Here is a 288,358-nt window from a genome sequence, read left to right on the forward strand (position 1 = left end):
CTTTCTACTCTGCCTTTATGGTAAGTGTTTCAAAAGGAGGATACACAAAATAAGATTTTCTTATCCATTTCTACACATTTAAAATTTAGAACTCCAGACCCACTATTTCAGCAACAAATATTCAGAATGAGTAAATGAAGACAATGATTAAAAGAACTAATGATTCTCAAAATTTGTTTTTTGTCAAATATGCTTTATGTATCATTTGGTGTTGCTCAACAAAATGAATTTGTTTTTAATTCATTCTGTATATGCAGAACATTAATTTCTAAAATTTACTCAGAAAATAGTATGTATAAACATAGGTGTCCAACTAAAGCATTTTTAAAAGATGTGAGAAAATTTATTACATTATTTTTAAAACATGAAATCGTTTGTTACCTTTTAATATCCATAGCTTTACATAAAAGTAGAGTGATATATGCCTGGCTATTTATAAATTATATTTTAATATAAATTTAAGTATAAACCATGCTGTAAAACATTCTATACTGAACATTCTCTTCTTGATGGTTATGCAATTTCATTTCAGTATCCAGTCTTTTTTTTTTTTTTTATCAATATATCCACATACTACAGAAGAAAGAAGGTTGGTGAAATGAACATCTTTGTATTGTTCTGCAGGGAGAATGTCAGCAGCCCAGCACAAGAGCAGTCAATCTGGAACTTTCATGTTTAAAAATAAGGGTGTGGCTCTAATCGTACCTGTGTCTGGTGGGAAGATTGGCACAGTAACAGGAGTCTCCCCACTGTTTTCACTCCTCAGAGGAAACAATACATTCCTTCTGCAGCTTCCTGGCTTAATGGGGAAGTGTCTGTATTCCTATCACCAAGTAGGAGCCTTTCAGTAGATGAAAGGCTTCTTTTAAACCTTGAAGCTCTTGGAGGCAATCTAGGACGATGAGACCTCAGAGAAAATGTTGAAATCTTGGAAAATTTATTTTGGCTGTATGAAATTGTTTAACACATGTTACCTTGTGATTTTGTGAGCTTTTAAAGCTTAAAGTGTACAGATTTGTATTTTTAATTCTGACTTTGAGTTTCCAACTTTTACCCTGATTGCATCTCTTTGGGTCAATAAGGCTTCATCTTCTCTGTAACCAGTGTGCTTTGCCTACATTGTTTTGTCTCCTTCCAAGATTCATCTATTAAACCTTTTCCAGTTTCTATGCATCTTTAAAGGGCACTTAAGATGCTTTTAAGCATAATTTCTAAAATATTCAATAGACCTAATGGCAAACAATACGTAAAATTTAATATATAAACGACCGAAGCAACGTGATTGGAAATGAAGCAAAAGTTCATTTCTTTCTATGGTATAATTATATTAGGCAAGTTAAACAATAGAAGAAAGCCATAAAAAGAAAAGTGTCTGGGGGCTGTTACCCTTATCTACAATATTCCTACTGCGCATGTCAGGAAGGACCCAGCACACATTTTCAGAGGTCAACCAGTAATTCCGAGGTTGAACTTTTTGTACATCAGGAAAAAAAAAAGGCTGATCAATGAGTGTTTATTTTTTTTCTTTCCTTAAGAAAGAAATTTAGAGCAATAAAGGGGAAAATTTCATTTTAAAATATGACATACTTATCTATTGAGTGTGACCCTTGTCAGACATGATTTGGCCATTACATTTTTAAGTTCTTCATTTTACAATGTCAACCACCTCTTGCTTGCAAAGTGTGCAAACCTGCCTAATGGGAAACAGACTTCTCCACGCACTTATCCTTGCAGCTCGGGTTGGATGAATTCAAGTGGAAACGTTGGTTACATTTTTAGTCTTAGCTTTTTAAAGAAAGATAATTACAGAATAATTATGGACTAACTACAGAAAATAGTAAATGTTTGCCCAAGTAAAAGGAGTGACTGTGAATTTACTACCTTGCAGCTTTCTTTAGAACTGAATGTTATTTACACAGAGGAATGGGAAATAATTCGAGTGGGGCAATCTATGAAAGACCTTAGAAAACGAGAAGCATCCAAAAAAAAAAAAAAAAACCGACAGAAAACGTTTTCTAAGGTTCTAGTTGCCCGGAGAAGAAACTGAAGATAGAGCAAGAGAAGAGGCGAGCATAAAACAAAAGACTTCTTTCTCCAGCCCCACTTTCCTTGTTTCTTTTGTCATAGGTTGTAGCAAACTCTGGCAAACCTTGTTTAGGGGAAATATACTTTTGATTAATTTTATTCTTTCAGAGATTGAGGGGAGTAGTAGCTAAAAGTGTGTCTCGAGTTACAGAACAGGAGAAGTTCAAACTTTACAAAAAAAAAAAAAAAATGCAGAAAACCGAAGTTATTCGACCCGCAGAGGTGGCTAACAAAAAAGTAAAAGGCGTTCTCAAGACATAGCTCAATTTCCCTGTCTGGGTTGAGGTTGGTGATTGGTAGCTGAGGGAAGGCTCTGCCTTCTTAGAATACGTTGAGCAGCTCTGCCATATACAGGAGTGTAAGTCGGGAGAGTTATTCTCGGGTTTATCCAGCTCAGTGAAGCTGCAGTAGCTAAAAGCCAAGTGCTCCCGACAGCACGCCGCTGGCCTAAAGCGCCTGGTCCCCGCTTTCCCGGTAACCGATCTGGGAGGGAATCCTGGACTCGTAACCCGACTCCGCTCGGCGCTGATTGGTTCCTGCTCAGGACCCCGCCTCCAAGGTAGAGGCGGCCACTTCGTAAGGACCCGCCCCCCGGCCCTGGGAATCGCCGCCTGGCAGGCGGGCTGCGTCTGCCACTCAGTCGGAGTGGCGGAGGCTCTGGGTTCGGAGCCCCGCCCCTCCCCCTAATTGATATTATTGGAGTGTGGAGCAAGCGGCCGGTCTGCAGTCGGAGACTTGCAGGCAGCAAACACGGTGCGAACGAACCGGAGGGGGGGAGGGAGAGAGAAATCAAACAGCTAAACGTGGAGCAGCCGGCCTGGGACCGAGAAGGGGATCGATGCGAGGAGTGCAATAATAACAACAATAATATCCCACTTCGGAGCAAACAGCATCTAAAGAGCGGCGACCCAACTGCAACCTAAAGAAAAAAAAAAAAAAAAAAAAAAAAAAAAAAGAACCAAACCTGCTCATGCACCATGGTTGTTCAAACTCGGTACCCTTCGTGGATTATTTTGTGTTACATCTGGCTGCTTGGCTTTGCACACACGGGGGAGGCACAGGCTGCGAAGGAAGGTAAGGCCAGAGGAAAGCAAAGTTTGTTCTGACTTATTTATTTCGCTGTCTACCTGCACTAGCCGACGGGTCCGCGGCGCTGGCCGCCGCGCCTCCGGCGCCGGGCGACCCTCCCTCGACCCCCCGCCCCCTCCCCGCCCTCAGTTCCGAGCGACCAGCGCGGCGACGAGCCCGGACTAGTCCGGGGCCCCGAGCTCCAAGGGGTGGCCGGGGACGGACGCGCGCTCTGCAGCCGGGGCAGCCCGGGGGGCCGTGGTGGCGAGGCTGCCAGGCGAGCGAGCTCCTTTGCATCCGGCGCCTCGGGTCTTCGGCTGCAACCGCCGCGTCTGGTCCCTTGCGATCGGCCTGCCGTGGACGCCACGGTGAGAGTTGGTTCGAAACCTGGGGAGTGGAGCTCCGCGTCGTACCCCCGAGCCTCCGCGGAGGGGCCGAGACTTCCGTGGCTGCGAGCGCTCCGGCTCCTGCCGCCTCGCTCACTGCGGCGGCTGCGGCGGGCGAGGGCCTGCGGTGGGCGCTCGGCTGCCGCTCGAAACAATGCGGCCGCGAGGGGAGGCAGCGCGCGCGGGGCCGGGGCTCGACCCGCCGCCCGGAGGGCTGGCAGCAGCCGGCAGTCTGCACCGAGAGGCCACCGAGTGAGAAGTCTCCAATCTCTTGGCCCAGGTCCGGTACTCTGGGAGTCCGAGGAGCCAGTCCTGGCCTGTGGGGACGAGTTGTGGTACGCGAGGGGAGGCTTTTTTTTTTTTTTTTTTTTTTTTTTTGGCCACAGGATACGCCTGTGTGTGGGTATTTTTTCCCTGCGTCTCCTTTGAACCACTGGCAAAAGGTAAAATACCTTTCCGTGCCTGTAGTTGGAGCTGGGGAAAAATAAAATCCTGTCAAAGGAAGTGTCTCGCTGCTAAGCAGTGTCACAATGCCGGTACCTCATCTGACAAGCTTGCGTTTCTAAGGTGGATTTCTTGGATACTTTAGAAGCCTCTTCCAGGGTGTGGAGGGAGAGAGATCAGTTAGATTTAGGTCATGGCAGTGCTAAGGGAGGGGGCATATTGGTCCTCGATTCTTTTATCCCTAAAACTTAGGATTTCACGCAGTTTTTCTTTATTCTCTTCGTCTACCCTTCTTCGGTCACTCAACATCCCCAACCCGGTGCAGTATCGTACTTTGGAACAGCCTGACCTTCTGACCCCACTTTGCACATCTGCAGTCTGTGTTGACGCTGAATCCATTCAGAGGAAAACGTGCCTCTGAGCTGATGGTTATGTATGCAGGTGGACCAGCGTCTGCTACACACACACACACACACACACACACACACACACACACACATTTCAGGCCTCTTGACTTTGGCGACCAGAAACAGACACCCTGCCACCTTGTCCCGATTCCTCCGGAATAGCGGGATCTGAGGAAAAGTTTGCCCCGCACAGCGAAGCGGCGCGCGCGAGCTCTGGCAGACTCCAGCAGGAGTTTGAGCTATAAATAACAGCATCACTAGGGGGAGAGGTGCCTGCAGCCAGCAGGCCTCTCTTGCTCTCCTCCTCCGGTGCTACGTGGAGAGGGTTTTGATTCTCGGAGCCCGAGTTCTTTAGATGCAGACGAGATGTTTAAGAGGCAGGTGGTGGGGGACGCGCCCGACTTCTCGGTGGCGACGCTCCGGGCGCTCGGGCGCGCAATCAGGCGGTGGCGTTCCCTGCGCGCTGCTACCCGGAGGTGGCCCGCGGCATCCCAGCCACCGAGGAGCTTGGCGGCGAGCAGGTGCGCGGCCTCTAGGGCAGCTGGGGTGGCTACCGACCTCCCGGGTCCCCTTTCCCGGTTCCCTAGTGGCCCGGGAGCGCAGAAGCTAATTGCGGCGGCCGCTTCCCAGCCCGACAGTACAACCGCCGCCCCGCGCCCTCCGAGGAGGCGCTTCCCGAAAGCCCGTCTGTTCCTCGCGACTCCAGCCCAGGCTGGGCGCCACCCGCTCCCTAGAGTCCCGGGTCTGGAAGTGTAATGGACGCTAGGTTGGCAGACGCAGCCGTCTGGCTGCCCCGCCCCGCCCCGCCCCGCCCCGATGCTCCCGCAGCTCGGGCCACTGGGCTCGCGGCACAGCCGGGGCCCTGGACCCCTGATAGCCGCCAGCTGCCCCGCGCCTTCTCCCGGGCGCGCGGTGAGGCAGACGCGGTGCCGGGCTCCAGAAGGAAGACATTCAGCATTCCAGAGCCTCCCGAAAGTATCACCAGCTCGGTGGCCACCTTCCTCTTGATTTGCGGGGGGGTGGGGGGGGTTCTCTGCTAACTTGCTGGCCAGCAGGTAGCTGAGGGGTAAAGGCATAGCAGGAAAGGATAATTGCAGGGTTTATTTCACTCTTAAAACTAACCCCAAAAGGTCACGTAGGTTTTAAAATCCACTGGGTGTTGTCAATGTAAAAGCAACCCATCCCCCACAATAAATTCCGAAAGAGAGTTCTGTGACATGAATTTGTTTCCTTAGGCTTCCTCCCTTCTCCAGGTAAAACAATCATTTCACAATTACTTTTCTTGTAAATACACTAATCCAACGATTTACTGGTGTTCCATGTTAGAACAGAAACTGAAATTTTATGAGGAACTTGTATTTTTAATTGAAAGGGAGTCAATCCCCTCTCCCTGACAGTCTTAAATGTACTACAGGAAAACCAACCTCTGTCTTTGTATCTATTTCTTTCCATTTACTGGGGATAAGGTTGACTCCTGGTGAAGAAACTGAGCGCACACTCTACTCTTTGGTCTCTGAACATGTCGTTTTCTTTACCTTTCAAAGCATACACCATTTAAAATTGGAGTCTGAACTGTTTCAATATTAAGAAGTTTATCTGAGTACATATTTTTTTTTCAAGTCAAAATCTAAACAATTTCCTGGAGATGATATTAAGCATATGTAAAGAATATTCATGATGATTTCTGAATCAGTAGATTATTTGTGAAAATGCTGAGAGTCAGGTATATTGTTTAAAACACCAAGGCTTTGTAACTCTAAAATCAATTCGGTCAGTAAGTATTTTATAAGAATAATTATCTTAGAGCAACATCATAACCAACTGAAAGGATAATTATTATAACGGATAACATTCTAATGAATTATTCCATTAATACAAATAATAATTTAATCACAATTTTCATAAATATTAATTATGTTTTTGGTAGTTTAAAGATGGAGTACAATTGCTTGTAGAAGTCAGCTTGGAACTTAAGTCATGTAGAGAACAGTGAGTGAGTATGTTGGAATGTATTCATTTTATAATCACATATATATGTATATATACATATATGTAAATGCTGACTAGGTCAAAAGCACAACTTTTAGGTAAGAGAGACATGCTTCTCATGGTAACATTGTTTACCATGGATTTAACATTTCTATATCCATATTGATAAAAAACCAAAGAACTGTGAGTGTTTTCCCCTTTAAACATTAAACTCCAGTTGTCAAGAGATGACAGAAATTATTGCTGGTAGAATATTGAAACACAGAGCCTGGATGAATAGTAGCGTGGGGGGGGGGGTTATATCTTAGTAGATTCCTGTCTTGAAATGTAGAGAACTCACTGACTTCCAAAGCTATTGTGTGTTGTTACTGCACAACCACCTGATTTTAGCTTTCTAAATTGATTTTCATGTTTGCATTTCACTGAAATTTTATATTTATATTTTAATTAAAGGGTACCAAGTGCATGTATATTTTAAAGTATTCCCCCCTCCAGAAAGTTTAGCATGCTTATATTAGATGGCTGCTCAGTACTCATTTCATTTATATAAATGTCTCAAGTCATCAAGTAGCAATTTTATTTAAAAAATACATTTATCTTAGAGTGTTTAGAATGTGTTTAATTTTTTTGTAACATTGGAAATAAAACTTGTCTTTTTCAGTACTGTTACTGGACTCGAAAGCACAACAGACAGAATTGGAATGGATTTCCTCTCCACCCAGTGGGGTAGGTACATACCTCATACAGTATGATTGTATCTGTTCAGACCAAGACAGGAAAGCTCCCCCATAGAGGAACTATTCACCTCCCGACATTTAAAATGCTAAAAACTTAATATTACTGTTTAATGTTTCGTTATTACTCATAAGATACTGGATTCTCAAAGTACAGAAAGGAAGTCTACTTTGAACTTGGAGAAATGGGAAAATGAAATAAACCAAGCCTTTGAGTTCTTTCTGTGAGGGTATCAGTCATGCCTGTGAGTTCAGGTTATAAATGCTTACTAATTACAGGGAACATTCTTTTCAATAACTCACTTAAGCCTCTGTAGTTACCTCGTGCTTCTGTGTAATAATCACCAGGTAGAATATGTGTAATTCTTTAGAACAGTATGAAACCTGTTTTCCTCTCCTAAAAATAGGTTTAACATTGTCCAATATAGACTCCAGAGGGTAACAAAAACTCTAAGAGTATATTGAGACGTAAGATTTGCCATAAAATATTAGCTGCTTAACATTTGTGTTGTACTATCTGCTGTTATTAATCAAATATGATGGCAGGAGTGTATCCATATTACAGCAAAATTCAGCTGGAGTGAACGGGAATAACATTAAACAAGCCTGCCTAAATCTAAGTAGAACCTTAATTTTTAAACCATTTTAATATATTCAGATGGATACATTACTTAAATTTAGTTCAACATCATATTTATGAATTATTTCTGATAGTGAGCTAGAACAAATTCTTCAATTCTTCTAAAGCCAGTGGACTATGAGAAAGAACCTCCCTTGTTACTTAAGTTTATCATTAACGCATGAGAAAATCTGGGGGCAAAGGGGGCATGAAATATTAATAAACACTTTCAACTGATTTTCACAATAAGAGCAAATGTACATGAACAAAATAATAGAGTCGGTATAATATTAGCTGGAAAGTTACTGGGAGAAGTAACTTCCCATTTAATAGTAAAATGAGAAATTTTAAGCGTTCAGAGTTTCTGTTACATTAAAATCTGAGAAATTTTCTCTGGAATCATATTGTAATTATCTATATTGGACATAGGAAATTATAGTAAAGTGACAGATAATTTAAGAGTATAATCTAAAGGTCTAATGAACTTGAGGTTCTTCCTTGCATGTGAAATTTTTTGACTAGAGAATAGATATTGTAGAAAGACATACATGGTTCAAAATAAATAAATACCTTTCTTGCCAATGACAGATGCAGCCCATTTTCTACAATCCATCAATTAAAGTAAATAGATACAGAAGATGGCTTTATCTCTGAGAAAGTAAACTGATAAATGATTGCAGTAATTCATCCATGTAATCCACAACATGATAAATTATGACTGTCAGTGTTAACTTGGACTCAAATGAGCAGTTTAGCAGTCAAGAAGAATATATATATTATTACATTTGTATATATATATAAGAATCAATAACGTGTAAGAAATATGATCCAAAGCATTTTCTTTGTATGACAGATTTGTTCATACATTCTTACATGAAGAAATATTATTGCTGAGAAAATATTTTTATGATTTTATAAAATATATATTGTGTAATACTTATAAAATCCACTGTGAATTGAGGCATCTATCCCAACAGTGTGTCTTTTGTGGGAGGCTTTCACTCTCAAAAACTGTATGATGAACCATGACATAAATATCAAATAGTGAGACTTTGCTTTGCTTTCATGGATTTCTTGAAATCAACAGCATTGATTTCACCTATTCACCACCAGTGAGTGAATACTGGAGATTGGTCCTTTGAATGATCAGTCTTGAAATCTCTAAGCTGAAGCATGGTCAGGAGAGCACATTAAACTCTGGTGCTTTGGCTTTGTGGTACACATCATTACCTGGGCTCTTTGCCTTCCATAACTTCGGTCAGGTTAGGAGAGAAAAATCTTTCTCCCAGTGGAGGAATTTGAGACATTTTCTTAGTTACATGCAAATAGAATACAAGCAGATAATTCAAGCAATAAATGTGCACAGTTCTGTGCAGTGAAGAACTGTGTGCAAGAAACATAGCATGGAAATCAGTTCTTCGCTGTTTGAGGACCTTTGGCAATGTGAGGCTGTTAAAATAAAAATTTAGTAAATACTTCATAACTCTCTCTTCCTTGAGACATTTCTGATTTTCAGTACTCTTCAATTCATCAATTTTTTTGTTAATTTTATAGAAATGATTTTAGAAATTCACAGCAAGTTGATGAAGTCAGTTTGAATTCATTAATACTTTGGTCAGGTTTAACGAGTGAAAGTCATTACAAAATGTGTATTTTTATATCTTTTTCATCTATAGTCTTTGAGTTAATGATTTAGATATCAGATGCCAGGGGACTTCCGACTTAAAACACACAACACTTTGTATCTAGTATTTCTAATTGGGGAAAGGAGAATGAGTGTATAAGAGTTTCATTGGTAAGATATCATACTGTGAGTGGGGAAATTTTGCAGTACTAGCAAGAGAGGATGAGAACAGCCCCTGATATGACTAGCTATTACTGAAGCCTTTAAAACACTTAGACATGCGTTTGCTATAAGCAATGCGTAGTACACACGATTCGGGCATCTTTGAATCTGTTGCTGAAATATCTGTCCCCTGTTTTTGTGAATGACTATAAATCAGTTCGCTTGTAGGATATATTGCATCACAAGATAAATGGGCATTTTAAATCCATTCATGCATAGCTTGCTAATTTGTCGGGCATCTTTGGCTGTCCACTGAAAACAATTTGTTTTAAGAGTGAATTTTACTTTCAGAACTACTTGCTAATTATATATGGTTTTATGTACAAGCGTAAAATGATGCTGAAAAAAATAAGTACGTCTGTAAAAGATTTTAAATGTTTCTTACTCACATCTCATCTTAAAAAAATTGCAAAATATTTCACACTATGAACCACAACACGTTGTTCAGTGTTGTTACATTGGAGTGTTTTTGGAACCTTGTTCTAACTCTTTGCAGGCGTCTTTGAATTTAAGGATGGTGCTGACCCTTGGAATGTCAATTGGATTATCAGTAGTTCTTTGCCTCTGTGTGCTCTGAGGGTAATTTTCATAATCATTAGCCTTAGCATGTTGTAGACTCACCAGAGACTACAGACTTCTAAACATCTAAAAATATATCAGTGCTCTTAGAGAAGATATAAAACAACGTGAAATGTTCTTTGTATGTTGAAACTATCAAACACCAGTGATGCGCCCAAGGATACTGTAGAGTAGGAACTCTACCATCCCTGACTTCCAGGGATCCATACTTTTGAATCTGTGTTTATTCAATTCATCTTATTTGGAAAATACAATGCATTTATTTTTGCTGAAAGAATGATGAACCCTCTTCCCTCTTTTTTTTTTTTTTAATTTACAGTGGGAAGAAATTAGTGGCTTGGATGAGAACTACACTCCGATAAGAACATACCAGGTGTGCCAAGTCATGGAGCCCAACCAGAACAACTGGCTGCGGACTAACTGGATTTCTAAAGGCAACGCACAAAGGATTTTTGTAGAATTGAAATTCACCCTGAGGGATTGTAATAGTCTTCCCGGAGTACTGGGAACTTGCAAGGAAACCTTTAATTTGTACTATTATGAAACAGACTACGACACCGGCAGGAATATACGAGAAAACCTTTATGTTAAAATAGACACCATTGCTGCAGATGAAAGTTTTACACAAGGCGATCTTGGTGAAAGAAAGATGAAGCTGAACACTGAGGTGAGAGAGATTGGACCTCTGTCCAAAAAGGGATTCTATCTTGCCTTTCAGGATGTAGGGGCTTGCATAGCATTGGTTTCTGTCAAAGTATACTACAAGAAGTGCTGGTCCATTATTGAGAACTTAGCTGTCTTTCCAGATACAGTGACTGGTTCAGAATTTTCCTCCTTAGTTGAGGTTCGTGGGACATGTGTCAGCAGCGCCGAGGAAGAGGCAGAAAATTCACCCAGGATGCATTGCAGTGCAGAAGGAGAGTGGTTAGTACCCATTGGAAAATGTATCTGCAAAGCAGGCTATCAGCAGAAAGGGGACACTTGTGAACGTAAGTAATATTTGCTATTAAGATTCTTTGAATTTTTAGTTATTGGATATTTTGTATAATAATGACTATCCAAATAAGTAAATCTCTTATGCCACTCACCCAGTTGATTTTATCTGAAAGTCACTGTTAAACACGGTGACTACCTGTAGTTGTATCTTCCCTGACGGTATGCAGTGGATACTGGTGTTGATAGCCATTGTTAGCAAAATTTTATTTGTACCATTCAACACATTTGCTAACACGGGCAGAAACAGTTTCATACTGGCCTGTGAGGTCTACACGAGGCAATCAGCCAAGTGGGCTTTTGACAGGAAAGACTGAGGGAATATCAGTAGGGATTCTGTGAGATATGATTCTCCTGTTTCTTACCCCTGACCCTCTGAGCCTTTGATTAGCACAAAAATAGCAGGAACAAGAGCTCAAAAAGATGAGCTCTATTCCCAAAGTATTAACAAATATAGCACATATATTTAGAATTGTCATTTATAAATAAGGGGATTTTAAATGTGACAGCACCATTTCACCTCTATAACTACTTACATTTACCAATGATTTCGTGTTTTTCCTGGAATGAAGAATACAAATGGGTGTTCTTCTGACATGCCATCCTATAGTAGATCATATGGTTGTAGAAGGGGTCTGAATTAAAGTTTGAACTATCACAATACAGCAATTGAGTTGTTTATATTTGTTTTTTTTGAACAAAAATAGCATATATTTTCAGTTTCCCTTTTCTATTAATTAGCATTATTAGGCCAGTATTTTTATTTAAAATAAAATTATGTGTACCATCATTTCCATTCTAGATCCTAAGACACACACACACACAAACACACACAATTTATAGTATGTCATTATTAACTTACAAATCGTAATGTACTCTGCAAAATGACTTTTATGAATTCCTTGTACTGCTAGGGTGGCAACATCATTTAACTATTTGTAATGAGTGGTTAGTTTAAAGGTGATTATAGCTAATAATTGTTCTAACTAAATACATTTTCCATTAGCTACTCTGGGTACTCAGCCTTGTGTCTTTTCTCTATTAGCTTGCTCAATGTCGTAGGTGACCTTGTCCTGTTTTATTCAGTGGAAAGGGGAAACCTAGGAAAAGCAAATAGATCACTTGCTGTTATGTTAATAATCCTGTGGTAGTCCAATATTCAAACCTGAAATTTTTCTAAACCTTGAGTCTATATTTTAAAGCAACATTATTATTGTGGTTTCCATCACAAAGGAAGGACAATCCTAACAAAATTATTTTTCATTGTTAAACTTAAATGCTACCCACAAATTAACATGCTGCCCCTGGTAGATGTAAAGTACATTTATTCCTCCCTCAATAACACTGATGAGACTTAAAAAAAATACTAACTTAAAAATACTAAAATGCCAGAAACCCAGAGTTGTGATACACACCTTTAGTCCCAGGTCTTTAAAGGTTGAGGCAGGTATATGCCCAAATTCAAGAACAGCTACATGGTGAAACCCTATCCTAAAACAAACAGAGGAAACCAAACAAAATTTATGCTTCTGAAAATTTGTTTAAGCACATCTGACTCTTTGGCTATTTTTTAAATGGCCATTCTAAATTGAGACCTACTATAATTAGAAATTTCACACCGAGTTTCTAAGAAATAAAAGAAAACATATACAAACAAAATTATCAGTATTCTTTATAACCTGAAAGAATATTTTAGGTGTGTTGGGTTCAATTTAACATTGTGTCAAAACTATATGGACTTTAAGTATGGTGTATCCAAGCACTCCGGGACAAACTGGAGGCTGCCTTGGGGTGCATCAGGACACAAGGCTGTACAAGGGACCTGTTGTTGTGCTTGGTTGTTTGTTTTTGTTTAAAAAAAAAAATCCTTTAAATATTTACTTTTGACAGAAACATAAAATCTGAGCTTTGTTTGAAATGCTGAAACCATGCAGTGGATTAGGACAGATACAAAGCCCTTTCTCTCCAGCACTAAGTTATTCTCTACGGGGTAGATAACACTGTAAAGTGAATTGAGAACAAGCACGTGGAGCTTCTGTCGCCTTAGGTCTGTTGGCAAACACAGCGTTCTCCTATGTCTCCACAATCCAGAGCCCCCTTTCATTTCTCATGAGAGTCCTCAATTAGAAAATCGTAAGAATTCCATCACTGAGAAGCGCAAACATGATCACCTTACCACCATTGTTTGGTAGGATGCAGGCTCCCTGTATAAGCACCATCATTTTTGTCATGAACTAATCAGAAGAAAGCTGAAGTTTATCTAGTAAATGGTAACACCAGTTACTGAAAAAGTAATGTGGGGTCCAGCTGTAACAATTATTTAAAGATTTTTGACAGCAACAATACATTTTTTCCCTGTAAAGTACAAGGTCATGATAATATTTTAATTAATGTGAAAGAAAAATTTAGATTCTGCACAACTATAAATGAACAGATCAGAAATAAATATATAAAACTTCACAATTAAATTTATCTGATAAAAGACTCGGAAATAATATTAAAGGTTCTGTTCTTGTTGAAGATTTAAATTTTTAATGAAAATCACAATGCATTGTATTTTATTTAACATAAAATGTTTTAGTTGTACACATATTCAGAGAAAACGTAATATAAATATCTTTAACCATAGTTTAAAGATACATTTGCCATGAAGACAAGGCCTCAACTTGTTCCAACTGAGCAAACTACTTTGTAAACATGATGCAATTACAAGTAATTATTTTGGTTTTAAGGCGTTAGTGCTACATCTGATGACCAAAATGACTGTCACCTGTGCCTAAAACTAAAGTAGGAATTCTTCATATTCATCTATATCAAACTCCATCTGATGCAATAGATGGAATTAGGTATTGCTACTAGGCATTCAGCTTTTATAAGCATAGAGAACTGAGATGCCTCTCTATGCCCTTATGTTTTTCTTATTATAAACCAGTGATATTAACTGTGACAAAAATGTTCTTGGGTTTTCCATGTTGGTGACACACGAGGAAGGAAGTATGCTCATTTGTGGAAACACTCTGCTTTTTGGCAAGGTGCCCGTGAATGGCTGTGAGGGTTCTTGCCTCTGGATTCGCTCCAGGCCTGCCTTTATAATATTCCTTCTGTTCCCTCTCAATGATCCTGTTAAGAGTTGAAAAACAAATCCAGTCCCTTACTGAGGAACAGTGATGTCTTGAGAGGGGATGCTGGTATGTCCCTAGCCAAATGTGACTGATTAGCCACTTAAAGCCTAGTTTATCTGGGGGCTGTCTAACTCGTCTTTCCAGTGTTTACTACAGGATAATGTGAAAGCTCAGTAACTGTGAAAACTGATCGCAATTTTTATAGCTTGATATCTGTTTATTTTGTGAGCTTCAAAATAGTAAATCTGTTCCCAAGGACAAGGTTTTTTTTTTTTTTAAATCTTTGAATACATGAAGGATTTATATTCAATAATTAGATATTATGATTTTTAAAAGCAGATACTTACAATTACTATAAAACATATAATTCTAATTTGTAAGATTTTTTTTCTTGTCAAATTTTCAAGAAGAAAACCTTAAATTTAAACTTGAATGAAAACTAACTAGTAGGTTTTTCTAAGTAAGGAGTATAGCAATTGTAAAAATTACATTTTAGTTATATTTTACAATATGGGAAGGTTAGTAAAATTGTTTTGTGAAGTATATTTACACTTACATTTTTTGCATGATCTTTACTCTGCACATGTGTAGCTGAGATGCCTCCTAGAAAGCATACTTTACTGTATATAATTCGCAGTAGATGGTAACAACAATGGTCCTTCACTTTGTCATTTAATCACTGAAATGTCACCAAGAAGCTGAATCTCAGAGAGTGTAAAGTGGGTGCAGTTAGATGAGCGTATTGGATCTTTATGTTAGGTCTTTCTTCCATTAAGCTGCATCCTTCCAAGAAGTATGCCTGGACATCAGTGTGCACTTTAGTTGCTGTAGAGAGAAACTGTTTTTGTTTAAGGAGAATGTCTAATAATTATCTGGCTCAGGTGTCCTGTCTTTCTTTGCTTTCAAAATGTTCTTTCTGACTCAAAACAGAATTTATACCATAAAAATTGTTTAAAAAATTATAATATTATAGAGATATGATTTTTTGGTTTCCATTGTTAGCTTACATTCTTTGCCAAAAAATAGGAATTTCTTTGTGATTATTTTGAAAAACAAATTCAAAAAATATAAACATTTCTTCTATAAATACTTTTTTTAGTAGCATCTTACTATTTTCTCTTAATAGAATTATTATTTGAGTGGCAGACATGATTTGTAAACTAGAACATGCATTTTTGCAGAACCTAAAAGTTTTTTGCATTAAAAATATGAACAATATTAAAAATTGCTTCTTGTTTAGACCCTGGAAACCATACCCATGCTTTACTCTCACAGACATGATTTCTGTTATCAATTTCCATGATAGTCAGTGGATTGCTAGATGAATGTTAAAAGAAATGTAATCTGAATTACAAGTTAAAATGCTGTGATACAGAAATTATAGAATCCTCATGTGTTGGGATCCACACCTTACCAGGTGCTTAAAGTAGGACAGTCTAAACTTTAATTTTCTTAAGTTTAAATTGGGGCTAATAAAAATAGTACTTTCCTCATAGGGGTCTTGTAGGAATTGAATGGAATAATAAATGTTAAATCCTAGAAATAGTATCTGGGACATAAAAATAATCAATGAATGTGTGATGTTATCATTATTAATAATACCATATTATATATCCTAGGTGCAGAAATATTATGGCAATGAATGAGTGAACAGATATTGTTCAGGCTGCAGCCAGCACATTATCCTTTAACCTAGCATTCTAACTTTGATAACACACCAAAGGGTATTTTAATAAGATACCATTTAATCATCCATTTTCATTTTAAGCAATGTATGTGTTTGAAATATCAGAAATGACTCAAATGTTCAAAGCTAAGGCTTAACACCACTGAACGTTGTTCTTGAAATATCCATGTTTCTATATATAAATTTTGAATTCTCTTTTTAAGAATTTTGAACAAAAACTCGAGGAAAAATGTATATAACATATTTAGGGAGAAATAGAATTAAAATTATAAGTATGATTCTAACATAGTGTAGTGATCTGAGGTGATATCCTGTTCTCTCTGCATTTAAAGTATCTAGAACATTAACTTTATTATAATTACTATAATCAATTACACCATTATTAATCACAATTATTAATTATAGCTAATCATATAATTCACACAAGATTAAGTAGAAGTGTGTCTTCAGAATATATAGTCCTAAAATGACATTAGCTTCTGCATAACAATACAATATTCAAAAAAGTTTGATTTGGGTTTTTTGGTTTTTTTTTTTTTTTTTTGTAAAACAGCTTATAAATTTTATTTGCTTAACTTTTAGTTACTAATAGTGAGTGATTCCCAGGTATTATTTTAGTAATTAGAGATGGGATTAAATCATTCAGCCCAATAGGCACTAATACCTAATGTGAAGAACAAAACCATTGTAATTGAAGTAATCACCATTGGCTTCAATACCAATGTTTTATCTCAGACATATGCATCATGTGCCCGTACATTTTATTATTTGTTTGCATTTATTACACAGACAGGAACATGCACACAGAGGAATATGTTCCTGTCTTTGCCACAGTGTATGTGGGATCAGAGGACAAGTCTCAGGAGTCAGACTTCTCCACCTCTCTTTCTCCCATATAGGTTAGGGAACTGAACTTAAGCTATCAGTCTTGATATCAAGTATCCTTGCTTGCTGGCCAGTCATGCTAGCTCCTGCACAGTGTTTTAATGTAAAGAAACGGGATCCTGATGAGGCTGGGCTAGGTACTCACCATCACCGAGAGTGGAAGGCTGCTCTTTAATCAGGTTGCTCTGTCTTCAGCATCCCCAGAGTACCTGGGTAATTATGGAGGACCTCCTCATTTCTGACAGTTTCAAAATCATGTTAATTGAATTCCAGAGTTTCTGGAAAGGTGATATAAAACTCAACATTTTTCCTTATTGCTACTGTTTCAAAGTATATGTTTCTGTTTTCCTAAGCACCCTATACATTCCAATTCCTTTCATCCCCCTTTTATCCCAGTTCAAGTGGCCTCATGAATGTGGTGTGTGATGCTCTGACACATTGTATCCTTTATTATTTAGAAGCCTCATGCTTTTCGTTGCCTAAGAAATCTCTAGTTTGAAGGCTGCCACTTAAACCCTTTCATCTTCACCATGGCCATTCGGCTTGTTTGTCTGTCTGTAATTTCAGATTCATGACTGTTGGGGTATTGCTGTCCTTTTCCTAATCCTGGCCCCTTGCAGCCTTAAAAACTGGTTCTCCCCCCTCCCAAATCCCATGATTTAATATTTGACCTTAAAAACAAACCTATTTCTCATCACTACCTCTGTGACCTTACTGCTAGCTTCTGAAGTCTTGCTCCTCTCTGAAAAGGCATTTGTGGCTTCTTCTGTGGCCTACTTTATGATTTCTGAAGGGCATTTATGCCCCACTAATTACAGTACCCCACTTTTGCCATGGATTGCCCCTTTTCTCCTGGCTAGGACATGCTTAGGAAACACAGGGAATATGCCCCGTACCCAGGAAGTTATTCTTAGAGAACAACAGTTTATTTCTTCCTTTCCACTTTCACATTCCCTGTCCATTTTTTTTGTGTCTTTCTTTTTACTTTTCTGGTTTCTTTCTTCTGATGAAATAGAGGCCTGACCTTCTCTTCTGTCCTGTCTGCCTCTTGAGAAGGAAGGGACTCTCAGAGCCTCAAGGACACTTTCTAAACTAAGGTCTGAACTGTGTTTGTAGGTACTAAGCACTGAGAAATGTTCTAAAGGTATATCACTTTGCTTGTAATTTATATTTTTAAAATATTCATTTTAATAGAAAGCAAACAAAAGAAATTTGAAAATATAGAATGAGTTCTCTGACCTGTCAAATGAAGCTATCTTTAGTCTATATTATATCAAAATATTTTTCATTTTGGATTTTGTACCTCTATAACCTTACACTTTTTACATTTTTAAATTCTCACCATTAAGAAACCTTTACTTATTTAATACATTTTAAGTGAAAAATACACAGATAAAGAGTAAAAATCCACAAATCTTTAGCTACTTTTGTCAAACCAGTTGGTATCTGTGCTTTTCAGAGCTACTTGATAAAGATATTTTATGCACGGGCAAATATTATAATACTTAAAATTTGACTCATGCCACAATTCAAACACCTGTAGGTGTTATTTCGGAGTATACAGTTTTTTACTATATTTGGCCATCTCTGAATGTATTCCTTTTTTTTTATTGAAGAACTTGTACATTGAAGTGTTATTTTTTCAATAAATGTAATAGCAAGTTATAAGATATAATGAAAGGAAGTCAGGAATATGAGGTTGATATCTCTGCTTCAAGTTTTGATGATTTGTGTATCAATCATATAATTTTCAAACATTTTTGATTAACCTACTTTTAATAAACTTGTGGTGCATTTTTATATGTCTAGTAGAAGTTTAAATTGGCTTGAATTTCTGGCATGCAGTCCTGATATTAATCAGTGATTTGTTTAAGATGACTTCCCCCATACAACTCATAGCCTTTTTTTTCTAAGATAATTAAAACCTATACAATAATTCCTTGCTGATGATGTGTGTGTGATAACTAATCTATGAGAATAATAAGTTTTGAGAAATTTCATATTGCTATACAATGTATAGTGTTCTCTCTAGTTATAATGCATTAATAAAAGAGGAACATTCAGAAAAAAATTATTTAAAATCGCACATCAACTTCATGGTGTCTTACACATTTAGGGCTGGATGTTTGTCCTAGGATATTTCTGGAAGCTAATACAGTAAAGGCAGATGCTTTTACACATACAAAATTTAAAATATAAGACTTAATTTTATTTAAATCTCTGTCTCTGTCTCTGTCTCTGTCTCTGTCTCTCTCTCTCTCTCTCTCTCTCTCTCTCTCTCCGTGTGTGTGTGTGTGTGTATGTGTGTGGGGGCCTTTGTGTGAGTGTGTGTGTACATGCATGCAGTTGCTGGCAGGGTCTAGAATTTTTAGATTAGTAGAAGTTGGAGTTATAAGTAGTTGGGAACTGAACTCAGGTCCTCTTGGAGAACAGTTGGTGCTCTTCTGAGATGTTTCTTCAATTCCACGCATACAGATTTTTTTAAATCTAGTAATAAAATAATTCGACCTTGAGTTTAGTTCAAATTAATGTTCTATAGACATTTTGTGTTTTTTCTACAATGCAAACTATTAAAACTTATTACATGTGCATAGATATGTTCTAGACCAAATCTAAAATATTAGCATCTTCTAGGAACCAAAATTTTGCTGTGCGTTTAAATGATTTACTGTTAATATTATGTATCAGTGCTGATATCTTCAAAACTATAGCACCTATGAAAGGACCCAAAGTCTGCTGTATTTCTTCTTAATGCATCATCTAATTAGAACTTATTTTTTGCCCTCACTTCTCTGGGTGTGACCCTCACTCCTGTAGTAAAGTCATAAACAATAGATTACTAGAGTTTATTGTTTGTTTTGCTTTTACAGAAAATATAAATCCAGAGAAGGGAATCTGTGATGATTTTTACTCTAATAACATACAAGAATTGATTAGCTACAATATTTAACTGTAAACTTCCATTTATTATTGAAGTTGGATAACAAAAATCTGTTACTATAACTTACTCTACCTTGTAAGATCATTCTTTGTAACAAAAGCATAGGAGAGTATTTGATTTACTAATGGCTATGTATAATGTCTTTGAAAGAATATATTTTTCTTAGTTATGGGACAACATAAATGTTTGTTCTGAAAAAAATAGATGAAATATTAAGGAAGCTCAGTAAATTTCCAGTACTTTAAGTGTTCTGTGTTTATTTAAATAGTAGTTTACTGTTATTAACTGAACCACTTCCCATGTAGACAATTATACCTAATGATGTTAATGACATTAATTTAAACTAATAGCCGGGTTAAACAAATAAACTGAATGGATTCTTTAAATATTTCTTTGCATCTCCCACTTTTAACAAGATGGAGTAAGTAACGTTTCATAGCCTGTCTAAATCCAGATGCTATTTTGCTAAGATCGTCTGTCTTCTGGAAAAGAAATATGCAGGAGGATATATATACCCTTTACTCACCCAAATAAAACACATTGTAACATAAGGGTTTTTTGGATATTTTTTCCTCTAATACATAGTATTTTACAAGCCAATCTGACTGATCAATTCTTGGAGTACAAATGTGTCCTGAAGATCATGGACTATAAATAAGAAAGAGACCCTAATAAAGGGGACAAGTAACTTCCTCATTCATAAAGTTGTCATTTTCTTGGAGAGTATTTCAAAGGTAAAGTCACAGCTTACTATTGAGGGTTTTTCTTCATGTTTAAACTTATCTCAGAATTTTGCAGTCCATAAATGTAGAATTCCTTAAATACACACACATGTGCATATACACACACCATAAATAAATACACAACCATATGTACGTGTGTGTATGTGTGTTTGTACACTTATACCATAGCATAAGAAAATAAAAACATAACTCAACATAATGGAACAACAAACAGAAATAAGATTTTTCTTCTTGGCTCATTTTTAGATGTCTCTATTTTTATGCACTAATTCCTTAATTTATAAGTGCCACATGGTTTTATTTTTTCCTCTATAGATATCACAAAATAAATGGAATCAAAACAAATTGCAAAATAAATCTAAACAAAACAAAACAAACAAAAAGTTCCTGCAAGATATGTTTAAAGTATTGCATGTTTTAAAGACAAAACAAAATAAAACTTTTTCAGTAAAATGAGCTGCCAAGCTGCAAGTTTATAAAATTCTTGTTTTCTTCATCTCCTAGCAGATATTTATGGTTTCTTAGAAACCATAAATGTAATAAATTGGAGCTGCTTAGATATTGGATAAATGGAAAATGAATTTTATGCTTATGCATTCTACAAGTTTCCTTGCAGTTTTGATTAGAAGGCCAACATTAGCAATTAGCACATCTTGATTATGTTGACTGCTGGATGCAAAAGCTCTTTGAAGTAAAATCAGTGGGTATCGCTTATAAAGTCAGACACCTAGGCTTTGGACAGAGGTAGATGCTCTGATATTTAGCCCAAGGTTTTCCTCTATATGCACTTACTCTGCAAAGTCTGCAGACTTGACCTGTCAGCACTTTCAGGGCAGAAAGGCAATTTGACATTTGAGAAAAAAATCTCTATCTCAAAATTCTCAGAATCTATTTCTCAAAATGACCAAGTAGACAGGTGGCATTCCAGGTGGTGAGCAAAAAGTAACTTCTATGTTTATACAACCCGGCCCTACCCTAATGGTCTTGCTCAGTTATAGTTAATCAAATACATTAGTATGGCTAACATTTATTTTGGGTAAAGTTAAGTATGGGAACTCTGCATTTTTCTGGCTGTTTTTGATTTTGCATGTAGCGTGTTCCCTGGAGAGGATGAACCAATCCCTGTTCACTATGCAGAGCTTCATCTGCTTCATCATCACTTTCAGCATCCCTCGCTTGTCATGAAGAAAAAGTAAACGCTTCTTGATGTCTCTCCTCCCTCTGATTTCTCGTTCTTTTGTCCATGCATACTCGTTTACAATGTTCTAGACTTTATCAGTTGCTTTTCATTTCCTTAAACCCGCCTTACCCTTACAAGTCCTTGGATTGCAGCTGTACATCACCATATCTGGTCCCTCTTAAGTATTAAATGAGTAATAAGTATTAAATGAGGAATAGTGATAATATAATTTCCTTTCTCATTATGCCCTCATTTATTAGAATATAAGTAGAAAGAGAATTTTAATATCATATGTTTTTTTTTTTTAATGAAGGGAAGAATTTTAGGTTTTGCTTTCCTTCTATCCCAATGATTTTGCTTATTATGATCCAGTTCTGGACACACTGGTATTTAAATAAAGAGCTGGGCTCTGCTCATGAGGTATATACAGTTTTGATCTACTGGCGATATGTTTTTCAGGTTGTTTTCTTTTTTTATGTTTTTCTCAAAAGTGCTAGAGCCTGAACTCAGAGGTTTGTATGTGCTTGAAACATGCACCTCTGCAGAGACAGGGATAATCACCGCTCTTTATTCTGAGATGGAGGCTTTTCCTGCCAGTGAGGCTAACTTCAAAACACAAGTGACTCTGCTCCCTGAATGCGGGGATTACAGGCTCGTACTGTCAGGCAAGGCACTGTGCCTTTGTGCTGAGAAAAGTGGCTCACTTCATGGTGTCTCTTATAAAATCATGCACTCTTTAAATCACTGACGTTACTCTTTTATTTACAAAACCTTATGATATTCAACTTCGGGAAAATAGGTTAACAAAAGAAAAGGGAAATTACCCACTCATTCAGCACGGCGTAAACTTTCTATCTCTCGTTTTCTAACCTGTTTTACAGTGGTAACACACCCATGGAGCTGCGCTTTGCACCGTAGCTTTTTGTCCCTGGTGTAACAGTAGGGGCGTTTGGCTGTTCCATGTAAGCTCAGAATCGACCTCCCAGGAGGAGAAGTACATCCATGCACACATGAGTGCCAGATAAACAGCGCTCTGAGCCTTATGTCTTCCAAAGCTGAAACATCAAACCACCATGTGTTTAAATCCGAGAAAGCTAAGTTGATGCTAACAGTAAAGAAGAATTTAGTGATGTATTATTGAGAGGGTTTTTTCTTCTGCGATGATGATGATGATGGTGGTGATGGTGATTATTCAAAAAGGGTAAGGTTGAAACACTGACATGATTTCTTTTGATCTTTCATTTTAAGGTGCTCCTGACATCATACACCCTTCCACAGACAGCAAGCAGTGTTATTTCTTTAATAGAGCATAAATATTCAAGAGCTTGTAAAAATAGCTCGTCTAAATTCCTATAAGCTGAGACCTGATCACTTGTTGACAAATGAAATAGTTTAAACCAGCGCTCACATTAAGTGTGATTTTTCTCCACTGTAGCCTTTCACATGTTTCTTCTGTTCCTGGCTTTTATTCTCGCCTCCCGTCTCCTCCTCTTCTTCTTTTGCTTCTCATTCATTTCCTAATGTATAAGGAAAATATCAGTCCGGCTTTTGGACATGGGGAATCTGCACAGGACAAAATGTATAAATCTGCTGGGCACTTTTATTTATCATTCATTAATGTCAGTCAGTAGCTGACTGTCACTTGCCAGGCAGCATGGAGTCTGATAGATTGCTGTCATTGACTGATGGACAGATTCATGAGAACATCTGTGGGTAGTGTGCAGGTCACCTTAAAAGAGTCAAGCACCCGGGTTCAAATTTGGAGATTAGGATCTAATCATCTCACTGAGTTTTCTTTAAATCTTATCAGTCAAAGTGATATTAAATGATCAACATCACACTTGATTCACAAGATTAATGTTTGATCTTTAGCACAACTTAAAAAATAGAGAAGTGACCCTCAAGTTGTCTAAAGGAAATAAGTCGCTGGTCATTTCAAGGGAGAACTTTAATTCCTTCACTATGGGTTCAAGAAAGGATACTCAGGAGAAAATTTTACAGTTGTTTTTACATAAAGCCTTTACAGTTTTTTAGGAAATACTAATTAATTGAAACATAAAAATTGAAAGTTTTTAATATACTGTGTGGCTTTGAATGGAATTACACTTGCGCATTGTTCTTTTGAAAGGACGGCCTCTTTCAAATGAAAACACTTATAATTTAGTTTGTACCTATACTTGATATAGACTAAACTGCCTTTAAAAGATTTAATTGGGAATTTTCAATAATAATTTGCTAATTTTCTGAACATATATGAAACATACAGCATTTATGCTTAGAATCTTTTAATCTAGGCTTTATATCTTTTTTTACCTAACAGAAACTTGTTTTTAGGTTTTGTTGGTTTTTTTTCAACCTAAAAATGGTTGACATGGCTTAGAATTAGTAACATTATTCTTATCATTTTTAGAAAAATCTAATTTTATTACCCTATTCTATTTTATACTGAGGATAAGTAAATTTATATATGACTGTACTTAGTAACTACCAAAACCAACATTCTGGATCATTGGCATTATAACCACATGTATGATTTAAAATAGTAATGTCTTCAAATTGTGAGACATGGAAATCTATGAACTAAAAGTTCTTTATCATCTTAACAGCTAAATTTTTGAATATTGAGTTTGTAGTTATATAATTTTCTTCATATTATTCAACTTCTAGTAACAAATCTCAGCGTACTAAATTTGCTTATGGCCAGATCACAGTGGTCTACCATGCAATCTTCACTAGGAATTAAATATTTTTATGTTTTGTTTGGTCTTTTGTTTGTTTGTTTTTCTCAATCTGGGATGCCCTATTTAGTGAGAAAGCAAAAAAAAAAAAAAATCTAGAAATTGCGTAGAATTTTTTCAAGTACAAAATAGAGATGTTGAGGACTAGTATAAAATGACTGAAGAATTTTCTCTACATACCTAGTGCTTCTTTATAAAAGTTTTCATCTAAGTTACTCACCTAGTGACACTGAACTTGAATAGTCATTTAGAAATATGCGATGAGATCATACAAGGGTTACTTTCTGCAGAGAAGTGGCATTGGTTTTTATTACATTACATGACATTGGGAAACTAAGATACAGAGTTCAGCATTTTTTTTGGCTGGCCTGAACTTTGCCTGTCTGATTGCATCCTTTCTAAAGATAACAAAGAGGTGATTAAGAGCAAAAAAAAAAAAAGACATCTGTGCCCAGATTGAGTTAGCCAAGAACGACAAGATATTGTGTTTAAAAGGTAGGGAAGACAGTTGATGGAAGTGTCTGGACTGGTTCGCACCAGGGAAGCTGAAGGCCACTGGGAAGCTCAGAAAGGGTCGTTTGCTTTGGAGATATAGACAGAGGCAAACTATGACACTTGGAGTGTAGGTCAGGAAGAAAAATCATCTACCATCTTTCCTGGCAGCATTCTGTCAGATTCTTGCTCTGTTTAGTGGATGAACCAAGACTCTACTTTTGATACCAACCAATTGTCGCCCAAGTGTAAATGAAGCTAATGTTTACTGACTTTATGCATAGCAAATGAAGGCCTGTGTGTCATTTGAAAAATAATGTTATATGACACTTCAATAAATGAGTGGTATGCAGAAGGAACAAAAAGGGTAAAGATGGAGACAAAGATTGATGATTGATTGGTTGCTTTGATCCAGTAATGAAGATGTACCTTTCCGCTACTCTATGCCTTTCACTGACTTTTTGGACACAATTTTAATTGTTCTGTTTTTATGGTCTTATCGTGACATTTCACACAGAGCCTGATCTTGCTGTGGGATAAGGCTTCACTTGGTTTTCTGCTGTCTCTCCAGCTAATACCTAGTCACGGAGACAGGATAGACAGGATTCAGTTTCTGCTAATAGAAGCTCAGCACTTTGAAGATGATTCTGGTCTGCTAGGTCCCATTGAAAACAAAGCAAAGCAGCATTTGTATTATTAAAATGTTGGCTGCTCCCTTCAGAGGCGATAGAAAGGCATCATTTTGTTGATTGGGTTTTAGTCACTCAATAAGTTCTTTATCTTCTCATTGAAATTGCCAATTACTCGCATGTAGTCTTGTTTTTCATTGAACCAAGACTCTGTCATATTTTCCTCTTTGAAGATGATGTTTTAATAATACATTTTGTGCTCTCCTACTGAAGGAATTCCCATTAGTATCTTAAAAAGTTCTCATAAAATGACTGTTAAGACGTAGCATCACCCTGAAATAACTGTTATATGAACAATGAAAAATGGTAGCTCTGGGTTTTAGGTAACATCACCACCAGCAGAAATGAAAAGACAGCTTTATAAAAATTAAAAAAAAAGTATTTCCCAGAATGAGTAGAATTTGAGGTTTGCAGAGGAGATCAATTAAACCATCATCCAGGGTCTCTGACTCAGGAAGGTGATTTTCTGCTATAGTGAACTCTGTGAGAATCACCAGGATAGATCTGTGTCTAATTGACATCAACCATGCCTGAACTGAAAATAAACAGTTGTAAAATTTTGGAATCTGTGGATGGATTCTGGTTCACCTCATCAGTCTTGTTTATTTGTACGTATTAAAGGAGTGGACATGTTTTTTTTCTACCGACTTAAAAGGCAGCACCAAAGCACTCAGATGTTCTTCTCTCTGCTCTCTCTCAACAAGTAACTGAAGTCAGATGTGATCTTGCCCTGTGCTGCTGGCTGCGCCCCTAGCGCCCCTCAGCCTCCTCACACAAGGGCACTAACCAGGAGGGTGCTAACTTCTTAGTTCTTTACGTTTCCTCCCTCAGTATTTGTCTCAGTTAAAGCATCCTTCACAGTAAATGTAATTTCACCGAGTTCTGACATTTCTCTCATCAGTTTCTTATGCTGTAGAGAATTAACCAACTGTGTTTTTATATCTCTACATAGACCTACATTTGTGTAGGAGTCTAAAAATTGTACAGCCCTTTTAAAAAACATTTGACCAGTAGTTCTCTTTTTCAGCATGTGTTTTACTTTGGAGGTTATGACACAAGCACTCTTTCTTCCCTTTCCTTCCTCCTGACCCTCCCACACAGCGCTTTCCTCTCTTTCAGACTCAATCTCTTTTTCCATTGGTTGTCACATATGTGTTTGTACATGTATATTCATATACATATTCAGAAGCACAGCCTGATGTATTTGTCAATGTTTGCACATAAACAGTACATTCAAATAAGTCTTGCCGTTAGTGTCAGCCATGGTGGTTGTGTGGTGACTATCACTGATGCTCAGACCCTTGATTGACAATGTTCTGTGTAATGTCTCTGATGTCAGTACAACAGAGCACACATGATTAGCACCTCCTTCTTCGGTGTGTTTGGGTGACATAAGTAATACTGTCTAACGTACTTCATAAAAACTGTGCAAAAGCCATTTGTGAGTGTGTGAGTGTGCATGTGCATTCCTGTGTGTGCTCACCATGTATGTATGTATATATAACGTGAGTGTGTGTGCGTGTGTGCACGTGTGTGTGCTCACCATGTATGAATATAGTGTACTACACTATATATTCGTACATACATTATTTCACATGGGTTTTCTCTTTCTCCTCAGAAATATTATAGAGAGTCATAAAAAAAGGAAAAAGAAAGAAAGAACCAAGAACAATCAAACACAATGCAGCAGCAGCGTTAGCAGCACTGGTCGAGCCCTTGCTGCTTGCGGAGACCATAGTTGATAGATTTAGCCTGTGTGGAAATCACAAAAGTGAAAGACCGCCTCCCTTTCACCACATGGCATCCTCTTAGATGATGGGCACTGTAGGCTAAAAAGTGTCGTTGTAAGTACAAGCGAGGCAGTAACTGCTGTGTAAGAAGCTGCTGAAAAATAATGGATTAAAGAAGAAAATACCAAATTAAAAAGAAAAAGTGCCATTTGATACTGTGTTAAGTCAGCTGCAGCTCCTCCCCTCAGCTTGCTCTGCCTCTAGTCCCTACCTGCACTGCTGGCTTTTATGATTATTGATTGATTGATTGATATTCTTTTTATGAAGTGAAAAATCAATGCATAAAGGCTTGTGATAGATTTCCCAAATTGTTCTTTTAAACTAGTGTTACCATATCATGGGATGACTTGGTTTGTTCTTAGAAAACGAAGTCCAAGTCTAGGTATAAGTCAAGGCTTCCTATAACAGTCACTGCGCTACAGTATCAATGATCCCTGAAGCCCTGGGCTTACAGAGCACCTGTTAGGCCTTCAGGCTTGGGTCACGCTGCCTTAGTGTGGCAGCTATGATTTGCAGAAGAAGAGTCAATAGGAGATTATTAAAGATGCCTTTCAGGTCCTGTAACTTCCTTATGAGTTGTGGCCTCTTACATCAGGCCCAAAATGTATATTACAGATCCTTAAATTTGGTCAGATGAAAAACAAAGCATTTTATTCATAGTTAGTTGCAATTATTATCTATTAAGAAATAACATTTTATTCTATCTGGTATTAATTTTGGGATTCTAAATAGTAAGATTATTAACATTTACATATTAAATGAATTTATTAAATATTTGCAGCGTTTTTATTTATCACTAAAATAATTTGTGATAAAATTACTAAAGTAAATTAAATGTTAATTTGCCTATTAAGGTTATATTTTTAAGTTCTTACCTAGGAAATTTATGTTATCAAAATAGACATTAGGATACACCTCATGGTTGAGATTTTGCATAATAATATTCTAGGTCAATATTTCATATTTAAAATACAGAGAAGAATGTGAGATAGAAGCGAGCAGTGAAGTCCCTCACTCGGAGCCTCAGAAGTGGCTGTCTCTCCTTTGGTGACAGTGGCGAGGGACTATGAACAGCAGTTCCCGTAGAACTGCAATCCTAGGGCCCCCCTTTCCTGCTCAGAGATCCAGGCAGAAGTACACATGCTGACGGACAAGGGACCATTCCTTTAGGGCAGAGTTGATTCCTCTTCTGAATCTCACTGTGCTATGGGGTCAAGGATTTCTGGAGAAGTTTAGCCAGTGTAGGCTTCCGGGAAAAGCAGTGGCTTCCTCCTTCCAACCTGCAGATCTCCAAGGTGATGTGGAAACGCTGCATTTCTTTGTCCGTATAGGTCTGGCTTTCTTTGGCAGTAGTAAAGGAATCCTGTAGTGAAGGAATTCTAAATTGCCTGCTATAGAGAGATTGGGGACGATGCTATATGTGTGTATGTTACAATATACCACATACATATTTAAATTTGGTTCAAGTCTTTTCATATTTCAAGAAATCAACTCTATCGCTGTCTGCTATGCTCCGGAGTTTGAGCATAGAATGAATGAAAATCAACTGTACTTCAGGCATAGATATTTTCTGCTCTGTCTGCTCTATCTCGGGAAGCAGCAAGATTTTAATTTTTAAGTAGCTAGAAGATAAGTTGGCAAGTAGTCTGTTTAAAAGAAAGCCAATAATTGTATTCTATGCTCCTAATTTCAGGCTAATTGACTAAATACCTCTCTTGCATTCCTTCCTCGCATCCTTTCTCCTTTCTTTCTGCCATTAAAGCTCATACTCAGAGGCAGGTAGCACATATGTGTATCGGCGCGTTCATAAATATGCAGGGTGTATCTGAGAATTGTTGGTGCTGATCTGTCTCTTTTCCTGTGTGACCGAGGAAATTATCCTTTGCATTCTGCCCATCCAAGCCACCTTCCTTAAGCTCTCCCCCTCCTCCCTCCCGAAAGCCAGTGCTAGTGTGACGAGCACGGTGTGGTTCGTTCTCAGTAAAATCAGATTACATTTTATCTTACTGCTGTCACGGAGCCTTTTCCAGGTTTTTCTGTAGCTGGCTTCTCTTGTTTTTACATGGTGATGTCATAGAAACTTTTCCAGAACCGTCTCTATTCACACTTTTAGAGTTATAATGACCTTTCTTTCTCTCAAGGTAGAAGCACATGCTTCGAAATCTGTTTGAACCCCCAGGGAGATAAGGCCTGGTGGAAAATTCTGGAGAGATGGCTCTCATTAGATATACTCATAACACGTTTGCAAGGATGATTTTGCGGGATTGAAATGGTGACAATTTAAATTATTATCAGAAGTTAATGGGTTTTACTGAGGAAAAATGCTGAAAGTGACAAGAATATAAAATGTGAGGGGGTTAAGGACTCCTCCCTGCAGCACAGAGAGTGAAAGATCAAAGAAAACAATGATGCAGGCATTAACAAGCATCAGACTAAAAAGGCTGTTGAGGAAAGATGCTTGGAATCCGAACCAGTGGAGTTCAGCTTAAGAAGCGTATCTTCAGAGCCCTTGGTCTGTTGAACACTATCAATGTGCGGATAAACTTGCATATGCATCTCTAAGTTAAATGTTGATACTTTAGACATATATTTTAACTTTGCCTGAAAAATTAAATTTCCCATGAATTTTCACTTACAGTATCAAATGTAAAACATGGTAAGAATAATATTTGGTGTGCCCCACTGTCCTCAAACTTTCTAGTTCTCAAAGTTTTGCCTCAGTGTAATCAAACATGCCCTTCGTCCATGAGCACACGTAACTGAAGTGAAGGATGGGAAATTCCAAACTTAATGACAACTTGTTCCTAAATACAATTCCTCTCCACACACAAAATTGTGTTTTAAGCACCAACAATTTCATACTCTTGTATCCAGAGCACATTCATTTTACAGCTGCCTCAAATTTTCTTATGTCTTCCAACATCCAGTTGGGGATCGTATAGTTGGCCTTCACATTTTAAAACCTGTGTTTGATTTTTTTTGTCACTGTGCTTATATAAAACAAAAACAAAATAAAACCTTTCTACTATTTTTGTGTTAAGTTCATATCATGTGCCCCAATCTCATTCTATCTCTCCATCCCTCCCCCATAACTACCCTCTACTCTTGGATCTTGTTTCCTCTCTCCAAAAGGAAACAAAAAATTTTATACACACACGCGCGCAACCCCCCCCCCCCGACACACACACACAGCCACCATGGAACTTTCATCTGCGTCCAGTTTTATTTTCAATTGTCTGGCTCAAGGTGTCTGGCTTCTGCTACCCTATCAATACTGCATCTTCGATGTCCTGTTCCTGCCTTGAGTCATGGAGATCCGGAAGCTTTGCTTCTGCTATTTCTTTTTTTTTTTTTTTTTAAAGTTACCATTTAAGATATTCTACGTTCTATATTTGTTCAGCTATGTTTCCTCAGTCTTTCAATATTAGGTTCAGGTGACAGGTTTTGGAAGAGACGACCCACACTCGCCCACCCACCACCCACCCTCTTTTCCTGCCTCCATGTCTTCCCATGTCTCCTCCGTGCGATCCGCCCCGTTGAGCTCTTGACCTCTTCTTAGGTGAAGTCAAGGGATGTTTGCTCATATGTACCTGTCTTTAGAGCTGAAACTTTGGAAGTAGATAACCATCAGCGGATTGGTCCAGGAAGAAAGCTGGTCCTCACTCTGACTGGCAATGGATTTCTAGTAGCTCTTCATGTGGGAGTGAGGCCTTGAGAAATTCCCCATGTCCACATTGACATGACAGCTGCAGTCATGATTCAGGTCTTTTTAGGAAACCATGCTGATATTGCTAAGGGGTAGCATCTCTTTCTCATCTGGAGTCTACTCTCTGGCTATTCCTGTGAATCTCCCTGAGCCTTAAGTATAGGAGTGATGTTACGGATGGTCCAGCCGAGACTGCATCCACACACTCTGACTCGAGTGCTGAGCAGTTGAAGATTGCGTGGCTGAAATCGTCTCTGCTGCAAAGAAAGCGCCACTGGTGAGAGGTTAAGAGCTAAAACATGCAAGTTTCAAAAAAACTTAGTTTCCATTTGGAGAAGAGTGAGCGTCAGTATTAACTTTATTGTCTTCTTTGTTTTAATTTTATAATTTGACCCAAATAGGACTAGACTTCAACCTTCTGTTTGTTGTCTCCCCTGGAGAGATCTTGAATACAATTTGATTTTTTTTTTTTATGAAAGCCTTGTAATGAGAAGGCCTTTGATTTCTAGAGAAGTTTTAGAGATGGCTTTCAGATTTATATTATCTTAGGGAAGTAACATTTTCCCCATTAAAGTAGAAGTGGAGGAACTAGTCTAGAATTTCCTGCCTAATTAGCCATCTGAATGAGCAAATGACTTCAGTCCCTGACAGCTTTCACTTTTTACATTGACAGTATCCTTTTCTAGATATTGAATGCAGACTGCTTGACCTAACACACACGTGACAGTGAATGTGGACTACATGACCTGACACACATGTGACAGTGAATGTGGACTGTATGACCTGACACACATGTGACAGTGAATGTGGACTGCATGACCTGACACACATGTGACAGTGAATGTGGACTACATGACCTGACACACATGTGACAGTGAATGTGGACTTCATGACCTAACATACATGTGACAGTGAATGTGGACTGCATGATCTGACACACATGTGACAGTGAATGTGGACTGTATGACTTGACACACATGTGACAGTGATTGTGGACTGCATGATCTAACATACATGTGACAGTGAATGTGGACTGCATGACCTGACACACATATGACAGTGAATGTGGACTGCATGACCTGACACACATGTGACAGTGAATGTGGACTGTATGATCTGACACACATGTGACAGTGAATGTGGACTGTATGACCTGACATACATGTGACAGTGAATGTAGACTGATCTAGCACACATGTGACAGTGAATGTGGACTGTATGATTTGACACACATGTGACAGTGAATGTGGACTGTATGACCTAACATACATGTGACAGTGAATGTGGACTGTATGATCTGACACACATGTGACAGTGAATGTGGACTGTATGACCTAACATACATGTGACAGTGAATGTGGACTGTATGATCTAGCACACATGTGACAGTGAATGTGGACTGCATGACCTGACACACATGTGACAGTAGCATATGCGAAGTGGTCAATACATGTGAATGAAAATGGATTTGTGTTTGTGAAGCGTTTAAGGATTCTTGACCTCATCTTGTGCTATTGATAAAGGCGAGGTATGGTTATTATTACCCTTAAAGTAGCCTTGTGGGTTTGTATTTTAACCAATTTGTCTAGAAATGAGCTGTGAGTCTTAGTGATTTTCCGCCCCTACAACACTTCTCCAATCTTCTCTAGTCAGTTTCTCTGGTGTTGCTGTAATTTAGTTCCGGCCTCTGTTCTAGCTCAGACATATCTGCGACCACTTAGCTCCTGGTCAGCATGTGCCTTGTTTCTCACCAGTGTTTTCTACTGCCATTTTGTTTTGCATTTATTAATTTACTTATGTGTATAACTGCATGGCCTGTGTCTGTCAGGGTGCATGTGCCACTGTCTGACGTCAGTTTTCGTCATCCACAAAGATGCAACTTATGGTACCCAAGCCTACTGGCAAGTGCCCTTACACACTGAGTTATGTTGTCAGTGCCAGATTTTCTACAAGATGCTAAATGCTTATGCTTATGAATATTAAATGCTTATATTTTAAAAGTTTAATAGTCACTTACTATTTATATATAAAAGTGCACCATTTCCTTATGGGATTCCCAAGATATTTCTTAGTATCTAACTGAATGTTCTTTTTCACTCCCGTTTACCTTTTCCTGCTGTCTACTGACCCGGAGAATCCCCCGTGCTTTCCTTCTCCCCTTTACTGTCACAAGCTGGAGTTTTCTCTTGGAAGGTATCATTTCTCCTGAGACTTTTCTCACCTCACAGTGTTCTTTTCTGGTCCCTTTCCAACAAGGCCACAGTTGTGCCAGTCAGATAGGATTGTGGTTAGCTTCACTAGACTATGGCCCCTTGGCATACTTCTGGCCTTGAATATTGGAAATGGAAAAATTAAACACTTAAATGACATTATTTAGCTAAGGCAGAAAAATGGGGTTACCTTTTCTTATCCCAAATGTAGTGCCTATGTGAAATCTTGACGATATTAATTCAGATAGTAATTATTAAAAGCCTGTTGACTTGGACAAGGATATGTCAGTGAAGGAGACAAGAATGAGTATCTGCCGATGATTGTGAATCTCAAGGGGGTATTCTAGATGTTTAGATCCATGTATTGAGCTATATTTATTTTCACAAGGATATATATAATTATTTTCACAAGAAAAATACTAAAGCAATTCAAGAAGCAATTTACAAAACTTGGTATTTTTCAGCAACGATGGGAACCTCCAGAGCCTGTTAATGGGATTCGTTTGTAGCTAGTGCATCATATGGACGATCATATATTTTTTTTGTTTCATTTGTACACAAAGCATAAAAGCATATGCCATGTGCATCTTTATCTATGTGGACAGCCACCTACTTATGAATTTAAATGAAAAGAAAGGTCATGAAAAATAAATGTGATACCAACCACCAATCCTTTTCTTCCTTTTCAGTCCTGTTAGCATAGAAATTAATGGACTTTTGATAACATTGAACAAATATGTGATAGTTTTGGTATTGGATTGTTATTGGTCTTGATACATGCAGTGGTTTTTATTTCCAGAAATATTTTAGTGTAAGTTTAAATTGCAGTTCCGAGAAGTTTAGTAACTATGCTATTGCTATAGAGGAAGTGAGCTCTGAAGGCTTAGAAGTAAGAAACATTTAATATTCATGGTACATTTCAGCTGCTTGACTGCATAGAGAAAAGTATATTATTTAATCACATTAGTGCATAGGATACGTGCTTGTATATTATTCACACAAATGTATGAAACATTTCTGTAATAGTGACCGCTCAGCTGGAGTTGCCAGTAACATGTATTTTTGATATCACTCACCGTATTGTATGCAGTCAATATAATTTATAGAGCAAATGAGTTCTAGATGTTTTAAGAGCTTTTACGTAATCATCCTCAAAGACACTTTTCTTAAAGAAGAAATTGGGGTATTATTTCCTATGACTTCTGAGTAGAAAACATTAGTAAATCACAGCATAGGTGTGCATGGGAATAAGTGCAGTGTTCAGATCCTCACTGCATCCTTGAGATTGACATATTTGGTGTAGTCCACATGTATTCAATTCTATGACAGAAGTAAGTTTGCCTGTCAGATACCGCACGTCACAATCTTTGTCATTCTTTTTTTTTTTTTTTTTTCAAAAATACAGAGTTTAACTTCTGTTTCACTCTGAGAAACTAAGATTGGTTTTCAGATTAGACTGCAGAACATATTTAGGGAAAATATCACCTTTGAATTCTACATGAGAATCAAATCTGTTGCAGCCTTTTAGAGAACATAGCTGTGGCCTCTGCTCCTTTGTCAGCCTCTGCTGTTTTGGCCAATCAGCTGTTTCTCTCCAGATAGCCATGACATAAATATTATTTCAGGATCTGAGCACTCGCCGTTTCTGCAGCCTAAGAATCTCGTGATGAGTGGAAATGATGGGGAAGTCTGGCCACAGCTTGTGTTTGCCCATCACCACAGCTGTTGCCCAACATGAAACTTCCATCAGGAAAACTTGGGCTCCTATTGATAAGCTTTACAAATTTATCTCCTTATTCATTACATGAAAAGGAAGCCCAACCAGAAAATATGTAGTGTATGTGGTCTGTACACCTTGCTAGAATTTGTATTTTCATGAGAGGATGCATATATAAGTAAAAAACCATGACATGTGCTAGAAAAATTTGAACTGATGGTGAATTTTAATTACATTTGGAAGTAAATTTCAATCTGAAAAAAATTAAGGCTTTAGAACATATTAAAGTGTTTCAATAGACAAGTGTGAGGGCCTGCAAAGACATTTTAGCTGTAGTGCCTATTAAGAGTGAAATGAGTGGTAGACCAGAAAGGTGGGTTTCTGTGAGAAAAAAAAAAAATGTACTGCTAATACAAAGAAAAACAATGTTTTATTCAGCTATCATCTGAAAGGCTTCTTAGAGCAGAGGGAAACTAATATAAAGACCCACAGACAGACAGACAGACAAAGAGAGAGAGAGAGAGAGAGAGAGAGAGAGAGAGAGAGAGAGAGAGAGAGAGAGAGAGAACACAGCTTTGTTTCCATCAAATCACTTACCAAAACAGAAGGATGTAAGAACCAGGGAACCAGGGGAAAAAAAAAAACCCTCTGATTCAACCCAGCAAGGCTTGTATGAACTCACAGACACGGAACAGCAAGGCTTGTATGAACTCAGAGAGGGAAACAGCAGTTACAGGGCCCACACAGGCCGTGCCAGGTCTATTTGCATGTATAGTATAGCTTTTGGTTTAGTGCTTTTAGGGACTCCTCAGTGTGTGGATAAGTGGTTCTCTGCTTGGAGCGCCTTCTCTTGAGCTTTTATGTTTCTCTTGGCTTTCCTTGTCCAACTTCTATATGCAAGGTTTTGTTTTACCAAAACCTAAGTACAAAAAAAAAAAAAAAAAAAGAAAAAAGAAGAAAAAAATAGATCAAGGTCTAATGGGTTTGTGTTGGGAGACTGGTAGAGAATTAATCAGAATGGCTTTTGGTCTGAGCTGCAACCTTTAAGAAGAGCTGAAGGCATGATTAGCAGTTCCAGCGAAATCTGGTACAACCAACTGTGAGGCAAAGGCACCGAAGGCAAGACTGGCTGAAAATAGAAGTCAGGATATACTTGACACACGTTTTGGAGAAAGAACTAGTGCTTACGAAAATGATGGGATAGTAAGGGGTTCACAGGATCCTGGAATTTGGAGTATTTCGCTGCCTTTTAGGCTTATTCTTTCTAACCTTGCTATTTCAGCCAAACTGCTTTAACAAATGATGTTTCTAATTTAGACTGTTTTCCCAGTGTGATGTTTAGATTTTATCTTTTTTTTTAAAGCTCATGTGTTCACATTTTTTACAGCTCTTTCTTTGACTGTCAGCGTTGTCACTGATATCTCGCTACCTAGAAATCTCTGAATATTTCATTTTAATATATTAAGGCACGTTGTAGGAGCTGAAACCTAAGCCCCCCCCCCCCGTCGAAATTAAACACTTACTGTAACCTGTCCTAGTCCTGACCTTGCCTTACCTAATTCCATGACTTCAGTTCTTTGTCTTAATTTGAAGCGGCAGGTTAGGATAAACTCTAGTCTGAGAGATGCTCAAGATTATTATTAACATGAAGTCAAATAACACAAATATATCAGGAACAGTCCTGACCAAAATAAGTAAATGCTAGTTTAAGAACCAGGCTGTTTGTAAGCTGATATTTGAGTTCCATAAAGAAAAGAAGCTGTGGAGGGTAAAACTCCCCCATCCACTGATGGTCCATCCAAACCAAGAAATCTTCATGATGCCTTTCTAGTTTAGGATTCAGACTTCTCAATCAATAAAGAGAGATGAAGGGACTAAATTCAAATATCCATCTTCTTACAGGATCTCAGTGTTGATGATTAGACTTCTTTGCTTCTGACTTAGAAATATAGATGATGACCCTGTTGACGGTTGGCGATCCCGCTTAGATGTGACTTTAGTTTTCCGGGGTGTGTTTGAAAATAAGATAAGTAGAGAAAAACGAATGGGGAGATATGATTGAAATGCAGTCCCTGCGTACTTTTCCACACACATACTAAGTGGGAGGAGAGACTCACCCCATCACCTGTGTCCTGCTGAAGACAAGAGAAGGTTTACAGGAAGCAAGGCTTGAGGGATAAAGCACAGAGCTGGGAGCAGAGAGTTCATATTTGTCCTGAAAAGAAAGTTGAGCCAGTGAAGCTTAATTATTTGTATGATCCATGAAATAAAGACTTTGACTTTTTTTTTTTTTTTTTTTTTGTGGTGTGTGAAGTATGAGACTAAGGCTTGAGAAGGGCCAGTTTTAAGAGTTATCTTCCAAGTTTGCCAAGCATTTCTTGGATAGACTATAAAGCGTTAAACACATGCTTTTAGATTGTCACTAAATGTATTAGTTTTTAATGCCTTTAAATATTCTTGGTGCTCTCGGAGGAGAAAAGGTTAGAGAATCCTATTTAAGTGGGAAGAAGTCAAGCTTTCAAACTGAAATCAGAAGAGAGGATTTCAATTTCTAACTGGGAAGTAAAACAATCTGATTTCTCGTGTTAGCTTAAGTATGTTGTGGTTGTTAACAGCTGGGCAGGCTAGCAGCTTATCTTGGCAAATCACTAAACAGAGGCACATGGCTTTGAGGATGATAAGTATAAAAATAACACCCAAAACCCCAAACCAATACCAGCTAAACCAACCAACCAATCAAACACCCAACGGGCACATTTTAAAAAGATTCTCTTCTCTTCTCAGATATTAGGTCAATGGTTTAATTTTCAATAACCATCGGAATACAGAAAGTTCCCCGAGCACCTTAATTGAGACAAATGTTGGCTAATTTAATGTGCAGCAGCTAACTTTTTGGTTTTTGTTAATTGTCTAGTTCATTATCCCAGTACATGTGTTAACAGTAACTATACTGACAGAAGTGGTTTTGTTCTGTGGAAAAACACTTTCAGAACATATTTTAAATTGATAACAACGTTCTGAAATCATTATTCTCAGAAAAAAAGTAGCAGCGCAAAATATCACAGAAAGTGATGACAGGAAATAGCACAGCGATCATGATATAAATTATCAGAGAAAGGAGTGATTCGAAATGTCACGAAAAGTATTGATACAAATCACATTCTTTTATAGCCTTTGCTTAGGCTCATGGTAGCTGCCCACCCTTTCTTCTCAAATTTAGGGATTCCTGGAATGCGTAATAATCTACAGTAAATAATTTCGTATATTTTCTTTCAAGTTCAGGATTTTTTTAAACGACTTTATTTTATAAAACAAAGATAAATGTACAGATTTTAAACATTTTTTGCTTAAAATTATACATTTTTGTCAGTACTGTTTTTTTCAGATATTAAAATAATTTTTACATAAAACTATGTGAATATATTTTTTAGTCAGTACTTGATTTTTTCAAAGGCTTGACAGTATGCACTGAAAACATAATAGTTACAATGAGCGTAAAGTACATGCAAAACAAAACGCAACATGGAAATAGTCAAAGTCTTCTTGTTTTGTAAATATTTTTTTTTGTTTTGTTTTCTTTATTTCTTGGACTTCATACAGTCTGTGAGTTGTTTCTGGGGGAGTGCAAGCCTCTGGGGTTAGCATCCCAATATCAGTGACTGCATATTATGTCTGTTCTTTTGTGACTGGGTTATCTCACTCAGGATGATATTCTCTAGATGCAGCCATTTTCTTAAGAATTTGCTTAAGTCATTGTTTCTGGTGGCTGAGTAGTATTCCATTGTGTAAATGTACCACAATTTTTGTATCCATTCATCTTCTGAAGGACATTTGGGTTCTTTCCAGCTTCTGGCTATTATAAATAGAGCTGCTATGAACATTGTGGTGCATATATCTTTGTTGTGTATTAAAGTGTCTCTGGGGTATATGCCCAGAAGTGGAATAGCTGGGTCTTCAGGTAGTACTATATCCAATTTTCTGAGGTATCGCCAGACTAATTTCCAGAGTGGTTGTATTAGTTTGCAACCCCACCAACAGTGGAGAAGTGTTTCTCTTTCTCAGCATCCTCACCAGCATCTGCTGTCATCTGAGTTTTGGATCTTGGCCAATCTGACTGGTGTGAGGTGGAATCTCAGGGTTGTTTTGATTTGCATTTCCCTGATGGCTAAGGATGTGGAGCACTTCCTCAGGTGTTTCTCGGCCATTCGGTGTTCCTCGGCTGAGAACGTTTTGTTTAGCTCTGTACCCCATTTTTTAATAGGGTTATTTGATTCTCTGGTGTCTAGCTTTTTGAGTTCCTTGTACACCTTGGATATTAGGCCTCTATCTGATGTGGAGTTGGTAAAGATCTTTTCCCATTCTGTTGGTTGCCATTTTGTTTTCTTGACAATGTCCTTAGTCTTACAGAAACTTTGCAATCTCATTAAGTCCCATTTGTCAAGTTCAGGATTTCTAACATTGCAGTTTTGTATGTTTGACCTGGGCTACCAAGGACAGGGGCGTGTAGAAGAAAGAACCTGAATGAATGTCAGAGTAGCCGTTATGGTCCTTCGGGATTAATAGAAACCCGCAGTAAAATCGTACAAACCCTTGCCACGTATTGTTTCCAAACAGGATGTCATTGTGCTTCCAGACACGTTCTAAACAACAACAGCAACAACAACAAAAACGTTTAGGAAGCATTGCCTGACAGCAGCTAAAATAAATGCAAGAGACTTGGGGACATGCAGTCACCTTCTTCGGAACCTTTAATAGTTACAGGGGAAATTTAAAGACCACCTGCCATGTTGAATTTTGTAACTGTGAGTGATGCAGAAAGGCTTGCCAGTACATTCATGAGTAACTGGGAAGAAAAGAGGGGCTTTATATGGTAACATGGACCTTCAGATGAAGTTTAAAGACAAGGCGCTCCTTTACTGGGTGAAAGTTATCTGCTATATAGAAAGGCCCACTGAATGAAACATTTGTCCTCCAATTCCTTTTAATCTGCTCTGGGGCTCCGACTGTTACCTCACTTGGAATAATGTGCCAATTTTGTAGGGAGGAAGAGAATTGTATCTGTGTTTTGTTCCCTTGGCTTCTCGATGCACGTTTCCTTGAATTTCACAGTGCCTGCATATTCTTAGCAGCTCCCATTTCAGACTATCACTTTCTTGGAGTAAAGTGTAAGAACTGATATTCACGTCTACTTGGTGCAGAATATTCAAGAAATGCAATCCCAGTGAGAATACCACTTACTAATGGATATTTCTTTCCCCGGGCATCTTAAAGAATCTAGTTATGGAGTTTCAACCCTTTGGTGCCTTTCATTCTTTACCAAAAGACTTCATAAAGTGTCTGCTGTCCTGCAGGGTGGCTTATAGGACAGTGTTCTGTTTGCGTTGTTGGTAGTTGTTTTTAACAACTCAATTTTTCTTAGTCTACTTACAAGGATGTTCTTCCTCCATCAAAATATTGACTTTGTCTTCCAACACTTTGGAAGTATTGCACGGGTATCACGGGGTATTTAATTGGATTGGATTTGTTTGACCTTCATTCTTAACTTCCCTAAATTAAAGTTAAGAAGCAATTAAGCGGAATTGATATTTTTAAATGTTGCTGGAAACTGGAAGAAAAATTAATAACTTTGGCAAGGAATTCAGAGTCTCAGCACTAAAGGACAGCTTCAGTCGGTATGAGGATATATTCACACTAGCAAAACTGCACAGCTGTAAGCTGAGTTGCATGTTGCTGTGGAGTGTGCCCATTATAATTCCCAATCCAGGACTAGACCACCTGGCTACTAAAAGTTCACAGAAGCTCCCAAATTCAGAGTGTGTGTACAGAAAATGGAGGTAGGTTACTGAGAGCCTTACTAAAGCAACTTGGAGAACTGCTCTGAAGCCCTGTCCTCTGGCTCTTACCTCATTGTAGAGCATAGAGTGGCACTGGAGAGAACCTATTAATAGCTACCATTCCTTTGCCCTTGAAAGTTCAAATAAAATATATAATCATCTCCCATGTACACCCTTTGATTTCTCTCCAAACATTTGTCTTTTCAGAATAATCATAGTTAAAATATTACTTAAGATAATTACTTTAAAATGTATTCTTGTGAACTTCAGTGGGGTTTTTTTTTTTTTTAATAAGAATGTTTCGTCTACCTATTTCATCCAAAAGCCTAGTTCCATGCATGTAATGGGGGAATTGTGACCAGTAAGAAAAGCTAATCACAACATCCGAGTTAAGTTTGTAAACTGAGGATAGTGTTCATATTCCTTGATGGGAAAGTGAGGATGATATTTTGGTCTAACTTAGAGCTGATAATGTAAAGATTGTAAGGCTACTTGGGAGATGGAACTGAATTTAAAAAATAGGTTCTAGAGGAAACCACAACTTGTGTGTTTCATGTGTCTTTTAAACTTCTGGAATGGACTCACATTTAGAGTGCAGCGACATACACTCTGCTTACATGTTCTGTGTTTATATTCAGAATACAGTACCGGGCAATTTCAATCTAGCGGTACCTCGAAATATCATGTTCCTCTGCTTATATTATTTGTATATTTTATGGCGCTGATGATTTAATGTGGGATCTTTCCCTGGCTAGGCAAGCCGTCTTCTCCTCAGCTACATGCATCCGTATTTTCTTGTGTTATTTAGAGTGATTAAATATTTGAGTTTGGTTTTATGCTCAGTCTATATGTGTATACTTTGTCTGCGTTGCTCTACGGAATTACCTGTCAGTAAGCAAATGTGCTATGTCATGTTTTAGAAAATTTCCTCTTAGAAAGTAGACACTGGATTGTATAATAAACAAAGAAATGTAGGACTCTGGGCCCAGTCCAGAAACAGGAGGCAGAATCCAGTATTCTAGATCCAGAAGTACGAGATTTTACCAGAATAATAAATGGGTATAGAAATAAATGCCTGGTTTCTAAACTGAATTTTATCCCAAAGTTGTGCAGTTCCTTCATGTCTGAGTCCGGGCTCTCACAGTGCACAATCATATGTTGCCTGACACTGTAAGATCTAGTTTACTGTTAAGTCAAGTAATTTTTATTCGAATTCACAGTTATGTGATGTGCGCTTGAAAAGCTTACATGCTGAAGACAGAGAAGAACTTAGAATTGTAGTGCTCTTTCTCGGGCACTGAGTGCCCTCCACTGTTAGACTAGCCACTGTAGCTTCTGCTCTTAGACTAGCCACTGTAGCTTCTGTTCTTTGCCATCTTCTGCCCGCATGAAGTTTTGCAATGTTTTTCTCCTTTCTCTATTTTCTTTTCTTCTGCTAACAATTATTAAAAGGCACGAATCACATACTACTTCTATTAGAATAAAACACAATCTGGACTCCTCTTGTCCCCTATTCTTCTGGCTTCTTGCTTTGCCTAAACTTTTATTCACCTCCTTGGTCATTGCTCCATGGCCTTTGGTAGGCTGGTCTTTACACTGTGTTTGGTTTGTTTGCCTGTTGTTTTTAATTCTTTTCTTGACTATCATTTACTTATTTTCTGGTTTAGCTTCCACCAGAGCAAAGCCCACTATGGTGTTCCTGCAGCAATCACCCTTTGTAACACATAAAGCAGTGTTAGAACTGTGTGTTTGACAGCTGAGTGTGTGCAGAAAGAGGACTCTTCCCAGTAGTGACTCTGGCTGTCTTACTACTGGAGAAGCTTTATAATAATGTAAACGATTAGCAAATTACCAAAATAATTAGGAAAATACTCGCATGGTAGTTGCACTTCATGAAGGGACATCTTGAGGATTTTAAAAGAATAATGGAAAGAAATCATTTAAGTCAGTATTGAAAATGGAGTAGAGAATGCATCGTCTGTTATTGAAGAAATGTTGAGTTCTAAGGCTTTTTTCCTTCTTATTTCTTTCAGAATTTGAAACAGAAGATAGAGTTATAATGTAAGGTGGTAGCATAAATGGCCATGGGCTGAAAAATGGCTCCATTGTAACAGTGCTTGCCTAACAGATATAAGAACGTGAATTCAGCCATAAGAAAGCACACAGACGAAAGGCAGATGTGTTAGCCTATACTTGTAATTCCAGGGCTTGGGAGGCAGAGGCAGCTGGACTGTGGGCCTTGGGGCTCAGAGAGCGGGCGTGGCCTGATTATCAGTTGACAAGCTTTGAGTTTCCTGTCTCCCTCTCTCAACCACAAGATGGGGGAAAGCACCAATGTATGAAGCCAGTTGGTGGCTCAGTTTCTAGGAGCTCCTTGAGTCTGGTTAATTTACACTGTTGTTCTTCCTATGGGGTTGCTTTCCCCTTCAGCTCCTTCAGTCCTTTCCCTACTCTGCCAAAGAGGTCCCCGACCTCGGTCTCAGTCAGCTGCTGGATGCCAGGGCTGGGGTGGGCTGTAGCACTGTCTCAGAGGTGGAGGAGACGGAAGATGGGCTGAAGAAATTTGGGAGCAGGGACCTAGCAGAGGCACCATTTTGGATGTAAATAAATAAAATAATCACTTTTAAAAATCAATTAAAATAAGAAAAACACTGGGGGTTTCTCTGTCATCGAGCAGCATTTCCAGCAGGATTTATTTTTAAGCAGATAATCTGGGTACCGAGAAGATAAGCTTACCTTTCCTAAGAATATTCTGCTGTTTTCGTTGATTTAATATTTTTGAAAATTCAGTCCTGGCCCTTGGTTGCTTGGTCCGTGAGCACTGGGTTTCACGTCCATGCAGGTAGCTTCCTGGCTGACATGAAACTGATGCCCGGAGACGGTGAAGATGGATCGCTAAACAGTGGTATATTGGGAAACAATGTATGAAAGATACTCTTGCTGCACTAAGTTTTTATTTCCCTAGTATAAGGAAGAATATCTTTCATGCCCCATTGCCAAAACCAGTGCAGTTATAGACGTTTCAAGGCACTTTTGGAATTACCCTGCAAAGAAACTATGTCAGCGGAAGAGTTCCCGGGCTCTCTTCCTTCATGGTAATTAGACTGCAAAGGATAATTACTCTCAAGTATTGTCAGGAATGTAGGATTGTTAAGGATGGTGGCTGGCTTGTCTTAGGTAAAATACAAGCGCATCTTTGAAATTGAGGAGATGAGGCAAACTTAAGATAAGCAAGGTAAGGAGGTTGTCGATGATTTTAGATCAGGGGTCTCAACTTTCCTAATCACGTGAACTTTAATACGGTTTCTCATGGTGTGCTGACCCCCAGCCATAAAATTATTTCATTGCTGCTTCGTTACTGTAATTTTGCTGCTGTTATGAATCGTAATGTAAATTGGTCAGGACCCATACATTGAAAACCAGTAGAGTCTACTTCAAGCGTGCAGTGAAGAGGTACAGAAATATGCCTGCATATCTGATGCAGGCGGGATCAGAGCAGAGCGTTAAGGTGCTCCTGAGTCTCCTGAAATGCAAAACTGCTGCCATTGTACCTTGAGGCTGTGTTACCTGGTTCCTTCTGGTGACTGTGTCCTTATTCTCTGGTATGTGGCCCTCTCTCAAAATTTTATCTTTATTTTACTATTTATAGCAAGATAATGCCTTCCTCCTATTTTTGTCTGTTCTCCACCACACCATTTATAATAAATTGTTTCGATGAAGACATCTGTGAGCATGCTGGCAAAGACAGACAATGATGCCTAAAACCCTAGAATAGTTATCTTCTTATTTGCCTTTTGTATCCTGGAAAGAAAATAATGCAAGCTTTTCTTTTCATTAGTATTTAGAGAAAAAAAAACATATTTTCCAACACTGTATGGAAAATAGAATGATCCAAATTTTCCATCTATCATCAATTTTAAAAAGCAAGCTTTTATTCTTCTCTCATACATTAAACAAAGGGACCAGTTTCCACTCCCTCCTCTCTTGCCAGTCCCTCCCCCAACTCCCTTCTCACCCAAGTGAACCTTTTCCTGTTTCTATTAAAAGACAAAGCAAAACAGTCAAACTCAAGGGGGAGAGACAGAGACACAGAGACAGGCAGACAGAGAGGGAGGAAGGAGGGAGAGAGGGAGGAAGGGAGGGAGGGGGGAGAGTGCAAGTCCACAAGCCTCCTCGGGATATTGGATATCAACCAAAGCACAATAAGACTGGGCACAAATCCACACATGACAAGAAGCCAACACAGTAGGAAGAAAAGGGTCCCAAGGACAGTCTAACAAATCAGAGACACCCTAACTCCCACTTTTAGAGGTGCCACAAGAACACCAAACTACACCACCATAACATATACAGACGAGCTAGGTCAGGCACATGCAGGGTCTGGTTTTGGCGATTCAGTGACTCTCTACGAGCCCTGCTTAGTTGATTTTGTAGGTCATGTATTCCTGATGTCCCTAAACCCCTTTCATCCTACAATTCTTCTCCCCCCCATTCTGGGGGGTCCCCCTGTCTCTGTTGTGGGTTTCTGCATGTGTTGTTCCTCTGTTGCTATTACCCATCATTCTTAAGAGCAACTAAGAAACTGAGCTGATTGAAGTACAAGTTGTGTTCTCACAAAAAGTCATTGATTGTTTTCTTTCTACTGGTTTTCTATATGATACTGGAGTATTTCAAGAGTTTTAAATCTCTAAAATTGTTCACACTTTGTTATGCTAATTGTTTTTAGCAATGTGTGGCAAGTTATATTAATTTAAACGTGTGTTTAGCTTCTTTTATCCACTGTGGAATAATTGATAGAATTGTTCCACTGACAATATCACAGTGTATTAGGCCAAGTAATTTTGGTCATGACAAATAAAATCTCATGAAAACAGAAGAGATAGTGAGTGAAATTTCATAAACTTTAAAAAATGAATTTGCTGTTATTAAAAGAATTCAATTAGTATATATTAAAACTACTAAAAAGGCTTAAGTTGTACTTTAATTTGGTACATGATTTATATACCTAATTAAGCAGAATGCTTACAAGAATAGAAATATATGTATATGTTATACATTATTATATAGTGTGTACTTTTATTTCATACATCAAAAAATATCTTTGGAGAATAGGATGAATCCTAAGCCAGGAACACAAACTGTACATTATCATTAAAACATCATATTAAGTCACATAATGCCATGTGAGAGTTGTATGTGTTCAGCCGCCTGCAAACAAGACCATGGTAATGCAAGGCTGTGGCAAGAATGAGAACCTATTCCAACCTGTTTCGGGAGTAATGCTAAGTAGCAGAAGGATGGCTAAATGTAGGTCAGTAAGGCAAGGCATCCCGTTCTTCCAGCATGGGTTGAAGAAGTCAAGTGTTCTGCTTCATAAAACAACCCTAAAACTGTGTTTTCTCATTTGACCCATTTGATTTTTTTGGTTCTTTTCCCCTCCCTTTTTATCTGTCTTTATCTCATCTTTGTCTCTGTCTCTGTCTTATCTCTGTTTCGGTCTCATCTCTGTCTCTTTATCTGTCTGCCTCTTTATCTCTGTCGGTTTGCCTCTGTGTCTCTCTGTCTATCTCTCTCTGTCTCTCTCTCTTCCTGTCTCTGTTTTTGAGACATGGCCTTACTCTTTCTCTCTTTAGTTTTCTCCTGAGTGCTGAGGTTGAACAATGTGTGCCACTGAGCCTGGCTGGCCGACTCTTTAAATAGATTTCATGCATCAAACCTTTTGATATAAAGAAAGAGTTGATAATGATTACTCATAAAGGTCTCTGTTAACTTTAGTTTTTGCCTTTTGGTATCAAAGTAAAATGTAATTTTTAGTATAATAATAAAATTAAGTATAATATATACTACATATAATATATGTCAAGAACTATCTATTCTTCTGTATACTTATATATTATTTTTATCTATAACAGCTGTTTTAGTAGAAAATATTATATGTGGCCTCTTCAGCTGTTTTGGCTGTCTTTTTAATACATGTATTAGCTGAGTAAGATGTGTGTGATAATTCATAAGAGACCAGTCTTGAGAAATTTGCAGAGGTCTTGGGCTTATACCAGTATTTATGTGGGTTCTATGTTTAATAGATGTTAATAAATTTGCATTGTAGAGATAAGGATGCAGTCAGTATATAAACATATGTAAATATTAAACTTTCTTCGTGGAAAGAGGAATGTTCAACTAACCAAACATATGACAATTTACTTATTAGAGCTTAAAGCACAGGGCCATGCAGTGAACTGCATGGAAACATTCATGGGCGAACAGAAAACTTTGAAAGTTGGGAAACACTCCATGACGGCTGAGTGACTTAGTAACTTAGACGGGCATCTTATAAGGCCAGTGTTTCATGCTGATAACAAAAACAATATGTCTTATTTGTACGACATTATTTTCTGAACTAGAGCTTTGTGAAATATTTTAAACACTCAACACTGTTTATATAAAAAGAGGAATTTAAGTCTGGAAATCAAAGAACTTAGCAACCTTTATTGACATCATGTCTAGACATAGTCCTTTAACGTCCATAGCTTGAAAGGATTCACCCTCTACCCTATTTCTTAAGAACTTTATTTAAAATCTCCTAATTTAAACTGCAAAATAATCCTGTCAGAAACGGTAGAGGGAATGTCTGTATTCTCATAAGTTTGTGATGTTTTCCCTCCTCTTAACATCTGGTTTTCCCTTTGTCTTAGCCACTGGTGATATGTTCACTACAGTGAGATCAAAGCAGCCATGGGAAGTGGCTACTATTAAACCCTCATTTCCCCGTAATGTACACTCAGTCACAAAGTGCCTATTTCAGAATTGCATCACACTCAATTCTTTTTTTTCCCCCTAAAATTACGAGGTACCTTATCATTTACCCCTTGGCCTGTATAGATGCTGTTTGTTTAGGTATAGTTATTCATTTCTGGTTTTGATTTTTGGATGAACATTGACTCAAAAGCATAATTCAGCTTGCGTTGAACAAAATCTATTTGAAAATGTTTACTAGACCCATACCACCATTCCACAGCCTCTGCCTGAGAGAAATTTGTACTTATATTCTATCATGGACGTTTTATCTTCACCTCTTCAGGACTTGACTGACTTAACTGCTTTTAACTGTCTTCTCTCTTCTGGTTAGTACCGGTGGTCATTTCCATATTTGGGGTCCTCTTTAGATTGTTTTCATAGTAAAGTATTAAGCTCTTTATCCATAACACTGTTTTATAGCGCCATTAGCACTGAGATTAAATGAGTTCTTCTATCCATTTTTCCTTTTAATTATAATCATGATTGATACGTTTCTCATTCAGATGCATACAGTGTACACTATTGTCCTTTCCCAGGAGACAACCTGTCAGTTCTTCAGGTTCTTTCCACCTCTGTGTCCGCGTTGAGCACAGTGCCTTGCAGAGCTAGCCGTTCCCTTTGGTGAGGTTGGAGTATTTTATAGCTCTATGCCATCCTGGTTCAAGTGTAAGCCTGCAAAAGACGAATTAGCCTATAGACATGTAAATAGGTTTAGCCCACACACGTTTTGTCATATGTGTATTATAGGCCAAAGATCAAATTAATTGCTTTACTCCAGATACATAATGGTAAAAATACAAATATATAAATGGGCAAATTGATGTGTGTGTGTGTGTGTGTGTGTGTGTGTGTGTGTGTGTGTGTGCCTATAGTCAGTGGTAACAAAAGATGGAATGTCCCATTGTATTTAAATTAGCCTTTGTTCACTCTACAATAATTGTTTTAAAGAGAGTCAGTAAGAAATAAATCAAAAGGGTTTCCATAACAAAGGGCTTCAGTGATATTTTGTAGATTCTAATAAAAGCCTTAATTATACAAATTTATTTTAATAGTGGCCTGTCTTGTTCCAAGTTTCCATACAAAAAATGAAATTTTTATGTACTTACTGTGTGTCAATGCTAGGTAATCTAAAAATGAGATGATTTTCCCCTCACATTTGGATGTGTTATATTTGTGGGAACATCGTCTTTTTAAGAAACCCAGAGCCCAGGAAAGGCATTACTCTTTTACTATTTGGTTTTTAAATAGAACCCTGAGCCAGTAACATTTTTTTCTCACTTATGGTTTACAACTGAATTGTTCCCCTTTCTTGATTCCGCTCTCCCTTATTTAAAGATGCTCCAATTACATCCATAAAATGTTTTCCTTGTCATTCTCACACTTATTTATACTGTTGTATTAAACGTGTTTATGGAGTCATGTTAGCTAGTAATCACGTCAAACACATGCCCAGCTGCTGCTGTGCTGGTGTTGGTCAGGACAGTGTATCAGGGACTTCCATTAGAAGCAGAACCAGTGGCTGACTCCCTGCCAGAGGAATGTAGTTGATGTCTTCCTGACCACCAATCTGAATGTCACCTGCCAGTCCCATTGAGCGGACTTTTATGAACCATTTGGTTAAAAGGAGTCGGTGTAATAGACTTTGAAGGTTCTTGGTATTTATACTGGTGGGAAGAGCACTGATTCATTACTTACTGAGTGTAGGTTGTCCAGTGTGTGCTCCAAGGATGCAGGGGTACATAGGGCATAGTCCCACTATGAGCACTCACAGGGGAGGCGATGACACACACCTGAAGAACTCGTTTAGGCACAGTGAATCCCGGGATGTCGGTTAAGTTATACAGTGAGGTCTCAGAAAGCCTGAGGACAAAAGAAAGCCTGAGGAAAAACCATGACATGTTGCGTTTAAACCTATTTTAAACATGGTTGTTATTACTTTAACAAAGAATGCAGCAGTCAGGAGTACTTCTTTATGTATCCAACATATGTACTTTTAAAAAGCAAATGGGAACGATCACCTTCATGTACCTGTACTTTGCGCTTGCGAATAACGGTGGGTACAGAGAACATGGGAACTGAAAACAAAGGGGTCAGGTGTTTGCTAGGTGTGAAGATAAAACCATATATTGATTACCGAGTTTGCTATTACAGTGTCACAACTGTGAGATGCAGGCAGAGAACACTGACTGTCTCTCGTTTTATTGATCTCACAAATCTCCGTTGGTATGAGTTTGTGCCTATCTCCTTCCTTCTGTCCTTCCTTCTGTCCTTCCCTCCTTCCATTTCTCTTTTCAAAGTTTGTAGCTGCCTTTTTTTTTTTTGAAGAAAGAAATATCGAGCCAAGAAATATCACTTTTTGTAAAGATTTATTCTGCTTTTATTTCCTGGAACTAAGGATGAGGGAACCTCGCCACGATCCTGATGCATCTTTCTAAAATGTCCTGCTTCAGGGTAAATGTATTTCTTTATGATCTCCAGAAAATTTTCCCCTGACAAAACAGAAATGATTATTTATCTCTCCACATGTTCAAACGGCCTTAAACTGCTTCAGGGTGGTTCGCTTCACAAGGCTTAGCATTGGTCCACGTTTTATAACCAAGCAAATTAGGCAAACATAGACTCTAAAAATTAGCTGCAAAGATTGCTTTCAAGTGTGTTCTGTTGTGTTCATCGTTGAAATGATTCTAGCAAACTGATTATGAAAATCCCACACTGGACTTCTTTCCGTTCAAGGGTGTTCATTGAGAAATTGAGAAGAGGTCACTTTTCTCTTAACTGTGTATTCTGCCAGTGCTTTCTGTAAACATGTATAATCTAAATGCATCATGAAAAAACAAGCTGTTAATTCTGGCAATTTTTCTATGGAGCTAAAATATTTTTTTCTTAAAGCAAATTACAGATGTTTGTGTTTGTGTGCATTTCTTGTAGAGTTGAAATATGTATAAACTTGAGGTAATCAGCCCCTATAGATTATTGTGTGACTCTCAGAACCACCAAAAACCTCCTTGAAAACAAAGCCAGTAGCTGCCAGAAATAGCACTCCAGTTCAAATGTAAGTGACCAATAGTAGTCTTTACATGTGCTTTCAGCTCGACTATGTGCACGGCATAATATTCTCACTTCACACCGATGAAATGCTAGGTCTCTGGCAGCAAAGGAGACTTTGTTGTCTCTGTTCACAACTGAAGTCAGAGATAATTAGGCAGCTATAGAACACAGGTATCAAGGAACAGAATATATAATTTATAGAAGCCACTTCTAAAATTACTAAGATTTCTGTGCCCATAATATTATTTAATTGTCCACACCTTATAGAGCAGGTGGTCTGTGTGGTGACTGGTTAGTTTTAGAGGATATCATAGCTACTCTTCAGAGACAGCCTTCATCTCCATTGCCCGGCATAGTAGTGGATACACCATTGGCCCATGGGAATTATTCAGTTAGGGAACAAATCAGTTGGCTGTATTTGGCTAACCACTTTGATTTCTTTCCTTAATATGTGCACACCCATTAGCAGACATACATGACACTCATCAAATACAGACACTTGGATGGGATCAAACACTTTTGCAGAAACCGCCATTACAAAGTCACAATTGTTACCCATTCATTTTGTGTTTGTTCCACAGTGCCATGCCAAGTACTGTGGCTTATCTTTCATGTCACCATCTCTGCTAAGCCACAGCAATCTTGTGTGAGCTTCCTTTTTATACTGTAGACTAGAGAAATGGGCTCTACAAACAAAAGAAAGTATTTAAGCTCATATATAGTAAATGCAACAGAAACCATACTTGTATTGTGGGGACAAGGCACCTTGAATGCTCACCCTAGAGCCTAATATGTGTCTGGCATGTGCTCAACCCTGTGACAAACACCTAGGCCAAACTGACAACCACACTTCCTTTTAGCCATGAAAATAACAGCTAATGTAAAAATTATAATGTTAGCCCTTTAGACTGGTTTTTATTATTTATTCTCTCTCTCTCTCTCTCTCTCTCTCTCTCTCTCTCTCTCTCTCTCTCTCTCTCTCTGCCTGTGTGTGTGTGTGTGTGTGTTGTATGTGTGTGTGTGTTGTGGCACATGTGTAGGTATCAGGGGTCAACTTGGGCTCTGAGAGCTCAAACTCATCATTTAAAACTCAGCAGCATGTGCCTTTACCTGCTGAGGCCGTTTGCCGGTCCTAAAATACAAATATAATCCTTTGAGAAATATTTCTATAAAACTTAGTACATAATGTGCACTGCTCTTTAAAAAGAGGAATTTTCATTCAGAAAAGTTAGATATTTTTGTGTATAGTCTATGTTGCCTGACCTTTCTTGGTATATTGTAATAAAAGGAATGAATAATATAAGAGAATTTGTAAGTTATATGGTAGATATTGTAATGAATGTAAGAAGAATATTTGAAAGTAAGTTTGGTTGGCTGTGTCATGAATGCTATAGTACAGTAAATTGTGCCCATGAATAGAATTTTTCTGGCTGTATGCAACCTCTTTGTTCCAGCCTATTGTTCACCTACACGTAGAAAAAAGTCATTTAGTGAATAACGGTAAAGTTGTATCTTAAATAAGACATACTACCTATTTACTACAGATTAATACATTTGAGTGTGCTAAACTAGCTGCCCCAATTTAAGGGCTTAGCCCACAAGAAAACCATTATAATAATACAGTTTACTATAGACTCTGAGTACATACAGGTAATATTCCTAAATTTTGGATTACTTTTTAGTGTAGTTACCAAACCTTGCTAGTAACTAATTTTAAACACATAAATGCGTGTATGTGCACATACACAAATACACACACAGACACACAGAGTGTGAGAGGGACAGAGGGATAGAGGGAGGGAGGGTGGGAGGGAGCGGGAAGGGAGAGATGGAATTGCTGTTTTAGTCTGAGACATATGGATAGAATTGAGTGGGACTCAAAGGTTAGGCTATGTTACTTTCAATATTTCTTCTTCATGGAGCAGAGTTTTGTTGTTGTTGTTGTTGTTGTTGTGATTTTAATGAGGTCTTTCTGCATTTTTATGTACAAGAATTCTAAATAGTGGCTCCAGAGAGCTAGATGTGATAGACTAGAAGACATGATAGGCAGCCAGGGACTGTAAGGGAAATTAATGTGCACATCCCAGACAGCCTTTCTCTTCCACGTTCTCGCTGGAAGACTGAGCAGATGCCCTGCATTTGCATCCAAACTTCTGTGATGTGCAGGGAGGAGGAAATAGAAATATTTATGGCTCGAAAGAACCCATTTCAATTCATCAGGTTTTTTGGTCACTTCGCAGTTAGACAAACTAGTGATGTGCTATCCTTAAACCCTTCCAAAGAGGTATGTGACATCATAAAAGTGAATTAAATAGGTCAACAAAGCCCACAAGTATTTTGTTCTTAATATTTTGGAGTTAAACACAAAGCAACAAAGGAAATTGAAAGCCACTGGTAAATGGCTTCCCCTCAAGTGAATTCTGTCATGGTCAAGTAAGATTTGAACACAGGTGTTTAAAATCGAATTCTCTTTCTCTGCATCGCATTACTTCTCTGTCATGGTCCAGCATTTAGAAAGGAAAATAAAGAAGACAAAAGCAACTAGAACATTTCAACCATACTTTTTAATTCTATCTTTCTACCATTTTGATAATGACACTCTAATCACACCGGTATTCTGGTAAAAGAATGCTTAACCATTGCAACTGAGCAAAGGTATCACATCCAAATTGATAATTCCGTTGAAAATACTTTACCTGCAGATCTGTTTCATTTCACACTATATATTTTAAAAGGAAAGCTCCCAAGGCTTTATTGTTTTCAATTCCACCTTCTAACATACATACATTAAATACTCAATTAAATAGCCAAAATAAATAACAGACATTCATGCACTTACTAAAATCCCTGCAATGAATAATTCTTTTCAGTCTTAAAACTCTGAAATTGTTTCCAGACACTTAAGTACCTGCTCTCCTCGTTCATGGTCTCTTTTCGACATCCTTGCAAGTAGTTATAGGGGAAATGTGGATGGTGCTTCCCAGACCGTAATGTACTCATTACATCATGTTGGTCTGATCTTCCCTGCCCGCTGTTCATGCTCAATGTAAAAAACCATAGCCTATCACTGACAGGAGGTCTGGATTCCAGGCTGACTTTTGTAATTATTCCCACTGCGGGCCTGTCAATAGGATTAAAATACAGATTCTGGATCCGTCTCTTCCAGATGAGGTCAGCACACTGAGCGAGGGGAGAAGTGTTTCTGCAAGCTCTGCTTCCCCTCAGCCTTATGGAAGCAAAGATATTAACGTGACACAAATATTTGAAAGCTCCTATGGAAACAAACTCCCTGTCGTGAATTAAGCACAAATATCCATCTGCAATAAATAAAATGATGGTATTCATTAGAGGGCCGGCCATGTATGTACAGAGATTCCGAAATAATATTAAAGGCCAGAAAGTTTCAATTACAGAACAATCCTTTAGTTCATAATTAATAAACGCTTTGCAGCTGTGTTACTGTGGCCGGAAACATCTGCAAACCGTCATATTTAGCACACAGACACACACACAATTCCTTTAGAAAAAGTTCAGTTGTGCTTAAAATCACAGGTCTAGAAATGGAGTCGGACCTGAGGAAGAAGTATTCCATTTTATTCAATTACAACACAGAGAGCTGGAGTGTGGATCATGCAGGAACAGCGAACAACCTTTGCCTCACAAAGTAACAAGAGACTGTGCATGATGTGGTCAGTTACTCACTCAGAACCAGCTGTATCTGATGGAGCCAAGGTCTCTCCTGCAGTCAGACATTGCGGTTGGTGACTGAGCCCAGCAGAAGCTCCAACCTCACCTACTCAGTGTGTTTGAGATGAGTTTGGCTTATTATGAGACACCATAGCAAAACAAATGAGCAAAACCTAATATTATGAGATCATGACTAGGAATCTGGACTGTTGATAATTTCTTTTACATCACCAGTTTCTCCCCACATTAAGTCCTAAGCTACGCAGCTGTAAACTGCATGCTGAATGAACACATGGGGAAAGGGAATATGAAGTTTTAGTGATTTGCTAGTGATTTCTTAATATGAATTATTTATAAAGGTTTGCATATAGAGCATATTTGTTGAAAAAGAATTCATATGAGCAGTTAAATCTTTGTACTTTTCCTAAGTTTGCCTGCTGAAACATTTAGATATGAAGTAATATTAGTATTGGACTTTATAATCAAAGCTATAATGCAAAACAGTTCATAGACCATGTAGAGTAACTGTTGCAGGTCAGAACTGAAGTCTTCCAGATAGTCATAACCACAGCACATTGCTCTTAGGCCATTGGCCTCACCACTGCCATGAAGCACCTCCCACTACCAGCACCCGCTTCTGCTTGTTGCTCTTCCCAGTGGCCATAAATCAACATCTGTGATTAGACACTTGCCTGCTTTGGATATTTCACATAAACGGATTCACATATGTAATAGTCAGTAGCTTTGTTTTTGCATGACTCATGTTATTTGTACTTTCCTCTGTGTCAGTATTTAGTTTTTTTTTTTTTTTTTTTTTTTTTTAAATAAACATATAAAGTCCCATTACATTTCATGGTAACAGCGCGTTCCCTGGTGGAGGAGCTGTCACACACTCACGGTCACAGTCGAGTCATTCTCTCTAGTTTTCATTTCCTCTGTTTTGTTGCCACTTTCCTCCTGGTGCCTTTGAAACATTCAGTTTTACTTTTCCGTTTATCCCGTGGAAATGTTATCCCCCAATCACATCTACCTCAGGCCCCCGTCAGCTCCACCAGGTCCCCCCCTCATGTAATTTTCCCACCCCCATGCCTTTTCCAGCTCTTTTAAAATAGCCTTTTCAACGGTAGCCTTGTTCTTCAATGTAGATGTGTTTCATATGGTTTAATAGTCTTCTATAGTGACTAATCCTTTTATACATTCTTCTGTGTACCCATGAGCCTTCCTATATCTTCTGTAAGGAAATATTTATTTTTTGTGATTTCCTTCTGTGTGTTTAAATTTCATAATATGTATTTATATCTGGTCTCAACTGGACTGTAGGTGTATTTTAATTTTGTAAGAATTTTTTTTAAGTCTCATGGTTTGGGTAGCTTCTTTTAAATCATAATCTGATAATTGGAAGTAAGAGTATTTTTTTTCTTGTGCATCTTACATGAAGATCTATAATTTTAAAAGCAACATAGGACCTTCAGAATTCTGGTCATGAATATATGAGTTACTTTAGAACACAAAAATGTACAATATGAGCAAATTGTGACATACGTGAAACTGCCACAAATAAAATCCATTATGATTTTCAGTTTTCCTTGTGGTATATACATGTATTTGCATTATATGTGTAGAAACCTGAAGTCAATGGCTCACCATCCAGGATGGCTCTCCACTTCTTTAGTTTGAGATAGTGTTTCCTCCTAAACACAGAGCTTCAGAGTTTGGCTGGGCTGTCAGGCCAGCAAACTTCCTATGATCCTACTTACTTCACCTGCTAGCCCTGGCATCACAAATGAACGCCACTATGCCAGGCTTCTCAAGCCTACATGCTTGGTCAACAAACCCTCAAACCCGTCATTTCGTGTAGTGAATATCCAGTAATAATTTTAAAAACAGAAATATCTAGGTCCCAATCCGGATTTAAGAACTGGTACTTAGTAAAGGCATTTGTCTTTTCAAAACTCTCCAATGTACAGTCAGCATGAATATCCAAACTAGATACGGATTTCTAGTCAAAAGGTCAAGGATAATGCCAAGTATGGCTGATGTAGCTGGATGTACCCAGTCCCAGGCAGGAAGGCTTTCCTAACTATAGAGGATCCCAAACTTAGATGGATTGTATTAAGTGGATCTTTATGTATTTGTTTGTTCATTTATTTATTTCAATGTATTTTAAATGAAATAGAATTGCATTACTTTCTTTCTTCTTCCCAGGTACCCTGCCTCAGGTTAACCCATCAATCCCTCAAATTTATAACTTTCTGTACTCATATTTTTATTACTTACTTACTTACTTACACACACACACACACACACACACACACACACAAACACACAAACACACACACACACACACACACACACACCAGGGAGATAAAGAGAAAGAGAGAGAGATGTGGGAGGGAGGAGGGAGAGAGAGAGAGAGAGAAACAGAGACAGAGACAGAGAGACAGACAGAGAGAGAGAGAGAGACAGAGAGAGAGAGAGAGAGAAGGGGGCAGGGGTGGGGAGATAACCTGCTGAATCTAGTTCTGTTGGTGCTATGTTCAAGGCTGATAACTAAGCTTGGATAATCAATAAGGATGCTCAACTCTGGGGCAGGTAGATTTTCTTTCTCCGATCATCTTCTGGAATTTCTTTGCAGTGGAACGGCATGGAATTTCCTCCTTCCACTTTACCCTGATCTCCAGTCTTGTTTATGAACTACATAATTAGATAGGAAATTCCCCAGATTTACCTCTATGGGTTATAAACTAAAAGAACCTAACCCTGTCTTGATATTTAAACACTGGTGTAAAAGGGAGAAGAGCCATTTTAGCTTATTGCTTAGCCTGGAGCAGGGTGAAGGATGCTGAGTGTTATTGTGTGGACTTAAGGAATGTTCATTTAGAGCATGCATTCCTTCACACAGAGCTCCGATTGTTCTGCTGACTACGTTAGACAGAAATCAACTTGGAGGCCAGGTCCTCATTGCTCTAACACCTGGAATCCAGGGAAGGCAACGGTGGTAATGTGATTAGTAGGAACTGCCGAAGAAGAACCAAATACAGAGCTTTAGAATCAACTCTCTTAACTACTTTTTGCAGTTGGAAGTTAGGTCCATTAATACTTTCCTTGTGTGATTATTTTATAACTGGTAAACCTGACTGCCTTTTTGTGCTTGCTTAAGGAATTTGAGTTGTAAATATTATTTGAATAAGTTTACTATATCGAAGGGTATGTTGTCATTAAGAATAATTGAATGTTAACGTCTAGTTATTTCATGGCAGCAAACAAAAAGAAATGTTCTTGTATGCTATCATAAAATTTTGTAGATATAACAGAGAAAATTCTTGTAGTCTAGTATATGGAACTTTCATGGTTTCTTTCTTCATGTGGTTTTCTGTTTAAGGAACAGACAAAATAAACAAAACTCAAGAAAGAAAAAAATGAGTTAGGACAGCAAAGTTATTTTTTCATTAACTTCTCAAGGTTGGAAAGGTCAGTCAAAAGAATCAAATTCAGGGCTTTGCCATAACACAGAAAACTATTGTTAAAACTTATAGGTGAGATTTTTTTATATAGTCAATTAAATATTTGGAGCAATTTTTACACATAACCCCATTCTCTATGAGTGCAACAGTACGCTACATTTAAACCTATGTTCAGTTACAAAATGTGAAGTCTTCAACAGGAAGGACATTAGGTTGGTTTGTTTCTTATTGGAACTATTTTTCCATAGGACTGAACACCACTAAAGGTTGCTTTGAATTTATGTTTCATGGAGAAAATTTAGATATAAAACAAAAGAAGACAAATTTAAGTGGTTATTTCACGGTTCCTATAAAGTTTTTCTTATACAATCCATACTTCTGTGTACAGATGATGTACCTTTGTGCATTTGCATGTGTTTACCAATGAAGCTTCTCCTAGTGCGTTTTAGAAAACCACCTGCACTTTCAGAAGGAAAAGTTGCCAGCGTTCTTGTGCAGCCATTTTGTAGTAGTTGGGAGACTGAATTCTGTTTCATGTTCATTCTAGATTAGGCCACTTTATAAGTTTTTCTCATTGAGTATCTGACTCTAGCTATTTTAACATAGATGTCTTATCTCAGTTTCTAATTTTAAGAACATCTGCTACTTCCTTCCCAAGGATTTTACCACCCACTTGCTCACTGTTATCTCCAGATATAAAGGTTCTGTTTTTACGTGGTGCTCTTGTTTTTATGTTAATAGCCTTCTTCTAAAGAATTGGTACTTACTCTTAATAACTCTAAATTGATAGTTTCCTTGGAGGTTAAAAAAAACTTACTTGTTACAACTTATAATTTTCAATGTTACACCCGGTACAACCAAATATTACTTCAAAGGAAAAAAATTACAAACATTTTTTCTCGTATTACCCTTATTTAATTATAGCCATGAAAGCATTTCATGATTGTGCAGCAGCAGAATTCATAGTGAAATTGAGATGGTCTATTTAATATCTTTCATTAAAATGTATTAGGATATTTTGTTACATAGACTTCTAAACCAAAATAATAGTAGTAACATAGTAGCAGTGCATAAACAAGATAATAAATATCTATTGAAAATTACAAAATTACTTAGAGTAACTAAAATTCTTGAGAGCTCCTGTAGTGAACAGCATACGGTTTTATGTGTGCAGACCTGTCTTCTAAATCCAGTTTTAACTTAGGCAAGTGGAATTATTTGAAGAATTCAGGTTACTTTTGCTTCAAATCTGTTTTCCCATCTGCTAAAAGGGAAATACAATTTAATGCAATTTGAAAGATGAGCTGCAAGGCTTTTAAATTTCTCAGCATTACATATCGTGGATGCACTCCCCAACATCCTGAGTGTTCATTACGAAATCTGCCTTCTAATGTGGAGTCTGATGGGGTTAGCAGAATGGGAGAAAAATTCGTAGGGATTCCACTAGTTAGCCTTAGCTTGTTACCTAAATATCAAGTCACAGTGCCACTGTGGGTCGAGTCATGCTTTTGCAAGCCACTATAGTCTGTTAAACATAAATGATATCAGTGACATGAAGAGATAGCCTCTGACATTTTTAAGCCTTGCTGTTTCAAGAAACAAAGCCTCCTCTGTGTTCTCCCATGGTATCTTTTACCCTTGTGTGCAGATGGGACACAAGACAAGATACAGTGGATATTAATAAAGTAACAGTGTTGTGTGAGGGAGAGGCTGAGAAGTTTAAACTAGACCCTCTTACTAGGGAACACCTTTAATAGGACAAGATCGAATCTGTGTGTCATTAATTTTGCTGTGACTTCATTTTGGAGCTGCCTGTTTTCTCTGTATATCTTGTGTCTTAATCGCTACTGAGCATACCTAAGGCTGCATTGTGTATCTTCGTCTGATATGATTGTTCCCATTTTCCATGTGTGGACTGCAGAACACAGTTGGGAGGACCAGCTTCTGGGGGCAGTAGTGAATCTTCCATTAAAAAGAGACTGCCATGCCCTGGACTATCTATCTGTCCTAATGCATCTATAAATTGTTACACTGTGTACAAAATATTGAACATGTAAACAAAAGCAACCAAGGACTCAAACTCATTGGCATCCAAGTAGGATAGTTCTCACTTTCCACTATCCAGGGAGTTAAATTTGAATTTTCTTTTTCTGAATGGCACACAGGAGAATAAACTAAACCTTCAGTTAAGAGATTAAGATTTTAGAGCTGGGCATGGTGGCACATGCCTTTTGTCCTAGCACTCGGAAGTCAGGGGTGCACCAATGTCTGTGAATTCAGGACCACCCTGGTCTACATTGTGAGTTCAAGGATACTCAGGACTACACACAGAGAGACCCCGTTTTTAAAGTACCACAATAAAAGATTAAAATTTTTAAGTTAGGTTTGCATATGGTATTTATTAACTCTTCTTTAAGATATAGCTCGGTTTGTTTTTCAGTAAAACTTAAAATTTTATTTTAATAAATATGAAGAATTTTTAATATGTAAAGAATGACGTTTAATATATTTAGTGGTATCTGAGTGCGTTACATAACCCCCTTGGGAAGTCACCTAAACATATAAACATCTAGGGCTCACTGCTGGCTGCCCAGAGCAACTGCTGGCTTCCTGACCATTAACCTTGCCTCCTCCCAGAACAGGAACATCATCCACCCCAGGTCACATCGGTCTTTCTCATTAATGATCCGTCATCTCCTACACTTTGCATTTAAGTATTTCTTTTAACAAAAGTGGTTCTATCGGGGGGAGAAGCCTGCTGTATGACTCACTGTCAAGTGTGCTACTCGAAGCTTGGAGACCCTGGAAATGTGCAGCAAAGCATTTCAGCCGTATCCAGATGAAAGCTTGTGTATCATTACTGAGGATGCGCAGTTCCAACGTCGATGTAAAGATGCTCTGTTTTTACTGGAGTCCGTCACCCGACTCTTCAGTTCTATTCAGCCTTGTACTGAGCCCAGCCGCAAGGGCAAGCTGTTTCTATTGTGTGCTTGTATTATTCTGGTTTAGAACGGATCATGGTTTACCCCTGTGGGAATCTATTAAAGCATACCTTAGGGTCATGGCAAGTTGATTTTTTTGCAAAAGAAATACAACCCCTCATTTCCCCCCATGAATATCCCCAGACGTAGCAGTACCGGTCCAGGTCTCCTTACTCAGCATCCCCTCTTTCCTCTCTAGCCTGTGGCCGCAGGTTCTACAAATCGTCCTCTCAGGATCTTCAGTGTTCTCGGTGCCCCACCCACAGTTTCTCTGACCGCGAAGGTTCATCGCGATGTGACTGCGAAGACGGTTACTACAGAGCCCCTTCTGACCCGCCGTACGTTGCATGCACGAGTAAGTTCACGCCAAAGAAAGAACGGCTCATCTCCTTTTCCCTTCTTGTAGCATTCCAGGGGGCATCACCCCGGCAGGCTTTAAGTTTGAAACGTTTCGGTTTTTAATATTTGTAAATTTTTCCGTGAGCAGATTCATTTGAGTAGTTATGTTAGTATAACTTTATTTCTCCACCTTTAAGAGGCATTCACTAATGTTTTTACACATGGTATTTCTTAGAGATCATTGCAAATTATTGGTCATCCAGTAAGTCGAATGTGACTAAATGTTTTCTGAATTAAAATCTTGGTGATAAACAAAACCCAGCCTTACATTTGGGCAATTTTAACTTAATGATCATTTGAGACACCCAAATAGAAAGCAAACTCACTCATTGCTATGTGTAACTCTTGAGCATATTAGGAAGGAACCCAGTGGGTTCAACGTAGAATGACTCAAAGGAAAACTATTTAAACAATCACATAGCTTTTTTTCTTGGGTGTGCTAACTTTCTTAAGTTCTTAGAAGAAATATTACGGATGGCTGTGGCAAATGAGAAAGACAGTTGCTATTCTGTTCTTGTTCAACGTAAATGGAAAATAAATAAAGCCTCTTCACAAGCGAAGTCATGGGGGACTTTTATAACTTCTCCAGTAACTCCCATTCAGCGCTTATGTGGAAGAAATCTCGTTAGCCATATTCTGTTTCCATATTCTACAGAGATGCTAGTGTTCACTATGTCTGAATACACCTTTCTTCTTTTGCCTACTTGTTTGTTTATTTTTGGCTTCCCAAGGGCCTCCCTCTGCACCCCAGAACCTTATTTTCAACATCAATCAAACGACCGTAAGTTTGGAATGGAGTCCTCCGGCTGACAACGGGGGACGAAACGATGTCACCTACAGGATACTGTGCAAGCGGTGCAGTTGGGAGCAGGGTGAATGTGTGCCGTGCGGAAGTAACATTGGATACATGCCCCAGCAGACAGGATTAGAGGACAGCTATGTCACTGTCGTGGACCTGCTTGCCCACGCAAATTACACTTTCGAAGTGGAAGCTGTCAATGGAGTTTCAGACTTAAGCAGATCCCAGAGGCTCTTCGCGGCTGTTAGCGTCACCACTGGCCAAGCAGGTATGTGCCATGTGTTTTTACTGACTTCATAATGTTGGGCGGTCTTAGTTAGTGGTTCTACGCGAGTGTTCCATTAACACCCCTACACAGATTTCAATGTTGCCAGCATTTTGATGATTTCACTTTTGCTTACTTCCCTTGTTGCTTATTAAATGACATGTATAGCAATTAATATCCCCATAGTCATAGCAGGGAAAATAAAGGTGCATTCGAAGCCAGTCTTAAAGGGCTGCACTTCGGACCATTTTGTTGACAGCTCTAAAAGAGGCATGAGCAACTTCATTAGGGTTTTTATTGCTGTGAAGAGACCATGGCCATGGTAACTCCTAAAAATGAAAACAGTTAGGAATGTCTTAAGGGTGCAGAGCTTCAGTCCATATTGTCATATTGGGAAACATGGCAGATTGCAGGCAGTCATGGTGGCCGAGAAGGCGCCGAGAGTTCTACATCTAGAACTTCAGGACATGAACTTATTTTGAGCATCTGAGACCTCAGAGCCCACCCCTTAGTGATACCACACTGACCATCAAGGCCACAACTCCTAGAAGGCCTGTTGGGGCCATTTTTATTAAAACCACCACAAAGATTTTTGAAATATCTGAATGTTGCTTTTGCAAATTTTACATTAGTGTATTTTAATCAGTAGATGTGGGATCCTGTGAGTGTCCATATTTTGTACCACATACTTGACCATTGTAATGAGTATTTCAAAAGAAATGATACTTATGAGTTTGTAGCTTAGCCTAATATTAGCTTTCTTTTTTTTTTCACTGATAATTAAAATGCCTTCCTTAGTCAGCTTTTGTTACAGTTAATATGTTCTGAAAAATGTGTGTCAGGAAGTCAGTTGGAGAAGCCAGACATTCTAAAACCACCAGAAAAAAAATCTTATTACTGGAAGGAGTTTCAGAAATTGGAGCTTTTCTCAACTGACGCTGTTGAAAGATGCTATGCAGTCGATATTTAGTAGATGTTGTTAAGGACTCGGTTATCAACAGTACTAAAAGTGGACACCCTGTACCAGATGACGGAGTTTGGCGAACATTGCAGGAGGGTTATAAGAAGTCCTTTGTGGTCTTTGGCTGAATCTGAAACCAATCAGAATTCTAAGAGCCTGCTCTAACCTTCCTTTCCTTGCTCATTTTCACACCCTGCTGCCTGTTTTAATGGCAACCGTATAGTGACAGCTGCCTATGGGTCTGTGGTGTGGAATGTGTGTACATACACTGTACTCTTTAAAAATACAGTCCATGGACTGTTGTAGTGTTCTGGAAAGCATTGGGGAGGAATTCAGATAAAGACTGAAACTTCATGAAGAAGTAATGGATTGTTTCTCGAATCGGGCTCACTAAGAAGCAGTCAGTATGTGGCGTGGGAAGCTTGATTAGGGGTGGGTTAGGGATTAGACAGCCTGGGAAGAGGAGAACCAACAAAAGTGGCAGCTGGGAAACGGAGCCGCGATGGAGTCATGTTGGAATCTCCTCCTGACTCCAGGGAACGGTCCCCATTTAATGAACTTCCATCTTATCCTCTATTGAAATGAATTTTACACTTCAGCGTCTCCCAGATATTGACTGTAAGTTTCACTAGGAAGGAATATCATTTTTCAGACAAAAAAAAAAAATAGTCTGATGGAACAGGAAAGTGAGTTCTGCTTCTTGGCGGCTGTCTCAGCATCTGGTAAAATAATTTCTTTTGTCCTTCACCAAGGGGACTGTGACCGCCACATCACAACATCTATTACAGAAAATTAAATCATGTTAAAAAATAAGGGAGCAAAGTTCAGGCTGTGCTTAGAGGAAGACAGTGATCTGGGCTGGGTCAGTAAAGACTTGCCTGAAAGGCTAGTGGGAGCCTTGTGTAGAGAGATCAGACCTGAGGTTGGAAGAGGTGCTGGGTTTGAGAGCAAGCGAGTTGTTGTTGATGGAGTGTTAATTTTTGTGTATTTCTCATCACACATTTACATATTGACTGTAGTTGATTTCCCCCCTTTATGGACATTAGATTCTTTCTCCACATAATATATTCTATATACAGTTTCTCTCCCCTCTCTGAGCATCAGTTTCTGACTCTTATTCATTACTATGGCTTAGGCTTCTAAGGGATGATAATAAAAACACAAATAAAGCATAAGGTAAAACAAAAACTAATGCATTGGCAGTAGACAGACAAACAAGGAGAAGTCTAAGACCCCCCAGAAGAAGGCACAAGGATCAGAGAGCCCCCATTGTGAACACTCAGGGACACAAGCATCAGAGCTCTATGTTCGTGTTCACAAACATGAGTTGTGTAGATAGTGCATTCATCTACGGCCCTGGCTGTAAGACTGTGGAGATTATTCTATAGTATTGGCAATTGCCTATGTTATTTGGGGCTCCCTATGGGACCCCTTTGGCTAACAGGTACATTAGATATGACCTAATCCCAGGACTGGGTGTTTCATTTAGTAAGAAGGGATAGCCTGTTTGGGCTTTGTCTCTTTATTTTTCATTATTTGGTCGCTCCAGATAGTCACAAATACCTCTCTACATTAGTTCTGAAAAAAACACATCAAAACAGTATAATGCAGATATTTTCTGAGGACAGAAGGGCGTATCTGGGCATCAGTCCATGTCTGGCAGTCCTAATAATGTCCATTATTGTCTTAGTGTCTTTTCTCTCACTTATTATAATGTTGATTGTATATGGGTTGTAATGGGTTTCATACAACTCAGAGCATATCATTAGAAGTTTGAATGATTTTGTGAATATGTACAGGTGAAACACTGTGAATTTAAAGTTGTGACTCTACAGGATCATCTGTAAATTGTTTGACCCATATTCTTGCAATCTCTTATACTGACTACCTTGGAATTTTCAAAACGGTATATATGATAATATTGTTTATTAATCTCTTAGTTGTAGAATCCATTGTGTGAGGCTTAAGGTTAAGTAAATTATGAACTATTCACAAGAAGGGGATCTAATAATATCCCCTGGACATCAATGGCAAAATCTCTGTCAGAGGTAATTACAATAAACATTATTATCTCTGGTTGCCATCTCTCTCCATTTCAAGAAAAAAAAGAGAATTACATATTTTAGCTTAAATAATTTCATGTTTTTTTTAATTCCTAGATCTAATTTCTCAGTCTAAGATTTATTTCACTGATCCCTTTAGTTTGATTTGTGAGTTTTTTTTTAATGTAATGTTTCAAATTAAGTACATTGGCAGCATCATGTGCTATAACATAATACATCAGCAAAGCTATGCTAAGAAGATGCCAGTACAAGTCTTTCCTTTAACTTTCAGAAATAGCTTTATTCACATGAATTAATGTGATTCAACTATGAATATCTTTCTCAAAAAATCAACCCAAACCATCTCTTTCCTGTGATTTAAAATGGACACAAATCAACGTGTATGTCTAATACATAAAATGAACTTGCTCTGTTTAAGGTTGAGCATTTTTATATTTCTTGGAAAATAAACCTTGGTTTATATTTAATGAAAATATGCTATTACAAAAATGCATCCTTTGGTTCTAGAACCTTTGCCAGTTATAAAGTAACACTGAATCAGCAATTTTCATAAAATCTAACCAGTTCACCAGAAGGTACAAAAAATTTACAATTACAAAAAAAAACCAATAAAACATCATTTAGAAAGTGTGTTGATTTTATTAAAGCACACATGAGTAAGCGAACCTACATCATCTACAGCAGAAGAGCTGGGCTTTCTGCTCTGTTCCAGTGCTCATGCTGAATCTTTGGCATGAGTGTGTCCACATCAGGTGACAGGTTATACATGTAGAAAGAGGAAATGACGTTTTCCAGTAATCGGGTTCCTTGGCATTCATGACCTTTTAAGAAGTGGCCCTAGAAAATGCTCTTTCACCTGTCTCCCCCTCTTTCCAGTTACATGGAGTCAGGTTGCAAGAATGCATAGACGGAAAACCATGATCTCTAAGCCCAAAAGTAAAACCTTGGCAAAGGTGAACCTTGGCAAAGGCTGTGTTCTGGGAATTTTTCAGTCCTTTCAGCTGTCAGAGAATAACTTTTAATAAGCCTATGGTATGTTCAATCAGACCGTGCTGATTAGTATAACTGTCCACCTGTGGAATAATTGGATTCACCTTATTTTGAAACATCTATGAACATAAGACTAAAGAAGGTATCTTGTCCCTCTGTGTACCGGGCAAAATGTGAGAGTTGTAGATACTTACATATTTTGTGATTTTCCTCCTCTAATATTTTTGAATTTGTTCAGTAAGACCGATAGTGAGAGGCAAAGTGACCCATAGTCATGCAGTGTTCTCCGTACCCCAGACGAGCTGATTAATTACTAATGAGATGTGCAGGCTGTGCCTTGATGCTGCCGTACCACTCTGTTCAAATTAGGTAGGAATTTTTGCTTCATTTTCTAACCTTAAAACCTTTGTCATATTCTTGGCAATTTTAATCTAATCATTTGCACACGATTAAGAAGTAAATGCTGTATATAATACCTTTGTGCAATATTTTTATAACTGTTTTGAGAATTAAATTAGTAACTTACTAACGTGGAACCCCTTCTTTTAAATAAATCTTGAATTATTATTCTAGAACATTCTATAATGACAGTATTATGTAAAACAATTCCTATACTATGTATTGCCCTTAATAGAAGCCTTTTCAATTTTCTTGAGTCAAGGCATTATTCAACTGAAATAAAACCCTAAAACAATATATAAAATATCACTTCACTTTTAAATGTAAAAGTTTTAAAAAATTCAGTTAAGTGATAAATATAAAGTTGCCTGCACTAAAATGTGTCTACTTCTCCCCTCTTTTAAGAAGAAAAGATACTGAAGCTTAGGTTCACTTAAGGACCTAAAAGAAAAAGAATTGCAGGATATAATCTTTGGTAGATATCTGTTGAATTTGTTATATGTTTCTGAAGTTTCCAAACAATTAAAAGTAATTAAAATAACAAAATTATTACTATTATAGTAATTGAAATGCACCCAAGGTTTCTAATAGGAATTAATTCAGAAGGTACCTTTTGTTAATCTTTATTTGGTCCAAACCAGTTATCTCGGTGATTACTTTCTAATGTACAGACAGCTTTGGTGTGCGAGTCATTAATCTGTTCTAGTGGAGACAATTGCCAAACCATTTCTGTTACTAAGGTAAGAGCCTTCTGGAGACAGACTGGATTTCAGACAATGAAAGGCCAGAGTAGAGAACCCCATAACCTGCTTGTGTGTGAACAGATACACATATGGGAACAGCTCACAAGTGCAATGATAAGCACCTTGACCTGTATATTAGTGCAACACACTTCTTCCCAGCTCCGGTTTCTGTACACTTTCCACATCACCCATGCGTGCCCATTGACTTCCTGAACCTACGTGGTGGCATTAGCTTGACAACAATAGAAGATGGCCTTTACATTGACCAGCATTTGGTTGTTCCATTTCCCATAGATCTACTGAAAGAAAGAGTAAATGTTGATTATTTTATTTCTTGCTTTGTTGGTGATGAATTGAAGCAAATTTGATTCAGACAAGCAATCTGGTGGAATGAGGCAGGGCTATCCAGCAAACATCTGTATTTATCTACCAATGCAGCAAATTAGACATACCTAGAAAAGACATTGATTCACGAGAATCATTAACAGTTCTAACCAACTGATCCAAGTAATAGGGTAACAGAGAGAACACTATCAAGATCTTGCTTCTCAGATCCGTCGCTGAGAACTGCAATGAGCTGATCTTTACTTGTTTAAATCTCTTTTATGACTTTGTTCTTTGAGAAGCAATAGGCAGAATCAATTAAGAGGTGAAAGATGCATGAAAAATTATCCAACTTTCCTGCACTTCATTTGCAAAGAGGTCAGTCACAAAGGAAGAGATAATTGCTCCATCCTAACAAAATTAATCTGGGACACTCAGAGCAGATGATGTACGGTCTGTGACAAAATAAATGACAGAGATACACACACAAGCCTGTAGATTCTTGTCCTGTTGCAGAGTAGGACCACAGAAGGGGTGTGTCAAGACAGTCACCATAGGTTTGCAACAAGCAGCTCTTAATCACACACTGCATATCTCATAATTAGCATCTCAAGTTTTGATACTATCTAGTGACTAAGTCCAATGCATAGAAAGATGCAGAACATTGGCCATACCAGGCAGCAAGACAATTATATATGCTAGAAAGCAAACACTGGTTTAGTCATTACCACTAGTGGGTTAGTCAAACATTTTAATCACTTTCAATCACAACTCTTAACTCTGGACATGACAGCTATAGTATATGGATTTTATTGCACAGATGTGGACATAAGGGGAAACTGCTGTATACATGTGACAAAAAATGCTTTTAGAACTGCCAGGGATACAATCTGGTAGAACGCCATTGTCACAGGATGCAAATGTAAATGGAGTGGCATCTGATGTAGACAGCAAGGCAGGCACTGCAAGGCCAGAAAGGGATACCCTTATTTTATTTTATTTTTTTTTAGCCAGGTACTGGCTGATTCAAATGTCTTAGGAGGTCATCTGAGTGAGGACAGACAGGAATCCTTTAGAGTTGAACATTTGGAGCTATGACAAGTAGTCATGCTGGGAAATTTGAGGTAGAAAGTACCATAATCCTATTTCCATGGTCAGAAACAAATACACTGTGGTATATGCAGCAGGCATGCCTGGGGTTGGCTGGACTGAATGGTAATAGATTGCTTTTTATGCTGATTTCATACAACATTTATCAAACCGCTAAAGACCGAGACAGAAAATGAGTCGGAGTTCGGTTTGGGAAGAAATGACTGCTGTTGTTCTTTTCTAATGCATTATCATGACCTTGTTTTCTCCTTGCTTTGACATTTCATTCTGTTTTCTTACATGCCTGACATCACTAAAAACCCACATTTAGCCTCACGTAAATTTTGTTGTTGAGAACCATCCAATAGCACAAATAGAGGTCAACAAAGGAGAGCTGTTAATTCTCTGAAGGGAAACTGTACACATATAAGCATCTCTCCTGTAATATGTCGCCATTATTAATGTCGGATGCTATACATTCAGTAAACGTCACACAAAGAGCCTTGTATCTACATATATTACCATGGGCATTAAAAAAACTTGTAGTTACATAATGCTGTTTTGTTGTACATTTTATTTTCCCTGTTTCTTTGTTTCCTTTCTTTTCCCATGTATCATAAACAGTGCACCATAGTACATGGTCACATGTTGTGAACGTGGAAGGATTTTGCTGGATGCGTACTTGTGTACATAGGATTGGTTAAATATCTGTGGGGTAGTGACTACCTGACACTATCCCTCAGCTTGCTCTTTAGGAAAACATGAAAGCACACCAATAAATACAAACACACACACACACACACACACACACACACACACACACACACCAAAGCACATACACACTAAACTAGAAATTGCCTAGAAATTTTGAAATTATTCTTGCTATTTTCAACATCTGTTACCACTGAACAAACTGCATTTTCTCATTTAGTCATCTTTTTAATTTAATTTTAAGTTTTAAAATTTTTATAAACACAATGCCAGGAAGACATCTAGGAACCCTTGGGTTTTAATGTTATGTTTTACAGTAAACCTGATGCACTAAATGCTGCCAGGGCAGAACAGATACTAACTGGCTCTCTTTAAACTGATGTCCAATACTTGGAAGTTTTCGTATTTTATTCGACCTAAGGTAGAAATGAGTGGGTGGATTGCAATCACTGTATTCTGGTGGCTCTTCTTTCTGTTTTCTGAGCAAACCTCAGCTAACCTGCCAAAGCAAGAAGAGTTGACGTTATTTCTTATTTGGTATTAAGTTACGAACTAGGAACCTCAGTGGATTGTCTTCTTAAAAAAGTACATTGGGTGTACGCTGGGTCCATTTTGACTTTAATCTGTAAACGTTATTAATGAGGGTGATTCTGTGGGTGTGTTTATGTTTCTTCCTTCAGTGCTACAGAACTCATAAGCACTCTTGCCTAAGTTTCTGTGTGGAAATCTCCTTTTGTCTGCTTGTTTGCCTCTGAGATTTTTCTACTCCTGAAACTAGAACCCTATGCAATCTACTTTTCTATAAAAGAACTTAGAACAGATCCTCATTAGAATTAAATTAAATATTTCTATTTAACCTTTCAAATTCCTTACAGACCAGTGAAAAATCTATTTTGATGTTTTTAGAAATTTGGAATAGTTTTGAAACTTGGAATAGTTTTAGAAACTTGGGATAGTTTTGCATTTTGCAAAGATGGAGTTTTTAGTGTCTTTGAAATCAGAGTTTTCCCAGGTGTGATTTAAATGATAGAATTTTAGAAAGCCCCACTATTATATATTTATAAAAGGGAATTAATAGTAATTGGGGATTTTTGTTGTGCGTTTTGTTTTGCCATTTCCAGGATAAATATGCATTTTTACTAAGAACAGCTATGCAGGCTATCAAATAGGTAGACAACCTGTACAGCAAGTTTCTTTCTGAAGACAAGAAAACGTAAGAGAAGTCAGTAAAAGTAAAGTGTGTTTGTCACTTGGAGCAAGCGAATGAGAATCACATAAAGCGTTTTCTCAGCAATTATCATTTAATTGGACATTTTGTTTGCTCTTAGGTGTATAATAAATAAATCTAGGAGACCTGAACATGGAAATTAGATTTAGTGTTCCTCTGGGTAGCTGAGATTACCCTGCCACTGTTATAAAACCCTGAGTTTTTTGTTTTTGTTTTTTATTGTTTTTTAGAGTGTAAATAAATGTATTGTCAGTAAAGAATTAATAGCACATCCAGGAAGACTTTATTTAATAATAATGGTGCAAATAGTTTTTATGGCATTCGATTTATCTAATTTATATCTGTTTGATTGCCACAGCATGCCTTTCATCTGTAAGAATTGCACCCTAGGGAGTAGTCAACATATCAATTCATCTCTTGTCTTTCTTTATGGCTGCAAGTCCTATTATAGTATGAGCTCAGAGTGACACTCTTTTTTGAAAACTGCCAGCCAACTGGTTCCAGTCTAGCTGACCTTTTGTTTGTAACCATGATCCTAATGGTTTTCCTATTGGCTTCTGTTTCTCACAGATTGCATTACAATCTACCCTTTTGTCTTATGGTATCTTGATGGGGACAGAGCAGCAAGAGTGAATTGCACACCTGCAATTACTGAGCTTTAGAAAGAGGAAGGACCTGCTTCACGTTAACCTGTAGGCTTTTTTTAAATGCCTTTTGATTTATCTGTCATTTGATCCATCGGCAATGAATAATTTTCATGGAAGGTGCACTTTAATTACATTCCCATTTGACTTGCATTATCAACCCCTATCTAGGTAATTAATCTCACCAAGTATCCAATTTCGGCCTTTATTGCTGGCAGGCAGACCTTCTGAATTATGTGTGCTTGAATGGATCTTGGGTCTTTTCACCAAGCCGCCCCTGAAAAAGATCTGAGAGTCTCCAAATCCCAAAACTATGTCTTGGATATTTTTTTTCTAATAGATACTGTGAACAAATTATATTTAGCGTCACTCACATACTTCCACATCTTATAGTTTTGTATTATACTTGTGAGATAAAACTAGGCCATGGGTAACTTGGGGTACCCATACTGTTTGTCATTTGTCAAGAGAAGACGTGTGCTAAGTTTGTAAACTTACCGAGCACTTGTGTGCATCTGCTCATGGAAGTAAGATAATAACATCTATAAACTTCAGAGGGTTCTTTTACTTTCGGAATTTGGTTATTTTTTTTCTCCTGAATTAATGTTAGCAATTGGGTTGAAGATAAATCAAAATCAGAAGAACTTAAAAGTGACTTTATATTTTATATTGTCAAACTCCATTTTCTATAATTTTCCTCTTTCTCAGTTTACGTTCTCCACCTACAGCCTAATTCTGGACTTTTAATTGCTAAATTTCCCCACTGACAAGTGCCAAAGATTTTTTTTTTCCATTTTAGTTTACATGTGCAGTTATTCAAAAATACTCTAAATATTTAATCCCCCCCCAAATATTTGGACACTGATGTTTTCTAGATGTGAGAATTATGAAGTATTTTACTTCTCTATTGAGTACACTACAACAATGTGGAGAACTTCATGGGAACAAATCAGAGGACAGAAAAACATGTTGGCTCTTTGAAAGTGCTCTAAATCCAGGACAGGATCTTAAGAGCGTATTTGGCTGCTGTGTGGAAGTGAAGGTCGTGTGATCAGGGAACTGCAGAGGTTGATGTGTCCCTCAGGAAAATATCTGGGAAGACAAAGATTATGTCAATGCGGGTAAGAACAGTACTTTCTTATCACATACAGAGTCATCTGCAGAGTGTAGGCTTTGTATATTTGAAATCTTTAATCAGGTGTGAACTTATTGAAAAACAGAAAATTAATCAGCTGTCTTGAGTGTGTTGGTTGGATTCCTATTACATATAGGATGCAGTTTACATATAGGGGCACAAGTAGAACTTGTTGGAGTCGAATGACTTCATGTGTCTATCTGCAGCTCTAACCTCTTAAAGACAACCTTTTATGTATCTCCTCAAGTCCACAGATTATGATTATATTTATAAGATCAAAGACAACACCATTAAAATATGATTTTATTTTAATCTTTTAACATGTGTGTAGCTTTTATTTAAACATTTAATTACAATAATTGAATACATTATAATATATAATTATGTATTATTAAAACACTTGACATCTCTTTTTAATCCAAGCATTGTTTTTTTATATTTGCAAACAATTTTTCTCCTTTTCGTTTTAGCTTAATTGCATATTTGCAAGCCCAAATGTTTCTGGAGAAATAGTCACACTCACACATGTGTTATATATTTTCATAAATGTATCATTACCCTACGCTTATCTTAATAATCATATAAATGCACAGTTTTATATTATTTTAAACGTGTGTTGTTACATTGATGTGTTTTGGAATATCTGAATCATGAAAGTGTATATCTTTAAATAGTTTTATTTTTATTTCCTAGAACCCTATTTGAATTAGAATATGGACATTTCATTGATAGCTAGAGATAAAGGAATTGAAGTGAAGTAGCAGAAACTTTAAATAATGAGTCCACAGGCTCTTGACTAGCATTTATGAATGCTATAAGAGGCAGGAGATTTCCTTCTGAGTTCTTTTCTTTCTTGATATATGTCCTTAGACATGCTTCTTTGCAATGCATCTTCAGCCTAAAACATATATTCCTTTAGTTACTGAGGCAATAAATACCTTGATCTGAGAATACATTTCTACAGAAGAAAAGATCTCAGTTTCTATGTGATATGACATGCCTGGCAAGATAGACCAAAGAGACAAAGAATTTAGAATTGTAGGTTTGCACTTCAGGGTAATCACTTGCTTTTTGCACTTTAGCAAATTTTCCGATTTATAACATTAGTTAATCACCATGTTGTGTAAGCAGCTGTGCATCCGTGGCAACAATGAGCCCAGATCTCTTTTTTTGGAAAATTGTTGTATAAATACACCTGGAGCAAAGCAGAATCTTATTAAAATCAGTAAAATAGTGTGGATAATTTTATTTATGGTTCAAGTTGCCTTTACTATTCTAATACATAACACTTTGGATCACGTGGACTGTAAAAGAATTATAAATTATTGACTATTCTTGGAGCAAGTAATGTTACCATTTTCTTGGTGTCTAAACAAGCCTTTCACAGTCCATTCTTCCAAGAGATAATAGAGGTTTATTAGATACAGTGCATTTCAAAAATGCTATTATCTCTTAAGGAAGTGGTGTCTCTAATGATATTTTTAAGATTCTAAGTATACATGAATTTTATTTTAGCGTACTTGTTGGTTAAATTGTGTGGTAGATGTAGAGATTTTATAATACTGTATGAGGATGCACATCATATATATACAGATTTTAATATTTATGCAATTTATTATAAAGAGGATTAATCTCTTTCTGTATAACTTTATAAAATATATCATGTCATTGTGTACATAGTTTGCCAGCCAAATACAGGAAATATTCTATTTTTCTATTCAACTTGTATTATATATTAAAAGATAGATAAATAACATTAATTGATAATGATATAGGAATGACAGTGAAAAACTTCTGACAATCAGTAATTTTAACTTGTTTATGTTTGTAAAGAACTATCCTTTCTCTCTCTCTCTCTTTCAAACAGTATGATAGTTCAAACTGAGTTGTTTTGATTACTATTGAATATTCAGACAGTTAACAACTTTGTGGAGTTTTGTATATTCGTAAACTTTTATATTTGAATTTAAAACCACTCATCGATAGAGTCTGAGAACTATAATTTGGTGAGTGCTAGGCTGGAGAGAGAATTGGATTTTGATGACATGATTCATATTCTCATAAGCAGAGTATTCACTTTCCTAGTTGTAACTGAATTTAAAAGTTACCTAAACACTCTTCTTTCATTTAATTTGTTTCTGCTTGCATTAACTGTTGACCAAAATCAGCCTTTTGTTTGCACGTTTACCCATATGCAACATTGTTACACTTTCAGAGAATTAAGTGAGAATTCTGAAACCAAAGTGTTAAACACTAACTATGAAAGATGAAACCTTATATGATGGAATTCCATGTGCTCTTTGGATTTGCAGGGCATAACAAAGCCATCGGATTCAGACCTTCCTCTACATCGAAAATTGCTTTCTCTGGCTTTACATTTATCCCCAAGGCCTTTCTTCTCCACACATTTCTTAGGCGACTCATTCTCTGCTTTTTTGGTTATTTTCTCAATTCTCCTCATTCAGTCAAAATTTCCCTTTCTTCTGCCGCACCTGCCCTCTCCCTCCTTTCTTTGCTTGCTGTATATTTTCATAGATAGCAACAAAGTGCAGAGGAAAAGATTTACTTATATATTTATAGCACAGCCAATATTTGAATACCATGAGGGTCCTGGGGATGGTGAACTCAGAGCCAACTTTACTATTTTTTCTTTAATTATTATTTAAAATTATTATTATTATTATTATTATTATTATTTATTATTATTATTATTATGACTATTTTTGTAAGAAGAGAGGGGGACAGCCATGCCACTGCACATGTATCCAAATAAGGGAGCATCTTCTGTGGAGTCTTTTCTTTCCTTGTGCAGCATGTGAGTTCCTGAGATTGAACTGACTACCAGACTTTCTGAGCCATTTTGCTGGCCAGAATTTATTGATTTGTGACAGCTGCCTTGTCCTGTGATATTTACTTTTCCCTCTGAGTTGCTTCCAGCCCAGAGCTGCATTTTTGAGACCAGTGCCAAGAATAACAGTGAGCCTGTCAGTGATAGACTATAGTAGTTGATATGAAAAACCGCAATATTCTTTTTCTACCGGTTCCCTTTGAGATAAATCTCTCACCCACCAAACATAATTATATAAACCTGAAAACTTTTTTAAAAAATAGCTGTTTGAGACTGTTTGAAACAGATTTTCTTTCTTCCCACTTATAAAAAATTCAGCTCAACGGAATGGCCAAACTGCTTTTATAATTGGAAAAGCCACAATTTTTGTGGCTAGAATTGGTCAAGAATGTATGGAAAAATAGGTCTAGTTTCTAATCTGTATTCCGAAAAATAGAAATATTCTCTTGGTACTGCCCAGTTTAGTCAGTGTGTAAATACACTCGCTTGCTGAAAAACCTATGATTCTGACCTTTGGAAAATGCTGTGTAATCCTTAGTACCTTGCTTTTGACCGCTGTAATTTTTGGTATCACTGAGCAACCTTATCTGTGAACATCAGCCTCTAGTGTCCTGCTTTTCTCACAAGAGAAAAGTGAGTCTTTAAATTGTACATTTGATAGCTGTAGCATCACACCCTCATGATTTAAGGACACTGACGATCTTGACAATAATGATTGTGTTCCATACAAATACAGTAAATGATAACATGGGTTTCTTTAAGTTATGACTTATACTCCACACGTATGTTTTTTTTTTTCCTCCGTAGACTCCAAACCTGCAATACTATAAATGGCAAGCCGAAGAACAAATGAGCAGATTTATGTCTCTTTGTTCTATATTTTTATGCTGTTTTTATTGCTCTGAACATCCTTCAGGTATATGTTAACAATGTGGAATGGGGAGAAGAAAATCACACAAATGCTGCTGTGTACTGGAGCATTCTGGGAAATGGTTATTGGGGTGAAACGTCCCATTCTATTCTTATGAGTTGACTGAGTTTTTTTTTTAAGCTGTACATTTAATTCCTGTACAGCTATGATGTGTCTCATATTAAAGGATAGCTTAACATTTTATCGGCCCCCGCGGTCTCACTCCCCGGACGCTGCTCTAGAGCAGAGCTGAGCACACAACTGTGGTCCCCCACACCACTATGAACTCAGGTGCAGTTCACTCCACTGCCCCTGTTGCTTCTGTCCGGGGTGGATATGAACGTCCCACTGTGTTTTGTTTCTCCATTGCCTGGCACAAACATGACTCCAAAGCCCGGAAGCTTTTCAAACAGGTTTATATATTATATTCTCAATCCACAAACCCTCTACACAGTAAGATTACATCCAATACACAAAGATACAAACTGCCCTTGTATATGAGATAAAAAGACCTACAGAATCCCTTAAAAGTATTCTTACCCACCTATTGCCAGTTAAGTCCATCTTTACCTTGATCCTCTTTCTCCAGCTCCACCATGAATGCTCCCCCAAATCTCTATTTTGCCTCTTGCCTCTACTTCAGCTCCTTGACTTTTCCCCGTCGATCCCTCTCCTATCATGTATCCCCATAACATAAATCTACAAGTTCCCCTTGTGGCATTCCCCATGATGACAGCTAATGTTCAGGCTGCTGTAACATATGGCTCATGAGTAAAAACACCGTATATTCCTATATTCTGTGTATTTGTAAAATTTACTGATGCTAAATTCCACACAAAAAAATGTAAGGAATACTCCTCTGTCCATCCTTAACAGTCAAGTGTAAAGTTGTACGTGATTTGTGTGACAATTGTGCATTATTTTCTCTATTGTATTTTAAAGGTTGTAGGGGGTGAAAAACTTGTTAGTTTTATTCAAAGCTTGAGCTGGTTTTCTTTTTTTTTTATAGGTGGCTTTATTTTTATCAGTATATTTTGTGTGTCTGTGTATGTGGGTATACAAGAAAACATGTGCACATGCATTTGAAGACAAGAGGCCAGCCCTAAGTTGCCAATTCTTGAAAAATATTCACTTTGTTTTGGGGACATAGTCGCTTTGAACTGAAGCTCACCTAGTAGGTTAGCGTGACTGGTCAGTAAACCCTCCGGAGCAACCCATTCTTTTCCTTCTTAGTCCTGGGATGAGAGACCACACCACTACACTTTTCCATGTTAGGTGTGTTTCAACAGTTCACTCAGGGACTCATGCTTGTAAGGTAGACATTTTACCCCATGGCCTACCATTCTAAGAATTTTAAAACGAAACCTTTTAGAACTGAAATTCGTCCAGTTTGTGTTGAATAGAAAGAATAGTATTTATGTTATAGTAACAAACATACATTGTATATCATTCACATACAGCAAGCCATCTTTGTAGACTATCAATAAGAAATATGGAATTTTTTTCTATGATTTGAAGGTAAATAATCTCAATTTCATTAAAGAATAGAAGTACGGTTTCTTTTTAAATTTCACAATTTGTCAAGGGAAATATATTAATCCATAGTTTTTTAAGTCTTGATAAGACATATTGTCTTATAATTCTATTAAAAATATAGAAAATATGATAATTTTCTAGTCTCCACTTTAGAAGGACCTCTGAATATTTATAAAAAAACTGCAACTCTAGGGGATATGTATACTACCCATTATTATCGTACCTGGTTCACTTCATGGTCAGTACTCTTTCCCTGTGAGCCTTTCTTTCTCTTACTGTTCCATTATTAATCTTCTAGTCTCTCTTGCAAATCACACACACACACACACACACACACACACACACACAAATATATAGATAGATATAATTGTTTTTTCTCCTTAAAATGACACAAAAAATGGAGTTCTTTATGTTCTTCCTGATGCCCAGAACTTTAATAAGTCCTTTAGAATTATAATGTAAATACCAAAGAAACTATTAAATTTTAAATAGAATTTATGTCTCAGGATTGATCAGAGAAAAAAGGATTATATTACAACTGTAGACAGATAATACATCACATGTGTGGATGATTGTGTCACACATTAGCTGAAAACCTCATGCTATTCTAATAGTAAAACCAGAAGAAAGGTATTTTCTTTCTTTCTTTCTTTCTTTCTTTCTTTCTTTCTTTTTTAAGTCTTTCTTGAGTATCCCCATATGTTCTTGAAGGCAGAGAAATTAAGCCTAGAAGTTCCATAAAAATGTTTCCAGAGAGATCAGTCCTTCGTGGCGTTAGCACTTTAATGATTCATTATCAGAATTTTTCTTGTAGGAAGTATATTGCTTAAAATGGAGGTAGAAGGTAAGCACTTGCTGAGGATGAGAGGGCCTATGAAGCAAGAAATGACAGTAAACAGGAGAGCCATGAGCCTCTGACCCAGTTCAACATTTCAGGTGATTTATCCTTTCCTGTTCTTATATTTTATGGTTGTCCTAAGTCTGCAAACAATTGTGATAAATATGATGCTAGTCATTGTGGAAAGCATTTGAATAAGGGCACACATCACAATTTATACTAGTTTCATGTAGTATTAAGTCTAAAGGTGAAACATGCAAATATATTCATTGTTATCAAGGAAGGAAATGAATTTGCATCCGACTTTTAACCTTGATATTTGTGATTTGATTTAGAACATCCTTGTTCTAATGCATAGAAAAGCCACAGGCTTTCTGTACAGAATAACAGAAATGACATCTTGATGTGATGCTTTGGATGATATATATTAACTTTACCTGCTATTAATTGTACAGAGTTATTAATTTCTCTGTTAATGAGAACTAAATTATGAAAATAGAAATACAAACTATGATTTGATTGGTATTTTATTTTAATTTAATTATCTTAAAACTTTTTTCTAGTACAGCGATGATCATACCAGTATTTTTTTAATTTGTGTTTTAAAAATATTTTAAATAATATTAAATTCAATTATGCTAATATTCAAGTGTGTTGCAAAGTATTTTTGTACTTTTGCCTCCGTAAATTTAGCTATATGGCCAGTAAAAACACAAAGCTAATAGGAATGTTTACATAAACTGGTTTATTTTTTGCCATGAACAAACATGTCATACTATAACCTAGAATAAAGCTTTAAGTGATAATTGTGCCTCTGTATAGAAACTGAAAGTAATTAAAAATGTAAGCCACAGAGCAAGGAAAGAAATGGCATTTTCTGGTCTTTAGCTTCACACCGGATTAAAGACTTCAAACATAAAAAGCCCTAGTTTTGCAGGTTTGCTGTTCATGGAGTGTTCTCTTTCCAGTGGCTGCTAAAAGAAGTGCACTTGGGAGAGTGAACAGGTAAAGATCATGGGCTGGTCGTGTGGCTCATGATATGCATAAGACTCTAACACCATGACAGAGATGTTTCCATTATCATGGACATTTTATTCTAGTAATATTATTCACCCAATATCTCTTCAAACATATTGGTTATTTGGGCCTATTTAGTTTAATTCTACTCAGCTCCCATGAGACCAAGGCCTTCTCCCTGGTCAGTTGATATTAAACTGAAGTGAGTGAGGCAGCTCCGCTTCCTTATGTTTAAACGAGTAATACTTGAACAAGTGCACATAGTTAAGTGCCTTCAAATTCAGGTTCCTAACAGAGGAGCTGAAAAGCAATTGTGTAATATGTATTCCTTGGTTGATAAATTATGTGCAGAAATGAAACACACTGTTGTCTGTTTCCCTTCAGGCAAAGCTGTATAATCAAAGCTTCTTCAGTCAGTCCTGGCTTCGGGATGCAGAAAATGACAGGCCGGTTTATGATAGTCACCAAATAATAAAACAGCACCTTTGAAGAAATAGTTATTGATTAACAGGGTGTACTGGGTGGAGTTGTTTTCTGTGCAGGTAAAGCTTGCTCTGTGGAAGGACTTGGATGAGAAGGCAATGTTGCTTCTTTGTACATTTCATTTGAAGTTCTCATCACTTCAATAACTCTCCACTGTCATTTTCAAAACAAAGAAAAATTTATGAGTGCATACGAAATATGCTTATAATCTCTTATGTAAGAAGGTATCTTTTCTTGCGTAGATCTTCTTTTAAAAGCTCATGATTGCATTTAATATGTGAAACTTCAGCACTTGACTTCTGTACCTTATTCTAATTATATGAAGTATATTTTAGAAAGCTATGCTGTTAAAACTTGCAGGATTCTGAGAGGTTTTTAGGATGAAGACAACTAAAGAGAATTCTTAGAATTTCTCAGAAGAATATCTATTAGTGGAGATCATTGAATGTACAGTTCTTTTATGGAGTGTATTTGTAAATGTGCAAAACAGAAACTAGAGGACATCTGTCAGGCCACACCATCTCATTGCTTTTCCAACAATGTAGTGGTGATACTCATTCTGTCTGGTTGAAATGCACATCTTTGAAAAGTTATGCCCAAGGTGTTCCCGGTTCATAGCCTTGCACAGCCCTCATTTAACATTGTAGCATCTTTAGTGCTACTGAAAAGTTTCAGATATATGTCCTTTTTTATTTAACAAAGAATTGACTTGCTTAATGTAAATTATTTATTCATTTTACCCATAATCATGTCGCTTCATTGCAATGTAACATTTGCATCCATTCTGTTCCCATTCAGTATACTTAAAAGCATAACCGAGGGTCTGCTCATACTTTCGGGTGAGTTTATGTTGTGAAGATTAGTCCTTAGCATTGTGGCTTAGTATCTTCAGATCCAAGCTTTCGTCACACTTTAGAAATCTCTCTTCAGCTGGTCTGCGCTCGGGAAAAGACTGCACACTTACAATATACCCAGAGTCGCTTTCCAGTCGCGTCCCATATTTATCATGTGAAGGATGCTATACATATAAAATATTTTACATATTATTAAATTATTTGAGAAAATCCAGAATATTTGAAAGATTATATAAATGCATTTATACTGTTTAGTAGATAGAATGAATGCATGATTTAAGAGATAGCTTTTTGTTTTACAGTTGTACAACAAATGGCCAGTCTTAAAAAGTTATCTGAATGGCCAATTTATCTATATTAATATTTGGCATAGCTCTCTATTATCAGTTGTGGAGCATAATTTTTAGAGAGTGTTTAGAGCTTGTGACGCAGCATGGCTAGCCTGCATAAAATGAATGTACATATTTCCATATTTTCAGTGATGTTTTTTATTTTCTGGTTTAGATAATAATACCAAAGCCTTCCAGCCACGTTTAAAGTAGAAAACATGAATGGCTGGCAATAAGGAATGCTCATTACTGCTATTTAAAAGAAATAAGATAAATGAGTCCTGACTTTGTGACTCATACTCAGCAATTATTTATGTCAGTTGTATGTTTCATAGGATCTTACAACAGATCTGCAGAAGAATAATAGTACTCCCTTAATTTAACATAGTTCAAAGTTTCATGTTGTAAAACATGTGTTTTTGTTGTATTCCCTTCCACTGTGTGGGTAAATAGCTCATGTTCCTTCTGCTGTGATAAAACACCTTTCTAATAAAAAAGGGAGAGAGAGAGAGAGAGAGAGAGAGAGAGAGAGAGAGAGAGAGAGAGAGAGAGAGAGAGAGAGAGAGAGAGAGAGAGAGAGAGAGAGAGAAATTTTCTTTAATTCAGAGCAACTTGGGATGGAAAGGGATTTCTCAAGTACCACTCTCAGGTCACACATCACACTGATTCAGGACTTCAAGGCTGAGACCTGAGGACAGGAACTGAGGCTGGACCGAGGCAGAGGTTGAAGGATTGTAGAGACTCCATTGGAAGTATGTTAGGTCTGCAATGCAATAGTTGCCTCCTGATTGGTAAAGCTGTCTGCAAGGCAAACATAAAATCTAGTTAATGGTATAACATAGTGTTAGCTCAAATCCTAAAACTAAGGGACAGAGGAAGAGATTAAAAGCATTAAAAACACCTAAATAAATAAATGAATAAATAAGATCAAGGGAGAATGCTCAGGCTGGTGGATAACACTGGAAAACTAGCCAGAGCAGTGGTGACCAGTGAAACAGGAAGGCAATTTAGAATTTGATACCCCAAAGAAAAGCATTGGTATTGCAAAGAAAATATATGTCCAGTGGAAGGAGTGAGAGTGGAATTCTGAAGGTCATCAGAAGGTCTCATGTCTCATTTGTCTGTACAGATAGAGCGAGTAAATGCAGCTGATACCTCTGTGTCAGGTTCATCACTGAGAACCTGCACAGTTAACAGACACAGCATGTTATCTATTACTGACAAATAGGTCCTAATGCTACATGCTATATGAAGCAATTGACAGTTATCTAATTTAAAACCCTTTAAATTGTTTTGACTAACTTGGAAAGAAAGAGGAAGACATAATAGTGATCTTCTAAAATGATCTGCAGCCTCCTGTCTTAGAAACTGGGGCGCAGTGACAGTTTGTCTCGTCTGTCCTGCTCATTGATTTAATAGTTCTTTGGTGCTTTGGATGAGCTGAACTCTCTTCTAAGCAGTGATGATGAAGTATTCAAGAAAGACAGGATTTTGTGTAGTGAACGAAATTGTGATGTAGTATTGTGATTCCTGGGTCCCCTATCTTTTCTGTATTACTGAGAATCACACATACAATTTCTCATGAACCTCAGGTACCAAGATCAAGTCATGGAACGAGAGAGTCCATTCATAAACTTGAGAATACAATACAACCTCACAAGCCACTCCAAAAAAAAATGTTTGTAAAAGAAGTGAAAGGAAGACATTGTGTTTCGCATCTCTCTGTAGTCTAGGTTGCACAGAGTCGGTATGGGTTTTTCTGAACTCTTTTGTGGCAGGCAGTAGGTAATGCAGTCTTAAAATGTTGAAGAAGTAAATTATTCCTTAGTTTAAATATTGCTTTCTAGTCTGTCCATTTGATGTTTTCAGTAAATTCCTGGATTTATTATATGTGGCAGATTTTATACTCAAATTTTATTCTAAGTAAATTCTAGGTGTATGTTTGGTTTTATATCTAAGGTGTATAAAAATTGTATCAATGTATTTCCTATCAAGAGAAAATTCATTTTAAGTAGTAATTGATGACAGGAGAAATGGTTTTGTGGTTAAGAGCTCTGCTTACTTCTCCAGAAGAATAGGGTTGATTTATTAGCATCATATGGCTGTACACACATATCCCACCAAGACTGTGAAGCTCTCCTCTGGTCCCATTGGCATTGTAAAAGTTTAAGATCACACTGAATTACCTACAATGCTATATGCAGGTGCGGATTTGGGTTTACTCATTTGAATGATGATTATTATTATCTCATAATGTAGAGGAAATCTCTGAGGGAAACAAACATGGATTCTGAGGCACTCTGACTTCTACCCTCTTCATGTCTAATACTAAGTTTCTTTTAAGTGTCTTGTGAGATTTCTCTTGGATGAAACTAAGCTTTTGAAGACACTCTTCTATAGGACTACTATATGGTGACGATCTAAGGTATTTTATAAACCTAGAAATATTATTCCTGTACCATTTGTAGATCTTACTGTAGCGGAGATATGTTATTGAATAATTGACTAAGCAAATATAGGCGTTATAACTATATCTCTCTTGAGATAGCAAAGAAAACATTATTTAATTTTCTGTATTTGATAATAGCTGCTTTTCTTGGCAAATATTTTACACACATTATTTTCATTGATATTTTCTTGATTCAAGCCTGTGGGGGGGTGAGAGAGAGAGAGAGAGAGAGAGAGAGAGAGAGAGAGAGAGAGAGAGAGAGAGAGAGAGAGAGGAAGAGAGAGAGAGAGAGAGAAACAGAGAGAGAGAGAGAGAGATTGGATTTAACAATGTTTATATAAAATATAAACTATTAAGTAAGCCAGTTAAAAAAACTGTATTTAACAAATATTAACGAAGTCAATACTGAATAAATACTTACATAAAGTCTTTGTTAGAATCTTCCAAAAATTCTCTTCTCTTTCCTCTGCATCTGTTTTTCCATGGGTACTCTTAAGCAGTGTGGGAAGGCAGGACTAAGTGTGGAGAGTAAAAAGAGAGAAGTCTGCTCGGGAACTCTTTGGCTCCCCAGTTCTTTGGGTAGTTTTGTAATTAAACAAAATTTGGCATAATTGATCCTAGTAATAGTATTTCCATGTCCTTCCCCTTGTCGGTTTTGCTTATGTCAGTATAGAGCTGAGGCCATCTAACATAGTTTGGAATGCCTTGCCTGTTTGTGTGGGAGTCGGGAAGTAAGGCTGCTTGATTCCTTGTGTGTATCTTCAGATGACTATTGACTTCTTTTCTGACTGGTGCCGTCTGCCAGAATGACCTACATGGTGTCTTGCTCTGATATAGTTGTACGTGATGGGTTTCTTTGCTTTTGATTTTTGCTTTTGTTTGATTGGGTTTTTTGTTATTGTTGTTATTTTTCTTGTTTTACAAGGCTGGTGAGTGAACCCCGGGTGATGTGCATGTGCTTTGACTAGAGCGAGAGTAACATCTATGGGCATTATAAAAAATCTGGTCAGCAGTCTTCTTTGGAGATACAATGTTCCATTTTAGTGGACTCCAATTCTCTTTGTCTCTCCATCAGTTCACTTTTCCGCAGGACTCTGATGCGATCTGAACCTATGTGCATTTCACATCCCATGAATTGTACTTCATTAAATGTTACACGCCCCCCCCCCCCCCGGTCTGTTCTGGTGACATTTAATGTCATGGTTCTTCTCCACATGAGAAAGTCTAGTAGCCACTAATTTAGGGACTAGTCCTTGGCACTACTTAGACTAATTCTATTTTGAACTAGAAGACTGTTTTGTTCCTTGAGATTTCCTTGGTCTGTCTGAAAAGATGGGACCCTAATTACAAAGATTTTGATTAAGATGATAAGAACTTGTTAAAACGTGGTGTGACTGTTGGCACATTCATCCTAGGTAAAGGAAGTTACATTACAACGAACAATGAAAGTACTCTTAACTATTCCACGCATCACATTAATTCTGTATTTTCCATTTCTAAGCAAACACATCGATGTTTATTAGGAATAGTTTTGCTAGGATGAAATCTCCCAAGACTGTTTCTTATGTTCCAGTCATTTTTTCCCTTGTTCATGATCCAAGATAATGTCATTGACCTAAAGCTGACCATCTAAGGATACTTGGAGGTAGTTTTGTTTCATGAGGAAACTCATGAGAAGAATGTGAGTGGAAGGAGTCCTGGAGTTAAGGTTTTAATATTTCAGTTGTAGGGAGCTCTCTTTGAAAACATAGCTCTTTATACGGATTTGGTGTGAAAATGTTTAGTGGAGCAGATGGAGATCCAGCTGGTAGAATATATGTTTGTCAGGGTATCTGGCATTTAGCTACATCCAAAAATGCTATCAAACTGAAAGACGCTAAAGAGCAGCGCTGTGTGGAAGCCAGTGTGATCAGCCAGGGGTAGAGTTCTTTCGTGTCTGATTCCTAACCTTGTAGGGATACATTTGAACAGGCATGGAACCTTCGACTTTAAAAATAAAATCTGAGAAAATGTAGATAACATTGTCAAACAGCTGCCTTTCCCAACTCTTTGATTTTTTTTTAGGCAAGGAAAAGCCTGCCACCCTGAGTTGAAATACAGTGTTTAATGAATAGTCTGCATCTCTAAGTGTGCAAGAAACATGTGCACGTCACAGGACTTTGCACTCTGTATATTGAAAATCATCATTTTTTGCTTCTTTGGCTTAACGCTAAGATGTGGTAGATGATAATCAATAAAATAATAAGAAAAGCAATGTGAGTAGTCTAAACATGTTTACAAATATTCTACCCAACAGGAAGCTCATATTTAACTCCTACCAAAGTAAACGGAAGATCTGACTAATTGGAAAATAATGTGCTTACTACTGAGTCTTAAAACACACATGTGCATGCATGCATGCATGTGTGTGTGTGTTTGTAATGTATTAGATATATGACATTGAAATTGTTTAAATTTAGAGCATTTGTACAAAGGAAATAATCACCATTAATGAAAAAAGTTTTCTTATATTATTGTTTTGTTTTCCATTTTTATATTAATAATACAATGATTCATACGCTTAAATTATACTCAATACAGGGGGCCAATTTGCCAATTTGTCTTTCTGTTGTTGGTTCTTAATTTTTACTGAGTATGGGGGTTCACACCCAGGTCCGTATTTAAGGCAGGCAGATGCTCCATCATTGTCTCTGTCCTATGGTCTTACTGACTGCTGCTGTCTGTCCTGCACATTCCTCGGGCCGTAGTATGCGCCACACTGAATCGTGAAACTATAGCAGTGATCAAAGCTATCTGCCGAGTGCTTTTAGGAGACTTGTCTCAGGAGTCTATTTAAATTACTGAATCCATCAGAATGTTTCATACTTACATTATCTAATGACCTCATGAAGACAGGTTCTACATATTTAAGGAGTAATAAAATAAAAAAACTAAGGTGTCTCTGATACAGTCACTGACATTAGCAAGAACTCTGAGCCCAGGCCTAAAATCTCACCTTATCAAAGTCTTGAGCAATGAGACACATGCTTATTAATGAGAATACCTAAGTGAGTTAGGACTAGGTAGTCATCAAAAGTATATATATATATATCTGATTCCACAAATATTTATCAAGAAAGCATCCCTCTAGAAATAATGAATGTTAGGAGTCCCTAGGAAGACTCATATTTTAAAGAGTAAGGGAAAATAAAATCCTCATTTTTACAATAGAATTACAGGGACATTTTTATTGGAATATCTTCTCTTATATTTAACAAGAATATTAATTCATATTTCCACTTCTCAAATATCATCTTTAACTATACTTAGTTTATAATACTTTCTTACAGTACAAATTTTATGTACCATAATTTAAACATATGTAATATGAATTACATGCAATCTAAATTATATGTTTGTGTAAATTTATCTATGAGCATATACTGTTGAATACATGAATCTATGAGGTACGCAGACTCGTGCACTTAGTTTATAGCATGCCAAGCCTGTTATTAGAGTCTCTCTGTGTGTTATTGTTTTTAATCCTCATTAATTAAGGCTAATTTGACTACATATGGGGATGAGAAAATAAAGACATAAGGAACTTGAAAACCCAAATTTGTACAGAAGCAACAGTATAATATGCAAGTATGATCCTTTGAATTATTTTTTATTTTGTATTAAATGTATTTTTACTCTTATGTATATACAGTATCCTTTATTAGTTGTTATTATGTAGAAATTCTAAAGGATATGTCCATATGTTTACCTGAGAAAGTGACTAATAAGTTTAGCAGATTTGTGAAGAGCTTATGGAGTGTACTGGAGCACAGGTAGAGCTGTGAGGATGACGCTGCCCTAAGGGGACTGCTTCTGGCATCAACTGGATTTCTCTGTGTTCTTTCTCAGGAAGCTCTCTTGCCCAGTGGAGCCAAATATGTAAATTCTAGAAAACAAAGTTTTTTTTTTTTTTCATTCAAATAGCAGATTTTCCAGTTTTGATGTATGCTGGAACTTTACTACAAGCATCATCCTTATTGTGTCAAACAACTGATCTAAAAATAAAAAGTATTTTCATGAGCGAGATCTGCTATAGGCAGACACTGAAGGCTGAAGTCTTGCAGAATCACAGTCTGAGTGCTAAAGCAGGCAGAGAAGCAGGCACAGAGATTGGTTTTGTTTGTTGTTAGAGAATCAACGCCTTTCCATATTGACTCTGTGACCGTGGTTGATAATTAATGTTTTACTCTTCCCCATTATTTAATTTATTAGCAGATTTTATTCAAATTTTTGTGTTAGTTACTTGTTACAAATCCTACAGAGTTACATTCTAGAAGTTCTGATTTCTCTAGGATATTGGGCAAGAACCGATTATGTCAAGTTGACATGTATGACTAGTTTTCTAATGATTCAATATGCATATCACATCTTTAGTGGCAGTGTGATAGATGGAATTACTGACCCAAATATAAATTTGTATTCCTTTATGACAGACTATGTTTTGAAGAGCTTTGACATTTTTTTTCCTTTTTTCTAATTGGAGATTTTATGTATCTATATTTCAAATGTTATCCCCTTTTCTGGTTCCCACCTTTCCCAGCCCCACCTCCCTGCTTCTGTGAGGATGCTCCTCCTCCCACCCACGCACACCCATCTCACCACCCTGGCATTTCCCTACACTGGGGAAAGGAGCCTTCTCAGGGCCAAGGGCTTCTCCTCCTACTGATGCCAGACAATGCCATCCTCTGCTACCTATGCGGCTGGAGACATGGGTTCCTCCATGTGTACTCTGTGATTAGTGGGAGCTCTTGGAGGTATTACTGATTAATATTGTTGTTCTTCCTATGGGGTTGCAAACCCCTTCAGCTCCTCCATTGGGGTCTCCTTGCTCAGTCCAGTGGTTGCCTGCAAGCAAGACAAAATGTCTGTGTTGTGTAGCAGTTATTGCCTGAGAACAAAATGTATACAGATTGTTTTTTAAATCATGAAAAGTTTTAAGGATGGTTTTTTTTTTAATTAATCTAAATCATTTTTTAAAACATCCAATTGGATGAGCCCCCGAAACCTCATATTTTACACCTTAACTCTGGCTCACGACTTAGCTAATTAGGTTAGATAACCTTGTCTCTAAAACACTAAATAATAGCAAACCTATTCAAGCTTTAAGTAAATTCTTCCAAATTCTATTTTTAATGAATTCTCATAAAATTTAGCTTATTATAAAATCTGATAAATTTGTTTAGTAGAAAATCTAGTTTTTCTTCTTTGATTGTGCATCTAACTTGTGTCTAGTAGTGTTTTAGTGAAAAAGAATAATTAATATTGTCCTTCTATATGTTATGTTTTGCTAGTTTCATCACTTATGGAATTGTTAAATATGAAAATGAATTGCTTGTTCCCCAAGAAACTACAAATGCAGCACAAATTGTTTCATGCTGGTAACTACCTTCTTTTTATTTTTAGTACAGAATAGAGTTTATTCAGGTAATGGGGGGAGTTAAGAGGGTAGTAGAGGCAGAGAGAGAGAAAAGAGGAGTAGAGAAGTAGAGGCCGGCCATGAGCACGTGGAGAAAGACGGGGAAGGGAATGGGGAGAGGAGGGGCAGAGGGGAAGAGCAAGAGCATAAGAGTCCAAGAGAGCAAAAAAGCAAGAGGGACTATCTCCTCTTAAATTGGCAGTCACGTTTGTTTCTGAACACGTTGCCTGTGCATCATAGTATATTACTATGAAAGAATTATTTTGGCAATTCAGTGCTGAGTTCATGACTAAAGTTTTGGGGAACTTGAAGCCATCACTCTGCATGGTCCACACGGACAGGGAACTCATGGTGGACTCCGTCACTCTTGCTTCCCAAGCACCGGGACTACACACAGGCACCACTACACACGCCATGTTTTAACACTTCATTTGAATGTTAATTGTATATAAATGTTTTTCCATGCTTTTACTGATCTGGATAATATTTCCACGTGGCAATACTTCCTGTGGCTAAAAGACAGCCTTTATTAAAGCATGTTTAGGTAAAATGGAGCCACCATAAAGATATTTCTATTTTTTTGCAAGATTAGCTAATCGGTGAAATGGGCCCATGATTTCTCTTTTAAGTGAAATTTTCACCAAGACAGACTTCATTCTAGGGATTTTTCCATTAAGGCAATTTTTATCTACAGTGATCTTTCTTATTGCAACATGTCACCTCATTTAAATATGTACAATTAACCATATCTGATGTCTGTGTTGCTGTGGATCAACCCCAGGGCTTCAAATATGCTATATAAGCTCTCTATACTAATCGCATATATCTCTGTTGCTCATTATATATGTTCAATAAAGTTGTTGGATGTGTTAAAATTCATTTTTAGAGTCCGACAGAATGAAATACATATAAGAAATTTTTTGTTTGGTTTATATGCATCACTTTCCTGTATATGTGTAATACTCCATTGTTGATTGCTATTTTAATGTATGTATACATTCATATATGCTTATGTTCCCATGTGTGTAGGTAGGCAAGTATGCATCCACATATGTATGTTGAGGTCACGTGTTGTCCCTCACATGCCGTCTCTCATTGCTGAGTATAGTCTCTCACTAGCCTGATACTTACTGAGCACTCAAGGACCACTCAGCAACAAGCCCAAGGACCCATATGACTGTGTCACCAGCACCACGTTTCACATCCTTTACTTTCCTTCTGGGGATCAGCTTAAGTTCCTCCGGCTTGTAGAGCAAGCACTTCACAGAATAAGCTATTTACTCAGCCAGTCACACCACTACACTGCCGCCTTGTCAATCTCTACACTCCGGTGAGATTCTGAAATCTACTGTCAACCTCCTTATGATACGGATGTAGGCAGATATAGATGACCTTGATACGGACAGAACCCGAGCACTTTCTTTCCTTCTATGACCATCCACTTGTAGAATTTCTTACTTAGATTACTGTAGATCTCCATTCTAGAGGTTAGTATCTTACTTCCAGTTCCGAAAAAAACTTATGAAGAACCGGGGTGCCTCAGCTGTGGAAGGCACCTGCTGGGATTCCCACCTCACTAGTGGTAAGCATCAGTGTCTGCCACGTGTTGCCCCATGTCCTACCCATCTAGGCTGAGTACCTGCCCACTCAAGCATTCTAACACCAGTCTCTCTGTTAATCTCATACACACGACACACGGGCAACGCTTCTGGACCTTGGCTCTCGGTCTTTCCACTGTGGTGCAGCCATCCTCCGCCAAGTGTCTGCTTGGTATGTCATGTCATTGAAGCAATTGTCCAGTTCCTGCCTTCTCCAAAGCTCTCTCCTGACAACCTTCCTCAGTGCACACTCTGTAAGTTAGCGTCGGAAGAGCTAGTCAGCTCTCCCACCCCCCTTCCTTATGGACAGCAGTAGCAGCAGCACCGTATCAGCATCATTACAAAGGTGTTTCCTTTTCTGAATTCACTTTCTTAACACTGCAAGGCCCCTGTGAGCACATGAAGGTCAGAGTAAGTATTGAACTGAACTTTAGGCAGTGTCATTACTAAGAACAATAATTACTAAATGTATACAAGATATCCCTGCAATTCCGATCTCGTCTAAGTGACAGCAGCGTGGGCCTCTGAAAGACTAGAAAAACTGACTGTACTTACGACAGAAGCCCACATCTGTGGCCATATTTTTCCCATTCTGGAATTTTGCATAATTGGGAAACTAAGAAAACACGTTTGAAACACAGACGAGGTAATGAGTGGCCAACCTTTTCCTGTTTCCATGAAAATTACACGAAGCTCTCGGAACCAACTCTAGTGGGGTGAACAACAAAGACATCCAAACTCCAGAAGTCTCCGGGGCCTCACATTGCCAGGGTTTCTCAAAAGCGGTCAGGTTGGAAACTGTAATCAGGAGGTATAAAGCTAAAGATATGTTTTCTGTTACATGCTCTCACTTTTCCTTAACATACTGACTCATCTGTTCTCCTCTCATCTGCTGGTGAGACACAAAAGAAGCCGCAGTCCTTAGATGAAGTTCGGAGGGAACCAAACTTAGCTGCCGTAAGTTAGCGTACTTCTGAGCCCAACGCTTGTCTCCAAGGACTCTCTGTACACACCTTTCACTTTCTCACCAAGCAGATGGCAGAATCATGGCAAGCTATGCAAGCATGCAGGCCAATTTATTCTGCCACACACTGGAAGCTGTGCTAGATTCTGTGGGCAAAATAAAAACAAGAGAAGGAAACTAAGACTTTTAAGAGCCATATTACCAACCCAGCCCTATGTTGCTGTTTTCATACACAATTTTTTTTTCTCAAGAAATATTTGCATTAGCAAGGGCCATATGTTAACACACAGGAAGGGTACAGAGAGTCTTATGCATCCGATTTTTTAAAAAGGGCATAGCCATCATTATTTTCCCAATTTCATGCTGTATCTCTGCATCTTCATGAGAGGGGAGATTCCCCACATGTAAATAGTATAGGAATGGCGAAGGTGTGGAAATTAAAAGTACAGCAGCGGTTTGCAGGAGGATTGAGACGTGCAGCGTCTATGTATCTTTCTAAGATCAGCTGCTTTCCCTTTTTATAGCCTGCGTTTCACCAGGGGATTCCTTAGGCAGCTGGGATGGCAGCAGGAGCCAGGCTCACACCACGCAGGTGGTGGGCAAGGTCAAAGATGTCTGCCCAACAGCAGCTGAAGAGATGGAAGAGGAGGGCAGGTGGGTGAGTTGAACTGGAAAGGGAATACACTTAGCTGTGCTTGAATTCTGCTAAAACGGATCTACTCAAGGAGTTCATACTTAATCGCGTGATTATGTATAATCCTGTGACCAAGTTTAAATGCAGCTTAAGATTAAATCAATGGCAAAGCCTCATTAAGTGAAAGTTTGTAGCTGAATTAATCAGTTGGCTAATAGTGAAAGGAAAGGCTGAGATATGTGTCAGATAATTAATTCATGCATATAAAAGGACTAAGGTCTACAATAGTAAACCCTATAAAAGGTGGTCCCCAAATGAGTGCCTTTACGTTATAGACACATTTGTCCCCTTATTTATTCTTGATACATAGTCTATGAGCATGCTTCCATTTACCTTAGGAATCCCCAAAACGGTAAATTGAGTAGGTCCTCTTAAATTAATTTCTAACCAAAAATAAACCAAAATCGAAACCACTTTAAAGCAGTTGCCACCATTACTCTAGAACACAAAGGATTAGGGGTGGTGAATACAGAGAAAGAAAATCCACAAAGTAAGTTTCAACATTATGCTGTTCTGTGCCTAAGTGTTCTATGGTCACAAATAATCACAATCTCTGTTCTCATTTTTAAGTGAATTTGATGATTGTTTGTGTAGTTATATCTCTTGCTCATCTAGAGGCTGTGTATACAGAGAAGGCATTGGAAACTATTTAAGTAAATATATTCAATTTACAGAGTTGTCAATCAGATAATCAGGAAAATATATATTTCCCCAAGAAAAGAATCATGAATAGTAGGAATTAATGCCTTGGCTTATCTAGTTTCACAAACTAGTATATAATTACATCATTTGTATTTTATATGCAAATTATTTATTTGCTATTTATTAATAATGTGTATTATGTAAAAGTATTGGCACAAATAATTTGCATATGGTATGAAAACATTTAGAGTAATGATAGATTTACAGTATAGTTATTTGCACTGAAATTGTCATATAGGTACTCCATAATGTATACAATTATATCTAACTAAATACAAGTGGTATTATAGTATTTAATCATGACAGAGTCTCCTGTTTCCTTAAATGTTAATTTATAGTTTTGCTAGGTATCATTGTCTGGGCTTGCATTTGTGCTCTTTTATAATGGGTATAACTCCAGTCCCAAATTATGTGGCCTTTATGGTCTTCATTGAAAAATGACATGTGAGTATTATGGGACTGTTGATTTCGGTGGCATAGTTTTTCTGTCTTACTGTTTTCAATATCCTGTTGCTGTTTATGGTTCTTAATGATTTGACAGTGATTGGGCTTGAGGAGCATGTTCTCTGATTTTGTTTATGGGTTTTCTGTTTGACTCCTCAGATACTTTAATCATCTTTTCCCTTAGATTAGATCTAAGAGATCTATCTTCTATGATTTTATTGAAAACATTTTCTGTTTCTATGGCCTGTATCTTATCTCCTTCTTTTATGCCTATTGTTTGAATGTTTGGTCATTTATAGTGTCTCAGAGTTCCTACATATTCTTTTAGTTGGTTTGTGCTTGTGGGGGTAATAGTTTATTTAACAGAGAAATCCACTTCCTCTCTCTTGGCTTCAAGATCTAATAAGCTATCTTCCATTTGATCCAACTATTCGTGAGACTTTTCTCCATTTTCTTTTTAATTCTTACAATAAGTTTTATTTCATTTTAACTTTTCTTCCAAGAGTCTCATTATTAAATTCCCTTTTCAAATATTAAATTGTGTTTCTTTTTATTCAATTAGTTAATTGTGTGTGTGTGTGCACACGCACATGTGTCTGTTTTTGATTGGGTCTGATTTTTATTCTGATATTTATTTATTCTTTCTGAGTTGCTGCATCATGTTTATTATTGTTATTATCCTCATTTTGAAATCTTTTTCTTATATGTCTTTTAAGTTTCCTTGAGAAATATTACTATGGGAATATTGTTTTTATAACAAAATGTATTATTTTCTAATTTGTGCTTATGTTTTTAAGCATCTGGAGTTGGGCTGTTTGCATTGTCTCTTGGGTTAAGAGTCTCATATTTATTTTATTAAGTTCATGTTTGGATCTTCTACCTGAACTTGTCATGATTGAGACAAGGTGAAAAAGGTTGGGGCTGAGTCTAGGGACAAATTCTTTATAGATGTTTAAAGAGGGCATTAGCAATAGTCTAGGCTAAGAGGGCTGTAATACATGAATACAACTTCCATAGAATTGGATAATTCTTACAGCCATTCCTTTGTAGTGGGTCGTCAGAACTCTCCATAGGAAACAGGGGCCGTTAGAGTTGGTGATGAAAGTTGTCAGTGACTTCAGTGAACCACAGTGATCCCTACTGTGGTGGAGATGTTGGAGGCCAGGTCACTGGGATACGAGGAATTGGTAGCATGAAGATAAGGTCCATACAAGGGAGAGAGCCACAGCACGTGGTCCTCAGATTCGGCGTCTTGCCTGTTTTGGTAGAGCTGGCTTGCCTTGTCTTCCTCACGCTACTGTTGACATGTCTGGAAATCTGCTGAGCCTTCCTATGTTAGCAGAGTAAAACAGTTGCTTTGTTTTAAGTCATGTTTCCTCCTTGTACCTCTTATGACTTTCAAAATCTGGACATTATTCATTTCATTTTAAGCAACTCCATTTCTACAACGGCACCAAGAAGATTTTTTTTTTAACCATTTCAGGTATGTTTTGGACCACAGGAGAAGTTCTCTAAAGATGATCTGAAACTGAGAGGGCTATGAACTTGAATAAGGAAAGACTCACTGTGTTGATTTGGAAATCAAGGGTGGACACATAGGAGCCACATCAATTTCTACATAGGAGGAAAACTAGAGTTCCACTTTCCTTTTTAAATTTATGAATCATTTCATTTGTTTACACTTCAAATGTTATCCCCCGTGCCAGTTACATGTTCAAACAAAGAGATAGACTGTCCTTTGTGATAGCAACCAGAGAAACCAGATGAACTGGAGCAGGCTGTTGTTTGAAGGGGAAATAGGAAATTTTGTGTACCATTCTGGACTGCTAAAGATTTAGTATTTTCCCTTTAAATGTGTTTTTAGTTTGCAGGAACGAGGCCCCCGAGACAGGGACAGATCACAAAATGAGCCAAATACAGTCATGATATGCTTTTATTCTAATGCTAGGCATATATCTTTGAGATATTTGATGACCAGTTTCAAAGATATTGAGCTAGTTTTATTCTAGATTAAGTGTCTACGCAATAAATGGCATGTGTAAAAAAAATGAAATAGAAGATGCCGGGAATAAATGTATGAAGAAGATTACAAAGTTATAATGGGGAGGGAAGGAGCACACTGCAAGGTATGAACAAAATACGGAAGTTAACAATGTAAAAGGAAACCGGCCACATCACTCTGGATTTCACTCAGTGCGGTCGAGGTACTTGCCAATGTATTCAAGGGCATTTGGGGCTTCCTATTGTCTCACCTTTTTCCTCGGAGAACTGAGACCTCCTTCCTGGCCTGAACCTCTGAATAAGGTCTTTGAGTCCTTCCTCATAGACGTTGTCTCTTTAAGGACTCCTTCCCCTTGATGATTGGTGCTCTCAATTTGTTTGTCTCCTTGAAATCAGAAATCCGATGGAAAGTGTCTTCAACCTAGCATAGCAATGTAAAAGCATGTCTTATTTGGTAATTGTTTGCAAGATGAATGTCATGTCAGATTATGCAAAAGAAGGATGTTTTACTATGTGGAAGTTCTCTGATGGTAGAATATCTGCTTTCAAAAGATGAAGATGAAATTAATTTGGTAATGAATATAGAAAATTCAGACATGGAAGATGGTATTGTCAGGTGCCAGGGATGCAGACATTTGCCTCAGAGCCTATGGATTTGATTGAACGCATTATTTTTCTCAGGACTCTGTGGTATTATTTTCTTACGGGATTAAAATGGTTCTTGAAAATATAACTTGCAGTGTTTTTATGATAGTCATGGGGTAGCATTTTTAACCTGCTTTCCATATTCCACTACTGCAGGTAACTGCTTCAGTTTTAAAATGCAAATTTGCATTAGCCAGGTTTTTGTTCAAGATACTTAAAGGAGCCAGGTGCCCAGTTAGAGACTTGGTGCATGGTGTTTACTGGCTTTACCGTGAAAGTGGCTTTCTGCACAGTGTAGAGAACCAGGTGTGGAAGATCCTCCTAAAAGGCTTTTTGGTTTTTTGTTGTTGTTGTTTTAAGTTGAGAGAATAAAGTTAAACATTGTTTTTTTTTTTAAACCCAATTTATTCCAAGGATTTTTTTTTTTTTTTTTTTTTTTTTTTTGCTTCTCACTTATTTTCATAAACTGTCACGGGGAAGCTGAAAACTTCGTTTCAGTTGAGAGTTATCACAACTATCACTGCTGAGACCATAAACTGAATTGATGTGAACTTTACTTGGGATACAGCACGTGCAGTTTAGTCTCAAACTTATCATCTTCATGTAAATGAAATTCAATTAAATAATTCATGTTTATTGAAGAATATTAAAAGTCATAACCCATTTTAGGTTCTGTCTTTTTAAATGCATTTCAGAGACGGCTGACATAGCAACGGAGCAATTGAGAATTTTTAAAATGTGGCTCCGTTATAAAATAGGTAAACTGTAAAATTCCACTCCTTAAAAAGTAATTATCCAAAAAAAAAATGTAGTTGTTCATGCTTCTATAACCACTTTCTGCATTTTTCTTTTAAAACTGTAAAACCAGAGAAAGGTTCTGTCTCCTCTTAGAGGTTTCTGCCTTCCGTTGGATACAGCGGGCTGCTATCTGACACTGCTATTTTGATACGGTTAACTCATTCCCCTGACAAGCATTTCTGCCACCCCACAGCCTCTGCTAAATGAGACACTTCAGGATCAGATTATCGTTATTCTTGGCATGATGGCATCCGAACAAAAAGGAACCAATTCCAAGTCGCTGGGGGAAAGTCTTGCCATCGAGGACCCAAATAAAGTTCATTCGCTATTGTCACTGTTGTTAGGTGAAGACAAGACCTAGCTAGTGAGAAATCTTATCTCATGCAGTCTCAACACATACATGACAAGTACCTTCCCCCAAATGAAAAGGACAGACCATGTCCAATGTGTCACCAGGTGACACAGAACCCAACTGGCCTACAATGATGGCTATTTCATCTCTCGTTCACGTCCACACCCATTGTCTGCACACTGCCTAACCTCGAAGCCGTGGCATTTATTTATGAACCAGTGTGTGCTGACTATGGATAGAGGGCTCACAGCGGTGTGCTTTAATATACGAAGGTTAGATTCATGTTTTATCTTTTAGTGAATAGGTGAGATCTCAGGAACCTCTTTTGAGAACAAAAACAGTGGTGGGATTAAGTATATTGTCGTTTTTATGACCCATCTTCCTAAAAGAGGACGAAATCTTCTGTAGAAATATTTGGGAATTTAGTTCCGAAATATCTAAATATTTTTGTAAATGTTTATGCAATGTGTTATTATGCTCAAAACTAAACGTTTATGTGTAGCAGAGTTCTAACTGTCTAAGATGTGTTAAAATGCTACCTTTTGCTTACCCTCAGTGGAATGGACAGCATATCATTAATGAAAACTTTGTAGCAATGCTCACCTTGAGGGGGAGGTTGCTATTTCTGATAGCACTTATTTTCACATTGCTTGGCTATTTCCTTAACAGAAAGCCTGACATTTTTTTTAATGTAATGTTGTCATAATGTAACTTTTAAAGTCATAAAATAATGTTCTCTAAAAAATTAATGAAGAAATAGTTAAATGTGAGTATGCCTATCCATTACGCTGTTTTTTGTTTAAAATTATTATTATTATATATCTTCATATATTTTTTAATATTTTTTTAATTTTTGTTATAGTTCAGGAACAATTCTATTTCGCTCACTGGACGCATAAAAACTTAGAGTTTCTATAGTCAGCAACATAATTCAACTCAACTTTTCTCCTAATGGAAAGATGGCAGATGGGTTAACGAGCATTACTGTGTGCTTAAAGGACATGCGTTTGCATATTTTTAATACATTGATTTGAACTGCTCATGAGAATAGCTACAAATATTTTTAATGGGAGCTAACCCACACTGCGTGTTCGAACTTTCTTAGTGACTTAAATTAGATGTGGACTTTTCAGTAGGATCTCTGGCACATAAACAAAAGGAAGCCTTCAAATTAGATCCTCATGAGAATTTATTATGAAAGAACAAAAGCATAAGCTTGTTATGGAATTCTACATCTAAGACCTATTTATTTTATTTTATAATTATATGATTTTTATACTTGGTATGAGTTTTTTTAAATCAAATTTGGGATTATAAAAGCATGTTTTTTTTGGTCATATTTGCCCTAAATTTCCCAGAATTACCTCTTTCCCTGACCTTTCAATTCTTTGTTTCCTATAATTGTTTGTTTACTGATTCTTGAAGACTAGTTTGTCCTGCCCAAATACTCTTATAAATGTAGATATACCATTAGCAGGGAAAATGACCTATTCTCTCCCAGAAGCTAACAATTTCCACTCACTCCATGGCCTAGTGATGTAACTTTATGTCCAGTTCCTCTCTTTGCTAAAATTTGGTTTGAATTCAGTTTGAACTAGTGTTGTACATGCTCTCAGAACCTGACTTTATAAATGCCACTGCTTTGTAGTAAGGAAAGATGTTTCCTTATGCTGTAATCATCATCAACCTCCTCTGGCTCTTGAACTCTCTTCACCTCCTCTTCCATAATATGAAATGAGCCTTGAACCTTGGAAAGGGTGATGGAGTATCGTTGTTCCCTTTAGATGTAAGCATGTTATAGTCTCTTATTCACTGCCAGTTGTAAGGCTGTGTTTCTCCAGCTACTACAAATAGAGTCATCTCAGCTAAAAGTTGAAAGACAAGTTTTTTTTTTTTTTTTTTATGGAGATAATAATAAATCTTTAGGAGACAGTTTAATATTATGTCCACTTGGCAGTAATATGATTACGTTCTCCCCTATGACCAAATATTGTTAACATATGTACAAACATTCTGTTTATATAACACACTGTTTTCATTTTTTTTACTTACTGCTGGAATTGTTTACAAATATGTCACTTAATGGTATTGACGAAAGCAAGCCAATTCTATTCTTAAGGTTAATGGAATAAACTAATTATCTGAGATTTCCATTTACTGGGAAATGTGATATATAGAACTTTCACAATGTCTTCATATTTCAGGTAACTCCAAAGTAGCATTAAAATTTAGTAGAATATAAGAGAGAAAATTATTTTCGGGAAAACTTAATTTTTCAGTTAGGTGTGGAGGTGGTTGAATGTGTATGTGTGCTCCAGACATTTTTTTCTTTGTTTGGCATTATTAGATCAAATTCCTCGTGTATCTCTTGAAGTTTATCGTAAGCAAACAAAAAACGGAGGCCAAATGATGGTTTAAAATGTGATTGCCAGTGACCTTCATGAGCATCTTGGAAATCTCTGTGATTTTGTGCCCCAGGGTTGTGTTTTTGTCATCACAAGCCTCCAGCTTCACTTAACTACTGTCTTTTCCCAATTCTATCGCCTCTCATTCTCTTCTTGTCTTGCACTTCTCTTTTCTCCAATCCAATCTTTTCAAGTTTTTCTTCTATGAACTCCATTTTGCACTGAGTGTGCACACACAGACATAATTGTGGCAGATAGACTTTTCTCCTGGAACTGATATTCTATTGAGGTCAGACAGTTATCTGACCATTTAAATACATTAATAAATTACACTGTGTTTTCGAGAATTATGAGAGAGAATGGGGGTTGAACCAGAGCAGTGAACCACAGAGATTCAGTGATAATTGTAAGCACTGGAAGCCAACCATGGATGCACGAATGCTGTATGTTGCTTTGTGAGTTCTTTTGAATAGAAAGTGTGCCCATTGCAAGCAGGCCACAGGGAATGTCACACGCAGTGGAGCTTCCTGTCCACAGTGGAACTTGTGTTTTCCCACCTAGGATGCTGGAAAGCCTTGTGGTGGTTTTGGAGAGCTGTGTAATCTGTTTCTAGAGCCAGGACACTGTGACAACTGAAATCATATTCCTTGGCCCAAACTCTTACTTTCGTAACATGGCTAGATGTTCCTTTCATTCAAGGGTAAGATATATAAAAATTCTGCCTTATCCACCCCACCAGCCTACCATAGCATCTAGGACAAAAGGTAACACATTGGTTTAAAAAAATTATTGATTTACCTTGGGAATGTGAAAGTTCTCAGCACGGGCATGTATTGAAGCAAATCTTCACATGATAGGTTACTTTCCAATAAATGCAAATATTCCAGTAAAACTGTTTGTGTCTGCCATCTAGAACTGCAGATACATTCTTAAATTTTCAAATCCTCAGATTCCTTCTGTTGTCTTTCAAAACATGAAAATCAAGCAAGTATGCAAAGTTCAGGATTTAGGCACCACCAGCCCTCTGTCCTAACAGGCCTGCTCAAGTCAATGAAAATGCTTCCTCGTTCACTGGGTCCTGTGATTTTTATCAGAACGTTTCCATTGTCTCCTTCATTAGAATGCTGTGAAGGCTGTCTTAAACAACAGACGCACACCATCTTTCTCCTAGTCTCCTCTCAGACATTTATGTCTTGCAGCATGTGAGAAGCATATTAAGTGGGCTTCAGGTAATAGAAGTAAGGTTTTCACAGATAGTGCTTGACAATTCAATCAAAGAAAATCAAGGGGAACGATTTATGGAAAAGGGTGGCTTCCCATTGGCATTCCTGAGGACCCTTACGGATAAAGAGCAACCCCTTCCTTGCTCGTTACAGTATAGAAATTCAACAGCAGTGGAACTCACCTATTTACAGTTGAAGCTAAAGCATTTTAAAGGCCACAGAAATTTTTAATTTAATTTAATAATTTTAATTATTAATACTTAATTTTTATCTTAAAATTTAGTATAAAGAATATCTATTTTTAATAATGGATGTGGTCACATAGGTGTTCTTTACTTTTGCTTTAAAACAATAATATATTATTCCTCGTTTAATATACCGGAAAGCAGTAGATTTCCATCTGTTGTTCCTGACCCTTTGGGCTCCCATATCAAATATCCAGTATATTAGATATTTACATTATTATGTGTAACTGTAGCAAAATTTTATTTATGGAGCACAACATGAAAGGGCTGCAGCATTAGAAAGGCTGAGAGTCCCTGCCATAAAGTGACTTGTAGGCAAGATCTAAAATTGTAGACATCACTAACAATTTCTGTCCCTCTATTCAGCCTTCTTACTGCCATGGCTCTGCTCACGTGGCACGTCTTTACCTTATTCGTGGCATCCTCTCTGAATTTGATTAGTACATAACCTTGGGGACCTTTATTAGAGTAGACTGAGTGAGATGAGTTGGCAGTAGCAAGAACAATGATAGAGTGCTGTGCTGTCACCTATGGTGACAGGAGAGTCTGCTTCTTTCTTTTCAGGATCATAATGGAAATACATCGTTTTTTCCTTCCTATCCTTTCTCAAACGCTCCCCTGGAACCTAACTTGCTCTCTCAAGTTATTTTGATATATATATATATATATATATATATATATATATATATATATGTATAATATTTTCCAGATATATGTTTTTTTCTGGATATATATTTTAAGTACATAAAGAACTACAAAACCGAACAGTCTGCATTTGGAAGACTGAGAGGGGAGGCAGGACAGACTCCATGAGATATATTTAAAAGCACAGGGTCGGCAAAACACCCCGTTTCTGATCAGCACCACTGTACAGTGTGTTTCAGCTGGAGCAGCACTAACTGTGAGCTAATCAGATTGTGTTTCAGGCAGGACAGTTGTGTCTGGGGAGTCGTAAGTCTGAGAATAAAGATGGGCACATCTGAGGTTTGTGGCCCTGTGATCTCTGATCCACTCCGTGTGGATTCCATGCTCTATGTGAAATGTGTAGCCACACTGGGCCCGAAGTGACTTTGAGGTCACACACTCTGCTAGCACCTGACTGCATAGCCGTAATGATGTTAACCAGTAGGATGTGGCTAAAGTTAGGGAACATCTCCCTTTCTTTCTATTTTATATGTGCTCTCCCTCCATGTCTTCCATGCCTACAGATCCCCCAATGTAGTAACTCTCCTCCAGTAACTACTTTCTCTACACTCCCCCCCACCTTTCCCAACTGTCCAAGGATAGAAAAGCAAGGATAACTTCATTTTATAATCTTCCCTAGCACCCATCATCAGAATCAGATCTTCTTGTCTCAAATTCAGGATTGCCCTATATTAGATCCACTTGTATTCAATTATACAAGAAAATCTAATAAATAAAACTGTCTAATGCAGAGAGTTAGATGTCCATGGTCACCATCAGCATACACGGGTGAGGGTCATAGACTATTAGAGGGGATATGGATTGTGGTTCAGTAAGGAAGGCTGAAGCCTAGAATGTGCTGTGTCATAGAGAAGTGACCAGTGGGGAACCAGAGGTCAAAAAAGAAAGAAATGGTGAACACTAGAGCACCACCCCCGTGTTAGCTAATGTTGGCATGTATCCTAAAGCGAAGAGCATAAGCCCTGGAGCTTGTCAATGGCAGCGACTTCAGACAGAAAGCATACGACCTCGGTATGAATGTCAGCTGCTACGTTAACATTAAGCCTGATTCCAAGGTTGTGAATAAAAGACTCAAAGAACAGAATTATCCAACTGGCAAGCTCTGTGCTCTGCTAAAGAGACTGCAAGCTGAGGAATAAGCAAACCCTCTATGTGGAGGTAGAGCTAAAGAATTACTGATTCGAAAGTGGGTGTCACAGCACTCAGGCGACAGAGACAAGGGGGCCACTGGAGTTCTTGGCCAGTGTGGTATACAAAGCAAGTTTCCTGAGACAGCCAGTGTCATACAGAAAAACCTTATCTCATGAAAACAGCAACAACAACAACAACAACAACAATAATAATAATAATAATAGTAATAATAAAATTAATAATTATAGAGTGATACATTTTTACAGATTTATTTAATGAGTATTATAAAGTTATTAACAGCAGACACTGATTTCTAAAATTTTGCTCTTTGAATATTACATACAGATATGCATTTGTAGAATAGATTTTCACGTTAGAAAATACATTTTAGAGTCTAAAAATTTCTGGCCCGCTCTCCAGTTTATGGGATTCACATCAGTAACTTGTGAATATGTTCGTTTCATACAATCAGAGAAACTGAGAGAATAATTTAACCAATTTAAGAATTTTCTCGTATTTTCTAGCTAAAGTACTTCACATGAATTTGCCATGTTTGCATAATATACTACTAAACTATGAAGTTCAGTCTGCTTCGATTTTAAATCTGTACACGTCTGTTTCAGACTTCCTGGTTGATGGCTGTAATGTGCTGGGAAAACCTTATTCATAAATAAGGGAGGAAATCCTGACTCCGATGTTCTTCATTTCTTAAATGGCTTAAGTTTTATTTAAATTTTAACTTATCAAGATGTGTATAACGTGGAAGTGTTTCTGACTCTGTTCCCACTAATCTTTCTGAGCTCTTTGATGCTATTTACTGTAAAATGCCTCCTTCCCACAGTCTTTTGAAATGCTAATTTTTTCCCAAGGCTATATAAAGATGAAGCCAATTTCCAGACTTTCTGATCTTATTCAATTCTTCATTATTTGTCTTGTTTGCCAAATGACATTGTTTTACTTATCAAAGATTTAAATGTTTATATTTTATAATTTGTGTCACCTAATTACAGTTATCTCAGTTTTATAAACTTTCAGGAACCGTTCATTTTTTTACATCTGAGTTTTAATTTTTTTTTGTATTGGAGGTTTATTTTTTTTACCCCGAGGACATTGTTTAGTTATCATCTTATTGAAGTTATGAATTAATTTGGCTACAATTGATATCAATCCAACACCAAATTTCCCATCAAAGCACATAGAGCATCACTATGTTTAATTAGATATATTTTTGGAGTCCCATAAGTATCATATTCTTTATATAAGAGGTAAATGATTAAAGACAAATAAAGGCTGATGTATCTAATATAAAAACTAAAATTTACCATAGATAAAAATCATAAATATTTGCTTTATTTTAAATATTTTAAGAAACCACACTATAAATAATCATCCACATAGTCTTCCTCAATGAGTTTTTTCACTAGGAGTGTCTACACCACAGCAAGTGTTTCTTGCTACACCTAGAGATGTAGCCTTTCAAACTCTACAAGGAAAAGAAATCTTCCTAGTTTCAACCCAGGAATCACAATGAGATAAAACAAGAAAACAATGCCCAAAATAGAAAAAAATCTATGGAACTCATACCATGATTCTATCTTCCTTTTATTCTTTTCTTTTACTTCCTTAATCATTTTAATTTTAATTAAAGTTTGATTACATCATCGCCCCCTCCCTATGTTCTCTCCAACACCACTCCTCCCATTTCTTCCTTCCCTTTATTCTCTCAAACCCATGGACTTTTTCTTTGATTATTGTTGTCAGATACATATAGCTATAGATGTAACTAAAGATGTAAATACTTAAATATATAATTAAACCAACTGAGTACATTCAGTAATGTGTGTGTGTGTGTGTGTGTGTGTGTGTGTGTGTGTGTGTGTGTGTGTGTGTGAGAGAGAGATTTCAGGGCTCAGGGTAAAGAATAAATCTTCAACACAAAACAAGTTAAAGTCCAGATGTAAAAACTGAACCTGAACCGCTCATGAGAGTTTATAAAACTGAGAAAGCTATAATTAGTTGGCAGAAATAGGAGACTAATTTCAGGGGAAGTCGAGTGCTCCTTCTCTCGGCAGCCCTTTCTTGTCTGTGGTTCTGAGTCCAGGGGTGAAGCACCATGCAGTTTCCCCTTGCAATATTAGTATTACTGGTGCTATTGTTTGGGCAGCCATATTGTTGTGGGATCTTGGGTGGAAATCCCCTGTTTTTTCTGGGAGAGAGACTTATTCCCACTGTTCTTTTACATCTTGGAACTCAGTGTCTGCGTGCATTTATCTTGTTTGCTCAATAAGAAAACTGAACTACACTCTACTGGATAAAGGGTCGGCAGACTCTCGTTTTTCTGTGACATTAGTTTAAAAGTTGGGAAGAATGCAGCCATGAGCTATAATCATGGGAAGTACTATAATCACTGAGATTCGATTCCAGGCAAACCTGTGATATTTTGTAAACCAAGAGGCTGAGGTCCACATAATATACTAAGGCATAGACCCTGCACATGTAAGACTGTTCTCCAGCCCGCTTCTCTGTGACATAAACTAAATGCTTTATCTTTCTGGACGTTTTGACACTCTTCCATAAAATGTCTCTGGACTATAACTTTCTTTCAAAGCTTATCATTTTTATCCCTGTTCATTAATACCCTGAATTTTCTTCATCTGCGGTAGTGTGCTTAACTCAAAATTGTCCGTAGGCTGGAAGCAGCGTAGATGCAAGAAAGTCACAGAAGAAATCCCTGGCTAACACAGTACCAGATACCACAGGTTCTCTGAATCTAAAGCTAACCTTGGTTCAGCTGAGGAGTCAGTTGACGCATTCATCCTCACACAATCTGGACTGGAGACAAGTCCTTTCTAAACCCATGTGGAATTCCATGCAGCATATAAATATGGCAGCGGAGATGCCTTGAATGTTTCTGACAGAGATGTATCCTGAAGTAGAAACTTTAGTAGCTTACAAAGCAATTAGCTGGAGCTTTTGTAGTGTGGCTTCGTGCAGGCTTGGAGATGCAGTATATATGAGCTTCAATTACTAAGTTCCTGTTTTTAGTAAATAGCTTCCTTGTAGGTTGCTAAGTGCTATGACTGGCAGGCTGTATATGAGAAAGCTTTTATTTTAATAACCAGTGGCAACTTGCACTTATATATAAAAGAGAAAAACCTTTCGTTTCTCGAAATACTTCTGTGGTTCAAAACCATTGAGGAGAATGGCAAACACCTCTGGGAGAGTAGACCTAAACCAGTTATTAACCAAGGACCAAATGAGACATCAAAGAACAGGAGTTTCTAATACCAGAGTCAGGGAGCAAAATGGATCCTTGAAATGAGCCTTAGGGTCTCTTTGTCTCAGTTCCAGAGGAAGGAACCAGAATGGATTCATGAATAAGGCTTAAGGTTTGTATGCCTAGCATTGAACAAGGAGACATTGCATTTCAAAATGTTTTATTTAAGACCACGACACAATAACCTGGAAATGAGCTAGCTCATTTATCTCAATGAAAAATCAAATGTTCCTAGCCCATGAAGAAGCTGTTGTCGCTGTCAGCTGTGAGAGCCATGTGTTTCAGGAGCTTAGAAATTATTTTAAACCCATCTCTCAGTGTCAAAATGGCGAAAGCCCCCTTCCTAAAGATGGCTCAGATTAATCAATTCGGAGACTATTTTTAGGACATTATTAGTGTGTAACATAGGGAAGTTGGAAAATGAATATCAATCCATCAACAGCTTATATTGGAATAAATTTTGAATTTTAGAACAGGTAGATTTTGTGTACTAAATTTATAAAACATACTATGAGATATAAAAATATGGCCACTAATATTGTGAAGCAATATTATTGGACATATCCAGTTCTTACTGTTTCCTCTCAGTTTTATTTTTTATAGCAGAAGAAGATAAAATCTTCCTTTTTAATGAGACTTTCTAGTACACTACAGTTTTAAACTTCTCAGGTATTGCACTTGGGGTCTGTGTTTCTCACCCACATGACACTACACACACACACACATGCACATATGTTTATATCTGCTTTAATGTGTATGTTTATGACTTCATTGGTTGATTTTTCTGAATTAATTGAGAAAGAGTGACTAGAGAGAGCTGAAGTAGCTCTGGAGGAAATCGTGTGATGATGTACGAGAATTGTCTAATTCAGCAAATTTATTCTGATGAAAGTGAAAGCCAAATAGCATAAAAGGATAAAAATGTTATACATTTAGAGGAAACATATTCAGCTAACTAGTGTAAAAAGGAAAATAAAAATAAATTTTATAGAAAAAGTTGTAAAAATCAAAGTATCTTTTTGACACTTGATTAAATCAACAATTTTCAGGGAAGCCTTGTCTATGACCAAAGTTTTGATACAGATGGCTATAAAATAAAGTATTAACATAAGCCACTTAGTAGAAGAAAATATCAAATATGTGTGAAACATATATGGAATAGCATTACTTATATATCCTAAAGAATTAATAAAAAAAATCTTAAAACAAAATTATGAAGAAATATTATCCAATGTAGAAAATTGAACCAAGAAAAGGGCTAATAATTTAGTAAGTAAATGTGGAGGAGAAAATGGCCCACATTGCAAGTCCGTTTTATGAGTGTGGAAAGATGGCTCCGTGTCATGCTTGTCATCTCAGCACTGGGATTTCTAGAGCTTGCTGAACTCCCAGGTTAGCCAAGTCAGCAAGTGCCAGGTTCATTGAGAACCTCTCTCCATCCTCAATTCTGTCTTCCCTCTTCCTTCCTTCCTTCCTTTGTCCTCCCTCCTCCATCCTCCTTCCTCCCTTCTCCTTCCTCCTTCCTCCCTCCTCCCTCTTCCCTCCTCCCTCCTTCTTCCTCCCTTCTCCCTTCACCTTCCTCCCTCCTCCCTTCTCCTTCCTCCCTCATTCTTCCTTCCTCCTTCCCTCCTCCCTCCGCCTTCCTCCTTCCTCCTGCCTCCCTCTTCCCTCCTCCCTCCTCCTTCCTCCCTTCTCCCTCCTCCTTCCTCCCTCCTCCCTCTTCCCTTCTCCCTCCTCCCTTCTCCTTCCTTCCTCCTCCCTTCTGCTTCCTCCCTCCTTCTTTCTCCTTCCTTCCTCCTCCCTCCTCCTCTTCCCACCTCCTCCTCCCTTACCCTGACATCTTGTGTCCTAGCACCTTTCCCCTTCCCCTTCCTTTTCTTCTTGATTTTAAAATGTAACCAATGATGTAGGATTTACAAAGTTGTTGTGGAGTCCACAGAATAAAAGTGAGATCATAACCTTTAAAGAAACACGTTTTAAAATAAATGACCAGCAGACAATCTTATCAAGTTTGAGAAAGAGTTCTCATGTTCCATATGACTTCTATACACTGTGTCAAGACAAAGCCATGTATGGATTATTATTTCATTTAATCCATATTCTGTGATTTTTGGCAGTTCCTCACATGAATTATAATTTTAATATTATTAAAATGATAATGTATAGGTACAAATTAATAATTAAAGTGATAAATAATAACACAATTATAGTTTACTGCACTGAAATATATCTTATATATTTATAAATATATGTGATATATTTGAAATTAAACTCTGCTAATACAAATTAAATGTGATATTTTTGTTAAAATCTCTGTACTTTGGAAATAAATATCCAATTAGTGTTTCACAAAAAAATAGAAATTGTTAGTTAGATATGGAGATATATTCCTCTAACACTTGATAGTATTACATGAGTCCAAGACCAGCCTGATATGCATAGTAAAATCTAGTTAAATATTTTAAATATATGTTTATATATAATATATAGGCATATAAACTTTTAGAATATATGTATAGTGGAAAGATATTCTCCAGTTTTAGAATGTTAAAATTTACGTTTAAATTAATATTTATTACTTTAAAGCATGTATTTTTACTTAACAAGAATAAGGAGATTCAAATTTAGCTACTTTAGCTTTCTCGGATACATCACCCCATATATACATGCGACTCTGAGTCCATCGTTAAAACCTAGGCTATATATTTTCATCTCTGCTTTCAAAATCTTAGAGTGTTAAGACTCTCCTCAGCTGACATCCTTGAAGCTGACACCGTCCTGTGACTGACTAGATAGCAGCAAGAAATTCAATTACGGCAAGTCAGCTCCGTCATTGCACCTGTCGGCTTGCACGGAAAATGATTTGTAAATTGGGCTTTATCTTTCCCATCCCATAAATCTGCTGTCCATAATTGACACTTGTCAACATAGATGAATAGTGGGAGAAAGAAAACAGAAAGTAAATGAGTGGCCCACCTGGGAAAACGATGTCTTCCTGGCCGTGGGAGTCATTTACAAACAGCAGTACCCAGGATCCAGAGTGTGCATGCACAAGCAGGTGGCCAGCATTTTCCTCGTCAGAAATACAGTCCAGGGCTGAATCTTAATGAAGGCAAAAGGCAGGAATGGCAATTAACACTCAGCATTCTTTTTCCAGAGGATATAAATATTACTTCCAAGAAAACAAGGGCTCCCTTACTGTGCTGAAGCCGAACGCTGCTGCACATTTCTAAGTATCGGGTTGGTGTCTGGCCTGTCAGGATGCATTCATGAAGCAAGCATTTTGCCTCTCTAGGGAGTTGATATTGTCGCCTGTTACACAACTCAGCATCAGTTCAAAGTTGTTTGATACCAATGTTGACAGATTGGTTTTAAAAAGACATAAAAACGATGATATTTTCTTTCAAATCTCAAAGAAGCAGAGTTGTATAAAGACAATCTTGGGGACAAGCACGTACCACACACACATGACAGAAAAGCCTTCAGGTCGCATTTGCCTACAGGACTGACTTAGCTTGACATCTTCTTTTCCTGTTAATGTTTATCTTAGATTTTTGAAGCGCTCAATTTTAAATCAGCAAAATTATTTCAGAAATGCATTAATAATCTTATAATTTAAAAAAAATCATTTTAAAATTATCACCTGAAGTATGATGTTTAAAATAAAAATATAAATGCATAAACTAGGTGAGAACAGATTGAGCACTTTGCAAACTAAATTAGCAGCTGAATTATGGTTTCCAATCATTAGCTGCACCACATGATTTCACATTCTCTTCCCCAGATACCCAGCTTATCAGCAACTCAGCTCTGTAAATGTGCCCTTTTAATTTCCAAACATTTAATTTTTTATGAAAAGAGTTTTAAAATACCGTGAGCATTTTGTTTTCCAAATCATTGTCATTTTTGTAATTTATAGCTATCCAACTTGGATAGCAGACCATTTTCTTTACCCCTTTTGCTTCCAACAATCAGCATGAATATAAAACCTGTATCTCCTCCAAAATGAGAGCAGAGCATTAGAGATGGAGCCCTGGAGGGAGGGTTCTTTATCTTGCACACCCTCATCGTAACTCTTCCTCCCCTTCACGGTGGCTCAGTGAAAGCTTGGTTGAGCTAGCTTATGCTCGCAAAAGTGAAGCACGGTTTCATTTATGATATGCTATAGGATGTTGCCTAAGAGGTAAGCCACTTTGCCATGCAGTGGTTATGTAATAGCTGATGTACAGATACTGTAATGACACCTGAGACATTCTTGTCGGATATAAAACTATGTATTAACAGCATAACGGAGAGGTTAGCCGTCAAGGTTAGCTTGTCTCGGAACTCCGATCTTCCTCACTTCACATCCTATATGTGTGAGCCATGCATTTTATTTATATATATATATATATATATATATATATATATATATATATATATATATATACATATATATATATACACACACATATATATATACACACATACATATGTGTGTGTTTGTGTGTATGTATATGTATATATCATGTGATATATATTTATATATAATACATAAGTCTGTAATATGTATAAAATACATAATACATCTTATATTATGTTATATATAATATAGTAATACAACATAATAGTTGAGTTAAAGCACTTTAAAGCATCTAAGTAACAAAAAGAAAATGGGCTGTGCTTTAGAAAAATTGTTGTAGAAATTATAATATGATTTTTGAGTCATGTTTTGTATCACTTAGCACGAAAAGTATTTGAAAAGAAAATTCGCTATAATTGGAAAATATCAGACTATATTAAATATTCAACATTTATAGTACAATCGTTATGTAGTAAACAGTTTTCTTACGTGAAAATGTGTGTTTGTGAGTGAAGTGTAAGTTTCGACAGCTTCCACAAAACTACCTTCTAAAAACAGTGAGTTGGTTCAGCACTTGGGTACCCTTGCAACCAGTTCTCACATTCTAAGGTCTAATTCTAAGTAACTCATATTGTGGAAGGAGAAAAATGATTCGTTGAGTTATCCTCTGACGTCCACACATATGTCATTGCACAGGTGTGCCGTGTGAGTGACCCATGTGGATCACACAGAAGTAAACATAAAAATTGTAATACTATTTTCTGTTAACAGGGTAGAAGTTGACATCATTATAAAGTTTTAGCTATCATTTGATAGAAATAATGAGAATGGATTGAATTTCTATCATGTATTGTAAAGTCAGATTTACACTTTAATTTCTTACTTTCAGGTGATTGACAAACATTGCTAAATTTTCAAAAATTCTTGTTGTAATTTTTATCATTTCTATATTGCATATTAAGACATGCAGTTCCTAGCAGTTTAGTAGTTGGATTAAGATGCCATAATTAATAAGTGATAGCCCAATAACTGAAGATTTTGTTCATGACTCCAAGTCCCATGAGGGCAGAAAGCAGCTTCAGCCACACTAGACCGACTTGAAAATGTAGTAGTTTTTCCAGTCCAGTATTTTATGCAATTATTCAATGCGATGTTCATTACATATGCTGCTCCTGTGTCTGGGACTACATGTTTATGTGCGTGTTGGTGACTTGGTGCTCTGTGATGTCTTTATGTGGGGAATGAAGCATCACACAGTTCTGCAAACTGGCTAGTTTGATGCAGAGTAACAGCAATTGCTAGTAGTTTCCAAAAATATTTGATACATTGATACAAACTTATTTATGGCATGTTATGATATTTTGATAAACCTATACATTGTATGGCTGTATCTACTCCATATATTATTCAAAATGGTCATTTTTGAGAGTTTCATAATCCTTTTATCATTTTGAGTTATATGGTATCAATATGTCAGTGATTACTTCTTAAAATCATTAGCCTGGCATGTGTCTTTTTAGTGTTAGAATTTAATATATCACTCAACTTTTGTTAAATATTTTTAGATGTATAATTATGTGCCTAATGTTAACTGTCTTACTACTGGATATATATAGATATATGTATGTTATATATTATGCATATTATATAAGTACATGTATATTCATATTATATTTGCATATGTAAATGTACATAATCCATTAGTCATATAATACACATATGCATACATATATAATTTAAACATATATGAATCACATAATACATACATATATGAATTACATACATGTGTATATAAGGGTTTTAATCTCAGAAGAATTTACTTTAAAATATAGTATAAAGAACTGGCTATTCAAAATAAGTTCTTAAGTACCAACCACAGAAAATATGACTTTCATTTTTCATTGATATGAGCAGTTTCTAAATAAAGGATGGTACACAGTTGCTTTGTTTGACATCTGTGACACATTAAAGAGGAATGAGAGATGTTTTCATAAGTATTACAGAATTTTTCAGAGAGGGGTACCACTGGAAAATATTTATTACTAGACAAAATGGAATATGTACTCATTTGAAAAAGAAATTGAACATATTGGTCACGAGGCTGAACATATTAGGTGAACATCTGCAGAGTGAAATTTGCAACAGTTATTAGGATGTGTCAGGACTGTAGTCAAAATATGTCATTGTGAATCTGTGCTTTCATTTCTCTACTAATAAGGAAATAAAAATCAGATCTCTAATGTGAATTGCCTAAATACTCACATTGTTTTCTGCTAAGCCCCGAGTCTTAAAATACTAGGACATTGTTTGTCATGAGGAGCCCAGCAGGCTGTTAGCAGCAAGCGAGATCTTAGAAGTGAGCATGTAATGAACACATACAGATTCACATCTCAGGAAACCAGCAGATATTACCAAAGCTTGGTCACAGTTTGTGAACAGTCTGCCAGTTAAGGGAAAGGATCTCTAAAAAGAATGGTTAACCTAAAATTAACACTGAAATGAGAAAATGCAGAAGGGTTTCTTCTTATCTATAGGAAAGTCTAGTGTGATTTGAAACTATCCATCTTTCCCGAAGTCCTTCTTTGTGTATCACCCACGGTTCGTGGTCTTTTCCTCCCTGAGTCTTAGGCAACTATGTTGGTTCTATAGGGCCATAATTGGACATGAAGATACGGGAGGAGGTCATCAAGTAAAGTGCATCATCTTCCTCTTTCCTAGAGTGACCATGAGAGCTCTCTTCCTGCTGTACAGTCTTTGCTCAGTTACACCTCTCCTGAATTTTTCCAGTCACACAGTTAGCTTTATGCTAAAACTTTCGCCAGCCTGGTGAATGAATAAATGAGCAATAAACAGATTCCAAAGTCTACTGGAAACATTGGCTTTTCTGTCGTACGTCCAAAGCACTCCATTGCCTTGTCATTTCCCACGCAGGGAATGTGTGTGTGTGTGTGTGTGTGTGTGTGTGTGTGTGTGACAGCTGCTAGTTGCAGCCGAATGACAACCGCAAGAGAAAGGTAATAAAAATTCTATTTGTGTCCTTGTGCTGTTCATTAAGTATATCAACAGTCAGCAGAAAACACTTTTATGAGAAAACCCAAATTTAAAGTATAATTTATTTTTGTTTTATTTGAGTCAAACAAATTCTATGTCATAGAAAGTCCAGTTGAGAGAGAGAGAGAGAGAGAGAGAGAGAGAGAGAGAGAGAGAGAGAGAGAGAGAGAGAGAGAGAACACAAGGTAATAGGTTTGTTCCATGTCACAGGCCATGTTTCTTTGTCACAGTTCTTCAGTGTCACGTGTTGACACAGGGGCATCACAGACAAGAGGGGCAAAGACACAGGAAGTAGGCCAATGGGCCAGCTACTGATTATCTAGGGGTGTTATCTTCTCTGTATTTGTCTCATTGATTTATCCCACATTTCTTTTGTGGGCGAGAGTATATTTCAGGCTCGTACAGCCCATATGATGTATACACGAGTGTATGCCAGTGCATGCACAGGCCAGAGGAGAATGTTTGGTGAGCTGTTCTTTTGTTCTCTGCCTTGTGCCTCTGACAGAGGGTCTTTTGCTGAATCCAGAACTAGGCTGGTCACCAGTAAGTCTCAGTGACCTCCTATCTCTGACCCTGACAGTCCTGGGTTTACAGGCATGTGTGAACATAGATGGGTTTTTTTTATCAAGCTTCTGGGATTTGAACTCGCGTCCTCAAGCTAGTGTTCTTACCAGTCATCCCAGTTTCATTATTCGAAATTAAGATGTTGGCACTTCTTTACTGGCTGAAACTAGTTTGAATTAAACATTCTTTATGCAATAGAAATAATAGGGCAGAACAAGCCACAGGCAGAAGCTCATCTGCGTATGGCGGGAGACACCAGACTATTGGGAGGATGTAATGAGAAGGGCATAGTAAGGAGAAGGTTGAGAGAAGGAGCCAGAAAGGAGAATCCACTGAGGAGGAGGAGTATGAGAGGAGGAAGAGGAGGGGGAAGAAGCATGGAGGAGCCAATGAGGAGGAGCATGAGAGGAGGAAGGGGCGGGGGAAGAAGCGAGGAGGAGCCAATGAGGAGGCGCACGAGAGGAGGAAGTGGGCAGGTGAAGAAGCGAGGAGGAGCCAATGAGGAGGCGCATGAGAGGAGGAAGGGGCGGGGGGAGAAACGAGGAGGAGCCAATGAGGAGGGAGCACTGAGAAGTAGCCTATGGGATCCTAACTTCTGTTTTGGTGGGTCCCTATGCACCTGTAAAAATTAGTTTTTATTCATTGTCTCTTCCTGTGTTATTGTTTGTTTGGAATAACTACTGCCCGTATCAAGACACATTCGTTTTCAACATCTTTTTGTTGTACACATATGATAGTTTAACAGTTTTCTAGAATGAGTAGTTGGTCAGCCAGTTAAGCAATCAGCTACTTAAGTGCTTCTTCCTTTAGGGAAGAGACTTCCAAGATATAAAACAATTAGTGACAAATAATGTGTAGGACAAAACTTAGTCAAATTGATAGCTTTTCCTACCTATATGTATCTGTGGCAAGCTGTATTTTCCAAGCACACAAAACAGTGACTCCTGGGTATAAACAGCCACTTGAGAAAAAAAAAATCTATTACTCTCATCTGAAATTAAAATATTGTGTAGACAATTAATGGCATGTCACCATGGTGGCAGCATATTGGGAGGAAATCGAATGCAGTTTTTAGCTCTGGTTTGCGTGGTGGAAGCGTGTGCCTTGTGACAAAATAGCTGTAAAAAAACAAGCCACAGAACTTAGCACATGTTTGCGAGACTATGGGAAACTTTTTCTTCCGTGCTCAGTTTTCATTCGCCTTAAATCTCAACTGATATTGAGAATAAACTATTGAGCAGTAAGGAGTAAGGTTGCTTATATTTCTATAAACAAATGGACCAGTTGAGATGGCGACCTTTCAACTCATCTTTCTAATTGACATTCAAGCGGCGAGGCTGGATCTCTTCTGAGACCCATGCTTTTCCTTTGACTTTTTCTTCTTTCCCAGTTTCTAATGACTGACTGATCAACATAGACTAGGATGTGAATTTTAAGTCGGATGGATCCTGAGACGATTTAGAAATAATAAAAACTGATGAGCAGTGGTGAATGATATTGAAATGTTATGTTTTATTATCAGAGTATAATACAATCTTCTATTCCTTATAAAACCTGCTTTTAAGTAAAAAAATAACATCCTCAAGTAAAAACATGACTCTGGCCTGTAAGAGGTCATTATCAGTGTGCTTTTTACATGTGTGTAAGGTTCATTTGTGACGCTCAAGAAGAAGGAGGTAGGAAGTGAGGATGCTTCCATCCTTAGAAGGGAAAACAAAATATTCACAGGAAGTAGAGGATAGAAGGGACTTGGAAGGAAGAGAGGAGGGAAGGGGGAAAGGAAGAATCAGGTATAAGAAGACACAAGGATGATGTACAGAGGGTCAGGAATATGAACAGAGGTGTGTAGCAATGGGGGATGGGGAACTGGGGTTAGCCACCAGCAAGCCAAGGATGACATGAAAGCAAGAGGTTCTCAGGACCTAAAGGGGATGACATTCGCTGAAATGCCCAACAAAGGGGAGAGAAAACCTATAGAGACCATTTCCAGAAGTTAGGCAAGGCGCCAGGATGGGAGATGAAGACATCCTGTCATCTCCAGATTTTTAACCCAGAATCGCTCCTGTCTAAAGAAAATATGGAGACATAGTGTGGAACAGAAACTGAAGGAAAGGCCATCCAGAGACTGTCTCACCTAGGGATCCATCCTATATACAAACACCAAACCCAGACAGTATTGAGGATGCCAAGAAGAGCATGCTGACAGGAGCCTGATATAGCTGTCTCCTGAGTGGCTCTGCCAGAGCCTGACAAATACAGAGGTGGATGCTCACAGGAATCATTGGACTGAGCACAGGGTTCCCAATGGAGGAGTTAGAAAAAGAACTGAAGGAGCTGAAGGGGTTGGCAACTCAGGAAAAACAGTATCAACCAACCAGAACCCCCAGAGCTCCCAGGGAGTAAACCACCAACCAAAGAGTACACATGGCTCCAGCAGCATATGTAGCAGAGGATGATCTTGTAGGGAATCAATGGAAGCAGAGGCCCTTGGTCCTGTGAAGGCTGGATGCCCCAGTGTAGAGGAATGCCAGAGCAGGGGGCAGGAGTAGGTAGGGGTAGCACCCTCATAGAAGCAGGGGGAGGGGGACAGGATAGGGAGTTTCTGGAGGAGACACCGGTAAAGGGTATAAAATTTAAAATATAAATAAATAAAATATTTAATTTTTAAAAAATACAGGAAGACAGGGCTCAGCACCATTGGTGGTTTACAAAAACGAGGGGAGAGGAGCCTGGGTGAGAGCCAAGGCTTTATATACTTACCGATAAAATCCATTCTGTAAACATTCTGTCTTTAAAGCAAGGTAAACTTTAATAGTTGACTCTATAAATAAGGTAGTGGATTGCTTTAGACTCACAGAAAGTTAGAAATAGGACCAGGTTTGCTGACAGATGATGCAAAAGAAAAAAAAAAGAAGTGGTTTGGCAAATGCCTCAAGATTTCCTCAGCATGAAAACTAAAATCACTGGATCTTCATTTTCTATCCCACATACTGTATGGTCGTTTATAAAGGGACATGTCTTCATAGTCTTCTCCCTACTAGAGTAATCACTATCCTGGTGCATTCATCTGTGCATGTGACAGACACACCTATGTGAGAACTGGAATTTAGAGCACCTGATTTTAGAAGAGAATTATTCTGTATTCTGTCCCAGACATCAGTTATCTTAATACAGGGAAAAAATGAACATTTCTTGCTACATGCCAGAAATGCTTTTCAATATTTAATAGTAATTCATACAAGTATTTCTACTATAATCTATTTGTAAAGTTTGGCTATTGCTATTTGGATCTCAGAACCCCAAGCGCAGCGCAGTTCATTTAATTGCCCAAAGTCACAGCAAAGCAGTGAACCCCACTGCAAAGGCAGCGGGTTGCCTCTTAACCTCACTCTTCTGCACTGGATACGAGGATTCAAGGTAAACCAGAAGAATTGGGGAAATAAAACATAAACTCATGTGTGGTTCCTAGCCAAACAAAAATTATATATTACCTGCAGTAGAGGGAATGGTGTTTTAACTGCTTATTAGTTAAGGCTGCTGACCAGAAAATCATGAACACAATTTTTAATTTGGGTTGGTCCTACCTACACATTAGCTTGTATATAAACATCTCTAGATATTATGCATATGATACCACACCTCTGATAACTAATTTGGATGCATATTCCCTTACTGAAACTTGAAGTTACAATTTATAAGGCTAAAAGCAAAATATTTTGTTGTCTGTCTCTATACTGTCTTCAAAAGATTTGCTGGTACCTGGCTTACACTGTATGCACTGTGTTTTGCATTCTAACTATGTGTGTACATTCCTTTTTTGACTTTTTTTTCAGTCAAGATTTCCTCAATGGGTGTATACTCTGTAGCTCAGTTGATGGAGTGTTTTTCTAGTGTGCATGTGGCTCTGAATTCAAGGTTCAGTACTACATGACCTTGACAAGGTGTTGCATATGTGTGACTTCAGAATTGGGAAGCAGATTCTGGAGATGTGGAGTTCATGGTCATCCTCAGCTACATAGTAGTTTAAGACCAACCTATGATACCTGGGACCCTGTCCCAGAAATGCAACTAATTTTTTAGAAGGCAGGCAGTCAGACTTCATTATACATCATCTCAGTAGTCCATAGAATTCTTTATACTATTCCATACTATTAAACTATAATCACTCGTGGGAAAATTGTGTGCTGAAGTTCTGAGTGAACAGAGCCCACATCCAAAAATCAATAGGAATGTTAATGGAGATTTGCTTTGGGGCATTTTGTGCAACAGTGAAGGGCACTTAACCAATGCTGTAGTTCTTTGAAAAGACGCTGCTACTCCAAATGTCAGTATAGGACAGATACGTAGCTTTGCTCAGAAGGAAGCATTCAAGGATGCTGTAAACAAGATAAATAAATAAAGGCTTCTTTCACCATAAAATCTTGCTAAGAGAAAAATATTAGTTAGGCAACCACAAAAGAGGGACTTACGGTCTGATGGGAGTATCTCTTACACAAGCCTTCTCGCCAGGTATGGAAACCACCCTTGAGTTTTCTGTGCCTCAGAAGGCACATGCTCTAGAATGCTTTGAGTACCAATGACTTTAGTCTGTGTTTTCTTTTATGCCAGTAATTCTAAGTGAATCTTGGCACTTGACTTATCCCATCTCTTGAGAAAACCACCACTTGCCACCAGTAAAGAGGAGGCATCTCTAAAACATCTTATAAAATATTTCATTCTTCTTAGAAAATGTGTATTAGCTAACTGGTGCCCAGGAGGTTTAAATTGGTCTAAATCTACTTACAGGAAGTGATAGAAAATTCCCAGGCTCATTAGTGAGGACATGGGTCCAGTAAACATGTCACCCTCCTGTATGAACCACGGGAGCTGATAAAAGATACTGCAGGCCTACACATGGTAAATGACTTACCTCCTGAAGTGCTGACAAAAGAAACATCAAGAGTCAAACACAAAACACACTCACTAAAATGATGCCCTTCAGATTAAAAACTCTACACATTTGAGCTTACTTTGACTATTCCAGAAAATTGTTAAGAGTGGTTGCTTTAACAAAAACATCTTTGAGGCACAGAAAATGTGAGGGAGAGAGTTTCACTTTTACTCCTGTGCTTTTAATGTGGTGTAGTGAATATGTGCCTTTGCCATTTTAAAAAGGATGATGTTATTTTATCTCTACTTGGTCTGATCTCTTCGGGTATGAGCAGGTTGCACAAGCGCTATTTTTCTTTTTCTATAGCAGATGGCCAGTGTTTCCACACGCCCTTCTTAGCTTTCTACTCACTGGGGCAGAACCTGTGTTATAAGTGAGTTAAAAGGAAAAAAGGATATTTTGGCTCATTTTTGGGGGGTTCTATTCCCCCAACATGATCATCTCTGTTGATTCTCCTGTGGAGAGCTACAGAATTATGGTGACTGGTGGGTGCATGTGGCTGAGGCTTCTGACAGCAGTACAGACAGGAAGCAGAGAGAGAGAGAGAGAGAGAGAGAGAGAGAGAGAGACAGACAGACAGACAGACAGACAGACAGACAGACAGACAGAGCAGGGCTAGGTACCTCTTCAAAAGTATGTCCCCAGTGACCTACTTCTTCCATAGATGCCCCAGTATATAAAGTTTCCAGCACGTGCAGGAGCAGAGTCACACATGGGGACTCTAATTATGCTTCTTACTCTCAGGAGACAAAGTACCTGGAATTATTAGTGAGGTAGGGACAAATATGAGAAAGAAATGGGACTGGAAAGCACAGGCTTACCTGGAGACTGGCTCTTTCTCATCGGCTTCGTGGTGTCTATATAACTCCACTTCTTCACAATAAAACAGTAATAACAATATCTGTCTCCCTCCTAGTGTTATAAGATGGAAAAAATAATTCAAAGTGAAAACCCTAATTCTATGAGTGTAATATGTGAGCAAAGAATTTTCTAAGTTCCTAAGGATCAAAATAATTTCTAAACTAGTAAATGCCAAACAAATGTTGGTTGAGAGCAACTGGACTGATAAAAACAAATGGCTCCTAAATACTGATTAAAAACTAGATAAATCCTCTCATGGTGCTGCCTAACCTCCCCACATTGTTCTGTGAGGCTGTTTCCTCCTTCCTCTGGGAATAAGGCGACTTGAGGAGGAAGCCTCACTAAAGAAGCTGCCGGATTGATACTTTCTATATTCAGAAATTTAAAACCAAAAGATTTTTTTAAGATTAAAAATGACCAGGAATTACAACTTAACTTTTTATTGGTTGATGCTTTGATAGTCCATCTTTAGAAATCAACGGAATCACAGCTTTGGAGATTCCGCCAGCAGGGATCTCCACAACTCACCACACTGGCCCTGACCCACTTTTTTGTGAGGTTTTGCTGTGGAGGTCAGACATTTGGACTAATTCCACATCTTAACAGTGGTGAGCAATTACCTAGTGATTCTAGAAAAGAAAAGTTGATTCTCATCATTTCTGTAATTGTTGTTTTAAAGACGTGGGGTTCTGATCAAACAGCCCAGCAGACATTGACCAGGTCTGAGAATTCGCTGATGTAGCTTCTGCGTGCACTTGAGGAGTTGTCTAGCCAGGACGCAGTCCTCCTCGGCTCTGTCACCTAAACATACTCACTTTTCTATGGAGCATCACGGTGTAATAATAGCTCCTATGAAAAAGTTCAGTTCATTCTGACTTTTTCAACTACTTGCTATAGGATGATCCTGGTTGATTCTAGCCTGAGAGCATTCCTCCTTCTACCTAGATGATTTACAGACTCTATTACACAGTGTGTTCTTGGTCGCTGCCAACCCAACTGCCTTTAGTCTCTTTTATATTTCAGTTACTATTTATGCTATTAACCCTTCATAGGCAGTTAGAGCTCAGTGCTTAGGAAAATTGTGGGATGACATCGTATACATACCCCTACTTGTCCCAGAAGTCGTGTTGCCGTACACACGATACAACACTGGAACAATTATACTTAGGGACTAGTTCTCCGCAGGTAAAATAAATGATATGTATTTTTGTTTATTTTAAAATTCGAAAACAAATACTGTTAGGGACCAGGAAGAAGGCTAGATATAATGTAACGAGATACTAAGGCACCAATGACATATGTATCTTTCACTTCAAAAAGACGTATAATGTAGAATGTCAAAAGTGTTTAGTGACACTAACTAGTAGACTATTGTACGGGTCCCTTTAGTAAACTAGAGGCCGTTGAGTTGACAGCAATCAAGAACACACTGTGTAAAGAAAAGTGTGTCATTTCTGAATATCACAGTGCAAACAGTTCTAAAAAAATCTTCACTAACATCCAGTTGTCTAGTGGAATCTTACAAATGACAAAAGAATTAACAAGTACAGATGTGTTCAGGTCCGTCATCTCGTACTTGCTGATTGATCCTTCCTCATTGCCCTGCTAGAATTATTGACGAACGTCTACTCTGTTCCTTGAAATAGAGTTAGGAAATACGTGTAAATAAAACAATGGGCTCCATAAGTAAAGTACTTTTAAAAGTCCAAACCAAAAACAAGATTCAAGAGGTTCACTAAAGTTCCACCACACACATACAAAGTTTCTTCCTATTGTGAACTGGAATTTGTTCCTATCGAATGTTGTGTTGGGGGCTTAAGTTCAGATCTATCCACATGATATTTCAAGGTAGTGTCTAACAGGTCACATCATGATGTATACAATCACTACCCTCGTCTATAGAAATTTAAGAGGGAAGAGCCCAAGCTTTCTTTATAATTACTGTGATTAAGAAATTGCCCTAAACTGAATATCTAAGGCCATTTATTTTCTAACCAAAATTTTGTGAGTCACAATGCTGAAAGAATATCATTCAGCTCTGTTCTGTTCTCTCAGTTTCATCAGGCTATAAGCTAATCTGGGTTAGCCTGCTGCCTGCCTGTCTCCCTGCCTTCCTGTCTCCCTGTCTGCCTGCCTGCCTGCCTGCCTGCCTGCCTGTCTCCCTGCCTGTCTGTCTCCCTGCCTGCCTGCCTGCCTGCCTGTCTCCCTGCCTGCCTGCCTGTCTCCCTGCCTGCCTGCCTGCCTGTCTCCCTGCCTGCCTGCCTGCCTGCCTGCCTGTCTCCCTGCCTGCCTGCCTTCCTGCCTGCTGCCTGCTGTCTCCCTGCCTGCCTGTCTCCCTGCCTGCCTGTCTCCCTGCCTGCCTGTCTCCCTGCCTGCCTGCCTGTCTCCCTGCCTGCTTGTCTCCCTGCCTGCCTGCCTGCCTGTCTCCCTGCCTGCCTGCCTTCCTGCCTGCTGCCTGCTGTCTCCCTGCCTGCCTGTCTCCCTGCCTGCCTGTCTCCCTACCTGCCTGCCTGTCTCCCTGCCTGCCTGCCTGTCTCCCTGCCTGTCTCCCTGCCTGCCTGCCTGTCTCCCTGCCTGCCTGTCTCCCTGCCTGCCTGCCTGCCTGCCTGTCTCCCTGCCTGCCTGCCTTCCTGCCTGCTGCCTGCTGTCTCCCTGCCTGCCTGTCTCCCTGCCTGCCTGTCTCCCTGCCTGTCTCCCTGCCTGCCTGCCTTTCTCCCTGCCTGCCTGCCTCCCTTCTTTTCCCTTCTTTTCCCTTCCTTCTCCCCTTTTTTATTTTCTGTTCTTAGATTTTGTAATATAGAAAGCTTTTGGGAAAAACACATTCATTCTCATTCAATTCTTTGGGGCTTCATAAAGGACTGGAGTATGCATCTATCTGCTGTTTCAAATAGTTTTTCTCTCTACTTCATGGAGGAAATTTTCTCTATGTATGCATGTGCATGCATGAACACACACACTCACACATACAAATAGGCATGTGTAACATTTTAGCAAAACAAAAATGTAGGCCTTGTTCGGTAATCGAAATATAACTTTGAAATTGAATCAGAATTAAGATAAAAGATTATATATGGCTGTGTAAAAGCTCAAACTGTATGAAATAGCTCTCAGTTTAGCTTTTGTGTCAGTAATTTGTCCTGTTTAGAAATTAAAATTCAAAGCTTGATCTTACTAGATCAAAACAAAAACCATAACTTTTCTGCCTCTTATTTCCCTTTGAATTTCTCGTTCCATAAAAATTACCAACCTTGTTATAATGCTATTGAGATTTACTATTTTCATCTGTGGAAATCATGCAGTAACTTCCTAAAATAATATTTTAATTATCATTTGGATTCCAAAGAGAAATAATATTCTACTACATGGCTTGGTGTTACCTGGTGCATTTTATATCTTTCACGTGGTTCAAAGGAATTTTCAAAACCCAGAAAAAAATTTATCCATTTCTCTAGTTAAAATTGTTCTATTTGATTATTTCTATACATATAGATGGGAAATGTATCTGTCCATTCAATAGAAAGAAATTCTACTAAAGGTTGTTAGGTGGCTCGCCATGTTAATATATTTTAACAAATATTTCCAAGTTCATATTATTGCTTACTGCTCATTAGTTTCATATCACTTCCAATTGAATTCTGTATTGATTTCATTTTAATAACTATGGACATTCTAAATTCGTGTCATACCATGCAATTGGATGTTAAATGTTATGTAATTCAGTATTAGGTTTCATTTTCAGAAGTGAACTATGGGTTATAATTAACTGAACATTTGGCCTGAGTGGCTTATTGGTGAAACTGTTATACTGTGTTTCAGAAAGTAGATCAGACATGACAAGGTAACCACAGAGTGCGTTGGGCTTTAGCATCAGCCCACCTACGGCACGCTCTTACATCGATTACCGTGTAAACGGGCCCCCTTGGAATCTGACCAGTTTGGACTTCTCTGTGTTTGTCGATGGTGTACTCTGGAGGCGCCTATCTTCTATGCCTAACCTTTTAAATCTCGGGGAAAATTTCATCAATTTTTCTGATCCAAAACCTGGTATTCTGAACCAAAACAGAGGGCCTTTCTGTCACATGGCTCACCATTCTCAAGCGCGGTTGCTCACATGCCTTTCTGTGCCGTCTGCAAGCATGTATCCGGATATACTGTCAGCAGGGGTTCTAAAGTCAAATAAGTGTACCAAAAAGATCAGCGCATCTTTTTTGGGCATGGCTTCCGGTGCAGTAGAGAAGTCTGTTGTGGCACTGAGTACCATTAGATCAATAGGATGAATTTCAAAATATTACACAGTTCAAGTGGTTTTTTTGGCACCCTCTTCCCCCGTATCCTCAATTACCATAATTATATCTGTAAAAGTTCCTTTACGGTTTCAACCAGTGAGCATAATTTTATTGTAACTTTCAAAACTCAAGGCTTTTTTTTTTTTTTTTACACTAGCGCTCACTGTACGTAGCAGAAACTAAGTAAGGTGTATAAGTAGCCGGCGTTCTCTGTATGGCACTGGGAACCCAAGCCTTCCTGCGCCTCTCAGTTTTGAGATGGAAACCGAGCAGAGCTTGAGCAATCCCTGAAGCCTACAGTGTGTGATGTATGCTATCGGTATGTGAAGGTAGCCCAAAGTCTTAAATGTGTTAAATCAGGTCACCTGTCAGCCGTCATCAGAGAGCAGCAGTCCCGTTGGGCGCGTCACTGCGCAGCGTTTGCTGTGTTTCCACCTGGGCTGCGTCCTCGGCTTCGGGGCCAATGAGATGTTCAGAAACTGTCCAATACAACGTTGCGTTATCCTTGGTTGGTGTTTATGCTTCCCGAGGCTAAGGAGACCACACATCTCACTCCGAGCTGGTCTAAGCAGGCTTTTCGTCATTTTAGAGATAGGTGGACACAGCTGCTGCAAAGGCATAAAAGTTGCTGAAAATGGGTTTCTCATTGCAAATTGGCTTAACTGCAAATGTACCAGACATGCATTTACCTGTAAATAAAGTATACAATGAACTTCACCTGAGCTCTCTTCAAGCCAAAGCCATTCCACTTAATCTGCCTCGTTAATGTATTAGTAATATGGGCAGAAATGGCAGTCATGAATCTTCTCCGCCCTTCCTTCAAAACTGCAAAAACATGGAAGATGTGCAAAATGTGTTTTCCAGACATTGATGTAAGAAAGTATTGCGAAGTAGAAGAAACAAAAAGCCACAGGGATAAACATCAGAAATTTGCTCAAACGGCTTTGGTCCCGTATAATTGCTTTTCTGTCAGCGGGATTATTAACAATTTCGGACATCTGAAAATTAAATTAACAGCCTGAAAATATTTTACAGAATGAGATAGAGCATGAAACATAATGACCCCACTGAAACTCAGCCAAGTCGGTGCAGCTACTCACTTAGGCTGAGTAGACAACTAGTAAATCATCACCAAGCAAATTGGACAGAGCAAATTAGCCTTCTGAATGCCAAAGCCTTAGCTACCAGAAAGAGGATATGCCACTAATTAGGACGAAGGAACGCAACGCATTCTATTATCAGCAAAGAAAGCGAAAGCAAGAATTCAGCTTTGAAGCGCACCCACAGAAGCTCAGGAGGCTGGGTTACAGGGGTGCATTAGTGTATGTCAGAGTGTAAAGCCGATGGTGTACAAGCCCAGCTTGGCCTGGGAAAAGCTGCACAGTTTTCTAGCACGCTCACCCAATGAAGTGTAAAACTGATCATCAAAGTTAGTTGCTATTTGTTACAAATCCGTATACAGAGACAGAAGTGTATGTGCAGATACACAGACACAGGAGAAATATAAAACCATTTTAAAGCACTGATCCTGTTGAGTGAAGATTCTCCTTGAACTTGTTCCCTCCAGTCTTCCAATTTTTAGTTCACTTAAAAAGTGTATTTTTGTTTTGTGTAAAATAAATATTTGGACTCAGTTTATCACTGGAGATTAATCTGAAATCATATTTTCTAGCCATAATTAGCATTCATTTGCTTAATTGTCATTCTCAGCCCCATCATTTTCGATTTTCGGCAACTTGAACAATGCTATCTTCTGCTGTTTGCACTTTAATTTAAATTTCTATTAAGGTTTATGAACAGTTAATAAGGTCCCGTTTGAATATTCATTAGCTTTTGAATTGTGCGATCTGAAAAGGTGCTTTCTTTTACCTTAATGAAACTGGCACAGCATGGGACTGATCAGTTGTGACATTTGGTTTGAGGCACCGGGTGAATTTTCTCATTGTTTATTGACACATCTTGTCCAAACAGCTCCCTCGCAAGTGAGTGGGGTGATGAAGGAGAGAGTATTGCAGCGCAGTGTGGAGCTTTCCTGGCAGGAGCCCGAGCATCCCAATGGAGTCATCACGGAATATGAAATCAAGTATTATGAGAAAGTAAGTGTGAGAGGGCTGTGGTGGGAACAGTGCTGGGCCTGACGCCATCTAACTGCTTTGCCTACCGGTGCTGGTCATTCTGGTTCTATCCGGAGCAACGTCCGGATCCATAGTTCATGTTAATAATCCTCTCCACCGCCTCTGGTTTATGATTGAGGCCTTTATTGTATGTGTAGTGGATTTCTTCGGGTATTTTTATTTACTTGTTCTATAAAGAATGCTTTCATGACACAGAAACTAATCAATCCAACACGTGTCGAAAAGTGTTCCTTTTGATCTATTTGTGAGCTTAATGACACTTTAATTTAGGGCTTCCATAGGCACATTATTTCAAGTACTGCTGTAATAGTAGATGATGTTGCACATGTATCTAATGTCCTCCAGCACGAGGACTGTGATGTTATCCCATTTCTTTAGATTCTCTGGCATGCATAAGAATTATTGTGTCACATGCCTTTCCTATAGAAAGTCTAAGCCTTGTGTGCTGCTCCTTCCTCTACTCTTCATAGAATGACCAAGGATTAATATGAAAGGGCCTGAGTATCCACCCATGTCTTATTTAGAAAGGATAAAACCATCCACCTTACTTACAAACAGGTGTGTGACTTCTACCACACAGAAGCACATCACTCAAAATTTAAAATGCAGAGCCTACCACGACTCAATAGTATGACTTTACTGTAATAAATGTCACTATATTCATTTAACAGTTAGGTAAATGCTCCGAGATATCGAACTACTTCACTATTTAGACATGATTATAAAATAAATCCGAACATTGTAGCAAATTTGGGGAATGATAAACTTCATTGAAATGTGTACAATTCAAGGCAGTGACATCACACAGCGGGTGAGGAAAAGCAATGACAGCTTAGGACATGGGAAGTGTCCATGATTACATTAAAATCCTGGGCCTTACTATGTTCATTCTGGCTTTGTTTCTTCTTTACCGCAGCTGCATTTTTACGCCTCCGCTTTGTAACAAAAAGTACATTTCTTGTGCCATCAAATGTGCTTAAAGGGGATCATTGTTTTGAACGCTGCTTTTGTTATATCTGTTACGCCATAATCCCTAATAGATATGGTCTTTCCAGAAATTGGCAGATTGTAAAGTCAATAAAGCTCATTTTACAGTACAATGCGGCAGACTTTCTCACTGGGAATCTGCAATTTTTCCAAATCTTTACTCTCATATAAGTGCATTCAAATGGCTGGGGTTTATTTGCATGAAAGAAACAGAATATATTTAGGGCCAGTAATGTGTAAAATAGACAGTTATTGGAACGCAGAATTGGAGTAGCAAAGCTATGCTGTGTGAAGCCACAGGACCTGCGCAATGTTGCTCAGTGACTGTGAATCTCTCTACCTCTGCTCAGATATACTTCAACTGTCTATAATTACACACACACACACACACACACACACACACACACACACACATCCATGATCCTCTTTATAAATGGTTATTCGAATGGCTATCATGAATCATCTAAATAAAGTTAATCTGAGTTTTATTTCCATATCAATGTAAAGGTAAATAAAACAAGGTGACTTTAAAAACATGTAACTTTTTCAAGGTATCTTCATAAGTAGCTTAAGAAATTCACACCAAATGAAAGTTCAACAGTTACTCTTGTAAAATATTGTTTTCAAAAGTTTTTATGCGCTTGAATTTTCACATGTAATTAATTCTTGAGCTTATCTCATAAATTTATAAAAAATGTCATAATGTATATAAAATATATAATATATACATATATATGGCATTTTTAAATGAACTTTGCAAGCCTTGGTATTTACCTTTGGTTGTGAGTAAATAAAGTTAAATTTAAGATAATATCAAACCACAACCTTTGTATACAACAAAGGCATGTTTTCATTGCATTTTATTTTATCTCAGAAAGTCTTACTGTATTCCAGAAGGTTCAGTATAGCTCCGGTTAAACAAAAGCAACGCAGAACATGAAATCAATTGCAAGAATCAATTGCCAAATAAATTTATCCTGTAAATATCATTGCAGGATCAAAGAGAAAGGACATACTCAACACTGAAAACCAAGTCCACCTCAGCCTCCATTAACAATCTGAAACCGGGAACAGTGTATGTGTTTCAGATCCGGGCGTTCACTGCGGCTGGTTATGGAAATTACAGCCCTAGGCTTGATGTCGCAACACTGGAGGAAGCTTCAGGTAAAATGTTTGAAGGTAATTACCATATTTGGTTCAGATTCTTCACTTTATAAATGTTTCTCGGATTTTTTGGGGGGGATGTTCCTTTTCCTTTGTGTATTGAGGGTGATGATTTGACATACAAATAATTTTTTATTTAAAAATGAATATACCTGAACGTAATGGTTTCCCTTATAAAGGCAACTCATCGGGATAATTAATAAGTATCTCTTTATTCAACAATGTTCAAACTTTATAGCAGTCTTTTAAATATATACTGTATTTATTTATTTAAAATAAAGTAGGAAACATGTGTAAGTTCCATCCAGTTTGTGTGTTGACATAGGCCTTGTTGTAACTCAAATGATGTGTTTCAAGTACACATAAAGACCCTAAAAGAGTGACTTGATAGCACACTACTCATGATTTTGGGTTAATCAAGGCTCTGTGCTTCTGGCAATGGTCTCCAACACCAAAGCTTTAGAAAGATATCAAAAACTCATGTCTGTTTTATATGTACTCTTTTTAATTTAATTGTGTTGTGAATTATTTTAGTTATACTAGAGAATATGGAGTATATATGAAATATAAATGAATATCTTGGAACCCAGCAGTCATCTTGATAGTAGAACATAATCAATGAGTTTTAAGCCCCTTTATCAATTGTTCATGTTTTACAATGGCTATGTTACATGTCACATATTCCCGGTTACAGCTTAAGATGTGGGTTTCTTCTCAGGCTGTACTTAGAGATCAGTGAGCACAGCCCCTGGTCATTTTTCAGTTGGCATAAAAGCGTGGCGTATTTCCACATGTGGGAGCTCTTGATTGCTCCTGGCACTACTGCTTGGCACCAAGTTTATCCCATGGTTCTTTCATGTTGACCCTTGTCATTCCAGTATTCCTCTAAAATTTTAAACAAAAGGGTATGAAGACCGTCATATTACTTCTTTTCTTTAGTTTTAAAAAAGCTTGTAAAGTAGCAAAGTTATGACCAGAATTATTTTGACTTCAGAAAATATTATAACATTTAAATGATAGAATAAACTGATAAATGTGCTTTGTATAAATTGAGGCTTGGCAACTCTGTTAGCCATAATGTCTTCTTTAAGATATTCTTATATTTTAAAATGAATAACAAAACGTGTATACTAGATGGATATGAACTATCAGTCATTTGTAGCTAATTGCACATGTAAAATTCTCAGGTGAAAAAAGTTGCCATACTGTGGTACAATGTGTTGAATTCAATTTAGTTTTATAAGTATCATTTATTATGTAATACATAATAGCAAAATTAAGAATATCTATATATACTAGCTCCCAAACATCCACTGAAACAATTGAACTATATATTTTCGTGCTGAACCAAGAAAATTTGCTTAGTATTGAAGTGGATTCCCATAATTTTTAACTGACATTTCCTAATATCACCTTTTGCTTTCTAATGTCTAATGAGACACTTCAAGTTTTATTATTTCTTCTCTATCTTTGAAAGCTTTGAAAATGAATTTATATCCTTTCCTGACATTGTAAATTTAGACAAAGTCTTTATTTATTGAATTTGGATATTCATTAATATCCCTTTCATTACTTAAAAGGAAGTAACTAATACTTCTAAATTAAGGTGAAAAGTCAGATACTGAGTGGTCCTGTGAAATTAGTGTTAAAATGATTTATTTTTTTGTATCAGAAACCATATGGTAATTTTTATTGATATCCTCTTCCATTAAAATGTAAAATTGAAGAATTTGCCTTGTCAGTGCCCACTGTAGTGTTGGTTGCATAGAAATCACTCAATGAATAAGAAATGACTAGATAACACCCACGTGGGTTGGGTAATCAGGATAAATCAGTGCTCTGAGGTCAGTGCTAGAAATCTCTCCTTGGTATATCCATGTGTTATTCCAGATGTGCTCCCCCTTCCTTAAGTACTGGGAATGTAGTATCCAAATTACATTTACACATACAAAATGGTGTGGAGAGAGCACAGTTTGACATTTCTAAAAGCCTCATTATTTAGTCAAACTAGTCTCAATAATTCCTTTTTCTCAGAAGCACACTTACCCTTTTATTGAGGAACCCTCAAAAGGTTGTGTTTATGTTAACACAAACCATATTAATCTCACCCTCTTTAGCCATTAGGGTGATGTCATTAGGTCGTGGAGCTTCTAAAAAAACTTTAAACTGCATTTGTAAGCAAAGGAAATTATAAATAAACAGTAATAAAGTCATGCTATGGGAAAAACAATGTTGGTCTTTCAGATTTCCTGGAGCGTTCTCCAGGACTCTAAGGGATGCCTAGTCTAGTCCCTTTGAGGTTTGCTGACCCAGCATATGTGCTACTCTAAGAATTAAGTGAACACAATGATTTGAGGAATTTTAAGTGTCTTTTATCTAAGCTCAGTGAAAAGGTAGACCAAGTTTATGAATTCTGGTCATGTGTTTCACTCTATCAAAAGTCACAATGGACTATTACCGCTCAAGAAATGGTGATATGCTATGTGCTCAGAAGCAGGACAAAAGGAAAGATTCTCCCTGGAAGAGGTCATCACTTAGACACTATTCCAACTAAAATTAACAGATTATCCCATTGCACATACATCTCAAGTTTCCCTTCTACTTAGTCTACTTGCTGGTTTTGCAGTTGTTAAAAGATGGTCTTCAGATTATGACCTCAGTAGTTCCATCTGAGATGGTCTACCCTTGACATACATGAAAATAGTAATACTACAGGTCAACCATCGAGAGACTAAGGTTCAACACTAAGTAACCACATGTGAATAAACATTCATAGATGTTGATCTACTGCTCAGCTGAGCTCAGGGTTTCCATTGGAGTGCAGCCTGAAAAGCTAAGGGAAGAACTGAGCCTTAGACAAGCAGAGAATTGACCCCTGGGGACCCCTGCATACAAAGCATTTCCACACTTGGGTGTATAATTGTTTCCTTTCCAGTGAGAGTTATTTCACTCTGCGTCTTCTCTGTGTATGTAAAAAGCAAGCTAGAGATACAAACAAGCAAACATAAATAAGAAGGAAAAGAACACAGCTAAGACGTTGTGTTTTCTTAGTCGTGTGCCTATTAAATGTAACTCAACATTTGGAACTTGAAGGTGATTTACTAAGGAAATAATCTTTCCTTTGTTTTGTTCTCTCCAGAGGCAGATCACCAGGTGACAAATTAAAGAGAGTGTTTAATACACACATTCAGAAACTGTCTGACTAGATAGTTCTATAGCTATCTCTGTAGGGACATAAAGATAAGTTCTCAGGTTGAGACAGCATGGGTAAAACAGACAAAACCTTTGGAGGGGTTGGTGCAGCTGACTGAGGCAAGGCTGTTCTGCATATATAATATGTTCAGCCCTAGAGACCCAGTCCCTTGCTACCAACAGGAAAGAGTAATGTTTTCCATCAAGCCTTGTATGAAAGATTATAGTTGTTCACTATTTTAGAAGTCAGCAAATTATATTGATTAGAGTCTCTCTGTTCCACATTTGTAACTGGGTAATTATTGGATGTAAATTCTCATTAGATATTGTCTCTAGTAATAGTTTTTGTCTATCTGTCATCCAACTTTGTAAGGAAAATGCAGTGCTGTGTATAAAACATAACAATTGTTACAGAGCTGAAAGATATTTCTGGAAAAGTCCTGAGTCACAAGCTGCTCTAGAGGAGATGACTCATGAACTTATCGGCAGAGAGACTGTAGAGACCGACTGAACTTTCGTTAATGATCTTGGGACAATCATTAGTATGTAAAGGAAGACTACAATTCAATAATGTGACATAGTTTTAACTAGTTGGAAAGGATTTCTTATCATAAATATACTATTTCCAGTCTAATCTCTGCACATCGTTAAAATGTACAAATAACTATTTAAGTATATGTTATTACTTAAAAGGAAGTCGTTTGAAAGTCAGACTAAAGGATCTGAATTGCTTCATATTTAGCCTTTCATGTACCTCGTAGCAGTGATGGGTCTGAGCCTCTGTCTTCTGTTTGTAGCGACAGCAGTCTCCAGTGAACAGAACCCTGTCATCATCATTGCTGTGGTGGCTGTAGCGGGGACCATCATCTTGGTGTTCATGGTGTTTGGCTTCATCATTGGAAGAAGGTAAAGCAAAGATTCTTCTAGTATTGGACGTAAAATATGGTGACTTCCCAAAGTGCCAACCATTCATTCTATTAGAATGTCGTTAGCAAATATGACAGATATACTGAAGGTCAGTCCATTGCTTTTATTGTCCCCCAAATCAACGTGCATTATGAATTTGATCACTGCCTTCAGTATAAAGTGAATGATTGCTACAATTAATATTAGGTGAACGGATATTAGTTACCTTCAATTATTTTCATAATAAATACAGAAGAAACCTAGGAAAAGATTTACCCTTTCTGCTTTGTTTTATCAACTTTTGTGAAAACCATTTAAGATTTGTAGGTTTTTCCAATAAAAATATAAAAATGAAAACTAAATGATAAATCTAATACCACAAAACTTCCCTGTTGTCAGGTTTTTCACATAGACTCCATTTTCTGTGAATATTTTGACCACGTAGGTTGACATGTTATAGTCAAGTAGTTCACAAATGTAGGTATAGTGTATTTAGGTTTATTTATACCTCTAGCTAGCATGTTGGTACATAGCAGTGGTCCTGATGTTGCAGTCTAATCTATGAGAAAAGATCTGCCTATAAACGTTCCACACCTTTACTTTTGTCCCCATAGGCACTGTGGCTATAGCAAGGCTGATCAAGAAGGGGATGAAGAACTCTACTTTCATTGTAAGTGTTTGGCTTTTCTTTCTTTCACTATACCCAGATCCGAACAAAATAATGATCGTTCCTATTGGCATGAATAGATCCCTAATGCATCATCCTTGAAATTCTGCAATGAGCTCAAAATGTAATTACTTCAGAATATTCAGCTGCTTTCACATCGCAGATTTTGTCTTTCACAAACCCTGCCCCTGGTGTTCTCATCACTATGGTAGTGAACCATTAAATGCAGCACTTCCCACTTTTCTAGTAAGGGATGTCACTGTAAGTTACCATAGGCCCGATCTTCCAACCAGAGACTGATGCTCACAAAAATCACAGAGCACAGGAAGCTAGTAGGAATTACCACAGAGAGGTGTCATGGGAAATAAATAGTATAATGTTAGTCTCCAGGCCTCTCATGCTTACCTAAGGAATGTGAGCTTCCTGCTTCTTAACAGCTCATGTTAGAAATCAATTCGGAAGGAAACCTATCAATCCAAAGAAGATAGGAGTACATCTGCATTACTGAATTCTTTCGAAATGAATGGCAAGTGGAAATAAGGGTCTGGAGAATAAATGTTGATACTTTTACAGATAAAATAAAAGCCTCTGAATCAAAGTATTTAAGTTCTGTAATTAATGACATTCAAAACCAAGCAGATTATTCCTAGTTTTAAACCATGAAAATATAAAATCTTACTGTATTTATTATTTTAATTGCTCTACCTTTTATGACATGTCTTATGCATAAAGGTCCTAAAATGATATAATGACTAATTATTTTCTAATTGGCCTCGTTATTCTTATAGTATCAAAGAATATATTATAATGCCCCTATTCTAAAGTGATGAGTATCTAAATGGCATTCAGGAATGTCAAATTATTTTAGAGTGTCCTCATAATTCTTAAAAACAGCACTCATACTGAAGGGTAAATCAAATTAAAAATACTCTTCACTAAATTTTACTGTTTGCATCTGTTGGAGCAGCGGTCATTTTGACTTCTGCTTTTGAAAAACATGGTGTTAGGTAACAGTGGTCCAGACTGAATGGGAAGTTCTGTAGAATCTTAACACAAGCAAGAAGATCATGCTCACAACTACACTAGTCAAAGGAGCGAGGACTTTATCATGAATGAGTCTTAGGCTTCAAGTACTCTCTTTTATTGAACCCTTCCTAGGCTCTGGGAGGTCCCAAGCCTTTCTCTGTGTAACTGTATATTCTCTTTAAGTTGTCATCCCAGATCCTATACAGTTTAAACTTTACATGCTTTGAGTCTCTGGCCTCCATGTGATTCTGTTCCTCACTCAGGACCTTTGCCTAATTTGCCAACGAGTTCCTATAAAAAATATCATTAATGAGAATCCCATGGCCAGTTTATAGTGGGGGGAACAGTACATCTCTTTTTGCCTCCTTTGGGACAGAAAAACAAACAAAACATTAACACTTCCCAACACAAAGAAGAAACCACTGGGGTATGAGTACATAAGACTGTATTTGCATTGAAAACCATCTACAGAATAAAATTATAAGACCTGGGAAAGATTACTGGAATCATTCATCATGCCATAGGTGGATAACTTATTGGTACAATTGCTTAATATCACCACCATCAATATGTCACTGTTCTGTCATTTAAGGGATTTATATAAGACATTCTCAAATAATCAAATATAGTGTAGGTCATTTGCTTTCACTGTGTAGAATGATGCAGATTTTAAATGGAAACAGAACTTGAGCAAAATTCGCGGTCTAGCTTTATGTTTAAGTGTCATCATTCAGTTTTGATAGTTTGAAGCCATTCCCTTTTTTTCATGTTTTACATCCAGTTTTTAATCAGAGCCATTCATAATGAATGTTTCACTTATTTATATAGATGAGATGAACTTGCTGTATATGAGCAGTTTCCATCTCCCTGGCACAATATCTGTGGTGGTTTTGAAATATTTAACAGTTATGAGAAATGGAAATGAGGTATAAAAACATATACACACACTTATTCTCTTCTGTTGGACAAAGCAATAGACTGGGATATTCAGACATTATGGAGATATCTCCTTTCATTTAAAACAGTTTTCTACATGAATACTGAGAAAGTAGAGTGTGCTTGATTGCTCTGTCCTATTGAATCCTGTGTAGTTTTGACTCATTCTCTTTACTTAGCTATCCTGTCATTCAGTGTGAACCTGACACTGCATCCCACTTTATGGCCTTATCTAAAAGACCCAGCTATTTACACTACATGCTGGTGTCTTTTTATTCCCTCAGGACAAGGGAGATGCAGAGAAACCAGATTTGATTTCTACAGGACTTTGAGTTTAACAGAATACCCAGTCATTTGTAGCAGGTGCCCTGGGCTCCCAAGAGCCCCCAGTATCACAGTTTAAGATATAAATACAATGGATGAGCTTAGTGAAAAAATCCAAATTTGCATTTTGTTTCCTCCTACCGTTTCTTCTAACAATGTCTTAGAATCCAAGCTGGGTAGTATTTCATGTTTTTATGCCAAAACAGCTTTGGCCTGTCAAAATGTTTTATGACAGCTTGAATAAAGAACCATCAGAGACCCATTTGAGATGCAGAAGGCTACTTCCAATCTAGCTTCCTTATCAAAAACAAAAGGAAAGAAAAAATGAAAGAGAGAGACAGAGACTAAAAAGGGAGAAGATGGCTCTTTCTCCAACTACCTGCCAACCTAGGAGGTTAACCTATTGTTTTCTTCCTTTCTTTCTCTTCCCCTCCTCCCTGTGCTCCTCTTTTTTCTCTTTCTATCCCCTCTCTCCTCCCTTCTTGTGTTTTTTTTTTCATGTTCAGCTCTAGTAACAAATGAGCATCTGTCAGTTTTATAAACTGCAACAATAACTGTTTAAGACAATCAATTTTGGATAAACAATCAACTACAGCAGAATAAATCAAGATTTTTAAGTCCCATTTTCCTTTATACATTCTGCTTATTTTGTTGTTCTATGTTTATTTTTTAAAATCTGATCTGGATTGAATGTGATGCCATAAGCACAGTTAGGCTGCAGTGTAATATACGAAGACGTTGTTCGGGGAGGAGTACGATTTGATGGAAAGATTGTTCGGTGGCTTTGTTAAAAATAATAAAGAATTTTTAAGGATATAGTGTAATTTTCTTCATTGCATTAATATGACCAAATATGCCTACCTATCTTTGTCTTGAACAAAATGAGTAGATTTGGAATACTTTATTGTAATTGAATTTGATATAAAGTTGACTTAGCATTTATCTGTTACCTGCATGCTTCTGGGTGCATTGAGAGATTTTAACTTTTAAAATGATACTATGTTGTTTAAAATTTTGACTACCTTTTGTGAGGCATACTGGCTACCTCCTCCTATTAGCTAAGATCTTCCAAAGCCTTATAATGAAAAGTTTATATAAACCATTTCTCTTTCAAATCACTGTCATACTTGGTAACAGATCCCAGGAATATTGTAAATTTTCTAGTTTACCCTGCACTTTGTATATCCAACCTCTATTACCCTCAAGGTGAATATAAAACTATGTCTTCTGAATATTTCTCTTTGATTTTTGTGATAGAAGTCCCTCATATCTTGTACCAATTTTTTGTATATGTCAACAGTGGTTGGTCTTTAAAAATAAATCAAAGAATAAGTAAGATGTCTAAATGTTTTTAATATTGCTGTCAGTGTAGTGGTCTACCTGTAAACGAAATGTCTCATTTCCCTGGTGTATTAATTTGATGGATTGACTGACGGATAGATTGATCAATGTGTCTCCAAGTCCATTCCACCCCTCGGTGTTGCTTGAAGTAAGCTGTGATGGCTCTGAGTTTAATCAAAACCTCCGGTCCGATAGGCACAGGCACGTCAGAAATTTCGGTGGATGTCTTTTGTTGATTTACTGGAAAAGCAATTCAGTTAGTAACCTATGAGTTGGAGCCTATGCTACCTAGAGAAGCTTGCAGATAATACCTAGACGCCAGCAGACGGGAGTAGTCTGTTAAAACTGCTGTGAATGAGGTGATGTGGAAGCAAGGTCACTGTTCCAAGGAGCACTCTGCATAATGGCATTCCGGGGCTGAGTGCACAGTAACTGCTTTGCTTCATCACAGTCATGCTTTCTTACATCATTACAGTTAAATTTCCAGGCACCAAAACCTACATTGACCCTGAAACCTATGAGGACCCAAATAGAGCTGTCCATCAATTCGCCAAGGAGCTAGATGCCTCCTGTATTAAAATTGAGCGTGTGATCGGTGCAGGTAAGGCTGTTGTAGCTTCCTTATTCAGCCGTTCTATTTAGGCAAGATCGAAAGTCATATATCATAATGACAGCCAAATAATTATACTTCAAGTATAGAACTCTTGCATTTACCTCAACTATTGGAAGCAATGAGGCTGTACTTATTTATGAAATCTTTTAAAAAACAGAGAGAAAGAAACTGAAAGGATGGAGTAGGGAGTCTGAATATATGTGATTTCAATTGGGGTCTTAGGATGCTGTGTCATTAGCTAACTCATAGTCATCTTTTGCTGTTTGTCAAGAATAGCCTAGAATTTTAACCATCAGAGTTTTTTATGAAACTTGATATAATATACATTCCTGTCTTTAAAACTGTCGTTTTTCTCTTTTATCTGTAACAACTAACCATTGTTCATGTAGAAATGTATATATAAATTAACTACATTGAATACTATAAATTTAATTTTTTTCAGCCAAAGGTGCTTATATCTAGGAAATGTAATGCATATAAACTTCATACTTTAAAAATCTTTAATATATATTGTTCCTTACACTGTAAAAGCAGTAGCAATTGTTACAATTTGGTAAACTGCCCTAATGCTTTAGTCAATAGATATTTCAAATCAAAAGGCTGACTCAGAAAGCGTTGTGTGTTAATCCAACTGAAAAGCCTATGTAGCGGATAGTTTAGTAAGGTTTAATGTGTATGAATGAACAAAAGTGTGTCTTCAGTTTTAATTTTTTTCTGACTTTATTGCATATGGAAAATAAAAATCTCCCATCAATTTGAATGCATTTGTTTTCATTTAGGGGAAAAAAAAAACCTCTTTATTGATTAAAACTTATTTTAAGTATTTAGTTTCATTTTCTTTGAAAACATGAACTACTTTCAGCAATTAAAACATGCCTGCTTGTTCTTTTACTTCAGGAGAATTTGGAGAAGTTTGCAGTGGTCGTTTGAAACTACCAGGGAAAAGAGATGTTGCAGTGGCCATAAAAACCCTGAAAGTGGGTTACACAGAAAAACAAAGGAGGGACTTTCTATGCGAAGCGAGCATCATGGGGCAGTTTGACCACCCAAATGTCGTCCATTTGGAAGGGGTTGTTACAAGAGGTAGACACTGGTGATATCCTTCACTTACTAATGTGCTGAAAACTAGTAGCATTGCTTATACAGTTAAAAATCAAATTCTGAGTACATTACATTTCTAACTAATTTTTACTGGTGTGTAACTAACAAAAAAATACCAGTTATTTTTGCTGCTATGTCAGAACACAATCAAGGAAAACAGAGGATTAGATCTGAGGAACGAATCTTACGGCTAGGATGACTGATTACTGTCTGTATTTGTCTTCAGAAGCTATAAAAGTGTTGTAGCTCCTCTACATTGTGTTAAGTTTCAGTTGTGTTGTTGTTGTTGCTCACAAAGGAGAAGGGCAGGGAGTGGCCATGGGCAACTACCTTTCACAGCCTTGCATGTCTACCCAACCTTAGGGTGCTAGTAGAAACTGCCAATTCTGACCCCCTCAGCTTTCTCCACGGGGTTCCGGGGTGAAAAGATGAGAAATTCGTCGGTATAGGGCATAGCTTGTGAAATAGCATTTTCTCCTTTTGTTTATTTTATCATTAGGGAAGCCTGTCATGATCGTAATAGAGTTCATGGAGAATGGAGCCCTGGATGCATTTCTCAGGGTGAGTTCTCACATTGTTCTGCCCTGCACCTGGACTGGGCCTGAGCGGGGCCCAAGTGTCTCAATGTGTGACATATAAACCTGTAAACTGTGCGAAGTCAGAAAATTATCTTTGAAAACAACCACAAATTTTAGATTAGGTTAATGAGAATACTTTTTAAAAAATGTTTTTAATGTCATTGCCTGAAGTATTAAGGACATACCAAAGCTCTGTGATTTAAATGTCTACTACAAGATGGCAAGCAATTGTTAGTGGATGGTGTGTGATGTTTTTATAAATTATTAGCAAACATAATTTTACTGTAGGAAACTTGTCTGCTCAAAATACGGACATATTAAGATTTTTCTAAATAGAAAAACAAAGTAGGAAGGGTAAGGCTGTTACGTCTTTTTTATGTGATCTGCAATGACATTTTTAGCTTAGAGTCATGAACATATCTTAATGTTGGTAACTGTGGTAGAAACAGTACCCACTGACCGGAAGTAAGAAACAGGAATAAAGACATTGTCAAACCAACGCCCTCCCAGTTGCTTCTCTGTGTCCTTTGATAACTGAGTGATGACCTGCTTAGCTTTAAAGGTCTCTCCACACAGTTGTGGAGTGTTGATGCAGGCCCTGTAGCAGTACAATCAAAGGAATAAAATGAAAAGTAAAATCATCCACTGTTGATCATTTTCTGTCTTTAATTTTTCAATATTCTAAACCCGAAGTTGACCTGTTTCCTCTTTTAGTATTTGGAGAATAAATAATACATGCTCATTCCTTGTTCTGTTCATTCTTTTTTACATACAATGTTTTGGCATATAGGAGACATAGATCAAAGTTTATTTTTGGATATTCTATTTCCTAGCTTTTGTTGGAATTTTAGCCTACAAATAAATGGATGTTTATAACAGCCAATTATTTTCAGTTATCATGAAAATAACAAATACATGTAAATAGCTAGGTATTCCCACAGATCCTTCATGTTGACTATCAACTAAAGCAACATGTGCTAGCTTTTCCAGTAATCATCTACATGATGCAACAAAATTTATTACCGCTTCCCGTTATACGATGGTAAATTTCAAGCATGCATACATCTTTTTTTCTGGTGACCTTTGTGCCCTTTAAAGTCCCATTAACAGGATCCTATTTTGTCATCCTACAGAAACACGATGGGCAATTTACAGTCATTCAGCTGGTGGGAATGCTGAGAGGGATTGCGGCTGGGATGCGGTACTTGGCGGATATGGGATACGTGCACAGGGACCTTGCAGCTCGCAACATTCTTGTCAACAGCAATCTTGTGTGTAAAGTGTCAGATTTCGGCCTGTCCCGGGTTATAGAGGATGATCCTGAAGCTGTCTATACAACTACTGTAAGGAAACACCTATTAGTATGCTTCTTACACTTACACTATGCCAAGCGTGCCAGGATGGCTTAATGTAAAACTAAGCGCCAGGAGACATGCAGATTGACCCCAGCCCTTTCTTTCATTTGAGGAGACTGGTGTTGTTATTACAGTCTACACATAAAACCAGAAATGAAGGGCGAAGAATAATGTTGCATCTGACCCTGGTGTTTCACTCTCTGAGCTTATATTCTCCTAATATCATTCAGTTAAATGCAATACCTACTTGTTGGGATCTTATCACAGAAGCAAATATAATGGTGCTAAAATACAGATGCCAAAAGCCTGAAGATGCTAACTCATGACTCTTAGGATATTAGTTAAAAAGGACAGCGTGTGAAAATTGACTTAAATGCCACATTTTTCACTCCAGTTTACGGGCAACGTGGTCTGATTTGTCATTATCTATTCATTAGACTCTCGCCCTGACACGCATAAGGTCCATTAAGGACAGTTGCCTTAGAAATGAACACATAATGAGTGCCTAATAGAAAGATTGGTAACTTTGAATACAGAGAAGTTCAAGGTTCACAGACCTAATGCTGCTAGGCTGCCAACCCACGGAGCAACATTTAACATAGCTCATGGTCTGCCCATGAATGATGTATAAGCTACTGTGCATACTTAAAATGTCAATGTCTTTTTTTTTTTTTAAATATACCAGGGTGGAAAAATTCCAGTAAGGTGGACTGCACCTGAAGCCATTCAGTACAGGAAATTCACCTCAGCCAGTGATGTGTGGAGCTATGGGATTGTCATGTGGGAAGTGATGTCTTACGGAGAACGACCTTATTGGGACATGTCGAATCAAGATGTAGGTGATTCATTGTGCAGACAAGGCATATACATTCCCACCCACTGCTCGTGTAACAGCGTTAGTGGTTCACTAAGGGCACATTGTTTTAGATATATAAAAATAGAGTGTGCTAGCTTCCTGTCATTATCAGTACCAACGATGTTAATAATTATCATGAGTATGAGAGTTTTCTTTTTTCACTTAGAATGATTATGAGGGTTTTTAATCATGAATAGGAGGGCTTTTTTTTTTTTTTTACTTTCTTTTTGTTTGTTTACTTCATTTGGTACAATAGGATGCTGAAACTGATTTTTTTTTCTTCTTAATGGTGATAAGGGTACAAAGGGAACCTCTTCAAAAATTGGACAAAACCAAAATAGCAGAGCAGGATGGTCTTCCGTGCCATGTAGAAGAATGCTAGTAGTAAATGAGGTAGATTTGTACTTCTTGAATTGATAAAGACAAAGGCAAAGACAGCAATCAGCTACAGCTAACTGTCGGGTACAGACTGGTGTCTTTGTTTATGATTCGGTTGCCTAACAAGTTCCTTTGGCTTTTAAAGACGTATGCTGTACATGGGGTGCTTTGGGATGCTTCAGATTAAGCAAAAGCCATATGCTTGAGAAGAGGGATTTTTTTTTTAATCACGTACAGTTCTTGGTATTTTTGAATTGAGCAATACAACTTTCCTGGTTTTGCTTTGTTTTTAGTGTTTAAAAGACAAGAATCTAAATGACGCTTCCTTCTGGCAGAGGCAGAGTTGCTAATATTTGACAGGTTTCAATGTCGAAGATTCCATAGACTGTCAAAATGTGGCAAACAAATCCTTGGGGTAAAGAAAGGGAAGATTTACATCCCCAGACACTCTATAGAGTTTCATCTCTTCTGACACCTTTCCTCTCATACCAGTTTCAAGCCTAAACGGACTGACAGCAATGTCAGATGACTAAAATGAAAAGTTTACTTAACTTCTAAACATAGTAGAAATGATTGAGGAGGGAAAAAATGTATACTTTTAAGTTTGGAAATGACCTTGTTTGTTTGTGGGTTTATTTGTTTTTCCTTAAAATGAACGTCACAACGAATTGTTATAACAAAAAAAAAATATTTGTGTTGACCAAATAGCATTCTCTTTGGAGTGTGGGAGTGTGGTTAGTTGTGATTTCAGTGTTTAGCTCCAACCTTCTAACTTTTTAATTATGATGGTCTGAATTCAGTTTGGACATGGGGTTTTTATAGTACAAAAGATTATCTATGTAGTGAGCTTATAAAGAGAAATGTATAATAATTTTTCTATTGAAGCATTCTTTGTCTTACAGTAAAGCATTAATATATAATTTAAGGAATTATGGCACATTTTCAGTTGAATGTTGAAATAGAGATAAAATTTGTTTCTTTCTTTTATTTTTATTTTTTTCAAGAGAAAAGATTTTCTTTTGGAGTCTGGCCAGAGTTTATAGCCAGTGGATAGATCTATGGATTCCCTGCCACATTAAGGGCTTTGCCGTGTAAGGGAACATATTGTGTTTTTGGACGTGGTTGTTCTAATCATATCTTTTCATATATGCAAGTGCCCTACCACTGAGTTACATTCACAGCCCTCTGGGTAGATTTATTAAGTGAACTGATTCATTAGCATTGCTTACAGTTAGCAAATAGGCATCTGTGGGGTATTTTTGAAAGGCCTCAAATTTCAAATGCACTGGATTCTAAAAGACTTCTCATAAGATACCATGAGAACTTGATGCAAATTTGTGGCTGTATTCCTACACAAATCGTCAAAAATCTAGTCCAAATGTGGTTTGAGCCGAAGCGTCTACACTCACCACAAGGAGATATGGAAAGGGTAGGTCACAAAGAAGTCGGCCACTTATTTACCTTTAAAGAACTATAACTCCCTTTAGTTTTAACCGCAGTGGAAGAAGTATAATAGTGCAATATGGCAGGAAGCTTTTCCAGTAAATTCCCAACGTTTGACTGTTAGAAAGGGGTATGGACAGTTATTTGTTTTATTTAGTGGCCTTTCAAAGAAAAGAAACCTTTACGTGTTTGCAAGCAATCAAGCAGTAGGATAACTGAAATTTTTAAAGCATTCCCTTGGCCTTCGTAACAACTGCCTTTTAATTGGATGTATTCTGCATTGTTCAAAGTGAAAGATGTATTTTCAAGTGATGATATTTCAATATTTCTATATAGCCATTTTCTGTTAGTAGTACTTGAGAAAGTGTTTTCTTGTTTTATTTTGTTTTTAACTGAAATCATAGCACAAGGTAGATAAATCATCCCTTTTACTTGTACGTGGTTGGACGTGTGATTTAAAAATAATGAGCTTCCATAAAGATGATTTCTCAATTTCATCAGTTAAGAGGTTACTCAAGAACTTTCAGCAGTGCCTCAGAGAACCAGAGTTTTGCTGCTCTTTTAGAGAACTCAGGTTCAGTTAGAGAAACTACTCATAAAACTTCTTACTGAAGTCTCAGGGTGCTGACACCCTCTTCTGATTTCCATGGATAAATCTGTACATTGATACATACAGGCATACACTCCTATACATAGAATGAAGAGAGAGACAGAGAGAGAGAGAGCCGGGGGGGGGGGGGAGGGACAGAAGGAGGAGAGGAGAGAAGAGAAAAGAAAAGAAAAGCTCTTTTAAAAGATAATATGTCTATGCCTAAATTTATTTAGAGGTAAGTTATGAACCATCACTGTTTATCTTTTAAAAGTTGACCCTGATTGTATGGCTTTATTTTTATTCATATTAAGATGGAAACAAAACTGCAATTTCTTTTTGTAGTTTTTAACAATATCCCAAAGAGTGGAGTTCAGCATGTTTAGTAGCATGCAGCAGTCTGGGTCAGGTTATCAGAAGTACAACTTAGCGTTGAGCAAACTCTGGAGCCAGTCATGCGCTGTTCCTTTTTGAGTTAATCAGGCCTGTCACCAACAGGCCTATGTTATTTTTCTTTCTTAACTTTGATGCCCCTACAGTAGTAATAAGGGGACATTATAGTGGTAAATTTTATATCTAAATCATATTAACAGTGTAGACCAAAGAGTTTGTCTCTGTGACAAGAGTGAGAAATAGATCAGTGCAGGCAAAACCAACATGTTTCTGGTAAGTTCAGAAAATATGTTTAGAGTAAACGCACATATATAGGTCACTTAATATGTATGTTTTCTTGTTTCTAAGAATGTGTAAATACTTGGGCAAAACACACAAAAACCCCACTTCTTAGTTTCCTAATTGGAAATATAAAATAGTTTATAGCTGCATGGTCAGATCAACTACATCCAATTCCCTAATGTCTTAGATAGGGTTTTACAGCTGTGAACAGATACCATGACCAAGGCAACTCTTACAAAAACTTTTAATTTGGGCTGGCTTATAGGTTCAGTCCATTATCGTCAAGGGCAGAGCATGGCAGCATCCAGGCAGGTATGGTGCAGGTGAAGCTGAAAGTTCTACATCTTCATCTGAAGGCTGCTAGTGGAAGACTGAGTTCCAGGCAGCTAGAGTGAGGGTTTTAGCCCACGTCCACAGTGATAAACTTACTCCAACATGGCCACATTTCCTAATAGTACCTCTTCCTGGCCCTGTTGCATGTAATTATTTAAAAAACAATCCACATTAATGTCCACTACACTCCAGCAACCAAGATCTCCTATCCCCCATTGGTAGCTGCAAGCCACCATCTTTCCTGTTTCCTGCATCGAACTGTTTATATCTTCTGAGACATGTCCCTGTCACAAGTCCCTCTGAGTAAAATCAAAACTTCAGAGGCTTGTAACTTATCAGTCATATTTATAACAGCAAATTCTCAACCCACAAAATGCCCACACAAAGAACTCAAAACTCAATTGATAGTAATGCAAACTGCTCACATAGAATGGACAAAATGCCCTGTATTATTCAGTGTTCTTCTATGAACTCCATAGCTACCCACGGGTATTTCAAGCCATGTGGATCCAGTTCGTCTTCCTCTCCTATGGGATCCATCTTGTCTCCTCAATTCCATCTCTCTCTCTCTCTGTCTCTCTGTACTATCTCTAAAGCTCTCAGCCTGCCTTCCTTTCCCACTGCTCAATCACAGGCTCTGTCTTTATCTTTCACCTACCTTCACCTGCTTAGAGACAGCAATCTACATGGCCCCAGCATATACAAACCATCATACCTAATAACTATGAGATTTGAAAACTTCTTATGTAGTGAAAGCTCTTCATCTCTAACATCACTATACTAATAGTATTTGCTTAATATTGCTTCTATAGCAATCAAGATAATCCCATTTCAAAGCCATATTAATCATATTGAGAAAATATGATAAATATTTACTGTAATTGTTAGTTGTGCATTTAACTTTTAGTTGTTTCTCTGGTAAGCTAACAACAACAACAAACTACCCAATGTTGAACCTCAGTTTTCAACAAGGTACAAGTTTGTTGACCAATTTATCACCAAAGAATAAAACTTGACTTTTGCCAAGATTATCTAAATGGAAAACCATTACCAGAGTTGTCACTGGCAACTTCTGGGTCTAAACTGAGGTCTCATGCTAAAATCTGCTGAAGATTTGTACCTTGGTGTCAACGGTGTGAATGTGTAGCCCACTAATCTTTAAGCAGTCAGAAGAATTTTTTTCCCACTGTGGTAGGTAATTTTTATTAGTAGGCTTCACAAATGTCTAGAAGGCAATGGGATGCCTACAAAAGTTCACTAGCCCTTTTCTTTCCGTAAGGTATTAGTAGAACTTGCTTTATTGGCCCAGAGTTCTAAAAATACATGGGATTCTAAGCTCCAGAATCCTAAATGACATTTTGAAAGCTTGGAGCCCTCTTGAAGAATACAGTGCCAGAATGATCATAAAATAAACGTATTTTAAAAGATGATTTTGAACAAAAGGAAAAATAGAAATGTAGTTCTTCCTGCATTATTCTTCTAAGGCAATTGCACTTAATGCTTTTTTCAGAGGATCTGGGTTCAATTCTAAGAAACAGTCACACGTCTGTATATATGTTCAGTTCCAGGGGATCCACTCTCTTCTCACCTCTGTAGGTGTTAGGCATACAGGATGCTACTCATACAAACATGTATGTGTACCCATACACATAAAATAAAACATAGAGAAAACTTTTCGGAATGATTATATGTGTCTATGTACAAATATTTGCAATACACATACATATGTGCAATCTTTATTAAGTTACCATTTATGTATGTTTGTCCATGGGATAAATACCATGATAAAGATGTACTGGGAGGGAATGCTTTCAGTGATATATGCTTGCAGTTTGGAGATGAACAGTAATCATATAACTTCTATTAATACCTAAAATCATCACTGGTTAATGTTTCCCCTTTTAATTGTTCAGAAATAAACAGTACTTGTAGAAGCTTGGTGAAGACATTTACCCTGAGACGAAAACTCTAATTGACAAGATGTATAGAAATTGCTTCAGGATTATATTTTTCAGGATATAGAAACATGAAAAAGTGGTTACTAGTTGCCTATGCATACAAAAGAGAACTCTGTACCATTCTCAGGTTTTTGGCCAGAATAACTCTAAGTTACATTGGATGAAACAGAAAAAGATTGAAGGCAGTAAGATGCATTCAGTTTTAAACTTGATTGTGATATACCCATAAAGCCTGTGGGCTGAGATTTCTAGTAATGTAGCACAGTACAAATATCTGTACAATCTGAAAAGATTTGGCACTAGGATTTTATAGTTAACACTTTATTACATTTATTTACCTTTCTACATTATACTGTATGCACACATGTATCTCTTAAAGTGCAAAATGGATTCATCTTTGTTTTCCATGTTTATAATCTATTTTTCTCCTAAAAGAGTTAGTGCTCTTTATCTGATCTGTGTCACCCTCCATCTTACATATGTTTTCGTGTGATATTCCTGCAAGAGAACATATATCATGTTTACAAGTGTCCCTAAAAATACCAAAGTCATTAACATTTAATAATGTCAGTTCTTTCACTATATCTGCGTTTTTTCTTCAAAAACTCCAGGTTAGTTTTATGTAGTTCCTTTTCCAAAAAGTTTTCTGAGATTGTAACATATTTACAAGATTCCTCCCTTCCCTTTTCTTTCATCACATATATATCCAAGCTCTTTTTTAATTTTATGGCCTCTGCTTTTAATCAGTTGTTATTACAAGCATATGCATATATTTATAAAGTGTGTGTGTGTGTGTGTGTGTGTGTGTGTGTGTGTGTGTGCATGCTCCTAAATGTAATCAGTTGGGTCCATATAATTTTACTTGTCTGTATGTTTTCAGGGCTAACAGTTTAGCACTAGACAGCCAACGGGAGTGCTCTTCGCTGGGGAAACCTGCTTTTCCTATTTTATCTTGCCTAAGTTGCATATAGTTCTTAGTGTAGAGTTGAGGACTCATGGACTTTTCTCCTCTACGTTGGCTCACTGGTGTCATCCTTGTTCAGTTCCTGGCTGAGTGATCATGTTGGTGAAACTTATGTGGATATCTACATCCATTGCTAGAAGACACAGTGTCAGTGCCTACTCCCTGTTCTTCTCTTTCTCTCTCAATCTTTCTTACCCCTCTTCCACAGTGAGCTCTGAGTTTTAGGTGGAGGAGGTCTTGTACATGTACCCTTTGTGATTAGGCTCTACAGTTCTGCATTCTGATTGTTTATGGTTTTGTGTAGTGGTCTCTGTTATACAACTAAGTTACGGTTTTACAACTACAATTAACTAAATCATCATAATTCCTAACAACAATCTACAAACATCTGAACTTACACCCACTGACTTTTCTTACATTTTTATTACTATCATGATAGTTAGTGTCAAGGGTTTATATTTCTTCTTGAGAAATATTTTATTTGGTTTTTAAGCCATTATTTATGTATTGCTTATCTTCCTATTGTCTTCCCCGTCCTGCTCAGATTAATAATAGTTTCAGATTTTTAAGATTCTTTTTTTCTCTTTCTATAATTAAGAGCATTGGTGATAATTAACATATCTCTAAAGAAATGTTCGTGCAAACCTATTATATGTGTGTAATTAATATTCAAAATTGATACAAATAATTACCCTGGCAGTTACCTTTCTATAAATTATCTACGGTAAAACATTTTGAAGTAGGACTATGAATCATTAAGCCTTGACTAAAACCCATCTCGTTTTTCTACCATGAAGCTTTCTCTAGGCTTGTCAGGTAGGTCAGTGTGGAGACAGGAAGGAATCCAGCCACACTACGTGCACCAGAGCCAACCGCATCCAGCACACACTTGCATCACATTCCTCAGAATAGAAGCCTCCTCAGGAGTTGAAAGAACAGTGTGTCTAATAGGAGGGTCTGGCGTGCCACATTCACATCCTGAGCTCTCTTGTTTAAAGAGTGTCATTTGCTCTCATCAAAAAGTGAAACTCTTTGGCTTACTTTCAGTAACTCAATTTCCTTTTCCCCTTTCGTTACACATTACTTCTATGCTCATGTGTATTCGTACAACTATATTTGGCCAAGAGAGTTCCATAACATGTCCCCTTTTGAAAACCTCTGGGGTGGCATTAAAAATATTTCCATCTCTTGCTCGCTCCCCGTGTGAGTTTAATTGCTGTTCCCTATTGCTGAATTGACTAGGAAATGTCATCATATCCTGTGCCTCCTGGACCCCATAATAACATGCTTAATATATTCATGAATGTTTTGGAAAAAAAAATAAAGAAGTCTTTGTAAGCAATACGTCTCACTCATATCTGGATAAATCGTTTTGCCTTCCAAGTAGTTCGTTTCATTGTCATTGAAGCTCAGTTGGTAATGGTTTTCAATGTCCTTTTGGCTGTCAGGTCATTAAAGCAATAGAAGAAGGTTATCGTTTACCAGCACCTATGGACTGCCCTGCTGGTCTTCACCAGCTAATGCTGGATTGTTGGCAGAAGGACCGGGCGGAGAGGCCAAAGTTTGAGCAGATAGTCGGAATTCTAGACAAAATGATTCGAAACCCAAGTAGTCTGAAAACGCCCCTGGGAACTTGTAGTAGGTAAGAAATCTCCAGTGAGATGGAACTGAATGAAATTAAAATATCCACATACACCATTTACCTCCTCACCCTTTCCCCAATAGCAAACTGGCTTCTGTGTGCAACCATAAATCTATCCCATAATGCTATGTTTCCAAAGCTGTATTGGCTCCCCCACCCCTTTTTAGATTGTTTACCTTACTTAGTATTTATCAAAATTTATTCGATGTTGTTAAACTTCTCTTTTTTTAGGACTTCTGAGAACATCAGATGTCTCTGTCAGAAAGGGCTGGCTGGGTCTTTGTGACCAGGTAGACACACATTGCTTTCAGGACTGCATCATTGCTATCTAGCATTTAATTATGTGGCACTAGCTTTGCTGTATAACGTAACTTATTGTTTTCCTTTGTTATCTGATAAACACTCCTGTGGAGTTAGGAATTATAAAATGTAGCTCAGCATATGCTGTGCAGGATGCCCATTAAGAACAGTCCCTTCGCTCCTAGCGCAGGACACAGCAGTGGTTTTTCAGCTACTGCTGCAGAAAAGCCTGCCACTGTGGGCTGCACTCACTGGGGTCTGTTATCTCCATGGGACTCCCAGTATGCCATGAAAACAGAGATTTTTTTTTAATGCTCTGAATAGCACCCCGGTGGCCTGCATGAGTTAGGATACAGCCATATCTCTTTAACTTTTACTCTCTTCTCCTTGTAAAAAGCCAGTAAACAAGCATCACTTTTCCAAGCATCATCCTCTATATAGTGTTTCTGAGCATATAGAAGGCACAAGCCAGTGAACACTCTTATCATAAGAACTTAAATTCAGGCATTTGTAGTTTCTGGATAATTTACTACATTTGGGTTTTGGTTCTTACTGTATTTGGAATCTTACTCTATTTCCTATTATGTTCTCCTTGTCTGAGAATATTTTTTTTATTGCTGTATTTTACTTTGACCTAGACCCATAAGCCCTCTTCTGGACCAGAGCACTCCTGACTTCACTGCCTTCTGTTCAGTTGGAGAATGGTTGCAAGCTATTAAAATGGAAAGGTATAAGGACAACTTCACAGCCGCGGGTTATAACTCACTTGAGTCAGTAGCCAGGATGACTATCGAGTAAGTTTATATTTATTAAATTATATTTAATAATTGATCGAGTACAATCCATGGTTCATATGCTGTGTTGTTTTCTTTAGCGTACAAGTCTGTAGATCGCAAATTCAGGGAGGGAGCATTTAAAAAAAAAATGCTTCTGTGACAATGGTGCTTTTAAGTATAGTTTTGGTAAACAACCTATTAGACATTTTGTGAAATCAATAGTCACATGTTAATTGTGTAAATGATAAAGCTAAAGGTTAGGAAATTTAAATATTCTATCTAATTTGTCTCCGTGGCCAGCATTCTGGAGTCTGCACACTGGGACTTCCTCCTCATTAACCACTGTATAATACAAATTCCTATTCATGAAGAATGTTTCTGCAGTCATCTTTAAAACGACTATGAATTTGAACTCAAAAGACCTGTTTTCCTTACTAGTTTAGCACTGATTAAACAGTCTTTAAAATTCTCTTGAAGCCCCCTCAGCCTAGCAACCAAATATTATTTCTGTAATACATCAAAAAATGGCATACACGTGAACTTAAACATTTGCACACTATTCCCTTCCATTTTCTTCTAGCAAGCAATACATAAAGTTGGCATGCTTATACCTAGACTTCCAAAGTAATCTTTATCTCTGTCATTCTGGGCTTTCGAAAGAACCTGCCATGTAATACATGTATTACATCATTGCAATGTTTCTGGTACTTGGAAGTATCTAAGCTCAACTCTTGTGCTATTAGAAAAGACTATTGTGGCTATTATAAAAGTTCTTGTTAACTTGTTCCACATTTAAGCTGTCACTGTAGCATTGTCCACATATGCATCAGCCTTATTCTTGCTACTGACTTGAGGAAATGCAATTGTGCAGCTAGGAATACATGCGCAGGATCACAGCTTCCGGCTCACTACACTTTGTTGTGTGACTCTGACTTACGGAACCTTCTCCTGGGTTCTAAAAACCATTTCCATTATTACAACATCCCATTTTTTCCCAGTTATATGTTTTAAAATGTCCAATGTTTTCAGTTTCAAGTAACATTTTGTTACCTTTTAAATTTGGAATAACATTTTAAGGTTGAAACATGGGTCATATAAATTTTCCGATGAGTTAAACAGCAACAGTATGGTAAATTAAGAGATAGCCTGTTCATCCAGTTTTGTTTTTCCAAATGAGACTGTCCAATCAAGTCAGTGTATGATCTTCATAGGAGGAAGATTGTATCACCTAATAGTACTGCTAGTCCCTGTCAGCCTAAAGGCACAGATAGTGTGAGTGACCATCGATAAACACATAGAACATGATGTTCTCTGTAATGCATCTGATAAGCATGCCCTTGTCTTTTTCAGTGATGTGATGAGTTTGGGGATCACTCTGGTTGGCCATCAGAAGAAGATCATGAGCAGTATCCAGACTATGCGGGCACAAATGCTGCACTTACATGGAACAGGCATCCAAGTGTGACGCATCGGCCTCCCTCGAATGAGGCATAAGACTGCAGAACAGTTCTGGCCTTCAGTATATGCATAGAATGCTGCTAGAAGACAGTTGATATACTGGGTCCCTCCTACAATAAAGAGAAGATTTTAGAAGCACCTACAGACTTGAACTCCTAAGTGCCACCAGAATATACAAAAAGGGAATTTAGGATCCACCACTGGTGGCCAGGAACACAGCAGAGACAATTAACAAAGTACTACCTGAAAAACATCTCAACACCTTGAGCTCTCGAACCTCCTTTTTATCTTATAGACTTTTTAAAATGTACATAAAGAATTTAAGAAAGAATATATTTGTCAAATAAAATCATGATCTTATTGTTAAAATCAATGAAATATTTTCCTTAAATATGTGATTTCAGACTATTCTTTTCCAGAACCATCTGTGTTACTTCTGCATAAGGACTTTGTTTTAGAACATTATTTGTAGCTTTGGACCTTTTTAGTGTTAAATTTATGACACGTTACTACACTGGGTACCTTTGAAAGAATCTCAAACTTAAAGGAAAACAAAACTACGCACATAGTTGAGGATATAAGTCTGTCCTTCATGGCTTTGGTATCCTGGCTGTGTCATTTTGTTCTGTTAAACCAGTGATATTTTGATATTGTTTGCTGATTGGCAGGTAGTTCAGAATTGCAAGTTGCCAAGAGCTCTGATATTTTTTAACAGGAATTGTTTTTCTTTGTAAAATTCAGACAACATACTAACTTTTCAATGAAAAAAAGAAAGCAATAATGATCCATAAATACTATAAGGCACTTTTAACAGATTGTTTATAGAGTGATTTAATAGGCAGAATTTAATTAAGAAATGTCAAATTTTAGGTATATGTTTATATGATAAAAGGCTGAGGCTTCGTCTGAAGACCCTGGTGAATGCAGTTCTGAAGGCAGAAGCTCTCCAGCCTTGGCTAACCCAATCAGAGCACATCAAGAGTTTCAGCCTTGTGACAGTGAGAAATTTAGGAACATAGTTGACCTATATTTTGTATTCTCTCTTGTTGACTGCAGTCCAAATACAAAAGTAGCCAATTCAGTTTTCTATTGTTACTCTGAAGCAACATCATGGGGACAGTTCACTTCTCACACTCACAGACAATCTTACAGCAAATATTTCCACTGCTGCAGTGAGAAGGCAAAACAGGTATTTTATCTATGAGCAGTGACACAGGCGCGCGCGCACAAAAGCTCTTTTAGGTTAAAACTCTTTTACCCCAGAAGGAAGAAGTAAAGGGTCTGGCTTTTCTGTTTCCACTTTATTTATCAGACCATATTATTTGGGTACTGTGTTAGAATTTCATAAGCAATAATTAAATGTGTCTTTATAGCTATTTCAGGAATGTATACATATTAGAGTAATGTTTTCAAAAGTTACAAAAAATCATGAACTACCCCAAAACCGAACTGTTGTACTTCCAAAGAAAATTGGGCTGTTTATAATGATTTTACTAGAGAAAGATCCCAGGGATCGGTCCTAATTGGTGTTGTTTGGTAATGTGGACATCCACAAACAATCAAACAAAAACAGGTAACAAGCAAAATCTGTAAATGTTCCTTTGTAAAACTTGTAAATTTTATTTATACCGTCTTGTTTTGTATACACATTTCTCAGTAGTGGCTCCGAGTACATGAAAATGCACTATATTTTTCTATTTTACTTGCAGAGCTTCACAAAGAAACAGGTATTTTCCGTGCTACATAATGTGTTTTCCCACATTTAGGACCAAAGATGGCTATAGAAAACTCAAATGGATTGCTTCCCACACCCCTCCCTATCCTTTTTTTTTCTTTTATCATTGTACAGTGTTATTTGATATTTTAATTTATTTTTTGATTGAGTAGAAAACTCACTTTAATTTCTCTAAAATGTTTTTGTCCCTTAGGAAAAAATAATCTGTAAAAATAGTTTTAATTAGCATAATCCAGTCACCCTAGACACTTCCATTTGTAATCTTTGTAATAGACTGTAAATATATTTTTGGAACTATAACACAATGTGCTTGAGGGTTATTTTTCAGTGTCTGCAGTGTATACAAAAGTGTTTCTACTCAGTACAGCACTTTACAACTCTAATCAGTAGCATTGGCCTTTGTGTGAGTGAGTGTGAACCTGAGTGAGTGTTCTCTAGTTCCATTTGGATTCAGACTCACTAATAATGAAGTTCTTTTCTTGTTCATAGCTTAAGGTGCTTATTTTTTCTATTAAAATTAAATTAACAAAAAGCCATTCTAGAAATAGAAGACGCAGTATGGTACATGCAGACAGAGTCTTTCCTGCTTTTTCTAGTAATAGATTTATAGTTGAGTAGTCTTTCTTTAGTAGAAGGGCAGAATAAAAGTGTTTTGGTTTGTTTTTTTAGTTTTTCTTTTCAAAAAATAACTTTTTCCTTCAGCAATATACCTCATCTGCCTTAAATTTTTTACAGCTCTTTACAGGGAAAGGGGAGAAGGGATGGGAAAGACACAGCACAATAGGAGGTGGATGATTGCATCGTGCTCTCTCGTTTGTAGGTTTCTTTTCCTAATCAACGCTATGATTTTGAAGTACGTGTACGTGAAGCAAACATGAAGAGATAAGGAATTAGCATTGTGAACCTGATTGTATCCTCTCTTCTGGAAAGAGATGAGATGCTATTGCAATGAGAATGTACAACTTGCACCTTGAAATCTTTTTTGATAATTAGTGCTCAGGGGAAGGAATGTAGAGAAAGCAACGCCCAACAGAGAATTCCAGAAGTATGGAACATAAAACAGGAAATGGCCTCCTTGCTTTAACACAGCCACCTTTTATAGACCACTGCCCACCCACACCACCTAATTTGAATTCAGTCCTGAAATACATACAGGTAACTTGTTACATTGGGAGCTAGTATTTTCTCAGCAATGGATCAGGGCCTTGTTTACTAGACTGGTGGCTCATGCTTCTCAGAGCACTATTAGTTGAATCATATTGTATACTTATGTAATCTACATTAGCTAGTACTCTTTAGGACTATATTTTAATTGCTCCTCTTCTTGGTGTTTTTAAGACAATGGAAAGGGTGTAAGTCACCTCTCTTTGATTTAGGGTAATGCTGATCCCTCCCCTTTTGTTTCCTGAGCAGCCCAAAACTGTACTGCTCACCTATGTGCATGTTCCAATGAATTACTGATGTGTATTTTTTTTTTTTTTTGTTTTTGCTATATGTGGAGAAATCATGGGGAACTTGGGGCGAAATATGCTTTTTTGTTGGTTGAATTTTGTCCCTCCTTGCCTAAGAATTACTACAGGGGTCATCCTTTTATAAGGACAAAAATGCTTTTGAACAGTGTCTTCAATGTATCAAGCACAAATAACTCTTTCAACACGAATCATAAGTCTCTTTTTACCAGCTTAAAATAATAAACGAGTCTATTAGACAATGTAAAGGAAATCCTGTCTCCAGTCATTGGTTGGTTGCTTCATATCCTTCTGCTTTCTTTTCCTACATAATAAGATTTTGTGAAAACAGTTGAGTGGGCTGATCAGAATATGAATCAAACTGATTATTCCTACTCTCCCTCATGGATACTGAACTAATTTCACTCTAATCATTTATTATGGAATAACAAGATTGTTTACAAAGGGCCAGATTGCTGAACATTTGAGTTAAAATCTGGTTTTGTTTGTTCCTGAAGCAACTATATGAGAATACCAGGAATATTTGCATAAGAAAGGAAGTAGTTTGTTGCTGGCCCTTGACAGACCAGCTAAACTCTGACAAAGCCAGGGCTGACACCAGGGCATATTTGTGTTTTACTTCTGGGTGATGCAAACAGGAACCAGCACAAAGGGAAACTGTGACCCAACCTGTTCTCTGCTCCAGCTACTTGCAAATGAAACTAAGAAAACCAAGGACTTTTAATAGCATCATCATCTAAAGGTGAACAAGTAGGAAGCAAGTCAAGAAATTGCTCATGCTGGTGAAGTACCAGTGCAGATGTAAGGTAAACTTATCTGTAATGATGCCCATGCTGATCTGAACCAAGATGCAAGGAGAATATTAAAACCTAATGCTACCCAGCTCATCTCTGTGGAGAAGAAAAACTAATAATTTAACCAGCAAATATGTAAAGCAGTGAGGAAGAGAGGAAAGCCCCATCATTAGTTGTATGAATGACTACACAGTTCAGGACAGAGAGGCACATTCCTAAAATGAGCAGATACTTATTAAAGCTCTGTGTCTATATGTGCTATAAAAGCATCACCTTACCACAATTGTCTTTCCCCAGAATTATTAAGACATAATTTATAAGCATGTGACTACTATGAAGCAAAAAAAGTAATATTTAAAATATCATTTATTTTTGCTGTAATAAAAACTTAGTATCAGTTCTAAAGAAACCAGGAAAAAAAGTCATGAAAATCAAAGAGCAAAAGGAGTATGATCATGTTTCTAAATACAGAGATTATAATTACATATATTACCAAATGATAAAAACCAGAACATGATGACTGGGATATTTTAAAACTACTGAGAGCAGTGTGCATGATTCCATATCCTGTCCTTAGGCCCTTCTCTGGTCACTTGGCTGTGTGCATCTCAATGTAGTTTGATGACTAGGGGTGGGAGAGTAACATTGCAGTACAAATTCTGTGAGTTGCATTAGAGTTGAGTGCTGTAGGGCTTTTTTTCAAGTTCAGTGATTGAATGTAATTAAATCTATAATTAAACAATAAAAGATCCCTCCTGATTGACCTTGAGGTTAAAATAAATATAATTAATTGATTCAGTTTAATTGGTCCTATTGCTCAAATGTGTTGTGGGTAAGAATAAGGAACAGTAGTCTAGTATTTCATAGGTTGGTAGCAATCAAGAGAATTCCTAAGACATGCAGTAGTTATAGGCATTCCTAAATTTGATTCTTTGGGAAAATAATAGGGTGTGATTTATTATGAGATTCCACGGATAACTGAATTCCAATAAGCATTTCTGCACGTATATCGGATTACGTCAGATGTCCCAGCTTTCTGAAGACTTTTTGCTTTTTTTTTTTTTTTCAAATTTACCACCTGAAATTTGATATTTTTTATAGCTTTTGTATATAGGGAGAATAAGCATAAGATACCTTTTGTGCAGGACTATAAACAGATGTGGCTGTAGAACTTAAGGATGCTCCTGAGAAGACAGGGGCCCATTTTTCTGAAGCGATGTTCACTCTAGTTTAGGCTAAGGAAAGACCATGTTCAAGTCTCACCATTGTACCACATAACCTAAACTACATAAAGTGCCTGCACGAAAAACTAGAAGAACATACTCATCGAAAGTGCTTAACATACAAATAAATGTAAGGCTCCAGTGGACTCTTTGGAGTAAGAAATGCATAGCTTGAACTCGAACACTCACTGGATGCTGTTGATGTGCTGGCCCAGCATTGTTATAGGGCCATGCTTTGGCTTAGCTCCTCGGCAGCCCCATGCCAAGCTCCGGCCACTAACTAGAACTCAGTGTGATAGAAATAGAAGGAGCTGAATGCTGCATGCAGTCTCAGCCAGACTGGAAAGAGCATGTGCAGACACTCACTACTGCTGTTTCCACGGCCTACAAGATAGGCTTGGTATGAGAGAGCGGGACAAGGTTCACTTCTAAGCTGTTTTGTTTCACAAGCTTTAGTCTCACTATGTAGATGAGGGTGGCCTTGACTTCATAGAAATTCTCCTACCTCAACCTTCTCACACTCTTAAAGGAGAGCCATCCTCCTCTCCGGCGATAGTCTCTCTGGCTTTCTCTAATAATAACACGAGTCCGAAATCTTTCTCTTCTTTGTACTTTGCCACATTGCCAGTATTGAGATCACTCAATCGGTTCTCCAGATGATTTGGATGTTTCTCTCCTGTACTAAATCAAGCTCTCTTGCAAAGTAGAAACCAAACGGAATCAATGCCAGTATTTTCTTACACTCAGTAGATGTTCTATAAATGTCTCATAATCCTTGAAGTATAAATTAATTAAATATACATATACATACATACATACATACACACACATATATGTATATGTATGTATGTATGTATGTTTGTTTGTATGTATGTATGTATGTAAATGCGCAATGGTTGCAAGTACCAGTTGCTCAGAAGGATGAGTAAGGAACAGTGACAGGGTGCATCAGTGTGTATTAAGAGAAAAAACTAGTTTCCGAGCATAGAGCGATGTTTAAAGGACTGGCAGAAGCAGCAGGCATGTCCTAGGGACTGGAAAGAGAAGCACAGAGATCTAAAATTGTGCTGATCTCCTAAACTCAAGTATCAATTGAAAGAAGCAGCTCCATTATCTCCTCTAACCCTCACAACCACAATGATAAACAAGTTCTTGTATATTTTAAAATTGTCCTTTGCACATTTGTGTTGTAGTAAATATTAAAAAATAAAAAATGGTTTCTTTTCTGGCCCCGAGGTCTCACTCCACTGGCCCTATTGTAGTACGGATCCCCACGTGCCTCTGTTGCCCCGTCTGAGCCACCACCTGGGTCTCACTTTGTCTGTGTGACTCCCTTTTCTGGCAGTTTTCCGCCTCCTTCCGGGTGTTTCTTTATCCCAAAATTCAACACAAACACACCTCTACAGGCTTATGTTTTCAATTATCAATCCACAGACCCTCTACACAACAAGATTACATCAAAGATACAAACTGCCCTTTTATATGAGATATTAGACCTATAAAATCCTTAATGTTCTTAGCTATAAAGTGCCAATTAAGCCCACCTGGATCTAGCTCGTCTTTATGGAGGTTAATCTTGGACCTTCTCTTCTGTCTGTCTCCCTTCTGACCTATGATCTCCCCATTCCCTCTCTACACCTCCCTTACTCTACCCAGTCATGGGCTTTCCTTTATTTTACTAATTAAAAAGGGAAGGTTCAGATGAAGTCACCTTGTGAATATGTGACTAGGCAGCCCTTCTTGGGGCAGTGGAATTAACATTAAAATATAAACAACTTCAGGACAATCTACACATTTGCACATACATACGTATGTATGTATGTATGTATGTATGTATGTATGTATGTATGTATGTATGTATTCATATTTACACATGGGCACATTAGTGTGGAGGTCAAAGAACAACTTATAGAAGTCGGTTCTCTCCTTCAACCATGTTGATTACAAGGAAGAACTTAGGTAGCCCTGCTTGCCATCAAACATCTCTAAATGCAGAGGCATTTTGAGGGCCTAAGGAAAAAGATTTGAAATATATATGCATTCTTAAATAATAATTTACCAATGAATGACCCTACCTTGTACTTATCTTTATTTCTTTTTACTTTGTTTCAGTACTTTTAACCACATTTGTCAAATGAGTACCAAAAATTAAAGATTTTTCATTTATAAACAACTGTCTGGTATATTCAGTTGATGTTAGTTAGCATTTCACTGTCTTTTAAACCAAGTACAATATCACATCCACTTTTCTAAATAATGTTCACATCACCTTCCCAACTTTGTTTGAACTTGGTTTAATGTTCAACTTTCTTAGTAATTTCTCCCACACAACAAATAAAGGATTGTGCTATTGTCCAGCATAAAAGACTATAATATCAATCACTGAGCAGAAAACTTAATTTTGTAATTGACATTGATAGTTGGGACCTACTCATTGGGAGATATTCCCCTTTGCATGTTCTTGATAAACTAACCATGTTATCAGCATTTATAAATGTTTTATACTCTTTGTACTACAAACTTTCTTTGGGAAATAAGAAAATATAAGATATCTGTAAAATCTAACACAATTAAAGACTATATATGGTTTGTCTTCTTATGTAGTAATTAACAGTTATTTTTTCTTTTTTAAATTTATTTTATATTCATTGGTTATTTTATTTATTTACATTTCAAATGTTGTACCCCTTCTCGATTTCCTGTTAGAAAACCCCCTATCTCATCTCTTTTTCCCCTTTTTTCTATGAGGGTTCATTATCCATCCACTCCCTCCACATTGCCCTAGCATTCCCCTACCGTGGGACACAAAGCCTTCACAGGACCAAGGGCCTCCTCTTTTACTGTTGCCAGATAAGGCAATCCTCTACTACATATGTAACTGGAGCCATGGGTCCGTCCATGTGTAATCTTTGGTTAGTGGTTTAGTCCTTGGGAGCTCTAGGGATTCTGGTTGGTTGGTATTGTTGTTCTTTCTATTGAGGTTGCAAACCCTTCAACTCCTTCAGTTTTCTTCTTGTCTTTCCTATTGGGGTCTCGTGCTCAGTGCAATGGTTGGCTGTATGCATCCACACCTACATTAGTCAAGTGACAACTGTATCAGGCTCCTGTCAGAGAACACATCTTGGCATCAGCAATAGTGTCTGGGTTTGGTGTCTGCAGAGGGTGTAGTGCCCTAGGTGGGGCAGTCTCTGGATGGCCTTTCCTTCAGTCTCTGTTCCACTCTTTGTCCCTGTATTTCCTTTAGACAGGAACAATTATGGTTTAATATTTTTGAGATGGGTGGGTGGTCGCATCCCTCAATCGGGGCCATGCCTAACCTCTGGATATGGTCTCTACAGGTTCTCTCTTCCGTTTGTTAGGGATTTTAGATAACATCATCCCCCTTGGGTCCTGGGAGCCTCTTGCTTTCTCTTGACTACACCCAGTTCCCCACCACCCATTGCTACACACCACTGTTCAATTTCCCGACTCTCTGAACATCTCCCCTGTCTCCTCCCACACCTAAGCCTGTCCCCGCTCCCGCCCCCTGCTTCTTCTCTCTTCTTCCCATGTCCTTCCCACCCTCTACCTCCTGTGATAATTCTGTTCCCCCTTCTAAGTAGGACTGAGGAATCCATATTTTGGTCTTTATTCTCTTTGAGCTTCATATGATCTGTAAGTTGTATCATTAATATTCCAAGCTTCTTTCCTGATATCTACTTATCAGTGAGTACATACCATGTTTGTTCATTTGTGACTGAATTACCTCACACAGGATGATATTCTAGTTACATCCATTTGCCTGAGAATTTTATGAAGTCATTGTTTTTAACGGCTGTGTAGTACTCCATTGTGCAAATGTACCACATTTTTTCTGTCCATTCCTCTGTTGAGGGATATCTGGGTTGTAATCATGGCACAGTACCAGATACTTAGAAGTTTTCTAATGGTTTTGTGATTTGTACATTTCCAAACCTGGAAAGTTACACTTCAATAGTACATTCTAGACTAAGTACATATAGGCTGTTCTGTGCAACTGACTTATTCACTCATTCTCTTGAGGCCAATGTCCACTCTATGTCACAGAAGTCTCTCAGTGGCTATACTATGTCTTATTTTAATGACTCTTCTTCATTTTAACTCACTTAACTCTAAACCACAATATCACAATGTTCAACACGTGTCCTAAGAACATACAATCCAAATAACTTCAGCAATCAAGAGTTACATGTTATGTAAAAACAGTATATTCATATCCAGTTAACTCTTCTTGAACTTTTGGGTTGGAAATATATATTATATATGTGTATATTATCCATGTATACATTATATATTTAAATAATATTCATGTAAACATATTTTATATAACATATGGATATATATACACTTACATAGTTATATTATAAATTATATTTATGAATTAAAATTATATACAAATAATTCACATTTACATATTTTCTTTTTTACTCCAATAGTTATACAAATCATGATTCTTGCATCTTGTGACCATTTCTCTCCTTTGACAAGACACACATGTAGCTGAACCTAAGGCAATGTCACATACAATATTAAAGTTAAGTTTTTCTGTTGAACACTCTTACATGTATGATTGAATTATTTCATTTTACTTATGTAGATTAAGTTAAATTTGAAAAATATGCTGCAGTAATTCTGCTTCTGTATTTTCTGTCTTCCAACTAGGAGCAAACTTAGTACCTGACTTCCTGCACGGTAGACCTGAGCAGGGCCTTTATACAGTCAGTATCAATGGTAAACCTCAAATCTTCTTCTAGAAACATGGGTTTAATGATGACTTTTCCATCCAGGATTAACACAGTGTTGTGTGTGTGTGTGTGTGTGTGTGTGTGTGTGTGTGTGTGTGTGTGTGTATGTGTGTGTACATACTTGGCTATGACTTTACCTGTCCCTCTCTACACAGTCCTAGAATAAACAAGATATTCGGACATGTAATTAAATACGATTAAAACTTAAAAATTAAAAGTTAACTACCCTGAAGCCCCCACAGAACAAGACAACATAATTTATTCATGCAGAAGTTACAGTAGTTAAACTCAGAACACTTTTGTAAGAGTTGGTTCATACCTGTGGTCTGTGCACAGGTGCAATTTCAAAATTTTTCTTGTTTAACTACTATAGCTTGCTATGAAGATGCTGCTTGTGTCTTTTGATGCTCTTTAGCTCATGAGCTCTACATCATGGTTCCTACTATATATCTATATCTATATCTACATATATATATATGTATATATATATATATATATCCTTTCACTGTAGTAAAACAAATATTATTTTTATTTATTCATGATCATGCTTCACTCCCGCACATGCTCAGTTCCATATATTCATCAAGTACTGCAGAAGCTAAACAAAATCTATACTTTCGACATACATTATCAATAATTTTCACTGAAAGAACAATTTTAAAGCTGTCTTTGATACTAAAACAATGCATCTCACATGTAGCAAATACAGTGAATACAGTTTGGGGGGGTCTCAGTTTTGAGTAATGAGCTAAAATTATTATGTGTAGACCTATATAAATTGATTTCAAAAAGAACTTTTTCTATGTTGACAGGATAAAAAGAATCAAAGGTGGGGGGAAATGTTTAAGCTTTCTACAGCATCAACAGCCACACTGTTTCTAACACTCAGTGATTCCTGACATTTGGCCAAACAATTTAAGTCCATTAAACACAATTTCCCCATTCATCAGACTGGAGAGAAAGGCTTTGCTTGTTTCCAATTAAGGATACATGGAATGAAAAGAATAAATAAGCTTCAAATATTATAAAGCAAATTTAAAATAGCATGATGAGTATCATTTTGAGAAGATGTCGTCTGCTTTCCAGTTGTGTTCTCATACACATAGCTCAGCCTCCTAAATTACAAATATTAGGAAACAACAAAAAAATTACCTGTTAACAGGTCTGGTATATTTTCTTAGCATTTCATGGAGATTTTCATCTCTATTGTGGCTTTGGAAGCATGACTTAAATGGGAATAGTCCAAAGGTCTCTGCAGAACATTGGCTTTGATTTTATTTTGATGGCTTCCAATTAAGCCCAGGTTCAAACTCAAGATTTTTCTTTCTTCGCTGCTGAAGCTCTCTGTTATGTTGCAGCTGACCACTTTGGATACTTTTAAGCTCATAAACTCTATATCATGCTTCCTACTTCCCAAATAACATGTCATTTTCTTGCTCCACAGCCCATCCGTATTCTGTGTGCAAACCCCTAGCTTATGACAGAAAGATATGGTCCAACTCTTATAGAATGTTCCTGAATTTAACCCTGCATAGATAGATAGATAGGTAGGTAGATAGATAGATAGATAGATAGATAGATAGATAGATAGATAGATAGATAGATAGATAGATAGTCTTGTACTGTAGGGGCTCTGGTGTAGGTAACTTTCAGTTTTTCTTTTTACTTGTGTTTAAATTTGTCTCGATATCTTGCTTATTCTCGCTCTGTACAGAGAGGGCAGGTGAAGCCAGAACCGATGCTGGGAGAGACACTCCAATACACAACAAAGACACATGCACCACAATGTTCACAGCAGCTCTATTTATAATAGCCAGAATCTGGAGAGAACACAGTTGTCCTTCAGAAGATGAATGGATACAAAAATTGTGGTACATATACACAATGGAATACTACTCAGCCATCAGAAAAAATGACTTAACCAAATTCTTAAGAAAATGGCTGCATCTAGAGAATATCATCCTGAATGAGATAACCCAGTCACAAAAGAACAGACATAATATGCAGTCACTGATAGTGGGATGCTAACCCCAGAGGCTTGGACTGCCCCAGAAACAACTCACAGACTGTGTGAAGTTCAAGAAAAACAAAACAAAACAAAACAAAACAAAAAAAAAGTCATGCTAAATCCTTACACACCAAGAACACTGTTGACTATTCCGGGTTACATCCTGTTTTACATGTACTTTTTGCTCATTGTAACTAGTAAGATCTTAATGCAGAGTATCAAACCTTAAAAAAAAAGAAAAAAAAAAGCCAAGCACTGACAAAAATGTATTTGTATATATTTATGCAAAAATATTTAAATTTTTCTTTTATTTTGTTTTTTAAAATAAAGTTTTAAAAAAAGTTCTACATATGAAATAAAAAATAAATAAATAAACTCGTCTCTTTATCTTGCTTATTCTCGCTCTGTACAGAGAGGGCAGGTGAAGTCAGAACCGATGCAGTGCCTGTTTTGAAATTTCAGTAACAGGCCGAAATGCTCACCCAGAAATAGAATCGCTAAGGCTGACGGGATTGCTAAGAAGCCATGTATAACTTCTGTGGTTTAGAATTTTAATGCAGACATTCTCATCGTACCCTACCGCAGCAGGCCCCAGCTTGCTCTACTCGCAGTTTCTTTAGTTATTAGAAGATCATCCTGTAGGATGCTTGGCAGGGTTTTTTTTTTTTTTTTTTTTTGGACTTTCTACTGGGTATGTGGTCATTTCTTGACTAGTCATTGGGCATACTGAATTCGCAAAGCACAAAGCACTGTCATGGCTTTGTTTTTAGGTGCTAGGTATAATTGTAGATGCATATGTCCAAATAGCAGTGCCTTAAAACCAACCACTTCAAAGCTACTGGTGAATAAATAACTAAATTTATAAATGCTATTGAGATTAAAGAGGAATACTTCAAAGTATCATTGAGACAATTTCTCTGGTTTACAGACTCCCCAGCGTGATGCCTCGCACCGTTTGCCACACACAAACCTATGTAGTTTCTATATAGAACTTCATGCCTCGATTAACACCATGTGACTTTATAAAACAGGCTGTCCTCGTGGTCCAAATAACTCTCAGTTAGGCTTATTATATCACAAAAGTTTTTCTTCTCAATTATATCTCACTAAACCCAATGGCAAAAAAAAAAAAAAAAGGTAAATAACTTATTTTGCTTCTAAGTTATATAAGCAAAATTTCTACCATGGAGAGAGTCCAAGACTGAAGAATTAAGTCTCTTATATTTTTAGGGAGGAGAACAAGATTGGTCTTCATAATTACTTGAACACTGTGAAAATAATAGAAATATTTGTTAGTATCAGCAAACCTTGGTTTGACTTGCACTATGATACTGCCAGATGCTAGCACAGTAATCATGGAGTAGTCACAAAAGCACACTGGGAATTTTGTTTTGCCTTTACAAATGAGAATGAATAAATGCAACATATTACATGTTATGAATATATACATAAATGTGCTATTTAAATATATAACACATATAACACATATAAATATATAACACATATAAATATATAACACATATAAATATATAACACATATAAATATATAACACATATATACATGTATGCATATTTTTCTAACTTGAATATATAACTATGCATACATACACAACACATATACACACATATTTTCATTCTTGGAAGAATAGAAGTCTATATGACTAGTGCTGCTATTGATAAGCTCCACAAATAAAGATCCTGTGATTATACATATGTTCAGATTGAAGCAATATTACTCTGAAGATGGTATGTTTCGGTTCAAACACTGGTTTCAAACCCTCAAATGATTCTCCGGCAGGAGGTGAAGATTAGTTGCCTCCAAGCTCAGGGAATACAACACACTGAACAACACCAAGTTCAGAGACTAGCAATGGTTCAAAAGAACTTTTGAAAGAAGTAGAGACTGGCTTCAAATGACATAATTTCTTCATGCTTACAGCACCTCAGCTACATGAATATACAGAATTCTAGAGTAACATGTAGCTTCCAGAAGTTGACACCTTTGTTTCTGCCTTTGGACCCAAGAATTAACTGCACAGATGCAGGGAAGAAAGGCACATTGTGCTCTATAAAAGCATCAGTCTTAAAAAAAAAAAAAAGCATCAGTCTTTTACAAAATACTACTTCAAAAAAAAAAATCCATAAACTTTCTGAAAGTGTTTCTTTACCAAGCAAGCACCTAAACTATACTGCCTCACAGTGCTGCTTTAAGGGGCAGGCTGGGGTGGGGGAGGGCAAAGAAAAACACAGAAGGCAGAGCTGTCACAGCACACTGTCTACGACTGTAACAAAACACTTACTTCTGTCAGTTGAAAGTCTTTACAAGATGTACAGAGTGCAGAGCATCCTTTTCTTGCCCTATCAACATCTTCCATCAGTGATTTAAAGAAGGACTCCTGGCCATGGATGCAGGTGGCATAATAACAGTGTCTCAGCACGGCACACAAGACACCAGGTAATCTTCTCCCAAGAGGCTGGGAGTGACATTTCCATTCTCCCCGCTCTTCACTATTGCTCCCCAAGGAAGAACAGGTGATCATTAGGATGTCAGAATCTTTGAAGCTATAACAAAAACTTTAGAATCACTGAAATCAACAGTAAGCATGTGCTAAAATCCAACTGACATCACAAATGTACCAAAGCAAAATAGAAAAAGGAAAAAAGGAAATAAAATCCTTTAGGTTCACCAAACAAAGAGGTAGTTGATGAAAGAACATATTTAGCTAAGTTAATGCAACATATGCATATACATACCACACACACACACTTAAACACTGTATATATATATAAACATACCACACACATATACACAGTACACGTACACATGCATATGTGCATATAGTACAGACATACATTTATGTACTCTTATGTACAAATATTCACATGTACTATCAGCACACACACACAAAAACATATGCATGTACATATTCATTTGTATATGTGCAGACATCCCCAAAACAAATACATGCCAATATGTTCACAGAACATATACATATATATATAAGCATGTAAATAAACCACAAATATACACACACATATATGTATATATATATATATCACCTAAGCAAATTTGCATGCATATTTCTGTACTCAGATACCTTATACAAATTTATATAGCTCACACATGCACATGTACACAATCAAGTACCTAAACAAGTTATTAGTCTGTGTTAATAGACTGACATTTGTAATTATACATAATCTAATAGCGAGCAGATAGTGTTGAAAAGATCGCATTTAAACCCTGTCTCAAAACTCAATGTAATTTATAATTTAGTGTTGAAAATATAAGCCCAGAATCTTGTATTTTTTAATAATTTAATTTTTTGATGAAATATCTTTTCTTTTTGAGGTCAGGACTCACTGACAGTTAATTTTCAAAAACCTGTACCAACAGCCTGTCTTCTAAAGTTGAATTGATTTATTAAGCCTACCTATATTGTAAATAGCTGTAGTCAAAATCATGCAGATTATATGATTCAACCTTGATCCTCTGTCATGAGAGAGAGAGAGAGAGAGAGAGAGAGAGAGAGAGAGAGACTATAAGATTTATCCTTACATAAATGGCTTTTAAATGGGAACACAGAGACTTCGGTAGGATACGAAATACCCACCAGTCTCAGAAATTCCAGTCAGGTTGATACTGTGCTGGGGGGCAATCCACATGTGAAATCATTTAAAATTGACTTTTATTCATAGAAGTTGGGCTTCTTTTCTTTTAATAAGTATCTTTAAAAGAAATATTGTTATTGTTGAAATCAGGCAGTGCCCTTTTTCTCTTTCTCCATAGTGTGGCTCCCTGAGCTGTGACTTGTCACAATGAGTATTTGAACACTGTGAGTTAAATTCAGAAGTAGAATGAACCTCATCCCTGGCAAATATGTGAAAGACACCATCAAGTGGGCAGCACCCTGAAGGCAGAGGCAGGTGAAGGTTGTCCCTGTATAATGTCACCACATAGAAATAGCGAATGGCAAGGAAGCACTTAAAGAAATATTCAAAGTCCTTCGTGATCAGAGAAATACAAATCAAAACTATGCTGAAATTGCGCCTTACACCAGTCATATTGGCCAAGATCAAAAAAAAAAAAAAAAAAATCAGGTGATGACACATGTTGACTAGGCTGTGGGAAAAGCAGAATACTCCTCTATGGCTGGTGGGATTGCAAACTGGTACAACCACTCTGGAAATCAATCTGGAGGTTCCTCGGATAACTGAAAATAGATCTACTTGAAGACCCAGCTATACCACTCTTGGGAATATACCCTAAAGATGCCCTACCATACCACAGGGGCATGCATACCACTATGTTCATAGCAGTCTTATTTGTGACAGCCAGAAGCTGAAAACAACCCAGATGTCCCACAACAGAAGAATGGATACAGAAAATATAGTTTCATTTACACAATAGAATACTACTCAACTATTAAGAACATGAACATCATGAGTTTTGCTGATAAATACAACTAGAAAATATCATCCTGAATGAAGTAACTCAGACCCAAAAGATCATGCCTAGTGTCTACTTACTAATAAGTAGATATTAGCTTAAAAAGTACAGGATACCCAGGATACTGTCCACAGAACTCAAGGTTAACATGCTGAAGGGACCAAGTGAGGACGTCTGATTGATAATGTTGTTCTTCCCATTGGGGTTGCAAATCCTTTCAGCTCCTTCAGTTTCTTCTCTAGCTCCTTTATTGTGGTCTGTGTTCAGTCTGATGTGAGCGGCAAGCATTCTCAACTGTATGACTATGGCTCTGTAAGAGCCTCTAAGGAGGCAGCCATAGCAGGCTCATGACAGTAAGCACTTCTTGGCATCAGCAATAGTGCTTTGGTTTTGGTGGCTGCATATGGGATGGATCCCTAGGTGAGGCAGTCTCTGGATGATCTTTTCTCCAATCCCTGCTCCTCTATTTGTCCCATTATTTCCTTCCATGAGTGTTTTGTTCTCCCTTCTAAGAAGGACCGTGGTTTCAACATTCTGGCCCTCCTTATCTTTGAGTTTCATAATGTCCGTAGATTGTTTCTTGGGTAGTCCGAGCTTTTGGGGACTAGCATCCACTTATCAGTGAGTGCATACCATGTGTGTTCTTTTGTGACTAGGCTACTTCACTCAGGATGATAGCTTCTAGTTCCATCTAGTTGCCTAAGAATTTCATGAAGTCATTGTTTTTAATAGTTGAGTAGTACTCCATTTTGTAAATGTCTCACAATTTCTGTATCCATTCCTCCGTTGAAGGACATCTGGGTTCTTCCCAGGTTCTGACTATTATAAATAAGGCTGCTATGAACATGGCAGAGCATATGTTCTTGTTATATGCTGGGGCGTCTTTTAGGTATATGCACATAGTGGTATAGCTTGGTCCTCGTGTAGTGAGTGCTATGTCCTATTGTCTGAGAAACTTCTAGACTGATTTCTAAAATGCTTGTACCAGCTTGCAATCCTACCAACAATGGAGAGGTGTTCCTCTTTCTCCACATCTTTGCCAGCATCTGGTGTCACCTGAGTTTTTTATCTTAGCCATTCTGACTGGTGTAAGGTTGAATCTCCAAGGATTTTTAGGTTTGCATTTCCCTGATGACTAGGGATGTTGAACAATTTTTAGGGGCTTCTCTGTCATTCGGTATTCCTCAGTAGAGAAGTCTTTGTTTAGCTCTGTACCCCATTAATAGGATTTTTTGATTCTCTAGAGTCTGACTTCCTGAGTTCTTTGTATATATTGGATATTAACCCTCTATCCAATGTAGGATTGATAACGTTCTTTTCTCAATTTTTTGGTTGCCATTTTGTCCTATTGACAGTGTCTTTTTCTTTACAGAAGCTTTGCAATGTTATGAGGTCCCATTTGTCAATTGTTGATCTTAGAGCATAAGCCATTGATATTCTGTTCAGGAGATTTTTCCCTGTGCCTATGTGTTCTAAGATCTTCCTCACTTTCTGTTCTGTTAGTTCCAGTGTGCCTGGTTTTATGTGAAGGTCTGAAATCTTTTTAATTCTAATTTTACAGCTTTCTTGAGTATTTGGAATATCTACACACCAACACATGATTATATCCACCTCCCATGTCTCCCTTTCAAACACTCTGCACATGACCTCCTTCCAATTTCATGCTATCTTTTTGTTTGTTATTTATAACTAAGTACAATGCTCTATAAGCACTGGTTGCCTTATTAAAAAATAAAAAATAAAATCGCTGCTCTCCAACAGTCACCAGTTGTATATAGCTCCTTCATAAGAGATGGAGTCTGGAGAAAAACGTGCACACTTGTGACAGAATTTTGGCTGGAGTGATTATTTGCAAGTCTTTTGCATGTAAACATAGCTGATGTGCATTCATGAGTGTAATAGCTGTGTCATGTCAACATGTCAGCATCTCACAATATTTTCTCCATCTTTGGACTACAACACTCCTTCTCCCTTCTCTTCTTAGATACTCCTTGAGCCTTTGTAGTAGTGCTAACCCAGGTAGGGGAGTTTAGAAAGGCTTACCATTTAGGACGGATCCCTCAGGTTTCTATTCTCAGCATGTTGACCAGTTAGGCACCTTAGCACTGACTGTTTTCTGTTATGAAAAGAAACTTTTATTACCAAGATTGTGAGATGCCCAGGTCTGTACCAAGATTTCGAGATGCCCAGGTCTGTAGGTACAAATGGCAAGGACATGTGATAGCATGATCATTGGGCAAAAGACCATTATCAGGTTCCACTGAAGGCTCTATCACCACCCCACCTTTGGGTTCCTCACCTGGATCACAATATCATGTATGAAATTCCCTCCCAAAGGCCCAAATACAATCAGAAAGCTGTTATTCCATAAGAGTTGTACCACTACTGAAGCAGTGAGTATATCTTACCTGGAAGTTTACTCATAAAGAATGCAGGGTCTGGCTTCAAGTAACACAACTAATGCCTTTCTCTCCATACATAATCTGTTACTATAAAAGCTAGCCATGTCTGAAGAAGTTTCTTGTTTGGATTGAGATTGGATTTTGTTTGTTTGCCTCCATGTCTTCTGTCTAAAGTATGTGACATCTTCAGCAATCGGGTTTACAATGTAGTTATGGTTGGTAAGCAAGAGCAATGATAATAGCCTTTCTTGTTTTGGGCACCTGTGGGGCAACCTCTGTCTAATAACTATAATGACTTAGGTAATAATTTTCATTAAATAATTTCAGGGACATTGTTTATTAATATAGAGTAGTAACATCAAATGTTTTATGTTTTGAAGTTCTATTTTGGAATAAGCTTACTAACTAACAGATTTCTATAGTGACTTTTCATGCATCCTAAATTTTAGATAACCTGTTCTACTACTCTGTCATCCCCTTTCTTCTCAATCACATTCCCACTTGGTCATTTAATGCCTAGTGTACACTGTCTACTTTTTCCTTCTTAAAATATGCAGTCTACTATCCCTTCAATTATGTTTTTAATTAAGATGTGAGATATATTATACTTTCACATAGCTTTTCTATATAGTAGGCTTTCCTATACTGTATTGCTATATGAATATATATTATGTATATATATTATGGATATGTCTATAATACATAGTACACATATGCAAACATGCATGTATATGTGTATATATATGCATGCATGTTTATATGTATGTATGTGTGTGTATATATATAAACATATATATATATACTATACATCGGTAAATAAATAAAAAATAATATTATTTCCTATGTCTTGTTTTCATAGTCTTAGTACTATTGTACTCTTCTCCCTCTACCTTTTTCTGTATTTTTCCTCCTCCCCATTCCCCTTTTAAAGCCTTCCCCCATTTCCCCTTCACATCACCTATATTCTGTTATTCCTCTCTCTAGAGCCACAAGCCTCAAGGTCTCTTCCTTTTTTCCTTCAGTAGAACCCTTTATACTATTCAAGAGATGACTAAGTTGTAATCGGGTAAAGGTGACATTTGGCTCTACGTAACTTGTATTTAAGGCCAAAGACTCCATCCCTAGTCTTCTTCTTAGGGTCAGACACTACCCTTAAGCACACAGGATTTGTTTTTGTTTTGGGGGTATTCTTTAATCCTATGAGCCTTGCCTTCTTTACTTTGTGACTCTGATCCCTAGGCCTACTTTCTGCTGCAGGCTCATGGAAGCTGTGACATTGGTTTCACTGACAGGCCTTATGCTGGACCTGAGGCAGGTTCCTCACAAAATATGAAATGTCGTCAGTATTAGTATCTTGTTGAACTACAGCAGTTTCATCCTTTGTTTCATTATTGCATTTCCAACATCCAAACTTCATGGTAGAATAAAATCTCACTTCCCTGGTAAATGTGTTCTGTTGTTAAAATATTCAGTTTGAAAATTGATCATATATAAGGCATCTATAGCTATGATCTCAAGTTAATACTTAAGCCAATGATCCCCAAATTTGGCACACATATGAATCTTTTTTAAAAAGGAAAAAAGAAAGGCACACATGGAAAAGCAGATGTTTTTCTTATTCTGTAAGCAGTTTGATTTTTCTGGTCTGGGGCATAAGCACTACACTGGGATTTTACTTTTTTAATCCAGATAATTTTATATGGCAGCCAAATCTTGGAAGTACTGACTTTGACTACAGATTTACAGGCTTTCAGAAAATTCAGCAAATTCTCTTCCAGCTCTTTCTTCAGTCAGTTCACAAATGATTATTTCCTGCAAATCTCTTTTCTATCTCCAGCCATATAACCTCAGGAAAAAAGAGAAAACAGTTTCTCTACCTCATGACTTTTCATAAAACTTTAGACACATCTACAGTGGAAGAATGTTCTAGGAAGGATGCTCGTCGTGATTATGGTAATCCTGCTCAGCCAGAAATGGGAAGTTGAGATCATCCCTCTGGATCAACAGAGATATGTTTATCATTGCCACAAAACTGTTCAGGGTAATCTGAATACATCCTTTGGGCTTGTAAAAATTTATGCAAAAAAGAGTGCATTTTCCCATGGGTCAATAGATACTGCATAGAATACTAAAGAGTAAGACTAAAATAAACAAACATTTCAAATGGTATTATTCTCAAATTTTCCAGGAAGTTCATATAAATGCACAACTTTAACAGTAATAGTTACTAGATTTTCATAGCACTTATATTTGATTGGATCTCTCCAGTAAGATTTTAAAATAAATAGTCACTGTGAACATGTAGTAAAATGCTTTGTAACATCTTTCAGCACAAATATAGAAAGTTATTCTAAAACTTTATTGTTTTTTCTTAGAGATTTTTGAGGTCATTGAATATGTTGAGATTTATTTCCATGACTTAAAGTAAATTTAAAGATGTAATTGTTTCCAGGTTTTAGATTCTCAAAATTTAAAAACTATAACTTATCTCTAGATAGATCATAAACAATGTATAAGAGACTGTAGGTAATAATCTGTTTTCTTCCTGAATATTAATTAAACAACTTTTAAAAATATGATTAAATATGAAAGAAAAAGTTACTGCTAATAACATGAATTAAAAACAAACAGAATGATAATATTTTGCAAAGATTATGCTAACATAACTTATGAATCATAACTATGTCTTCTAAAGCTCAATAAGATGAATATTTTTATTACCCATATTATGAGATAGAAACATAGAATTAGAACATTTATATGGTCTGCCTAGCTTACATGGAAACTAAAGAATTAAAGCTAGAATTTGAGTCACAGCAAACTATTTTCAAAATATATGTTTGATATAATACAAAGAATACTTCTCTGACTTGGAAGTTAGAAACCCAATGTTATATATTTTCTATACATTTCAGAATATGAATATTTGTTTGGTTTCATTCCTGTCACTCATGTGCAAATGTTGACTTAAAAATCAGCAGAATACAATTTTTAAACATAATAATTCAATATTTATTTCAAAGGAAAATATTTCATTCCATTCAACTATTGGGACTGTAGCTTGATGTCAAGGTGATATATGATTGGACAGTAGAGAGTGGGGCACTAACAATGTTTTTGTAAGGCAAGAGGGAGGAGAAAGGAGAAGAATCAACATGAAAGACAAAGATGGCCCATCTCTGTGTGGCTCTGATTAGCCATAGGTCCTTATGTATACTTTTTAAGGGATGGATTTCTATAGGTCAATTTATGTTATCTAGGTGGGTAGTATATATCGATGTCAACTGGTTGTAAGTTTATTGTGCGGATATATTGAGGATTGAAAACTTAACATATAAATCTGTTGGATAAATTATTGATTGCTGAGTTATAATTTTACTGGACTATGGAGAATAAAAGCAAGGTTTCCAGCTGTCAGGGAGACAGCTAGAAGACCGTGTGGTAGAGAAAGAGATGGGACATATAGCTCCACACTGGAGCAGCTCCCACAGAGTGAGAACTCTGCACAGATTGAGACTTCGATGGACCAGTAGCAGCAGATTTTTTTAACAGCAGCATGGGACATACTTTAATGAAAACTTTAAAAAAAATATGTGAAACTACAGTTTACAAAATGTGGAACAGTTATGGCCATGTTGAGAATTACAACCCTCACATGCCTCATATCCTCTTTATTATCTGAAAATCACACTAGCTCAAATGGACCAACTTATCATCTACCATCATACACTTCAAGAAATCCTAAGGTTATTCTAGTAGTTTGAGTCACATAGTGGCATGCATTCTAATGGTCTGAGAAAATGGCTACAAATCAGCATGTTCTTTCATAACTTATTGTCATTCTACAATTGCAGAAAGAAATTAGCATTCTTCTTGGGTAGAATTTTAATAAGACACATGTCTATAATTTCAAACAAGAGTTATCCTTCAAAACATAAAACTGTGTTTTCAATAGAGCCTGAAAAAATGTATCATGAGTATTGATAAGCAGAAATGAATTACAAGGATAAAAAGAGAAAAGATGCTGTGCAAAGAAATGTGTAGAAAACAAAGTACATACACTTGTTGTGAGGACACAACACAGAAAAGGTAGCCTTTTGATGGTAAAGTAAAAGAACATGTACATATTATAGTTAAACTTTAGTGAGCAGTTATCTAGGGAGACATTAATCACGGCCATTTGCAACAGAGGTTAATTGCTACATTGAATAGATGTCTTCATTTTATTTATTAAGATAATTCTTTGAGGGAGATTTTATTACACTCAACCCTATGACAACAAAATCAAGTTCTAGAGAAGTTAAGTAGCATTTTGAAGGTCATATAGCCTTGAAGCTATAGCTGGCTCTAACATGTCTCGCAGTCCCTGGCATTCTACACTAGGATTATACCTTCCTGATTCTGAAATCTCCCCTCTGAGTAGTAGAGAAATGCAGGTATTTCTTTTTTGAATTTTATAATGTTTCCATAATGTAAAGCAGAATTTCTTACCTTTTCTATTAAAATAAATCAGCAGCTTACGGAGAAAATTCACTCAAAATCTTTACTTCTAAATTGTTAGTGAAAATTTTATTTCTTAAACATTTCCAATTAGACAGTTTCCCAATATAAGTGTATTTCAGTTCCTGCATTAGAAGAGTATTTAAAAATTTCAACAACTGTTACAGAATATTTGATCACACTTTGAATAGGAAGATTGTGCTGTTTACTGGAAAAACCTGTTTCTAGTTGTGGTGTGACTCAGCCTTACCACACACCTTTAATCCCTCTGGCTGAAATACAGCTTGCATTTGGGGTACACCTTTAATCAGAAACAATGAAAGTACATTTAGTTTGTGTATGGAAGCAGCCTTGTTTGAAAGTGACTTCTAGTTGAGGTGCAGAAAAATGAACAAATCTCACAGATTTGACAGAATGAGTCAGAAATGTGATATGCCCAACTCACACAAAAGCAGACAGGAAGGAGAGGTGACCTGAGCTACAGAGATAGAGAGAGAAGCAGGTCGTTTTACCAGGAGAATTTTACAGAGAGAAGTTGCAGAGAGAGAAAGAGAGACAAAGGTCAAAGCAGAATGACCCAGAGAAGGAGAAGGAGACTGAGTATTTGAACATAGTGCCAAAGTTAGGATGGGGTGAGGCATAGCAATTCATGAGATGCTAAGAAAAGCCAGATTGGATCAATTCATGTGCACAGGAGTTTTGAGCCAGAACAGCTAACTTGAATCATCCAGCAAAAAATTAGAAAGTATGCTCTTTGGTTGGTGGCTTAGACTCTGAGAGCTCCCAAAGTGCCAGGTTAGTTGACACTGTTAGTCTTCCTGTGGGGTTGGATTCTTTTCAGACCTTTCAATCCTTCCTCTAACTCTTCCGTAGAGGTCCCTGACATCAGTCCAATGCTTGGCTGTAAGTATCTGCATCTGTGTCAGTCAACGGCAGGTAGAAAATTTCAGAGGTCAGCCATGCCAGTCTCCTGAACACAGCATCAGTAATAGCATCAGGATTTGGTGCCTGCCCAGGGGATGGGTACAAAGTTGGGCTGGTCCAAGGACCCTGGCACATAAGTAGCAGAAGACTGCATTGTCTGGGCTCAGTGAGAGAGAATGTGTCTAATTCTGTAGAGATTTGATGCCCCAAAGAAAAGGGATGCAGAAGAGGCAGCCATCCTTTCAGAGGCCAAGAAGAGGGAGGATGGGTGTATAAGATCTGGGAGGGTGGACTCAGAGCAGGGATGACACTTAATTAATAATAATGAATATTAGAAAAAGAGACCAGAAGGAACCAAGAAGAGGTGAGCTTATTAAGCAGTAAGTATTAGAGGCTGGAAACATTCTGGGCCTAGATTAGATTGTACCGAGGATACTAGAAGCTTCCAGGTCTAAGCCGAAATTAACAGACAGAGACAGTAAGCCTACAGATAATTACATCAGGGGAATACAAATTGTATTTACAAACGATTACAAAAAAGTCAAATAGAATGGCACACGCCTGTATTTTTAACATTGGGGAATCTCTTTCCCTCCCTCCCTCCCTCCCTCCCTCCCTCCCTCCCTCCCTCCCTCCCTCCCTCCCTCCCTCCCTCCCTCCCTCCCTCCCTCTCTCTCTCTCTCTCTCTCTCTCTCTCTCTCTCTCTCTCTCTCTCTCTCTCTCTCTCCAGAAGATCAGAATTTCTTTTCTTGGTTAGATAGAAACCTCTAGCCCAAATCTAGGCTACATGATAACCTATCTAAAAACAAAACAGTAAATAAATATATAAGTAAATAGAAATTCAAAGGGAACACACCAATAAAATACAGTAAGAAATGTCTCAGTAGATGGAGATGCCTGTGTCTAAGCCTGATGACTTAGTTTGGATCCAGGATCACCATGTTCAAGGAAAAGAAATGACTTGCTCTACTTGTACCTTGATAAGCACATAATCCCTCCCCACACACAGAACATAAGAAATAAATGTAATGAAAATAGTAAAAATTTCCAAAGCCTTGTTTGCAAGTCAGTGCTTAATAAATATTGTTTACTAAAAGGCACACATAGCATTAATCAGAGAAAATTGAAAATGACGTACAATGGACCTTGAAGGCTAGAAGAAGTATAGTAATTTTACAGTCCCAAATTACCAACATCTACAGTTAACTGTATTATGACTTTGGATTTGTAACCTAACCCCAGGGTCTATGTCTACACCCGAAGTGACTTCAAAGGCTGAACTGCTACAGCTGCAGAAAACTGCCACTGGTCACTCTGGCTTCATCCTACAGACCTCAAATATGTTCTCTGGCCTTCAAAGAAAATAATTCTCAGATTCATTACTTAGGAAATCAGGAAGCGTGTGGTGTCCATTGAGAATTTTGTCTTAATGGTTCTCTTGGGCATAAGGTGAAATCTTAGAGTCATTTGATTTACATTTCCTTGAAGACAAAGGATGTTGAACTTTTTTTTTTTTTTTACGTGTTTCTCATCCATTAGACTTCTCTATTGAGAATTCTCTGTTTAGTCTTGTGTCCCATTTTTTTATTTGGGTTATCTAGGTTGTTACTGTCTAACTTCTGGAGTTCTTTGGATATTTTGGATATTATCACTCTGTCAGATATAGGCTTGGCAAAGATCTTTTCCCAAACTGTAGGCTTTTATTTTGTCTTATTGACAGTGTGCTTTGCATCACAGAAGCTTTACAATTTCATAAGGTAGTATTTAATAATTGTTGTTCTTGGTGCTTGGGTCATTGGTGTTCTGTCCAGGAGTTGTCTCCTGTGCAAATTAGTTCAAAGGTATTCCCCATTTTCTGTTCTATTAGATTTAGTGTATCTAGTTTACCTTGAGATCTTTGATCCATTCAGACTTAAGTTTTGTGCTGGGTAATAAATTTAGATCTATTTGCATTCTTCTACTTGCAGACATCCAGTTAGACCAGTCCTACTTGTGGAGTGAAGATGCTCTTCCTGTTCCATGGAATGGTTTTGGCTTCCTGGTCAAAAATCAAGTGTCCATAGGAGTGTGGGTTCATTTCTGATTCTTCAATTCAGTTTGCCCAAAAGGGTATACTATGAGACCCAATGTGACAGACTACAGCTTACAAGATGAGATGTTTTCTATGTTTTTTTTTTAATTGTTGATTTTGATTTTCTTGGGTAAGGAGGTTGCATGGCCATAGGATGCACACGAAGGGATGGAGATGGGTAGCATTGGGCTGCATTGTGGGAAACTCACAAAGAATCAATAAAAAGGTTTGTTTTTTGTTGGATATTCTCTGTATTTACATTTCAGATGTTATCCCCTTTCCTCCGACTCCCCTTACCCCTCCCCCCCTCCCCTTACCCTTGCCTTCATGAAGGTGCTCCCTCTCCCAACAACCTTCTCTTTCCTCAGCACATTGGCATGTCCCTACACTGGGAAAATGAGCCTTTGCTGGACCAAAGGCCTCTCCTCTCATTGATGCCAGACAATGCTATCTTCTGCTGTATATGCACCTGGAGTCATGGGTCTCTCCATGCAAACTCATTGGCTAGAGTGTTAGTCTCTGGGAGCTGTGGAGGGTTTGGTTGGTTGATAATGTTGTTCTTCCCAAGAGGTTGCAGACTCTTTTAGCTCCTTCAGTCCTTTCTTTAGCTTCTTCATTGGGGTTCCTGTGTTCAGTTGATGGTTAGCTGCAAGCATCCTTCTCTGTATCAGTATGGCTCTGGCAGAGCCTCTGAGGCTCCTGCCAGTAAACACTTCTTGGCATCAGCAATAGTGTGTGGGTTTGGTGGTTGCATATGGGATGAATCCTCATTTTAAAAAAATTCTGGCAAGAGTCTGGGGATAAAAGCAGAACTATGCACTGCCTCCACCCCATGGGTTCTAATATCAGTTTGAATGATGTATCTATTGACTTCAATGAGCCTGAATTTCTGTTTATCAAGAGAAGATTTGAGTTGAGCCTTTGTTTGCTAAAGCTAGGCAATACTCCCAGAGCTGTGCTTTACTACACTTAAGACAGGAGTTTCTGCAGCTGACAAGCTCACAAGGGATGCTCTGGGTTGGTGTGAGGGCATGGCTCTAAGAACCAATGATTAGGATGAAACAGAAATTCATAAAGGTATCAAACATTTTCACATATTATATGTAGAGATTCCAAAGTAACTCCCTAATATGTTCTCTTGTACTATAATTATTAATAATGTGTTATTCTTTTTCACTGCATGAGTAACAGAGTAAACATATCCATCTATTGTCAGAGAATAAAGTATCCAGAGTCAGGCAAAACACTTTCATTTTCCAGAACCTCTTCAGAGGAATAGCCAGTACCTAGCCTACTGCCTGTTATCTGTTGATATTATTATTGTTTCTTCTCTATTGTTTTGTTATTCACAATAACCAAAACAGAAACATCAAAATTAAACAATGTCTGCCCAGAGCTTAGTGATGAAGAGAAATTTTTATCAATGCAAGTCCTTTTCTCAGGCCAGGAAATTATCCTTTAGTTGAATCTCTTGTTAGACATGAGCCTGATCGTCTATCTTATAAAGAAGTCAGTTTGGAATCATTTTAGTATCTGTGTCTTCTCTAGACACGAATAGATTCAAATCTGAATGATCACAACAATCTCAAGGTGCAATTTTTCTAGGTAATAGTGTGAACGAAATGATACCAACCGTCAGAATAATTATGATCATAGTCCCACATAGCAGTTCGAATGTGTATTTGATGTGTCAGCTTTGATATGAGTTCTGGGTGTACTTATCAGTTTTATAATGCATTTTTTTTCCTTTCAAGGAGACAAGTTCAACAAGAGCTCTTTAGCAGTCATGAGGCTGGGACAAGGTTATAGAGTAGCCAGATATCTCGGAGGCTCTCCTGTCACCGAGCTCTTCGTGCAGTACTTAGCAAGTAATTGTCAGCCGGAGTCAGAGGAGGAATCCAAGGGCAGATGTGTGCATGGAAGTGCAATTCTCTCTTAACATCTATAGGACTCAGGACATGCTGATTATTTTTCTTATGGCAGAACTAAATTAGATTCCTGATATGGGGAGACTGATGGGGAAATTCTGTGTATTCTTTCCTCCTTTCCTATGCAATAAACACAAGAGTTTGGTATGAATTAGATTTATTTTCCTGTATCTGGAGCAGAACAATGCTGACATGCTTGTATTAGGGAAGAAGTCTATTATTCCTTTCTGACAGTCGAAGGTTATCCTGAGGGATAAGACTGATCCTGGCCCACAGTGCCCGTGACCCCAGAGCAGTCTCTGTTCTAGTCTCTGGAAAAGGCTGAGGGTAACAGAACTGTCATGTTCCAGCAGTTTTTATATTGCCGCGATTGACAAATTGCTGTTCTACTCTGGCTGCTAGGTACTGACTTAGCTCTTCATTCTAATATCTGACTGTCCACATTATCTTTTTTAAAAAATTAATCTTTTTTTACACTCTAGATTTTCATCCCCCTCTCAGTCTACCCTCTGACTGTCCCACATTCAATTTACTGCCCACCCCCCACTGTCTCCACACCTCAGTCCCCACCCCACCAGACCTCTCCATTCCCTGGGACCCCTAGTCTCTTGAGGGTTTGGTGCATCTTCACTGACTGAACCCAGACCAGAGAGTCCTCTCCTATATATGTATTGAGGGCCTTGTATCAGCTGGTGGATGCTACCTGGATGATGGTCCAATAACTGAGAGATCTCAGGGGTCCAGGTTAATTAAGACTGCTGGTCCTCCTTCAGGGTTGCCGCCTTCTCAGCTTCTTTCAGCTTTTCCCTAATTCAACCACAGGGATCAGCAGCTTCTGTTGATTGATTGGAGCGGATCCCACTTTGGATCTGTCCCTAGACCTCCTTTTCCCCAGGTCCTTCTACATTTTTGTCCCTGAAGTTCTTTTAGGAAGAACAATCATAGGTCAAAGTTTTTGACTGTGGGATGGCAACCCCATCTTTCAATTGATGCCCTGTCTTTCTGCTGGAGGTTGGCTCTACAAGTTGCCTCTCCCAACTGTAGGGCCTTTCATCTAAGATTCCTCCATTTGAGTCCTGAGAGTCTCTTACCCCCTACGTCCCTGGTACATTCTGGAGGGTTCCCCACCTCCTACCTCTGAATGTGGCCTATTTCCATTCAGTCTGCTGGCCCTTGGGACTTCAGTCTTTTTCCCCCACCCAATACCTGATTCTATTCCCCTCTTCCCTTCCCTGTCCCCTTTCTCTACTATGTCCCTCCCTCCCTTCTTCCTCCTATGGTTGCTTACTTCTCCGTCTCAAGTGGGATTGAGACATCCTCACTTGTGCCCTTCTGCTTGTTAATCACTTTGAGTTCTATGCACTGTATCTTGGGTATTTTGTACTTTTTGGCTAATATTCACTTATTGGTGAGTGTATACCATGTATGTCCTTTTAGATCTGAGTTACCTCACTCAGGATAATATTTTCTAGTTCTATCCATTTGCCTGCAAAACTCATGTCCTCATTCTTAATAGCTGAGTAGTAAGTATCCCATTGTGTAACTGAACCACATTTTTATGAATACACTTTTCTGTTGTGAGACACCTTGATTGTTTCCAGCTTCTGGCTGTCACAAACAAAGTGCCTATGAACATAGTGAAAAACATGCTCCTGTAGCACACTGGGTCATCTTTTGGGTATATATGCTCAAGAAAGGTTTAGCCAGGTCCTTAGGTTGGTCAATTTCCAATTTTCTGAGGAACCTCCAATTGATTTTCAGAGGGCTTGCACCAGTTTGTAATCCCACCAATCACAGTGGAGTGTTTCTTTTGCTTTCCATCCTTGCTATCACCTGATGTTACCTGAGACTTTGAAATCATCTTCTAGGCAACTAGAAGTTTCTTATTACTGGTGGTATATGTTCAGTAATAAAAATAGTAAAAAGCATTTGCTGGTTATGGTTTCAGGCAATAATCCAGTGATTGGGAGGGAGAATTATAAGCTTGCAAGCGTCCAGTAGGCTTTACGCTATGTGGCTATCATTTCATTTGCTATCAGAATATTTTCTTATCAAGTCATCATCACAGATGACATGGCAGAAACACTGTTTGATTCCTTTCTTTTCTACTTCCTTCCTTCCTTCCTTTCTTTCTTTCTTTCTTTCTTTTTTCTTCCTTCTTTCCTTCCTTCCTTCCTTCCTTCCTTTCTTCCTTTTGGAAATACTAACAAAAAGTGTACTTAAACAAAATGAGGCAGAGGATTCAATGAACAATCTTATTAGCTTTAAAATCTTACAGATTTTTCTTAATATTTGCATGATATTTTTAGGTAATTACTCTACATGTTAATTAATACCCAAAATAGGGAAATCTAAGCATGTGTACATGTACACTTTTTTTTTACCATGCTAGGAAAATAGTGTGTATTTTTAAACTTACTTCCTCCATATGTAGGTGGTTAATATTGATCATACAAGACAGCCAGTCATCTAAGAGGCAACCTCTGGAAATACCTACAAAGGTTACCCTATATTGGGTTACCATTTTCTGAGCCTTCAAGAGAATGTCTCAATGAGATACTCGAGGAGAATGAAAAACACTGAATCTTGCACTGCTAAACATGGAAAGGGAAAGCTGATCAGCAGCACTGATCTGCTTTCTAAACATACTGTGTTAGTTTGCTTCTTTCCTGTATAGTTCTGCCACCGAATCTCCCCTGCCTGATGTACTGTATCTTTAAATTTTGAGTCAAAATAAATTCTCTCTCACTTAAGTTGCTTGTATCATGGTATACTTATCACAATCTCAATAAAAGTAACTAAGGCACCTATGCTTATATGAGCATCCATGTATTTAGTTTAAAACTGTGTAGTCCTTTGTTCTATTTCTCCTATAGTATGTCTATTTCAAAGCCCAACTTGGAAGGCAAAACACTGAAGTAGTAAACATGAATATGAAAGAGACTCCTCATGCTGAGCTTCTGTTCAATAGCTCTTCATAAAAAGATTCCAGCATCCAAGAATGAGGACAAAGTGGACTGTGTTATTGTGTCAGGGTTTTGTTCCTGTGACAAAGTACCTTAGGATAACAACTGAAAAGGGTAAATATGTTTTGGCCCATCTTCAAAGGTCTCAGCCCTAGTCATTTGGCTCCAGGGCTGTGGCTCTGAGGAAAGCAGAGACAAAGCGCAGAAGCTTCAGGGAGGGATGCTGCCTACTTCATGTGGCAGTAAACAAAATAAGGAAGGGTCGTAAGAGAAAGAAAAGTTGCTTTGGATATGCCTTCAGCGATCTACTACCTCTAGGAAGACTTATAAATTCAGAATTATAGATGAATCAGGGAATCACCTCACAGGACCATGAGCCATAGTCTTCTCAATGATTAGAGACACTATGTGGAAACATAACTTCAGCATGTGCGTGTTTCACAGTGCTGCTAACCATAGTTCTTTTGAAAAATGGAGATTGGCCTAGAAAGAAGAAAATACAAGGTTCTGTGCCTATATAGTCCAGTCTGCTCACTGAAGATCTCTTAAGGATACCTTACTAGAGTACTTGTGAATTACCATCTATTTATTTCTTCATACTATCAGCCAAAACTTCTAGTTTTAGATGAATAGCCAGTTTTCAACGTTTTATCTGAGTAATGCCTTGTATGAATTTTTAATTTTATTTCATCATTTGAATATTATATATTTTAGTTTTTCGTTACTTCGGATGCCTGGTTGGTTATTGATAAACGGATCTAAGCGTGATCCTGTTTTTATATTATTAAAAGGAACCACAACACTCAATGGGTTAACTACTATGAATTTGCTAATATATTGGTGATTATTATTCATATTGACTTTGCCAGAAATATAATTAATATGCATAGCAATTCCTAAACATTTGCTAAAAATGTTATTATGAGCAAATAGATTTCACTTTTTACTGACCGAGGCCACTGCTTTGAGGATCTTATCTATGCTCACTTTTCAAGAATTCTTAGGTTTTAGTCAAAGACTTCATGAAACTAGCCAAAGGATGGGAATGTGACAAGCTACTCACCATCCCATTATGAGGAAACAAAGGATGGGAATCTTACTCAGAGGACAAGACGTTGCACAGCACAAATAAAAGAGAATGCACTTTCTTCTGAGAGTCGTTATCTTAAAATGTAGTAACTTTGAATCTTTTGCCAACATTTCCAACATTCTGTGCTTTGTGCAGAAAGTCTACCATGTTCATAGCAGCCTATTTATAACAGACAGAAGCAGGCAAGAACTCAGATGTCCTTCAAGAGAGGAATGAACACAGAAGCTGAGGCACATATACACAATGGAGTACTGCCCAGGTATTAAAAACGACTTCATGAAATTCCCAGGAAAATGGAGGAACTTGAAGCCATCATCCTGAGTGAGGTAACCCAGTCACAAAAGAACACTCATGGTATATACTCACTTATATGCAGAAACTAGCCGAAAAACACAGAATACCCAACAGACAATTCACAGAACTTATGAAGCTCAAAGGGAAGAAAGACCAGAAAGTGGATGCCTAAGTCCTTCTTAGAAGAGAGAACAAATCACTCACGAGAGGAAATAAAGGGACAAATAAAGGGGCAGGGACTGGAGAAAAGATCACTCAGAGAATGCCTCACCTGGGGATCCACCCCATAAGTAGCCACCAAACCCACGCACTTTTGTTGATGCCAAGTAACGCTTACTGGCAGAAACCTGACATGGATGCCTCCTCAGAGGCTCTGCCAGAGTCATACTGATACAGAGGAGGATGCTTGCAGCTAACCATCAAACTGAGCACAAGGACCCCGATGAAGGATCTAGAGAAAGGACTGAAGGAGCATAAAATAAGTTAACTTATGCAATAAACTTAGAATAGGCTTAAAACATATGTAGTAATTAGTATATCTAACTACTAATGCCTCTCCTTTAAGTGTAATCTAAAGGTTTTCTGGTATAATTCATATTTGTACACAGTGTAACTAAGTGTAATAGCAATTACAGCCACATATTCTTAGGAAACGTCTGCCCTTTTATAACAACTATTGGCTGGAAGATGACTGCACAAGAATGCACAGTTCTAGGATGCAATACAAAAATAAGTGAAAAACTTTGATTAGATTTAATATTTCATATTTTGTTGGGATGACGTACAAGTCAATCACAATGATTTAGAATATTGCACTAATTGTTGGTTTGACAAGCAGCTTTAGAATAATACAATAAAAAGGGCAGAGATTTATAGGCGTCTCTGGTACCTAGTTATGTGTGTCCATGTTAAATAAGTGGTTAGAGAAGAGCTTAGCACAAAAGTCAAACATTAACAACCTCCTTCTGAGGTGAAGGACAACAACGTTGATACAGTAAAGACATAGGCAGCGTGATAGCATATCTCTGAAAAGGAGCAACTAGAGAAACTTGAGAAATAGTAAGGAGTGGGGACAAATCTTTCTGAAAATTAGCATGGGGTACAATTGAAGTAGAAATTTTGTAGCAGATGTGACTTGAGATTTGAATGTGATGGCAAAGTCAATGGCACGTTTGAACAAAGATGTTTGAGTATGAATACAGAGTTGGGTTACTCAAGCTTCATTGTATAGACATTTTGGGGCTAGGAGAGGAGCAGCGGAAGAGTTATTTAAGGAATTGTAAGGCACAGCCTGATTCCTCAAACTACATTTCAAATAGATAACTCACAGCCCTGTCAGTACATCCCCGTGAGCACTGTATACACGTACATCTTCCTCAGAACTGTTTGCGTATGTGTCTCTCAACGCTCCTATGTGTTCTTTGTTTTTTATATTCCACATATTATGTGTCAAGATCAGGGTCCTTTCACTGTAGAAGAAAATCAATTTTCTGTAGCCACATTGTCATCTTTGCCTATGGCATGGTATACACTTACAAAATAATTCATTGCAAATGTCTGGATCTTGGGACCTCTCTTAGTCCTTTTGCTATAAGTAAATGTTATAGTTCTAGATCCTGGTGTATATGATTCCTGTTCCCAGAAACATCAGGACGGGATCTAGCCTGGATAGTACTTACTGCTGCTTTGTCCTGATTGTACTCATGAACTACCCTAAACTACAGTGGGTTTCTCTGCATACATGATTACTTTGTGGAGCCATTAGCTAAAGAAGTAGATGTTGCAGGCAATTGTAGAATTATGTCTGAAGATTAGGAGAGCTATGGAGATAAAAATAGCTTTGAGATGAAGCAGTACATATGTGAGAAAAGAAATAAAATGGGCCAAAAAAAAATTGGAAATACTCTAGAATCCAGAGTCAAAGTAACCACCAAGGTTTCATGATATGGGGGGACAATTACTGAGTTGAGAAAAAATTCAGAGCAAAATCTTGTCATTGAATACAAGAGCCAAGGCACTTCCTGGATGGATACTGAGAGGCAAACTCTGCCAAATACCACTCTGGACTAAAGTGAGAGGAGACCCAGTCCTCAAAGCCAACATCATGTTGATGTTGTTCTTTTTATTTTTCAGAGTGAGGAGGTAAATATTGGATTAGGTTCAAGAGAGAGTGAATGGAAAAAAAGAAAGAAAAATTAAAAATACTAAGTATGGAAGTTCATCTTAAGAAATTCATATCTTAATCTTTTGGAAAGATTTACTTGCTATAAGACATTTACTAAATGTATACTTACATGTTAAGTAATTTAATAAATTCCTTCTTAACAGCTAATAAAACTTCTGAGCCATTTAGTCTGTTGTGATGATTGAGATGTATGGTACACAGTAAAAATTTTAATAATGTTATCCTCTTCAAGTCTAGTCTACGTTTTTATTCACAATATTAAATAACCTCTTAATCTCTGAGCTGAAACATCAACCAGTACTTTGGATTGATTGTTTTTAAAGAACATTTTTGCTGGTTCACTTTACTTCAGTACTGGAACTAGCTCAGCTCATCTCTATTTGTATTAAATTGGTTTCCATGAAAGGATTTGCAAAGAATATTACTGGAGCATATTTAACCATATGCATGTTCTTTGTGGTGTGTGTGTGTGTGTGTGTGTGTGTGTGTGTGTGTGTGTGTGTGTGTGTGTGTGTATGTGTGTGAGTGTGTGTGTGTGTGTGTGTGTGTGTGTGTGTGTGTGTGTGTGTGTGTTAAATTCTGGCTAAAATCTACCAAAGCAGGAACTTTGTTATTTAACAGATCTCCTGACCTATTTGTCACAAACTTGGGAAAAATTTAATCTCTTTTCTTTGCTTCCAGGTATCAGTTTATGTTGGCCTTAATTCTGTTTTATTAGTATCCAAGATTTTGCATGCTGGGTACTGGCTAATGTTGAACCATTGTTGATGAGTTTTGGGGTCATGCATTCATAGTCCTCAGTATAGCATATCACCATAGGAAAAAAAGAAGGTTGATTATGTATTCTATGCAATACATTTCTACCAACTGACTTGGTTTCAACTTTACAACATGTAAATTTCAATGATATTCATGTAATAGATTCCCACAAAGTGTTTATGCATTGACACTTTTGTTTTGCTTATAGAAACTAGTAGACAAATTTAACATCACATAGGTTATAATTTTAACACCTATATTAAATTGTATAACTTCAAACTACTTAATAACTTTATTTTTAAAATATAATTTAAATGAATATATAATCATTATATTGCAAGAATTTATTATTCCTGATTACAACAGTATAATCCCTTTTCTCATTTTTATTAGATAATCTCTGTATTTACATTTGAAATGTAATCCCCTTCCCCCACCCAGCTCCCTTCCCCTGTTCTCCTTCAAGTGGCTTCATGAAGCTGAGGTCACTCCTAATCACTCTACCCCATTGCCTTGGCATTCCCCTATGTTGGGAAAACGGGCTCTCGCTGGGTCCTCCTCTTTTCACATTGATGCTACACTACTACATATGTAACTGAAGCTGTGGATATCTCAGTTTGTGCTCAATGGTTAGTGTTTTAGTCCATGGGAGTTTTGGAGGATTTGGTTGGTTGATAATGCTTTTCTACACATGAGGTTGGAACCCTGTCCAGCTCCTACAGTCCTTTCTTCAGCACCTCCTTTGGGGCCTCTGTGTTCAGTCCGATGGTTAGCTGCGAACTTGCTCAGCTGTATTGTGTGACCCTGGCAGAGGCCCTGAGGAGGCATCTCTATCTAGTTCCTCCCAGTAAGCAGTTCTTGGCATCAGCAATAATGCTATGGATTGGTGGCTGCATATGCAGTGGATCCCCGGCTGAGGCAACCTGTGAATGACTTTCTTCAATCCCTGCTCCTCTATTTGACCTTGTATTTCCTCCCAGGAGTGTTTCGTTCACCCTTCCAAGAAAGACTGAGGCATGGCCTTCCTTCTTTTTGAGATTCATAAGGTCTGTGAATTGTTTCTTGGGTATTCAGAGCTTCCTGGGGCTAGTATCCAATTATCAGTGAGTGCATACCATGTGTGTTCTTTTGTGATTGGGTTACCTCACTCAGGATGATAGTTTCTATTTTTACTCATTGCCTAGGAATTTCATGAAGTCATTATTTTTAACAGTTGAGTAGTACTCCATTGTGTAAATGTACCACACTTTCTATATCCATTCTTCTATTATATGTCATCTGGGTTCTTTCTGTGACTATTGTGAAGGGTGTCTTTTCTCTAATTTCTTTCTCAGCATGTTTGTCCTTTGAATAGAGGAAAGCTACTGATTTATTTGAGTTAATTTTTTATTCAACCACTTTGCTGAAGTTGTTTATCAGCTTTAAAAGTTCTCTGGTATTATTTTTGGGGTCACTTAAGTATACTATTATATCATTTGCAAATAGTGATATTTTGACTTCTTTCTTTCCAGTGTGCATCCCTTTGACTTCTTTTTGTTGTCTAATTGCTCTGGCCAGGATTTCCAGTGCTGTATTGAATAGGTAGGGGGAGAGAGCCTTGCCAAGTCCCTGATTTTAGTGGGATTGCTTCAAGTTTCTCTCCATTTAGTTAGATGTTGGCTAAAGGTTTGCTTTATATTGCGTTTACTGTGTTTCGGTATGAGCCTTGGATTCCTGATTTTTCTAAACCTTTTAACATGAAGGGGTGTTGAAAATTTTCAAATGTGTTCTCAGAATATAGTAAGAGGATCGTGTGGTGTATTTTGAGTTTGTTTATATGGTAGATTACGTTGATGAATTTCCGTATATTAAACCATCCCTGCATCCCTGGAATGAGGCCTACATGATCATGGTGAATGATTGTTTTGATGTGTTCTTGAATTCTGTTTGCAAGAATTTTATTGAGTATTTTTGCATTGATGTTTATGATTAGAATTGTTCTGATGTTCTCTCTCTTTGTAGTGTCTTTGTGTGGTTTAGATATGAGTATAATTGTGGCTTCAAAGTTTGAGTTGGGTAGTGTCCCTTCTGTTTCTATTTTATGGAATAATTTTTAAAGTATTTGTATTAGGTCTTCTATGAAGGTCTGATCGAATTCTGCACTGAACCCATCTGGTCCTGGGCTTTTTTTGCTTGGAAGGCTTTTGATGACTTCTTCTATTTCTTTAGGTATTATGGGATTTTTTTTAGATGGTTTATCTGATCCTGATTTAACTTTGGTACTTGGTATCTGTCTAGAAGTTGTCCATTTCCTTCAGATTTTCCAGTTTTGTTGAGTATAGGCTTTTGTAGTAGAATCTGATGATTTCTTGAATTCCATCAGTTGCTTTTGATATGTCTCCACTCTCATTTCTGATTTTGTTAATTTGGATACTCTCTCTTTGCCCTCTATTTAGTCTGGCTATGTTTTTTTAGTTTTTGCCTTCTCTCTGACTATTTTGTCAATGGTTTCTATGTTGTCTTCTGGCCCTGAGATCCACTTTTCCATCTCTTGTAGTCTGTTGGTGATGCTTACATCTATGACTCCTGATTTTTTTCTTAGGTTTTCTATCTCCAGGGTTGTCTCTTTTTGTGATTTCTTTATTGTTTCTATTTCCATTTTCAATTCCTTTATCAGTTTGGTTGTGCTTTCCTGTAGTTTTTGAGTGATTGTTGTGTTTCCTTTTTAAGGGCTTCTATTGTTTTTTAGTGTGTTCTCCTGTAATTGTTTAAGCACATGTAATTATTCATGTACTTCTCAAAGAACAACATCATCATTATAAAGTATGATTTAAGCCTAAATCTAGTTTTTCTGGTGTGTTGGGATATCCACTATTTGTTGTGGTGAAAGAGCTGGATTCTGATGTTGCCAGGTTGTCTAGGTTTCCATTGCTTGGGTTCTTGCACTTTCCTCTTGCCTTCTTGTCATCTGTGATTATTTGGTAATCTTATTTCTCTTAATGGAGCTTGTTTCTCCTGTGCGTCTGAGAGCCCGTGGGCTCAGGAAGGTGAATGCTCCTGGGTGTCTGCCTCTTTGAGGCGGGCAGTGAGTTCTGATGGCAGTGACTCTGTTCTGTCTCATTGGGCTCAAGTGGGAGAGCACTTGTGAGGCTATTCTGGGAGCTCAGCCTTCTGTGTGCAGGTCCTGAGTCCTGATGGCTGTCACCTGTCCCTCTCTCTGAGCTGGAAAGGAACCAATCCCAGATTGCACCATGTTATCTGTGCTCAGTGAGTTCCCAGAGTTCCCTCCCGGGATAGCCAGTGTGAGTGTAATGCTGGCTCTCGGTGTGCTCAGGTGAGAGCGCACTTGTTCGGCTGTTCTGGAAGCTCAGCCATCTGCATACAGGTTCTGAGTCCTGATCAACCGTATAACCTTAATAAAAGAATGTACAAATAAAACAAATTTCTAGATGTTATAGAAAGAATAAAAACTAACTTTCTGTGCAGTTCTCTGGGACATTTTGGAGGGTCTCCCCACAACCTCCTATTTCCCAAGGTTGCCTCTTTCCATTCTTTCTTCTGGCCCTCAGGACTTCAGTCCTTTTTCCCAGCCCAATATCAGATCGTGCTCCCCTCTTTCTCCCTAACCCCTATTGTCCTCTTTCCCACCTAGGTCTCTTGCCCACCTTGTGATTGCTTTCTTTTGATACCCATGTGGGATTGAGGCATTCTCCATTGGGCCCTTCAGCTTGTGAACTTTTTGAATTCTGTAGACTATATCTTGGTATCTTGGGTATTCTGTGGGATTTTTTGTTTTGTTTTGTTTTGGTTTTGGCTTATTAGTGAGTATATACCTTTTGGGTCTGAATTAACTCACTCAGGATGAAGTTAAAAATAACAACAGCCACAGCAAATGAGGCTTCACGCTAGTTAATTAATTAACTAATTTGTATTTAATATAGTTATTATTGTATTTATTTAATAATTTATACTGTATCATATATGGAAAGGAAATCCAGAACTTCCATATACATGTTTTTTAAGGGAAAGTAAATGTTGTTGATGTTATCCATCATAGCCAATTTAGAAAAATTCATACCAGACAGTGAGTGAATAAAAGAACTATGGCATACATATAATGGAGCTCATATTTGCAAAAAGGGGCACTTCTGCCATTGGTAGAAAACATCATGTCAATTGAGATGAAGGTCAAAAAAAGACCAACACCACATAGTCTTCTTTATTATGTATGGACTTTTACAACAGAATACAGCCCCAGAAAATGGAAGTAGGATATCCCATTACCAATGGGTTATATAAGAAAAAGAGATGTGTTGGTCAAGAGTGTCACTATTTAGACAAGCATACAACTTTAATTAGTGTGATTCAATTATTATACATTTACTATATGTCATAGAACTCCCTTTTTGCCCACACAACATTATAGTCTGTCAATTTCTAATAAAACACATAAATGGCTCATACTTAGATAACCTAACCCAAGAAAGAAAAGAGGAGTCACAGCACTGTGGAAATCAACCTGCCAGGGGCCAAATTCCAGGCCTTAAACATTTGTAGAGTCTTTGATCATTTGGGATCTCTGTGATGCAGATGCTGAGACAGAATTTGTAGCTAAAGAGTTTCACTGGGGGATAAAACCTGACTGTGAAAGATAAAAGAATGAATTACATGAACCTGGAAGATGTCAGTCATGAGTACAATCACATGATGCTTTGGGGACATCCATGAGAGGAAGCAACGAGAAGCAGGACCATCCAGAGAATCCAGAGATTGAGCTATACTGCAGAGGTCATAGGTGCACACACACACAAGAGAACTTTTAAACAACACAGTTCTTAGGCAAGAACCACTGCACAAAAGCAGTTCAGTTCTGCTTGTAGCCCTGTCACCCAGAGACTGAAGAGCCCCTAAGCTGCTCCTCACAGGATGCTTCTCCTCCTCAGAGGTCAAAGTGCATGTGCACAGCCTTGCATAGGACTCCTCGTATCCCTTGAGTCTCTGTGCTGGTGTTAATAGTTTTATATCAGCAATCACACTTAGTTTCAAAAACTAGCCTAAGAGCATTGGTAGTGTGGGAATGTCAATTTTATTTCAAGTATCACATGATTCAAAACTCTATAGAGTTGGCCGTGAGCTGCTGCAAACACTGGAAAGTAGGTGCAGCAAGGAGATTGTTCTGTTCCCCTTGCCTACTTCTCACCTACTCCTCACCTGCTCCTCACCTGCTCCTCACCTGCTCCTCACCTACTCCTCACCTGCTCCTCACCTGCTCCTCACCTGCTCCTCACCTGCTCCTCACCTGCTCTTCACTTGCTCCTCACCTGCTCCTCACCTGCTCCTCACCTGCTCCTCACCTGCTCCTCACCTGCTCCTTAAATGTCTTTAGACCTTCAGGACATACACTCCCATCAGCAAGATCTGAAAGTCTAATAAAATAGCCCAGGCTAGTTCCATTATTTTGCCATATGTATAAATCTGTATGTGCACACAATTAAGACTGCAAATAGTTCTTCCTGGTGCCTAATCAGAAAGAATTAATTGAGACATTCGAGGAGGGGGGTGCGTGGGAGCATGAACATCTGCTGGACTTTAGAGATCTGTGAAGCCTTCCGGTGCTCTTACAGGCAGACACCATGCAGTCCGGGCGGTGGTACCTTCACTCCTAACTCCAGCAGCACATTTACAGTTTGAATCTTGCTCTTAATACCAACTTGTTTTTTTGTTTTGTTTTGTATTTTTAAAGAAAAACTCAAGTTTCAACAGTGTGTGTAATGGTGTATCTGCTGTGACAGTTGCACATGACAAATGCCGTATGTGAGTCCCCACCTAATTACTGGTCACTTGTAACTTTATAACTATGAAAACCGGGACCTCTCAGCACGGCAGTGTAAGAATCATTTATTGCAGGTCCAATGTGTGCCAAATTTTCTTCTTACTTTACTTTTGTCCTATGAATAGTAGTATCGTTTTCTCCCTTTATGGATGATGAAATTGTAAAACACAAAGTAACTGAATCACAAAGCTGCCATATAAGAGATATGCGATTCAATTATATGTTCAAATTTTAACCAATTAATTATTTCTCAAAATGAAAATTTACATGTTTTATAAAATATTTTTAAAAAAGAAGGAAGAGAAGAGGAGGAAGAGGAGGAATAGGAGTAGTACTTTTTGTCTATACATAGACTATGCAGGCTACATGGGGAAAGTTTTGCATGATTTTTTTTTTAACCTCATGAGTTTCCATCCTGCCTGTACTGGACAGCTACTCTCCGTATGCCCTTCTATACTTCAACAGCTCTTTCACTGTGGTTGTCATGACAGTCATGTGGATTCTCATTAGGACTGTAGTGACAGCAAAGAGCAGCTACCAAACAAGGCACATGAAGGAAAGCTAGCTTATAGTGAGACTGAAAATACCAGAAGACGATTGCACACAAGCTTTCTTTCCCTCATCCCCTTCCTCCTCCTTCCTCCATCACTTCTTCCTTCCTCCATGTTCCCCCCTCCTTTCTTCTCTTTTATTCATTATTTTTCTTAAAAGAGAATTCTTCACCAGAAGCATCCTCTGCCTGCATGTTAACGTGCTGTGGATGATGGCTGTGTCTGGGTAGGGTGATACCAGAACAGGGAGCCTGAAAGGGAATGGAGGGGCATACCAGTTTCACAGATAGAGCCACCCATTTGGTTGGAAGACATTATTAATTACTTCTAGAGGGCAACAACCCTGCCATTTTTCTTCCTTCCCAATCATAGTTGCTGCATGAGCATGTTCAGAATGCACATATGAACAGAGTTCTGCTTAATCCACTTAGAAGACGGACCACCTAGCTCAGCTTGTTCTAGCAGCGTACCGGCAGATAATACAGACCATCCCTTTGTGAGAAACATGTGATGGCCTATATTGAGTAATAATATTTATCAAGGAAGCACTTCTGATTGCCTTGAACTCAAGTGTGATCGTTTCTCAACCAATGAGCCAGATAGTCTAGCCACAGGGGGCTCTACTGGACAATCACATCTAGATTGGACAAAGTAGACAGCAAAGAAAAATATATCACTTCCTCAGACCCGTTTTCTTGGTCTATTTCTGCAAGGTGTGTGAATTTGTGTGAACCGATATGAAGTCCTTCATCTGCTTCATCCAGAAGAAATCAGTCTCACAATAAAATGACTCATGTTTTACATGTCCTCGGCACTCTGGGACTAATCTCACAAAAGGCTTTACAGATATATTTACAGGAATCAATGCACAGAAAGAAATTGTTTTGTGTATGTTTTGCATAGTTGGGTCACTCACATAAAAAACACTGCAACAAAACCCATGAGGGAATTCCTGCATTTCCATGTGAGGACTCTCACCAGTGACTTGGGTTTTGTCCATTTGTATTCTTGTCTTTTGAATTTCTGTTTGAACTTGAATTTCTGTTTGAATTTGAATTTCTGTTTGAATTTCAATTTGAATTATATAACCAGTATAATCACATACAGATGTGGACTCTCCTGTGCCGTAATATCTGTGCAGCCTGTAAAGTGATTTCCTTTTTACCACCTGCATTATATTCCCAGCCCCCATTTATGTCTTCTGTGTTTCTAACAGATCCTGCAGGCTCTGTTTTTGTTTTTTTCTGGATCTTTCTAGTTCTCATTCCTTCCTTTTCCTAACATGTTGATCTTGCTTCTGGTACCTTCAGTCTCCAGGCCTTGTCAGGCATTTCGGTGATAAATTTTAACTTTCGGTTGAGTGAACAAATAATCTTTTGCGAGATATTCACCATGCTGTCAATTCTTAAATAACCTTTTGTGCTCTTTAGGCTGGGGGATGTCCCAGAGGGGAATGGTGCTTGCTGGCACAATTTCCCTTTCTTTAGGAAGAGCACAGATTGAAGGAGAGACCGGAACAACTAGAGAACCCTGATCACTGCCAACACAGAGCCGGGTAGCTTTCCCCTGTGTGTACTCAAAAGGGGCGCTGTCAGTCAGCAGCTGTTCTGGGGGCACAAGAAGCCAGTATCTGCATGAATGCAGGAACAAGCTTCCATTACTCTTCGACATATGAGGAAAGAGAATGCTCCGGGATAAACAAGACTAAATCAGGGAATGACAAAATGTAAAGGAGCGCTGGAGGCATTGCAGGTAGTTCAGGACTAGGAGCACAAGAGGAATTCCTCAAATCCTGAGTAAAAGACCTCAGGCTGTCTTGGAATTATGCCTGAAACCCTGCTCACCTCACCAGAAACTGTGTGAGCTGCTTCTAAAACAGTTTATCTCTTATGCTTTAAAGAGAGATTGGAGAGGGGATTTCCAGTCAAATGTCTTCCTTAGGCTACATGCAAATATTTTACTCTACAACTCCTCAAAAATCTCATGTTAACCTAAAAGCAGACAAGATGGCTGTAGTAGTTATCTTGGTTGTCAACTGAAGTAGATAGGGGATCAGCTAAGAGGCACACCTTTGGGTGGGTTTTCTTCCCAGTCAGCAAAACTTTCCAGGGCCATTACAAGTGTAAAGTGGTCTGTGGCAAGATGCTTTGCCTGCACACCTTTGATTCTTGCTGGTAAATGCATCTACTACTTAGGCCCTGCCTCTGCTGCTGCCATCAGAACCCAGCTTCTCCAGCTTTCAATAAAGACTATGGATTAGCGGCAGCTATCCACTATTCTCTGTGCCTTCATTTACAGATTAGAACTCCATAGGTACCCATCATTGTGGACTGAGGAATTGCCATGTTCTTAGTCTCTCAAACATGCAGATAACCACTTTGTGACTGCCTAGCCCACGTTATAAAAACCAATCTATTTAGTCCCCTTTGTAATATGTGTTTATTTTACCTCCTTCACTCTTAAGATGAACACTAACTATTAGAGTGGCCTTATAATATATTCTGTTATGTTTTAGGAGTATTGGAATATACAAATATTCACATAAGGAACACAACAGTGATTTAAATAACTCATCATTCTTTGTCACTTGAGAATACTGTCTTTCAAACTTCAAAGAATAAAGCTCTTTAGAAATTTTGTTTAAGACAATGGGTGGACAATTCATAGAAATTGCCAGTATCTGTTGTCAATTAAGATGTAGACACATCAGCTGCCATATCTTTGTAATGACAATGATGATTTCCATCTTTCAAAATGGAAGTTTTGTTTATGATTTATTTACTGTTGAGCAGTAAATAGCATCAACCTCCAGTGGCCTCTTTCTCTGTTGACTGTGAATTTTGTCTTTGGAGCAAGTGGAGGCTGAGGTGAGAGACAGCCTCTGCCTCAGCCAAGCCAAACAACCAATGAAGCCAAGTTTGAATCAGTCCAGTTGTTGGTGGAGAACTCCTTCAAGGAATCCTGAACGAGCCTGATTTGCTTGCCCTTTGACCTTGAGCTACGCAGTACACTGGCTGGCTTTATTTCACTGTGACACAAGATAGAGTGATCTGAGGGGACCGAACCTTCACTAAGGTCATATGATCATAATATGAGACTGTAGACAAGCCTGAAAGGCATTTTCGTAATTATCCATTGATGTAAGAGGACCCAGCCCATTGTAGGTACTGTCATGCCTGGCTGGTAGTCCAGGGTCCTGTAAGAAAGCAGACTAAACAAGCCATCAAAAGCAAACCAGTAAGGTAAGCAGCACTCAGCTCTAGATGCTCCATCAGTTTTGAGTCCCTGCCCCCTACTGCTCTCATTGATGAAGTGTGATATGGAAGGGTAACCCACACACACCCCTTTCTCCTCAAGTTGCTTTTGTGGTACTCATCACAGCAACAGAAACCTAAGACTGATAGCATGCTCTTGGCCTTTTAAAGGGGAATGTCCCAAGAGCAAAGGATCTAAAAGCTGCGATAACACTGAAGACATTATGGTCTGGCTGTACTGTCCCCGAGCTTCACTTCCACCATGCTCTGGAGTCAGGTCGGTCACTGCTGCGCAGCATACACCTCTTGACAGGAGAAGCAGCAGATGTACGGAGAACAAGAGGACCTACTGGTGGCCTGACTGCTGAGATGCTTAATGGACCCAATGTCCTCTCATTCTACTGCTGAGAACCTCATGCTCTCAACTGTGTTGGATGTTGGTCCAAAGTTGAGATGCTCATGTAAATCAGGTTCAGGCTTGGTGCAGGATGCTCAGGTGTGTGCTTCTCAGACTGCCAAGCAAAGGGTGTGATGTCTGCTCTGTCACATTTTGATCCATGTTGATGCCAAAGGAAGTGCAATAAATGTGCAATAAATGTTTCAGTGGGGATGTGGGAGGCATTTGAAATCCAGTGACTTATAACTTCAGCACCTTTGCCTTGACTCTGGTCCTGACCTTCCCTGGGAGTTATACTGTGATTCAGACTCTGCCCTCTGGGGTTTTTGATTCATTTTTATAGTTTTATTTTTGTTGTTTCCTCGGCTTTTTCTTGTCCTGGTCGATTTTGTTTTCAAATTTTAGATCATTTCAATTTCCAACTGCCTTAAAAACACCTGATCTATTATATTAAACTCCTTTGTTGACTTTCAGCACTCATGTAAATCTCAGACAGTTCACTAGAGTCACAGACAAGTTAGTCCCTCTCAATCAACTTGCACTGGGACACATGCTTCAGGTCATTACGTTTTGTCTAGGAGGTTACTAAAAAGCTTTATTATCTCTAAGATGCTAAGAAACCTGTGGGTTATTTGGATGAGAGATGGGAAGCATGTCCTTACACAACACTTCTCAATAAAGGTCTCAGAACTAACTACCTTAGCCCATCTTTATCTTAAGACAGGTCCTTTCTCTGAAAGAAAATTCCCTGTCTGGAGAAGCTGTCTGGCCCTCTGAAGTTCCATTCTCATTCTGCTTTTTCTCTTAAAAAAAAAAGTCACTTTCTTTATTCAAGCCAGAAATGAATATATGTTGTGGTCTTAGCCAAACACAGTAGTTTGTTTCTTTTTGTTCCATATTATCATGGATGACAGTGTTGCCAAACTTTCTTCCATTCCACAGCAGATGGTGTCCCTTCCTGGCTCTTAGCAATGTTCCTTCATTACTAATCCTCTCACGGCCCCTCCTATCTCCCATCTACCCTTCCAATTCCAGGCAAATGCAGTTTCAGCTCTCCTATGGCAGCACTTCATTTAAAGACATAGTTTTACCTTAGTGACTTATTGCTGGAAAGCCTAATGACTTCTTTGCTTACAGCTTGATGTTTCGTGTAACTGAAGAGCGTGGCTGGCAAGCTTAATATTGACCCACAAGCTATTTTGTGCAGCCACTGATCTGCAAGCCAAGAGGACCTCTTCAGTCACACATCTGGGTATCCCAGTGCTTCTGGACCTTTGTTCCTTTCCAACCTCAAAGGCACTTTAGAGCAAGGGTGACAAGTAGGAGTACCCTTTATGACAGTGCACACACCATCCAGGAGAAAGCCAGCGGGACCCACCATGGCAGATGGAGACAGTCTTCAGAGCTGCCATCTGCGTATCAGTCAAAGAGGTCTCATGGCTTACGATAGCCTGTGGAGTGCAGAATTAAGTCGCCTATTGCGATGACTATATTTTCTGGTCACGTTAACAAGCATGGCTTAGGAAGTAAATCAGTAGCACATATTAGTGGTAAAGCCTAAAAGCCCATTTTCGAGAGTCCTGTCAAAACTTTCGCTTTCTGGAACCCCAGAATTGTTCATTTCCTTCCATTCAACACTATGTCTCCAAGTGAGGGAATCCAATTCTAGGATGTCAAAATCCACTTCTAATCCCAACTGAACACGTTTAATACTTAAAATCTTATTTTTATTAAGGAGACTTGGATATAAAAAGCACTCTCTACTTCTTCAGACAATTTTAGTTTTATGAATAAGACTTCGAAGTGAACAGCACACTCTACTCTTTCTGAAGCATCGTCATCTCCAATTTCTCTTACACATGGTAAAACATTGGGAAAGCACAGAGATCTCTAAGTCAAAGGAGACAAATCCAGTCTTTCCTTGACTAAATATGGTCTATGATGTCCTTCTGGTTAAAGTGATATTTGAACGAACCTATTATAAAATAGCACACAGGGTTTTTTGATTATAATATATATGTACATGCTCTTCTAAAGAAATTTTGTGTGCTGATTTTTATTTTATTTTTTAGTGTGTGTTTTGCCAACTGTTTACTACACTTGTACCTAGTACCTGCAGAGGCCGGACAATCACACTGGATTCACTAGAACTGTTACAGATGGTTGGGAGCTGCCTTAGCAGCGCTGGGAATTGAACCCCGGTCCATTGGAAGAGAAACCAGGGTTTTTAGCTGCTGGACCATGTCTCTAGTCCTAAAGAAAAATAATTTCCTTAAGTGGTATTAGAAACCTGTCATAGAAACAAAACACAACTTGGACCTTAGAGTATATGTTATGATAAAATTTACACAAATAAATTAACATTTGCATATTTAATGTATATTATTTGAGCACATTTGATGGCAATCAGAAGATAAAAAATTTTAAATATTTTGTCTTTTAAATCAATTAATTAGGATTTATTACTATGAACCCGAACACCAAACAGCAGATGCTAAGTACCATATTTAATAGTGGCTACTTTTGTGACTTTTATAATTTAGGGCCAGTTTCTTTCGAAAACTTCATTTTGATGATCTCTAAAGAAAATGAGGTAGTCTTAAAATTCTAACTTTGGTTTTAAATTTGCTTTGAACCTTATTGATAATTTACACTTCTAAGTGACAGGGGATGTCAGTTTGTCTATTTGTGCCTGACCGTAGCATGGGAATATTATCACAGCGTATCACTTGTCTCTCCTCACATCGTGTTACTGTTAGCGTGCACTTCAAACAATTTATTGAAACTTTATTGTGGCCAGTCCGTGGTGCTGATGCCTGTCTTTAATGCCAGCACTTGGGAGGAGAAGCAGGAGAATCTCTGAGTTTAAGGCCAGCATGGTCTACAGAATGAATTACAGAACAACCAGGATGACACAGAAAAACCCTGACTCAAAAATGAAATGAATAAAAATGAACCAAATACTTTATTATAAAAAATATGCACAGAAACCATCACAGTGAAATTAACCAGTTCCAAAGCCTATACATGCCAGTGAACTTCTAGACAGAGAAGTTCAATATATATATATTTCAAGCTACATAGGTACAGGTCTTTATGGTTCTGATTTTAAATTTTATGGGAGAGTTAAACTGCATATCACACACACACACACACACACACACACACACACACACACACAAACACACACACATACATAAACACTAAGATATTTTGTGTTCTTTATGCCATTCAGACTGTAAAAGTGGAAGTTATGGAATTATCTTTTATAAATATAAAAACAACTCTGACAGCCTTCTATACTCAGAGCTGTCATTTTTCAGCCACAGTCTAATAACACTCAAGCAGAGAATTAAGGCAATTGAGGGGCTCAATTATGTTTTTGCCTCTCTCAAATATGCCCCTCCTTCTGTGTGTGTGTGTGTGTGTGCATGTGTGTATTGTTGCAGTTGTTGATGTTGCTTGATTCCACTGGTGTTGATCCTCCTCATTGCCTTCTCTTTCTTCTCCCTTCTTTTACAGTTTCGTATGCTTTGGTAGAAAGCTAAATATTTTCTGTTCTTCGTTTCATTTGGACTGTAGAAGTGGAAGTCATGGAATTATCTTTTATACATATAGAAACAACACCTGCATATTGCTAGACTAAACAAAATGCCTGTGGATACTGAAAAACAAATGTGCATAACAAACAAACACAAAGCTATCAATTATCCAGTGTGTAAGAAAGAATTCTGAATCCTTTTAAACACTTAACAAAGAAACATGGAATGTGACATGCAGAAATTCCATTCAGAACACGTAAATTTCTCCACTGTAATTCTTCCTTTATGACAGGTTAAAGGATCCAGCGCCCATTCTGCCCTGGATCTATCCCCACCCAACCATGAGGGTCTTTTCTGGCTTTTGTATCTTTCCTTATTCGTAACTACATAGTTTGACACAGACACGTTCCTAATAGAAATTAATAGTGTGATATGTGTCTGCCTTCGAAAATGAAAATTTAATATGTTTTTCCTGTCTCGTGTCTCAGTTGCTCTCCCACAGCAAAGATGCATAATAAATAATGCTGCTTCAAACAAAGGTTAAAAAAAGTGTTGGCTCAAAAAAGTGTATGATCAAAATGTGCACAAAAATATTTTCTATTTCTGATAAAACACATGCGCTTTTATTTTTTGTAGTTATCCCATATTTTTTAATTTTCAAGAGTAGTATGTATAATTAATTACTATTCTAATCACACACATGAAAAAATACATGTTTGCTGCTAGTGTCCTGATTACTAAGCTCTCTTCCAGACTTACAGATCTGTAAGGTGTTTGGGTAAAAGACATATACTTTGTGTCTGTTTTTACAGGACTGAAAAATAGGTGTCAAAGTAAATAACTACAAAATAAGGCAGGACAGGATGTAGCCTGAATAATTGTTACTAGACAAAAGCATGGCTCTCAGTTGAAATAAGGGGAGAATGAACTGCAGAGGATTTAACTTGCACTCTGTCTACAGTTGAAAATATATGGCCCTGGATTGGTGTCTGGCCCCAGAAATAAGCAGAATTGCAGCATGAAGGCCTTTGCAGAGGGGAAGATTCAAGAAGGCCAATTGTCCTTGAAGTTCTCAGAGCACTTTTCTTTGTAGTAACATATGCTGTGTTTTTCTACAGAAAAGAGTATTCAAACTAGAAATAGTAAAATTGGGGTCAGAGTAAACCTAAATGTAAATGAGCGGATGTCAAAAATATTATACAGATAGTGGGTTCACATTTAAATATTTTACAAACATTTCTTTCGGCTGAAACAAATCCCAGTTCATTGTAAAACTTCATTTATTGACTCAGTAAAGATGTATTGTGTACCAACCAAGTGCTAGAACTGTCTGAAATGTGTATTCATACATCAGGGAGTAAAATAAATTGAGTCCTGTCTTCGAAGTGGTAGTGATTATCTTGATTGAAAAAAAAACATCTTCTTTATTCACTGAAATATTATATGATACTGAAGTGCTTAGAGAGCTCAAGGAGTTTACTTCCTGTTGAAGATTTTAAAAGTATGTAACAGCCTTAGGATTCAGACACATCATGACCTATGTGACAACCTTGGATAACAATAGATTTGAGTCTTTAAAATGAAAGTAACTACTTTCCAAACACTTGATTCCACTAACTCCTTTAACATCTTGGCTTCATTTGCCATTGAATTATTAGACAATCAGTAAATTTCTTTAGACCAGATTATGGCAATGTTCACAAGACTTTTCTTGAGATTTTTCCGATAGTGAGGTAACTCAGTCACAAAAGAACACACAGGGTATGCAATAACTGAGAAGCAGATATTACCCCCAGAAAGTTTTGAATACTCAGGAAACAATTCACAGCCATTAAGAAGCTTAATAGAAAGACGGCCTAATTTGGATACCCTTTTCCTTCTTAGATAGGAGAACAGAACACTCACAGGAGGAAATACAAGGTTAAATAGAGAAATAGGGATTGAAGAAAAGATCATTCACAGGTTGCCTCACCTAGAGATACACTCCATATGCAACCACCAAACCCAAGCACTGTTGCTGAAGCTAAGAAGCATACTGGCAGGAACCAGATAGATATGCTTCTTCAGGGGCTCTGCCAGAGTCATAAAGATAAAGCTGAGTATTGCTTGCAGCAAACCATTGGATTGAACATGGGAATCCCAATGAAGGTGCTAAAAAAAGGTCTGTAGGGGTTTAAAGGATTTGCAATCTCATGGGAAGAATAACATTATCAACCAACCAAACCCTCCCAAACTCCCCTGGACTAAACCTTTGTTCACACATTGAGGTACATATTGATCCAGTTGCATATGTAGCTGAAGATGTTAGTGTCTGGCATCGAGTTTGAAAAGAGGCCTTTGGTCCAAGGAGGGCACGTTTTCTCAATATAGGGGAATGCCAAGGCAATGGGGTGAAGAAGGTGATTAGGAGGGAAGGACGTGAAGGCAAATGTGGAGGGAGGGAACATGGGAGCGGGTGTAAGAAAGGGATAACATCTCAAATGTAAATACAGAGAATCTAATAAAAAAGAGACCCTCACCCTAACTATCTGGAAGTCAGTCTTCCACTAGCAGCCTTCAGAGATGTAGAACTCTCAGCTTCTCCTGCACGGTGCCTGCCTGGATGCTGCCATGTTCTTGCCTTGATGATAATGGACTGAACCTTTGAACCTGTAATCCAGCCACAATTAAATGTCATCTTTTATATGAAAAAAAAAAGAGTGCATATGTCTATCACATAATAAGAACTCCATAAACATTCTGAAGGTTCAGTGCCTGGTTCAAGTAATCAAGGTTTTTTTTTTTTTTTTTTTTTTTTTTTTTAATACTGTTCTAAAACAAACTTAAATACCACTATTACTAAAATAAAATATTTATATAATACGATTGTCAACTGGATGGAATTTCGAACCACCACAAAAATGTTTTTCTATGACTATATGTGGAGGGTTAAGGTAAGGTTAATGAGGTGTGATGATGGACCTTAAATGAGGGTTGAAATATTCTTTGCTCTGGTGTTCTAGCTGACTATAAAGAAGAAAGCCTTTTGGTACAAGCATTCAGTACTTCTCTCCTTATTCACTGTAGATTCAAAATGAATGGGTGCATCCTTCTCCCCACATTTTTGTTTTAAGATAGACTGGATCTGCCACAATTATAAGCCAAAAAATAAGCCTAAGTATGTTCCTCTCATTTGTTGGTTTTTGAACATCTACTAAAAGTGTCAGAAATGCACTTGTTACAAGCAGGGTCTAATAAATCATTTTGGTGATCTAATGGAAGTCTACAAGACATAATTAGTGTCAGAAATGTGGTCGATGAAGTCTGAACTCATGAGGCTTCAGAGGGTAACAAGGACTCCATTGGGAACTGGGCTATAAGCCATTTGTGTGATAGTCTGCCAAGAGATTTGCTATATACTTCCTCTTTGAGATATGAGAATTAGGGTAAAATAAATTTACAGGTAATGGGCTAAATTATTTGTGAAGGAAAATTATGACAGAATAACATTCAAGCTATGTCATGACTGCTCTTCAGTATTCTTCAGATCTCCAATGGGAGATTTTAAAGTGGGGCCAGATTTTGAATTGAGGTGATTAAGAGGGAAGAAGAGAGGAAGGGAAAATATCAGTAGTAATGTCTGAAAAAGTTATATGGAATCTTACATTGTCTACCTAACATTACAAATAATGCATGTAGGTTTGTGTGTAAGTATACATACATAGTTAAAATTACATTTTCCCACATGGGTTGATAATGCTGCTCTCAAGAGATAAAGACTAAGAAAAAAACCCAATACCAGGAATGGAAGGCTTCCTTTTGAGTTGTTGCTCAGAGTTTTCCAAAATACTTTCAAAGCACAAACTATTGTTCTTGCCTTGACTTTTCCCCTAGAGGTTGAAGACAATTCTCTAGCTTAAAACACCATGTACCAGTCAGTCAGTACCCAGTACCAACAGCAGGGAAGCACTCAGTAGTCCTACCAAACCACAATGTGCATGAACTAAAACAATGATCAGTATAGTAAAGTATACATAGCTTCACAGCAGTACATATCTTAGTAGTAACTATTAGCTTTCTAATTGAATTTAAGACTCAAGAAGAAAACCATCAGTGTTGGCGAAGTCCTACAACTTAGAGAAGAATCCACATCCCCCACCTTCTTAAACCAGCATAGTTCCTAACTACATTCTGAATAGTCATATTCCCACAGATAAGCATAGGTCTTTGATGAAGGGAAACCAAATAATTATTTCCTTACAGCCAGACACCCTTAGAGAAATCCTAAAGCAAATCACAGAATAATTGACTGTGTGGTGCCTAGTTCTGACTGATACAACTACAAGACAACTCTGCACCTAAGGCTCAAAGATTTTAGTGGAAAGATCATAAAAACAAGAGAAACAGGGATGTTGCTATGAGACTCCCTCTCCTAAAAATGACAGAGGAACTACATCTATGAAATGTCATCAACATGCTGCCTAAACATGTCATTAAGAAGGATGATGCCAAAAGACATGATAAGGTAGAAGAGAAAATCACATGGCACCTTAACTCTGGACAAAAATGTCTAAGGAATGTTAAAGTAAGTAAAAAGCCTTTCTTAGTGACCAGTGGTCAGGCATGAAATCATGTGCATACAAGTAGCATTATATAGACTTAAAAAGTTATATACATACATGTGTGTATGTAACAACATAAACCATGTGTTATGAATTTAAGGGAGAGTGAAGGGAATGCTTGTAAAGGGTGGTGAGATGAACAAGAAGGGGGAAAACCACACACACACACACACACACACACACACACACACACACAGACACACAAACACACACACACACACACACACATATAGTTTAACACAGAGAAGAGAGGTTTATTTAAATTTTCATATTCTTATCTCACAGTCCTTCATGAAGAAAAGTCAGGGCAGAAATTTAAGGCAAGAACATGGAAGCAGGAACGAAAGCAGAGGCTGTGGACGAGTGCTGCGTTCCTGGCTTGCTTCCTATGGCTTGTTTAAACAGTTTCCTTACACACACCAAGACCCGTGATTCATGAAGTAGACAATGCAAAATGGGATGGTGCTTTCTATATCAATCATAAACCAAGACAATGCACCACAGGTTGTCCCCAGTCCAATATCGTAGGAACCTTTACCTGAATAAGGTTCCCATTTTCCAAATGACATAAACCAAGCAAGAACATTAATGTACATGCATCCTCTTTCTGTGCCGACTGGTCTTATCTACACGTAGGTCCTCATGCTTGCGCAAGAAGTTCTTTACTAGCTGAATTATTGTTCTAGGAAAATAAGGTGTTATTTGTCCTAGCTTCACGACTAAAAAGCTTCATGACAATAAGCTTCATGGCAGCACTATTGTCAGTAGCCAGAGAGTGGAAGATAACCTAAGTGTCCATCAGGAGATGACTGGGGTATCCATTGTTTTCATGGTGCTGAGAGATGACAAGAATAAGGAAAGATCATGGTTCGAGATGACACTCTAGCAAGCTGGGGAAGGTATGACTGGAGTATGATGCAGCAGGTCACAATGCAACAACTGTCAGGAAGCAGGCAGTGAGGGATGCTGGTACTCAGCTCTTTCTAATAGCCAATCTGGATCTCAGCCTACAGATGTTTCCACCTATACTCAGGGTAGGTGAAAATTTTAGTTTGACTAAAAGTGATTGCTGTGAAGAGTTTATAGGCAACATGGCTTCCATATTAGTCTCACTTAACTTTTCAGGAATAGGCAGCAAAGCTTACATAGCACTTAAAATAAATCGACATGCCATTATTCGTGAACCAATGAATTAAAACTGGGGTTTCTTAACACGTATTGTTAACCAGGGGCCATGCATAACATCTGGATATGATCTGTACAAGTTCTCTCTCCCCTTTGATAAACATATCGGCTGATGCCATCCCTGTTGGGTAGTGGGAGCCTCTTGTTCTCCTGGAATCTGGGACTTTCTAGTAGCTATGGCCAATTCCCCATCCCCCACTGCTACTCACTCCCTTCAACTACCTGACCTTCTGTACTTTCCTCCATCTCTTCCCTCACCTGATCCTGACCACCTTTCCCCCATCATCCTCTCCTTCTCCAAGAAACCCTCCTCCCCTCTACCTACCTGGATTATTGTCTTTCCTCTTCTGAGTTGGACCAAAGCATCCACTCTTAGATCTATTTCATGAATTTCATATGGTATATGAGTTATATAGTGAGTGTTCTGAGCTTGTTATTTTTTGGCTAATATCCACTTATCAGTGATTTTTTAACGGTGTTGACAATGTTAAAGACTTATTTTGAAGTTAGATCAAATGTGCTTTTTTATTACAAGATGGACACGAACCATTGAAGATAAAGAATGGAAGATATTGTATTGACAATGAGGTGTTTTGGGGTCAAGTTGACAAGAACTTGAATTGTGACATCATCATGGAAACACATCACTGGACATGTGTGTAAGACAGTTTGTAGATTTAAGTTATGAAGACCCACCCTAAATGTGGATATACCATTTTGTGAGCATGGTGCTGGCAGACACAACGTGACTGGATTATTTTGACAGCCACAGTCATATCTTCCTTACCTTGATTGGTATTAAGCTCTTGAGCAGCATGCTAAAATAAACCCTTAATATTGGTTCTGTTAGGGTATGTTGTTGCAGAAAATTAGAAAAGCATCTCACATAGGACCGTTTTAAACTAGAGTAATATCTGATGCTGCAAAAGTCTATAAAAAGCATATAGAATCTCAAACATTTTATATAAACATTTTACCTTTAGAGTTGGATATATGCCTATATGTACATAGCATGGATGTGTTCTCTACAAATGTATATAATGTGTTAATAAGTGATAATGCGTAGATAGTGTATTAACATTTAATAAGTAATCATATTTATTATTGAAATTGTATAGCACATAAAACATATATTTTAAATAGCCTGAATTTTCTTCTAAAATGAAAGAGAAATTCTGTATTCATAACTTATTTCATGGCTTATATTTATTTCAGTGTTCGAACTGACTGATACCCTGATAAATGCATCAGTCAGGGTTCTCCAGTGGAACAGGACCGACAGAATGCAGACGCACTCAAAGGGGGGTTACTAGAATCACATGTGAGACACGGTCTTTCTGGAGGAGCAGACAGCTGCTCTCAGTTCACTAATCGGAAAATGTCAGCCGTTCTGGTTTCGAGCTGAAGATCTGGAAGATTCCTGGAGAGGCGCTTTTCTGCACTCCACATTGGAATTCCAAAGATGGGTTCTAATGCCATGGAAGAACTGCTGTGTATCAGTAGCAGCAGTAGCAGCAAAAGCATAGATAACTTTCAATGAAAGCAACGGCAACAGGCAAAAACAAGCTTTTGTCTTTGACCCTCATTTTACCTGGACTGCCACGTAAAGGGTATGTCTTTCCACTTCAGTTAAACCTGACTATTTTCTTGCATAAAAGTATCATCATTTAAAAATAACATCGCTAAGAATAATGGAAGTTTAAATTAAAAAATTGAAACATTCAGAATTATTGGCCAAGATCAGGAGTCTTTCTAAGCCAGTCTTGCATTATACTCAGTTACCAGGAAATAAATCAAAGACTACAACCTAGCCTGATAATTATTCGCTTAAAATGTATAAAAAATTAAAAAAATCTCATGATTAAATTTTCTTCTAAAATTTAATTTGATTATACAAAGAAGTATTTTTACCTCTTGCAATTATTCTTTAAATAATAAGAGAAAATGTAATTATTATAATTCCTTTTTTATAACAATTTTACAAGAAAAGGTTTAAACCAACATTATAAAAGAGGAAAATTCCATTTTGTTTTATATTATCACTGAATTTACTTTGTCTGAGTTGATACGTAGTTCTGGGGAGGAGGTACCTTAGCTCGTGATATTTACAGCGTGGACTTAGCACAGGCTGGTGGCTAGCAGTGTCCAGGCCTCCTGCTGCCCCTATCTTGACTTCTCTCCTTTCCTTTTATTCATTGAATTACCAAATTGGGATGTGTTCAATTGGGTTCTTCTGTTACTGGGATTAACTCAAAGGACACTCACAGAACACTTTAAAAATTCTTTTCAGGGAAGTTTTGGAAACAGCAGCCTCAAGTTCAGTGTTGCCAGCAATACCTCAACCACGTTTTCCACCTTTGCCCCTTCTGCTTTGACCCATAAAATATCAGATGCTGCTGGGTATAAAATGAAAATTCTTATGTCAGTCAATCATTCCTTGAATTTAGACATGTCCCTGGGAAGTAACTGATCTTTTCTCAGGGCAATGTCTTTGATGTTGCTGGTGTCAAAAGTGCCATCCGCACACCCAACCCCCCACTAATGGGACTTGTAGTTGCCTGAAACAGCTAAGTCTTTCTCTGTCTACCTTCATGAGTTACATGTTCCTGTCAAAAGCCTGTACATTTGGCAGCAGATCACATTTAACACAGCTATTCTGTAAACGATGTATGCTTTATTCTCTCAGAGATATCTGAGCATCTTTTTGTTATTTCGTCCTAAATTCTGCAATGACAATTATAATTTAATCATAAATCATCTTTTGGAATATTTGCCGAATCAACATTTTCTTTTCAACTTCAGAAGTGAGTGGGTTTCCTCACCTTGTCTTTTATAAAAATAAAATGTACTCAAAACTGTTAAGTGGCCAAATGTGATAAGCCTGGTGCTTGTGGCTTTGCTGAAACCAAGGCCGGTGCCCCACACCCATAATGCCTTTCTTTCCCTTCTAGTGGGTGTGAACCAGCACTGTCGCATTTCAAGAAACTTAATTGCACTGACTGTTCTTCCAAAGGTCCAGAGTTCAAATCCCAGCAACCACATAGTGGCTCACAACCATCTGTAATGGGATCTGATGCTCTCTTCTGGTGTGTCTGAAGACAGCTACAGTGTACTTAATAAATCATCTTTTTAAAAAGGAAGGAGGGCGGGAGGGATGGCTCAGTGGTTAAGAGAAACTTAATTTTATACCCTCTTTTCGTGTCTTTAAAAGTGGAAACCAATGGGACTTGAGATGTATGCCATCAGTTGAAAAGACGGAGGTCGCCTCTGAAGGAGCACAGCTTGGTGCCTGATCGCTGTGTCTTAGTTCACAGCACCTATAACTCCAGTTCCAGGGAACACATACCATTCTTAATGACTTTGCAAGCATTGCAGACATAAAGTACATAGGCATGCACCCAGGCACAATACCACATATACAGCATACGTATAAAAAAGGGATAAGAAGGGGAGTCTTCTGGACATGGGTTGGGTACACATTTTGCTGCATGCCACTGTGGCACTGTGCTTGTCTTAGTTTTTACTTTTCTATTGATTTGAGAAAATGAAAAAACAAAATCCATACTTTGTCTCTGAAAGATTCCACCTCTTTGACCCAAATCCCGTGACAGAGAATTTTTAAATTCGGCGAGTTTTAGTTTTCCAGGCGTTGCGTCTAAAAATCAGAATTTAGAAGGGATATTAACAGACGGCTGCTGCTGTGGGATTCTGACGTCTGATCGTGACATTGTCACTTGGGAATGAAAGCTGAAGATCACCACAGGATTCAGTCCCACAGTATTTCCACCCGTGTGGGGTTGTGGGGAATGCGATGGGCTCAAAAGGGATATGCTCTGCACAGCACATAAGGCCCATCCCACCCAATCACACTTAACAGCCATTAACAGAGCCTGGAAGAGGTGGCTGCCTGCAAGCTACTCAGGCATTTACACACAACCCCTCACCCTTATTTCTGCAAGCATTCTCCCATGTACTTAGACATACTTAGACATGGGTAAGGGTATTTTCTTGACCTCGTGATGGCTTTTTTCTTTTCTTTTTTTTTTAAATCTGGGCTGAATAGAGATCTGCCTGTTATCCCAAGAGAAAGAAAGCAACAGATACTTTGTTGACTAAGCATTTGCAGAATGATGGCACTGGGCTAGGCCCAGTGCTAGTAACTAAGTTCAGAGGTAAAGAGGAAACCAAGAAAAGCTCAATGACCCATAGAGCATGATTGCAGTGCGCTGAACGCCTGCTGATGCGTGTCCAGTGCATGGGGTTCTCAAGCAATCATTCTTGGCTGTGCCCCTATGTTAATGTCCAAATGTCATTCCTGGCACTGCAGTGATTGTTAACAGAGGGATTATGTATGTTGGAAAAAGAACACTTATGCTAATTAGAGATACAAATGAATGAAAAGCCTGAAGATGTATGGGTATATATGTTACAATATGAATTTGACACAATAGAGAGTTTTCACTACAGTATAATTTTTTCTTTTACTCTTGAAATACAATCAGAAATTGTATCAGTGTGCTGAACAATAAGACCATAGTTCAGATCCAAGGATTTTCTACAGTGTTAAATTTTGGAATTATTGTTTATGCATACCCTCAGAGCTCTTTTCTTAGACTGAAGTTTTGACTAGCTATTGGGACATAAGGATTGTTGCTGGTTAGATTTTTGTCAACTTGACACAAAGTAGAGATTTTCGGGAAGAGGGGACCTCAACTGAGGAATTGCTTTTATCACATCAGCCTGTGTAACAAACAGTGTGTGGGACATTTTCTGGCTAGCCAGTTAATAGAAGAGAGCCCACGTCATTGTGTGTGGTACCACACCTAGACAGGCCTAACCTGGGAACCAGCCATGAACAGAATTTCTCTTTGGTCTCTGCATCAGTTTCTGCATCCAGGTTCCTGCTAGGGATCCTACACTGACATCTCTCAATGGTCCACTGTAATATGCAAGTAGAAGCTAAGTAAGCCCTTTACTTCAAGACGATTCAGTCAATTTCTCATTATATCAAAGGACAGCAGACTTGAACAAGGTCTTCCATGGTACATGTATAACTTGGAAATAAAGCCAATATTCTAGAAGGAAAAGTCCTGTCAGAAAGAAAAGGTATTCAACTGAAGCAAGTGCCGGAACAATACCTGGCCTGAGAAGCCAGTGAATTCCTCAGAAAATAACCTATAATTTAGCATTGTGAAAGAATAATTTGTGTGTTTAAATGAAATTTATATGTAGATGAGAAAGAAAATTGTTTTCCAGGAAATGTTGCCCTAAACATTTATCAGAAGGCTTATTTTAAAAGAAAAAAAAAAAGAAAAGAAATACCAATGAAGTATTAAAATTTTTACTGAATTGAAAAACATGGTCTAAAGCAAGGAATCAGGATGGAACAGCCTGGTACAATCTAGTTTCTAAAAATCTCAAGAGGGTCTATTTCAATGAGTTCTGCTTTACAGCAGAGGTTTCTCAAACATCTGCTTGAATTTTTTAACAATTATTTTTGTTTTGCATAAGACACTATCCTATTGTGAAGAGACACCATGACCAAGAAAACTCTTACAGAAGAAAAAGCATTTAATTGGGAGTTTACTTAAAGTTTCAGGAGTGGGGGGAGTCCACCACCATCATGGCAAGGAGCTTGCCAACATATTGGTATTGGCAGGCATAGTGCTGGAGCAGGAACTAGGAAACTTACATGCTGGTCCTCAGGAAGCAGGTGAAGAGAAAACACACACTGGGCCTGACATGGGCTTTGGGAATCCTAAACCTCAACTCTTGAGACATATCTAGTCCTAAAAGTCCATACATATTCCAACAAGACTAATTCTTTCCTGACAGCTAATCAGCTGGGGACAAAGCATGAGAATATATGTCACTACAGGTGACATTCTCATTCAAACCATCACAACTGAAGTTATAGATAGTTCTGAGATACTGCATGAGGGCCGAGGTTGAACCTGGGTCCTCTGTATAAAAGTAAATGTTGTTTTTATTGCCTCAGATGCACAGACGGATGAGGTGAGAATGAGTGTGCAAATGTTTATGAATGGGAACCCGTGGCTTGGGCTGAGCCCAGAGTGTTCGTTTACTCTCACTAGGCCTAGTCCTCGAAGTTTCTAGCCTCTGCTCAATCTAAACTTCTAACCTTACTGGTTCAATCTAGCTTCTTTTGGTTGCTCACTGAGTTACCTGGCTTGGCCCCTAACTCTAGCCATCTGCTCTAATCTTCTGGTTCCTGTTCATTTCCTAGCTTGTTCTGTGTTCATCTGCAACCTGTCTCTAAACCTGTCCTCAGAATACTGCACCTCTCCCTCCTCTTTTCCCTCCCCCTCCCCTTCTCCTTCCCCTTACCCTCCCCTTCCCCCTCTCTCACCCTTTCCCCCTCTGCTCCTCTACCTCTCCCTCTCTTTTCTTCCTTCCCTCCCTCCCTGACCCCCCTCCGGTGTTCTTATGTACTAGACTCTTAAGTAGCCTCTCTGTTCTCATGAATCAGATCCAACCTATCTCTCTGACTCATTCTGTCAAATCTCTCTGATTTGTCACTTTGTCTGCCCCACGCCCCGTAATCAATGACATTTTACTTTTTACAAGTGCACTATATCTTGATTCTGAAGATAAAGTCAGAATATGTTCATCCTAATTTATTGAATTAAAATTCCAAGTAAGCCTTGCTAAATAAAAGTGCAGTCATTAATCTGTTTCAAGTGTGCCTTTAATATTTTTCTGTTACAAAAACAGACTATTTCTTACCTATTTTGAATCATCATATTTCTATAAACTTGACTTACCTCTTACCTACATAAATATTACATCACTGGTTTATTAAAATAAAGATTTCCAATAAATTATGTAATATCGAAAATTATATTCTGTTGCTTGTCTATATTTAAATGTTAATTTACCAAGACATTCCATTGGATATTCTCTGTAGTTACATTTAAAATGTATTCCCTTACCCCCACTCCTATTCCCCCTCTCCCTCCACTTGCTTCCATGAAGGTTCTCCTTCTTTCAACCACCCTCTCCAACTCAGTGCCTTGGCGTTCCCCTACACTAGGGTATCAAGCCTTCACCGGGTCAAAGGCCTCTACTCCAGTTGATGCCAAACAATGCTATCTATCCTCTGCTACATATGCAACTGGAACTATACATCTCCATGTGTACCCATTGGTTAGTGTTTTAGTCTCTGGGTTTGGTTGGTTGATAATGGTGTTCTTCCCATGGGGTTGCAACCCCTTTCAGCTCCTTCAGTTCTTTCTCTAGCTCTTTCATTGATGTCCCATTTTCAGTCCTCTGGTTAGCTGTGAGCATCCTCAACTGTATCAGTAAGCCTCTGGCAGAGCCTGTGCAGGGGCATCCATATCTCTCTCTGTCCAGTAAGCACTTCTTGGCATCAGCAATAGTGTTTAGATTTGATGGCTGCCTATGGGGCAGATCCCCAGGTGAGGCAGTCTCTGGATGATCTTTTCTTCAGTCCCTTCTCCTTTATTTGTTCCTGTATCTTCTCCAATGAGTGTTTTGTTCTCACTTTTAAAAAGGACTGAGGCATCTGCATTCTGACCTTTTTTTATTTTGAGCTTCATAAGGTCTGCCTGCCCCTTTCAAACATGGCTTCTTCCTTCTACAAACCAACTTTATCTTCATTGTTTGGGATTAAAGGTGTGTATGAAGGGTGTGTCTGTATTTTAGGCAGATGGATTAAAGGTATGAGGCATGTCATGTCAACATTCCAGCCAGATCACTCAGACCTAGAAGGTCTTGTTATCCTTTATCTTGCTGGATTAAAATTCCTCTACACTCTGGAAGAAAAATATTGTTCTTAACCACTAAGACAATCATTCTTATACACCTACATTTTAACTATTAAAGAAATAGGAACCAGAGATGGAATTACTCATGTCTGCATACCAGTGGGTCCACACTAAAACTATTTAGCAAATTGCAAGTTAAGCCATGTCTGACAGAATCAAAGCAATTATTTATACAAAATGAAATTCTGCTTAATACTCCCTATGCTTTTGGAAAAACAGATAAATTATAGCCATAGATGTCTGAGAACTGGTTCCTAAAAGAAATAATTTCTAGTATGTGAAGATACTTTGGATTATGCCATTTTTGTTCTGGTCAAAGGCCAAGCTAAGAAAACTGCTGCAGAACATTAGTTCTGATGAAGAAACATTAGCATTACCAAAAAAGGTAGGTGTTGTTAAAAGGACATTCAAAGTTCCATAGGATGCCCCATAAAGCAGATTTAGTACTCTAAGCACCTCATAAAACAGACTTAATAGACCAAATATTAAATAAAAAGAAGAAACAACCACATGTGAGATCAATATAAAACAATAAAAATATCATATACAATATGTCAATAAGCTTGTAAACATAAATAAATTCAGGAGATATGGTAAAATGCCCACAATGATACAAGAAGACATAATAAAGTTGTATAGACTAATAACCAATACCCAAATGTTAATGTAGTTTAAAGGCATTTTCTCCAAGCATGCCTAGACATGGAAATTATTATTACAAGTAAATACTCTCAGATAGTGACAGCATTTACTTCCATTTTGCAACATGTTTCTGTAAATTAAGTCAGAGGAAAATGCTCAATCATTTAACTATGTTTTGCTCTGATCTGTAAAGTAGCTAAGAATCTAGTTATATGGATGTTTCAAAATATAGATTCCAAAATTTAAATTAATAGCAGCAAGTCAAGAACTTCAGGGTGTTAAAATAATTCACTTTAAATACTAGAAGTTTTCTATGGAAGTACAGATACAATTAAGCAGAGGCTTTCTCAGACTTTTTCTTTGTAGAAAACCACACTTTTAAAATCTAAACGCACAATAACCATTTACAAATTTCGATGTTTATTTGCCAGAGAAAAACTTCTCATCTTGAAAGAAATTACCCCCTAAGGAGATGTCCAAAGGATTGATGCTGGTGTAGCTGGATGTCAGCATTTAGAGGGATGAACACAGATAATTATTTATCACCCAGCAAAAAACTCAAATCCAAGTGGACCAAAGACATCAACATAAAACCCAAGACACCAAATCTAAATAGAAGAAAAATTAAGTTCAAGATACATTAGTGACAGCTTCCTGAACAGTATATCAACAGCTCAGGTACTAAGATCAACAATTTGTAAATAGAACTTCATGAAACTGAAAAGCAAGCTAAAAGACATCATCAATAAGTCAAAATGGTAGCCTAAAGATAGAGAAGAAATCTCTTCACTGACCCTACATCAAACAGAGGAGTAATATCCAAAAATATATAAATAACTCAAAAAATTAGGGACCAATAAATCAAACAACCCTATTAAAATGACAGTACAGAACTAAAGAGAGAATTCTCAACAGAGGAATTTTTAATGTCTAAAAAGAGAAACACTTAAATAAGTGTTTAACACTGCTAGCCATCAGGGAAATGCAAACGACTCTGAGATTCCATCATATATCCATCAGAATAATTAAGAACTTAAGTTCCCATGACAGCACATGTGGGTGAGGCTGTGGAGCAAGAGGAAGACTCTTCCATTGCTGGTGGGAGTGCAAACTTGTACAACCACTCTGAAAATCAATCTTGTGGTTTCTCAGAAAATTGGGAAAAATTCTACCTCAAGACTCAGCCATACCACTCCCGGGAATACACCCAAAAGATGATCCACCATACCATAAGGACACTTGCTCAACTATGTTCTTACCAACTTTATTTGTAATAGCCAGACACTGAAATCAGCTTAGATTTTCCTCAACTGAAGAATGAATAAAGAAAATGTGGTACATTTATGTAATGCATTACTACCCAAACAAAGACATTATGAAATTTTCAGACAAATGGATGGAACTAGAAAAAATATTCCTGAGTATGGTAAAGCATACCAGAAAGACATGCATGGTATGTACCCATTTATCCAGATATTAGCCCTAAAGTACAGGATAACCACACAACAATTCACAGACCAAAAGAAGCTAATTATAAGGGAGGACCCAAGGTAGAATGCTTGAATCTCATTCAGAAGGGAATATAAAATAGACATCAGAGGCAGATGGAGGGAGAGAATTGGGTAGAAAAAAAGGAAAGGTGAGGGGTATGGGGATAAAGTGTGGAGAAGGGTTGGAGAAGGCTCCTCTCTCCTCAAGAAAATATCTACTACTCATAGTTCTTGAGTAAAAGGTGGGGACTAGAAGTCAAACACCACATGTAATCTGGTATTTTGACAGGTTTCATTGTGTGTATATTTTACATAAACAACCCAGATATTGCCATTTTATGAATATAATGTTTGTGACATGTTCATAAGACAGCACATCACAGGACTCTTCCCACTCCTGACATTGTGTGCTCTTTCCATTTTCTCTTCAGTGATGGTCCCTGAACCTTGGGAGGAGAGAGATGTTGGTATAGATGTCCCCTTATGATTGAGTAGCACTTAATATCCTAGTCTCACTGCTTTGACCTGTTATAGTACTCTCTGTAAATTGCTTCCCATCGAAAAGATGCTTCTTTGACAAAGATTTGAGCTTTGTGGGAATAATCATGGATAATTAGAAGACATCCTGGCATATGACCATGTAGCAAAATTTCAATGGCAAATTTTACCTTTGAGCATATGTTATATCCAGCTATGAACCCTTGACTAAAATTACAATACCAGACATAAATCTGCCTCCCAATCAGAAAGCAGTTAGTTATGTCATATGAGTCATGCAGTGTTGCACCTGTGGGCATATGTTGCTTAGGTCACTGTTATAAAATCTAGGAACCAACTTATACTTTCTTTTTTTTTTTTGAAAAAAAAACTTTATTTTACAAAACAAAGATAAATGTACAGATTTTAAATATTTTTTGCTTAAAATTATACATTTTGGTCAGTACTTTTTTTCAGATTTTAACATAATTTTTACATAAAACAATATGAATATAATTTTAGTCAGTACTTGATTTTTTTCAAGGTTTGATATTATGCCTTGAAAACTTAATAGTTACAATGTGCATAAAGTACATGTAAAATAAAGTGTAACATGGAAATAGTTAAAGTTTTCTTGTTTTGTAAACTTTTGTTTTGTTTTGTTTTATTTTCTTTATTTCTTGGACTTCATACAGTCTGTGAGTTGTTTCTGGGGGAGTGCAAGCCTCTGGGGTTAGCATCTCACTATCAGTGACTGCATATTATGTCTGTTCTTTTGTGACTGGGTTATCTCACTCAGGATGATATTCTCTAGATGCAGCCATTTTCTTAAGAACTTGGTTAAGTCATTGTTTCTGGTGGCTGAGTAGTATTCCATTGTGTACATGTACCACAATTTTTGTATCCATTCATCTTCTGAAGGACATCTGGGTTCCTTACAGCTTCTGGCTATTATAAATAGAGCTGCTATGAACATTGTGGTGCATATATCTTTGTGGTGTATTAAAGTGTCTCTGGGGTATATGCCCAGAAGTGGAATAGCTGGGTCTTCAGGTAGTACTATATCCAATTTTCTGAGGTATTGCCAGACTGATTTCCAGAGTGGTTGTATTAGCTTGCAACCCCACCAAGAGTGGAGAAGTGTTCCTCTTTCTCCACAGCATCGCCAGCATCTGCTGTCATCTGAGTTTTGGATCTTGGCCAATCTTACTGGTGTGAGGTGGAATCTCAGGGTTGTTTTGATTTGCATTTCCCTGATGGCTAAGGATGTCGAGCACTTCCTCAGATGTTTCTCGGCCATTCGGTGTTCCTCAACTGAAAACATTTTGTTTAGCTCGGTACCCCATTTTTTAATAGGTTTATTTGATTCTCTGGTGTCTAGCTTTTTGAGTTCTTGTATACCTTGCATATTAGGCCTCTATCTGATGTGGTGTGGGTAAAGATCTTTTCCCATTCTGTTGGCTACCGTTTTCTTTTCTTGACGATGTCCTTAGCCTTACAGAAACTTTGCAATCTCATTAAGTCCCATTTGTTAATCTTTGAACTTAGAGCTTGAGCCATTGGTGTTTTGTTCAGGAAATTTCTCCTTTGACTATGTGTTCTAAGGTTTTCCCTACTTTCTCATCTAATAGTTTCAGTGTATCTGGTTTAATGTGAAGGTCTTTGATCCACTTACACTTGAGCTTTGTACAAGGAGATAAGAACGGGTCTATTTTCATTCTTTTGCATGCTGAGTGCCAGTTGGACCAGCACCATTTGTTGAATAGGCTGTCCTTTTTCCATTGAATGTTTACTGCTCCTTTGTCAAAAAACAAGAGACCATATATATGAGGGCTCATTTCTGGATCTTCTATTCTATTCCATTGATCCACATGCCTATTTCTGTACCAGTACCATGCAGTTTTCAGCACAATTGCCTTGAAATATAACTTGTGGTCAGGTATAGTGATTCCCGAAGATTTTTTTTTGTTGTTGAGGATGAATTTCTCTATTCTAGGTCTTTTGTTATTCCATATGAAATTGCACATTGATCTTTCCAATTCCATGAAGAACTGGGTTGGAATTTTGATGGAGATTGCATTGAATCTGTAGATTGCTTTTGGTAGGATGGCCATTTTTAAGATGTTAATCTTTCCAATCCATGAGCATGGGAGATAGTTCCATTTTCTGAGATCCTCCTCAATTTCCCTCTTAGAGGTTTGAAGTTCTTGTCATACAGGTCCTTCACTTCCTTAGTTAGAGTCACACCAAGGTATTTCATAGTTTTTGTGACGATTGTGAAGGGTACCTTTTCCATAATTTCTTTCTTCACATGTTTTTCATTTGAGTATAAAAAGGCTACTGATTTGTTTGAGTTAATTTTGTATCCAGTCACTTTGCTGAACTTGTTTATCAGCTGTAAGAGTTCTCTGGTGGAATTTTTGGGGTCACTCAAGTACACTATCATGTCATAGGCAAAGAGTGATGTTTTTATCTCTACCTTTCCGATTTGAATCCCCTTGATCTCCTTTTGCTGTCTAATTGCTCCAGCCAGGACTTCCAGTATTATGTTGAATAGGTAGGGGGAGAGTGGGAAGCCTTCTCTAGTCCATGATTTTAGTGGGATTGCTTCAAGTTTCTCACCATTAAGTTTGATGTTGGCTGTTGGTTTGCTGTATATTGCTTTTATTATGTTTAAGTATGGACCTTGGATTCCTGTTCTTTCCTGGAATTTTATTATGAATGGGTGTTGAAATTTGTCAAATGCTTTCTCAGTGTCTATTTAGATAACCATGTGATTTTGATTTTTGAGTTTGTTTATATCGTGGATTATGTTGATAGATTTCCTTATGTTAAACCATCCCTGCATCCCAGGGATGAAGCCTACTTGGTCATGATGAATGATCGTTTTGATGTGTTCTTGGATTCGTTTTGCAAGGATTTTGTTGAGTATTTTTGCATCAATGTTCATAAGTGAGATTGGTCTGAAGTTCTCTTTCCTTGTAGGGTCTTTGTGTGGTTTAGATACGAGGGTTATTGTAGCCTCAAAAATGAGTTAGGTAATATTCCATCTGATTCTATCTTTTGGAATTGTTTGGAGAGTATTGGTGTTATATCCCCAATAAATGTCTGATAAAATTCTGCACTGAACCCCTCTGGACCTGGGCTTTTTTTTGGTTGGGAGGCTTTTGATTACTTCTATTTCTTTTGGTGTTGTAGTGTTATTTAGATGGTTTACTTGGTCCTGGTTTAACTTTGAGATCTTTTATCTTTCTAGGAATTCGTCCATTTCCTCCAGATTTTCCAATTTTGTGGAGTATAAGTTTTTGTAGTAGGATCTGATGATTTTTTGAATTTCCTCAGTTTCAGTTGTTATGTTGCCACTTTCCTTTCTGATTTTGTTAATTTGGATACTCTCTCTTTGTCCTCTAGTTAGTCTGGCTAGGGGTTTATTAATCTTGTTGATTTTCTCAAAGAACCAACTCTTGGTTTTGTTGAATTTTTCAATGGTTCTTTTTGATTCTATTTGTTCTATTTCTGCCCTAATTTTGATTATTTCTTGCCGTCTACTCTTTTTGGGTATATCTGCTTCATTTGTTCTAGGGATTTTAGCAGTGCTGTCAGGTTGCTGATGTAAGCTCTCTCCAGTTTCATTTTGGAAACACTTAGGGCTATGATTTTTCCTCTCAATCCTGCTTTCATTGCATCCCATAGGTTTGGGTATGTTGTGTTTTCATTTTCGTTGAATTCTAGAAAATCCTTAATTTCTTTCTTTATTTCTTTTTTGACCCTGCTATCCTTTAACAGAGCATTGTTTATTTTCCATGTGTATGTGGGCTTTTTGTTGTCTTTGTTGTTGTTAAAGACCAGCCATAGACCATGGTGATCTGAGAGGATGCATGGGATTATTTCAATCTTCTTATATCGATTGAGGCTCATTCTGTGTCAAATTTTGTGGTCAATTTTCGAGAAGGTGCCATGGGGTGGTGAGAAGACGGTATATTCTTTTATTTTAGGATAATATGTTCTGTATATATCTATTAATTCTAGTTGGTTCAAAGTCTCTGCTAGTTTTGCAGTGTCCTTGTTCAGTTTCTGTTTCCATGATCTGTCCATTGGTAAGAGTGGGGTATTAAAGTCTCCCACTATTATTGTGTGGGGAGAAATGTATTTTTTGAGCTTTAGTAGGGTTTCTTTTATGAATGTGGGTGCTTTTTTATTTGGAGCATATATGTTAAGTATTGAGAGTTCCTCCTGACAGATTTCCCTGGAATGAGTAAAAAGTATCCTTCCTTATCTTTTTTGATAACTTTTGGTTGGAAATTTACTTTATTCGATATTAGAATAGCCACTCCAGCTTGCTTCTTGGTGCTGTTTGCTTGGAAGTTTTTTTTCCACCCTTTTACTCTGAGATAGTGCCTGTCTCTGTCTCTGAGATGAGTTTCCTGTATGCAGCAAAAGACTGGATTTCTTTTATGTATCCACTCTGATAGTCTATGTCTCTTTATTGAGGAGTTGAGAGCATTTATGTTAATAGATATCAAGGAATAGTTGTTTCTGTTTCCTGCCATTATTGCTTTTTTGGGTTGAGTTGTGTCTGTGCTTTTTTCTTCTTTTAGTTTTCTTGTTTAGGAGTTTTCTTGTTTTTACTAGGCTGTATTTTCCCTCATTGTACTGGGTTTTCCACCTATAATTCGTTGTAGTGCTGGGTTTGTGGTCAGATATTGTGTAAATTTTGATTTGTCTTGAAATATCTTCATCTCTCCATCGATGGCGATTGATAGTTTTGCTGGGTATAGCAGCTTAGGCTGGCACTTGTGGTCTCTTAGGGTGTTATGATGTCTGTCCAGGCTCTTCTAGCTTTCATAGTCTCTGTTGAGAAATCGTGTGTGAGTCTGATTGGCCTGCCTGTATATGTAACCTGACCTTTTTCCCTTGCTGCTTTTAGTAATTTTTCTTTGCTTTGGGCACTTGATGTTTTTACTATTATTTGTCGTGAGGTATTTCTTTTCTGGTCCAACCTATTTGGAGTTCTGAAGGCTTCTTTTATGCTCCTGGTCATCTCATTCTTGAGGGTAGGGAAGTTTTCTTCTATGATTTTGTTGAAGATATTTACTGTGCCTCTTAGTTGATACTCTTCTACCTCTTCTATTCCTATTATCCTTAGGTTCGGTCTTCTCATTGTGTCTTGGATTTCCAGGACATTTTGGGTTTGGAGCTTTTTGGTTTTTGCATCTTCTCTGGCTGTTTTGTCTATGTTTGCAATGTTTTCTTCTGCCCCTGAGATTCTCTCTTCGATCTCTTGTAATCTATTGGAAATGCTTGCTTCTGTGACTCCTGATTTCTTTGTTTGGTGTTCTGCCTCTAGGGTTATCTCTTTCAGCGCTTTCTTTATTGTGTCAATTTCCGTTTTAATTTCTCTCTTCCATTCCTTTATTTCTTTGGTTCTGTTTTCCTCTAGTTCTTTGAGTTCTTTGAGTGTTTTTCTTGTTTACTCTTTAAAAGCTTCTGAATCTTTTTGCTTTTCCTCCCTTACTTGTTTAAGTATCTCTATCAGCGTCTTGAGGTATGATTTCAGGTCTGTGTCTTCTTTTTCTGGATTGTTTGGAATTCCAGTGTTTGCTGTTATGGGAGAGCTGGGTTCTGGTGTTGCTAGATTGTCTTGGTTTCCTTGGGATATACTCTTTTGCTTTCCTCTTGCCATTTTGTTGTCAGTGATAAGTTCTTGCCTTTCCCTTGTATCTGGTCTGTGTCCCTGGATCTCCACTGATCCAGGTGTCAGATGGGCCGAGCCCTGTTCTATGCCTCAGAGTCGTTGGGTGGAAACAGAAGTTCCAACGTTCTGTTCCTGGTCGCTGGCTCAGGCAGGGCAGGGCAAGGCAGGGGGTGCACTTTCCGTGTGCACTCTGCAGAGATCTCTCTGCTCTCCGGTAGTCCAGGTCTCCCACCCACCAGTTGCTCAGCCTCTACAAACCGCTGTTCCGGGTGGCAGATGGGCCAGGCTCCAACTTCTATTTTCTTAACCTCAGCAATCTGCATGGGACCTTCCAGCAGCATTGAGAACATGTTTTGGTCAGTTTTAGATAGTTTTCTCTATGTGCTGCAGTCAGAGTGTATGATGTCCTTCTCCTGTAGTTACCTTTGAGTAACTCATAGCAGTGGCAGTAGTCTGTGCTATTTTGGAGAGCTCTGCATCCCCATCCAACAGTTGTAAAAGAAAATGAACTCTTTTCCTCTTACATTGTTTTTGTTCATGGTGGTTTTCCACAGCAATGAAGTAATGAAGTAATGAAGACAGTGAAGGAGATAAGAGTGAAAGCCCAAAAAGTCTGTGATGCATGCTCTCCCTGTGTAAGTGAATCCTACCTTCAAATATTTGTGTCTGTCATTAGTTTGTGTAGTCGTTGGTTTTAGCTATCACAGAGAATAGAGCCTCCCTTGAGGAAATGCCTCCCTGAGATTCAGCTGTAAGGAATTTTCTTAACTAGTGATCAAGTGAGGAGGGCCCAGCCCATTTTAGGTGGTGCCATCTTTGGTCTGATAGTCATGGGATCTATAAAAATGCAGGCCGAGCAAGCTAGGAGTATGTAAGCAGCATTCCTCCGTAGCTTCTGCATCATCTCCTGTCTATAGGTTCCTACCCTGTGTGAGTTCCTGTCATGAATTCCTTTGGTAATAAACAGAGTTTTGGAAGTGTCACCTGAATAAACCCTTTGCTCCCCAACTTGCTTCTTGGTCATAATGTTTTGTGCAGAGGTAGGAACCCTAGCTAAGGCAAGTTCCATAGCTCATTTTTCAATTGTGTTGTTTGTTTTATCAATGTCTAGTTTTCTTATGTTTGTTTTATATTTAATGTCCCATCAAAATTGGGAACTTTTTGTGTCCAATGTATTTGGATCATAATTTTTCCTCCAACTATTTTGTGATCCTCTCCCAGACAAAACCTCAAGTTGTATGACTTCTAATGATGTTCTGTTATGTTCACAGATCAGTGCCCTACCCAGTCATCATCAGTGAGGTTTCTTCTGGCAGCAGATGAAAGCATGTACAAAGACCCCCAGCCTCTATTATGTAACTCCACTAAGTTATTTTCACAGATATGGATATAGATATGGACATATAGATGTTTATACATATATTTTAGAAAGCTTCTATAGTAGTAAGTTTCCATATGGCTTTTTAAAAAGCTTTTAGTATTCATCATCCCCACTCCAATATTCTGTCCTCTACTATGCCTTTTCATCTGTCCCTCCAACTAGTTTGTCTAGTCTTATTTTCCCTTTATTCCTTTATAACACTGTGTTCTGTTCTTCTGACATTGGAGGATCTCCTTGGTGCCTTACTATTCTATGTTATCACTGTATATATTTTGTTTGAAACATGCATCTAAAACTTAAAAGCTAAGACCCATATACAGAAAAAAAAGTATATTTATATTTATGAGTGTCATTGAATGTCTATTAAGATGATTACTTCTAGTCCCACTAATTTACCTGCAAATGTCATTTTTTTTTAAACAGGAATGATATTCAATTTTGCAAATGTATCACATTTTCATTATGCATTTATCAGTTTATGGGCGTCTACACTGCTTTCAATTTCTGATTGGATTTTGGTCTGATTAGAATAGCAAAGGACTCTGATGAACAGTATTTCTATAGGTAGTTGTAAAGACCTTTTGGTATATGCCTAAGAGAGGTATAGCAAGATCAGAAGATAAATCTATTTTCAGCTATTTGAGGAAATCTACATTTATTAATTCCTCCCCTTCTCCTGCATCCTTGCCAGCATTGTGGATTTGTCTACGCACTTATTTTAGGCCATTGGACACAAGCTGTGGATGCTCATCCTCCATTTCCATCCTCAGGGTGTCCGGGGACTGCACACTCCAGGCTGGAAGGACGAAGCGAAGCCCAGAACAAGTGGGGTCTGCAGGGTATCTGTCAATCTGAGAGGGAAGGGTGGAGGAGACCTTCTCTGATGATTTCAGTGTTAGTGGTTCCTTTAGACATCCTCTTAGACCATCTTTAATGAAACAGCTAGTGCAATATACTTTATTGGGATGAACAAAGACAATATATGAATCTTGGAGAGTAAGAAAGAGTTCTCAGTGAATTTAAATCATTGAGTAGAGTTTAAAACACTAAGAATACCTCATTTGCTTTGAGAGGCATTCCGGGAATCCCCGGTGGGTTCTTATTGGGGAAAGAGTAAGTTGAACTTGTAGGTTTGCCAAGGACTACATGACCTTCCTCAAGTAGAGGGTGTGGGGAATCCGACTCCTGAGATAAGTCAGAGAACAGGAAACCCTGTTGGAAAAGGGAGTCCTTCATTTTGCTCTGAGCTCAGATGACTTATCCAGACATGGTAAACTGGGATCTTGAGTAGCAGAGTTTCCCAGCAAGCCCGACCTCTTTGTTCTATTGATCATGACTATTCTGACTGTTGTAAGATGAAATATGAAAATGCTTTGAATTTCATTTTCCCAATGACTAAGGATGTTGAACATTTTAAAGACATTTCCAGTCCATTGTGATTCCTATTTTGAGAACTGTCTGTTTACTTCTAACTCCATTTTTATTAATTATTTTATTTATTTACATTTTAAATGTCTCTCTTCCTGGTCTACCCTCTGCAAACCCCTCTTCCCTCTCCTCTTCCCTTTGCCTCTGAGAGGGTGTTTTTTTATTCACTCCCCCACTCCCCCTCTAGCATTCCTCTTTGATGGGGCAACATATTTTTAATGGGATTATTTTTTTCTTGGCATTCATTTTTTTTTGTATAGTCAGGATACTAATCCTTTAATGTATTATCAGATGTATAATTGGTGAGTGATTTTTCTGATCCTGTAGACTACTCTTTGCATTAACGTGTCCTTTAGTGTACAGAAGCATTTTGATTTCAAATGGCTTTATCTATTAATTAGTCTTAATTTTATGCTATTGTTAGTCTTAATTCATATGCTATTGTCTTGTTTAGAAAGTTCTTTCATGCGCCAATGAATTCAAGCCTTTTTTTTTTTTTTTTTTTTACAATTTCTATTAGTGTCTGGTCTTATTTTGAACTCCTTTATTAATTTTTACATTTACCAACTTCTGTAAATTTGTTGTTATAATGTTTCCCTTTGCTTTTCATTAGCTGTTCTAAGAATCTTTATTCCTATATTCGGTTGGGTACAGTTAACCTCTATATACTGAAGATTTTCTTATAGAGCCTAAGTAAAGCTAAGTTAGACAGAAATTGCTTAAGTTTGTTTTCAGCAATTCACTCATCTATGTGTGCTTTAATGACTTTCATTGAGGCACCTATTCATAACCTTTTTATGGGCCTTGAACATATTTATAGCTGCTATTTTGAAGTTCTTGTCTTATGCTTTAGTTAAATTGCTTTTCCTAGCACCTCATGGGTCTTTCTCCAGAGCTTTTGTTTTGACAGTAGGCTGATGTATTCTGAAGGAGGCATATTGTCTTGGTTAATCCTGTTTGTGTTCTTATGCTAGGATGCACTGTGTGTATGTATGACACTTGAAGTGTTTCTTCATGTAAATATCTGGTCTTGCATCTGTATCGTGGGTTTTCTAACCAAGTGTTTAAGCTCTGGGTTACTGTTAAAGAGCAAATCTATGTGTCTATGGGGACTCATAGAAAGAATGAAGTTGTGTTAGTAAGTGGAGGGGGCGGTTATGCAGCACTTTGGACTGGAACAGGAGGAGCCAGTGTTCCAAGAAAATTGAAATGTTGAACTATTCTTACATCATTGTACTGTGATGAACTTAGCTATGGCAAATTAAATTTTTGCTTTTCTATTGAATTTAGTTTGTAAGTATTTACATAAGATTTTTTTTATTTGTATTGATGTTCATTAGAGAGATTTGTCTGCCTTTTTATGTAATATTTTATCTGGATTTACTAACAAAGTAATACTTGCTTATAAAATGAGTTTAGAAAACATCCTTCATATTACTTTTGTCATATAATTTGTTTTATTAAGATTGGTTCTACCCTGAGGTTCTGATGGAATTCAACTTGTCCTGGTCTTATTTTAGTAGTTATTCTAAAAATGACTATTTCAATTTCAATGCTAGTTATAGACTTTTTTGGATTGTTTATTTCTTCTTGGTTTAATTATGATATATAATATGCATTTAGAAATTTATTAATTTTTTTCACGTTTTCCCACTTAAGGTCTGTCTTCACGATTTTCTAAATTTCATTGGTGCCTGTGGAAATATATTCATTTTCAACTCTATTTTTAATGTATTTTTCTTCCACCTCATTAGTTAATTAATCTAAGAGTTTGTTATAAAATTTTATCTTTTCAAAAAATGTGGTATTCCTTTTAACATTTATATATTGTTTTTATTTTTGTTACTATAACTTTTTTTTGTTCTTATTTCTTCTCATCTACTGATATTAGGTTTAGTTTGTTTTTATTTTACCATGGCCTTGACATGAAAAATCATCTTATTCGTGGTTTCTTAATTTTTTAGATATAGTACTTTTAAACTTTCCTTTAGAACAGCTTTCATTTGGTCTCATAGATTATTTTTAGATGTGTATCTTTATTATAATTTATTTCTAGACATTTTTGTGTTTTCTTCTTGATTTCCTCAGTGATATATATGTCATCCAGTACTGTTGTTCTTCATTCATCATTAATTTGTGTGTTGTCTGCTGCTCTCCATATCTAGGCTTATTATGCTCTTATCAGATAGAAATCAGTATGCTATTTCAGTTTTAATGTTTTTATGCTTGCTTTGTACTCTACTGTTTTAAACAGTTCCATCGAGTGCTGAGAATAATACTCGCTCTTGAGTGTTTGTATGGAATTCTCTGTAGTAGGTATGTGTTAGATCAACTTGATTTATGTACCATTCAACTAGAGTATTTTCTCCTCCCCATCACTGCTCTGAAGGATGGACCTTGATGATCTCTGTTTTTGGTGACAGTAGGTATTATAGTCACTGCTTCACTGTGTTGCATTTTAATCTGTGGCTTTATATCCAGTATAATTTGTCATGTGAAATTGGGCATGCCTACATTTGGGGTTTATCTGTTTGGAACTATAATATACTCTTGACTTATTATTTCATCGATGAGCATAAGTAACTGTCTTTGATGGCCAATTTGGCTGCCTAACTCATTGTGTCTGGAATCATAGGGCTCTTCAGTAGGAAATTACTTGATCTGATTATTTGAAGCAGGAAGGTCCTAGCTCCTATCTAAATTTGGGGCAGTACCTTCTAGCGTCAATCTAGACAAAAAAAAGTGAATGGAGGAAACTTGATTTTTTTCCCAGTTTTCCTCCATTTTTACTAATAAATTATTTAATCTGTTATTGAAACCTTTTCCCCTGCTGATATTAGAACTGACTGCTTTGTGCTTTTACCATGACTGATGATCATCAGCTAACTATGAAGGCCTTCTGTGACAAATTAGTACTGCTAAGTCATCCATTCTTCTGAAATGAGTTACCAGATTCATGACCTCTCCAGTATTGGATACCCATTGCTTAACTACCAAGAATCTACACTGAAAAACAATCCAATAAATCTAAGAATAATATGTATTCTGTTCCTTTCTAGAACCTTTACTAAGGCACATTTATCTTTGTGACTTCTTTATTTGAAATCTATTTTGTCAGACACTAGAGTACTTACACCCACATGCTTCTTGGTTCCATTTGTTTAGAACACCTTTTTATACCAATTTACCTTAAAAAAATGTTTGGTTTTGGCAATAAAGTGTGTTCCTTGGAGGCAGTCAAAAAATGGATACTATTAAAAATCTAATCTGTTTCTTTTTTATTGAGTGATTGAGAAGCCTAGTAGTCAGATATAATTAAAATATGCCTGTTAATTCCTGTCACTTGTTGGTTTTGTGGTGTTTTTGTAGCCCAAGTATTTCCTGGCATTTATCCTAGCATTGCATTGATATCTTTGTTGGGTTTATATTTCTTGTCAAACTTGAAATATTACTTCTAATATCTTCTGTAAAGTTGGATGTTAATGGTATTTTTTTCATTAAAAGTTTTATTTATTTTTGTTGTCTACAGACAGTTTTGCTGGGAATAATATTCTGGGTTAGCAATTGTGGTCTTTCAGAACTTGGAATTCAACTTCCTAGATGCTTCTGCCTTAAATGTTCCTATTAAATTATGAGGTATTATTCTGAAGGATCTTTCTTTATTGGTGACTTGACCCTTCTTTCTTTAGCATTCAATGTCTTTACTTAGTATCTATTTTTACGGTTTTAACTCTAATATATTATGTTTTTGTTTTCTTATCATCTCTGTTCAGTCTTAAGCAAATTACTTGTACCTGACTTGAACAGCAGGAGATTTTGGCTATTCTATAATTTTATTGAAAACATTGTTTAATATCTTGGTGTGATATTTTTTCACTTCTAGTCACAATTTTTTCATGGTGCCACTAAACCATTATCATATTTTATTCATAATTTTAAAAATTGCTCATTGTATAATGCAATCTTTCTGCATTGTCTCCAAGAGCTGATAATCTGTTTGGCACCTATCTATTCTGTTGGTGAGGCTTCTCACTTAGCTTTCATTCTGAGTGTCCTGTTTCACCTGTAGTATCACTTCAGTTGTTTTACTCTGTCAGTTCTCTCTTTTCCTTGAACACAGCGTTTATCTTCTGAAGTGACATCCCTATGATTCAGTACTGTGTTTTGTTCTTTAAGTCATTTGGACAGAGCTCCTCTAGAGTTCTTTGCAAATCTTTCCAAATAGTTCCCCTGGAGACAACTAATACAGGATTAGCAACCTGGGGGAAAACATGTTATCATGGTTTTTCAGGTTGTTTTTGCTTCTGTGATGCCACTTGTGAGTTCAGACCTAGTCAGCTGGGTTTTCCTTTCTAAATTTTTTTTTGAAACCCAAACTGCCCTCCATCCCAGTGGTGTTGTTTGAAACTTTCAGAAGAGGATTCATAGTAGATGCCATTTCCTCTGTGGGACTGGCATTTAAGATGAGAGAATCTTCTCTGTTCTTACTTGTAGGTTCATGTGCTCTCATGTGTGAATCCTGCCTCCTGCTTGAATCTGCAAATGTTGAGTATTTGTGGACCAAATCAACTGTTTGATAATATCTCCAACCTAATCCCACAGCTTCTCATCTGGATTTATTTTATAATGTAAGAAAAATACTTCATTTAAAATTAATTTTAAACATAAATGACAGCTATTAAATGTTTGTATGTGATAATGGAAACACTGTCAATAAACTCTTACTTCTAATATATAAGTAACAGGAAGCAGCTCAATAGGAATATGGTAGGATGGTTAAAAAAAATGCCACCTCAGAGGGCAATAGGAAAACAATAAAATGATAATAAACATGTAAAATTAAATTTATATTGTTACTTATAACAGAATAATTCATGAAAATCCATGTAAGTCTGAAGTTTTGTTTATGAGAGCCAACAACAAAACTTTCACTAACCAAATGAAGAAAAGTATAGCTATCTCACAATTTGTTGATAAGGCATTGATTTATAAACATGGTTGTGCATCAGAATCATAGAGTCTCACAGGTTGTTAATAGCAGTGTTCCATCCCACCATTCTTTCCTAATTGCTTTGTAGACTTAGTGCTATGAATTTGCCTTAAGCAGAGAAATAGCATGTGAAATGGTGTTATACTAACTCAGGTATTCAAAGACATTTAAGATATGTTATCCTATGGATATAACCACAAGAACATTACTAGCAAATTGGAACTGAAAAGAAAAAAACGAGACTTAGCAGTGACATCCAGAAAGCCTTTATTTGAAAATTATACTCCCTGAAAATGCTCAAGATAAGTCCTTAGAGGTGAAGATACAGCTCAATGGTTAAGATCATGCACTATTCTTTCAGAGGACTCTAATTCAATACCCAGCTCTTAAACAGCTCACTAACATCTGTAACTTCACTCTGAGGGTTCCGTTGTCTCTGGCCTTCATGGCATTAACATGCACAAGGACATAGCTACATACATATACACATAGTTAGAAAGAATAAAATCAACCTTTTTCAAAGGATGTTCAAGATGAGAGAACTAGATATCTGACGAGGGTGTTCTACTTGAGATGTAAACAACTTTTGTGCCCTTGTATGAATGAAGGATTAAAAAGATACCACCCCACCCTCATGGCTCTTTCATGAAATTGTGAAAGTAATCTCTTCAAAGCTGTGGAGCTTTCTTGATCCAATCAAAACCCTAAACTTTTTATCCTATTGCATTGAAGTCTAGCCTCCAGCATGCAAACTTTAGAGGACCCCAAACAGTCAGCTGGTGGAAACTTTGCTTCTTATCAAGGTTCAGACCACTTCTTGGAGTACAGCCTTGGTTCTTCAGAGATTTGGAAAGTTCAGGCCCATCTCATGGATACTTAATGAAGTTGTGGATACCTATGGAAACTCTAGAGTTTTGTTTTATTTTGTTTGTTCAGTTCTTTAATATTGACAAAGATAACACGAACTTTTTACATACTGAAATTCTCTATTGAATTTGGGTTTTGAAGGTAATACTTATATACCACCACTCAGTAATTCCATTGCATGATTTACAATCCTTAAATTAAAAGCATAGCATATTATGTGAATAGTTATATAATGTTATCTTTACCAAAGATATGGGTAATTCCTTAAAATATTGAGTATAAAACTTTACATTTAGAAGTAGATGTATATTCATATTTACTATAACACACACATATTAACATATACACATGTTTTTGTTGTAAGTTTTTCTGGAAGATCACGAGCAGAGTTTTTGGCAGGAAAAATAAAGGATCTACACCACCAAAAGCAGCTTTCCCAAGATCACATTCTACAGTGTGAATAGATACTGTGGTTGAGTTATGTAGATTTATGTCAGGCCAATACATGATTGGACAGGGAGAGGAGGTGAAAAAAGGGAGAGGAAATGGAACAGGAGGATTCAGGGAGTAAAGGGAAGAGGAGGAGTCAGAGGAGAAGAAGGAGCGGAGGAGGAACAGGAAGAGAAGAACTGCTAAAGGCAAGTGAGAAAGAATCTCCTAGGAGGGGAATAGAGGGAATAGAGTGTAGTGGCAAGTCTGCCCAAAATAGACTCCCAGCTTGTTTTCCTAATTACTGAGTTGTGTTTTCATTGAATGGGTTTATTTGGGTTGAAAAGGATATTACAATGAATTAGCTATTTGGGTTGAAAAGGATATCGCAAAAGAGTTATCTGTTACCTTTAAATCTTCTCTTGAATACAGTATCTATAGGTTCATTCTTAATACCTAGCATTCCACACTTTTTAAATCAACCTCAAGTTCTTGGTTGGGTAAAGATAAATAGAGAAGTTGAAGAATTGTCTGAGGTAGAATTCACTGTGAAGTGTACACTAATGAGTATGTGAGGACTTCTTTCAGGACATCACAATATAAGTATACTATTTCCATTGCCTTTCTTTCAATAAGAAAGACTAAACTCTTACCAAGATTACAGGATCTGCATGTGATCATTTAGCTCATGAGAGAACTGTGATTTGAACCCATATCATCTGACAGCCTATAAATTCATCTGGTTTATATGAATTCAGTAAATAATAGCAGAAGTTCTTATTTTTAAATTTTCAAAAAAATTGATTTATGTTAATATTAAATAAAGGAGTTCTCTTATTTAGCTTTAAAAGCTAATATGAAGTAACAAGCCTGAAGTCAAATACTACATTGTGTTTCTTACTCTACTTCTAATTAGTGATGCCTCTGACTAGAAAATATTATGTAATTTTGCATAATGAAGAAATGTGTGAATTCCTATTGGTATATTCATTACAGCATAGAAGTCCCAACTTGCCTGGTGTTTTATCATGTGCACCATTTGATCTAAACCAGAACTGCTAAGTCCAAAATCCATACACAAAATTGGATCTTACATGACTATCTTCAGGAAGTATTTGGAAGTTAGTTCAAATTAGGTTGAGCACCTTAAAGTGATAAGATATACCTTATTAAAGTGTGGAATAGTTCAGATACTTCTCAAAGCAAATCATACTTCCGTCAGGAATTCTACACTAACTAGGTTTATTAGGTTCACTTCAATCAAGGTGTATAGGTACTATTACTTCCAAAGAGACAGTGATATTTGGTAAGACACTTCAATTGTGAGATCAATAAAAAAGCATCATTTTTTCTTTTAATAGGTATATTTTTAAATTTTAATTGAAAATAGTGTAAGAGAATTTCTTCATTTTTGGTTTATATTCAAATTGATTTGAAGCCCAAGCACCGAGGACCAAAGCCACCTGACATTTTAAACTCCAGACCACACCACAGCTTCTCACCTGAGAATGTTGGTTTTCTTCACAATTTGATGCACCCTGGTTAGGGATAAGTAACCTCTACACATTTGAATGACATGACTACCCACCATATTTAGCCATGTTTTCACTCTGTTATATGCCTGACATCAAATGTGATAGGTAGGACTAAAGCACAGCTAGGTGCTTGTTCTCAGCCTGAACAAGCAAGCTTAATTATGACCTCCAGATAAAGGTATAGCCATTAAGCCACTGAATTATCAGGCAGTCTCCCTTACTGTCTGATAATAAATCACAGCTAAGCAGAGCAAAGGAGTCAGCACTCACACTGCTAATCCTTGGGAGGCTTGGAAGGGCCTGTCTCTCCTAAGGATCCTATCTATTTATATTGCTCTCAGAGTCCCCAAATGGCCTCTGCTTATCTCCAGCTTTAGATAATTTATGCATGTGGTGTGTCACCTCGCTGCAGAAACTGTTATCATGATAAGGAGGTTTAGGAAATCTGATCCACTGAAATGCTAATCCCCATGGCAATTACTATACAAAGTAAGTTTTCTTCACTGATTTGCTTTTGTTTGTTTGATAAGACAAATGTGGATTTTATGATTACAGTCTGGAACAATTGTTTAGCTCCAAAACAAAATAAGCATTGGATTTGATGAGCTTTCTCTTTAGACAAGAGTTGTTGGACAATTTATACTGATTCAAATGGCCAGATGCCCTCCATTCTGTATGACATGGATCAAATAGATGTGCAAATATTTTTATTTTAACAAAGGACTATCTTGAGAATAAGATTTGTTGAATACTCCTCTATAGTGGACTTGTCGCAAGATGTACCCATCTTAATTTTGATTCTTTAATATGAAATAACTTCAATATAAAACTGTTTCATTCAGAAATACAATGCCCATCTTGTAATTACATTAAGAAGAATTTTTGTTATCTTATACTGCTGACTAAGTTTTATGGAGTCTTATCGCAGAGAGTTTTATGAGGTTGTTTGACTAGTAGTTAAATCAATTTACATTTCAGTGACATGAAACATTCTTAAGTCACCATTCCAGTAAAACTGTGCTTTCTAACAAAGTAGAATCAAAATATATAATGTTAGCATAGACTTGTATACAGACAAGTGAAACTTAAGGTAGGACTGCATTTCCCTATGTTTTCTGAATACGGTCTCTACGTTTCGAGGATTGGAAAGGATAAAATTGTCCAACTGTCACAACTGATCACCAACTATTTGCATTTTCTTATATTGAATCTTGATGCCACAAATAGGAGAAGTATTCGTCAGAATGGTAAAGTAGGCAATGAAATAATTTAGCATTGTGATTTCACTACACTTACTGTCACCTAGTAAAACATTTGATATTTTTAATCTGAGTTAAAGGTTTTCTCCTTAAGCTATTGATGATGGCAGAAATGATGGAAAAGAAAGATATCTGACTATAACTTCTACAGTTCTCTTTCCCTTCCGCAGATTTCAGTGTGAAGCACTTCTGTAGCTGGCTGCACAAATGGTTCTTTAATGCCTCTTTAGAAATGTAAGATACGTGTCTATATTTTAACTTAAAAAATGAAATGGCAGCAGGACTAGTTAACAGGAAAAACTGTTTTAGAAAAAGATTGGTTTCAAGACTTTGAATGCAAATTGAGAAAAAATTTCAAAACTTTTTTTTAAAAGAAACATCTTTAAAAAAAAAAACAAATAGGATTAGTAGAGATGCAGTATTGCAGAAACTAATGACAGATGAGTTTTAGGAGAGCTGAAGTCAACTGCTAAGCGACTCACATTAATGGTTTGGACGGAGTTTCACGTTCTGCTTTACCTAGACACATTTTGAGATATTTTTTATCTTATTTATTTCCTTTTTTTACATGTAATCCCGTGCCTTTACATATCAATTTAAATGTCCCAAATGACAATAGACTTTTCTTTAAAAAAAATCATACCTTGCTTCACTTGTGTATGTCTATATTATATTACATTGCATTATCTTATAATATTGTTCTTAATGTAAACATACAGCAATACTTGTGTCACATTGACAAATGGCTTACTTCTCTAGACCAAAAATGACTATTAAAAAAAAAAAAAAAACAAGGGTATCTTTTATGATAAACATAATGTGTGATTTGAACAGAAAATTCAAATTATTTTGATTTTGAAATTGTTCATACTGTAGCTCAGTGATGAAAACTTGAGTAGTATGAGTGAAATCCTGGATTCAGTCATCAGTAATACACACAGAGATACATACACAGATACATACTTGCATACATCTAGACACATACAAATATATACACATATATACATACATACACATACATAGACACACACATACATACACACACATACATACAAACACAGACACACAAATGTACATACATATATACTCATACACATACATACATACATACATATATACACATACACACACATACACACAGACACAAACACATACATACTCATACACATACACACATCTACTGCATTATTTTGCTTTATTTGCAAGATTAGAAAATTAAATAGGACCAATTGCATCAAAACTGGTGGGCTCCAGTAGGTTGCTGGGCTCTCAGAAGAGCCACAGGAAAGTTCTCACTCCTGAGCACAGGGATGAGTCCACATTCCCTACCTACTGTCTATCCTAGGAGAGGCCACCTGGAACTCTCAGGGAGTAGGTGGCAGTAAAGACTGGAAACAGACACTTTGGGTCCAAGGGCAGAGCCAGCCCAGTTGAATCAGGACTGGGCACTGCCATCTAAATTCATAGTCTACCCAGAGAGGCAAACAACCAGCAACAATGCCTCTCTTGAGACAACTAGCACACAGACCCACAGGAGAGACAAGCCCCAGTTAAAAAAAAAAAAAAAAAAAAAAAAAAAAAAAAAAAAAGAAGATCACCTAGCATCAGCTATAACAAGATGGCAAAAGGCAAGTGCAAGTATCTAAGAAATAGAAAACAAAACAATCTGGCAACATCAGAGCCCAGTTCTACTACCACAGAAAATAGTGGATATCCCAACACACCAGAAAAGCAAGATTTAGACTTAAGATCATACCTCATGATGATTATGGAGATACTTGAGAAGCACATAAATAACACTTAAAGAAGTACAGGAAAGCCAGAAGAGCACATGCAAAGGAGTTGAGGCCCTTAAAGGGGAAATGCAAAAATCACTTCAAGAGCTAAGGAAAAGCACAAACAAACAGGTGAAGGAACTGAAAACAGAAATAGAAACAATGAAAAAAATCAAAAGAGACAACCTTGAAGTTGGAAAACTTAGGAAAGACATCAGGAGTAATAGATACAAGCATCACTAACAGAATTCAAGAGATGGAAGAGAGAATCTCAGGAGCAGAAGATACCATAGAAATCATTGATACAACAATCAGAGAACAATGCAAGAATTAAAAAAGATTCTAACCAAATACATCCAGGAAGTCCAGGACACAGTGAGAAGACCAAGCCTAAGGATAATAGGGGTATAAGAGAGTGAAGACTCCCAACTAAAAGGCACAGTAAATATCTTCAACAAAATTATAGGAGAAAATTTCCCTAACTTACAAATAAATACAAAAAGCCTATAAAACCCTAAATAGACTGGATCAGAAAAGAATTCTTCCTGACAAATAATAGTCAAAACAACAAATGCTCAAAACAAAGGAAGAATACTAAAAGCAGTAAGGGAAAAAGAACAGGTAAAATATAAAGGCAGAGCAATCAGAATTACACTTGACTTCTCAACAGAGACTATGAAAGCTAAAAGATCCTGGACAGATATTATGCATACCCTAAGAGAACACAAATGCCAGCCCAGATTATTGTTTTTTTAACAACTCTATTTAACAAAACAAAAATAATTGTACAGATTTTAAGCATTTTTTGCATAAAATTATACAATACATTTTTGTCAGTACTTTTTTTAGATTTTAAAATATTTTTTACATAAAACTATATAAATATATTTTTTAGTCAGTATTTGATTTTTTTAAAGGTTTGATAGTATGCCTTGAAAACATAATAGTTACAATATGCATAAAGTACATGTAAAACAAAATGTAACATGGAAATAGTCAAAGTTTTCTTGTTGCGTAAAAATTTTTTGTTTTGTTTTGTTTTGTTTTCTTTATTTCTTGGACTTCATACAGTCTGTGAGTGGTTTCTGGGGCAGTGTGAGCCTCTGGGGTTAGCATCCCACTATCAGTGACTGCATATTATGTCTGTTCTTTTGTGACTGGGTTATCTCACTCAGAATGATATTCTCTAGATGCAGCCACATTCTTAAGAATTTGGTCAAGTCATTGTTTCTGGTGGCTGCGTAGTATTCCATTGTGTAAATGTACCACAATTTTTGTATCAATCATCTTCTGAAGGACATCTGGGTTCTTTCCAGCTTCTGGCTATTATAAATAGAGCTGCTATGAACATTGTGGTGCATATATCTTTGTTGTGTACTAAGGTGTCTCTGGGGTATATGCCCAGAAGTGGAATAGCTGGGTCTTCAGGTAGTATTATGTCCAATTTTCTGAGGTATCGCCAGACTGATTTCCAGAGTGGTTGCATTAGTTTGAAACCCCACCAACAGTGGAGAAGTATTCCTTCTTCTCAGCAACCTCGCCAGCATCTGTTGTCATCTGAGTTTTGGATCTTGGCCAATCTGACTGGAATCTCAGGGTTGTTTTGATTTGCATTTCCCTGATGGCTAAGGATGTCTAGCACTTCCTCAGATATTTCTCAGACACTCGATATTCCTCTACTGAGAATGTTTTGTTTAGCCCTGTACCCCATTTTTAGTAGGGTTATTTGATTCTCTGGTGTCTAACTTTTTGAGTTCTTTGTATACCTTAGATATTAGGCCTCTATCTGATGTGGAGTTGGTAAAAATCTTTTACCATTCTGTTGGCTGCCGCTTTGTTTTCTTGACAATGTCCTTAGCCTTACAGAAACTTTGCAATCTCATTAAGTCCCATTTGTTAATCTTTGACCTTAGAGCTTGAGCCATGGGTGTTTTGTTCAGAAAATTTTTTCCTGTGCTAATATATTCTAAAGTTTTCCCTATTTTCTCATCTAATAGTTTCAGTGTATCTGGTTTAATGTGGAGATCTTTGATCCACTTACACTTGAGCTTTGTACAAGGAGATAAGAACGGGTCTATTTTCATTCTTTTGCATGCTGAGTGCCAGTTGGACCAGCACCATTTGTTGAATAGGCTGTCCTTTTTCCATTGAATGTTTATGGCTCCTTTGTCAAAAACCAGGTGACCATATACATGAGGGCTCATTTCTGGATCTTCTATTCTATTCCATTGATCCACATGCCTATTTCTGTACCAGTGCCATGCAGTTTTCAGCACAATTGCCTTGTAATATATAGCTTGAGGTCAGGGATATTGATTCCCGCAGATGTTTTCTTGTTGTTGAGGATGGATTTCGCTATTCTGGGTTTGTGTTGTTCCATATGAAATTGCACATTGATCTTTCAATTCCATGAAGAACTGTGATGGAATTTTGATAGGGATTGCGTTGAATCTGTAGATTGCTTTTGGTAGGATGGATATTTTTAAAATGTTGATCTTTCCAATCCATGAGCAAGGGAGATCTTTCCATTTTCTGAGATACTCCTCAATTTCCTTCTTTAGAGGTTTGAAATTCTTGTCGTACAGGTCCTTCACTTGCTTAGTTAGAGTCACACCAAGGTATTTCATAGTTTTTGTGACGATTGTGAAGGGTACGTTTTCCCTAATTTCTTTCTCCACATGTTTGTCCTTTGAGTATAGGAAGGCTACTGATTTGTTTGAGTTAATTTTGTATCCAGCCACTTTGCTGAACTTGTTTATCAGCTGTAGGAGTTCTCTGGTGGAATTTTTGGGGTCACTTAAGTACACTATCATGTCATCGGCAAAGAGTGATGTTTTTATCTCTTCCTTTCTGATTTGTATCCCCTTGATCTCCTTTTGCTGTTTAATTGCTCCAGCCAGGACTTCCAGTACTATGTTGAATAGGTAGGGGGAGAGTGGCCAGCCCAGATTATTATATCCAGCAAAACTTTCAATTACCATAGATGGAAAAAACAAGATATTCTAGGACAAAAACAAATTTAAACAATATGTGTCCACAAATCCAGCCCTAAAAAGGATAATAGATGTAAAACTCTACCACAAAAAGGGAAACTTTATCTTGGGAAAATCAAGAAACTAATCTTCTTGCAACAAACCCCAGAAATAAAAGCACAAAAAAATTATACCTCTAACACCAAAAATAACAGGAAACAACAATCACTCTTCCTTAATATCTCTTAACTTCAATGGACTCAATTCCCCAATAAAAAGTCATAGACTGTCCAACTTGATACATAAACAGGATCCGCCACTTTATTGAATACAGGAAACTCATCTCGGCAACAAAAGCACTACATCAGAGTAAAAAAAAATGTGAAAAACCTTTCCAAGCAAATGGTCCCAAGAAACAAGCTGGAGTAGCTATCCTAATATCCAATTAAATAAATTTTCAAGGAAGAGTCATCCAAAAAGATAAAAAAGAACACTTCATACTCATCACAGGAAAAAAACCTATCAAGATGAACTTTCAATCCTGGACATATATGCTCCAAATACAAGGGCATCCACATTCATAAAAGAAACTCTACTAAAGCTCACAACATATATTGCACCTCACACGATAATATTGGGAGACCTCAACACCCTACTCTCATCGACAGATCATAAAAGCAGAGGCTGATCAGACACACAGTGAAATTAAAATAAGTTATGAACCAAATGGATTTAACAGTTATCTATAGAATATTACATCCTAAAACAAAAGAATATACCTTCTCAGCATCTCAAGGCACCTTCTACAAATCTGACCATAAAGTCAGTCACAAAATAAGCGTAAAAATATAAAGAACATTGAAATAATCCCATCCATCTTATCAGATAACCACGGACTAAGGCCAGTCTTTAATAAAAACAAAAACAAGAAAAAGTCCACATACACGTGGAAGCCTTAGCAATGCTCTACTCAATCATAGCTTGGTCAAGAAGGAATAAAGAAAAAAAATCAAAGACTTTTTTTTTTAATTGAACAACTTATTTTAAAAAACAAAGATAAATAAACAGATTTTAAAAGCACTTTTACATAAAAGTATATGAATACATTTTTGTCAGTACTTAATTTTTTTTAAGGTTTGATAGTATACCTTAAAATCTTACTAGTTACAATGAGCTTAAAGTACATGTAAAACAAGATGTCAAAGTTTTCTTGCTGTGTAAAGATTAGGCATAATGATTTTTCTTTTCTTTTCTTTTTTCTTTTTTCTTTTTTTTTTTTTTTCTTTTTCTTTTTTGGCAGTACTCCATTTGTAAATATACCACAATTTTTGTATCCATTCATCTTCTGAAGGACATCTGGGTTCTTTCCAGCTTCTGGCTATTATAAATAGGGATGCTATGAACATTGTGGTGCATGTGTCTTTGTTGTATTTTGGAGCTTCTCTGGGGTATATGCCCAGAAGTCCAGTAACTGGGTCTTCAGGTAGTACTATGTCCAATTTTCTGAGGAACTGCCAGACTGATTTCCAGAGTGGTTGTACCAGTTTACAACCCCACCAACAGTGGAGAAGTGTTCCTCTTTCTCCACATCCTCGCCAGCATCTGCAGTCATCTGAATTTTTGATCTTAGCCATTTTGACTGGTATGAGGTAGAATCTCAGGGTTGTTTTGATTTGCATTTTTCTAATGGCTAAGGATGTCGAGCACTTCCTTAGATGCTTTTCAGCCATTCGATATTCCTCGATTGAGAACTTTTTGTTCCCTTCATGTTAAAAGTTTTGGAAAGATCAGGAATTCAAGTCTCATATTTAAACATGGTAAAAGCAATATACAGCAAACCAGTAGTCAACATCAAACTAAATGATGAAAAACTTGAAACAATCCCACTAAAATCAGGGACTAGACATGGCTGTCCTCTCTCTTCCTACCTATTCAATATAGTACTGGAAGTACTAGCCCGAGCAATCAGAGAGCAAAAAGAGGTTCAAAATATCCAAATTGGAAAGAAAGATGTCAAAATATCACTGTTCCAGTGAAGGTTCGTCATCCTAGTTTAGGGGAATTCCAAAGTGCTGAGATGGGAGAGGGTGGTTGGGAAAATGAGCAACTTCAGGAGGCAATGGGAGGAGGAGGGGGGATGGGATTGTGGGAAAGGGATAACATCAGAAATGTAAATGCAGAGAATATTTAATTAAAAATGTATTTAAAAGTTAAATAGGTTAAATCATTAAAGTGTACATGTTTCTACATATGTATGCTTATTTGTTCTATTTTTTCAGTATTTTACTAATATTAAAAATTGTTTATGGTGTCTAGGAAACCCCAGTCTCTCAGAAGAGAAAAGGAGAGGGATTCTTTAGGGGAATGGTCAGGATGTCGAAAGGAAGAAAGAACGAAAGAAACAAACAAACAAACAAACAAACAAACAAACAAACAAAAAATTGGAGAAAACTGTTGCTTAATAAAAGAAAAACACCAGATTATAAAACAGAAAACAAAATTTATAGATCACATAGATCTCAGAGCATAAAAATTTGCTCTATGTCGAGGTTCAGGCAACCCTTTCCCTGAATCTTTAAAAGGGTATTAAAAATCTATTTTAGAAAACTTTTTATTTTTGCTGCTGATAATTACATTTTTACAAAAGTTAAAAACAAGATTTATCAAATGAATTAAGCATAGAGAATCCTTACAGCAGATTTCATACACACTGAAATAAGAGTCTTATGTTTTTAATTGTTGTTGTACGAGAATTTCCCTGGGTCCACCTGCTTTCAGTCTATACCCTGTAGGTTCTTCGTATACTCTCTACTGTTTTTTCCAGGTATCTGGCTTTTCATGCTGCTCTTAGTCATTACCATAGTACACACAGGCCACAGCATAGTGATGCATCAAGATATTCCTTTACTATGAAATTGTCTTTTTGATGATAGCAAAGCATTAATAAACTTTTGTTAAGCAAAATATTTATAAAAAACATTAACTAATGCTTGCCTATAATCTAACCTAACAAAGGTTACTGAAATACCACCAATGTCAAAAAATATTAAATAATGCTTGCATATGATCTAACCTAACGAGGGTCACTGAAATACCACAAATGTCCTCATTCCCTGGGGGACAATGGAAGAAATAAAGAGAGTCAGGAAAAGTAACACAAAAGAGGAGAGATAATTGTATATATACCAGAAAATTGTGGCTTTTGAGTATTTTTTTCTCTTTGACCAAATAAATAAATGAGAGAGGTATTTTCCATTAAAAATTCTTATAGCTACTTATCTTGAAAGTTTTGTCAAGTTAGGATTAATAAAGAAATAATATACGCACATTTGCTATTTTATTGCTTAAGATTTATATTTAGCTGTATATTATCATTATTATTACTCTCTATCACAAAATATCTATCTCTCTCCTCTCTCATCTCTCTCTCATCTCTTTCTCTCCCCCTCCTTCCCTTTCTCCCTCTTTTTCTTCTCTCTCTCTCTCTCTCTCTCTCTCTCTCTCTCTCTCTCTCTCTCTGTCTCTTTCTCTCTCCTCTCTCCTCTCTCTCATCTTACTCTCCTCCTTCTTCCCTCCCTCTCTCCACACCCCCCTCCTCTCTCTCTTTCATCTCTTTCTCTCCCCTTCCTTCCCTCCCCCTTCCTTCTTTCCCCCAAATACATTTTGATCTCCATGAGGATCAGAAGACTTTAATGGATCCTTTACTTTTATATATTTGTTTCACTGAGAATAGTGGTTGACTCAGAGTCACAGGAAAATAATGTGAAAACATACAATATAACAAATCAAAATAGAAAAGTATGCTTTCTCTTTAATGCTAATAATGCTTTTGTTGTTATTGTTGTTTATATAAAAATGGAAAGCAAATAAGGTAAGCTAGAGATATTGTAGCCAAAGATCAGTGTAGAGCACCCCAAAAATAGTATCTTTCCACAGGACACTCTGAAGTTAAGATTAGGAATTATGTGCTTGCAAGGGAACTCTGATGAAGAAGGCAGTAGAAAAACATATTTTTTTTCTTATTGGTCCTGTGACTTTATAGCAAAGCTGGTTGGTAGACCACTGTAGAAATGTGAGACTGTTTTGTTTAGGAAGTTGTTTCCTGTACCAATCTGATCAAGGTTATCCCCCACTTTCTCTTCTCTCAGGTTCAGTGGGTCTGGTTGTATGCTGAGGTCTTTGATTCATTTGGACTTAAGTTTTATGCAGAGTGATAAGTATGAATATATTTGCATTTTCAACATGTTTTAGCATACTGCATGAAATAAGCTAAGCAAAAGCAATTGAGATAAAAATTTGACTTTGATATTAGTACTCCATTATATTGAAGGTGGTAAAATTGTTTTTCATTCTATAGGCTGCTTCCTTGTCCAGTTGCCTTTAAACAAGGTAAAGGATAATTGTTCTTTTCCTTACAGAAGCTTTTCGGTTTTATAAGGTTCCATTTATTAATATTTTTTATCTTACGGCCCATGCTTTTTGTGTTCTGTTCAGGAAGTTGTTTCCTGTTCCAATCTGTTCACGGTTATTCCCACTTTCTCTCCTATCACATTCAGTATTTCTGGTTTTTTGTTGAGGTCTTTAATTCATTTGGACTTAAATTTTATGCAAAATTATAAGTATAAATATATTTGCATTTTTGATGTGTAGACACTTAGTTTGACCAGCATCATTTGTTGACAATGCTGTCTTTTTCCAATGTGTATTTCTGTTTTCTTTATAAAAAATATTAGGTGTCTCTACATGTGGATTTATTTCAGGGTTTTCAGTTTAATTTCCTTGATCGATATATCCGTCTGTATGACAACATCATGTGGTTTTATAAATAGCTAAAGAAACTAGATATTGGGCTGGAGAGATGGCTCAGCACTTAAAAAGCAGTGAGCATTCTTCCAGAGGTCCTAAGTTTAATTCCCAGCAACCAGATGGTGACTCACAACTGCCTGTAATGGGATCTAATACCTTCTTCTGGTGTGTCTAAAGACAGTGACAGTGTACTCACATACATAAAATAAATCCTAAAAATTCAAAATAAATACACCAATAGTTTAAGAGAAAAATAGAAACTAGATACCAAAAAAAGAATCTATTTAACATAGAGCAAGAGAGGAATCTCAAATGGCTGAGAAACACTTTTTTTTATTGGATATTTTATGTATTTATATTTCAGATGTTATCTCCTTTCCTGGTTCCCCCTCTGGACCTCCCATCCCATCACCCTTCTTCTGCTTCTGTGAGGGGTGCTCTGGTTTCCACCTACCCACTCCCACTTTCCTGCCCTGGCATTCCCCTACACTGGAGCATCAAGCCTTCCCAGGACCAATCTCCTCCTATTGATGCCAGACAATGCCATAGTCTGCTACATATGTGGCTAGAGCCATGGGTCCCTCCATGTGTCTTACACTTAAAGAAATGCTCAACACAACCTAACCACCAGGAAAATGCAAATTATAAGTACTTTAAGATTTGATCTTACATTTGTCAGAATGGCTAAGATCAGTAACACAAATGACAGTTCAATCTGGCTAAGATGCAGGGCAAGGGGAACACTTATATTGCTGGTGGGAGTAAATACTTGTACAACCACTATGAAAATCAATACAGCACGAAGTTCCTCAGACAATTGGGAATTGATCTACCTCAATGCCCACTTATACCATTCTTATACATGTACCCAAAGGATACTTCATCCTATCACAAGGACACTTGCTCAATTGTGCTCACTGCTGCTTTATTCATAGTAGCTAGCAACTGAAAATGATCTAAATGTCCCTCAGCTGAAGAATGCATAAAGAAAATGTGGTTCATTTACACCATGGAGCGTTTATTCAGTGGTCTAAAAAGGAGACATCAGAAAATTTGCAGGCAAATAAATGAACTAGAAAAAAAGGAAGTCTGAGGTCATCCAGACTGAGGATGACAGATACTGAATGGATTCACTTATAAGTAGATATTAGCCATCAGGGAATTTATATTCAAGCTACAATCTGCATGTGTATAGAGGAGGGCTCTAGGTGGGACACATTGATCTGCCTGGGAAAGCTAAATAATGCAGATTTTGCAGGTGGACTTAAGGCAGTGTGAATGGTACTGGGAGGCTTTGGGATGGAAGAAAAGACAGCAGGTACAGACAGCTGGAATTCCGGGGCATTTGGGGGGCAGTCTGGAAAGCCAGTGCAGTGGAAATGTCATGGAATCTGGAAAGGTGATCCTAGTGAGGCCTCTTAGTAGTGGGGAATATGGAGTCTGAACTAACCGTTTCTCATAACCAGGCAAGTCTCTCATTGGCAGGACTGAGGGGCCATTGGTTGAAGTGTTGGTTGAGGAGATCGCATGGAGATCACCAAACAGCTCAGGCTGCTGCTATGGCAGATGGTTGATCTCTGCAAGCTGACAGTGTGACCTCATTGCAGAGGACAATATTCACACAACGTCTTGAAAGTAGAGGTGTTATTTGTTTGTTTGTTTGTTTGTTTGTTTGTTTGTTTTGTGCTTGCATGGAGCCTTCGTCCCAATGTTCTACTACTTTATAGTCTACTGAAAGTGAAATCTCGGCCTACAATCTATTCTGCCTATTAGACGTGCTCGAGCAATGATGGTCCAAAACTTGTAGGAGTAGACAAACCAATGTTTGATTTAACATGGGGCTCTACTCTACAAGAGGAAATGCATGCCTGACTCTGCTTGAGTGGCCAGGAACCTGAAAGTGGATATCCAAGAGACCTAAGGTAAGGCCAAACACAACTATTCTTTAAAAGTTTTAATGAGATGATTCCTAATGAAATTGCTATATTCATAGAGCAATGTCTTGTTCAGTAGTCATCAGAAAGGTCTCCTTGGAAAGCAGAGGGAGTTCAGGCAGAGACATACAGCCCAACTATTCAGGGAGAGAGAGAGAGAGAGAGAGAGAGAGAGAGAGAGAGAGAGAGAGAGGGGGGGGGCCTAAATCAATGTTATCCATATGGTTTCTCTTCTATAAGCTCAGGAATCCCAAGGGAGATGGGGCAAAATGATTGTATTTGTCAGAGGGACACAAGGAGAACATGGCCCACTGTTCCATCTAAGTATAGTGTATATGGGCTCACAGAGGCTAAAGCTCATATCACAGGGCCTCCAGGGGTCTGGACCAAGTCCTCTGAATATGCGTTGTTGCTATTAGCTTGATGTTTTTGTGGGACTCCTAACTGTGGGAGTAGATGTGCCTTAGACTCATGCCTACTCTTTTCCTTCTGTTGAGTCACCTTGTCCAGACATGGTATGCGGGCTTTTGTGCCTTTGCATTGTTTTATTGTACTTTATTTTGTCCTGTTTGGTTGTTGTCTCTTGAAGGCCTGTCCCTTTCTGATAAATCAAAGAGAAGCAGTGGATTCTGGGGTGGCAGGGAGAAGAAATTGATCAAAATATATGAGAAAATTATTTCCAATATGAATAAAAAGAATCTACCTTGATAACTTTTTAAATATTTCCCAGAAAGTAAGAAACTTAAGGTAGCAATATTTGCAATGTAGAGTTTAGAGGTCTTTAGAAATATAATTAGGACCAAAAAATAAAAAATAAAAAATAAATATTTTTTTACATTGGCTACAGAAGGAGGTAAATTTTGTCCTAAAGCATTCATCCAGTGGTTTAAGCCTGCAATAATCACAAAATCAAACAAAACCAAATGACCACATGTTGTGGCTTGAGTTAAGCAAACAGCTAAAGAAAACAGAGCAATCCCCAGGTATCTGTGCAAACTTACTGTTGGTTCCCACTTTATGCATGTGTATTCATGTGAGGTGTTGACCCTGTTTTATGAAAACTTGCTTGAAGGAAAAAAAAAAAATACTGGTTTTAGGATTTTTATTAGATTTCTTCCAGAAGAAAGAATTCCAAACTTCTTTTAAATCGTGCCACTCTCCCTAAATCTGTAAAAAATATTAGATGACTCTGAGCAAAGGTGAAATACTCTGTTTATTTTCCTTCCTATTTTTTCAGCGGGGAAATCTCAAAGGCAAAGACAGTTTTGTGCAGAGTCCTGACTGTTTTCTCTCTCAGCCTTTCCCATCGTACCCGTGAGAGATCATAACCTAAAGACTAACCTTGAAGGAGAGAAAGGACAAAAGAAGATACCACTTTTCAAGAGGCAACTTGAGCAAGACCGAGGCAAAAAAAAAAAAAAAAAAAATGTTGCTAAACTGAGCTCTAGACATCTAATACCCTCCTTCTATAATTAGACATGATGGCACCGACCTTTTAAGTAACTTAAACATATCCACGTAAACAGTTTATTAATGCCTGCTATGGAACTGGAACTTTTCAAGCTTTTATCCCAACATCAATTTGTCTTCCTTGTAGGCATGTAGGAAAGATAAAAACAGTGTTTGGGTCATTTGCTAGGCTCTTAAGCTGTTACACCCGATATTGAGGGCTGGTGAATCACTATAATTTAAAGGAGACTATGGCTGTGGTTGCAGAAATACATTTGGGATATGTACATATGGAGAAATGAGTACAAAATGGCCGAGAAGATAAAACTAACGCCCATTCTTTCCCAATGATAATGTCAACAAGCCTGCACGTGATTTGCATTCATGTGCTATTCATGTAGGTGTGGAGACATGTTTTGCTGAAGACAAGGGAATACCATCTAGGTGTACAGATGTTAGCAGCAAGGAACGACCTGAACTGAAGAACACAGCACATTGAATGAACACGGTCAAAGCAGCCATAACAATATTTGAGGGGTGCTGCGTGGAAATCTCCCACTCACTGAAGGGTTTCAAGACATCAGGTTATTTTCATATATTTTTTTCTTTTAACTTTGACTTGCCAATATGAAGTTTAAGTTACGAGTTAGGATAACAAAAATGGAATAAAGGAAGGGTAGGTAGAAGAAAAAGTGGATATATTAAAATATGTTCAAGTACTTCACACACACACACGTACACTCACTAGTGTGCATACATGAAATGCTGTTTGAAATTATTCTAATCAAATAGATGTTGTTGAGAAGAGAAATTATGGCTAACTGGCTTAAGTACAAGAAATACATAAGATCATGAAAACCAAAAGTAAGTCCTAAGGAGGACTAGGGAGATGGACTACTGTATTCAAGCATGAGGACCTGAGTTCTGTCCCCAGCACCATGTAAAGGCCAGATACTGTGGAAAGCATCTGTAATCTCAGTCCTGAGAGTGATACAGGTAGATCTATAGAACTCACTGTCCAGTCTTTCCATCCCATTAGTGAGTGCAAGCTTCGGTGAGAACCCTGCCTCTAAAATCAAGTTGGTAAGAGGAAGAGGAGGACACCTAATGTTACCTTCCTCCTCTATACACAGGGGCATGCACATGCACACATGCACACACAACGGACACAGGAACATTCACACACATGAACATTTACGCCATATACACACCGAGGGGGAGAGACATCGACAGATGGAGGGAGGAGACGGATGGGGGGGGGGGATCATATTTCAATGAAGCAAACCTATCTTGTGAGAATATGCCCAATGATGAAAGTATGAGAGTGGGGGGCAGGGGTTAATGAGAAAGTGATAAATATTAAACAAGTTTTAGAATTAAATTGTCTAAAGTACAAAAATGCTAGAGTCTAGAAATTAAAAGACCTTACTCAGACCATGCTGATTTAATGAGAAGAGGCCCACTACCCAACACATCCTTCCAAAAATTATAAACCCCCAGAATAAAGAACACGATGTTTTCCCACCTAAAGGACAAGTAGCCAGTGAAGAAAAAAGCAGTCACATCCGCATGTAGTTTAGTATTTGGTTTGCGGAGCAAATACAAAACAGTAGACCATTTAAAACCACCAAGGAAAGAAACACAACATGCAAAGAGCTTTAACATGTTTTAAGTTGAGACTTCAAAAAGGAGGGAGATATATAGAGATTTACACCATCATATGTGATATATAGCATGCAAGTGTAAATGAAAAAAACTCTTGGGTGGCAGACCATAAGCCAAGAGAGTTCAGCCACAGAGAGATCAGATGCAAAAAATAAGGAAATGGTGATTATGATGAACCAATAAACTTTCTAATCACGAGTTCTCAAATGAAGTAAGCCCAGGAGGACTCCAGAATCCTAGGTAGTACAGTGTGGAACATCTTCAGAGGCATTAAATTATTCCAGCAACACCTGAGACGTTTGGGTAGGTGTGAGGGAGGAATAAGACGTAAAAGATGCTCTAAGGTTCCCATTTGTGAAAGGATCGGGGAAGGCAGAACTTGAAGTGTAAGTGTACTTTCAGAGTCTTGATTTATTATAAACCAAGTTGTCAAAAATTCAAGGATGGAGGAACAAATCCTAGAATGGTAAAGAAAGATAGGTGGTTTTGTTGTGAGCCAAGGCAAGGGATAAGATCAGATCCCAGCAGAAACGCTAAACTAATTTGGGGACAGAGAGCAACTTTGTCAACACACTCAGTAATGGAAATGCATAAGGTGTGTACATTTTGTTTATTGATTATTTTGCATTTCATCTTCATACTAAGCTATAATATGGTAGATACGTTTGGTGAGAGCTCACCCATAATTTTTTGTTGCAAATGTGAATGAATAGACAAATCTATCATAACTTGAAAAATTCCAGAGGCATCTAAATGCCCTAGTAGGGAGGCATGGAGCATAGACTAGTCTAAACTTAGGCACTGCATGTCTGTCTCATGTATTTTCAGCTTGATCATAAGATTATCCATATCATTCTAACCTCATTTTTTTATTTCTACATTATTTCTGTGTTAATTAAATGCTGTCTTTGTTCCTTTAACAGGAAAGATCACATTTCCTTGCTAAGGCTACATTAATGAAGTGCAAATAACTGGAAAACTTACAAATAAAAACTGTTGCTTCATACTTCTGGAGATAAGAAGTATAAGTCCAGTGCCACAAGTAGCTAGCATTCTTTCGTGTTTCCGAGTTGCCATCATTGTCTGGTCTTTTCCTGTCCTCTCTTGTCTGCCTTGTCATAACCTGCCTCCTTCCCTTTCACTAAAACCAGCCCCCCCACCCCCGGGTTTGCTTACCAACATAACCCCATTTTATTCTACCCATTTAAAAGCCTTATCTTGAAAATGTTATCATATTCTAGGTATTGGGCGTCAAGACTTCAACATATAAATTTGGGAAACACAACTCATCTTAAACAAAGAAATAGAATGAAACAATGTTTGCTTTCTGAGTCTTCTGCAAAGCCCTATCCTTGAGATCTTAAGGTCAGTAAGTAAATCGCCAATTAATCTATGACTTGTAGACCCTCTGGGATATGAGCAGATAAAAGAATCTATAGAAACCCAGGAGAGTCAACAGCTACTTCAAGTATTTAGGGATGTTGGAGTTGGATTATTTTCAATTTATACTTTGGCAATCTGTTTATGTATTCACTTAACAGATAGATTAAGAAATCACCAGAGTAGGTCATCCCTCTGTCCCTCTGTAGCTATTCTGGAAGTAGCCTCCTTTCTCTATACTGATATCACTGAAGAACTTTCATTAGTATTGTCCTCATGGGAGGAGACACAAAACTTAGGAAATGTAAATCACTGAATGCTGTAATGGAGTTTTTAAAATGTTTATTTTTTTTAAAGCATACTACAGGTACACAGATGGGTTTATCTCCCAATGTATGAAAAATCATAGAGTCAATAGGAATATTTTTGCTCATTCATTCTCTCTATACAATCAGTTTGCTAATGTAAAGGTTTCCCTTTCTTGTCTATTGTTTGTTGTTTCTCCTAAAGCCCTAGTGTGATACTTAATTTTTAAATTGTGCAAGACTGAGACTATGAACCACAAGCCATACAGCAGTGAAGTCTGATATGTAATGATGACCATCATCAGATGGTGGTATAATGAGGCAGGACACAGAGCATAAACCCTCATGGGAAAGATTATATATGCTGTTCCTCCCTTAGAGTTCATTGATATTCACTAAAGTTTTAACAACTCTGGGGAATCATTCATAACCACCCATTAGTGACAATCATGCATGGCCACCCATTAGTGACAAGTCCATGTCATATAGATTTTCTTGTTACTTCAGATGCCAAGGAGCAGAGAAAGAGTGCCTTAAAGAAGAATTTCCGAAAATGGACACCAGAGCCACAGAGAATTCCCGAGAAGGCTGTGTGAAAGGTGTGATGTGAGGGAAAAGTTATTTCTTCAACAAAGCCTGCAACAGTGACATGGTGACTCCCTGAAGCCAATAGGAGTTTTGTTTATTGGTAAATTGTTTCTCTGGCGATGAGTTACCTATAAAGATCACAGGGGTTTTTTGGTTTTATTTGTTTGTTTGTTTGTTTGTTGTTTTTTGTCACATGGAGATTAAAGATGGCAGTTAGCTCTGTTTAGACCATGAAATGTGACAACCGATGATACGTTATTAGTTGGAAAAAGCTTGTTTCTGATGATTGAATACTCACATCCTTTCTTGCCATCGTAATTGTGGAATCATGTTTAATTATCACCATGAGAGTATTATATAGCCCCTATAACTAAGAAAATACCATCAACAGTTTCTTGGTGAAAGGTTACGTGGTAATCTATTTTGGTCCTGTACTGTAAAAAGTATTCTGGAAAGCAAAGACATTATCACTTCTGGTGCTAGGACTTGAAGCCAGAATTGCCAATTCATTCAGAAATATTCTTCTACATAAGACCAGAGTATGGTACTCAGAAATGAATTTTTTCCTGATGATAAATAAAAAAAAAGTACAGGCAAATTAGTTCACTTTTCATGGAAGAAGGAACAAGAAGAATAGAAAAAATAAACCTGAGAACTAGTGCATTTTAAATGCCTCAGACAGAATCAAACCAAATGTCACCCTGATCATCAATTAGCAAAAATCAGCAGAAATGTAAAGACCAAAGAAGAAAGTTTATTTAGCTACAGGAAATATAGTCATTCTCAAACACTTTATTCTGAGAATTGCTGTGAGAATCAAAAAAAAAAAAAAAAAAAAAGAAAGAAACAAAATGACTACATTGCTTCTTAAGGGGAGAATGAATTGGACCTCTAACTACTGATTGAAAAACAATTTCTGTACATTCTTAAAATAATGTGGAAAAATAAGATCACATTGCTTTCATTTCACAATGCCCTTAGATGATTGACTTAAAACAAATTATATTTCGGTTGGTGCCCGTTTTTTGCAGTCACCCTATCTTCAGGATAGCTTAATGCAAACGAACATATAGAGAAGAATAAGAGCAAAGGCTGTTCTATGTCTGCTGATGAAAAAAGGCCGAATGCTAAGCCTAGGGTTCATAGCGATAGTCATTGGGTGGTGTGTTGGGAAGTGGAATAGAGAGTCAGCAATGGGCTCACAATGGGAACCATGCAAGCGTGAGCCTACAATTTCAAAGAATCTATGAGTATCTGTGCTGCTGCTGCGTATGGAGTGAGTAGAGGTTTTCTATCACAGTCCTGTTGTTCAGCCTTGCCAAATAAGGACCAGCAAGTACATTAATGCATTAAGATGGCCTCAGTATAAATGCATGTGTTGGGATTAGGAAGGTCAAAGTCAATGAGCTTCTCCAGTCAGCAGGTTATAGGCCATCACTTTGCTCTTCTTGTTTGTTTATTTGATTGATTTTGTCGTTGTTGTTTGAGGCCTGTCTGTCCTGGAGCTCTCTGGGTTGAAATGGTTGACACTGGCTTCACAGAGAGCTGCCTGTCTCTTCCTCTTCAGGTCTAGAATTACTGATGTGCTCAAGTTGACCATCTTAGGTTTCATTTAGCTTGAATGGTGGTTGCTTGTTACTTTAACTACTCACTTACATGGGCCCGAGACAGACTGGAGAGAAATAAAATAAAAACTAAGTGTTCGCAGTGGGTGATTGGAGCATTGCTGAGGTCTATAGTGCTAAACATATACAATAATCTTGCTTTAAGATCACTTACTTCCTGAATTTTTTAAATTAACATTTATTTTCTAACTATGGATAATTAGTAATCAGAGCAAGTGGCCGTACAAAATGATGCTTTCGTTCCTTGTAAATAATTTGCCTCTACTTAAATGTACTACTTATTATGAGTGGTTTCCTGAGTTTGGGTCTGTATGTAATTATATAAGCATGTGCTTTCATGTAGAGGTGAAAGGCCACCTTTGTTTAGTTCTTCAGGAGCAAGCCACTCTGGTTTCTGTTTGTTTTGTTTTGTTTCCTAAGACAATGTGTCTCACTAGCCTGAGACTTGACTATCAGACCAGGCTGGCTGGCTCATGAGCCCCAGGGATCCAACTGTCTCTGCTAACCAGCATTGGAATTTTACCTGCATCCCAAGATGTTTGGCATCTTTACATGAATTCTGGGAATCAATCTCAGATTGTCATTCTTGACTGTCAAATAATTCCCCATCTGAGTTATCTCCCCAGCCCTACTTATATATGGCCTAAATAAAAAACAATGATCAATGTAGAGAATATAACTGGCAAGCATTTATCACTTTTAAGTGCCAGGCTAAATGCCTCAGAGTCCCACACTGTTTAATCTTTACAGTGTCTGTCATTCCCCACATCATTAGGAAGTAGAAGCAAAGAAGTAAACTGTGACACCTATGTCGAACTTGGTTGGTGCCAGAGCAAGGGTTCAAGTTTTTCCTTAGTATTATAGAGTGTTGTATCTGCTAACATGGTTCTCTAAGGCTAGATGTTTGGAAATTATACACAGAACTAAATACAGGGGCTTCCAGCCCAATAAAAGTGACATTGGCTCATGAGGATGCGTATTTAATAGCTTTGTAAAATCAACGTAGGATGTTAAACACCATCACTCAGCAGAGAGCATGGCAGGATCTTGGTGGAAGACACTGAGCTGTAAGGTGCATTGATAGCTTTTTACGATATGCTATCTAGAGGCAAATCATGACTTGATCACCACTCAACACCTGAAATAAAAGCTTAACTCACTGTAGGAGAGGCTGGAAAAGTCTCATATGAAAAATAAAACAATGCATCCAGGGTTTGGAAGAAGTATGGAGTTTTGGATTTGAAGAATGACAGTGTCTACCAGCTAGTATGGCTAGAGAAAATATTTCAGGATAATGTTGAGTTCATGGAATTTTAAATTCCTCTTCTCCAAACATGACACACTTGTAATACTACCAAACTCAACCAACCTTTATGCCATTGCCCCAATTTTCCACTAATTTCATTGACAGTTGGCACTTGGACGGTGTTTAACAAGTTTGGGTGATGTATATTATGTGCTTTGTTTGTTTCTTTGTTTGTTTGCCAAGAACCAGCCTCTGCTTGGAGAAGGATTCTGAGAGAAAGGGTGTTTGAGAACAGTGAAATGAATGACTAAAGTCACATCATGGGTCCAAGCTGGCAAACTGTGTTCTGCTTGATCCAGCTTTTCCAGTCTGTGTCTCTATGTTCTGCTTTCTCTCTGGAGATTTCACTGTCTACAGTCTGAGAGCTTTCTATTCTAAGAGATCTCTCTGTCCATGTTCGGCTCTCTTCCTCTTTCTTCCCAATACCCCATCCCTCTCCTCCCCTTCCCCTCCCCCCTTCCCTTCCCTCTCTTTGTATGCCTGTGTGTCTGTGTGCTTATGTGTCTGTGGGTGTGTTTGTGTCTCAGCTCCCCAAGCAGTTCTTTCTCTTTATACTAAAAACTTCTCTGGTTAGTTCCTCTTTCGAAAAATACAGGTCCAGCCTTTTAATTTCCCTATCAATCCAGTCATTTCCTCCAGGTTTTCCTTCTTATTATTTCAGGAATCAGCATCCTGTGACCCCCCCCCCCAACACCACCACCTTGATTCTTTGAAGATAGTAAGCTTATATTTTTCCTTAACATTGCAAAAGAATTCAGAGATCCCTCTGCTTTTGTTAAGCATAGGTAAACTAGTTGGCTAGGACCCTGCCCTGAAATTACCATTTCTACCACACCTGAGCCTAACCTTGATCTGTCCATGGCTGATCTTGCAGTCAGGAAACTATCTGCATAAACAACAACAACAAAAAGAGCTGGATGCATCTCATGTGATCACCACACCCTAAATCTCTTTATTTCCTTCCTTAGTAATTTTCAAACAAGTTGGCTCATGTCATAGCTGATTTAGTTCCTTTAGATCCCTGAAGCCCCTCATATAATTCATACTGCATCCTTACTTTTGCATAGTTGAGAAAAATATATATATTCCAAGCTTGTGTACTTAGAGCTCTTTCCCATAGACCTCAGGGCTGTCCTGAGAATCCCAGAGTTACTATTTTGCCAAGACTTCTGCTGTCTGATTAGTATGGAGTCATTAATGTTAACCTGGAAGACATTTCTCAAAGGAAAGAGTCTTCCACTGCTAGTAGGTCCAGAAAATATGTCCATTATTCCACAACCAATCCTTATGCCACTGCAGCCATTGACACTCATGGAGGCTCACAGAGGGGCCCTGTCCGGGGAAGGAACTATGTCACCCTGACCCCACCAAGGCCTCGCTGGGCTCCACAGCTGTTCCTTGTGTTCTTAAAGCCTAAAGACATTTAGTACACTCTTGTTAAAATACAAAAGTCACAGCTTCCGATTCAAAAACAATCCCTGAAGATCCAAGCAACAATTAAAGAAAGTTCCAGACAACCCTTAGCATATCTTGGGAAATAAAGGCTAATTTAGAAATGACTAAAAATAATCATAATAATTCATAGCCAATAGATAGCTAATTCTTCCCTTGACAGCTATTAAAGTTACCAACCTCAGGCCGTTATGTTTGTGTATGTGCAGAGATTATTTTTCTATATCCTAACCCGTGTATTCCTTTAGAGATAAGTCAGACTGAGACTTATTAATGAATAACCATGTTACCTAATATTTGCATATTAATTAGGATAATATCATATACATTCTAAGTGCAGGTGACCGGCATCATGAATTTTCCCTTCTAGTTTATCTTATAGTTTGCACATAAATCTCTGTGCACTTTTATAGTTTCAAGGTGAATATAAGGTGACAAGTTAATTGTCAGTTAATATAGCCACATTTTCGGCCTAAAACTTACCTTCACTAGAAAGCATACATTTTCGATTATTTTCTTATTTTCTCTGTTGCTAACTAAATGTTTTAATGCTTCTTCCCCAGGGATTGATCTGAAAACAGATATGCAGAGAAAAATAGTGACTATAAAACTTTTGTAAATTCACTCTATTCATGAAGAGCAACATCTACCTATGTGAGCGAGCGAAGCGCTCAGACATATTGTGGTGTGCAATACATCTACAAGGAATATTGGGGACCCAGGCTTCCCAACTGCTTATATTGCACTGAGCCAGCAAAGACTTAACAAGACTAAGACATCAACATTTCTGTAGAAAGCATGCATTTTATTTGCTTAAGGCTATTAGTGGGGCTTTGCTAAAGTAAAATTTTCGCATGCTTTGAGCAGTCTGACTGAGGGTCTAGCATATGGGAACTGCTTATGTTTTGATTGCATTAATTAATGCATTTAGGAGCCTTCCTCTGTAAGAACCTGACTCATTGATCCAATGAACACACAAGGCTCTGGAGGAGTCAGCATGAAGTTGTTTAGTCTAGGGCTTCTCAAATTTTAATGTGATTTACAAATCCCTTGATTTTGTTACATCCAAGATTCTGATTGAGTAAGTGTGGGATCAAGGCCTGAGATTCTGCATTCCTAAGGAGCTCTCAGGTAACCCAGCGTGATTGAAGGACTTTCTGTTAAAAAAAAGACCACACTCCTTCCTTAAGATAAATTGACTGCAGTGTGTTAAGTATGACAATTTCTATCTGCGGGTACTACAGGAAACAGAGTTCAATGCCATGGGATGGTTCATAGCTCTCTTTGTAAAGCTGACTTATAGTTCTGCAGTAGTTGTAGAATGGTGGAGAGGGAAACGCCTTGCTCCTAACAAAGAGGCCTTAGTCTTGACTAGAAAACCAAAGTGCTACAGGTCCTCTCAATTGACATCCCTGCTGGAACAAATGAATTTTCTCAGGTGAGCTCCTTAGAGGATCACTGTTTTGAATAAACGCTTCAGGTCTGTCCTGGCTTTCGTCCCACAGCTGAAAATGTTGTTTTTGAGTGTCCTTTCTTCTCTATGGCATTGAATAAGACTTTTCTATTCAGTAAGTTTTCAGAGAACACAATGTTGGCAGACCTGGCCGTAATTTCTTTTGTGTGAGAGTAGAGAAAGTAAAATGTTTCATGTTGGCAGAATGCTCGCACGTTCCAAACTTACTGAACAGACGAGTTATAAAATACACTTGTCTAAATAAACAGTCTTTCTCGGGATATAATACAGGCAAGAAAGGGACACCTCCGAAATGGCAGTGAGAAATCTTTGATCGTCCTGAAAACAGGATGTGGGAACAGCTGGAGGACAAGCCGCCCCTTTTGCTGTCTGGGTGGCAGATGATACAGTGCCAAACAATGCACAAGGTAAGCCTCAAGGGCTTCGCTTCTCAAGGTCAAGTTCATACTGGGAGTCACAAAGATGTTTGTAGAAGTCACTTGAATGGCAGTATAAATGCGGCCATTTTAACCAAACTGGTTGATCGGGTGACTTTATGAATTGTGCTCCTTGCTTTTCTCTGAAAGAATCACTTGTGTGGAAAGACAAAGGCGTTCTTGGCCTAGAGCAATTAGCCGTAAAGCTAACAGGCACCGGGAGATGAACTTGAAAGCGTCCCGCAGCGCTGAACACAGTCAATTCACGCACCGAACGGTATTCGGCCTCTCGCAAACACGTATTGCCAGCACCATTCTTCCTGCACTCCTATCATCCAAAACCCCAGTCAGTGAGAATACCATCTTGAGAGTGATTAGGCTTTTAAAGGTTTTACTTGATTACATTCTACTTGTTATTAGATATTTTATTTATTGACATTTCAAATGCTATCTCCTTTCCTGGTTTCCCTCTGAAACCCGCCTATCCCTCCCCCCTGCCCCAGCTTCTAGTAAGGTGCTCCCCCCCCCACCCACCTACTCTCACCTCCCTGTTCTGGCATTTTTCTACACTGGGGGACCCACTTTATGAAATGAGTTCTTATTATAGCACAGGGTAGCCTCCCATTCTTGACCCCAATGCCTTACCCTAATGTAGGGCGGGGTAGCTGTTATGAGCTGGCCGTTATCACCTAACGACCTATAAATGAGGGGCCTTTCTGGGTGGGTCTCTGTTGATTAGCAAATTCTTACTTTCTTCTGCAACTTTAGAGACTTATACAAATGGTGCATTTTGGAATAGGTCTGTCTGTATCACTGGGAATGAACAACAATAACAACAAAAACAAAAGTCTCATTTTTCTGAAAAAAAAATAAACCCACATGTTCGGAGAGAATGGGATGTTAATGCTGACCTTAAAAAAGAAAACAGATGCAGAGACCAAACTGGAATTACAGCATACCTTACAATGCTTATTTTTGTGCCTCAAAACTGTAAAACAGGTCTTGATCCTCAGTATCATCATAGGTCAATGTAAGAGTTAGTGAATTTTATAGGGAATTTACAAACACTTATCTGTCATTAAATACTGGGTAGCAGCAGTTCAGTGTGTCTTTTTTCCTACTGAAGTCAGTGAATTATCCTTGAGAACATGGACGACTCTGTTGGTAGAGACAAGAGCCTGTTAGTGTTTATAACAACAATTTTTTTTTGGAAGAAAATAAACTATTTTTAAATTAATTCTAGTTTTTCACCCTAATATGATTGCTTTTTTATATGGGCAGATTAGACTTAATAGAAAAGGCTTTGTGACTTACTATCTAGATGTCTTCGTCACTCCAGGCTGTACCCAGGTCTGGAGGACTCTAGGGGACAAGACTCTTCTCCATTAGGGCTTAGTGCTATAAGGCTCCAACATGCTACCCTCTGAATAAATGTTCAACACACCAAAGAGCCACTTAAGAAGAATATTGTGGCCCAGCATAATGGCACATATCCTTACTCCCAGTTCTCCAGAGGCAGAGGCAAGTAGATCTTCGTGAGTTCAAGGCCAGTTACATCTATATAGTGAACATGAAGAGAGCTAGGGTTGAATAAATAGATACATATACAAAACAGAAGTAAGTATACAGACATGCAGAGCTTTGCAGTGCCATTAGCACCAGGGAACATATACAGATTCTTCTTGGGTTTCGTGGACAAAACTAGTCCAATATACTTGCTTAAAAGACTAATACATGAAGGGAGACACATGGGATATTTGGCATTTCTGTATTACCTCAGTAAAAAAGCTTAAAGGAAACATACTGTATTGCTATAATGAGGAATTGCATTTTAGATTCGTGGGAAAGAGGTGGAAAGCCATAGACTTTTTTTTTTTTTTTGAATATGTCTAAGTGATTTACTATTTTCAACAGTACTGTTTTATTCATGATTGACATATTTTAATGCCTGCGTGCCCTTGAACTGACTTCTGAGAGGAAAAGAGAATCATCCTTACCTCAGTTCTTTCAGAACGAGTTTTTAGTTAGTATCCTACATGTGGTTTAAACTCCTCTCCTCTCAGATTTGTCCCATTACTATTCTTTCCTACTTAATGTTTTCAGAAAGTCACCACTTTCTCTTTTATAAATAAACAACTCAGACTTATGTAGCCAAGATTTTCAATATCTTGTGCTGGTGGATATTTTTTGGATACTCAAAAGACAGGCTTCTCTTGTGTAGCCTCTGTAAAAACCAGTTGAGCTCCTTCAGACAAAGATGAGTTAGAGCCTGTCAGAACTGTGTTTGCAACAGACATCACAGGCTTTGTCATAAAATCATTCAGGAAGAAAGGGAAGTTGAGAGTTAACTGTGGTGGTTTGAATACACTTGGCCTTAGTACTGGCTAGACACAAGCAAGCTGGAGTTATCACAGAGAAAGGAGCCTCAGTTGAGGAAATGCCTACATAAGATCCAGCTGTAAGGCATTTTCTCAGTTAGTGAACAAGGGAGGAGGGCCCAGCCCATTGTGGGTGGAGCCATCCCTGGACTGGTAGACCTGGGTTCTATAAGAAAGAAAGCTGAGCAAGCCAGGGGAAGCATCTCTCCATGCATCAGCTCCTGCTTCCTGACCTGCTTGAGTTCCAGTCCTGACTTCCTTTGGTGATGAACAGCAATGTGCAAGTGTAAGCTGAATAAACCTTTACTTCCCATCTTGTTTCTTGGTCATGATGTTTGTGCAGGAATAGAAACCCTGACTAAGACAGCCCCCCTAGATTCAAGTGATTTCATGCTAGGATGTATAAAGTGGCACTATTAGGAGGTGTGGCACAACTGGAGAATGTATGACCTTGTTGGAGGAAGTGTGTCATTGTGTAGGTAGGGTTTGAGGCCTCTATGCTCAAGCTCCTACAAGTGAAGAAGATAGTTTCCCCCAGGCTGCCTGCAAAAGACAGTCTTCTGCTGCTTGCAGATCAAGATGTAGAGCTCTTGGCTCCTCAAGCACTATGTCTGCCTGGATACTGCCATGCTTCCCATCATGATGATAGTGGGCAAAACTTGTGAAACTGTAGGTCAGCCCCGATTATGTTTTCATTATAGGAGTTGCCTTGGTCATGTTGTCCCTTCACAGAAATGAAACCCCAATTAAGACAGCAACTTCCAGAGAAATATAGAGTATATTCAAAATGAACTTAGGCCTGAAACTACATGCAGCATGCAGGCAGAAGCACACTGTGATCTCAACTCTCTGTGTTAATATGACTTTAGGACATTATCATCAGAGACTGATTTCTGTGTGTAACTAGAGTGGGTAAAGAAAAGACTCTATTGTCATTGAATTAAGAAAAAAAATGGGGCTCTATTAAGAGGCCCTAGACAGCTTGTAGGGAAGTTAGAAGAGCTAAAGAGTAAAGTAGAGGAAGTGAGATGTCTTTAGAGCCTGTAGAAGGAAAGCATTCAGGAGACTTTGGAAATGGTATTACTTTAACCTTCCCAAGGCAGAGAATATTTGAATACAAGATAATAACAGAAATAGAATAATAGACAGAATTATTGGTGACTTCGAAGACTTGAAGGGCAAAGATGTGTAAAAGGATCTTGCAAAGGCAGATCAACATCGAATAAGTGTAAAATGTGCTTCCTTTAGTGAGCAAACTGAACATCGTACTTTTCAAGTCTCGCTTAGGTGCTCATTTTCCATTTAGTTCATTAAAGTTTTTTTTATATCTTTGTCTGCTATTATGAGTTATCCATAACAATTAAAATGGAATTTTCATACTGTAAATGAGTTTTTAGGCCAGCTAGAACAACTACTTCCATTATATTTCTTAAAAGCTTTGAGGACTCAACCCTACACAAGAAATATAGCCAATCGAGGAAGGTTGTAAATGGGAAAGGCATGTTTTCCAGGGAAGAACACATTAATTTGTTCAGTTTTAAACTTTCAGCCCCTAGTATATATGTATGTAGCATTAGATGGTCTCAACAGGTTACAATGAAAATAGATGAGTATACATATATGCATGCAATAACAGTTGATGTAAGAGAGGCCATGAACCTGTAGGGTAATGGGGAGGGATACGTGGGTAAAAGAGAAAAAATATTAGGGTGATATGTTAGAAAATTAAAAATACGTAAAAATAATTTTTACCAATTAGGTAACATTAACCTTTAACTACTATGCCTTCTCAAACATAATTCTGCTAATATGTCTTAACAAAAGTAGGATATAAAAATTAACTTCTCATTTTTATGAATAAGAGGTTCTTAGAAATCAAGTGTTTTATTTCAGTGGAATATCCACTTATAAATTGCTTATCCAGCTATTAATTACTTACCCAAGTAACTTTTATAGCTACATTTCACATGAAAAAAAAAAAAAAAAAAAAAAAAAAAAAAAAAAAAAAAAAACTGATGTCTGACACAGCCAGATAATGGGAACTATGAAAGTCATAAAGTCAGCACAGCTGCCTGAGAGAGATCCAGCAAAGCCAAGCCAAGTGACGCAATTGCTGTCATATAGTCTTCTACTTCTTTGTCATATCCATTTGTTGCATGCATGAGGGGCTTTTAATATTTTTACACTTTGGGAAACTGGATAGATGGACATTTTCTTATCAATCCTTTATGCTTTCTCCCAGTGGTACTGCTTTTATGCTTCCCAGGAAAGTCTTGAACATACTACCCCCTCCTGCTTCTAGGGAGATATCCTTATTTGGCCCTACTTGAAAGTCTTCCTTACACCCTGAAGGATGTGTCTCAAAATACAAATGCCAGGGATTTTCTTATGAGTGTCTCCAAGATACTCTTGCAACATCTGCTCCTGTACTTTCTCAGGAACAAGATAATCAGAACAAAGTAAATTTAAAATGATAAACAAGATTCAGTGGTCTAGAGGAGTCAAGTTGGCAGCAGTGCAAAGTAAAAGTCTCTTCCTACTGTACATGTAGGCGACTCTGTAGCATATAAGATTATGGGCCACATGCGGATTGTCCTCAAGGAAAAGACACAGCAACAACATTAGATTGGCTAGAAGTATTTCTGCCCTAAATCGAGAATTATACTGATAGACAAAGGATGGTAAGGATAGATGATAAAAGAACAAAGTATTAAGACTCCCTTTCATGGAAAAGTTATCTCATACAGCGCCACTGTGGTGCCCCATGACCGAGGAACAAAAGAATAACATGATTAGACATAGAAATAAATTTTGTAAAGTCATAAGATATAAACATTATATTATGGCAGAAATTGAATACCAACTACAGCAGGTTTGGCCTGCAGATTTTTCTTCAGCCAAATGATAATTAGCACTCTGAACATTAAAAGATGGCAATGCCTTGCTTGGAACATGGCAATCTGGCCAGGCTTCCTAGGAGATTTCCTTTCTGTCTAGTACCCTTGATTCTTAAATATTGGGGTACGGGGTTGATGAGGGAGGCTGATTGCAAAAGATAATTCTGTTTTTTCACTGTTTATCAATGATGACTGAACTTATGACCAAGAGGAAGTTAAAAGCACATGTCCTCTGAGAAAGATGATATGATCTATGTTTTGGAACAGCAGGAATCTATGCCTGGCTACTGAGTTCTGTATAAATAAGCACCCTGACTACAAAAATTCCACACTGACTATTGTGCCTGACTCCCATCTCCTCTGAGAGAACAGACCCTCACCAGGGCTGGCTCCCAGTAGGTATCACATTAGCTAGTTGTATTGTAGTTACGAAGTGCAATGTAAGTTGTGTTATTCAGATATTCTTAGCTTGGGCATTCATGTTATAAACATCTCAGCCCTTCCTATCCTATGAATTTCCTCATGACCATTATAAAGACGAATGATATGAGTCTAGGAATATGCTAAGACCAAAGTTGTCCATGGGTTCAAAGGAAGAAGATAGTTTGAAGGCTATTTTCAGACTTTGGGTCATAATTTGTGTTTGGTCATAGAAAAGAATTGATAAGTGTTTCTAAAAACTTGGCTTTAAAATATAATCCAGTTTTGATTCTTTGAGTTTTGGAGACTAGAATTCCCAAATTAGCCTCGGATAATGTTGGATTTGTGATACTATGGCCTAAGCATTTCCAAAGTACTGGGATATAACCATTTGCCACCACTCCTACTTTTCAAGATTGTTTTATTATATGGGATTTTAGTTTGGAGGCTAGGATCGTTTTTACTAGCATGGTCTTCATCTGTAAATTGCAGATGACATTAATCACCTCACAGAATCACAAGGATTTCCTTTAGTATGCATCTAGCATAGCACCTGTCATAAACATTTTTTATTTAGGGTTAATTGGCACATATTTATTCATTTATTCATCTTTTGGTATATTAATAAGATGTCCCAAAACCTCTTGATCACTTTGTAAATGTGCAATTGTGTTTAACAAATATTTATTAGATGCTCACTTTGTACCAAGAGTCATGTTAAATTTATAAATACATGCACTAATCCTCCAGGGACATTTGTAATATAGTGCTATGTAAAGGCATAAGTTCAATGCATAGCAGGTGATGTAAGTGGGACCAAGATGGGCAGGTTACCCAGGAGCAGTGTAACTAATGCTGTGGAGCTAAAGAAGGGCCTGTGTTGAAATTGTGTTGAAATTGGTATTCATATATAAGCTAGTAACATGGTTATTAATAAACATTAAGATTGCTAACCACATTTGCGATTTTGTTACATGCATTACCTAACTTGTTCCTTAATCTGCTTAAAATATACCAACAGATGTTGTCATTGAGCTAAAATAGAATGAACAAATTTCAAATGATATCCAAGGAGTCATTAACTGAATTTGAATGTATGTTTGCTTCATATGCTTTATCAACAAACTTTTAAAAGTTGAGAATATCACTTTAGAAAAGTCAGATACTATGATATGTGTTTCAATATATGGAATAGTGTATAAGGGAGCTGAGGGACAAATTTTACAATGACAAACATGTGCAATAGATATAGAAGCACAACAGGACTGATTGCTTGAAAGAGAGAGAGAGAGAGAGAGAGAGAGAGAGAGAGAGAGAGAATCATAAGAATCATAATCACACATTTCTGATGTATGGACTTGCAGTCTAGTGCTCACAAGAAGTGAGTGGGTGTGGAAATATGATAAAACCAGTATCAAGTGAACTGAGGTATTATCAAAGCCAGTGGATGTATGGGAGTCTAGATATAAGAACAAAACTGTGGACAGATGTATTAATGTTTCTTTTAAGACAGCATTATGGAAATATTAGATTATCATGTATATAGAAATTGAATTAAACTGTAATTCTTTTGACCAAAATTAGTTCATTTTCCAAAATATATACCTGTATATTCTCATTTATTTCTTATTAACAAAATTACTGGAATTATTTACTTATAACAAATATTATAAATTCCCTTGGAGATTTAGTACATGTATTTGTGAATTTAACATGACTCCTGGTACAAAGTGAACATAAAATAAATATTTGTAAAACAAAATTGCATACTTCTTGCTTTGAGAAAAATCTATAAATTGGGTTCTATGTTAAAGTTAAAGATATCTACAGTAAAAAATTATAAAAAACTACTTACTGAGTCAATCGAACTCAATGGTAGGACATTTATTGATTAATTTCATAAACTCTATTTAGAAAAGAAAACAAAATAAACAAAACAAAGTAAAAGTTACACTTAATGCCTTTTTATGATTTTGTTGCTGTTTTAGTAGAACCATAATGGGATTGTTAGTTCATGTAACTTTGAGAAAAAATATACTTTCTCTGATCATGTGGTTAGCTTCATAGAGACAGACTTAAATTTTAGATACATATATATGTTGTGTAATTAACAAATGCTTCCTTGTTAATGGAACAGGTTTATTGCCATGCATCTTTGATGATGTCCATATGGAGGTTAACACATGTCATATAAGGCAACAAAGATAAGGTATGCATTCTGTTTTGTGAGACTTCCATAAGTTTGGGGCAAGAAAAATACATGCCTTAATGTAACAGGTAGGTAAATTTTTGCCATTATTTTTTTTCTCCATCAACTTATAAATTATAAAACAAATATCTCATCCTGTGTGTGTGTGTGTGTGTGTGTGTGTGTGTGTGTGTGTGTCTGTGTGTGTGTATGTGTGTGAAGCCTACAAATTTTTGGAAGCAGAATTTGTGTATCTGGAAGAATATGTACTGTTCACTTAACAATTTAATTTCTTGCTCCAAATTTGCCCTGTGATTTTTATCACTTATATATGATGATTAGAGAAAAATAAAAAGATCATTCCATTAGTCAATGCAAGCAAGGTAAATCCATGTTAGAAAGAGTAGACTAGAGCACCCATGAGGTCATCCAGCCACTCTTATGAGAAACTAATCTTTTCAGCATGAGTTTGCTGCAGAGGTGTTGCTTTTGGTACAGTGCTCTGCATCCAGTATTCTCTGTCTGCCAACTCACCGAAAATATGCTGACTGGGCAGTTACGACGGAAATAAAATCAGCAGCATGGTTACGGACAATATGAAATATTCGACCTTAGCAAATAGTTTAACAGTGGCATCGTTTATAATCCTGAATCTTATGAAGTCGAAAGATGCTTGCAGTTTTAATTATAAGCAAACAATTTATGGGTTGTACCTTATCTGCTGCTTTGATGTTTGACTTTAACAACCTGACCACGTTGGAGCAAGCAGTTGTTGATCAGATGAATGGCAAGAATTACTCTATTTGACTTTAAGAAAAATAAAAGTTATTTCTTCTTTGACTCCTTCCATAATAATAAAAAGTCTGTTAACGTTTTCATCGAGGTTGATTATTGAAATACACTTCTAGCAGAGGATGTCAGGAAGATTAATTTGTGCAGAATTCATGTTGCAGGATCTCAGTGCCAGAAATTCCTAGTTGAGGGGTGAGATGTGTATTCCCAAGGTATGAAAACTCTGTCCCAATTATTTGGCTAGTTACAGAAAAGGAGTGGTACACAAAAAAGAGAAAACCAGAATATGAGATAGGTGCTCATGGAAAGATAGTAGTAATTTAGTATGAATTAGTGACATTTTGGCATGTAATAAGAAAGCTAGTCATTTAACAGCTGTGACTGTCATTAACCCCCAAAGCCTTGACTATTGGCTAGGAAAATAAGATGAGAGAAAAATTAATGTCTTTTAACTGTAGAGAACTATCCACATGTGTAGGTAAGTTTTACTTAACATATTTCTCCATTTACTAGAAACTACAGAAATATGAGGATAACAATATATTTACAGTTTACACTAATGGCAATCATTTGTTTTACATTAAAAATTGCTGTTTGAATGATGAGAACAGAACCAGAGGATATTTATCCCCAGTCTCTCACTCTAGAAGAAGATATAACTAAGGTCTACCTAATGCAAACACAAATTTCCTACTTAGAAGTGGAGACAGAAATTCACTGTGAAAGATAGGACTGCATACTGCAAGAAGTTTACAGACCAAGATAGCATCACAGTTGTATACCTTAGTTTTTTCTTTTTTCTTTTTCTTTTTTTGGTCAATTAAAGACTTTGTTTCTTTCATTTTGTTCTGTAATTACTATGACACTTTTACAGGGAAAGCTTCTTTTCTTGAAACTGTATATAAAACTCTCATGAGAAATCACTGATATATAAATAAGACAGAATTCTTTGGAACTTTAACTTTGGTGACATATGTGTGAGTGTGTTATGTATAGGTATATATCTGTATAAATACCAAATATATAATATAATATATAATATATAATATATAATATATAATATATAATATATAATATAATATATAATATATAATATATAATATATAATATATAATATATAATATATAATATATAATATATAATATATAATATATAATATATAATATATAATATATAATATATAATATATAATATATAATATATAATATATAATATATAATATATAATATATAATATATAATATATAATATATAATATAATATATAATATATAATATATAATATATAATATATAATATATAATATATAATATATAATATATAATATATAATATATAATATATAATATATAATATATAATATATAATATATAATATATAATATATAATATATAATATATAATATATAATATATAATATATAATATATAATATATAATATATAATATATAATATATAATATATAATATATAATATATAATATATAATATATAATATATAATATATAATATATAATATATAATATATAATATATAATATATAATATATAATATATAATATATAATATATAATATATAATATAATATATTATATGATATATGGTATATGGTATATGATATATGATATATGATATATGATATATGATATATGATATATGATATATGATATATGATATATGATTGATATATGATATATGATATATGATATATGATATATGATATGATATATGATATATATAACATGTTATCAGCAACATCTGATAATTTATGTGACATATAACTCACTATACTTTCACAGAACAACATTTGTAAATCATCTGTGGCACCATACAGGCTACATAACTAAATTTTGTTGATTTTTTTTCTATAAATAATGAGAACTAAGGTTGAGTTAATTAGTGCTATTATCCAGTACATTTTACAAATACATGCTACATTTTTCTATTTTAAAATAGCAGATTATGGTTGTCATCACATAGTAATTAAAATTATAGATCTTTCTTTTCAAAGATATTTAATTAGGAATAAACAGAAAGCCATACTATGAAGTTCCTGCATTTATCCCAGGTTAGGTTCAAACTATAGCTAACAAGAGTGTAATATGATATAGCAGGTACTTCTGTGATTGCTTCTTAGAAATTTAGATGACATAGATTTTTATACAAAAAGCTGAAAATTATTACCAGCATCAATAGAAAAATAAAGACTATGAATGACTTCAAATCTCAAAGGGAAGTTCAAAGAATTAATTTTTATATTTCACAGATGAAATCTTTGATCAGAAATCTCTTTTAATACAACATCATGATTGAAATCCTTACATTTTATATGCAAATATAGAATGCTATTATCATCTAACCTAAGCTAGGCTATTTTAAATCCATTAATGCATTCCTTGTTTTCTTTGTTCTTTTCTCTTTTATGGAATTTTGTTTTTCCATCCTTAAGATATATCATACATTTTAAGATCAAAGATCTATATTTCAGTTTAAAAATGAGTTACCAATAAATAGTAGTTTCCTATTGAGTGGCAACAATACTGTGTTCATTCAGTAGGAACAAAAAAGACAGATAAGATACAACCAACGCATAGAGGAAATAATGAGAAACATGAGTCTTATATAAAGAAACATCTAGCTCCTAATATGAACTTCAACAAAGAAAATTGTAATTGTCCTGAATGGGGATCTGAGACAGGGAGGTGCTGTTCTGGCAAATTATTTGAGACTTTATGGCGAAGCACTTGATCTTAAGTACAATCTGGTATGTACAAGGCAATGCTACTTAAAAAGAGAAATGCAAGTGAGTCAGATACTGTGCAGTCTACATTCCATTTTCAAATTAATGATACCCTACTGATGAAGTAGGTGGGAAAGGACCATCATACTTCATTTGTGTGCCTATATACAGAGTGGACAATCACGCACATGTTATTTTTATTTTAAGAATAATCCAAATTAAACTCTGTTATGAATAAATGTGATCAGTTTTCTTGTACTACCATTCCTGTAAGAAGTTTTATACCATCTGGTGGACATATCACCTCTTGCAAAATGTGGAGCTATTTACAATGAAGAGGTATGCCAAACTTTAAATAAATACATACATATTTTAAATCTATTATACCGTTTCAACACTATGACTCATTTAAAATGGATGCCTATTTACATATGTATATAGTACAAAATAAATAATAAAAAAGCTATGATTTTTAAAATTTTTATTAGATACTCCCTGTATTTACATTTGAATTATTATCCACTTTGCCCACCCCTTTCCCCACCCCCTTTACTTGTCTTCACAAAGATGCACTAGTTCCCAATTAACATCTCCACCTTAGTGCCTTGACATTCCCCTACACTGGGAAAATGTGCCCTCCCTGGACCAAAGGCCTCTTCTTGTAGGTTTATGTTAAGGCAATAGATAATTGGACAGGGAGAGGAGGTGGGGTAAAGGAGAGGAAAACGGAAGAGGAGGAGTCAAAGGAGAGAAAGGAAAAAGAAGAACTGGAACAGGAGGACAGTTAATGGCAAGTGATAAGGGAAGTCCTAGGAGGGGAATAGAATAGTGAATCTGCCCAAAATAGACTCCCAACTTGTTTTCCTAATTACTGAATTGTGTTTTCATTGAATGGGTTTATTTGGGTTGAAGAGGAAAATGCAACAAATTGGTGATTGGGTTTAAAAGGATATTGCAACATCTTCTCACATTGTTGCCAGACACTGCTATTCTCCTCTGCATGTGAAAGTTGAGCCATGGTTCTCTCAATGAGTGCTCAGTGGTTGGTGTTCTAGTCCATGGAAGCTGTGGAGGATTTGGTTGGTTGACAATGTTGGTCTTCCCATGAGGCCGCACCCCCTTCAGCTCTTTCATCTTCCTCACCGCCCCCCATGCACGCTAACTAGGGTCCCTGTGCTCAGTCAGATGGTTAGTTACAAGCATAAAAGCTATGATTTAATGGGCATAATGCCAGAGTATTTTTCATGAAAATCTCTTCTCCATTCTATGGGGAAGATGCCAGATGGAGGCAGAAGAATTCACATTTGGGGTATACCTAATATAGCTACTGGTAATGGAAACAATGGAAAGGTACCAAGGGAACAACAGTTGTCTGTGTGAAGATCATGCCACCTGGTCTGACCATCATGTGGAGCCTTGGACTTGAAGCTGAGATCAGGAATTTTTCCTTCCTTCATAGCTGACATCCCAGGATGAAATATGCAGCCATTGTGATTGTTCTGAGAGGAGTATTCTGTGATGAAAATAGAGAAAAGAGACAACATGGAGGGAGAACCTGTGATTACTTCTCCTTCATGGTCACTACTGAGTTCACGTTCTGCTATTAATTTTATCTATAGGTTTCTGTTTATTGCTCTAGTTGGTGGTGTGAACCTAGGAGTGTGTGACCTAAAAATGAGACACATTAAAGTCTGATGCAGTAGTTTACTTTATTCAGAGCATCAGACAATTTATACTCTGGGGTTAAGACAACTGCCGAGTAAGATGTTCAATTACAAGTAAAAGACACTTGTGGCAAAGGTATGCTTTTTTTCCAAAGAGGCATACAAGCAACAATAGTAGCTGTAAACTTACCCTTATCTGCTGTACCTGAGATGAACACACAAAAAACATTCCAAGAAAAATTCTGTGTTTTAAAGAAGCTGAGGTCACAGAACTTTTTTTTTTTTTTTTTTTTTTTTTTTTTTTTTTTTTTTTTTTTGGAGTTTTCTCATAGCACTAAGAATTCTCACATGACTCCATTCTTAGACTGTGTTCTGACAGGTTACCAATGCATTGTGGCTCTTAGAATATCATTTGGTAATAAATGAAACAGGAAAAATGGTATGAAGAAAATTACCATAGATTATTTTTTACAATAAAATAGTATACATTTTATTAAAAAATTTAATTATTGATGAGGTTCCAGATCTGCATAATGAGACTAATCAATTAGGCTCTGGATTTGCTTTGTAGACATCAGTACAGCCATTTCTTCTAGCCCAACTATATTCATATCCTTCCCTAGATTCCAAATATTATTTCTTAGAGCAGAGAAATACGTATGAGAAGACATGAGTTGACTTGCCTTCTTAAAAGTCCATTTTCTGTCTGTCTGATTTCTTCCCGCTGGTGATTTATTCTTTGGTTATCTGTTCAGCGTTGACCTTCTGTTGGAAAGCGAAATTCAATGACATTTTCTCTCCATCCTTATTGCATCCTCTATTCAACAGCTTTCTTCTATTGATAAACACCATAGACTCTTTGACTAACAAGATATTAAATGAGTGTTGTTGGATACTTCTTTTTTTAGCACATACTGCCTTGGGAAATAACAAATCCTGATAGAATAAGTTAGTGGTAGTTTTGAAAGCCTATAAAAAAGAGTAATTGAAAATGTGGGAAAATGTTGATACAAAGAAGATATTGCAAGGTGTACTGACTTGGAGATGTGGAGGAACAGACTGAAAAGTGCAGGTCTACTAAGGGTCAGTTTACTCAGCCCATGTGAAGAGTACTACTTTAAAAAGCTGATAGAACAAATGCCCTGCATTCCAAGTAATTGGAAGAAGAACTTGGGCAGTAAACCCTACAAGCTAATATCTTACTACATGACCAGCATTAGCACAGGCTGATGTCCCACAGACTTTAGGAATCCTCCTCTGGCTTTTCTCTCTGACTAAACTCATGTAAATTGAAAACCACATGTAGTCTTTTAAACTTATTTGTCTGTAAAATAATTATGCATAAATAAATATAAATTTGGGGGTACTATTAAGAGTGCCTTAGAAACCAAGTAGTGCTTGTACTATACAAAGGATTGAACTTATCACAAGAATTTTCAGCAGAAATATAAGAAAAGCAGAAGTAATGTAAATGTCGAGCCTTGTGGGTTCTCATGGCTTCCATTCCTCCCAGCTACTGAAAGAAGTCATTAGAGAGAACAGGCAGTAAGAGGTGCGTTGGGTTGCTGTTGAGAAATAGGCAAGCACACACAGTTGATGAAAATGGAGAATGAGAGTGACTTGACATAAGGAGGGAGCATGGGGTAGGTCGAACCTGAGAGCTTCTCGCCTGCACTTGCTTGTAGAGCTTGGTCCACCTGCAAGAAGCCCAGAACAATTCAGAATTCAACTGCAAGTGAGATCATGTGCTCCCCATCCCTTTCCCTTTAGAACCTTTTCATGGTTGAATGAGAGTAAAATACTGGATTTCTTTGAAAAGAAGTTTCATTTTCTATTTCATTGAAAACTGATAATTGTATGTATTTATGTGATACAAGGTGATTCTTTGAAACATGTGTACATTATGACATTTAATGTGACATCAGGTTTGACCACCCTCCGGCTCTAAGCAATAATTCTGAGTATGATGGAAGGTTGTATGAACAAGAAAATACCTTTTTTACTTCCTTGTTCTGTGCTCTTTGTTGTGGCTCTTTTAAGTAAGTCACACCCAGCTGAATATTTTTTTTAGTTCTATTAGTATAGATATGACTCATGTCTTTAAAATCCTTAGAGTTTTAAAAGAAGACAAAAATAATGGCAAAATCATTTTTAGTCTACTTTGTCTTAGTCACTGAGTTTTGTCTGAAACCCAGTTTATAAGCTCTGGTGAGCGCATCAGGAAGTATTGGTGAAAAGACCACAGCTGTCCTCTCAGAGGGAAAAGGGGAAAATGATATGTCATCACAGGACGTGCTTAGTCCTGCCTTGAAAATGTGACTGCATTTCTGCCTGTGTGTGTTCATTTATTACCGGGTTTGGGAGAAAGTGTCAGGGAACTAAAGAGAGAAAGTAAGAGAAAGAGACAGGAAAAGGAAAGGGAAGGGAGGAGAGGAAAGATACCAGGAAGGGAATGAAAGCACCTTCTGAGGTCTAGGTGACACTGCAAAGTCCCCTCAACAGGTTGATGGTTGTGAGGGACCTAAGACCCTGCACAGCATCTTACACAGCTTTCACACATTGAGGATGCTGTCAAACAAATAGTCTACTCCATACCTGCACTTGCCTTGCGTGCTTGTTAAGTGGAAACAGATTATTCACTCTGCTCATGCTAGCAGGTCACTTTTTCTTCTCCTCACCATGGTGACAATAGACAGATCCGTAGAAGCAAAACAAGTTGCACCGAGTACATTATAATGTAGAGATTTAAAGTCTACAAAGCATTTCAAAAAGTAAGAAGTGTTTTTTTTTTTTTTTTTTTTTTTTAAACAGGGAACAAAGACTGAATATATTTCCCATCACAGTGAAGGATTCAGGGTGGTGAGGAAATGTCACTGGCTCATACAATGTGCTGTGAACATTCAGTTCCTCTTGCTGTCTGCCGGCTGGTGTTCCAGCCCTGTATACTGCTCACACACTCAGTCTTATCACTTGGTAGAAGTACAGTGGATCATTTTGTATGTGGGTTAGTCTTTTGAGTTTCACGGTAAGAACAGTCCCCGACCATTTGACATTTTGAAAACTGATGGAGGCCTATAAACCTGTGAACCTGTGCTGTGTTGTCTTCCTGTAGTGTTTACATGGCTGACAGGCATGCTGGAAATCTTCGGTTTCATTGAGATAGTCAGACATTCATTGAGAAACACTGGGAATTTTCCAGGCCATTTCATGAACTCTCTATGGCCTGATTTAATAGCTTCACAAAATTTATTGAGATGAAAAGTAAATAAATTTTTTACTCCCTAGGAGCAAAGGACCAGATTGAGAACGTAAGAAGTAGTTGTTTTTAACTATAGCAAAATGTATGCATTTAAAATATGACTATATCATGCAAAGAATTACACATGTATACACACATACACACACACACTAAACACAAAAAATATTCATCTTCTTCAGTGTGAAATTAAAAGCTTTAGCAGTCAGACAAAACTTTTTTTCTTCTTTCTGGTTAAAACCAGTACAAAGAGAACAGTATTATAAAACACTTCTTGGGCATTTCCAAAGATTTTATTGTTCAACCTGACTGCTCAAAATTCTACTCCTACAGAAGAAGAAATGAAAACTCCAACAGAACTCAACTCTTTCTTCAATAATGGCAAGGGAATTAATTTTAATGTACTAAATTCACAAGAAATTCTACCAGTAAAAAGATGCCTCTCCGTCTTATTATTTAATTGATCTTTTTGGAACAGTTCATTTGTACTCCAGAAAAATAATAAAGTAGGCTATTAAATTCTTTCAAATGTACAAAAACAACAGTGGCTAATACCCAGAAATCTTTTTATGAATGGCTTTTGTGTTTGAACCCTCTAAATTCTAATCTCTAGTAGGTGGTTCTGGGCTTATGGTTATTATTACTTTAAGCTTAAAACTTCCTTGGTAGAATTGAAGTATGTTTGACTTAAATTCCTTTTATTCATTTAAGATTGCCTGGAATGAATTTTACTTGCACAATGTAAAATATTTTAAATTTCAAAGCAATATACTTTACCATTCACTTTCTGTCTATTCATTTAGAGAAAAGCAAATTATAAGAGAACCATGTGCATATGAGCATGCCTCCTCTCCCTCTCCCTCTCCCTCTCCCTCTCCCTCTCCCTCTCCCTCTCCCTCTCTCCTTCTCCCTCTCTCCCTCTTCCTCTCCCTCTCCCTCTCCCTCTCCCTCTCCCCCTCTCCCTCTCCCCCTCTCCCTCTCCCCCTCTCCCTCTCCCTCTCCCTCTCCCTCTCCCCCTCCTTCTCCCTCAGACACACACACACACACACACACACACACACTCATCCTCACATACGAGCACGCACACTCATTTATGCACGCATGCATACACATGCACACATACTCATATGTACAAATGCCTATATCCAGAAAAACTGGCCAATCAAGAGACTTGATTATTGGGTCTTGATTTAAACTTCAGTTAATTTCTTTTGTCCTCTAGGTCAATATCTGTGATGAAGAAAAGTTATCAGGCATTGTAGACTGGCAACCAGTTAGATTTAGCTAGATGTGTTTTGCCTGACTCGAGTGTCCTTTTTTGGAAAACATAACAAGAGAACCCCAGCTGTGTTTTCACCAACACATGGTCTTAGCATCCCTTCTCATTGACACACCTTGCTATGTCTATGGCCACATTCAGAACACATTTGATTTTGATTGACAAATACCTTTACATGCATTTTGTTCTGTTTGTTTGTTTATTTGGCTGTTTTTCTTTTGTCACTCAGATAACTTTCTGTGTAAGACAGCAGTTGGATTTCTGGGTGAAAAAGCTATTTTTAATTTATTTGAGTGCTTTTTCTTTCAGGCTGATGTGCTTTGGATTCTATTGTGTAAGTTTTGTATTGGAAATGAATTCAAGAAAGGTTATAGCACCATGCTCTGACTTATCTCTCCTTATAATGATTTAATAAACTGAGAACTCTGGATTATAGCGAAAGGCCAATATACAACTTTCCCTCAGTCAGTTAGTATCGAAAATAATTTTTTAAGTGCTATCTACCTCCAATGACAAAATGTGTTTCTTTATCTATACTATAAAACCTTTTTATGTGATCCTTCAAGATTATTAATATATGACATATCTCTGAGCAAGCAAGCTGTGGCTCCATAGTTATATTTTAATGTGTATGTATATGTACGGTAGATATACATGCATCTGTAGAGTGAATTATATATTTACAGAAAAGGAAACACTGTGACCCTGTTTATGAAAAATGTAAATTAATATGACAATCACAGGAAGCAAGGTAGAGATTCTTTAAAGTAAAAGGACTTAATGCTATCTTACAATTCTAGCAGTGAATATATATATGAAGAAATCAGATAGTATGTTGAAAAGACAGCTGCATTTCATAAAAGTTATGAACTATTTATAAACATTAAAAATGAACCAGCCAAATATTCACCTGAAGAGCAGATGAAGGAAACAAGCTATATGGACAGTGAAATAGTATTTGGCCATAGAAAACACTGAAATATCTTTGTGTGCAAAAACGTAGATGGAACTAAAGATTATTATGTTCTGTGAAATAAGGCAAAACACAGAAAGACAAGTACTGTGTTTGTAGAATCTCTTAAAAGTTGTTTTCATTGAATATGAGAAGAAAAGTGTGCTTATTCAAAGCCACGGGTAATTATAGTGAGGCAGCAGTGAGGAGAAGCTTATCAATGGGTAATTAATTTCAGCCATTCATTCATTTGTTCATTTTGAGACAGGGTTTTTACGATGTAGCTTTTGCATTGAAGACTCACCTGGCCTCAAGATGAGGGAGTTCCACCAAGTTCTGGGATTGAAGGTATGTGTGACAATGCCCAGCTTAATTACACTAGGATAAGAATAAGAGACAAGCAAACTAGTCATAATCTTCTAGAAAGATTTTGTAAACTTTCACTTGAAGGTAAGGAGGAAAGAAGATGACGTGTTAAACAGAGTGTACACGTCTAACCTGGAAAGATTTGACATGCATGTTTATGAGAGCATCACATGGCATGTCATAAACATACACAATTTTCTGTATTTTTATGTATCAGATAAAATAAATTTCAATAAATTAAAAAAAGAATCTATAGAAGAGTTTCTTTATGATGATGGACAAAATTGGAAGGAAGTACTTAGTGATGATGAAGTGGATTTTGATATGTTTTTGCAGCGGAATAAAATGTAATGAGAAACATCCTGTAACCCACAGCTGTGCAGTGAAATTGTCCCACTGTGATAGATAGGGAAGAAGGCAACAAGTAAAAAGAACAAGAGGTACGGGGTTTTCTTTAAACAGTTTTGAGGACTGAATAACTTCCTGGTGCTTTCCCTTTGGAGACGGTTAGTGCTTGAGGGTGACATCAGGAAGATTCCTGGATGGCTGGTAGCATTCTTTATCTGGAAGAAATATGTACACAGGTCTTCATTCTTGGTAACGATACATCAGACTGCATACAGAATCCGCCTCCTCTGTAGTACTATCATTAACATGCTTAAATATTATTGAGCATTTTAATAGGACTTTATCTCTGTGTGGCAGATGCATGTGTATATTCATATATGCATGTGTCCATAAGTACAGACATATGTGATGGCCACAAGTTGACTTTTCCATCTTATTTTCTGAGACAAGATCTTTTGCAAAATCTGTAGCTCACTCTTATACCTAGGCTAGCTCACCAAGGATCTCAAGGGAGATGTTTGTCTTTGCTCCCATCTCCAGCCCTGGGGTTGTATTTTGGTATGATCACACCTAGATTGAAAGTGAGTGGTATAAGGTCAGGACCAAGCTTTTAATGTGGGTGCAGCAATCACTTGACTGACAGGCATTTCCTGAGCCACAGATAATTCCTTTCCGAAGCTAGTATTTTTAATCGCATATAAATTCTTTGACTTAGGGCCCCCAATTTACACACTAATACAGAATAATCTTTGTTTCCATGTCTGCTTCCCATAAGGTCCCTAACCAGTTTTTAATCTAATTTCCCTAGTCAAACAACAACAGCAACAAAACCCAGAGCAACTTCATCAAAACATACTACATTTGTTAAATCATCTACCTACTTAGAAATTACTATTATTTCCTTCATATAGTTTGTAAATTACAAATCTTAAAACCTTTTGAGTATATATATTGTGTTGCTGGATGTGTGAGATGTGGTCAGGGTAAAAGGGTAGAATATGAGTGAAATTATATCACTTTGGTTGCTATGTGGATTTAATTTTCATATGGTACCTGTTTGTTAACTAAATTAATACCATATTTTACATCACAGATTCTGAGTTTAAGACAATCCAAACATCCTCCATTAAAGGGAGTAGCAATAGTAGCAAAAGAGTGAGGATTCAAAAGTAAATGCCAACTTTACCATCTCTTTATTCTAAGATCACATATAAATTCTCAATCTACCTCTTCCCAATTCCTCAAAGATTTTGCTTCCTCAATCTCCATTGTTTTTTAAATGTTTTTAAGTGAGAAGATGCAGAATAAACATTTATTCTATATTCTGACATTTTCAACTGAAATTATGAAAATATGACAGGTATTGCATTGAAAATAACTAAGTTTGTATCCTTCAATTTAACATTAAAGAAATATCACAATAGTAAATATGAAATAGGTGACCAGCAATACTCTCAGTTGAGATTTCAGAGAAAAAAAGATTATCCTGATGCTCGTGGAGAAGTAATGTCTACAATAAAAATAGAAATTTTATTTTAATGTAATTTACTTTAATTTCATTATTTTATTTTAACATATGTTCTACATTCTAAGGAATGAATGCCGTTGCTTGTTTCATGCATGTATGAACAAGAACTTGATCAACCTCATCCCACTGACCTATCTTTTTAATGTGCCATGTGGAAGACTTCTGAGAGTGGATAGGGTTCACGTAAATGGAAGATGATATGATGTTCTGTGCTTTGAAAAACTCAATGTGACCAGTGTGAGAAGATGGACAGGGATACAAACACTGTTATAGCATCCTGCAGCATAGCTTCACTGCCTGAAAATTCTGTTTCTATCTAATCTTCTTCCCCTTCTTGCAAACCCTGGAAGCCAATTGATCTTTTTCCTGTCTTTATGGTTTTATCTTTTCATAAGTGTTGTGTGATTGCAATCAAACAGAATATGGTCCTTTTATATGGCTTTCTTTTGTTCAGCAATGTATCATCTCATAGCCTTATAATTCATAAGACTTACGTTTTTCAACTTCTTTGAATATATCCCGTGCTGTGAGAAAGCACTGGGACCAAAAGCAAGTGCAGAGAAAGGGGTTTGTTTTGCTTACAAGTCCATATCATTGTTCATAGCTGAAAGTAGTCAATGGAGTAACTCAAAAAGGGAAGGAATCTGGAGGCAGGAGCTGATGTAGAGGCCACGTAGCTTATTGACTTGTTTTTCATGGATCACCCAGTCTGCTTTCTTTCAGAACTCAAGACTACAAGTCCAGGGGTTGATCCACCCACAATGGTCTGGGCCTTCCCATATCAATGACTAATTACGAAAAATGCCCTAAGACATGCCTACAGCCTGATCTCATGTATCAGTTTTCTCTGTGATGTTTCTGCCTCTCAGATGAGTCTCTTTCATGCCAAGCTGACAAACTGTACTGCCTTTTTTTTTTTTTTTTTTTTTTTTTTGGACAACTTGACACAAGTTAGAGTCATCTGGTGAGAATGTAGTCTCAATTGATAAAATGCCCCTTTCAGATTGGCCTGTAGGTAAGTCTGTAGGGCATTTTAATTAATTCTTGGTATGGAAAGGTACAACCTAGGTGGGTGGTGCAATCCAGGGCAGATGTTTCTGTGGTGGACAACAAAGCAGGCTGTACAGGCCTTTGAGAGCAAGCCTTTTTACCTTAAGCACTGTCCCTCTCAAGATGCTAGGTTCCTGCTTGATTTCCTGCCTTTACTCCCTTTTATGATCAAGTGTAATACGTAAGATGGAATAAACCTGTTCCTCCCCAAGTTGCTTTTCCTATTGACCAGGTTTTAATCCCAATGGTAAAAGAGAATTTAGTCGTAAGTTCCTAAGGACTTTTGATGGAAGGATGTCATGGTGAGATAAGAGTTGGTAGGTTATATGAAGAGTTAAGGAGGGTGGGGCTTACATTTCAAATTTGAAGAGTCAATACAGAGAATATACAATAAAAATTATTTTAAAAAACCCAAAACAAACAAACAAACAAACCAAGGAAAGAAAGGCAGTATTCATGCAGCACCCAAGCCTCTTTAGAAAAAAAAGAAGAAGAAGAAGAAGAAGAAGAAGAAGAAGAAGAAGAAGAAGAAGAAGAAGAAGAAGAAGAAGAAGAAGAAGAAGAAGAAGAAGAAGAAGAAGAAGAAGAAGAAGACGGGGCTGGTGACTTAACTGTGTAATTTGGGAAGTCTACCGAACAATAAAGAGGTGCGGTATCCTGTTTGGATATTGAGGGACTTGAAGCTGCCGGTGGTGGCACAGCCTTGGTTAAGCCAAGCCTTGGTTCTTTTAGCATTTATTCTCTAGCCGCAAGGGGATTAAAACAGCACCGGGACTTGCAGGAGTTATGCAAGTAGCATTTGAGCAGAGAACACAAAGGCCTGTGGGAAAAGTACAGTTCAGAATGATGCAGTTGGGCCTGAGGCCTGAGCACGTCTGGTGGGGAGTTGGAAGTTGTGGGGTGACCTACAGAGGGGGGTCGTTTGTGTCAAAGTAGGCTGGATTTCAGAGACGCTGCAAGGGCAAATGCTGAGAGCATCTGTTGTAGGCAGCAACAGTGAGTAGCAGTGGTAGTGGCTAAGTAAAGACTGGATGAAGGTGGAGGTGGATCTGCCTAGTTAACAGCATCATTATCGTTTCTTATAATATCTCAAAGACAATGTATCCTACAGGCAACTTTTTATTTTCCTTGAAGTTTCATTAGTCTTCCCCTCTTCATAAAATGTCATAAGCATTCCTTATTGCTTACTATTTCATTGGAGACAGAAAACCTTCCATAGATCCCTGCTATGCTTTAGGTTAAACTCATCTCCCTGGGAGCTGCCGGCATCTCTTATGCACAGGCCCTGTTCTATTCTATGCCCTACTAGAGTGGCTTGTGATTCACTATACACAGCAGAGACCTGGTGATGCCTAAAATAATATTAACTCTATTGCAATAGTACCAGTTTATACTAGACAAAACCTTAAGGCATAAGATATTCTACAACTATTTAATCGTACAGTTGAGAATGTAAAATATTTAGTGTTAAGTAGCACATTCTAATTCCACCATGAATATAAAGCTATTTAACAATGTCATAAAAAGCTAGTGGTTTCTCAAACAATGGAAAAAAGAGGGAAAGGCAAGGCCAACAGTGTCTGCTGGCCTCTGGTTGCTTTCCCCACCCCTCCTCCAAAGTTTCTACTCCTAAGCTTTAAATAGCTCTGCTCCAATGTCTATTCAAATGCTAACAAGTCAGAACGCACCCTCTGAAGGATGCTTCCCCACTGCAGTCTGTAATGATGAGATTACACATTTCAACACCTGGATGTGACACTCTAGAGAAGAATCTTGATCCCCTAGTATAAAGAGTCTCATTAGAGAAAATGAAATGTGAATGCCTCCTCTTAGGACTAGCATGTTCTTTTAGGTAAGCATGCAGCACTTCCACGGGGGAAGGTATTCTTTGATCTTCCTTGAGTACGTGCACTGCACCCACAGACGTTTAAAACAACACTTAACGTTTGTTTTGTCATTCCAAGCAAACCCACTGCGGTCTCTTTGAACTGTGGGCAACAGGCAATTCACCTTAAATCTTTTCTCTTCTCTCAATTGGCTGATGAAATTTCCCTGGTATTAACATCTAAAAACACTGTCTCCTTTCCCTTTCAGGATGCAATTAGCAGATACTTTGTTAAGCTGCACCCAGGAAGTCAATCGAATAACTGAAGAACAAACTGACTTCCCTTCTGACCTTTGTGAAACAGGAAGTTCACAGAGACTACAGAGAAGTTAAACTACACCTCTGGGGGTTTTGAATACAGAGTTTGTTAACAAATAGCTTCTGCAAGTCTCTGTTTGTACCTCTATTTTACATTTGATTCACTGTGTATTAGACATACTAGAAACCTGTGACAAATGAATTGTGTTAGGTTTTAAAACACCCGCGACAACTTGGCAAACATGCAAAATGGATAAATAAGTTTTCAGACTTTTTTTTTTTTTTAAAAAAAACCACTCTTGTTCATTAAAATGAAATTTTAATCAACTTAAAATTAAAATGTCATTTATTGCTAAGACTTTCCAGTAGTACATAGTTGTGTAAACAGCTGGCAAATTTCTCGATATCACATCTGGTAGGTGTGGATGAAACTCATTAGATTAAGTCTTCTAAGCATGGATGTGTGCCAAAGCTTTGATATGATAAGCATTTATTCCTGATGGCGGTCATTTCTTCTTTGCCAGCTCGTAAGTGCTTCCTTCTAACCATGGATTGCATTTCCGCTGGCATGTGAATCTCTGGCCACCACATCTCTGCATATTATAATGCCTGCACAAAGTAATTCCTAACCAATCCAAAACAGTCCAAGGAAACTCACAGACTGCTGACTGGCAACGGCTTCCACTCTAGGCAGAGAGTTCTAACAAAAGAAGAAAGTCTGTGCGATTCTGAAGGGTCACTCGACCATTTGATTACAGACTCAGAGAGGCTTTTATTAAAGGCCTGTTATAGAGAAGACAGGAGTCAGAGCAGGGACACCAAAGAAAACTTCCTTTTCCTTTTTAATATCCCCCAGTAGGTAACTGGAGAATGTTTTGGTTTTCTTTGAGTGGGTGTGTGAGAAATGAGGTCAGGTAAGCTCCGTGAGGATGTGATGGGTGCTAGGAAGAAGGGAGAAAGTGATGGGTGCTAGGAAGAAGGTCAGGACAGCAGCGCATAGCTTGCTTCAAGGTGACCAAAAGTGACATACCATGCATTCTTGTGGAGTTCCCTGTCTTTCTAAGTGTGTGTTTTGAAAAGTCAGTGCTTCTACCGTGTAAGTCACTGATGCTAATAGAATTCTCTATTTGCAAGAAAAGTATAATGAAATCCGTTACAGATGACAACAAAGAAATGGACAATGGTGAATCAAATACGTCTGTCACTAATACAAGGATGAAATTCAGTTTGGGGATGTACATTATCAGTGACCCAGTAGACCCATGGTCCCTTATTGTCAATTGCACTGGTAAGATATAATTTAATGTGTAGGATAATGTAATAATAAACCATTATGTCTCTATTCTAGTGAAGGTATCAACTTTGGTGTTTCTCATACCACTCTTCTTACCATAAAATTGCATTTTGTCTTTTGTCTGGCATATTCACTGTCACAGATAGTCATCACAAAGGCATCTGTAATATCAACGCACTTAGTATCAGATGCTTGAGGATATTTTGAAATAAGAGAATGAGGATACTTCAAGCCTGACACAAAACAGATTGTGAAGAACTGAAGCAATCATCCCACCCTTGTCAGTAGATGTGGAGTGGCTATTCCTGTAAGATCTGTCTTCACATATGAAGTGCAGCACTGTCATGAGTTACCATGAACTTACTGGGAAGGCTGTTTAATAACCAGTCATGAGAGTACAACAATGCTGAGTTAGTGACGACGTCATGGACATTTCGTATTTGCCTAAAGTTATCTGGCTAATTAAATAAAAACACAATGAAGTAGAATTCAGTTATATATCGATAATACATAGATTAAAAACTCTCACAAGCTCATGCAATAACATAAAATTGTTGATAAAAATAAGTTTATAGTAGTTTAGATTTGTAATCTAGTCTGAAAATATAATTCTCCTTACTCCCACAGCAACTGTACTAACTCTGAGCAGGAACAGGCAATTCAAATACCCATTTCTCAAGGAGCAAGGGTCTAATGAAGAACACTCACAGGATATTTAAGACATTTTTTTATTTTTTGTGAGTTTCAAAGCATTCACTCTAGTCCTACTCATCTCCTGGACTTGTCATTTCACCTTTGCAACCTGCCCTAAAAATAACACACACACACACACACACACACACACACACACACATGGAGGTAGGGGGAGAGAGAGGGAGGGAGGAGAAAGAAGAGAGAGAACATCTTATTGTGGAAGCTGTAGTATCTCACAGTTTCTGTCCACACATCTTCACTTGCCAATGTGTCAGTAGTCTGGTTCAAAATTTGTGGCTTCTGTGACATCATCAGTGTTGGATTCGTAACTCCTCCCAGTTATCCTGTTTGCCTTGTGTCCTGGAGATCCTAAAGATTTGGATCAGTGGGACTGGCCCTTTCACACATCTCACTCACAGATGGTATAGATTTGGGGGTGGGTCAGTTCAGAGTCCTGGGCTTCTTCCCCAGCTAGACCATCCAATGCCACCATTGGCAGAAAGTTGCTCAAGCTGCTCTACTTATCTGAAGGTTGGTATATGCTTGGCCCAGGGAGTGGCACTGTTTGGAGGTCTGGACTTGTTGGAGTAGGTGTGGCCTTGTTGGAGTAGGTGTAGTCTTGTTGGAGTAGCTGTAGTCTTGTTGGAGTAGGTGTGGCCTTGTTGGAGTAGGTGTGGCCTTGTTGGAGTGATTGTGGCATTGTGGGTACAGGCTTTAATATTTTGGGTTTATGTTAAGGCAATACATGATTGGAAAGTGGAGAGGTAGGCAGTGAAAGAGGCTGGAACAGTGGAAGAGGAGGTGATAGTAAGAGATTGACAAAGAGATTCTGGAGGAGATGGAGGGAGATGTGCATGTTTCTCTCAGCGTATCTCTGGCTTGATAAGGTTGTTATTATTTCTAAGGATTTATATGGGTCTATTTATCTCATATAGAAGGGCAGTTTATATCTTTGTCCATTGGTTGTAAGCTTATTGTGCAGAGGGTTTGTGGCTTGAGAATTTAATATATAAGCCTGCTTGATAAGATACTGGACTGTAGTGTCATGTTTGTACTGGGCAGTGCATGAAAGGGACATGCTGGGGTGGTCATAACCACCCAGAACAGGAGCAGCAGGGGCCATAGAGTGAACCGCACCTAAATTCATAGAGGCAGCCTGGAGCACCAAGTTAGAGTTCCCTGTAGTACCATATGGCCCCTCAGGTACTGGATCTAGGCTGAGATAAAAGGTTAAGCCACATTTTAATAATTACAGCAACAGGTGGCACCCAGTAGGAGGCCCAAAGCCATGGCCCTTAGATTAAGAGTCTCATGCTATACTGACTGAACTAGCAAGGAAGAAGCTGTGAAGAGTCATTACCCAGATTTCCTGGACCTTGTGTGTGTGTGTGTGTGTGTGTGTGTGTGTGGTGGGAGAGTGAAGGTAAGTATTGTAAGTTTTGTATTTTATGAAGAATTTAAAAATGGTCATAATTTAACAGGAAGGAATTAGCTAGATTGATATATACAGCCATAGTCTTCATTTGGTAAGTAAGCTAAAGTCATATCTTTATATTTACTCTGAAAAAACATTTTATTGGATACTATATGCATTTACATTTCAGATGCTATCCCTTTCCCACAATCTCATCCCCCTTTTCCTCCCATTGCCTCCATAAAGGTGCTCCCTCTCCCAACCACCATTTCCCACTTCAGTGCCTTGTCATTCTCCTACACTAGGAAAACAAGCCTTTACTGGACCAAAGACCTCTCCTCCCATTGATGTCAGAAAATAGTATCCTCTGCTGAGTATGTACTTCAGACCATATGTCTCTCCATGAGAACTCATTGGTTGGTGTTTTAGTCCCTGGGAGCTGTGGTGGGTTTGGTTGGTTGATAATATTGTTCTTACCATGGGGTTGCAGACCCTTTCAGCTTCTTCAGTTCTTTCTCTATCTCCTTCATTAGGGTCTCATGTTCAGTCTGATGGTTATCTACGAGCATGCTCAGATGTATCTATATTACTAGAGCAGAGCCCCTGCTCTCTGTATTTCCTCCTTTGAGTATTTTGTTCTCCCTTTTAAGAAGTACTGAAGAATCCACATATTGGTCTTCCTTCTGCTTGGTCTTCATGTGGTCTGTGAATTCTATCTTGGGTATTGTGACCTTCCGGGCTAATATCCACTTATCAATGGGTGCATACCATGAGTGTTCTTTTGTGACAGTGTTACCTCACTCAGGACGATATATTTTAGTTCCATCCATTTGCCTAAGAATTTTATGTAGTCATTGTTTTTAATAGCTGAGTAGTACTCCATTGTGTATAGGTACCACATTTTCTGTATCCTCTGTTGAAGGACATCTGGGTTCTTTCCAGTTTCTGGCTATGATAAATAAGGCTGCCATAAACATAGTGGAGCATCTATCTTTGTTATATGTTGGAGCATCTTTTGGGTATATGCCCAGGAGTGGTATAACTAGGTCCTCAAGTGGTATTATGTCCAATTTTCTGAGGAAACACCAGACTTATTTCCAGAGTGGTCACACCAGCTTACAATCCCACTAACAATGGAGGAGTGTCCCTCTTTCTTTGCAGCTTTATCAGCATCTGCTGTCACCTAAGTTTTTTATCTTAGTCATTCTGACTGGTATGAGTTAGAATCTCAGGGTTGTTTTCGTTTGCATTTTCCTGATGGCTAAGGATGTTGAACATTTCTTTAGGTGCTTCTAGGCCATTCAATATTCCTCAGTTGAGAATTCTTTGTTTACCTCTGTATCTCATTTTTTAACAGGATTATTTGATGCTCTAGAGTCTATCTTCTTGAGTTCTTTGTATATATTAGATATTAGCCCTCATTCAAATGTATGGTTGGTAAAAATGTTTTCCTAATCTCTTGGTGGTCATTTTGTTTTATTGATAGTGTCCTTTGCCTTACAGAAGTTTTGCAATTTTATGATGTCTCATTTATCAATTCTTGATCTTAGAGCATAAGCCCTTGTTGTTCTGTTGAGGAAATTTTCCCTTCTGTCTATTTGCTCTAGGGTTTTCCCCACTTTCTCTTCTATTAGTTTCAGTGTATCTGGTTTTATGTGGAGGCCCTAGCAATTTTCTATCTTATTAGTCAGAAAATTAAGCCTCAGACTAGATGAAGAGTTTTCTCATATTCTCTACTTCTACATAAACCTCAAGTTCTGAAGACATGGTGTATTACCATTTCCCAAAAGAATATCTTTTCCAGCAGTCTACTGTAGAGCTGATACCAAATGTCCCTTTCCAACTATGCGTTTTATTTTATTTTATTTTATTTTATTTTATTTTATTTTATTTTATTTTATGTATATGAGTGATTCTCCCTCCCTGTTTTTCTGTGTACCATTTTCATATCTGGTACTCATGGAGGCCAAAAGAGGCAATAATGCCTTAGGACTGGAGCTCGATGGTTGTAAGCTGCCCTAGGGGTGTTGGGAATTGAAAAGGGATCCTCTGGAAGAGCAGCCTGTGTTCTTTTTTTTTTTTTTTTTTTTGAAGAACTTTATTTTAAAAAACAAAGATAAATGTACAAATTTTAAACATTTTTGCCGTTTTTGCATAAAAGTAAACAAATACATTTTTGTCATTGCTTGGCTTTTTTTTTTTTTAAGGTTTGATAGTGTGCATTAAGATCTTACTAGTTACAGTGAGCATAAAGTACATGTAAAACAGGGTGTAACCCGGAATTAGTCAAAGTTTTCTTGGTCTGTAAGAAGTAAACATAATGGTTTTTCTTTTCTTTTCTTTTTCTCTCTCTTGAACTTCACACAGTCTGTGAGTTGTTTCTGGGGTGTTCAGAGCTTTCTGGGGTTAGTATCCAATTATCAGTGACTGCATATTATGTCTGTTCTTTTGTGACTGAGTTACCTCACTCAGGTTGATATTCTCTAGATGCAACCATTTATTTAAAAATTTCATAAAGTCATTGTTTCTGATAGCTGAGTAGTACTCCATTGTGTAAATGTACCACAGTTTTTGTATCCATTCATGTACTGAAGGACATCTATGTTCTTTCCAGCTTCTGGCTATTATAAATAGGGCTGCTATGAACATTGTGGTGCATGTGTCTTTG

At 37.5% G+C, this 288,358-nt stretch overlaps 1 protein-coding gene across 2 annotated transcripts; it reads left to right on the forward strand.

The window, feature by feature from the left end:
* Positions 1-2,840: 2,840 nt before the first annotated feature.
* Positions 2,841-153,030, forward strand: EPHA7 (EPH receptor A7). Of its 2 annotated transcripts, none has more exons than XM_080938611.1 (17): positions 2,841-3,159; positions 7,041-7,105; positions 10,477-11,146; positions 61,059-61,214; positions 61,990-62,325; positions 126,518-126,642; positions 128,664-128,847; positions 132,822-132,930; positions 133,545-133,600; positions 137,700-137,825; positions 138,735-138,920; positions 139,438-139,499; positions 140,650-140,859; positions 141,557-141,706; positions 149,516-149,709; positions 150,648-150,803; positions 152,136-153,030. In XM_080938611.1, the coding sequence occupies exons 1-17, from the start codon at positions 3,063-3,065 to the stop codon at positions 152,248-152,250; spliced, it is 2,997 nt and encodes a 998-aa protein (XP_080794737.1). In that variant the 5' UTR covers positions 2,841-3,062; the 3' UTR covers positions 152,251-153,030. The 2 variants fall into 2 exon arrangements, with proteins under 2 accessions (XP_080794737.1, XP_080794738.1); XM_080938612.1 differs by having other exon boundaries at positions 137,712-137,825.
* Positions 153,031-288,358: the final 135,328 nt, after the last annotated feature.

The sequence above is a fragment of the Micromys minutus genome, assembly GCF_963924665.1.
Source record: "Micromys minutus genome assembly, chromosome: 26".
NCBI lineage: Eukaryota > Metazoa > Chordata > Mammalia > Rodentia > Muridae > Micromys > Micromys minutus.

Bases quoted from the DNA above. Each gene is read 5' to 3' on its own strand.
- EPHA7 (XM_080938611.1), top strand. From the start codon at position 3,063: ATGGTTGTTCAAACTCGGTACCCTTCGTGGATTATTTTGTGTTACATC. The intron at 62,326-126,517 runs GTATGTGCCATG...TTGTCCAAACAG, and splicing joins CGTCACCACTGGCCAAGCAG to CTCCCTCGCAAGTGAGTGGG. The intron at 132,931-133,544 runs GTAAAGCAAAGA...TTGTCCCCATAG, and splicing joins GGCTTCATCATTGGAAGAAG to GCACTGTGGCTATAGCAAGG.